We start from the raw sequence: 284,549 nt of genomic DNA, 5'->3' as shown, positions 1-284,549 counted from the left end.
GAGCAGAGGCCCTGGGAATGCTCAACAAAGGGAGATGCGCCTAGCTCCAGCGAAGAATGGAATAGAAGAAATGACCCTGGAAGCCATGCGTGGACATATACAGGGGAAGAAGGGCTTACAGAGAACCCTCAGGGGAGCAGACTCATTAAGTAACACACAAAACAAATCAAGAGAAAGCAAAGACTAGGAGAGAAATTCACCTGTAAATAAAGTTATCTTCATTATTGAACTTCTTTAGCTAGGATTGGTTTATGTACTATTGACTTTCTAATATGAAAAAAAAACCTCTATTTTAAAAAGGGATAAATGTAGGGAAGTTTTTGCTTGTAGTAGATGGCAATTAACAGGAGACTGAGACCCTCAACTGGTCGGCACACAGACAGTAAGAAACCCTGCAGTGTTCAGCCTTAAATGGGATTTACATATCATACCCCTCCACTCAAGCTCAAGGATCTTCTAAGAAAAGGGAATGGAAAGATTGCAATAGCCAGAGGTGATAGATAACTTCAAGGAAACTACTTTCTGGACACACAGGGCAGTCGCACATAGAAACTCACTGTGATTGTGACAGCATACACAAGACCTACTTTAGATCATGTCACCCAAAATGCCATCGTGGGAAGGGTTAGGATGGACATGAAATCCCACCACTAACTTAAAAACTATTGGCACTTGATAGTTGCTGGAATAAGGAGAGTCAGTTTTCTTAGATGGTGTGGTCCATGGTAGGATGACCACATCTAAGGCAGGTCCCAGTCCCAAGAGTAGTTGGGTAACACAAACTGAACTCAGGAGTTTAAAAAAAAAAAAAAAAGAAGAAGAAGAAGAAGAAGAAGAAGAAGAAGAAGAAGAAGAAGAAGAAGAAGAAGAAGAAGAAGAAGAAGAAGAGGAAGAAAACTAGAAATTGGGTGGATAGGGGTAAGGATGGATCTAGGAGTTGGGGGATGAGTGTATTGATCAAAATACATTGTTAGACATTCTCAAAGATTTTTTTAAAATATTGTTTTTTAAAAGGGATGGCATGACTTGGAAATAATTCTAAGATTTCTGGTTTGAGCATCTGGATGTACAACAACATAATTTACTGAGATGGAGAGAACCGATTCATTGATGGAAGAGCTCCAATTTGAATGAGTTAGGTTAGAAACGCCTAACATACCACATGCAGATGTCAAGCAAGTTCTTCTGGGTAGGACTGTGGCGCCTTGAGGTGTCACTCACAGAGATAAAATCTGTTACCTAACCCATTTCTAGTGGTAGATTTACATTGTCATTGTACCTTCAGGATAGGCATCTTGAACTTGTGGCTTAAATACAACACATGAACTTGTCAGTATAAAGACTCCTTAAGAGACTTCTAAAGCAACCTTTGATAAATAAATGATTTCTCAACTCAGAACCCAGAAGTCCCTCTTAAGGTCATTGTGTGCCTTCCATGGAAAAGGCTACAAAAGAAATGAACATTATTATGTTCTCAGAAATCTGCAAGGTGACTCTTCTGTTTGTCTAGTCTACAAATAAAGGAGCCAAGACTTAACATTTTAAGCAGCTTTCTCAAACTATATAACACAGTTTGACAAGTTAGCAATTACCAGCACTAGGAGCCAAATGTGTCTGACCCCTCTAATCTTCTCACTCTTTGCTTGGAGCTTATTGTTTTATATAATAAGATTATCTAAGAACTCAATAATATTTTCTTCCCCTAGCATATCAACTGAGCCTACTGCTTCCTGAGAGGGTTTTTCTTCTTCCTCCACCCCCTCATTCTGTTCCTGAGAGATGGAATTCAATTCTTAACCCTGCTGTTGCTTTTCTTGAGGGCACATTTGGGATTCTCATGACTGGGCTTAGCAGAGTAAACGGATTCCTTGGCACTGCTGCCTTCAATGATGAGCCATTAGCATCTGCTGAGCAGGAGGGGACCTGTCCCGCAGCATCTGCTCTTCTCATCCGTGGCTGAAGTGGCCTCAGCTATGAGGAAAGGGCAGTTCTCTCAGGCATTAGGTCATTACTATTGCAAAAGGAACTAACCACACCCTCCCCATGTCTTTTCTGGATCATTTTATTAGGGTGTAAGTAGGTTTCAAAATGAAAACAAAGGCAGTGTGCAAGTCAGAGACTAACAAACATTCCAAAGTTGGTCATGAAATTGTTTTTTAAAGTATTTTTTTTTGTACGCTCGCACTGCAGACTTTCTAAAGTCAGAGTTTCAACTTGGCAAATTATTTCTATTTTACAGCCATACTTCCTATTGTAAGTTTTTTGTTTGGGTTTGCTTTTTTAATTTGTTTGTAGACAGGGTCTCGCTATATCACCCTCTCTATGTAGACCAGGTTCGGCTGAAACTCACAGCTTTTGCCTGCCTTCCAAGAGACTTAAAGCGAGGATTAAAGTCACTACATCTGGTTTATAAATCATTTTGAAAGTGGAAGGAAAACGAAAGGGCATGCTGAACTACAATGCTTGAGTTTAAGAAATCATTTATTCTGCATTTTCTGGTTGGACAGCAGAGAAGACATTGTTCAGGGACTATACCATAGCTGGCATCGTCATGCCACCTTTCTTCTTTGCTCATCAATAGTTAGACATACCTATCGATAGATATCTGATCAAGTTTCTGTCTCTTTGCATGCTAGGCTGCACTGCTCTGAACATTCCCATACTTTTCTCATGTTTCCCATGACGGATTTGCAAGGGTTTCTCTAGGAGTATGCTGTGGTTTGGATAAAAATGTCCTTCATGGGCTGTGGATCTGAATACCTGGTCCCCATTTGATGTTTTTTGGAGGTTGTAGAACCTTTTGGTTATGGGACTTAGCTGCAGGGGTGCTGTGGGATAATGTTCTTGTACACTGTAAAGATCTGTCACTTATATTGGTTTAATAAAATGCTGATTGGCTGGTAGCCAGGCAAGAAGTATCGGCAGGGCTACCAGACTAGGAGAATTCTGGGAAGGGGAAAGGTAGAGACGCAGTCACCAACCAGATGCAGAGGAAGCAGGATGAGAATGCCTTACTGAGAAAAGGTACCAATCCATGTGGCTGAACATAGACAAGAATTATGGGTTAATTTAAGTTGTAAGGGCTAGTTAATAATAAGCTTGAGCTAATAGCTTATAATTAACAAACAGTTATATATATATATATATATATTACAGTTTATAATTAATACATACCTCTGTGTGTTTCTATGGGACTGAACAGCTATGGAACTAGGTAGGACAAAAAAACTTCCATCTTCACACACAGGGGCATAAAGATAGGATTGCATTCGAGATGAACATACGGCTTCTTGGCTGCTACCATGTAAGTTGTCACCTCATGCTTCTACTGTTCCAGCCTTGTGCCATTCTTGCTGCCAAATCTTCTTGTCATGATGGACTGTGAACCAAAATTAAATCTTTCTCCCTGATGTTGCTTCTGCCAATGGAACTAATGGAGTGGAGCTGAAGACTCCTGGGTAGAATTTTTATGCTACATTGTTTCTAAAGTGGTCGTACCAATTTACACTCACAAGCATAATGTATGAATTCTTTTACTTCATATTCTTACCCATACTTTATTGTTAGATTAGCAGCTTTTTGACAGTCTCATGTCATTCTGTTCCTGTTTTAATAAAGTTTAAAGTATTAATGATAAGATTAGCTTTCCTGTGCTGGTATCGTCCTGTCCCCATGTTTATCTTTCTATTGAACTTTTTAAAGCTGGGATGTAGAACTCATGTGCAGATCTTGGATACTGACCTTCTGCTGAGTATACGGTTGTCATAACTTTTTCCTGATCCTATGACACTATGTGCTCATCTTTTCTTCTGTTTGTAAGACTTCAAAAGTGCTCACTCATTCAACCAAAAACTATTATCAAGTGCTCATGATGTAGTAAAAGCTGTGGCCAGCAGCAGAGACAACAGTGTGGGTCACAGATGTGATAAAGCTGTGGTCAGCAGTAGACTACAGTGCAGGTCACAGATGTGGTAAAAGCTGTGGTCAGCAGCAGAGACACAACAGTGCAGGTCACAGATGTGGTAAAGCTGTGGCCAGCAGAGACAACAGTGCAGGTCACAGATGTGGTAAAGCTGTGGCCAGCAGCAGACACAAAACAGTGCGGGTCACAAATGTGGTAAAGCTGTGGCCAGCAGCAGACACAAAACAGTGCGGGTCACAAATGTGGTAAAGCTGTGGCCAGCAGCAGAGACAACAGTGCAGGTCACAGATGTGGTAAAGCTGTGGCCAGCAGCAGACACAAAACAGTGCGGGTCACAAATGTGGTAAATCTGTGGCCAGCAGCAGAGACAACAGTGCAGGTCACAGAGGTGGTAAAGCTGTGGCCAGCAGCAGAGACAACAGTGCAGGTCACAGATGTGGTAAAGCTGTAGCCAGCAGCAGAGACAACAGTGCAGGTCACAGATGTGGTAAAGCTGTGGCCAGCAGTAGACACACAACAGTGCTGGTCACAGATGGGCACCTCCTTTCACAAGGCCTCAGAGAAGTGCAGCTGGGGTGGGGAACTACAGCAGTGCTTTCTAGTTATCTTTCCATTTACCTTAACCCAGTTTCTTTTTCGTATGTTAAACTGATCGTTTTAAAGTAGTCTATTCTAACTAACCCCTTGTTAATTGTATTTATCAGGATTCTTCAAAGAAAAAGAGTGAACAGTATATGGAGAAAGAGAGAGAAAGAAGGCAGAGGCAGGCGGATCTCTGTGAGTTCGAGGCCAGCCTGGTCTAGAAGAGCTAGTTCCAGGACAGGAACCAAAAAGCTACGGAGAAACCCTGTCTCAAAAATAAAAGAGAGAGAGAGAGAGAGAGAGAGAGAGAGAGAGAGAGAGAGAGATAAAGAGGAAAGGAGATAGAAATAAAAAAAGAGAAGAAAGAGAGCAACAGAGAGAGAGAGAAAGAGAGAGAGAGAGAGAGAGAGAGAGAGAGAGAGAGAAAGCACTAGCTAGTGGTACATGCATAGGTCATGCTTCTTCCCTTAATGCAGCTAAGAAAAAAAATTATACAAAGCAGAACATTTATCTTTTTATTTTTCTTTAAAAAAATCTTAATTGAAGAAATTTTTCATACAATATATTCTGATCACACTTTTCCCCCTCCGTCAACTCCTCCTAATCCTGTCTACCTCCCTAGACACCCAACTCAATGCCTTCATGTCTTTAAAAATTAAAAGAAATAATAAGAAACTCAAAAGGAAACCCAGAATACATAAGTAGAAGGCCAATAAGGCAAAAAATGTCCAAATAAAGCAATATGAGACAAAAAATTTGACAAAAATATCATTGAGTTCATTTTGTGTTGACCATCTTCTGCTTAGCATAGGGCCTATCTGAAATGCAGCCAACATACCCAGTCAGATTCCATTGGAGAAACTAATTTTCCTCTGAAAGAGGGCATCATTTGCAAATAGCTTATTCTTGGTTCCCCATCTCAGGGCTGGTACCCCATCTGGCTTGAACATGTGCAAGATCTGTGCACGCTGCCACAGTCCCTGTGAGTTAATGTGTGCATCAGCCCTGTTGTGTTGGAAGAACACTATTTCCTTGGTGTCATCCACCCTCTCTCATTCTTAAAATCTCTTTGACTCCTCTTCTGCAGAGTTCCCCGGAACAACCCATTTAGGACTGAGTAGTTCAGAATATACTCTGTGTGTGTGTGTTGTCCTGTTGTGCATCTCTGTGCTAATTCCCACCTACCACAAGAAAGAGCATCTTTGAGAATGGCTTCCCAGCACTCGGGAGGCAGAGGCAGGCGGATCTCTGTGAGTTCGAGACCAGCCTAGTCTACAGAGCTAGTTCTAGGACAGAAAAAAAAAACCAAAAAAAAAAAAAAAAGAGAGAATGGCTGAGTGAGGCACTGATCTGTGGGTAGAACATAATATCATCAGCAGTTATCTTGTTGCTATGTTCCTCTAGTGAAACAGTAGTATCTGGTTTCCCCTAGATCCATGGTCTATCTAGTCTCAAGTTTTTAGCCACTAGGGCAGTGTCAGGGATAGGTTCTACCTCATGGAGTGGGTCTTAAATCCAATCAGAGAGTAGTTGTTTACTCCCAGTATGCCAGTATTCCACCGGCACCATCCCTTGAAGGCAGCTCACCACTGTACATCTCAGGGTTCGAAGCTGAGTTGATGGTTACCTTTCTCCTCTAATCGGGTGCAGGGTTCCTTAGAGTACAGTGAACAACAGTCAGCAGGGGTATAGTCCCTAGTTAGGTGCCAGCTCGACCTCTCTGTATTCAGTGAGATATGCAAGTGTTGTCTTCAGCAATAGGGCATTACCATCAGTTTGTAGAGCACAACCAAGAGTCTTGGCAAATGCCCAAGATGTTTGGGGTTTTTCTTGATGCTGTTTTGGTATAAAATCCAACTAGATGCCCCTATTCCTGGCAGTGGAGGCTTCACACTGTGCATTGTCTCTGCCATCACTTGGTGACTCCATTTAGATTTCTTTTATATATGTATATATTTTAGGAAGCATCTACAGTAGTAGGTTTCCATATGGTCCTCAAATAATCCTTAGTGTTATGTCCCTCCTTATAGTCCCTCTTTTACCCCACCCCATCTTAGTGATTGCTCTATTGCTGTGAAGAGACACCATAACCAAAACAACTCTTATACAGGAAAACATTTCACTCGGGGCTTACTTACGATTTTTGAGCATTGGTCCATGAGCATCATGGCGACACGCACGGCACTAGAGCAGTAGTTGAGAGCTTTACATCCTAATCCACAGGTATCAGGCAGAGAAATAGGAACTGGAACTGGCATGGGCTTTTGAAACCTCAAAACTCACCCCCAGTGACACACTTCTTCCAACAAGGCCATACTTATTCCAACAAGGCCACACCTCCTAGTCTTTCCCAAAAAGTTCCACTAACTGGAGATCACACATTCAAACATATGAGCCTATGGGGATCATTCTCACTCAAACCACCAAATTTCCTTTCCCTCCCTTCTTCATTTAATCCTCCCATTCCAGCTCCCACTCCTGTCTTTTCATAACACTGTATTCTATTTCTCCTTCTTTAGAAGACCCCTCCCCCAGTTCCTTACTATTTACCTAATTTCTACAGTTATATGGAATGTAGCATGCTACATGTAGATAGCTAATATCCAGATATAAGGGAAACCAGGCAGTATTGTCTTTTTAGGTCTGGGTTCATCTCATCAGGATGATTCTAACTCCATCCAATTGCCTGCAAATTTCAAATTTCATAATTTTTTGTAACAGCTGAGTAATAGTTCGTTGTATAAATGGACCACATTGTCATTATCCATTCATCAGCTGATGGACATCTAAGTTGTTTCCAGTTTCTGGCTATTGTGAATAAAGCATCAAAAAATGGATGAGCAAGTGTCTCTGTAGTAGGATGTAGAGTCCTTTGGGTATAGGCCCAAAGCGGTATGGTTGGATCTTGAGGTAGCTCTATTTCCAGTTTCCCAGGGAACCGACATTCCATAGTGGCTGGACAAGTTTGCACTCCCACCAGCAATGAGTAAGTGCTCTCCCTTCCCTATATCTTCTCCAGCATGAGCTGTCATTTGTTGATCTTAGTCATTCTGACTGGTGTAAGATAAAAATCTCAAAGTAGTTTTTATTTGAATTTCCCTGATGTCTAAGGATATTGGTAATTTCTTTATGTGTTTCTCAGCCATTTGTGTCTTAACTTTTGAGAACTCTCTGCTTAATTCTGTAGCCCATTTTTAAAATTGGGTTTATTTATCCTAAGCAGAGTATTTCTTTGAAGATGATAAGTATAAAGCTACTACAAATGTGTTTAACTTCTTAGACTTTCTATGCTAAAAGAAATGATCGCATCACTGTTTCTCTGGGTGGGAATAATTCTCAGCTTCCCGGCAAAGGAGTACCAATTTGGAAAGTCACAGGACATGGGTACAAATACAGAATCCAAACCTGAATTTATCCCAGCTAAACTCAACTAATAGACCCACTGTCTGGAGAGTTTACACCACCATCTAGTGGTTTGTTTAGGGAAAAGACATTTGTGCCCTTCAAAATAATTCAAGAGGCAAGTCACTACAAATAGATTCCCCGACTTGGGAGAAAACTGGCTGGGCTCTAGGAAACAAACATTTTGTTACAGAATCAGGCCATGGTGGACTTACCACTGAATAAAGAGTCTAGTGTCTGAGTGCTAGCTTTGAGGTCCACTATTGGAAGCTACATGGTCTTAGATGAGTCTTATTACTGCCCTAAGCTTGTGACATTGAGACAAGATGTGGCCATGGCGCCGGGCGATGGTGGCGCACGCCTTTAATCCCAGCACTTGGGAGGCAGAGGCAGGCGGATCTCTGTGAGTTCGAGACCAGCCTGGTCTACAGAGCTAGTTCCAGGACAGGCTCCAAAGCCACAGAGAAACCCTGTCTCGAAAAACCAAAAAAAAAAGATGTGGCCATGTCAGGTTAGTGCTTCCGAAGGAATGAGTTCAGCACGCTAGTCACGACCCCATGTCATGACTCATTTCCTGGCAGTGAAACATCTGAGTGTAACAACCACAAAGTCAGTGTTACAAATTCTGATTAAACCTCTGCTTCAGAAAAGTATGTGGGTGTATGGGTGTGTGTGTGAGAGACGTGTGGTATGTGTGTGTGTGTGTGTGATGTGTGGTGTATGTGTATATATGTGTATGTGGTGTATGTGTGTGTATGTGTATATGTGATGTGTGTGTGAGAGAGATGTGTGGTATGTGTGTGTGTGATGTGTGGTGTGTGTATATATGTGTATGTGGTATATGTGTGTGTGGTGTATATGTGGTGTCTGTGTGTATGTGGTGTTTGTGTATGTGTGTGTATGTGTATATGTGGTGTGTGTGTGTGAGAGACATGTGGTATGTGTGTGTGTGATGTGTGGTGTGTGTATATATGTGTATGTGGTATATGTGTGTGTGATGTATATGTGGTGTCTGTGTGTATGTGGTGTTTGTGTATGTGTGTGGTGTATGTGTGTATATGTGGTGTGTGTGTGTGTGTGTGTGTGTGTGTGTGGTATGTACACTGTAATGTGCCCTCTAGGTGTATACTTCCTGGGACCCCATGTAGAATGTGCACATTTACATGAATCATATAGAAATGAGGGAGGAAACATTGGAGGCTACAGATCTATAGTCCTGGGTTATTGTGGATTTGGGGTGATATTGATTTGCATTTGGAAAATTTGCAGAGAGATGACTGGCAATCTGTCTGCTGATGGGGGGGGAGCTCTTTTATTTTTCTCTTACTAAAACTCCAAACTACAATTGACCAGATGGGAATATTTGCCTGGTTTCTTATACTTCTCCAGAGGTGACTGCCAGTCTGGAAAATCCATGTTTCTCAAAACAGGGTCCAGGGCCAACTTGTCAGACTCACCTAGAGAGCGCCCTTAGTCTTTTGCCTCTGCCATTGCTAGTACTAACACATCAGAGCACAGTCCAGTCATCTGCAGGGTCCACAAGCGTCCTATGAGGTTGTTGTAGATACTAGAGCATGAGAAGTATTTTTAATGTTCAGAATGTTTGGTTTTTGAGACGATGTCTTATGTAGGCAGACTCACTACGTAGCCGAGGATGACCTGGAATCTAGACCTTCTGCCTCCACCTTCCACGTGCATGGATCACAGGCATGCGCTACCACATCTGGCACAATACAGTTTTTGAAAAAACGTGAAGCTGATCCATGCCTATCAACATCTGCCTTTATCCTTCTAGCTCCGAGCTTCTTCCCTGAAGAGAGAATCTTTGTTCATTCCCATCTCAGGAGGATAGAGTTAGAATATCTAAAGAGAATCAGGCAGAGGAAGTGCTTGGGATGTTTAGGTCTAAGATCTACAACACCTGGCATACTATTTGAAACCAACTATGATTTCTTAACATATTAAGCCATATTTAACAGTCAATCCTTTTTACACATAATTTTATACATATGTAATTTATGTATAAAGTGGTGCTTATAAGCAAAGCTCAAAACTTTTTTCTTCTAAGTTTCCAAATCAATGCTTCTGAGTATTCGAGGTCTGTACCATAGCTGCTGGAAACACAGTCCTTAGACAGTCCTTATCACAGAAGTTTAGAAACAGATTCTCCCCAGGCATGGCAGCTCATACTTGTAATCCCAGCATTTGAGTGCTCCAGTAGTGCAGACAAGAGGATCATGAAATTGAGGTCCTTCGGGGCTATAAAGCAAGTTCCTGGTCAGTCTGGGACTCTATCTCAAAAGACCAAGGACTAATGATGGAGCTCAGAGTGCTTGTAAGACCCAGTGTTTGCTCTCAGCAGCACGCGAGGAAGACGGGAGGGGGGTGGTCTTCTTAAGCTCTACATAAGATCTGAGTTATCTTCATCACACAGACACTGCTCCCAGGCTGACTGCACGTATGTTAGTGTTTAAGAGATATCGCTCTTCAAATGTTTTACAAATGTTAGACATGAAATAATTGGCCAGTGACGGAAGCTAGGATTTCCCATGGAACTTAGGCTGGGCAAGGACTTCAATGAGCTCCCCAAATTACTAAGTCGAAACCCTTGTTTGTAATGTCTTTGGACACAGAGCCTTAAGGAACTCAATTTAATGGTTTCTTTCATTTCATTTCAATAAGGCATTATTGTCTTAGTATGAAATGTCCCTGATATGTTCATCATGTATTTGAGGTTTAGCCCTCAGTTTGTGCAGTACTGTGGGATGTGGAAGCATACTTAGGAGGTAGGGTATAACAAGAGAAAATGAGTTCTGGTGGCACACTTTCGAAGGTCCCTTCCTATCACTATCTGCTTCCTTGTTTCTAGAAGGTGGCAACCTTCTCTGCCACGTGCCCCTTGATATAGATATAAATAATTTACATTGGTATGGATTATAAGGTCAATTTTGTTATGTGTATATGTATTTCTGATCTTGATTAAGGTATTGTGATTGTGTAGTTCATTTAAAAATATAATGTATAATTAGGATATATAGGTTGCTAATGGATAATCATCGATAATAGTAAAGCTTGTAGTCGTGTTAGTTAGATTTTCTAGATGAGCATAGATATATTTCAGTTACATAGACATTCTTCATATCTTTCAAAGGCTACAAAATATGGCATTTAAATGTTTTAATAACTTAGGACTGTTATAGTGAGATATGTCTGCTCCTGACAGCACCAATCTACTTCAAGAGGAAGATGGGCATCAAAGAGGCTCCTTATGGAGTTTGATAGCCATTTGGGCAAGAAACTGCTCTTGCCTGGACTGTTACATAAACTGGACACAGAGAACCCTCAGAGAGAGGACTACTGAACTTGCCTAAAGATGAGATGGTCTTTTGGGGTTCCTGACTCATAAAAGAGTCTGTGAGACATTCTGCAGGACACAGCAAAATATGACTAAACTGTCTTTGGAATTTCCTGCTTGATAAAAATGTCTGCTGGATACTATGGGCCTAAAGGCTGAAGATGGATGCCCCAACGGTACAAAAGAACTTTGGATGACTGTCCAGGCAGTGAGATGTCTCTGTCATTTCTAGAGTTTTGGATTTCTTGTTTACTTAGGTAATATTATATCCTTCTGGAGTCTTTGATGGAGTTGAAGAATGGATAGATAATTATAGTTTTCCTTAGTTATAATAAGAGATAAAATAGATATAAATATTATAACTGTAATTTTTACTTGGTAACCATTTTGTTATATGTAATTTTACTATGTTAAAGTTAAAGTCTTTCTTTTTTGTTTAAACAAAAAAAGGGAAAATGATGGAGGAGTTACTTTCATTTAATAAAGAAACTGCCTTGGCCCATTTATAGGCCAGCCCTTAGGTGGGTGGAGTAAACAGAGAGAATGCTGGGAGAAAGAAGCCGAGTCAGGGAGTCGCCATGATTCTCCCACTCCAGACAGACGCAGGTTAAGATCTTTCCTGGTAAGCCAGCTCATGGTGCTACACAGAATATTAAAAATGGGTTAGATCAATATATAAGAGCTAGCCAATAAGAGGCTGGAACTAATGGGCTAGACAATGTTCAAAAAAATACAGTTTCCATGTAATTATTTTGGGTAAAGCCATGCGGGCGGCTGGGTGCCGGGGATGCAGCCCCGCCGCTCTTATTACAACAGCCCCTACTGTCCTGCTGTGCTCCCTTGTCTCGGGTCTAAAACAAAGAATCTGGGCAACCTTAGAAACCTCTGAAGCCATGACCCCAAATAAAGCTTTCTTCTTCCTCTCCTCCTTCTGTTTTTTGTTTGTTTGTTTTTTCAAGACAGGGTTTCAATAATTATATTTAGAGTTAACGAAGGCACAGGAAGACAAGCTGGCCCACATGCAGTTAGTGTGAGCTTTTTGGAGGTTCTATCAGCCACTCTTCTCCATCCACCTTATGGAAAGTAGAAAAGGCATGCAAATAATTGATCAAATGGCTTAATAGTGAGCAAAAGGTATATGTGCAAGCAAACTAAATGCATAACAGATACCAAATTGAGCATGCATATAGTTGCACCACTGAACTAGACAGTCTGTTTGCCTCTGCGACTTCAACCTTCTCTACTTTCTCCACTTTTTATGTCCTACTCCGTTACAAACCACATCAAACAGGTTTCCTGGCCCTCTGGTTTCAGTTGGGTGAAGCAGATAAAAAGCATTAGCGAAAGACAGATGGTTTCTTTGTGGAGTCTTCCCTTTGGGTACTCACAGTCCAGGCACCTTGCTGGGCTGTAGCTGGGAAGCAGTTACCTTCATCTACTAGGCCACATATCCCTTAAGAAACTTCTCTCACCAGTCCGTCTCTCTTGGCTCAAATCCAATCTAGGAACAGTAACGGCCTCCATGCTGCTAGCCCTGCTAACACCGCATTCCTTAAACCCTTGGACCCTCTCTTCAATCATTCAAGTAAACCATCTATTTCTGGCGAGGCTCCTGACCATACTGCCACAGACTCAGGTTTCTCTACTAGACTGTAAAACACTGTACGGGTTTGCCATAGTCAATACCCAAGTGAGAACATTTGTTTCTAATCTTAGGGAGGAGGTTAACCTCTACCCAGAAACCTGTGTGTGATCTCTCAGGCCTGACCACAGGCAATTACAGAACACATGGGAAAATATCTGGCCTCCCACGCCAGACTTGGAGCACAGCCAAGGTACTGTGATCTCAGACAGGAGTCACTGTCAAGGATGTTGCAAGGAGCCGCCAGTTCGTCCCAGCTGCCCGGAACTGAAATAACCACACAGAAATTGTATTAATTAAATCACTGCTTGGCCCATTAGCTCTAGCTTCTTATTGGCTAACTCTTACATCTTAATTTAATCCATCTCCATTAATCTGTGTGTCGCCACGTGGCAGTGGCTTACCAGCAAAGTTTCAACATGTCTGACTCTGGTGGTGGCTCCATGGTGGCTGGCTCCCTGACCCTGCCTCCTTTCTCCCAGCATTCACTTTAGTTTTCCCCACCTAGCTATTCTTTTGCCCTATCACAAGCCAACACAGTTTCTTTATTCATTATTAACCAATTAAAACAACACATAGACAGAATGACCTCCCACACCATTTTCCCTTTTCTTTTTAAACAAAAAGGAAGGCTTTAACTTTAACATAGTAAAATTACATATAACAAAAGTTATCAAGCAAGAATTGCAGTTACAATATTTATATCTACTTTATCTTTTATCATAACTAAGGAAAGCTATAATTATAACTATAAATTCTTCAACTCCATCAAAGACTCCAGAAGGATATGATATTACATAAGTAAAAAGGAAGTACATTGTAAGCAACTTCCAAAACTCTAGAATTCACAGAGACAACTCATTGCCTGAACAGTCACCCAAATTTTTTCTGTACCTTTGGGGCATCCATCATCAATCAGCCTACAGGCCCACAGTATCCAGCAGGCTTTTCCACGAAGCAGGAAATTTCAAAGTCATGTCTGCCTATATTGGCAGTTTTCCAGTCACTTTCTTCTGTATCCTGCAGAGTGTCTCATAGACTCTTTCATGAAGCAGGAACCTCAAAGGATCATCTCACCTTTAGGCAAGTTCAGCAGTCATGTCACTGTGGGCCCTGCATGTCCAATTATGCAATACAGGCAAAGGCAGTTTTTACCCAAATGGCTAACCAACTCCATAAGGAGTCCCTATTGCATTATCTGTAATTCTTTACTGTCTTGAAGAGCTTTTAAAATGGCAAGCCATTTGGTTGCAGCTTCTCTGGATGCTGGCTCTGCCTCTCTCCACTTTTAAAATGCTCTGGGGCTGCCAGGTAGGAGCCATGATCAACACTTTAACCCTGAGAATGAGCATGCAGCACATAAACCTTTTTATCTGAGTGATAGCTAAATCTGCCATGCAGATCACTGCACAGCCTGGAAATATCGCTGTGTATGGTAGCGGGAATCTGTCATGATCTCCTGCCTGTGTAAGCCTAGTAGACCTTATCCTGCCACCTGAGGAGTGCTGAGCCGTGGGCATGGTCTCAGCTATTTTCCTCCCAACTCTGAGTGTGCACACAAACACTCAGGCCCACAAATGCCATTGAAATGCTCCATAGCCAGAGTTTGCACTGGTGGCATGGCTCAGGAAGCTGTGTTTTAAAATGGCACGGCTTTTTTACTGCTAAGACTGAATCTGAAAAACCTCTCTATAAGAAGCCATGCCTCTGCTTGCTTCTAGAAAATAAAGCCCATCCAAAAAAATGCTGCTAGCAAACCATGCTTAACTCTCTTCTTTTCTGTCTAGAATTAATTTTTAGGCTTTCTTAGGTTTTACATGAATTTAGTCCACCACGTTGGTGCACCAGTTGTTGCAAGGAACTGCTAATTCATCCCAGCTGCCCAGAACTGAAATAACCACACAGAAATTGTATTAATTAAATCACTGCTTGGCCCATTAGCTCTAGTTTCTCATTGGCTAACTCTTACATCTTAATTTAACACATCTCCATTACTCTGTGTATCGCCACGTGACAGTGGCTTACCGGCAAAATTCTGGCATGTCTGACGCTGGCAGTAGCTCCATGGCATCTCCATGACCCTACCTCCTTTCTCCCAGCATTCACTTTAGTTTTCCCTGCCTAGCTCTGTTATTTTGTCCTATCACAGGCCAAGGCAGTTTCTTTATTCTTTAACCAATAAAAGCAACACATAGACAGAAGGACCTCCCACACCAAAGGACTCAGCTCCCATTGGCCAGCTGGGCCCCCTCTGCAAATCCATCCTTGCACAGACACCTTTTTTGTAGACACCTCTTTTGCAGTGGGGACGCCTCAACCAACAGCGGCTTTTCCCAGTTCCCTAGAGGGAGGCGTGCCTGAGGACGCTTCTCTCCACTCTGACAGTATTCCAGCACTCATGCGGTTCCTACCTGAGCCCTCTTCCTAGGCCCCCAGATGCTAAAACCACAAGAACCTCTAGTTCAGGGCTCCACTGGCCAGGACCCACTTGACTTCCACCTAACACTGTTGGGTGGCCTGAGCTCTCTCTTGATTCATATCTTGCTTATAGCACAAGAAGAATTACAGGACTGCTGCCTTTCCAGGGCAGCTCGGCTCTCTTCAGGGACGATTAGTTTTTGAAATGTTTTGTCGCAGGCACTAGGAAGGTATGAACATAACTGTACAGAACAGCTCTGAGTTATTGAACTATTCATGTTCAGGAAACTTTTATTTCAGTCAAGCACAAAGATGCATTGAGAAAGCAGGAGGCATGAGGGCAGATGCAGGCTATGATTTGGCAAAAAGAGAGGATTATTAATAACTTTTACCTTACCATGCAGGAAGAATTTTTTAAGCCTTTGATACAGCTTCTAGTACTTTTCATTCTGTGTGTGTGTGGTGTGTACACATGCATGTCCAGGTGTGCACCCCCGTGAGAGTGCACGCAGAAGCCAGAGGAAGGCAATTCTATGGCTCTCCACTCTATTCCCAAGAGACAGGGTTCCTCATTGAATCTAAAGCTAGGCTGGTAGCAGCAAGCCTCAACAGTCATCCTGCCCTTGCCGTCAACAGAGCTGGGGTTACAGGCTTGCACATCATACCTGACTTTTTATGTGTGAGCCAGGAATTCGAATTCAGTTCTTCATACTTAAGTAGCAAAAGATCTTATCCACTGAGCCACCTCCCCAGCCCCCTTTGTTTTTTTGTTGTTTTGTTTTTTTTTTTTTTTTTTTGTTTTTTCGAGACAGGGTTTCTCTGTAGCTTTGGTGCCCGTCCCGGAACTAGCTCTTGTAGACCAGGCTGGCCTCGAACTCCCAGAGATCCGCCTGCTCTGCCTCCCGAGTGCTGGTGTGTGCCACCACCGCCCGGCCCCCTTTGGTTTTTTATTATTATCACTAACATTAGATTTTATCTATTTACTTTGTGGAGGGTGGCATGTGCCACAGCATGTGTTGGGGGGGTCAGAGGACAACTTGCTGGAGTCAAATCTCTCCTTCCATTAAGTAGGGCTCAGAGATCAAACTCAGGTCTTCAGGCTTAGCAGCAAGTGTTTTTACCTGTTGAGCCATTTGGCAACCTACCTTAGTTTTTTAAATGATGTTTCTTTCTAGTGGTCTTCATTAAAAAAGTACAGAAACATTCCTTCTTTGACAATGTCACACTTGTAACTTTCAAATCAAGTGAAATAGTTTGAAGATTGTTGTCAAAAGTTTTATAGTCTATTAGCCAGTGTTTTTCTTCTAAAACATTGAAGTGTGGTGCTTAGATGGTAGGGGAGATACTATGACCAGAGAGGTCGTCTTCCCACTCCGAGGCTCACCGCACTGTACTCTAGATCTGGTACCTCTGTAATTTCCCCAAACTCAGGTGTTGTGACTATATAACCTGTGGTGGCAGGGACTGTGTTCATACCTTCCTTTGTGCATTTTGTTGTCTATGTTAGATTATTTTAAAGTGTAACTTCCATTTTATTTCTCCAAGGTGTCGTTCCTTCTGTTATGAAGTCCCCTCTTTACATGGGCTTAGGTGGAGGTCGTGGTACATCACCAGCATGTCTAAATCTTGGTGGAGGTGTTTTTTCCTTCCCAGGCATCACGAGATCGATTCCTGACTACCTTGCTATGAACAGCACAGCTCAGGCAGTAATACAGCTTGACCACATAAGTATCGAAGACACTTGCTTCGGATATGTCTCTGACAGCAGCAGTCTCTACAATGTTCTGAATGATGACCTTCTCAATGCCCTTGTCCTTGGGCACACTCTGGCCACAGTTTGTGCAGCAGACTGGCTGCACATGGCCACAATCATTTTTGGCATGACTGTTGCTTCTTTTTTCTTTTCTTTTTTCTTTTCTTTTCTTTTTTTTTTTTTTTTTGTCATCTTGGAGCTAAAGCCCAAAAGAGACTATGTTAAAAATTTTATGTTGTACCTTCCAGCTTTTAAAAGTAAGCTGTTGATTATTGGGGCACATTTCTGTCATCCCAACACTTGGGACACGGATATTATAGCCTGGGCTACATAGTCAGACCATCTTTTAAAACTAACCATTTAAATGTGTGTATACAGTTAAGAAACACTTGGGCGTTTACCATAGAATGCAATATTTCTACAGAAAATGAAAACAACAGAGCCCATGCATGGACATCGTGTCACATGGGAGACAGCACACAGGGAAATAGGTTCCTAAAAGCGAACTGTTGATCAGAGGGAAATAGGTTCCTAAAAGTGAATTGTTGATCAGAGTTCATGCGTGATTTTGATAAACACTGCCTAATTGCTCTCTGCGGAGATAAGAGCAGTCTGCTCATGTGAATGATGCCAGTGACAAGGCTGAATAGCATTTGTTTGGGCCATCAGGTGAAAAATGGCCTCCGATGTAGCTGTGCTCTGCACTCACGCAAGCATATAATCCTATATTTTAAAAACAAGAAAACTCTTTAAATACTAATACAAAGCTTTCTCTCAGAAGCTTTAAGCCAAAAAAGCACGGGGTAAAATTAGTTCGGTGTGCTGACATTTGTGCATAAGGAAGAGAAGAGAAAAACAATTTTTCCCTGTATCTATTTATATACGTCTAGAATAGCTGTGGAGTAGCACACTGGAAGGGAAAGGCCTGGAACTTTGGGGATCCTGAAGCAGGGGCAAAAGGCGGGGTTTCTGTCGTACCGTTTATGTCTTGTGACCGCTTTACATCTTTCCCTACCACTGACATAAAAAAGAGGATAATTTTGAAAATAAAAAGTACTTTTAAAATTGTCTTAAATCATTATAAAAGAATGCGTGTTAAATGGCATGGGAAATGATGCTTCAGGCTGCTGAGGGAAAATAACAGGTTATAAAACAGAAGTGTCCGTACAATCCAAAACTAGCACACACAAGCACTGAGGGAATGCATGCTGGGAACGTACCATCAGAAGCTTTCATGATTAGCTCCAGGTAGCAGAATTCCTCTGTGTGCCTCTCCCTACTTACCAAATGTTCTGCTCTGAAAATATTACTGTCAAAGCCAAAAGGGAATGCCAGCCTTGAGGGTGGGGAGGTAGCTCCGCAACAGAGTGCTTGCCTGCTATGCCCAAGGTCCCGGGTTCAATCCTCAGCACGGAAAGGAAAAACCTATTAGACTTAGCAGAAGGATAATGCAAATGAAACATGTCCCCACATTTGTTTAAAAATGTACAGAAAATCTCCAGAAGAACAACAGAAACAATCCCCTTAGCAACCGTTTAAAATAAAAGAAGCCGGGCTGGTGAGAATGCTCAGCGGGTGAAGTCACTTTGCCACCTTGCTTAACGATCCGTGTTCAGTCTGCAGGTTAAGGAGAGAATCATCCTTATTTTTTTGCTCTATTTTATCATGTCTCATAAGTTGTCTGTGCGCATGTGTGTGTATGTGTGCACACGCATACACATAAATAATGTAATAAAGATTTTAGAAAGAAGAAAAGCTGCTAGTTAGGTGTGCGTGGGGGCAGGTTATGATGGAAAAGGGGCTCCAGACAGTGTTCTGGGGTGCTAGAAATACATTTTAGCTTGATCTGGGGATGTGACATGAGTGTATATGTGTCTCCAAGTTCCCAACTGCTATACTTCAGATGTAGACATCTTTCTTTTCAAAGTAATTCTAGGACTCGCGCCAACGCACTTCGCAGAAATGTATTGAGTTATATATGTGTCTCAAATACATACTGAGATCGGGCACCAGGAAAGACATGGACTCAGGACTCAGACAGGCCTAGGTGACACTTATGAGCACTGCGGATGTGAGCAAGCTGTTCAGCCTCCCGGCCTCTGCTCCCTCACCTGCAGAGATGGGAGCAGCAATGGTTCTCCAGCAGAGGATGGTGGTAAGGATGGGCACGTGGTGTCCTTTAAAGCTGTGGGCTGGGGAAGTGCTCAGTTAAAGCTCCTCTGATGAAGGAAGACAGATTTTTTTCCCTCTCAATACATGAACCGCCCACTGTGGTCACCCACTTGCAAACACATGTGCACACACGGAGCTCATAAGAGTTTCCACAAGAGGCTCCATTATGAGCACTGGCCCAGTTTACCAAGAAACAAAGCAGACTGTAAAATCCAGACTTTAAAAAAAATGTAAGGCAAGATTTAGGCCAAAATATGTTAATATGCATTTTTTTTTTGAACATGGAAGTTCATGCCTATAATCCTAGGATTTGGGATGCTGAGGCAAGAAGATCACCATGGAACCGAAGCCAGAGTGAGCTACATAGTGAGTTCAAGACTTGCCTTGTGGACAGGGAGACTTACGTCTTTATTAAAAACCCGAAAGAAGTGCACATTTGGATTTGCATGAACATTTCCGTGAAGTTTCTTTTCTTTTCTTTTTTTTTTTTTTTTGGTTTTTCGAGACAGGGTTTCTCTGTGGTTTTGGAGCCTGTCCTGGAACTAGCTCTTGTAGACCAGGCTGGTCTCGAACTCACAGAGATCCGCCTGCCTCTGCCTCCCATCCGTGAAGTTTCTAATGGAATTTTCAGAAACTCAAACAGCCTAGGCATGGTGAACACTGGGAACCAGCATTTTATATCGTCACGCAGACTCCACGATGGCAAGCCGGGAAGCACATTCGAACACTGAGCAGTTTGCAAGTGCAATTGTCTTCCTCTGTATGGCTGTCCACACCGACCTGTCACAGTCCGGGAACAATGTTGTCTTTGTTTCTAATACTAGTAAGTGCTGAGGCTCCTTCTGCTTGGGCTGAAGGGAAGAAAGCAGTCATAACTCGATCATAGATTATCAGTCAAAAGCACTCTCCTGGCCTAGGCAACTAAAACATATCGATTGCTCAGTGGGTAAAAGAGCCAGGATGCTCAAGTGAGTGTGCAAATGATAGGTACACAGATGCCAGGTTAACATGAACTGTACAAAGTGACAACGAAAATTCACACCATAGTCTCTGCAGAAGCACCCACTGGTGCATGGGGTGTGTGTGTGTGTGTGTGTGTGTGGTGTGAATGCACACACACATGCGGACGTAGTCAGTGCCTATGAATATGTGGACGCCAGAAGAGGGCTTCAGATGTCTCTCCAGAGTTAGCCTTATGAATATTTATTCTCAGGATGTCTGGACTGTTAGCTGGGCACTGGGTTCCAAACACTCTAGTCTTCATGATTGCGCAACAAACATTCATAACTCCTGAGCCATTTCTGCAGTCCTGAGGACACAATTTGTAAGGAAAACTATTTGGAGGTAAACTCACAATTCCCAGAAGCAGCAAGACAAAGCTCTTTCACTGCCAATGTTTACAATTTCAATTTCTCACCACTAAATACAAATAGCTTACTCGTCTGAGATAAAGGGGGCTGGTGGCTGTACATAAGGGAAGCGTGTAAATCTCACGCCAGCCAGGAACACTACCAACCGCACACATACGCCCACACATACATCACAGTTCCCATCTGCTGGGCACTACTCTAAATCACTTTCTACACTGAATAACTTAGTGAATCACTGTCTGCACTTTATAGGTAAAAACCAAGTTTTGGAAACGGAGTAACTTTCCAAAGCTGCACAGATAATAAATGGCTGAGCTTCTGTGTGAGTGGTCTTCTGGCTTCTCCATGCCCTCACTACCAAGCTTCTGAACCGAAACAACACCTGAAGTAAACCCGGCGCAAACAATGCTACCCTACCTCTCTGATCGCCTTCTCCAAAACCCAGCACTGCTGTCTGCACATTGGAGCATCGGATAACCTTCAATGAACAGACATTCTACAAAATACCTAACCTGAATTCCTCAGGACTCCATGGACATCAAAACTAAGAGAAGCCTGAAAAACTGTCACACACTAGAGGAGGCTAGGGATGCATTAAGAGAAGATGAAGTGAAATACAGTGGGTGGGATTTGATAACACAAATATTCACAAGGGCCTAAACAGTAAAACTGCAGCGCTCAGTGAATAGCAACACACGAAGGGTTCTTTAACGCTGACACAAGTATGCGGTAGATAAGGAATCAAATGAGAGGCTGGGAAAGTCTCTTTCAGCTTTACATAGGCCGTAAGCTGCTCTAAAATGTAAAGCTTATTTTGAAAAAATTCAACTAACTTAGCCAGGCAGTGGTGGTGCACACCTTTAATCCCAGTACCAGGAAGGCAGAGACAGGCAGATCTCTGTGATGGTTCAAGGCCAGCCTGGTCTACAAAGTGAGTTCCTGAACAGCCAGGACTATTAAACAGAGAAATTGTGTCTTGAAAAAGAAACAAAACAAAAATAGACGACAGACAGATAAACAAAATGCAACTAACTTGGTGTTTACTTCCCATTTCCACCTATCCATTCAGGTATTTCTTAGTGAGTCATTCAGCAGATAAGCAGCCAGAGGACACCAAATGGGAGATTTCCTTTCTAATGCAATAAGACTAACTCCCACGAAAAGGGGTGAATTTACCTTGTTACTTTTGGAGAAAGTAACCTGGGGTTTCCTTGTCCCGAAAGCAAGTAAAAATAACATATGATTTATCCATTTCATTTTAAAAACCATTTTGTGCGATTAGCATATAATTATATCATTCTTCCTTCCCTCCCTCCCACCCCTCCCATGTGTCCCCCCAAGACTTGTTTAAGACCTCTTTTTCTTTAATTGTTGGTATTGTTTTTGGTGGCAGTGGTGGTGTATGTGTGTGTGTGTGTGTTTAGGTGTGTGCACATGTCTGTATTCCTAAATATAAAAATACAACCTGCTCAGTTTGTGTAAGGTTGCTTGTATGTGTGTTCAAGGCTGGTTACTGGTTTTTGAATGACTGATTGAAATGCCCTTCCTTAGAGGCGATGATCCTGCTCCCGGCATTCATCAGCTGCCTGTAGTTCTGAGGTCTGAGGCCTCTTGAGGTCCCCTGCTCCCACTCAGCATGTCTATCTGTGTCCTTGTTCCGCTTGTGTTTAAGCAGTCATATTGGTGAGAGTCCATGGGTGTAGTGTCTTCTGACATCTCTTAGAGATACAACCTCACAACAAACTTCTAGCTCCTCTGGTTCTAAAATATTTCCACTCCCCTCTTCTCCTGGATCTTAGGAGCAGGGGATGTAACCTCCTTGGGACTGGGCTCCACAACTCAGAATTGTGATTGGTTGTGGTTTTCTGTAATAGCTTCCATTTGTTGTAAAGAGACGGGTAAATATTTAGGATGTAGTTAGGGATTGTGCTGGTTAAGTAAAGTGGTGGTTGTAGTTTCTCTTCCAAGATCCATGACTTCACTAGCCCTGGGTATCTGGCTAGGTTTCCATCCCCAGGCATAATTTCTCTTGTGTTAAGTGGGTATTAAGTTCAATTAAAGAGATATCTCCTTTTTAACAACAAGAATGTGCTTTGTGTCCTTTCTTGTAGCAAACTTTCTTGTTGGACTATCTTTGAATTGCCAGCCCCGAAAAAATGACTTAGAGACTTATTAATTATGAAAGCCTAGCCTTAGCATAAGCTTTTTCCAGTAGTTCTTACAACTTAAATTAATCCATATTTTTTAATCTATATTCTACCATGTAGTTTTTACCTCTCTGCCATTCTGTGTGTCCAACTCATTCCATGACTTGGCAGTGTCTCCTCTTCCTCTCTCTGCCTGGAAGCCCTGCCTATCTCTCTTGTCTAGCTATTAACCATTCAGCTTTTTATTACACCAATCACAAAAACACATCTTCACACAGTGCACAAATATTCTGCAACAAGCCGGGCGGTGGTGGCGCACACCTTTAATCCCAGCACTTGGGAGGCAGAGGCAGGCGGATCTCTGTGAGTTCGAGACCAGCCTGGTCTACAAGAGCTAGTTCCAGGACAGGCTCCAAAACCACAGAGAAACCCTGTCTCGAAAAACCAAAAAAAAAAAAAAAAAAAAAAAAAAATCTGCAACATTTCCCCTTTTGTCTAAATAAAAAGGAAAGGTTTTAACTTTAACACAGTAAAACTATATACAATAAGAACCATTATCAGACAAGAATTACATTTACAATGCTTAGTCCACAGGTATTTGGCAAATTTGGAGAAAATACTGTATTATCTATCCTATCTTAGTGAGTCCAAAGTTTTATATCTAAACCATTTTTATCATAACTTCTATTGCCATCCTAAAAATATCCTTTTAATAAAAACCTTAAAACATCTTTTTAGATAAACAATTTGTGCATTTATGTTTCTTAACCTTATAAATGTTAAATCTCATGTCAATTTTTAAAAATTTATTAATATGGAAAACTGTATACTATCTAGTTTTTAATCTCCATCAAAGACCTGAGAAGGATATGTTACCTGAGTAAACAGGAACTGCAGAGGACATCTGGCTGCCTGAACAGACACCCAAGGTTCCTCTGTGATGCTGGTGCGTCCACCTTCAGTTTATAAGCCTGGAATATCTGACAGACTGTTCTATGAAGCAGGATATTCTGAAGAGCTGTCCTACTTTGTCTCGGCAAAGGTCAGCACTCACTTTGTTCCTGTGCCCGGCTTGTTTAATTTGGACAGTATACTGCTGGCAGTTGCGGCAAGGGCAGTTTCTTGCCCAGTGGCTAACTTTGCCACAATGAAAGGAAACTTCATGTGGAGGTTCTTTGATGCCTTATATCCTTTTTTGAAGTAAACTGGTGCTGCCAGAAGCAAATGTGTTTCACTGTCATGAAAAGTCGTATGTTATTAAAACATTTTATAAAGGCTGTATTTTGTAGGCCTCTGAAGTATTTGAAGACCATTCATATTTAAAATGTCTCTGATTGACCTTGAAAAGCATATTCAATATGACTATAAGTTTGATTATTATAGATGACTAACTACTAATCTGTACTTCTTTATTATCCTAAGTAACTTTCAAGGACTAGAACTTTACAATATATTTTTAAGTGAGCTGTACAGGTACATATATTAAACAAGAGTAGAAACAAATACACAGCATGTCAGAACGAAAATAACCTTAAATTTGTATCAATATGCAAAATTTATACCAAAGTAAAATATTGAGATTATTAGTTGTTTTTTAGAAATAGATTTAATAATCTACCCTTTTATTCTATCATTTTTATCTCTTTTTTTAACCTTAGAAAAAGATCCCTGAATCTAAACTCCTCTGTTAAGTTTCCTCCCTGACCATGACCAGTAACAACTTGTAACCAACCGTCCTAAATAATGGCAAACATCCATAGCCCACCAAATGATCAAAAACCATTCACTTCATCTCTTGGGAATTTGGGTGTTGTATTTTCTAGACTGTGTTTTATTGTCTGGAGGTAACAGCATCTTTAGGGAATCCTGAGAAAAGGGATAATGGTCAGGTTCTAGGAAAGCAAGCTCCATCATTTGTTGTCTATTGTCTTTGCAGTGGGAAAGTGCAGGGCTTATATGAAATCATGATTGGAGTAGTCTGTGAGACAGGACCATCTCAGCTGGGAAGAAGTTGTTTTGGATGCAGGATTTTGAGGAAACTGCAGCAGAGGCATTCTGAGAGGCTGGATCACCTGGGATACTTGTCTTCATTGTTGTCTGGTCCTTTTGTTCTTAAAACGTACAAACTTTTAAAGGTAATACACACCCACACAAATCACACATATCTGTATAAACACAAGTATGAGAATGTGAAGTTTGTATAAGTAAATTAAATCTTATTTTTGTTTTATGTTTGAGCAGGTAAAAAGCATCTGTTAACTTTATAAGTCCACTTGGACTGTATAACCAAACCTCTATCTATGCCATATGAAAGGATGGCATGCAATAATAAGTCATGAGGACTCTGTAGCCAACAAGATTTATCATGTCTCATCCAGTCTCAGAGCTGTTCCCATAGTAGAGGGATCAGCACCTGTGTCACTTCCTACAGTCTTCTTTGATTCTTTTCTTTATGTCTGTAGTCAAGATTTTCAGGTCTCCCCCAATCAAATTGGATCTTAATTTTGAAGAGAACCTTTTTGTTAACAGAACCTGTTTGTTCCCGTGGAAACAAAGGCATAACCTCTCTCCCAGTGCAGCACTTGGTCTTTCATTTTGAAGTCAGGACCTCTCTAATGCACAGAGGTTGGTTCAATTCAGCAGCCCCTTCCATAACTCAGTGTCTCTCAGCAGCTGTCCTTTGCTCATCAGCATCAAAGAATTCAAAGTCAACAAAGCACCATACAGGATGCAGATGCCCTGTGTATTTCCCATCCTTACATGGCTGATTCATTATATACTACTTTACTCTTTAAAGACTTTGTTATTTTTAAACTATTTAATTTTTCTACGACTGTCTATACCCATTTTCTTTCTTTCTGTTTTTATTTAGCATCTAAGTACATTTTTGAACACATCGTAACCTTCTCAGAGGTTTTTGTCAGCCTGGACGTCGCTTGTCTGTGTGTGTGCATGCACACATGCGTGCACACATGTTAATGCACATGCTCTCAGAAGCATCTACAACCTCCTCTGACTATGTGAGCTCAGTCTTAAACTGCTAGGCGACTCTGCTTAGCAATTAGGTATGCAGGTGGCTGGCACCACCCCCTAGGGTCTGCAGGCAGCAGCAGTGAGCAAGCCTAACTGTTCCAGCTCTGGGAAGCTGCTGAGTCCAGGTTTACCTAGTGCTTCTGTCTGCTCAAGTGCTCAGCTGCACAGCAGGGCTTCTTAAAAGAGCCATGACTCTCTGTACACTGAACCTACCCAAGAAACCAAGGTTGCCAGGAAGCCACATTCGACTTTGTTTTGTTTTTTTTTTTGCTTTTTCAGACTTTATGAGGATATATGTGGCCAGACATTGTGTGCCATATATAAGTGGACTTTTTCTTGGGGGAGGGGGCTGCCAGCTCCCAAATAACAATATGGAAACTTATTAATTATGATAGCTTAGTCTATACCTTAGGTTTGTTCCTAACTAGCTCTTATAACTGAAATTAACCCATTTATATTAATCTACATTCTATCATACGGCATTACCTTTCTTTCATCTTGCACCTTCTATTTCTTCTCCGTGTCTCCTGGCCTCTATTTCCTCTCTGTGTCTCCTGGCCTTTTCCTATGCACCTAGATTCCTCCTCCTCTTCCCTGAAAATCTTGCCTATATCTCCTTCCTAACTATTGGCCATTCAACTCTTTATTAAACCAATCACAGCGCTATATCTTTACACAGTGTACAAATATCCCACAATACCTGCCCTAACCAAGGAAGCTTGAGAAGTTAGGTACTGACAATGTTAAGTGGTATTTCCATAGTTCTTGCCCATTACACTGACAATTACACAAAGCAGAACTGGCGTGCCTTTCCAGGCACTGAAAACAGCTGTGGAGGTCTATTTCCCGACATCTGAAAGCTTTTGAAAGCCAAATGAATAAACCTGAGATACTGACAGCAGGACCTCTGCCAGCTCAAGGAAAACCCAAACTAGAAAATGGCTTCCCTACCCAGGAGCCACCTAAGAAGTGGGAAAGCAGCAGAAAAGCAATGAACTTCCAGGCAGAGTGAGCAGAGGACATGGGCAAAGGCTTGGGAACAGAAGAGTATGAAGAAACTTAGCTTGTAGATGCACAATTAGCTGTAGGCTAGAAGCCCAGGATAGAATGAGTTCTGAGAGGTGGTAGGGAATGGAGCTAGAAAAGGGAGATCTTAAATGAGCATCAGGACATATCTCAGGAAAGGAAAGTCTAACTGTGAATACAATCACTTATGCCTACAACATTAAGTATGAGCATGAGAATATACTTTAGATGAGCTTGAGCCTTGGGGAGGGACATTGGAGAAGCTGAGTCACCCAGTGTTTCAGGAAGATTCCATCAATTATCAAATACATAAATATATTCAGATTTAGGCACATCATAAAATACCACACATCAGTGAAAATGAATAAACTACAGGGACAATATCAACATGGATGGATCTTAGAAACAGTGGGCAAATCCGGGAAGAACGCATAGATATGATTCAATTTGTAGAAGTTTAAAACCAGGGACAACTAAATAAAACATTTTCTATTGGTACATAGGTGGTAAAATCTTTTTTAAAAAACATTTTTAAAATATTTATTTATTTATTATGTATACAATATTTTATCCACATGTGTGTCTGCAGGTCAGAAGAGGGCACCAGACCTCATTATAGATGGTTGTGAGCCACCATGTGGTTGCTGAGATTTGAACTCAGGACCTTTGGAAGAGCAGGCAATGCTCTTAACTGCTGAGCCATCTCTCCAGCCCTCGGTAAAATCTTTAAAAGAAAAAAAGAAAGAATAGCTAATCTAAAGTGTTGGTGCAGTTAACTGGGGAGAAGGAAAGATAACAAGAAGGGCATGCAAAGAACTATGAGATCATCGAAATGTGCCATTTTCTTAGACAAATGGCCGCTAAGTAATTGATTGCTGATAACCATCAAAGGTACATACCTATTTTGTATGTATGATACATTTCAGAAAGTTTAAGATAAAGATTTTTTTTGAAAATGAAGTTTTTTCTTTTTAAAGCAATTTAGCTTAGGATATTATTATCCCAAGTTTGCAAATAATAATTGAATATCCTCAGAAAATAATCCTCTAGGCAATGGCACTTCGTGACTTATAAAACTGGGAAGACTGTCTCAAATACGTTAATAGCTTTTTGTGTGTCTAAAAGGCTGAACTTCAAAACCAGGGCCAGTGAGCTACATGCTTAACCCTCACAATACTTATTTCTTGCTCCCAACCCTGTGTGTGTGTGTGTGTGTGTGTGTGAGAGAGAGAGAGAGAGAGAGAGAGAGAGAGAGACAGAGAGAGACAGAGAGAGACAGAGACAGAGACAGACAGAGAGAGAGACAGAGAGGAAGGGAGGGACACAGAGAGAGACAGAGACAGAGAGATAGAGAGGAAGGGAGGGAGGGAGGTAAGGAGGGAGGGAGAGAGGGGGAGAAAGAGAGAGAGACCTGGTTAGCCTTAACTGTCAATTTAATGTAATCTAGAAATATCTGGGAAATGAATCTCAACTGATGCATTGCCTAGATCAGACTGGATTGTGGATATGTCTGTGAGGGATTGTCTTGACTGTTAACTAATGTAGAAGGTCTCGGGCTACTGTGGGTAGCACCATGTCCTAGGACCATATCCTAAGCTGTATATGAATGCCAGCGGAGCAAAAGCCTTCCTGCTAGCCAGTCAGCAGGATCCTTCGTGCTTCCTCCTGTGCTTCTTTTGTTATGAAGTAAATGGTGAAAGGTAATGAATGCTGTGTGGGATACCAAGCAGGTCTGTCTGCAAGTTCCTGCTTTAATACTACATTGTGACCTGCAATTCTGTGTCAAATGTGACCTTTCCTGCCCAAAGTTATTTTTGGTCAGGGTATCTGTCACAGCAACAGAAATGAAACTAGAAAAGTGTATGATGTATATGTATATGATATATACATGTATTGTGATGTATATGTGTGTGTGCATATTCATGTATGTGAGTATAGATCTGTGCATGCCAAGACACATATGTGAAGGTCAGTCTCTGCCTTCCACCCTCTTTGATGCAGGGCCTCTCCTTTGTTGTTCATTGTTGCATATACCAAGCTGACTTGCCCACAAGTATCAGGGCATTCTCCTGTCTCCACCTCCCATCTTGCTGTAGAAACACTGAGCCAGCTTTCACATGGGTTCCAGGGATTTGAACTCAGGTTCTCACACTTGTTTAGCAAGCACTTTACATGTTGAGCCATCTCCCCAGACTCCTGATAGTATTTTCATATCTCCTTCTCAAGAATATTGAGGATTGGGTAAAGCAGTGGTGGTGCATACCTTTAATCCCAGCACTTGAGGCAGAGCCAGGTAGGTCTCTGAGTTCAAGGCAAGTCTGGTCTACAGAGTGAGTTCCCAGGCAGCCAGGATAACAGAGAGAAACCCTGTCTCAAAAAAAGAAAGAAAGAAAAAAAGGAAGGAAGAAAGGGAGAGAGAGAGGGGGAGGGAGGAAAGGAGGGAGGGAGGAAGGAAAGAAGAAAGAAAGAAAGAAAGAAAGGAAGGAAGGAAGGAAGGAAGGAAGGAAGGAAGGAAGAAAGGAAGAAAGGAAGAAAGGAAGAAAGGAAGAAAGGAAGAAAGAAAAGAAAGAAAGAAAATAAATGAAAGAAAAGGAAAAAAGAAGAAAAATATTGAGGAGTGAACCAATGTGAAAATACTAACAATACCCAGGGCATAGTTAGTAAGATTAGCTGTCTCTACTTGTTCTTGTTGTTGTTTTAATTTTGTAAGTTGACATATAAAATAAAGAGTTTCATTGTGGCATTTCCATACATAAATATCAATATATTTTGTTCTTCTTCAGTTAGTTCTATTTTTATAGCAGAAATGAACAAAAAAACCACTTCCTCATCTTTCTTCTCTCTTAGAACGGGAGGAAGAAAGAACACCCAATCTCAGCTGCAGTAGAACCAAGCAGCCGCGCTGACGTCTACAGCTGGCTGATCACGACTGCATCGCTCCGATTTTAAAACACCCACTTCATGGCATTTCCGCATTCCTAAAATCAGAATTTCATCTTAGAAACCAATGCGCAATTTAATATTGTCGGGCTTTCCTCCTAGAAACCTCTTATTAAAATGAAGATGTGTCTGATAATTGGTTGTGCCCCAAGATTGAGAAAATAATTATGCTGTTGCCGTAGCAGGCACGACAGTTTTGAGACAGGAATAGCTAAGCTGCTAGCGAGTGTAGTTCAGGGTGTGGTGGGGTTTTTTGCATTGCACCAAATCCACCACAATGATCCTAACCTTTAAAAGGTCTGGAAGTTCTATTAATAGCCTTTGTATCTCCAGGCACCTGCAGCCTCATATACAAGGAAGTCTGAATGCTCTGGCCTCGATTTGCCAACTCTAACCCCTCATTGCTAAGCTTCAGGACTTTAGCATCCAGGCACATATAAACGCTGTTCACGCACGCATGCACACACACAACCCCCACTCTGACTGTCCTCCTAGTTACTTCTGGGAGTCCTCGTTGCTCACGGTTAACCCTTCCAGTGTCTCAGTTCTCTCCTTAGGCAGATAAACACCCTGTAGCCAGCCACTGAAGAGAAGGATGCCTGCCAACATTCGGAACCCTGCCCTGACAGAACCCAGCCTCCTGGTACTCGAGAGCTGCATAGTCTGGAGATAATCTTTCCTTCTCGCTAATGAGCCATACAGTGGAAAACATGCCACTAGCCCCATTGAATACAGCATGGTCTCTGCCTCTGCTGGAAAGGCATGCAGCGCAGGCAGATGTAGGTAACAGAGGGTCATGAGAACCCAGTGACAAACTCAATTCTGTCCTGCCCCTGCTCCCTTCTAAAGGGTCCTCTGAATTCCAGGTCATAAGGAGAGAAACATGCCAAGCTCATTTTCCCTTGGCAGAGGCAGACAACCTATATGTACTGCATGTAATGAACCAAGTCTTTTCTGTCTCAGAGGCCAGCTTTATCTACATTCTTACATCACCCTTCGGGCTCATTTTCCACAATGCTCTCCTTTCCCAGTACATACAGAGGAATCTCTGGTCCAAACGTCTAGATAGGAAGGCTCTCTAGTAGAGGGGATTTTTGCATTTATATTTAGGAATTTTTATTGATAAATAGATAGGTTTCTATACATAGCAGAAAATTTTTCTTTGAAATTTCATTTACTTTTTACATTTGGAGAGACTTTTATAAATCCATCACTCTTAAGAGGTAAATAATTTACTAAATGTAGGTTATCAACAGCTTCGGCTTTGTTATAAACTAAGGATAGAAAAACCACCATTTCCTGAATTAATTGTTGGTGTTGCCTAAATAGATTCAAAAAGCTTTCATTGGTTTCTGATAAGGAGTTTCGTGTCTTTTTATATCACACAGATTATTTCACTATTTGCTACTTTTACACCTTAAAAGGATAGCTTTTTAAAACAACTGATTAGGAATTATATTAATGAAGAAATCAATTAGGAATTAAATTAAATGAAGTTTAGTTTGGTAGATGTATCTCGAAATATAAATGTTTCTGGATATAGTTAAACAAAAGCCTAATAAACTAGACCGTTCCACTGTGCCACTTACTGATCTCAGTTTACGTGGGAGGTGCAAACGCCGCCGGCTAGGGGCCCTCCTTTGTTTGCCGTGCCTGGATCTGGGATTTGGAAAACAAGTGTTCGAAAAGGGCCAACCCAGTTTTCCTCGGAGAGAATAAAAATTATTGCATCAAACAGAATCAAAGCTAACAAAGAATTCGTGTTTTTAACAGAAGAGGAGGGAAACATAAACACAAGAAAACGGGCAGTGAGGTCAGTGGTCAAAACAATCCAAGGAGGAAAAACTCAGGTGGAAATCCCGACCTGGTAATTTGAAATAAAAATTCTGAATGATCAATGTATGGTCCACGTTAACTAGTTTAATCCAGGGACTTCTCACTTTGAAAACCTTTCATTATCAGCTGTGGATGAGCAGAGTGCGGTCAGAGACTGGAAGTATTTCTGAAACCACTAGAGTTTAAACCAGGTAAAGAAGGAAAAGTCTATCCAGGAAGAAAACCCTGTTTAGGGACAGGGCATGTTACTGTATTTTTCAAAACTTCATACACATAGCCAAATCCCCCCAGTCTTCATACTCTCAAAAAATAAAAAAACAATTATTCTTTTTTAAACCATGGAAGCACACCTCCCTTGTAAAATAATAATAATAAAATTATAATTATTATTATAAGCACTACAAGATTGGGTGTAAGGCTTATTAAATATAAACCCGAGAGGGCTAACGTTGGCTAAGATGTAGACACACAGACATGGACACAGCAAATTCCTTAAGTATGTGGAGGGATGAATTGTGTTCCACAATGTCATGCTCGCAAAGATAAGCAGACTATTCAACAAGATCATCAGGTCTACGACTTGATCAAGGGTATTTCCTGGGAACAGGCAACCAGACAAGGAGCTACGGGATACTTGACACATGCCTTCCCTGGATTAGTGTTCTGATTCCTCTGCCCATGAATTACAAACTCTGGGTGAACTGAGGGAAGAAGCGAGCTACCCTTTCAGACTCCATCTAGTTGGCTCTGGTTTACTGGTCAGACTTGCTCCCACAACTAGCAACCGTTAAAAATAGACAGATTTGCTTTCAGAAACATGAATAGATACAGTATGGAAAAGAAAACACAATCGCAGTATTAAAAATCCATGCTGTCCATCGCAAATGTTTTATCCCTAAATTCTCAAGGTACAATAGTCTTTGCTTTCATTGAGCTTAATTCTAAAACAAAGCAAAACCTAAGCCAACCCCACTATTCCAGGTTTACTGTTCCCATTCACTCATGGCTGCCCAGACTTACTCTGAACGCTGCCTTGCAGTCCCCTGGCGCTCCTGATACTTCACTGAGATTGTATTACCCACTACTGATTACTTTCAAATCTATCTTAAGAGTCCATGGTTTCTCAGGGCTCCTTCGGAAACCTGGGTCAAGAAGATGGGGAGGTAGGCAAGTCTGGAGGCTTTGGGTGCTACACTCCATCTCATTTACTTGTCTTATGTGCTGGGTTTCCTCTTAAATTTCTGTTAGAGTAATTGCTTATTGATTTCCAGGGATCTGAAAAACTCTCGTGTGGTAGAAAAGTGACGTCACACAATTTGATGTGAACACCCAGCCTATGTCACTGCTACTAGAGGAAAAGAGATTTCTCTCAATAATAATCTGGGCTCTGCCTACCTCACAAGGTCCTTGTGATGTAGAAACTAGCCCCTGAAATACCTCCACAGAGCATTCCGTTATTGAGAGGTGCTGAATGACTGGCAGCCCTTTGGGCCGGAAGTCCCACCTCTGTGACTTCCACCTCCCGCATATCCAACCCCCACCAACAGGAAGTGGATCCCCACCGGAAGTGTCCACTCCTCACAAGGACGTAGACTCACTAGCCAGCCAGCCCGCCCAGTGAGTTTTACTGCCCAAGATATGGAGCCGGCTCACCTAGTGTCCTGTCCCACTGGCGAGAATTCTGAGCCTGCAGGCCTAGACTGCAACTCCACCAGCCCCAACTATTTGTCCCCAAACCAAGGACAGGACTCTCTCTACCAAGAACTGGACCTGGATTCCCTGGATGAAGACGTTTCCCTGTCTGTTCCCGAGGCCATGACAGAGACGTCTGTATCCACCTCTGAATCCCACCCTGCTTCAGAACCGGGTTTGTCGGAGGCTGAACAAATGGAGCTCCAATCTGAGCTCACTAAACTGGAAGAAGAGATCCTCACATTACGCAACGTGCTGGCAGCCAAAGAGAAGCGGTGTGGGGAACTCAGGAGGAAGTTAGGCTGCATGGCCTTGATGGGACGGAGGCAGAATCTGTCCAAGAGCTGGCATGACGTCCAGGCCTCCAATACCTGCATGAAGCAGAAGACTTCAACGGCCCTGTCCTCGGTGGGCTCTGCCATCTGCAGGAAGCTTGAAGACATGAAGAAGTCATCCGCTCTCAGGTCTCTTGAAGGGCTGATGGGGACAGTCAAGTCAAGAGTTGCAGGTGGCAGAGAGCTTGGCAGTGGCCTCCTTTCTTCACCAGCGAGTGACAGTGATCCACACTCAGTTCCGGGGAGTGGGTGTGGAACTGTTCCAGGACTTGGAGATCAACTGCTTTCTGTCCTGAAGCCAGAGTGAGCCCTTTGTTAGCCTTGCGTGGCTGCCAAACCGGCCCAGAAGTCCTCTTCCTTCGTCACACTTGCCAAACAAAAACCAGCAAGCAACCAGCGATGGTAAAGCTATTATAATTCCGGATGAGGGCACAGTTCAGTTTCAATGACAGGCATGCCCGTTTGTGAATAGATATTTGCTGCTCTTCAGTGAGAGAGAAGCCCACGTTTTACAGTAGTGATTGACACGAGTTTCTAGATGAAATGCATCCGTTAGCTTTTCTGAGGTTACTTTGAACGGACAGGGAAATGGGTCCAGAGGAGTCGTAGATCAGATCCCAAACTCTTTGGAATATTAGCCTGTTAGAAGGTCAGAGAGATTTGTATTTGGGGTTGTGGAAAGGTATGAAATAACCTGGCTATATAGTCTTCCCATTTCCTTCAAGCACCGCTTGACCTACAACATTTATTTTATTACAGTGCTGGCGATGCAGTCCCGCACTTTACAACGCTGTACAATTTCTCTACCCCCGAACTACATCCCTGGTCTCATAGCTTTTGTTTTTAAAATACAGTGAAGAAAAGTGTCCATCTTAAGTCTCCCAGGAAAGTGGGGGGAAAAAATTAGCCCCTATACATTTTATAAACTTTACTTTTTCAAAGTGGCTAATTCAGCAAATCAAATTAGCTTTGATTCAGGCAATTACTATTTTGGACTCAAAGTGAAAATGCACACTTGCATTGTGTGTCCTTTGCTCTCTTTGTATATTAAAGTTGGGGTTTGACGTTTGACCCTTGTGGCAGCATGTCTCCACCACAAGTCGCATCTTATTCTGTAGCAATTGCTAATTAGTAATCACCTTTAGCTAAGGGACAGCAGGGACACAATATAACCAGATTTAAGAAAGCTAAAGTCTCCTCTATTTTAAGCCTTTTGAAAAGACTGTCAGCCCCCTGTAATTCTGACTGTTATGCCTTTAAATTGGCCTAACTGAACGCATATCACTATTCTGCTTGACTCTAAACCTGCCCTTGGTTTTAACTTCGACTCAGAAGGAAGAAGGACCTAGTCCTCCCAAGGTAGCAGATCTATAGGAACCTGTAGAAACTTGGTCTAAGTTTGTTCAAGCTTTCTAATATCTGACTTTCACAGGAACTACATTTTGATTTTGGTTTTGGTTTATATTTGGGTTTTGTTTCCTGTTTTCCCCTTTCAAAACACCCATTCCAGTGTCTTCCTTCTTTTCTGCCACTGCATTGAAATAGGAGTTTGTGCTGCCTTGATTCACAGTCCTCTGCTGTTTGCTTGAGTACATTTTATTAACCCTTCATTGCCTACAAGCTGGCCCTCCTGTCCAAGGGAGTGTTTCTTTTGCATCCCTTTTGTTCTCTAAAGTGAAACTAAATACTGCTGTCAGGGCAGAAGCTCTGGGTAAAACTATTAAGGCCATTGATAAATCCCAGCCCTCCACAGAGTCCCCAAGGCCATATTTTGCTTGGTTTAAAATATGGATTAAAATAAGATGTACAAGTCTTTTGCTTGTTTTTTTCTTGGTTTATTGTAGTTATCGACTGAGATAGTTTTCTAGACTGGAGAACAAAAGACAAATCAACAAGAAAGAGTGAAAAATAAGCCGATGGGCAGCAACCTACAAGTCAGAAAGGCTTGTGTTGTGGACAGTCTCATTGGTACTAGGGGCCACACCTAAAATACATTCTCCTTTATTTAATAACTCATAGAATGATAGAACATTTTCCAATAATTTTTTGAGATGGGGTCTCACTATATAATAGCCCAGGCCGTCCTCAAACTTTTGAACCTCCTGCCTCAGACTTCTGCGTACTGGGACTACAGTACTCGCGTTTATGTGTCATGTTATGTCATGTCTGAATATCTTCAAGAAATTCCCAATTCCATGAGGCCAGTAAAGCACAGTTCTGATTTTGTTGATCAGTGATTATCCTACCATGTCTAAAGAAAATAGTCAATACATTCTCATTAAATTAATGCAAGATTATCACATATTTTAGATATCAAATCTTGGATCCAAGAGATTATTAGCCATATAAACTGGCACAGGAACCTCCTGATTTTAAACAAAAATAATGTTTGTCCAAAGCATTTTAGGTACTCAAAGATAAACAGGCCTTCCTGTGTGTAAGGAGCTGTGCCTGGCTATGAAGGCACAGAGATTATGTAGATGTGGTCCATGTTCTTTAGAAACACTCAGATTACTGGATCAATTGTGATTGTACTGTGGTAGGTGCCTAAACAGAGCTGTGTGCCACAGACAAAGTCCTCTGGAAGGTTGTGTTCAATCCTGTTTTGGTCAATAAAGACTAGAGTCAGCCATAGTGGCCAGTGTACCTGCGGGTCTAAGGTAGGGGATTAAGAGGTTGAAGGCAGCCTGAACTGTACAGGAAAACCTTGTCTGGGGGGGAAATAAACAAACTTCACAGAAGCATAAAATCTTAAAAAGAGTAGAAGTTTGCCAGGTAGACACAAGTAGAGCATTCATATGGTATGCAGAGAACTGAGCCATGAAGGAATGCCCCAGAAGACATACTCCAGGAAATACCTGCAAGTCACTGAAGCCAGAAATGGAAGGGCATGGTGAGTGATGGGTACGGAGAAAAGCAGGCCCAAAGCATCAGTAAGTAGCCCTCTGCAGTTCTGCAGGAAGTGGTTCTTAACCCTGGGGGAAATGAGGACAGATTGGAGCACTTCAGTTCTGAGGCGACAGTGGCCAGAGAAGGAGACTGAGAACAGTTTTAGAGAATCTCCCAGGGTGAGAACCAACACTCTGGAAGAAACAGATGACTACATTTGCAAGCTAATAAGAATATATAACTGTGAAACAGAAATGGCACATTCGTTTTGCTTTTGGATTTTAAATTGATTTCAGCATAGCTGTAACAATGGATGGGGGGGTCATACAAAATGCCTTCAAAAACATGGATTTGGTTTATGATTTCACTCCACTGCATTTTTTTTCCTTCTGCTTCTACCTCATGTGTTGGGTTCCCTCAGTTCCTTGTCTTTTTTTTTTTTTTTTTCAAGACAGGGTTTCTCTGTGGCTTTGGAGCCTGTCCTGGAACTAGCTCTTGTAGACCAGGCTGGCCTCGAACTCACAGAGATCCGCCTGCCTCTGCCTCCTGAGTGCTGGGATTAAAGGCGTGCGCCACCATCGCCCAGCCAGTTCCTTGTCTTGTGTATCTTCATAATCACCTCTATGCACTTAGGCCTTTGGATTTTGCAGTTTATCTTAAATCTACCTTAAGATGCAGTTTCCAACAGCTCCTGGAGTATAGGTGGCTCAAAGATGCCCATTGCTAAGTTGACTCAACCCCTAAGGAGCGCTGGCTGCAGAATAGTGGACAGAATTCCTGTGACATGCCACTTTCTGGTCTTGCATCACCCATATTAGCAGGAATATGAGATTAGAGAGTAGAGATTAGAAGGTAGCCTAAACAGTCGGGCCCTCCCCCATTGTATCTTGAAATACAATTGCCATGGTGATAATGCAGGGAGATGTGACCTATGAGGAGGTAATTAACTCATGAATATTCTGTGTGTGTGTGTGTGTGTGTGTGTGTGTGGATTTCTTTTGCTTTCTTTCTTTTTTACATCCCAACTGCAATTTTCCATCCTTCCCCTCCTCCCTGTCACTTCCATTTCCCCTCTGCACCCCCATCCACCACTCCTCCATTTCTCTTCAGAAAAGGGCAGGCCTCCCATGGATACCAACCCAGTGTGACATAGCAAGTTGCAGTAAGACTAGGCAGCTCCCCTCATATTAAGACTAGATGGGGCACCCCAGTTCTCACGAATATTCTTATAAGTGAACTCAAGGACACGTTTGCCCTTTCCACTGTAGGAAAATACAATTTTAAAAAGTGCCATCTATGGGTTAGGAAACAGTGACCCTTCTGCCTCAATCTTGGAGTTCTTGACCTTCAAAACAATGAGAAATATGTTTCTGTTGTTTATATAAGCCAGTCTATACTATTTTGTTATAGCAGCTTAAATGAACCAAGACACAGAGTTGAATGTTCTGTCTCACTTGTCACATGCTTCGTGGTAAGGATGGGGCTAGCCCACCAAGCCTCATATATAGTAATGTCATACATACCCTACATACCACAGCATTACTTTCAAAAAATTTACCAGAAACTTCTGGAGGCTTCTGTAGCACTTGCTTCTACCTCATAATCCAATTAAAAATGCAAACTTCCAGATCCGAGGAAAACCTATAATTATCCCTGAGGGGTAGGCAATGACCACTGACCACAAACTGCACAGGTTGCCCATGTTAAGTGATGGGTTTGATGGCCTTACCCACTAAGAGAATGTTGACATAGTGTATAGGTGGTGCTGAGGAGTAAGACCAGTTACACCTGGGTTATAGAATTGCAATCCTTGCATGAACTCAATTATAAGAAAAAAGGATAAGCAATACTCTATCAAATTGACTGTAGAGAGATGATTGGAAAGTAAGAGGTTTTATCTTGTTGACCATGACCTTTGCCTTACAGAAGCTTCCCAGTTTCAGGAGGTCCCATTTATTAATTGTTGTTCTCAGTGTCTGTGCTACTGGGGTTATATTTAGGAAATGGTCTCCTGTGCCAGTGCATTCAAGGGCAGTTCCCACTTTCTCTCCTGTCAGGTACAGTGTAGCTGGATTTATGTTGAGGTCTTTGATCCACTTGGATTTGAGTTTTTTGCGTGGCGATATATATGGATTTATTTGCATTCTTGTACATGTTGACATCAAGTTATGATATCACCATTTGTTGAAGATGTTTTCTTTTTTCCACTACAATTTTTGCTTCTTTGTCAAAAATCAGGTGTTCACAGGTGCGCGGATAGCCAGAACCTGGAAACAACCTAGATGCCCTTCGACCGAAGAATGGATAAAGAAAATGTACATTTGCAGGGGGGAAAAAAACAAGTAAAAAAACAAACAAAAAAATGACATCATGAAATTTCTGGTCAAATGGATTTCCTCAGGAAGGAGAAATAGATAAGCTCTCCTGGGTAAACTGGGGTGGGGTGGGGAGATATGAGAACATGAGGGAACAGGATGTTCAAGTTGGGGAAAGGGTGGAAAGGAACCAGCCTTCTCCTGTAATCAGATTGGTGACTACTGTTGGGACCCAATGGAGTCTTGGCCTTCCTACCCACCTCCCCTGCTGGTGACCTTTCTTGCCCTTGTTCTGGGTTTCTGAGAAACTTACAAGTTCTGTACTTTCAGAGTTGTTTACCAACCCTGCTTCCTGAGTACTCATTGCCTTGGCCCTAACCCAGGGATGCCACGATGAGGTCTCCACCTGTTGACCCACCTGTGTGGGTTAGGTATAAACCCCCTTGGTGATGTACAATAAAGGGCTTCTGATTCTACAACATCCAGAGCGCGTGTTTCATTATCCTGACATCCTTCGCTCAGACTTGGCATCCAGGCTGCGCTGGCGTGGCAGACTACCCTGTCATCCAGTAACTGATGGAAGGAGAATACAGAGATCCACAGCCAACCACTAGGACGAGCTCCTGGAGTGCAGAGAGGGAGGAGGGATTATATGAGCAAGGCGGGGTGGGGGGAGGTCACGATCATGATGGGGAAACCCACAGGAGACAGCTGACCTGAGCTAGTGGGATTCATGGACTGACAGCTGGGGAGCCTGCATGGGACCAAACTAGGCCCTCTGGGTGTGGATGACAGTCGTGTGGCTTGGGCAGTTTGTGGGACCCCTGGCAGTGGGACCAGAATCTATCTCTGGTGTATGAACTGGCTTTTTGGAGCCCATTCCCTATGGTGGGATATCTTGCTCAGCCTTGATGTGGGGGCTGGGGGGATTGGTCCTGCCTCAACTTGATATTCCAGGCTTAGTTGACTCCCCATGGGAGGCCTTACCCTGAGGAGTAGATAGGGGATGGGAGGAGGTGTGGGGGGAGCAGGAGGGAGAGGGAACTGTGGTTGCTATGTAAAATGAATTTTATTTTATTTGTTGTTGTTTTGAGACAGGGTTTCTCTGTAGCTTTCGAGCCTGTCCTGGAACTAGCTCTTGTAGACCGGACTGGCCTCGAACTCACAGAAATCCACCTGTCTCTGCCTCCTGAGTGCTGGGATTAAAGGCGTGTGCCACCACCGCTTGGCTGTAAGATGAATTAAAAAAAAAAAAAAAAAAAAAAAGCACAGCAATTTTGTCTTCTGACCCAGACAACAGTCTCACTGGCAAAATTGTTGGATTGGATAGTCTATAGTTTATGGACTCTGGAAACTACTGAGATACTGCAACCTTAAGTATAAGGCTTGGACTGTAAATTGTGGTTAATTTTCTTGAAATTTAATTCCTAACAGCTGATCCTTACCTGACCCTTTGTGTCAGGCAGCTAAGTCGATGCTCGTTGAGTGTTCTGAATACAGCTTATAGGAGCCGGGTGTGGCAAAGAGAGCTGTCTTCCAAATACAGAACACCAGCACGTTGTTGATTCTTGTGTCTGATCACAGATGTGCACAGGAGGAAACGGGCAGCCAGTACCGTTTTACCTCCCCACTGTGGCTCTGGCCTCTTCCTCTGGCAAAAGTAATCTCTGGGGTGTTTAACAGACCGTGCACAGAGACTAAGGATGCCGTGCAGTGCTGGATAATCTGACAAGCATTGTCAAGCCCTAGACACCACAGAAAGACAAGGAGGGAGGGAGGGAGGGAGGGAGGGAGGGAGGGAGGAAGGAAGGAAGGAAGGAAGGAAGGAAGGAAGGAAGGAAGGAAGGAAGGAAGGAAGAGTAGAAGTAAATAAATATGTAAAGAAAATTTAAAAACAAAATTAGCAGGAACTTTTTTCAACATGTTTTTATTGATCCTTTGGGAATCTCACATCATACACACGATCACACTCACATGATGCTCACTGGAGTGTGGTCAAACCTCAGTGACCGGCCCCTTAAATAGAACTGGGTCCTTCCCCTTCCATCCCCCACCGGAAGCCATCTATTGTGGAGAGCTACACTTCAGCTTTTAAAGAGTTTTCTTTGATAGCTTCCTTTTTAGACTGTTACTTTTGGGGGGCTGGGAGGGTAGGGATTATCACAGAAGACTTCTATGTCCCTCCTTTTCAACTGTAGATCTGCAGACATCAGATCACTGCCAGAGTAGCTTTCTTGCTCTTTATAGTCGGCAGGAGCACAAATGATGGACTTCCATGTGTTTCCTGGTGACAGCACAAGCCATGAACACAGCCCGGGGCTCACAGAGTCAAACGAGGACCTCGGACGCAGCCCAGACCATAGAGATCAGCAAGGATTCAGGCTGTAGCATAAACCAGGGACATCTGCATGAGCCATGGACATCAACAGAGACCCTGGCTGCAGTAAGACCATTGACCCAGGCATGGTCCTCTGTGGCATCATGGACTTGGACATTACATGGTCTCAGGTGGTAGTGCAGGTCACTCAGATCAGTATAGCCCCAATGGCACACAAATATCAACATGGCTTCAGGTGGCAGCATAGGCCATGGACATCCACATGACCTTCAGTGGTAACCTGGGCTATGGACATCAACACAGACCCCAGTTGCAGGAGGGCCTCAGATACAGACATGGTCCTTGGTGGCAGCTCAGATCCAGACATTACCATGGCATCAGGTGGCAGTTCAGGCTATACACATCAACATGGCCCCTGGCAGCAGCATGGCTTCAGGTCGTGGCATGGAACATGGACATCAGAATGCACTATGTAGTAACACTAGCCTAGGATAACAACCTGGCCCTGGCCACATCAGGGCCACTGACCCACACATGGCCCTCAGTGAAATCATGGACCGTGCTGGTCCTTCAAAGGAGGTCCAGAAAGGGAACTGTTCCTCATCCCAGGCCTCCTCCTTGCCCAGAGCCAGGGCAATCCTGCAGCTGCAGCATGTTTGGGGGCTGCATCTGTGTCTTAGTAAACTGCAGGCTGCTGCACACAACTCTGCCAACTCCACTGTCGACCTCAGCCCTTTCTCATTTCTTCAACACCCAAATTCATTCTTCTTCATAGTGGTACCAGCTGGTCCCCAAGCCCACAAGAGTGTGGGGGTGTGTCTGAAAAAAAATTTAAGCTTACATATAGGGAAGAGCACAAGATGATAACCACGTATGTCCAGGGGAAAGGCCTAATAGACCTTAAGTGTACACGTTAGGCTGAACAGTAAGATAGGCTACAGCAATCGAAAAGAAAAAAATGTCAACAGTCATGAAAGAACACACACAGAGACACTGAAGAGTCAAGAATCTCATTTCCAGAGCTTCCATACTATTAGTCCAAATGTCTACCCTTTTCGATGACAACTAAATAATATTGCAAGCCATAATGCATATGAAGAAACAAATAACTGTAGTACATTCAAAGGATGACAATAAACGTAAACAAACTCACAAAAATGCCTAGTGGAGATACACTAAGCAAGTACTCTGAAAACTATTTTTAAAGATGCTCAAGGGAGATTGGGAGAAAGTCACAGGAACACAATGCAATAAATAATAGGAATTGTGATAAGACTATGGAAAGCCTAAAAAACAAGAAATCGGAAGCTGAAAAGTACTGTAAACAAGTAAAGATGCATTGCAGAGATTCAAAGGAAGATCTGCTGTGAAAAAAAAAATCAATGAATCTGCAGAATGAAATTAAATAATACTCAGTCTGAAGGAAAGTGAACAGAGCCGAAGGGGTGGGATGTCATTAAGTAAACCAATAGACACAATATGGGAATTCCAGAAGAAGGAAAAGGAGCAGGAGGAAGAAAAAAATGGAATAAACGCAATGTAGAAGCAAAAATCCTCAATAAAATACTTGCAAAAATTTCTAGAGAACATTTAAAAAAATGGACACCGTGATCAAATTGGTGTTTGCCTTAGTTAGGGTTTCTATTGTTGCGAAGAAACACCATAACTAAAAAGCAAGTTGGGGAGGAAAGGGCTTATTTGGCTCACACTTCAGCATTGCTAGTCATCACTGAAGAAAGTCAGGATAGGAACTCAAACAGGTCAGAATCCTGGAGGCAGGAGCTGATGCAGAGGCCATGGAGGAGAGCTACTTACTGACTTTCTTCCCCTGGCTTGTTCAATCCATCTTCTTACAGAACCCAGGACCAGCAGCCAGCACCCACCATGGGCTGAGCCCTCCCCGACTGATCACTAATTGAGAAAATTACACAGATGGATCTCATCAAGGCATGTCCTCAACAAGGCTCTTTCCTCTGATGAGCCTTACTTATGTCAGATTGACACACAAACCCAGCCAGTACAGTGTTATGTAATCAAACATTTCTTTCCTGTCTGCCTGATGTGGGATTTCCTTCTGTATGCTGTGAATGTGTTTTATTACCATTGGTTAATAAAAAATCTGTTTCAGCCAACGGCTTAGCAGAGTAAAGCCAGGAGGGAAATCCAAACAGAGATATATAGAGAGTAGGCGGAGTCAAAGAAACACTCTGTACCTGCCTAAGGAAAGGACACACTGGAACCTTTACTGGTAAGCCACAGCTTCATGGTGATACACAGATTAATAGAAATTGGTTAATTCAAGATGTAAGAGCTATCTAGAAATACACCTGAGTTATTGGCCAAGCAGTGTTTTAATTAGTATAGTTTTGTGTGATAGAAAGGTCTGACAGCTGGGAAATAAAAGAGCAGTCTCCATTTACACTAAAAACCTGGCAGCTGCTTCCCAAATAATATTTAGAGTCTTGATATTGCTTATAAATGCTTGGCCAATCACTCAGGCTTATTACTAACTAGCTCTTGCCTTTTAAGTTAACTCATATTTCTTATTAATTCCTCATTACGCTCTGCCATGTGGAGGTACTTTTATTATCATGGCACACTCATCTCCTATTCACTGTGTCTGGCTAGTGTCTCCTGACTCCTTCCTTCTCCTTCCCACAGTAACTAAGACAATGGTCTCCTTAAAGTACTTCCAAGTCAAAGGACAAGTTATAACTCAATTCTGGTGCAGAGACTTGGATATTTACTATTTGTTACCTTGAAAAGAATGTTCCAAACACTGGCTTGCTGACACTGTATAAATAAAAATAATTAGATGCTATTCAGGTACTCAAAAGGTAAGTCTCATTAACAATATTTTATTTCTACCTCATTCTGTTACTATTCATATAAACAGTGAAGAGAAGCTGTCTTTCAACAATGATTTCTGCTTACACATTTGTTTGCTTTCTAGATCTATTTAGTTGGTAAAGAGGGTATGAAGATCATTCTCTAAGCTGAAATTTCTGCGAAAACAGAACACAAAACAATCCTGGTGCTAGTTCATGGAGATTCCGTACCAAGGAGTCAAGAGTGAGGGATAAAAGACATTGAAGCTGAGAAAGAGGAAAAGATACAAGACTGTATATCACAGATCTGGTGCGGTTTTTTTTTTTTTTTTTCAAGACAGGGTTTCTCTGTGGCTTTGGAGCCTGTCCTGGAACTAGCTCTTGTAGACCAGGCTGGTCTCGAACTCCCAGAGATCCGCCTGCCTCTGCCTCCCGAGTGCTGGGATTAAAGGCGTGCTTCACCACCGCCCGGCTCTGGTGCGGTTTTTATAGGGAGCATTTGAACTGTCTCCAGACACGAGAGTCTGAACACTTTGTCCCTCGCTGGGTGGCACTGCCTTGAGAAGCTGTGGAACCTTTAGGATGTAGGGTCATGATTGAGGTGGGAGGGTGCTGAGCCCTTAATTCACAGTTCAGGATCTTTCCATTTATACATTCAAAGACTAGGGGGAAAACCCTAGTGCAAGTTGATAGACTAGCACAGTTATTCTTGCAAATGCTCAGAGAGTCCATTTAGGAAAGGTTCGGAGTACTTACTTGGGAAGCATTGTCAAGATCCTTCTCAAGGGACTCTTGGTTTTCATAGTTCATCAGGAGACTCTGGGTGGTGTGTGACTCAGTTTAGCTCTTGAAACTAGGCGGGGTTCCCGCTGCAACACTGATATCAACCTGCTGCTTTCCATGTCTTAACTTTCTTTCATCTTACAAATCAATCAATATCCTTGTCAGTTTTCCATCTGCCTTTCCCCTAAAATAGCCATGAATCTGTGTAGATTAAAGCATTCTAATTGCTACTCTGGCATGAATGCCTGTTATAATAATTACAGTTATTTTGCCTCTCATAATTAAGTCCTGACACTGGTTTCTGTCATTCTGGAACCCTGTCATCCTATTGATATCAGGCAGCCTAACTCCATGGCCACATCTATAAACCTTGCTTGCAGAAAACAAATGTCCCCGTGGTCTTAAATAAACTAATGTACCTAGTTCTGGAATATCTTCTATTGCCTTAGGGATGGAAACATCCATCAGTTTCTTCCAAAGGAGCACAGTAATGACGTTTCAGGTAAATCCATTCCTATATTGCTACTTCTCTGATCCACGTCCCCTTTGCTCAGTGTAGTCAAGATGTCTGGTAATTTTAGTTCACAGACTCTAAGCCACTCGTGTGCAAATGTCAAGGAGCCAACTAGCCAATGTGTGTCAAAAAAGGTTCTAGGTCAGCTGGGCAGTGGTGACACACACCCTTAATCCCAGCACTCGGAAAGCAGAGGCAGGCACATCTCTGTGAGTTTGAGGCCAGCCTGGTCTTATGGAGCGAGTTCTAGGATGGTCTCCAAAGCTACAGAGAAACCCTATCTAAAAAAAGAAACCTCTCTAGGTACTAGAACACTGAGTCCCTTAGTCATGGAGACCGTCCTCTACTAGTGAAGTCTCCCCTTTCCAGCACTGGGATCTTCCCCCAATCTGGCACTTCATAATCCACTCTCACACATGCTTCTGCTTCCTGTCATATATAATTGCCAGAGTCTGTTATTTGTTTTATAGGTAAGCTATTTCCTTCTCAAGTGGAGTCTTCACCTTCCCTTGCAGGGTATACTGTACTGATCCAAGTTATTGGCCTGGAAAGAATCAGATTTGGAGCCAGGCAGTGGTGGCACACGTTTAATCCCAGTACTAGGAGGCAGAGGCAGGTGGATCTCTTGATTTTGAGGCTAGCAGGTCTACAGTTACAAGACAGCCACAGGTATGCAAAGAAAGCATGCTTTGAAAAACCAAACCACACTAAAGCAAAAAACTAACACACACACACACACACACACACACCAAACAAACAACCAAGGCAACCCAAACAAACAAACCAAATTTGGTGGAGGCAGCTTTCGAGTGGTACAGTTAGCAACCAGTTGGGTGCCTGACTCAGTTGAAGTTCAGTCTCAAGGCAAGGAGGAACTGCTCTCCACTGATGGGAAGGATCAGAGAAAATCCATTAGCCCAGAAACACTCAAGGACATTTCCCAGTTCAGCATCCTTAGTTTTGCTTATTCAAATGTCCTTACCCTGGGTCTAAATGCCCACCTCACCATCTAGATGTCAGCTTCAGAGTGGTATATTCATTCAAGATGCAGCTGTATTTTGTACATCTCTACTATCTTTATAATTAGGATTTGGATATGATTTCAACTGCTTCTATCCCAATACCTAAAATACCTAACTGCTATTGAGACTTAGAGTCCAGGGGGTATTTAAACTGGCAGTTCGCTGTCCTGAGTGTACTGTTTTCTTTTTATATGACTTACAAAAACAGCCACCCATCTCATAAGCCTTATGATTATTATTTCCTGCTCACTGATCTCCGAGCGCCTTGAACTTCCTTTCCAATTAACCACTGGCTCATTAATTGTGGTCTCCCTGTGGGGTTATAAAGGGCTCACCATCAACAGTGGACTGCCTATTGCCTTCAATCAAGTAGGTAACTGAAATTTCATCCTGAAAGTTTGTTTTTTATGACTAATTCCTAAATCCATTTTCTTAGCTTCAATTTCCCCAACTGATGCCACCAAACAGAGGCAAATCATCTGTGGTAATTTGTAGGCTGGGGGAAGGCACAATTCCAAGGAAGCAAGAATGAAGAGAAAGAAGTGACATGGGAAAGGGAGTAGATATTACAGAGGAGACCGCTAAGCTGCAGAAGGTATACTGTTGCGCCTGCACTGCCTGGAACCGCGGTTGGTCAAGGGTCTGGGGATTAAAAAACACAGAGACAAGGTCACTCTTGAAGCAAAAATGCCAATTTTATTGTGTTCCAGGGCAGCTTATATAGGGCTCTCCTTGGTTAGTGGCCACGCCCTAGCTCTCAGGATTTTTTACTGCAAGCCCACCAGAAACCACTTCCTTGTTATCAGGAACTCGTGAGGGTCTTACATGCATGCGCTCAGAGCAGCTGCAAGCATACGAAAACAAGTTGTTTACTCCAGCAGGCAAGAGGTCATAGAAAGTTCAGGGTCTGAGGATCTGCATTCCCTAAAAATATACAGCTGCTCAGTGCTGTAGACCTCTCCAGGACAGTCACCTGAGTCACCGTGCTTTCAAGTCGCGGTCAAGAAAATGAAAGACAGCCGGGCGGTGGTGGCGCACACCTTTAATCCCACCACTCGGGAGGCAGAGGCAGAGGCAGGCCGATCTCTGTGAGTTCGAGGCCAGCCTGGTCTACAAGAGCTAGTTACAGGACAGGAACCAAAACCACAGAGAAACCCTGTCTCGAAAAAACAAAAAAAAAAAAAGAAAGAAAAAAGAAAAGAAAATGAAAGACAGGAATATCCTGCTGACTCCCTCCTGTTTCCCATCTCTTTAGTCATGTGTGCCCCCTGCGTGATAGTACCAATGTGTAGAGAGCCGTGTGGAGTCATACCTGATGGCTATGTGTAGAGAGCTGAGTGGAGTCGCACCTAATAGTGCTGGCTCCCGCCCTCCGCGATCCCGAAAGCGAGTGCTCTCTGTGATAATCAACTTCTAGTATCAACTAGGCCTGACTTATGCTATTATCACGCAATGATTGTCAGCTTCTTGCATATGCATGGACCTATGGGCAGGGCCCACCTGGCAATCCGGGGTTGGTTGCCCATGCCTACTTAAGGGCTGGGAGAGGTTTACCTGGAGAGAGAGGAGAGAAAGAGAAGGGAAAAGATTGCTGTGAATAAAGTCCTGGAATAAACTGCAGTGAGAAGTGTCGCGGCCCCCCTTGTCCAGCAAGGATGACGCGACCACCAGAGCTCTTCTCACTGCAGTTTATTCCAGGACTTTATTCACAGCAATCTTTTCCCTTCTCTCTTCCTCTCTCCCTCGGGCCCACCTCTCCCAGCCCTTAAGTAGGCCTGGGCCGCCAACCTCAGATTGCCAGGTGGGCACTGCCCATAGGTTCACGCATATGCAAGCAGCTGACAGTCATTGCATGATAATAGCATAAGTCAGGCTTTAGCCATAGGAGTTGATTATCACAGAGAGCACTCGCTTTCGGGATCGCGGAGGGAGCCAGCACCATCAGGTGTGACTCCACGCAGCTCTCTACATTGCCATCAGGTGTGGCTTCATGCAGCTCACTACAGTTCCCCCTTTTTGTTTTATAAAGCTACAGGCAAGAGTAGAGGTCTGATCTCTGTTAAAAATGGAACATGTGCTAGTGTCCGTCCAGATGTCATCCACCCAGCGAACACTAGACCTGTCCGGTGTCTTTTTACAGAGGTGGGAGCTGGACACCAACCCACATGCAATCAGACTTGCTCTTCTTGAGGCTGATGTATGCTTACCTCAAGTGCAGTGCGCAAGCCTCGCATCCTGTGCTCGCTTACATCTCTAGCCAAACTTGGGGAGACTGTCCTGCTTCAATGGCCGTGAAGGCCTGAATGATCATAACTGCATTGCGATGCTGTGAAACCCTTATGTGACAGACGCACCACAGGCATACCAGGGAGGCAAGCACCATTAAGCCTGTTAGGGCTCCTACTCCCGCCCACTCCTTCAGATGATCCATGGAGTGATCCAGGAGGATAGTCCTTCTGCCAAGCTGGCATCCATGCGTGTGGAATCTGCAGTCGCAATCGTCATCCGCAGCTTTTCCAGTTTTCGAATTCACCAGACCAATTACCTAAAAGATATCTAGACAATTCTTTAGACAGATTAGCTGCATGAGTCATATTGAATGCTGGTCACACACAGCCCTGGATGGATAGAAATGTCTGACAGACTAGGGTATGGATTTGCCTCTCTTAACATACCCCAGCTGCCATACCCCCGTGGCACATTCATTCTTGTCAGCTGAGTGCATGGAAGACACCTTCTCCTCGTGCACCTCTTTGGCTTCCCTAGCAGCTCAGCTGATCCTGCTTCTGCTAAGTGACCATATGCTGCATTCTTGGCACTGCTGTGGCATCCGCCAGGCTAGGTACCGACTGCTGAGACAATGTGCCTTCTACCACAGCCACCTACCTAGCAAAGCTCTGCTCCAGCTGCCTTCTAGCCCCAGCTGCATTCGTTCTGGGTCCAGACTGGTGCACGGAGTGGAGCAGAACTCAGGGAAGCAGGCTTGCTGCTCTGCAACCATTGAAGGGTCCCCACTTACACGTTTTAGGGAATTTGGGCGTTGTCAATCTGTCTGGCTACTTCCTGCTGAGCGGGGACGTTGCATTCTTACTGCCATTTTCAGCTGCGCTCAGACATAGGTCGCGGCAGCGACTGGGGAGAGGCCGAGAGTCTACCTCCCCACCGTGCTGGAAGGTGGAGGTGTGGCAGCGCAGAACAGCCCTGGTAGTGCTGCGCTTCTATGCCCTGAGGCACACGCTGGGAGTGGCCTAGCGTTCTGGCCTTGTTGGTCCTCAAGGCAGGTCCTGGGTGTTTGCAGCTTCGCAGACCCTCAGAGCTGCTTGGCCTTGGAGCCGCAGCTGCTCACACGCACTGCAAACTCAGGAGGTCTTGGTAATTCAAACCACATGAATCTAACTCCCTTCCTTAGCGTACCTTGTTCTGCAGCAAAATTCATATCTCTACCAAGCTTGTCCCAGGATGACACATTAAGATTGCCAGAGACGGCAAACCAAGGAGCAATTGTGTCACATTCAGTCAAAAACTTTTCCAATGCGCTCCTTAACAGCTCGTTAAGAGCCAGAAAAATCAGGTATGATGCTGAAGCGCCCATTCTAAAATCCCATTCTTCCTTTTAGTTTTACTTTAAACCGTCCACTTTGGTCGTGGCTCTCATTACCCCCACTCTCCCTTCTACCACGAGAGTGGAAAACCCGCTTTTTTCGCGGATCCCCAGTCTTTACCTGAGGATTATCCGGCGCACCCCGACTGCAGCAAGTTCTGGGCTCCACGGAGAGAGGTTTGGAGGTTCCCCGTACGCGGCACCACTTGTCTTGTCCCCGTATGGGCCACCAACTGTCGCAGTCCCCCTCGGCCAGCAAGGAGGACGCACGACCACCAGAGCTCTTCTCACTGCAGTTTATTCCAGGACTTTATTCACAGCAATCTTTTCCCTTCTCTCTTCCTCTCTCCCTCGGGCCCACCTCTCCCAGCCCTTAAGTAGGCCTGGGCCGCCAACCTCAGATTGCCAGGTGGGCACTGCCCATAGGTTCACGCATATGCAAGCAGCTGACAGTCATTGCATGATAATAGCATAAGTCAGGCTTTAGCCATAGGAGTTGATTATCACAGAGAGCACTCGCTTTCGGGATCGCGGAGGGAGCCAGCACCATCAGGTGTGACTCCACGCAGCTCTCTACATTGCCATCAGGTGTGGCTTCATGCAGCTCACTACAGAGAAGAGCTCCGGTGGTCGCGTCATTCTTGCTGGACAAGGGGGACCGCGACACCAATGGACTTTTTTATCCACTGGATCCAGAGTCGGCAGGACCCTAGAGTTTCTGCCATAAACATCCGAGAACCCTGGAATTCAGGGAGCTAAGTGCGTTAGGAAGGTATAAGAGCTAGGGTTAGTGTGGTTATTAGAACCATGGGTAGAGAATGTTATCTCTACTATAGCTGTGTAAACTTGGTGGCAAGCCTCTTTATCCGCTGAGTTGTCTCTCCAGCCATACACACACACACACACACACACACACACATGCACACACGCACCAAAAACAAAACCCCACCCCCACAGATCTTTTTAAAAAGTGGGTGTTACATACAAAATACAGTCCTTGAATATGGCAGTTCGTCTGAATTATTCATGGGAGAAAAGTCATGGGTTAGAAAGGGAAAGTGGTCCACGGGCTAGGATGGAGCCTGACAATAGCACTGACCTATCATAAGGACTTGGAGTCTATCCCTAACACCATTAAGGGAATAAGGTCGAGTGAAATTGATAGACATATTGCCCAATGCCAGCAAATATGCTGAATGAATTTTAATTATCAAAATATACAAAAGAAATTCAGAGAGTGAGAGTGATGTGACCGAGCACACCCTTGTCAGAGCTTGCTCAGAGTGTGAGGTTGCCTGCCACCAAGCTTTGATGACCTGAGTCTGCTACTCCAGCCCCACGAGTTAGAAAAAAAAAGCAACGCCAGGTGGGGAGGGAGAATTGTCCTCTGATTCCCACATGTGTGTTATAACACATACAAAATTAATAAATGCAAAAAACCAGAGTAAAGCAGACAGTCCGGGAATGGTCTTGGAAATCTGATGTGGACTTATTTGTGCCCTCTATTTACATACTAGTATATTAAAATTCATGTTTTGAAAACCTAGCTTCCGGTATATCTGGAGAGAGGCTTTGATGAGACAATTAAGGTTATATACGGTTATTATTAGAATGGGGTCCTAATTCATATGACTGCTGTCTCTGTTAGAAGATGGCAAGAACTGGGAACGAAGCTCTCGAACACAGCCTGCCTGTCAGAGAGAGGTAGACAGGTGGATGTCTTTTTCAACAGAAAAATTATTAGCACATACCTTTAATCCCAGCCCTCAGGAGGCAGAGGCAGGAGGATCTCTATGAGTTCCAGGACAGCCAGGGCTACACAGGGAAACCCTGTTTCGAAAAACAAAGGTGGGGGCAGTTAACAATTTAAAACAAACCTAACAGTCTAACATCTAGCTCTAAGTGGAGCCACGAATATTCAGGAGGAGAGTTTCTTCGACTAGAGCAGGCAAGGAAGAGGTGACACAGGAGGGCCAGATGTCTGCCCATGGACAGCAAACCACCACATTCAGACCCCCGGCCGGAGAAGGATGAGTGGGTCCTTGGATTTGATGTTCCTTGAGAGCAACAGAGACTAGCTGCTCAGGGCCAACTGGGGTCCAGAATCTTAATGGTCACCAAAGTCAGAGGCAGGAGATCTTATTGGGTGACATGGTCACCAGAAGGGGAAGGGTCCCTTGATGCGAGCATGTATGAAGGACATTGGAGACCAGCAACTGCTGAGCTGCCTGGATCCTGGGATTTTATGGCCCTTCAGAGGCTTATCTTGTCCTTGCTTCTGATTGGTGCAGGGCATCTGCTCCTAGAATGATGCTGGTTATATTCAGCTACTTGCATATGATGTCAGGACACTGAGCAGGAGTGCCTCCATCTTGTTTCTTAGTTTTGTTCTAAGTGCTCACTACAAAACCACAGAAAATAAAATGATTGGGCGGTAGAGATGGTTCAGCTGGTAAAGGTACTTGCAGGAATGATGCAAGCCTGAAGACCAGAGTTGGGTCACCAGAATCCACTCAACTGTGGAAGGTGAGAACCGACTCTGCAGAGTTGTCCTCTGACCTACACACACACACACACACACACACACCACAAAAATAAAAAATGCTATAAAATTGGGAGAGGAATGTGTTGTGGTGGTATTTCAGAAGAGCGGGAGGAGGAAATGGAGAAGTATAAAATCAAAATACATGGTATCTACCAATAAAATTATCAAAGAAAATTAAATTTAAAACATAAAATTAGGGGCTAGAGAGATGTTTCAGTGGTTAAAAGCACTTGCTGCTCTTAGGACTCAGGACTGGTTCCCAGCACCAACATGGTAGCTTACAACCATCGTAACTCCAGTTCCAAAAGAGCTGATAATTTCTTCTGATCTCTGAGGGCACCAGGCACTCATTTGGTGTATATGCATACAAGAAGGCAAAACATTTGTATACATAAATTTTAAAAACTAAATTTTTGAAAAATAAAATATAATAATAAAATATTTAAAAAAAGAATTTGGGTGTGGGCCAGGCAGAGGTGGTGCATACCGTTGATCCCAGCACTTGGGAGGCAGATGCAGGCAGATCTTTGAGTTTAGGGGCAGCCTTTTTACAAAGTGAGTTCCAGGATAGCCAGGGCTACAGAGCCATCCTGACTATGAAAAAGAATTTTACAAAGATGCGATTACCATGAAGTCTCATATAACCAACAGTTTGCTACCAACTCATTAAAATGGAAATATTAAAGATTATATTTTAGTAGGATAAATAAAGACATAAAATTTTAAAAAGATAAAAAAAAGATCATCCAGATGTGGAGGATCAGCTCACGATGACCCTGGGTTGAGCTGACTGTGTGTAAACTAGGCTGTATTAAGTTTAAGAGATCTTAGATATCTGTGTCCGGACTGCGTCTGGCCCAGAAATGAGAAATCCTCAGTATCATCTTTTCTAGCACTGGCTGGTTGGACTTCCTGCTTCAAAGGAAATGTGTGTGGCGGCCGAGGAGGGGCTCTGTTTGCCTTCTTACAGACCACACCTGGATGGAGCAAGCTGCCGAGCTGGAATTACAGAGTGCAGCATCTCACAAAGGTGTGCTGTCTGCCACATCACACTCACCCTAAATGTGCTTTGTAGTTTTGACAATTAAAATTCACTCAGCATATTTGCTGCCATTATATCAGGTGTGTATCAATTTTCATCACACTTTATCCCCCCAGTTGTGCTGGGAATAGACTCCTAATCCTCATCATAGGCAAGCCCTCTACTGTCAAACTACACCCCAGTCCCTGGACCACACTCCCTTTCTAACCAATGATTTTTCTCCCATGAGTTTATGAATAATCCAGAATAACTGCAACCCTCAAGGCGTATATTTTGGGTACAACATCCTTCCTTCCTTCCTTCCTTCCTTCCTTCCTTCCTTCCTTCCTTCCTTCCTTCCTTCCCTCCCTCCCTCCCTCCCTCCCTCCTTCCTTTGTTCCCTTCTTTCTTTCTACCTTTTGTGGCTGGAAAGATGGCTCAGTGGGTAAACTCACTTGCTACTAAGGCTGATAACCTGAGTTATCCCAGAATCCAGTCATGGAAGGAGGTAAGTGACTGGATGACCTTCACATGAATGCTGTGGTATGCAAGTACACACACACACACACACACACACACACACACACACATACACAATGTAATGCATTTTTAAAAATATTGTGTCTTATACTTTTGGCTGCAAAAAAAAAAACATTGTTTCTTTGCTGGGCGTGGTGGTAGTGGCTGTAGGGTATGCTTTTAATTCGAGCACTTGGGAGGCAGAGACAGGTGGATCTCTGTGAGTTTTAGGCCAGCCTAGTCTACAAACTGAGTTCCAGGACTGCCAGTTCTACAAAGAGAAATCCTATCTTGAAAAACAAAACAACTAATTGTATTTTGAACTGGGAATGTAGCTCAGTTGGTAGAGTGCTTGCCTAGCCTGCAGGAAACCTGGAGTTCAAGTTCCAGCACTCCATAAAACCAAGTGTGATGATAGATGCTTGAAATACCAGCATGGCAGGTACAAGCAGGAGGGGCAGAGGTTCTGGGCCATCTTCAGCTACATAGCAAGTTCAAAGCCAGCCAGGGATATACAAGACCCTATCTCAAAGTTTGCTCTAAATTTGTTCCCCAATCTTACGATCTCAGGAAGGTGATTAAGAATAGTTTTCTTGTGTCAGGCAGTGGTGGTGCACGCCTTTAATCCCAGCACTCAGGAGGCAGAGAAAGACAGATCTCTGTGAGTTTGAGGCCAGCCTGGTCTACACAGTGAGTTCCAGTACAGGCTCCAAAGCTACAGAGAAACCCTGCTTCAAAGAACAAAACAAGAATAGTTTTTGGAGGAACTATGTGAGTTCCAGGTTATCTGGGGCTATAGAATGAGACTTCAAACAAAAACAAACAAACAAACAAACAAACAAAAAAGAACGCAAAAGCAAAAGTGTAGAATTGGGTCCAAAGGAAAAGAACAAGTCTTTTAAATGGGCCCTCTAGGTTAGCATCAGCTGGGTTAGTTTCAGCATTCTCAATGCTCACAGCAGGGCAGAGTGCACTCTCTTTATGCTTCCCAGTGAGGCGCTATACTGGCCACTTTAGAGATGTGCCCTGATACAGGAGTGATGGACGTGACCCGGCTCTGAGTCCTGCACCCTACCATCCCATAGACAAACAGAAGCAGAACATTTCCCCAGATCTTCGGAGATCTTCCAGACTAACAGAACACTGACCCCCAGCACGGCGTTCAGTTTCATGACTCAAAGTTTTACCATTTTGTGAAATCTTTGCTAATTTAAAGTCCCCCCCCCCCCGGTGCTGAACACACACACACGCATGCACGGACACACTGGCAGACCACACACATACGGGCACACTGGCACACCATGCATACATATTTGTGCAAATGACAGGTGCATGTAGAAGAGTATCTGTGCATACCTATACACGCATGCATATGTGTGCACAGATATTACCTTTCCAAAGCCACTAATCTTTCTCCAGTATCAACAGCAGAATCCATTGACTTTAAATCGAGTTTTCCAAGCTGAATGTGGTTTGGGGAGTGGGTGTGACCCCAGCACTACACAATGAGTTTGAGGGCAGTCGGGGGTACATGAGGTTCTCAAATAAGCAAAAAAGAATGAAAACACAAACAACAACAACAAAACCCTTTAACCAGATCCAAGACTTGCATTGGGCTTTCTAACTAATCTCTAAGCAAGCAGAGGAAACTTTCTTTGTGGTATTTCTGTACAGATCAACTCTAAAATCAGCGACAGGATTTATGCTTTCATATATGCCATCAGTAGGTAGAAAATAACCTACGTTTTCCAAGAAGGATCTTTATATAAATATGTGATTTTGAGCATATATAAATACAACATATCAACAAACAGTAAATGTTCAACATATTTTTTTTTTTTCGTTTTTCGAGACAGGGTTTCTCTGTGGTTTTGGAGCCTGTCCTGGAACTAGCTCTTGTAGACCAGGCTGGTCTCGAACTCACAGAGATCCGCCTGCCTCTGCCTCCCAAGTGCTGGGATTAAAGGCGTGCGCCACCACCGCCCGGCTCAACATATTTTTTTACATATACTCTCACCCCTGCCTCGGTCACTCCCCAAGTTATGATAACATTCACCGACCAGAATATCTTCTTATTCGCGCACCAATACCACCTCTTTCTCTATTTGCCAAAATGTGTCTCCATCAAACACCACTACAACCAAAAGACCAGTCCTTTTCTCGGAACCTCCCTTCTTCCCTTCACTCTCTTAGACAGTTATTTCCAACTATCAAACGTCTTCATCTTAGGTGCATTTGGAATCTATTTCAATTGTAGCACAATTCAAACGGAACTCAAGACATTCCCCCAGCTTGCTTCCTGTTCTAGTGAAGAACAACATTTATCCAACCAATCCATTTTAGGCGTCCCTGAGAATTACTGTCACATCCCATAGTCCTCGCGGTTCCCATCCGCAACTTCGACAATCAGAGCTCCGTTTCCTAGAACACTCAAGAATACATTCTCATTCTAATTTTTCCAACGTGGATAGCAGCTGCCTTTGGCTAAATTCCAACCTCCCTTACCTTCCCACAGTTTCCTTTTTCCCTAAGGCACTTTCTACTGTCATTCTCAATTGGTAAGCAGGTCTTGAAAAGGGTCAAGTCCCCCCCCCACACACACACACCTCCGCTCCAGGCCTACAAAAGCCTGCTTTGGAATGCTAACGTCAACCTTTCTCTGATATGCAGTCTCTTCTGATGTGAAATGCATACTTCCAATCATTGGTTAAACACACTGTCTTCTTTGCATATTCCCAGTTTATCTAAAGTCTCTTGATAACAAAAACTCTAAAGTACCTTATTGTGTACTGCCAAGGGATTAGCAGGAAGCTAACGTTCACTAAGTGTTGACACGCTCTACCTGCCGCGGAGGAAATCCAAACAATTGGTTCAAGATCACATTTTAAGCAGAAAAACATTTTAAGCAGAAAAACAATTCTTGTGTTTCTCACTCCACCCACGAGGCGAACGCTTAGCGCGGACTTCACTCACGCCTTTAAACTCGGGCAGTGCACCACGCGTACTTGCAAAGCCTTTTAACACCAAACAGCTGATCCCTTCTTAGGGCAGATCAGATGTGCTCAGATATATCTATCGCTTCCTCTACTGAATGTTTTAGTTAATTAGGGAGCAGAGAAAGTGACTCAGTTTAGAGGTTCTACGTGAATACTTTTTCTTCCCCCCAGCAAGCTGACATCCTACGTTCCCTGCCTTTCCCCGGTAGGCCATTTTGAATGTAATTAATTTGGTTGTTGCCAAGTGGCGCCTCTTAGCTTCACGGGAATAGTTAGCGCTGGCCTGAATAGTTAGCGACACCCACGTTCCCGGTGTCGGTGAACGTAAGATACACGTTTGCTTTGCTTTTGCGATGGGCCCGGTGTGGAGGGCCGGCCGTATGCCCTCCGCTCGGAGGTGTACAGTTCCGCAAATCCAGAATCCCTGCGGCCGAAGGCGCCCTTCGCGCAGGAGGCCGACTCCTCCACGTCCAGTCCCGGCTTCCCTGGCGGGAAGCGGGAGTGGGGACTCCGCGGCCCCGCAGCAACCAGCAGCCTGAGCCTGTGTGGGGCCGCGTGGAACCGGCCTCCCCTCCTGGAGCATCCCAGCAGCGGGTTTCCGCGGGAAAGCCGTGCGGGAAGCGTGCCCACGAAGTCCACGCAGCCTGGGGCCTTTCGTAGGCCCCGCCAGGCCGCGTGGCGGGCGCTGCCCCGGTGGCGGGCTCCCACATCCTTGTATGATGGCTGCGCCCCCATTTCTCGGTCATGCAAATACGCATCACGGGTACTTATTTCGAGTGTGTTTTTGACACCATAGCCTCGGCCTCAGGAGAGCGAGACCAGCGTGGATCGGGCTCCACCAGCCCGGGAAGGGAACACGCGAGGGCGGAAGGCCTAGGGCGAGCCGGGCCCTGCATCCCTCCCCCCCCCCCCCCCCGCCCCTCCACCCGAGTAACGGCTCCGAGAGCCCCGCCCCGTTCCATGTTAGCGCCCTGGGGCTGTGCGTGAGGCGGAGCCCCGCGTGGATCTCGCGAGATCCGGGTTGGCGCCGTGACCTCCATGTGGGAGCTCGAGCTCTATAAGTAAACACTCGGCGCGGCCGAGACATGGCCCCTTCTTATCTGTGAGGCGGAGGCTGCGCGCGGTCCGGGCGGGTTCCGGCTTCCTCCCCCCCCCGCCCCCCCCCCCGGCCGGGTGGGCGGTCGCGCGGTTGGCCGCGTCCGTCTTCGTCCGCCCTCGCGTTCGCCAAGGCGCCGCGCGCGGAGAACCGGAGCCTTCCGGGGGAAGCGGCGGGAGCCGGGCCGGGCGGGGCGCGGCGGCCCGAGCGCAGGGTAGACAAAGGGGGCCGGGACCCCTGTCCCCCGCGCCGCGATGTGGATCCAGGTCCGCACCATCGACGGCTCCCAGACGCGCACCATCGAGGACGTTTCCCGCAAAGCCACCATCGAGGAGCTGCGCGAGCGGGTGTGGGCGCTGTTCGACGTGCGGCCCGAGTGCCAGCGCCTGTTCTACCGGGGCAAGCAGGTGAGGCGCCCGGGGGCGAGGCTGGGGGTCGGGCCGGGCCGCTGGCGGGGCGCGGGATGCAGGATGCGGGGCCCGGGCCTGCGGCTGTGCGCCCAGCGGGCGGGAAGGCCTGGGTGCAGGGCCCTGGAAACCTTGCTGTCCTAGGAAGGGGGACAGCAGCCACAGGCGTAGCGTGCGAGGTTCCTGGGTGCCTCTCTTCCCGCGCTTGGGGGGAGGGGGTGATCGGAGCCGGGAAGGGCGGCGGGCTCGGTGGCGCAGCTGTGCCCGGCCGCAGGAGGGACGAGCTGGCATTATTGGCATCGCTGACTTGCCTCGCTCCCCTGCCCCGAGCTCCCAGATGCGGGATGAAAAGTGAGGCACCTTCCCCCGTTGTCTCACTGGAAGGATTGGAGCGCACTGAAGATGCGAAGGGGTCACGGACTGCGTTGCGGTCTCAGACCTGGGCTTAGGGAACGATGTTTGTGACCGGAAGTCGGGTTTAAATCTGTTGAGTGCATGGACAGCTTTACCTCGCACTTTTTTTTTTTTTTTTTTTTTTTTTTTTTGGTTTTTCGAGACAGGGTTTCTCTGTGGCTTTGGAGCCTGTCCTGGAACTAGCTCTTGTAGACCAGGCTGGTCTCGAACTCACAGAGATCCACCTGCCTCTGCCTCCCAAGTGCTGGGATTAAAGGCGTGCGCCACCACCACCCGGCCTACCTCTCACCTTTGAGTGTTCCCCACGTTCAGGCTTTTAAAGCTAGCCCTTCATCATAACTAGCAGTAACTCAAAAGACAGGAAGTAGATTTGAGCCACAAGGGGCATCTCCGTTAAATTTAAGTGTTGCCCAGCCTGGTCAGGATAAGACATTTCCTATCCGGTCAGTCTCAGTCTGTGATTAGATCCTGGACCCATCTTGTTTTTCTTGCCTTTGTCTTTGTGTTGTCTTTAGTCCACTGAAAAGTTGGCATCTTGCAGACGGTAGACCACAGTTTGGCTCCAGTCCTGAGGTTTGAATTAAATACAGTTCTCTGATTCGGTGGAAGTAGCCTAGAGGCCACAAAGTGTTTGGAAGGAATATTTTTGTTCCCGTTACAGGTTTACAACGTCTCAGACAGAACAAGAAATTCAGAGTAACAGACTATAGAGGATTTTGTTTTGGTATTTGGAGGGCCTCTCCTGTGGAAAACCTGTAGCGGTTTCTGCTCCTCTTGTAGCCAGTTCTGTGTTGATTCTTTGTGTTGGACTAGTAAAGAGTTCACTTTACCAGAAAGCTTTTTTTTAAAAAACAATTGTATCTGTATTAAATATTATGTAGCTTTGTGTTAATGTGCCTCTGGTGGCCAGTAACTTTTGGTTACCTGTGAAAGCTAAGTAGTCACATCTGAATTTTCTAAGTAATAATATACTGTATTTTGATTCCCAGGATACTTCAGTGACTTCACTAGATAGAAATGAAGGATGAGAATATAGTGGTGGGCAGCAGCCCGAAAATGTAATATTGAAATAATGCTAAAGTAAGGTCATCTGGATGTCTTAATGTGAAGGTAGACTTTGGTTTAAATCCAGGACTTACAAAATAGACTTTCACTAAGATCACTAATAAGAAAATGCTTCCTGGTTGAGGATAGATAACTCTTGTGCACCTGCCCCCCAAACACACTGTTAATCACTCACTTCTTCCCTCTCCCCAGCTGAATAATGAACCAGTAGGAATGAAAATAGAATTTAGGTGGACATGAAAAAAGGAAAATATTGCTCCCAATTATTTACTTTTTCATGAATGACAACTAGCCAGGTCAGTGGTTATTATCTCCTTTTGTCTTTGATATTCTCCAGTTGATGGAGATAGCAAAGTGTGCTTGTAGCAGGCAGATAATTGGTACCACAGGGCTATTCATTTCCTGTAAAATGAGTTTAGTAGAAAAGAGGTGTCCTGTCTCAAGGTGTTTTACTGCCAAGTAATGGTATAAATGAAACAGATTTATCTAAGCCGGGCACCACATTCCTAGCTCCTCTAAGACTGACAAGAGGATCACTGGAGCCTAGAAGTTTAAGGGACGGGGGTAACACAGTGAGATTCTGATCTGAAAAAAAATTGCCACGTATTCATTTTAGTGTGCCCCAACCTGTTATTTATGCTGCTTTTAATCTTTGGAGTAGTGTAGTTGAACTTAACTAGGTTTCACAGGACCCCGTTTAGGGTTTTTCTGTATACCTCTGGCTGTTGTGGAACTCACTCTGTAGATCAGGCTGGTCTTGAACTCAGAGATCCCAGAGATCCACCTGCCTCTGCCCCGAGTACTGGAATCAGACATGTGTGGCACCATCTCCTGACTTCAGAGGAAATTTTTGTGAACACCAGACTTTGAAATGAACTTTAAAGGGATAACTTTGTACTAGTTTCTTTCTATTTGAAGTGTGCTTTCTGCTTTCTCAGGGCCAACAGCATTATCTTTGCGTGGATGCCTTACCATGGCCCACTGAAGCAGAGTATGTGGTTTACAAGGTCTCCAGGAGCTCTGTACACAACGTTTGGAAAGCAGTGTTGGGAACTCCACTTTTTTCTTTTTAATGTGTGTAGGTGCTTTGCATAAACGTATGTCTTTGCACTGTATGCATGCCTGGTTTGCTGCAGAGGCCGGAAGAGGACATTGGGGCATCAGATCTGCAGATCTGGAATTGAAATTAGACAGAGTTGTGAGCCTCTTTGTGGGTGCTGGGAATCAACCCTGGTCCTCTGGAAGAGCAGCCAGTGCTCTCTCTGAGTAAATCTTACTCACAAACACCACACACCAAACTTTGATCTTTAATTAGAATCTAGAGCTCTTGTGACTTCTAAAAGATTCCATATCCCTGCCTTCTCTTGCCATTACTGTTGGGATAGCCTTAAATAGATTGTAGATGTGGATTGTGAACCGTACTGGAAGAAAAACTAAACAGTTGACACCCGCCTCCATATTCTTTTTTTTTTCACATGGAGTAAAGAAATGAAAGTATTTGTCTGTTTAAATACTGTGTATGTGTATTTATCTCCAGTCCATGACTGATGAATAACAGTTGCCCTTCACTTGTACCCTTAGTACTGTAGAAATGACTTCCCTGTTGCTTTTTTTTTTTTTTTTTTTGCCTCTGCCAGCTCATCTCCCATCTTCCTTGGTTTCCCTTGCATTGTTATTGTAGCCCTTCCTATTTCCTGGAATTTCTTCTTTAACACAATAAAAATTCAGTAGTACATTCTGGCAGAGTCCTAACCATTTCTTTTTCTTCAGAGTCTTGTACCTTGAGTTTTTAAAAAGGCGGTTTTGAACCATTTACTTCTATAAGACATTGATGGACTACAGTTATATACTTTATAAGTATTTGTAATTTCTAGATCAGGACTTTTTCTACTTGGAATTACTTTTGGCCCAAGAAATTTTTATGTAACTCTGGGTATGTAAGTATTGAAAATAGGTATGCCAATCAAATCTGCTAAATAAATCACGGTTCATTTTGAAATTATTTGGTATTCACATAATCTTATCAGTTGTGTTAAAAGAAAAGCAAATTTGCATTTTACTAGATAGACATGCTTATTTTATAAAGAATTAAAACTGGGTTGATACTTCAGGACAGAACATCTAACCTTTTTCAGAGTTGATCGTTAATTTTGATTTTATAGTTAATGATGAGAATGTTTTGCATAAATATGGTACAACAAAAGAATGTTTAGGGTGCTTCTAGAAAATTAGAAAATGTTGGAAATTCTGTCTTAATTGTATTCATTCAACACATTAAAATAAATTAGTTCAATAATTTAGATAACAGTTTTTAAAATCAGACATTTAAGCAAAATAACAGCATAAAGACTAATTTGATATTTACTGACTGAGGAATGATGGCAGGAAAAGACTGAAAGTCACTTTTCTACAGTTAAGCCATTATGTTTCTACAGAAGCAGAAAACCTTGTAGGTAAACAGTGCGGTTCATGACCTCCCTAGCTTTGAATCTGAGTGAGAGTGTTTCAGGCAGTGTATTGGCGATGTATGTTATTATAGCATGCATAGTACAAAGTGCACATTGTTTTTTCAGAACTAAGGCTGTGGTGGAGTCACTGCGATGCAGCATGGACTTCTGCCAGAAACACCTCAAGGGAGTGGCTTACCTCAGAACCTAATTTTATTTAGAAATGGGGTCTTTAGATATAATCCAAGACAGCACATGACTAAAGAAATTCAAAGCCTATTATTATGTCATGTAGGGAGGGACTCTCAGCCCTCTGAGGTACTGTGGAGTAGAACTTCTAGTATATCTGATCATGTCTTTTGGGAGGTGGGGGTGTGGTGGAGGTGACAGTGGGCACAGATAAGTCCATAACCTTCTTAAAATTTGGGTGAATTGCAAGATAATTTATGTGTTGTTTTTCATAGATGACTTTGTGACAAAATTTGCTAATATTTGCAAATGGATAGAATTAGAGAACCATAGAGAAATGGAATATAGTATAATTGAAATATATTTCTGATGTGGGATTCTCCTCTGTATGCTGTGAATACCATTAGTTAATAAAGAAACTGGCTTAGCCTGAGACAGTGAGCTAGGTGGGGAAAACTAAACTGAATGCTGATAGAAAGAAAGGCTGAGCCAGAGAGAAGCCATGTAGCCCCTCCCCCTCAACCAAATGGAACTTTACCCAGGTAAGCCATGGCCACGTGGCGATACACAGATTACTAGAAATGGGTTAAATTGAGATGTAAGAATTAGCCAATAAGAAGTCAGAGCTAATGGGCCAAGCAGTGATTTTATTAATACAGTTTCTGTGTGGTTATTTCGGGAGTCTGGGCAGCAGGGAAATGAACAAGCTGAGGGCAGCTGGGAACACACAAGTGGCCTTCTTACAACATATTTCTGATTAGTATTTTAAAATATTCTTCACTTAAAAGGAAGTATTAATTGCGCTTCAAAAAGATAACTTGCTAATAACCACTATTACATGCAGCTTGTAAAGAAAACAATAACGTTCTCACTTTCAAAATTTATTTTCCCACACTTGGAGTGAATTTAGGCACTGTTGATTAAAATAAATTTTGTTGAGAGAGCCTACGTATCATATACTTGTAATCCTCGAACTTGGAAGGCTAAGACAGGATCACGAGTGAGGCTAGCCTGGGCTGTATAGAGAGACTATCAAAAGACTAAGAGACAATAACAAAAAGTGATGAGAGGCTAAATGTAGTTTAGAGAGAGAGAGAGAGAGAGAGAGAGAGAGAGAGAGAGAGAGAGAGAGAGAGAGTAAAATGAGCTATGAGATTGCAATAACTATGTACAGTTTTTATTTTAATGACATTAGTGTGATCTGTAGTTAGTTTGGAGTGGTTCTTAACAATTTACTGGGGTCCGGAGAGGATGCTGAAAGTAGAAGCCATAAAGTAGTAAAAACCATTTCAAGATCATTAAGTTGTAGAGTTGTCAATTTTAATAGCTTATATAGGGTATGTGGACAAACTAAACATGTAGAAATGTAAGTTTTGAGATAAGCACTTCAGTGTAGTTTTCTGTTTTTCTAGTTGGAGAATGGATATACTTTATTTGACTACGACGTTGGACTGAATGATATAATTCAGCTGCTAGTTCGTCCAGACTCCAGTCTTCCTAGCACTTCTAAGCAGAATGATGTTCAGGCTAAACCCCGTTCTAATAATCAACCTAAAGTAAAGAAAACAGCAAGAGGAGGATCTTCCAGCCAGCCATCTACATCAGCTCGTACTTGTCTTATTGATCCTGGCTTTGGACTCTATAAGGTATGTTACCTTCAGACTTGTTGATTGTGACAATAAAAATGCTTATTCTCTAAGATGCAATGAGTTAGTAAGCATTGATTTCCATTAAGTAAAGATTGCAGCTGTTCATATTGTGTCAGAAGTAGTCTTCGAAAATTGACCATGGGCCTCAGCTGGTGAGTGCTTTTTTTTTTTTTTAACAGATATGAGACCCTGGGTTTGAGTCTCAGCACTACCAGGAAGAGAAATATTGTAGTGGAAATATGTAAACGGTATATGTACAGTTCAGAGAATGATAAACATATTTGTGTAATACCACCCATGTGAAGAAGTAGAATGATGCCAGGACTTTTGAAAAGGGCACTGCTTGCCTCTCCCATCTTCCAAGGGAATTACTTAGAGTAACATTTTAGTGCAAATTCTCTTTTTTCTTCTTTATTACTTATATGTACACATGTCTAAACAATATGCTGTTTTTATCTGTAGCTGAATCTCTTTATAATGAAGTTCTCCTTTTCCTCGACATTGATGTTTTTTATGTATATAGTTACATTTTATTCCTTTATGTTATTGTGGCTACTTTATCAACGTGCAACTGTATGTCTAGTATGTATTTATTAGATGCCTGGGGAGTGTTCCAGCTTCAGTTTTTAACAATGCTGTTTAACCCATATATACTCTGCTGCACATGTGCTAGAATTTTAAAGATTTCTATTTAAAAAAAAAAAAAGATGCTGATTGCTCACTCAAAGTATGCTGTCAAGATTTTTGTTGTTTCGTTGGTCCATTTGTCTGTCCCTGTGCCCATTCCATTTGAATACTGTAGCTTTACAGAATTTTTTGATAACTTCCTTTTTCCCATTTCTCAAATATAACATCTCTTCAAGGGTTTTTAGCTTTATAGTTTACTACAAAACTTGTAATAAAAAATTGTTAGAATTTGCTTATGTAAAACTACAGAAGACCTTACTGAAATTTCAATGGGGATTGCCTCTATAGATCATTTTATAGAATTAATATATTTATGAGTTTTTAAATTCATGGACACAGATCTCTATCAGTTTTTTTGAATTTTATAATGAATGTTTGAATTATTTCTGCTAACGTTATGGTTAAACATGCCATTTTGTCTATACTATTTCATATTTTGTAGACATCTATATTTATTTTCTTTGCTAATAATACAGTAATGCAGAACAAGTAATGTCTTAGAGGGGTTTATTTTGGCTTATGGTTATAGCGAAAGGCTAATGAGCTGCATCTGGTAATGCCTTTCTTGCTGGTGACAAAAAAGAGACAGTGTATATGTGGTCTTTCTCTTTTTGCTTTTGTTTGTTTCCCTTTTTTTGAGACAGAGTATCTCTGTAGCTTTGGGACTTGTCCTAGAACTTGCTCTGTAGACCAGATTAGCCTCAGACTCACAGAGATCCGCCTGTCTCTGTCTCCCTAATGCTGGGATTAAAGGCGTGCGCCACCACAGCCCGGCCTTTCTTGCTCTTATAAATTAAGTGTCCACATTTATTTATGAGAGATGGATGGGTCTGTGTTGTCAAAACTGTCCTGGAACTTCTGGGCTCCATTTTTGCTTCAGCCTAGTCCTCAATAGCTCTTCCTATCGTACCTTGATGAGGATCTACTACCAGTGTTAGAGGGTTAGCCCATACTCAAAACACTAAGTACATTTTTTTCATGTTGTTACTTTTTTTTTTTTGGTTTTTTGAGACAGGGTTTCTCTGTGGTTTTGGAGCCTGTCCTGGAACTAGCTCTTTTTTTTTTTTTTTTTTAATTAATTTATTTATGTATTTTTTTGGTTTTTCGAGACAGGGTTTCTCTGTGGTTTTGGAGCCTGTCCTGGAACTAGCTCTGTAGACCAGGCTGGTCTCGAACTCACAGAGATCCACCTGCCTCTGCCTCCCAAGTGCTGGGATTAAAGGCGTGCGCCACCACCACCCAGCTCATGTTGTTACTTTTAAAGTAGACTTACTTTAATACATAAATTAGTTATGTTTTATTGCTGTGGCCCAGTGCCTAACAAACGGTTTAAAGGAGGGAGAATTTATTTTAATCTGTAGTTTCAGGAAGTTCAGTCCATGGTTGCTTGACTCCATGCATCTTGACAGAGTGTCGTGGCTGTGTGAAACTGTGGTAGAGGAGCTTCTTTGCTTATGATAGATAAGGACCAGAGAGAGGGAAGAAATATTGAGCTGGTATAACCTTAAAAGGCACACCCCCACATGACCTGATTTAAAATCTGTTCCAACACTTAAAGTTTCTAGAACCTCCCTAAAGAGTGCTTTGAACCAGGATTTCAACCACAAATGTGATGGAGACATCTCATATCCAAAGACTCATGTCCTCTCATAATTACTAATATTTGTTCATTGTTTTAACAGCTCAAGCATTATTCACTAGTCTTAAATTCAAAGTGTTTTGTGATACTGAAGGTGAAATTTTTACCATGAGTCCCTGTCAGGTAAAAACACATACTTAATGCAAAGTAATCAGTCCTACTCCAATGGGAGGAACAGGGAACAAAGGGTTAGGCTAAAGTAAGACCAAAACCTAGGGGTGCGAATATTGAGTTCCATAGCTCCGTTTCTAGCTTCTAGGGCATGTGATGTCAGCAGGTGAGCTGCAGTGGGTTTGGGTAGCTTCACTCCTATGACTTTGCCATTTGTAGCCTACATGGCATCTTTCTGGTTACCTTACTAATTGTGGCTTGTTCAACATTGTTTGTGTCTTCAATATACTGGAGTCTTCACTGAAGCTTAGGTGTTACCCTTGCAGCTTTTTGTATTGTTTGCTTGGGTTGCCTGCATGAAACATGCTTCTGCCACATATTAACTGACTTAACAGGCCTTCTTTTGAAATCTTACTATTCTATATCTTTGTAAAATCACATGGTCTGTTACCAGCCTGAGAAGTCCCCTTTGCCCATGGCTACAGTGGCTTGGATTGATGAATGTGTGGAAATTCTTCTTTTCTAGGTGGCTCATCTTGCTATAAACAGGTTACCTGGAGGTACTCTTTTTCCCAAAGGAAGATCTTTCAAAGGAATTTTAAAATGGTTATATTCATTCAATCTTCAATGGGTAAAATATGAGCAATTCCTAACCTACCCTTTAAAGCAACTTTTCTGTTATTAAAATATTTGGCTCCTTTCTAATAACACGAAACTAGCCATGCAAAAACAATGTATTCCTTAGCCCCAACTTTAACCAGGCTTTTCTGACCAAATTGTAGAAAATTTCAAACTCTTTTGCTCTAGTCATTCTCCCTGAAAATTCAGCTTTCAACAAGCTCTGGAGAGAAGGCTCAGTGGTTGAGAGAGCACTTGCTACTGTTGCCAAGGACCTAGAGTCTGTTCTCAGTGCCTGTATAGCCGCTGATGGCATTTGTAACTCCAGTTCCAGGGAATCTAGCTCTTTCTTCTGGCCACCATGAACACCAGGCATGCACACTGAGTGCTTGCTTGCAAGAAAAACACCCATACACATAAATAAAAATAGATATTTTTAAAATGTTCAGCTTCCCACGAGTCTTAGATCGTGGACGTGTGTGTGGGAGGTGGGAGCCTAGTCTGCATAGTAGGCATCCCTTTGGTCCTCTAAGCTTATTCTAGAATTGCCCAGTAAGTTGAGTTTACAGCATTCTGAAGTGAAGTTAATGTCTCCAAACTTTTTCAAATCTCTCGTATAAACAAGCTTCTGAGGCTTAGAGTTTAGTCATAAACAAGTCTAAAAATTATCTGCAATGAGAGAATCAAGACACACATTCTGTAATCATTAAGACTAAATAAAGAAAGTAGACACCAGCATAGAGAAAAGCTATTTCAAAAATGGATGGTGTGCTGATTTAATACTAGACAGGATTTGTCTTAGGGTTTCTATTGCTGTGAAGAGACACCATGACCACGGCAACTCTTTTATAAGAAAACATTTAAATGGGTCTGGCTTACAGCTCAGTTTTAGTCCGTTGTCATCTTTGCAGGGAGAGTGGTGGCAAGAAAGCAGACATAGTGCTGGAAAAAAAAAGCAGAAAGTTCTACGTCTGGATCCGCAGGCAGGAGGAAGAGAGAATGAGCCACTGGGCTTGGCTTGAACTTCTGAAAACTGAAAGCCCACCCTCTGTGACACACTTGCTCCAACAAATCCACACCTACTCCAACAAGGCCATACCTCCAATAATGGCACTTTCTATGAGTCTGGTGATTTTTTTTTTTTTTTTTTTTTGGTTTTTCGAGACAGGGTTTCTCTGTAGCTTTGGTGCCTGTCCTGGAACTAGCTTTTGTAGACCAGGCTGGCCTCGAACTCACAGAGATCCGCCTGCCTCTGCCTCCCGAGTGCTGGGATTAAAGGCGTGCGCCACCACCGCCCGGCGAGTCTGGTGAATTTTTCATTCAAAACACTACAGGGTTATTTTTTTTAAGTTATCTATTTAAAAAAATTCCTGTTTCCCTTTCCCCATAGGTTGGTAATCCAGAAAGTTAGAATATAATCTTCACATTTCTCTATTCCACATTCACATTATCCCCCTTCCCAAATTTTCTATCCTGTTGGTTCAGGATGTGAAGTTTAATGAATTTCCTGGGCCTTGAGATTTTCCCTTTACTGCCTATGAGCTCAGTTATAGCAGGCTGCCTTCAATTTTCCTAGTCACAGAGTTCTAAAAACAAGCAGGCACTAGTTGCCAACTAAGAAGAGAAGGGCCTAGTGTCTCCTGCTTATCTATAACTTTTTGATGGGTTCTGAACCCACTTAATTCTGAAATGGATCAGAATGATTTACTTCCTACACAGTAACATATATTATTGGTTATTTTTCATTGCTCTGACCAAAGTACTATAGAGAACAACTTAAGAAAAATATTTATTTGATTAACAGTTTTAGCGGGTTCAGTCTATGACTGCTTGACCTCACATTTTGATCAGCCATCATGGCTATAGGAATTCTTGGTGGAAGAGATTCTTTACCTCATGATGGACAGGAGCCAGAGCAGGGGTAATAATTGTGAATCAGTGTATTTGGACCTTCTTTTCGTCTGCCATCTTACAAATAACAACATAGAGAGTTATTATTAATTATTAAATGTGTAATATTTCTTTACATTGTGTGAATATATGGTGCTGTGATTGTGTAATAAAGAAGCTGACTGGCCAGTAGCTGGACAGGATAAGGTTAGGGGTGAGAATGAGATTAAGGACACTGGAAAAAAGGGAGGAAGCTTGGGAGTCACAATCCAGACACGGAGGAAGCAGAACATGTATGAAATGAGGTAACAAGCCATGAGCCATATGATAGAACTTAGGAAATAAGGGTTGATTGAAGTTGTAAGAGCTAGTTAGTAATAAGCCTGAGCTACAGCCAAGCATTTATAATTAATATTGAGTCTCTGTGTTGGAAATTGAAGGCAGGAAAAAGGCCCACCTTTAAGTGAAAGCTTAACCTTAGCTTAGCCTTTCCCCCAGCTAGCGCTTTTAACTTAAATTAACCTGTTTCTATTAATCTACATTCTGCCACATGACTTGGTTTCCTCATTCTATGCCATATCTGACTTCTGTAGCTTCTGTAGTATCTCACATGTCTAGAGTATTCTCAGTTCCTCTCTTTGCCCAAAAGTTCTATGTATTCTCTCATGCCTAGCTATTGGCCATTCAGCTTTTCACAGTGACATATCTTCTCACAGTGTAAACAAATATTATGTAACATTTCCCCCTCTGTCTAAATAAAAAGGAAAGGGTTTTTACTCTTAAGAGTAAAATTATATATAATAAGAAAAATTATCAGATAAGAATTACATTCATAATTTCCAGTCCATTTGTAGTTGACAGTTTTGGAGAAAATGCTTTGGTGAGGTTTTGCTTAATATCTTTTTTCCATTCCAGACCCTCACTCAGGATGTGGCATCATATCTTCTCCGTAGGCTCTTGATTGTGACACTTTTTTACACGTCCTAATTTATTTAAGTATTTATTTTGAGACAGGGTCTGTCTGTGTACCCTTTGCTAACCTGGAACTTGCTATGTAGATGAGGCTTACCTGGAACTCAGATACATATTACTTTGAAAACTGTAAGGGTTGGTCAAGAAGTTTTTGTAATTTGTCTCCTTCAGGATTTATCTATTATTTTTCTCATCAATGGACTAGATTTGTTTTTGAGGCAAAGACTACAGAAGTGTAAAGTGCTATTTTCATCATATCTTATTTATGGCTAGCAATAACATGCTGTTAAATATAATTTGAATTTTGCATCAGTAGGACTTTAAATTTTGCTGGCGCTGTTGGTATGACCCTTAATCACCTGGCTAACTTACTGATTTCTTTTTCCTTTTTTTCCTCATCCTTTGAGAGGGAGTCACTGTGTATACTTGTGTTGAAGACAGAAGTAGTTGTGCGTGTCATTTCCCTGAGGACAAGTATAAAGAAAAAATTCATCAACATGGGAGATTTGTCTTTTCTCACCTACTTTGGTCAATGGAAGCTTTTTTTTTTTTTTATAATGGCCCTTCTCCTTATACTATTGCACTATTATTGAGAGGTTTCTTTCTGTTTGCTGGTACTGTAAGATGTTTCAGAGTCACCTTGCATATTTCCTGCTGCAGTGTTGTAACGAGCCGTTCTTCAAGGGGCACTTGTTTCTCTTTTTTTTCTTCCTTCTCTTCAGAGTGTGTATATGTGTTTATGTTGGTTTGTGTGTACTTATGTGCTTTTGTGTATTGAGACCAGAAGTTAATGTAGGGTATGCTTCTCATTACTTTCAACCTTATTTTGTAAGACTGTCTCTCACTGAACCTAGAGCCCAGTGATTGAGTAGGCTGATTTGTGGCAAGCATGCGGGAGCTGCCTGTTGTGCTATCCCATCCTAAGCACTGGAGTTACAAATGCCCACCACCATGCCCAGCTAATTTTATGAAGTTCTTAAGTAGAGCGGTGCTCCAATATTAAATATACTTGCCATACTCTAAATATATATCTATAGTGGTAGTTAGAAATAAACCACTTACAAAAGATTAGGGAAAAGATGCCTAGTCAATTATAAACTTTTAAATAATCACATTAAGGAATCATTATAAAAGTGTTTTTTAATTATGTGGTTTTTAAATTATGTATATGCAACAAATGTGCATGCATATGTGTAGATCACAGGTTGAGGTAGGGTATCTTCTTTAGTCACTATCTACCGTGCTTTATTTTTGACTCACTGAACTTGAAGCTCAGGGATCCATTTGTCTCCATAGTATCTACCCCCACTTCTCTACCAGTGCTGGCATTACAGACATGCACCACTGTACCTAGCTTTTTATATGGTTTTAGGGATCTGAACTTGGTTCTTCATGCTTGTATAGAAAGTACTTTACCAACTGAGCCAATTCCTCAGTCGCTGTGAGGGTACTTGTTGTCTTTGTTCCTGGGTATTCAAAAACGCTGAACTGAGCAAGGACATTTTTTAAAAGAATATTTTGTATTTTATATATATATATATATTATATATATATTCATACATACTATTTTTGCGGGGAAAGAAATGTTTTTTTTCAGCTTATAGTTTATAGTCCAGCATGAAGGGAAGTAAAGACCAGAACTTGAGGCAAAACTGATGCAAAGGCTGTTAAGGAGTGTTGCATACTGGCTTGTCCCTTATAACTTGCCCAGCCTGCCGCCGCCTTCTTTTTTATTTTCTTTTTAAAATTGATTTTATTGAGATTGTTTCTAGGTTCTGGCTATGATAAACAATGCTGCTATGAACATAGTTGAGCACATCTCCTTGTGGTACAATTGAGCATTCTTTGGGTATATACCCAAAAGTGGTATTTCTAGGTCTTGAAGGTTGTTTCCTAATTTTCTGTGAAATCGCCATACTAATATCCAAAGAGACTGTACCAGCTTGCATTCCCACCAGCAATTCAGGAGTGTTCCCTTTTCTCCACAACCTCTCCAGAATAAGTTGTCATCAGTGTTTTTGATCTTAGCCATTCTTACAGGTGTAAAATGGAATCTCAGAGTCATACATATGAATTTTTTTTAAAAATATTTATTATGTATACAATATTCTGTCTGTGTGTATGCCTGCTGGCCAGAAGAGGGCACCAGACCTCATTATAGATGGTTGTGAACCACCATGTGGTTGCTGGGAATTGAACTCAGGACCTTTGGAAGAGCAGGCAATGCTCTTAACCTCTGAGCCATCTCTCCAGACCCATACATATGAATTTATGTAGATACATATATCTGAATATATATGTCACTGTTGGTGTCTCTGTTAAACTTTATTATTACTTTTTACTCTTTTAAAAAGACATTTATTTCTATTTTATGAATATGAATTTTTTTGCACGTATGTTTGTGTGCCATATGTAAGCAATGTCCACTGAGGCCAGAAGACAGCATCAGAAGTCCTGGAACTAGAGTCATAGACTGTTGGAAGCTATCATTTGTGTATTAGAAGCCACAACTGGATCTTCTGCAAGCACATAAGTGCTCTTAACTACCGAATCATTTCTTCAGCCCCCCCTTCTCAGTGTGTGTGTGTGTGTGTGTAGTGGTGTGATAGAGACACAATTGTAGTCTTTTTTTGTTCAGTTGTTTTTCTGTTGTGCTAAAACAGTTTATAGCTGAGGCTGGCCTTAAAATCCAGATCCTCTTGTCTCTACCTCCCAAATGCTGGTGTTACAGATGCACACCATCACACTTGGTCAGAAGCTGCTGCTTTTGAAGGCAATGAAAGGATGAACTTATTTTCATAGAAGAGACAGTAATCAATCAAAAATACTTAATAGTTCTTTTGTTCTGGCAAACTTCTGTACCTCTTTTCCAGAGTACCTGAGAAGAGCTTCATAAGAAACAAGTTTTCTTAGCAGGTTTCTCTTTTTATTTTCTGTGCTTATGCTTTGTCACCTAGTTTGATGGTTTGAGATAGTCTTCACTATTTAGTCTAGGGTGGCCTTGCATTTGTGAGCCTTTTGCATACCCAGGTTTTGGTGTTACAGGCTCTTTGTACCACTGTCTGGCTTTATTTAATAATTCATGTATTTTATGTTAATATATAATTTAGATACTAGGTGTCTTAACTTTGTTACTACATGGTCTGGCCATTGGGACAACGATTTCACTATCAACTGGTTTCAAATTCTTGTTAAATTGTTTATTAGTTGTATAAGGTTTTGCAAGGCAGTTTACTCTATTTTTTCCATTTAGGAACATTGTGGACCTGGCACTTAACTATAAAAGGCTACTGTGGCATTCATACTATAATATTTTTAATTGCATTTAATTAGTTTATTGGCTGCAGAAGCTAACATAAGTTTGTGTCCCTTTCAGTTTAAAATGAAGTTGCCATTAAGAATTTTTGAAATTTTGTCTAATGCTTTTCAAGTGCTTATTTCTGGATAGTTCATTCATTCCCAGAATATTTGTGTATTTAATGCACATTTGTTTAGGTATTGGGGACAGAGAACTAGACAAATGATATTTTGCTTTGCCTCCTGAGAATTTAATTGTTAATTTTTATAGGTAAACTGAAAACAATTTTAAATGCTACTACTTTGGTACTAGGAGGATGGCTTAGCAGTTAAGAGCACTTAATAATTTTGCAGAGGACCCTGGGTTTGGTTCCCATCTCCCACTTGTTGGCTCACAGTCATCTGTAACTATTCCAGGAGGTTCTGACACACTCTTTTGGCCTTTGTGAGAACTGTATGCACATGGTGCACATGCAGACAAATAGGCAAACCACTCATACATATAAAAATAAGCTTGGCAAAAACTATTATTTTAATTATGAATTTCTTTCATGTACTGAAATATTGATTAGTTAACATATAACAATCTTGTTAAAAACTGGGGATTATCTATGCAGGGTTGCCTTCACTTTTAATCCCAGAGGTAGAAGCAGGTGGATCTCTGAGTGCAATACAAGATTGAATTGGTCTACATAAGGAGTTTCTGGCTAGTCAGGGTTAAGTAGTGAGACCCTGTCTCTCAAAAACAAATGAATCAAACAATTTAGAAGCTTACCTTTATATCTTGAATATGTGGGATGTCTATGCCATTTTGTTTTGGCTGGGGAGAGACTGCCTTTCCTAGGACTAGAGAATTCCATTTTTGTTTTGTGAATTCCTAGAAATAATTGATACATTGTCAGAAAGGATATCTTTCATATACAGTAGATCAATTCCAAGTCCATATCCCAACCATCCTCTTTTCTCCATTACACACATTAAGACTGTATTTTTCTGTTCTGATCATCTATGGCAAGGTGACAGACAACTAGAGACCTCCGCCAATAGCCTGAAGCCGGTTGTAACACATTCACACTCATTAATCTTAGATCATTTGCCCTGTCCTGCCCTGCTTTTTCCCAGAGAAGACAGAGTAAAGACACTGGGCTGTGATTTCTCTTAGTGCTTTTTCTGCCTCTTGACTAAACCTGCTGCTTTGCTATGTGATCTTGAATTGAAATATTCTTTAAATAACACTTAATATATCTACTTTGCATTTTATTGATATAAATTAAAATCATGTGGATATACTTTGAATATTTTATTCATACTTTTTTTTGCCATGTTGTAACTTCATATTTTGAAACACAGGGTCTCATTATGTAACTCAGACTGGCATTGTTCTGCTTTAGCCTCTCTTGGACTGGGGTTACATGAACATACTACCAGATGTCTGTTTTGCCACTCTCTTCTAAATTATTCTTGTTCTTAACTCCTTCTAAGTTATATAGAAGGGTACCATGACAGTATCTTGTTTTTATATTTTATGTTTTAATAATTTTTATTCTGAACTGTCCTCAAAACCCATACTCTACAAGTTTTATCTTCTACATGAAATTTAGCCTATTTAAAATTGTCATTCGTGTGTCTATGCATTTTGCAATATATTTACTTTTTTTTTTTTTTTTACTTTTTAATATGTATTATTGAAAATGGCTTGCTTTGGTGAATAGGAAAATAAAACTTTAGTTTCCAGCTGTAAGTGTAGATTTACTGTACTCAAATAACTATCTTTATGAACGAATACATTTTATTTTGTGTTATCTAATTATTAGCTCTACTTGCTGGCTTTTTAAATATTGCTAGACAGATTATAGCATTTCATTTTGACTGCTCACTGATCCATAGTGGAGTTTATTCATGGGGGGGGGGTTGCTGTGTTTTGTTTTTGAGACAGCTCTTTCTATATAGCCTAGGGGATGGCTTTGAACTAGTGATCCTCTAGCCTAAGATTCCCGAGTGCTAGGATTACAGATTACATCACCCCACCCTGCCCCACCCCACACTTGAGACAAAAGGTTTGTTTACTGCTGTTGTTTTACTGTCAACCATATACCTTATTCCCTGTTCTAATGATACAGTTGAAATGCTAAACATCACTATGATTTGGCTTACTGTGAGTGAATTGTAACTTATTTATTCTTATAAACATTAGCATTTTTTTTTCTTTTTGTTTTAGCTGTTGCTTACAAGAGAGTGTCTTTAAATTTATTAGTTACTACTGTGGAAGAATTAAGTCTATTCATTTAACATATAAATCAATTTATGTAGTAAATAGCATGTTCCATCTGATTCTTTGTTATACCTAACCTATTTGATGGTTGGTAGTAGCAGCAGTAGTAGTAGTTGTAGTTTTAATTATTATTAGTAGTAATAGTTCTTGTCTCCTTCCCTCCCCCTCTCTTCTCTCCCGCCCTCCCTCCTTCCCTCCTTCTTTCCCTCCTTCCCTCTGTTTTCTCTCTCTTTAGGCTTTATTCTTATGTTGTATTAAACCCTGCCTTTTAAGCTATTTCATTGCTGCGGTATTCACTTTGCATACTGCCTTTGGTTCAGTGTTGTACCAAAATGAAAGTTACTGGTTTTGGCTTGTACTTTCTCCTTTTTTATGTAAGCTTGGTGATTTGAAAGGGGTGTGTGTGTGTGTGTGTGTGTGTGTGTGTGTATTTCTGAGCTTATCACTTACCTTTGAAGTTTATAATAATTACCTATTTTTGTCAGATTTAACAAGCTTTACTTAGTATAATGGTGAAACCTACACTTATTTTCAGGGTCAAGGTTCTTTAATACCTGAATTTACATCTTGTTAGCTTTTGCCTACAACAAGCTAATGATGCCTTTTTCATAAAAGTTTTTTCATAAAGCAGTAATTGATAGCTTTATTATAATTAGGCAAACCCAAGTAAAGAACATTGTGTATTATCTGGCACATGTGAGTATGTCATTTTAAAACATACTTTATTTCCAAGCAATACCATATGTATTCTAGTTTGCTTTCTGTTGCTGTGATAAAACACTGATTAAAGCAACTTGGAGAGAACAGGGCTGATTTGACTTACACTTCCAGGCCACAGTCTGTTTTTGAGGAAAGTTGGGGCAAGAACTTTAGGAGAAACTTAAGCAGAAACTGTGTGGAAAGGCTGCTTAGACTCATCTCTAGCTTTCCCTCTGTTAGCTTTTTTATTTTAATTTATTTTTCTCTCATATGGTACATCCCAACTGCAGTTTCCCCTCCCTCTCTCCCAGTCCCACTTTATCCCACACCTCCTCTCTCTCCCAGACCTGTTCCTCCTCCTTTCCCTTCAGAGAAGGGCAGGCCTCTCAGGGATATCAACCAAACATAACATATCAAGTTGCAGTAAGAGTAGGCACCTCCCCCTCATATTAAAGCTGGACAAGGCAAACCAGTATGAAGAAAAGGGTCTCAAAAAGCAGGCAAAAGAGTCAGAGACAGCCCTGCTCCCCCTATTAGGAATACCACAAGACCAGGCTACACAATCAGAGGGCCTAGGTCTAGCCTGTGCAGACTTCCTGATTGTCGTTTCTCTGTGAGCCCCATAAGCCCAGGTTAGTTGATTCTTTAGGTTTTCTTGTATCCTTGACTCATCTGGCTCCTACAATCCTTCCTCCCCCTCTTCCCCAGGATTCCCCGAGCTCTACCTTGTGTTTGGCTCTGGGTCTCTGGATCTGTTCTCATTAGTTGCTGGATGAAGCCTCTGTAATGACGATTGAACTAATCACTGATCTATGAATATAGTAGAATATAATTAGGAATAATTTTATTGTTTGTTTATGCCAGTCATATTTGGTTCTATCCTAGGACACTGTACTGTCTAATCTCTGGTTCCTGGCTATACAGTAAGTATCAGGGCTGGGCTCCCTTTCATGACATGGGTCTCAAGCTTGGCCAGTCATTGATTGGTTGGCCACTCACAGTCTGTATACCACCCTTCTTACCCCAGAATATCTTCCATGCTGGACAAATTGTAGATCGAAGATTTTGTGGCTGGGTTGGTGTCCCAGTCCGTCCATTGGAAGCCTTGCCTGGTTACAGAAGATGACTGGTTCAGGCTCCTTATCCCCCATTAGTAGGACTTTTAGGTCATCCTCATAGATTTCTGGGAATTTCCATTGCACTAGGTTTCTACCTTACTCCAAAATGCCCTCCAACTCGAATCATCTCTCCCAGTATTTTTTTCCCTCTATCCTCGCCAACCTGATCCCTCTTGTTCCTGCCCCCAGTCCACCCAAAATATTTATCAAATTTCCCCTTTCTAGGGAGATTTGTGTGTTGTTCCTCCCCAAACCCTTGTAACTTCTCTAGGTCTGCAGATTTTTTTGCTAGCTTTCTTATATATCCTAGACCCACCAACCTAGGGATAGTGTCTCCCACAGTGGGCTGGACCCACCTTATCACTTATCAATCAAGATAGTCTTTTACAGACATTCCCATTGGCCAGTCTGATTGAAACAATTCTTCCATTAAGTTTCTCTCTTTCCAGGTGCTTGTGTCAAGCTGACATTAGAAACTAGCCAACACCATCTGTTAGAATTATGTTAAGTGGTCTCTTTTGCCTTCAAGGGAAAACTAAATTGAGATGATGGACATGTGTTGGTGATTTCAGATTTTTCTTTGTAAGGACTTTCAAAAAGAAAGGTTTAAAAGATTTGGGTTTTTTTTGGGGGGGGTTACCTGAAACAAACAAAACCTTTGCCTCTTACCAATGTCCTCACATTTTTAGAATATCCTTCTTTCCACTCCTCTCAGTTTCTCTCCAACCTCTCCTCTTCTCCAGATCCATTTCTTCATTTCCCTTCAGAAAAGAGCAGACCTCCTAGGGATATCCACCAAACATGGCATAACAAGATACATTAAGACTAAGCATATACCGTCATGTCAAGGCTGGGCAAGATAACCTGGTAGGAGGTAAGGGGTCCCCAAGAGCAGAAGAGTCAGAGATACCCCCACTCTTAGGAGTCTCACAAAAACACTATGCTAACAACCATAACAAATACGCAGAGGATTTATCCACAGGCCCATATAATCTCTGTGATTGTTGCTTCAGTTTCTGAGCCCTTATAAAGCCTACTTAGTTGATGTCTGTGGGCTATCTTCTGGTGTCCTGACCCTTCTAGCTCCTACAATTCTTTCTTGCCCTCTTCCACGGGATTCCTTGAGTTTTGAGGGGAGAGACCTGATGGAGATCTCCAATTTGGACTCTCTCCCTCTGTTTGCCTGATATTTGGGTATAGGTCTCTGCAACACCTGACATCTCAGTGGAGACTGTGAAAACCACAAGGGCCTTGATAGATGTCCTGAAGACTCTAAAGACAACTATAGCCAGCACAACTTTCAGTTACCATAGAAGGAGAAAACAAGATATTCCATGATAAAGTCAAATTTAAACTTTTTATCGGAAGGATATAGAATTTTTTTTTAACCTGCCTGTTTCTTAATTCTGATATACATATGTTTTAATCCTTGATTTCTGTTTATAAAAGTTGTTGGTTAGGTCTGAATCATTACTGGATATCTTGTGTCTTCTCCCTCTCTCCTTACGTTTTATCCTTGTTCTTTGAAGTAATAACTTGACATAATTGCCTAGTGAGTTACTAATCCATTACAGAACTTTTCCCAGTTTATATACATTAGTTTAGCAGTGTATATTTCCATTCTTTATGAGTAATTCTCTCATTCTCAAGTTTTATTTTCACTTCTTTTTGGACTGATTGTGTAAGTTATTTTTAGGGTTATAAGAAATTAATAGAACAAATTGATGTCTTTATAGCTAAAAGTGCTGATTCTGTAATGACAGTGTTCATACATGACTTCTGCATACATAATCATTGTTTTCAAAATAGAGTGGTGTAGACATGGGTATAAAAGAATTAAAATATCTTCATCGAAGGAAATTGGGAAGAAATTCAACTTTTATATTAGTAAATACCAAGATTAAGACAGTACGATAAAATCTAAAAGAATAGGTATGATCTAATCTGTAATCATTTCAAACATGAGTAGCAACAAATATTGTTTGCCATAATCACTCTCAAATAACTTGAGTTATATTAAAGTTTTTGAAGCAATAGATGAAATTAAGCTTCATTAACTAATTTTAAACTTTTTTTAGGTAAATGAATTGGTGGATGCCAGAGATGCCGGCCTTGGTGCTTGGTTTGAAGCACATATACATAGTGTTACTAGAGCTTCTGACGGACATTCACGTGGCAAAACTCCACTGAAGAATGGCAATTCTTATAAAAGGACTAATGGAAATGTAAATCATAATTCCAAAGAGAACACAAATAAATTGGACAATGTACCCTCTACGTCTAATTCAGACTCTGTTGCTGCTGATGAAGACGTTATTTATCATATCGAGTATGATGAGTAAGTGCTCATATTATTGAGGACTTCATTCATGTTTTTGTGTATAGAAGCAAAGCTTTGCATTTCAAGATTATTTTGAATAGTCTTTCTGAAGAAATCACTTAGAGGTCATATTCATTCTTTGTTTCTGCTTGTTTAGTGGTTGTTATCCAACAAGTAAGGGCCCTTTAACTGTCAGTCATCTCTGGCTTATGAGTGACTTGTTTTTAATCATTCTACCATTGACTTATTACTTAGAACATTCAGATTTCTCTTTGTTGGTTATATTTAATATCTTAAGCATTTTATAGAATATATTGTAGCTATTAGAATGAGGCAAAATGCAGATACTGCTTTTGGGATAATTTACGTACAAATTATTCATTTGAAGGAAATGATTCATTTCTTTTTAATATGTTCACAGGATTATGCATTACCACAAAGTTTAAAATTTTTTCATTACTATTACCCAAAAATAAGAAGTCTTATGTGCATTGATTGTTATGTGCCAGTCTCCTTCTCTAAATAATGTTCTGAAATATTATGATGGGACTTGGCCTTGAGAGTCTAGATTCTAGCACTAAGTTTTCTTTTTAAAAATTATGGAGCAAAAGTTATTATTTGGATATGCTTAAATATTAAGCATACAAAATTCTTGCCGCATGCTATGATCTCAAATCTTAGAATGAGTATACATTTTTTCTAATATAAGTTAGTTGGAAGAAAACTTAGTAGAGGCAGCTGGAATGATGACCCAGAGGTTAGGAGTACTGACTGCCCTTCCAGAGGCCCCAGCTTCAATTCCCACATCATCACAACTGTCTGTAACTATAGTTCCAGGGCATCCCTCTTCTGGCCCCTGTAAGGAGTCAGGAATGCACGTGGCACACAGATGTACATAGAACCCAAACACTGATACATATATAATAATGATGATGATGAGTAAAAATAATAGCAATAGTAGAATTTTAAAAAAGAAGGCAACAACATGGAAGAAACTTAATTTCAGGATATCTGGAAACAAAAGTAGATACGTTTAATCTTTGCTTTTATGACTGATATGTTTTGGCTAACCTATCAATACTACTTATCTCAAATGATCATCATACTACTTTTAATTTTAGTCCACTGTAGTAGAACCAACAGTGAGAGTGCATTTAAACATAATGGACTTGACTGGGATTGGCAATATTGGTGAATTGGTGCTAGTGCAGAAAGGGTCTAGAGTTAGTGAACTGATAAGCAGTCTTTGAATTTAATGAATGTTGTGGCATAGATCATGGAGACAAGTTACTATAGTGGTAGACTTACCTTGTCTATTGCCAACAAGTAATCTTTAAGTTCTTGAAAGAGTTTTATCTTAATTTTTAAATGTTTTATGTGTGTGGGTGTTTTGCCTATATGTATGTATTACACCACTTGTGTGCCTGGTGCCCATAGAGGCCAGAAGAGGGTATAGGATTCTCTAGAATTGGAATACTTACTGTTAAAGAAATTCTGTCACCAGTGCCCTAGCCAGTTGAGAGGAGCCTTTTGGTCCAAGAGGCAGGGTTTTCATTTGGGATAGAGGTGACCTAGAGGAGAGGCAGAGCGGAGAGTATGGCCTTGTTGTTGAGCAGGAAACAGCTGCGGTGGGGTTTTTCTGCAGTAGCTTGCGGTCCACCTCAGTTTTTTCTTATATTTTGTTCTTTAGTTTTGTAATAAATAAAGATAAACGAAGTCAGTAACACCTGACATTCAATGATTGTCATTGCTAAATACACAAAACGCATCTCGGCACATTGACCACTCTCTGGTCCAAGTGCATGCAGCCCCCCCCCCCAAACTGCTCTGAGGTCTGGTGGAGGATGAATACCCTTTGGCTAGCCCCTTTTGCCTGTGTTGGGGTGTTCTCTGAACCCCTCTGTAGACTGCTAATCAAGGCAGCTCAGCTTGTCTTGAGTTTTGCCCACCTCGAGACCTGCTCAGGACTTGGAACTTTGCAGCTGCTGTTACCAAATCACTGGCAGCAGACAGGAAAGTCAAAGCAGAAAATCAAGGCGTGTGTAACACAGCTGGGGCTCTCAGGCCAATTCTTTCTGACCTTGGCCAAACCTCCCCAAGGCTGTCACCAGAGGTGGCCATTGGCCTGAGGGCAGTCAGCGTATAGAGTGCTGAGTCTCAGTGCACCTTCCTTGCACCTGGATCTCCCACTGCTGCCTTGGTGCTGCACCAGCTCCATCTTTTGGTCAGATATCATCACTATTTCTGAATACATTCGCATAGTCCAGTCCTCCAACCATTGGCTCTGCCTGCTGGTCAAACACCATCACTACATCTGTACAACCCAGTCCTCCTACTGATAATATGCAAGCTTTACAAATAGTTAGCTAAGGAGAATAATACAATTTTGACTGATAAAAGCTTTAGAAATGGGGCTGGAGAGATGGCTCAGTGGTTAAGAGCATTGCCTGCTCTTCCAAAGGTCCTGAGTTCAATTCCCAGCAACTACATGGTGGCTCACAACCATCTGTAGAGAGGTATACACACAGACAGAATATTGTATACATAATAAATAAATATTTAAAAAAAAAAGCTTTAGAAATATTTACTGATTTAAAATTGATTTAGAAATATTTACTGATGTAAAATGTAGAAAGATGATTGATAAAATGTAAACCTTAAAAATACTTACTACTCAAAAGATGCAAGCCTTAGAAAAGGTTACTACTGATAATATGCAAGCCCTGGAAATAATTACTGAAGAAAATACCATTTTGACTGATTATTCCACAAGACTGGAAAGATTTAGTTACAGCAGTGTTGGAATCTGGACCTCAGTTACAGTGGACCAGGTGTGGTGGAGAGATGAAGCTAGGACCATCTAACATCAAGGTAGGGTTAGATGTTATACGATTTCCTAGGATTGGATCATTGGTGAGTGCCGTTATACTGATGTGGAAAGACAGATTATATTTGATGATCACGCCTTGACTCTATGACATACGGCAACTTTGAATGGTTATGACAAGATTCAAGAATCAGAAAAGAGTACTGGGCCATTTACTAAAATTTTATAATGCTCAAAAGAAGCCTTCACTGAAATTTTGCAGAGATTGACTTCATCTGTAAATAGAATGATAGCAGATCTAGAAGTTAAACAAATTCTTTTTTGTTTTGTTTTGGTTTTCGAGACAGGGTTTCTCTGTGGCTTTGGAGCCTGTCCTGGAACTAGCTCTGTAGACCAGGCTGGTCTCAAACTCACAGAGATCCGCCTGCCTCTGCCTCCCGAGTGCTGGGATTAAAGGCGTGCGCCACCATCGCCCGGCTCGTTAAACAAATATTAATTGAATCTTTGACTTTTGAGAATGCTAATTCACAGTACAAAATGTAATTGGGCCTTTAAAGGTAAGATCAACACCCATACAGGAATGGATCTGACATACAGTCAATATTAAATCTCATAACCATGTTGACACTTGGGTAGGAGAGGTGATTTCCAAAGATTTGAAGAAAAAAATGTCAGGTGTTTTAATTGTAATAAACAAGGTCATCTGCAAAGGTATTGTAGGCAGACGTTCCTAGAAACAGTGTTTTTCTAGAGATAGTCCAAACAGATGACCCCAGTATTCTGGAGTATGCAGAAGGTACGCAAAGGCCACCATTGAACCAATGAATGCAAATTGACAAGGTGCAGGCAAGGTAATCCTTTGCCCTCAGGAAACACCTTAGAGGGCCCCTCGCAGACCCCATGTCAAATTTAGTTCAATCATTCCCTATCACCATGGGGAAACTTTTCCACAGAACAATTAAAGGACCCAATGCCTATTATAAAAAAGCAAAAACCATACTGCTCTGGAGGACAGAGCAGCTTTAGAAGATAAAACAAAATTCCCAATAGAAATCATAAAACAAATATTTTGGCAAACTTCTATAAACAACCAAAGACCTAAATTAACAATACAGATAAATGGCATTAAAATGGAGGGTCTGGTAGGCACAGACAGTAAGTATAATTGCACCAAAATCTTGACATCCAAATTGGCCTCTTCAGAGGTAAATGTTCAGCTTCTAGAGCTTGGAACTTTATCTCAGGTGAAACAAAGCTCAAGATGGGTCGAATGCATAGGGCCTGAAGAACAGAGAGAATTAAAACCATATGTGGCCAACATAGCAATGAAATAAGGAGACATATATTACAACAGTGGAAAACATAGATCCACATTCCTCTAACCTCAAATGAACCATAAAATAAAGAATGCTTCAGGGAGAAATTTTGGAAATTTTTCTCTAGAGCAGTTTTTAGAGTGTGTGTAACCAAACAGTTGGTGACCTCTCAAAGGTGTCTGTAGCCCTAACTTTAAAATGGCTGATAAACCTGTCTGGGTGAAACAGTGACGTTTGACATCAGAAAGGCCTTAGAGCAACATACAGGAGAAGCTAAATGTTCAACAATTTGAAGAATTGGCCAGACCTTGGAATTCTATATTTGTCATTAAAAACAAAAATTCTTTAAAGTGGAGAATGCTGACACATTTGTGAGCCATAAATAAAGTAATTCAATTGATGGACTCTATAACCTGGAATTGCCCTGTCTTCTCTGTTACCTAAAGGATGGTCCATTATAGTGATTTAAAAGACTTTCTTTACTATACCTTTAAAAAAAAACAATATAAGAATATATAGATAATTTTTATTTTCTTTACAAGAAAAATTTGACTTCATGGTGTCTACTTATAATAATTCACAAACTGTTAAAAGGTATCAGTGGAAAGCTCTCCCATGAGAGATGTTAAATCGGCCCCACCATGTGCCAGTTTTATATAACAGCTGTTGGAAATAATTCGTAAAGTTTCCTCAATCCATGGTTTATATGTACAATATCTTACTAGCTGATTCAAACGTAGATACCTTAGAAGAAATGTTTAAGGAAATAAAATATTGCTTTATAGCCGGGCGATGGTGGCGCACGCCTTTAATCCCAGCACTCGGGAGGCAGAGGCAGGCGGATCTCTGTGAGTTCGAGACCAGCCTGATCTACAGAGCTAGTTCCAGGACAGGCTCCAAAACCACAGAGAAACCCTGTCTCGAAAAACCAAAAAAAAAAAAAAAAAAAAAAAATATTGCTTTATTGGGGATTATAAATTGCTCCAGAAAAAATACAGAGAATATTCCATTAATTACCTAGGATATAAAGTAGGTTTGCAAAAAGCTAATGCACAAAAAGTTCCTATTAGGAGAGATCAGTTGTGAACTCTTAATGACTTTCAAAAATTACTAGGAGACAGTATCTGGCTTTGTCCCACAATTGGATTAACAACTTAAGAATTAAGTAATTTATTTCAAACCTTACAAGAAGGACTATTAAGTCCAAGGAAATAATCAACTGAAGTTGAAAGAGAATTGGCTCTGGTACAGAAAAAATTACAGGATGCACATGTGGATTACTTGAATCCAGAACTTAATTGTATCCTAGTTATTCTACTTTCCACCCATTCTTCTACTCAAATTCTTGTGCAGAGATAAGATGATATTCTGGACTGGATATTTTTGCTATGCAAACAGAGCAAAAAGTTAAAGACCTATATAGAAAAGATTTCTGAGTTGGTTTTAAAAGGAAAATTGAGACTTGTCAATTAACAGAATTTTAGTAGTTTTACTAATACTGAAAATTTCTTTTTATGGACAGAAATTAAGTTTGGCAAAGAGTTTACACTATTTGGGGGTGAGATATTAACAACAAATATCCCAAAAACAAGAGACTTCAATTTATAAAAAGAACCAATTGGGTCTTTCCTCGCATTTTTCAGGGAACAGCAATAGCTGGGCCCCCTACATTCTATTCTGATGCAAATACATCATGAAAGGCAGGTTATAAATCAGAAAATTAAAATGGCTCAAAGCCCTTATGATTCTGTTCAAAAGTCATAATTATGTGATATTCTTATGGTATTATTACATTTTTCAGAACCTCTTAATATAGTTACTGATTCTCAATATGCAGTGTTTGTTTACATATTGAAACCACTGAATTTCTGATGGTTTAGGATTTTTGCAATTATAAGAATTAATTAGTAATAGGAATCATCCCATACACACACACAAACACATACCAGATCCCATACAGGTCACTAGGCCCTCTAGCACAAGGTGATGATGAAATTGTTCAGCTAGTAGTAGGAAATTTGCTGGAAGCCTCAATTCCATAAGAAACACCATGTTAATAGCAAGGACTTAAAAAAGAAATTTTCTGTCTCTTGGCAACAAGCCAAGGAAATGTCCTACTTGTGCTTTGTATAACCAAACTCCACTACCTGCAAGAGGAAACCCAAAGGGTACTCAAATTAAATTTGATAAGTGGGTGTGTTTCATTTTGCCGAGTTTGGAAAATGAAAATATATATACCATACCATAGATACATATTCAGAATTTCAATGAGAAACTGCTTTGAGTTTGGAAAAGGCTGATTCTGTAATAACACATTTATTAGAAAATCTAACCATCTTGGGAAAACCTCTACAAATTAAGGCTGGCCATGTTCCAGCTTATCTCTAGTAAAATGAAGCAGGTTTTGCATATTACAACATAAAATGTATTACAAGTATACCACATAATCATGCAGGACACGCAGTTATAGAAAGAGTTAATCATACTTTAAAAGAAATGTTTAATAAAAAAAGAGGTAATAATGATCCCTAGAGATAGGCTTCATAATGCTTTATTCATTTAAAAAAAATTTACATGCTAACGAAAAGGGAACAACAGCTGTAGAGAGATACTGAATAATAGAAAAAAAAACCACTGAACTAAATCAACCAGTATATTTTAAAAGATGTGTTGACCTCAGAATGGAAACCAGGATATGTGTTACATTGGGATAGAGGTCTTGCTTTTGTTTTTTACAGAAGAAAAGCTAAGGATACTGTCAAAAATAATAAAAGGTTCAGTTCAAACAGTAGAGACCTCTTGGTTAAGAGAGCTGGTAATGTTAGTTTAACCTCACAGAAGGGTAAAATTAGAGTCAGGGCAGGGTTTTGTTTTTGTCTTTCCAGGAAAATAAAAACATCAAACTAAGGAATCTAAAGATCTTTAGACAAAGGATGCTTAAATAAAGGAGACCATCTGAAAAAAATTGCAAAGAAAAGGAGTAATCCGGCCTAATGGTATAGAATACTTCCTACAGGGTAAAATTTTATAAACCTTTCAAAATGTCAGTTTTTTTTTTTTTATTTATTTTTATTTTTTTGAGACAGGGTTTCTCCGTAGCTTTTGGTTCCTGTCCAGGCTGGCCTCGAACTCACAGAGATCCGCCTGCCTCTACCTCCCGAGTGCTGGGATTAAAGGCGTGCACCACCACCGCCCGGCCAAAATGTCAGTTTTCACTGGTCTCTACAGACATGTTCAACAGGTAGTTATGTAGTCCTGACTCAGTTAAAAACTAAAGCTGGCTTTGGAGTTGGAGTGTGGCTCTTTCCTTCTCTAAACCCAAGCATGTTTGTTAAAAGAAATTTCAAAGTCTCTGTCTCATATCAGAAGAACCACTTGCTATGACACAGAAGAAACTCAAAATCTAGAGGCTATTATCACTAATCTCATATCCCTTGAATTTATTCTGATCTTTAAAACATTTCTTAAAGTATAAGTACTATCTCAAAATTTAAACCCTTTTTCCAGGTGGTGGTAGCACACACCTTTAATCAGGAGGCAGAGGCAGGAGGTAATCTTTGAGTTCAAGGCCAACCTGGTCTACAGAGTTTCAGGACAGGCTCCAAAGCAATAAATAAACCAGGTCTCAAAAAACAAAAAAGGAAAGAAAAAGTTTACTAGATTTTTTAAAAAATTTCAAACTGTTTTGATGTTAATGTTTTTACAAAGTAATAAGTAATTTTAGCCTTAGGCTTCATGTAATTTCCCATGTGTTATTCCAGGCTTGAGTTTAAACAGATATTTAGGAAGAATATGCCCGATATCCCGGATGTATTTAATAGATAATGGTTCTTTAACCTCCCTAAGATTTACAACACATTACATTTAATGTTTAAGTTTTCTATAGTAAACGATAATGCGTTTCTAACAGCAGTCTCTGAAGTCTCCAAAAAATGATGGAGCTCCACAACAACAATTCTACCTTCATTGTGATAGTACCACTAAGCTGATAAATACCACTTAAAGATCAGCTTTAATCCACAAACTGCCCAGGATAATTCCAAGATGGCTAGCTGAGATAATCCACCCTCATCTACTACCATCAGTACTTCCAATGAGTCCCGATATGTCCTACACTTTCCCATTACTCAGACTGGCAACAAATGATGCAGCTAGCTCTCCCAAGACTTGACCATTCTTTTAGTTTTTTTAGGGTCTCCTAGAGATGCCATTGTGCCCCCCAAGACAGTAAGTATTTTTAAAACATGATGCCCACGTTCCCAAGAAGTGGTATGAGTGGTTTTTTTATCTTTCCCTGGGTTATGACTATTTGTCATCCTGTAGCAGGGGTGGGGGGAGTTGGTTACAAGTTGTTATTGGGTACTGTCAGAAATGGGGGAAGGAAAGATATGATAGGATAAAAAGGTAGATTATTGAATCAACTTTCAAACTAAAAAGCAACTAGTCTTAAATAATAATTAAATAGTAATCACCTATACAGTTCATACCTATACAGTTTAATTATACAATGTGAAGCTTTAGACCTTAAAAGCTATTTCAGATAATAAAGAAATACAGGCTAGTAGTCTCTGATAGCTATCAAACTTCGTGTCATGTTAGTTAGGTTTTCTTAGGTATACAGAGATATATTTTAGATAGGTAATCTTCAAACACTTCAAAGACCTATAGAATATGGTATTTAAAATGTTTTAATAACTTAGTCTTTATTGACATGAAATGTATCTGCTCTCACCAGCAGTGATTTAAAGTGGATGATGCGTATCGAAGAAACTCCATGTAGCATTTGCTTTCTTTGTGGCAAAACCTAGCCTTTAGGGCAAGAAACTGCCCTTGCTTTGACTGCTAACAGTACACTGTCCAAACTGTACAAGCAGGACTCAAAGGAGACTGCCGAACTTTGCCAATAGGGTAGTACACTCCTTCAAAATTTCTTGCTTCTGAAACAAGTCTGTTAGATATTCTAGGCCTGTAGGCCAAAAGATTGCAGAAGAACCTTGGATGACTGACCAGGCAGCCAAATGTTTCTGTCATTTCTCACATTTTTTGTAATTGCTTGCTTGCACTTCTTGATTACTCAAGTAATTGATTACTCAAGTAATACTGTTTCCTTCCCAGGTCTTTGATGGGGTTGAAGACTAAACAGTTAACAGTTTCCCAGATATTGGCAAAAAGCACATTAGTACAAAACTTTGGGTTCTCCAAGAGAGGACACCTAATGGAGTGATCTCTATAAATTTGCCAATTACTTATGAATTAGACATTGAGAATGTATTTCTTACTTGATAATTGTTCTTGTATGTAGTTTCATTTTTGTTAAGGTTTCCGTTTGGACAATACTTGATAGATAATTTTTATTGTGTGTAGTTTTACTATGTTAAAGTTAGAACCGTCTTCATTAGACAAAATGAAAAAAATTTACAGAAGTTCTGTCACCTCTCTGTTGACCAATTGAGAGGAGCATTTTGGTCCAAGAGGCAGGGTTTTCATTGGGGATGGATGTGAGCAGAGGGTGCGCCAGTCTTTTTAAACCAGGAAGTGGTGATTGCAGTGGCAGGGCTTTTCGGAGATACCTTGTGACCCACCTTAGGTTTTTATATTTGTTATAATAAATAAGAATAAAGGAAATCAGTAATGGCAGACAACTAGTTGTGAGCTGCAGTGTGGGTGTTGGGTGTTAGGACTTGAACTCAGATCCTCTGGAAGAGCAAAAAGTGTTCTTAATCACTGAGTTGCTTATGTAGCCTGGAGTTTTATCTTTTGATAACTGAAAAGATAACTTGGAAACTGCTACCTGAGATTTTATTCTTGGCAGACAGTATTACACAGGCACAGATAGGAATAGGACCTGAAGTTTTAAACACAAACCAATGTTTATTCAATTTTATAATTTTAGAGGTTCTAGAAGGTGGTTTAGGAATAGCACTACCTCAAAGTAACATAGGACTTGTGTCTTTGTTTGCTTTTATAACAAAACATTAAAGCCTTCATATTTATTTAGCTTAATATTTTAATGTTGAAACTTTCCTTGAATAGAACTAATGCTAGAAGTAAGTCTAAACATATACAGTAAGTCTACAGTAAATCTTACATGGTAGAATTAAATGCTTCACCTTTGGCAACTTAATTATATAGCTGAACTTTTGAGAGACAAAAGCTATCAGAAGCTTACTGGAAGACAAATTTATCACACCTTCTACAGAGAGAAAGCAGCTATAAGATATGGTATATTCTGCATAAAATAATTGAGCTTTTGTAACAGAAGATTGGTAGAAGCATGTAAGGTAGATTGTTATGAGATAACATGGAGATGGCAGTAAATTTTGTTAAGGCTTTTTAGTCATTACAAAAATTACTGTTAAAACAGAATGAACTATTTGTTGTCTTTAATATGTCATCAGACAAGTTCATCTTTGGAGTAAGAATGCATTGAAAAGCATTGGTTTACTAGTGGATATAGATTTTAAACTTTTATTTTAAAATAAAATCACATGAGGCTCATGTGAATAATAGCAGCAGCAGATGCAGAAGGGTTAGTAGTTGAAGGCCTCTCTGAGCCACAAATCAAGACCAGTTTGTTTTCGTTTTTGGTTTTTGTTTTAAAACAGGATTTCTCTGTGTAGCCCTGGCTGCCCTGGAACTCACTCTGTAGACCAAGCTGGCATTCAACTCAGAGATCTGCCTGTCTTGCCTTTCGAGGACTAAAATTAAAGATGTACACCACAAGGCCTAGCTAAGATACTAGGTTTAAAATAAACAAGAACATAGCCAAAGAAACAAAATACACAGAAACTTTTTTGTTGTTCAATTAAGCCCCACATTCTTTTTTCTTTTTCTTTTCTTTTCTTTTCTTTTCTTTTTTTTTTTTTTTTTTTTTTTTAGTTTTTCGAGACAGGGTTTCTCTGTAGCTTTGGAGCCTGTCCTGGCACTAGCTCTTGTAGACCAGGCTGGCCTCAAACTCACAGAGATCCACCTGCCTCTGCCTCCCAAGTGCTGGGATTAAAGGCGTGCGCCACCACCGCCCGGCTAAGCCCCATATTCTTAATCTCAAACAGTCCTCTTGTTTCAGCCTCCAAAGTAGCTATGGGTACAAGCTAATGCCACTGTACAAACTGTAGTGAATTATTTTTGCTGGATCACAAGGTCCTAGAGAGGCGATTGAGTATGACTTTTAAATAGGTGGTGCTATAATTGTACTGGACTGTCATTCCCTGTGTGAGCTGTTGTCTTCCAGCTCCTGTGTTTTAAAACAGCAGCACCTTTATGATATGGCGCATATTTAGAGTAGAACTTTACATGTAAAATGTAAAACTATCATGAAGAGCAACTGAAAACTAAAAAATTGAGAACTAAATCTTTAACTTGAAGAACTTGAATCATGATAAACTTTTATTTTAAAAGTTTTGTCTAGGAGGAGGTTCTGTACAAAGCTACAGGAACACTCTAAACTTCAAATCTCTGAAGAGAAAGAATAGTTTGACTTGAGAAATAGCCATTGAATAAATAAACAATAGCCAGTCTCCAGCTGTTGACTGGAATGCATAGAGAAAGAAGATAGGTTGCAAAGAGGATTTGTAAAGTTAGTAGTTACAACAAATGACTTTAGTCTTCACTATGGTTTTTATTTTCGGAACACTTTTGCTATTTGGTATTTCAAATAGGCTATCAGTCATCCTATTTATGATACTGATTAAGCACTACATTTTGTTAATCATGTGTTTGGTTTTTTGTGACTTTTCAAGACAAGGTTTCTATGTGTAGCAGTTCTGGCTGTCCTGCAACTCTTGTAGAGCAGGCTGGACTTGAACTCACAGAAATCTGTTTGCCTCTGCCTACCAAGTGCAATGACTTGTGTTTTACTTAATACATTAAGCTTTTGTTTTCATTGCAGATTTAACTTCTGAGTGCTGCAGTGTAGATTGGACAAGTACAATAGAGATTACACAAACTTGATGTAACACTGAAGGAAATTTAACAAAGGGACCTGCCTTTGGAATTCTTATATGATAAACATTGTTCATCACTTTTAAATTACTCAAAAGTTGTTTTTATTTTAATTAATAATTACCATGGATACAGAGTCCTTAAACTTCTGGATTTTTGATCCCTCAAAAAGTTTCCAGAGTGTTAGGATTATAATACCTGGATGAACAACTCCTCACTCCCTGTATTGGAGGTTGAGGATTTGAACTTGGGGCCGTAGTAAACTAGGCAAGTACTCTACTACTGATGTAAACCCCAGCTCTTTGAAAAGCTATTTTTATAATAAAAGTCAGATCTTACATATTATCAGACCATATGAACTCTTAGTCTGGAAAGGAAACTCATTAGAATAATGTTGCTTGATAATCAGATCAAGATTACATAGGTGTTCCCTTGCATTTTCAATTCCTTTCTACTCAGGGCAGAGCTAATAATTTTTAATCTGTATGAAAAATGATTAATTTTTCAGTATTTAGATTTTTTTAGGTAGATTTTAAAGACAAGCCAATAAAACTCGAAATCATTGACATTTTCTCTCAAAGTTATAGATACAAGACAGGTGTCATGGTGCATGTCTTTAATCCTAGCTCTCGGGTGGCAGAGGCAGGTGGATCTCTGAGTTCGAGTCCATCTTGGTCTACATCCAGGGCTATGTAGAGAGACCCTGTTTTGAAACTCAAAAATAAAAAATGTGTGAGTGGGGGAGGGAGATACACTGAGTTCATGCAAAGGTTATGCTATCATCTTATGTGTTTTTCTGATGTTAGTGAATGTCTCTTCTGAAGATTCCTTGGTGAACAGACTGAATTGCTGAAGACATCTTAGAAAGAATGTATAGCTTGTCAGTATTACAGTCTAGATTAGACTATTAGCCATGATCGACAGCTTACTGCAATAATATAAATAAACTATGTGCAGTAAACAAAGTGTCTGGTACAAACGTAGTTGTTTGTGGCTCCCCATGTCTTGACTATTTATCTCTTGTTTTATTAGAACTCTTGTCAACATGGTACTTGGAGAGAAATTTATTATCTGGAGATTCAGATTTTGATAAATCCTTAAGGTTTTTTTTTTTTTTTTTTTTTTTTTTTTTTTTTTTTTTTTTTTTTTTTTTTTTTTATAAACACTGCTAGCATACACAGTTTACCTGTGAGGAAAGTTATCTCGCTTTCCTTACACTACAAAATCCTGATTCCTGGGGGAAGATGGGGCCTTATGAAAACCTTTTGTTGTTTTATGGCAGGGTCTCAGATATTGGAAGCTTGCACTGAACATCTGTGTAGTCAAGGATTATCTTGAACTTCCAATTCCTCCTTCCTTCTCTTTAGGGTGAATACTGGGATAAGAAACATGTACTGCCACACTGGTTTATGTGGTTCTCGCGATCAAATATAGGACTTCATACCTTTTAGACAACCACTGTACCAACTGAACTGTGTGTTCATCCCTGCAAATTCTCTTTTGAGTTTTTCATTTAAGAAAATGGAGAATTAAAAGTAACGATATATCAAAAGAATAAAAGCAATTTCAAATTGTTAGGTGTTAAAAAAAAAGGGAATGAACAAACATTTCCTTATTTGGATAAGTTTGTTCCCAGTTTTATAGCTTCTTGGATATTGTTTATTCCTATCAAATATCCTTTAGTCAAGATTTTAAACATTCAAATGATATTTTAAAATCATCTAATAGGCAAATTCACAAAGCTAGCAGTAAACTCAGGTAAGTAGAGGTCCAGAGATTCCTGATGGTATCTATCATAGTGACTAAGGAGAAAGATAGTCCTGAAGGACAGCAACTTGTATTTCTAACAAGTAATATATATGGGATAGGATGTCTCACAATGCTTTAGAAAATGTCGCCTTTGGGAGTTGGTGTTCAGGGAGTAAGGTCTCTTTAGTCCTATCTAGTCTGGAAGTCACTATGCTTACTAGGAAGACTGAATTGACTTCAAACTTGGAGCAGGCATCCTTGACTCTACATTTGATTTCTGTGACTATAGACGTGTACTGTAATGTACATTACTAGATAATGTCATTTTTTTCTTTTTCTTTTGTTTCTTTTTGATTTTTTGAGACAGGGTTTCTCTTGAGTATCCTTGGCTATCCTGGAACTTACTTTGTAGACCAGGCTGGCCTCAAATTTGGCGATCCATGTGACTCTGCCTCCCAAGTACTGAGATTAAAGGTGTGGCCCCACCACCACTCAGGTAAAATCTTTTTTTAAATTCAGATGCATGTGCATGTTTATATGGATAGCATATGTGCGTGTTTGTGTTGTGACAGATGACAACCTTGAGTGTCATCCTTAGAAATACCATGTACCTCCTGAGACATGGCCTCTTACTTGCCTTGACTTCACCTTTAGGCTGGCCAGGCTAGCCATTGAGACCCAGATATCTTCTGAGTCTGCTTTCCTGGTGTTGGGATGAGCCTAAAAGTTAACCAATAGTGAAACACTTAGCTCAAAACACAGTAGAAATGATGAGTAATAGCCTACATCTCTGTTGCCTTTAAAGATCAGCCATTACATACAAAGCATTCATAAAGATTGTGGCATAATACACATAATTTAAATTCTTAGGATCAGGAGTTCCAGATCATATTCGGCTACATAGTGAGCTCGAGGCCAACCCAGGCCACAGGAGACCCTATCTTAAAAAGCCACAAACAAACAGAAGTTGATATAAAACTTCAGACTTTGGAACACGTACAACTCCCTTTGAATTAGCCACAAGTGTATCAGCATCTGAAGCTGATGGTAGCTACCATCAGATGGTACCAATACTCAACACTTGGCTTCAAAGTAGCATGCTAAAAGCTTTGTCTGCTCTCTATGGATTTGGGATAAATTCTGTTTCATTAACTAAATAACTAGCTAGAATTGTCTAAAAAGCTTTTTAACTTGTTACTGACTGGGACTTACTTCTTCAGAGTTTTTCAAAACTTCTTTCCCTGTAAAAAATATATATGGCTTATAACAACTCTATTAGATTAGTAGAGGTTTCTATTCATTTGTTTTTGTTTTTCTAGATGATTTCTCTGGCTGTTTTGGGACTCATTCTGTGTAGACCAGGGTGTTCTTAAACTCAGATATGCCTGTCTGTGCCTTCCAAGTGCTAGGTGGGCCACCACCTCCCTGCTGGACTAGTAGTTTGTAATGTATGGTCTCTCACCATGAGCATTAGCATAATGTGTTATAAATGTACATAATGGCCTTAATAAAACATTGTATCATTCACTCTCCAGGATTGGCCTGGGAAAGAGTTGAAGTCTTATAATTAGATCTATTCATGTTGAGGTTTGACAACTACTTGATGATTCATTTGAACCCACCCTTATCCATTGCTCTCAGGTCCCTGATACTAAAGAGAAATAAAGGAAATGGTTACTGTATGACTACTTATCTAATGTAAATACTTTTTATTAAAGGTCAGGAGAAATATGAATTATTCCCTAAATCTTAGTGTTCATGCTTACTTTATTAACATTTGACTTACTGAGTTTATCTCTAGGGGCTCTCACCAGTTTCAGGACTCTACCTGAATTACTCAAAAAGAAACAAAAATTAACAGTAGTTAATACTTATATATTAGTAGTATAGATTATGGCTATACTAATAGCATCAAACTTTTGAGATTATTATTTTTGAGATGAAGTTTTATACAATCAAGTCCAGCCAAGGATTTGTTAAAAGCCTCGTACTCCCATCTTCCAAGTTCTGGAATTACCAAGTATTTACCACTACGCTCCACTTTCTTAATTTATCAGTAATGAACTAGCAATTTAGGTCAGACAACCCCAAAACCTTCAAATTGTGAGAGCACTCCTGGTTTTTATAAGCAATACTAGAATTATTTATTATAGACATACTTAAAGTTATGGTTATTTGTAGTAGTCTGTTTTCCTGAAGGAAGCACATTTGCAAATAATAGCTGTTATTAGAATTCTCAATGCTATCAATGCTATTATTTGTATTAAAAAGTATCGAGTGGCATCTTCGGAAAGGTGAATATTTACTCTGCAATAGGATGAATATAATAACTTTTTAAAATATATATATATATTTATTATGTATACAGTGTTCTGCCTGCATGTGTGCCTGCCTATACACCAGAAGAGGGCACCCGTTCTCATTACAGATGCTTGTGAGCCATCATGTGGTTTCTGAGAATTGAACTCAGGACCTCTGGAAGAGCAGGCAATGCCCTTAACCTCTGAGCCATCTCTTCAGCCCCAAATATAATAACTTTTAAAGTTACTCAGATTAATGATGTGAACTGAAGTATTGCTATTATAACACCTGAGAGGTTTTCCAGAATAATGATGTAAATCAGAATTATTAGTATGTGAAGTATATAAATCCACATTTTTAGTGTACTAGAGGGCATCATGATTTTTTGAAATTTACTTTTAGATTTTCAGTGTATTTCTACACATTTCTTTGATGGTGGGGTGGTATCAGGAAATTGGATCCTCTGGAGTTGGACATAGAGGTGGTTGTGAGCCACCCAGCATGGGTGCTGGAAACTGAACTTTGGTCATCTGGAAGGCCAGTGCTCTTAACCACTGAGCCATCTCCATCTCCCTTTTTGAGGCAGATTCTCACGTAGCTCAGGCTGGCCTTGAATTTGCTATGTAACTAAAGCAGGCTTAAATTCCCAATCTATTTCCCAAGTGCTGGGGATATAGAAATGCACCATTTCCAAGTTTAAGTTTTTTAATTTTAAGATAAGGTTTAAGCCTCTATTATTTACCAAAGTAACTGGCATCAGACATTTTTTTTGTTTGTGAGGTTATGGTAATGAGTATAAAGATATGTCATATTGTACTGTTGGTGTTTCAAAACTTTTTTCATAATATGTAAGTGGTCATATTGAAATTGGGGAGGATACTTGGTTTTGTAAGAATTTTTCAGTCGACAGAAGCTCTATCACTGTAACTCATGTGTTCCTGGAACTTGGAGGGTCCACCTGTGCCAGCCTTGTGAGTTCTGGTATCACGGGTATATGCACTACCATGCCAACTAGTGTTCACCTATGTTAAACAAGGTTTTAGTGTTAAAAATCTCTTATCTAAAGGGATCATAAATCTTTGGTCATTTTCAAAGTTGTATCTATCCCTAATATTTTAATTAAGGCAGAATATGCTATGGACAAGAATTATTATAATTAGTAAATGGAGGTTAATTATAAACATATTAAGAAGAAGAAGTGAAGCAGTGCTTGTTATTGCTGCCAGTGTCCATACCATATTCTCAGCCTTGGTGCATGTCTTAAGTATAGCTACTGCAAATAGAATCTGCTGAGTCAGTTGTCAATAAACCAAGTGGTGTTTTTAGATAGAAGCAACTTCTCTAAAGTAGTAAAAATGATTTTTTAAAAAGAATATTGATGTTGTGATCATTTAAATTTTTTTAAAAATGCCAGATAGAATGTTTTCTAGATTTTAATAGAGAGACTTTTCTTAAATGATTGTTTTGTTGATCTTGAGTATAGGGCGCTAGAATCAATTTTGCTGCAATGACTAGTTGTCCTGTTTCTTATTTGTTACTCATGTGTTTACGAAAGGTTTCCAAGTATATTTTTCTAGTCTTCTATGAATTACAAGGTTCTGAATGGATGATACTCAAAAGGATACTGGAAGACATTAGATGTACATATGACATTATTATTCCATGAGTTGTGAGAGAACTTAGTACTCAAGAGGCTTTATACATATGAGTTGGCTTTGACTTTTAAATAAATAGCATTTCTTCACTTAAGTTTGTCTTGCATGATGGTCATAAATACTGTATATTTTATCCAAATAAGGTGTTTAGTATACAAACTCCTGAGGGATCCTTCCTCATACCTGTACTAAGTGAATCTTGGGGAAGGCCCAGAAATCTGTCCTTCGGATAGATGTCCCAAGAGCCTATTAAATATACCAGAGCAGTATTATATTTTTGAGTATTTTATTGGAATTAAAAGTCTTCAGTGTATTTGTAAGATTTTATTTTTAATTATTTGAGAATTCTATACATGCATGTGGTTTTTTGTTGTTGTTGTTGTTTTTGTTTTTCGAGATAGGGTTTCTCTATAGCTTTGGTGCCCGTCCCGGAACTGGCTCTTGTAGACCAGGCTGGCCTCAAACTCCCAGAGATCCACCTGCCTCTGCCTCCCGAGTGCTGGGATTAAAGGCGTGCGCCACCACCGCCCGGCTCATGCATGTGTTTTCATAACATCCACATTCCACTCTATACCCTCCAACTTCTTCCATATCTGCACTGCATTTGACTCCCAACTTTATGTGTTCTCTTTAAGGTCAGAACCCACTTAGTGCTGCTTACATGTGTATGGGTTTAGGACCATCTGCTGGAGCATGAGTAGTTTCTCAGGCTGCTTCTCTGAAGAAAAATTTACTTTCCTTCTCCAGGCAGCCATCAGTTGCCAATAGTCCTCATTTAGTGGTGGGACTTCATGGGCTCTCCCTATCCATGGTAGGCTTTTTGCTGCCATGATCTTGTGCAGGATTTATGCATGCATTCACAGCTGCTGTAAATTCGTGCAATAGGCTTGTCATGTTCAGTATATACTGTTCTGTTGTGCATATTTGTTACTGCTGACACTTACTATCATCTTTCCATCCTCTCTTCTGCGATAACCCTTGTGCCTTGGGAGGAGGTTGTGATAGGTACATCCCATCTAGAGCTGGGCACTAAGATAGTCTTACTCTACCACTTCACCAGGTGTGAGTCTCTGTACTAATCACCATATGCCAAAAGATGTTTCTCTGATGAGAAATGGGAGGTGCACTTATTTATGGGTGTAATGAGAAGAACTCAGGCTGGGGTAATAGTAGCTCAGTGGTAGTGTTTATCTGTGAGTACAAGGCCCTGGCTGTGTTCAGTGTGGATCTCTATGAGTTTGAGGCCAGCCTGGTCTACAGAGTGAGTTTGAAGAGAAGAACTCAGGGCAGTTTAATACTGGGTGCATTAAATAGAATAATATTTGCTTGTTTTAAAACTTAAAACTTTCTGATTTAATTTCCTCCTGTAAACATCTAGTTGATGTGTATCTTTTTTCTCACAACTCTGAAAAAATGCCTAACAATGGAATGCTTTACCTTTTTAAACTATTGAATAAACTCAGGTTATCTTGGTAAGTATTTTAAAGTATTGTGTTTTTGGCTTAGATATATTTAACAGAATTTTGTTTCTTCCTTTATAAAAATAGTAATTCATCATTGCTAATGTTTTTGAAAATGAGATGTATTGCTATATAATTTGTAAAAAATCCCAATATAAGCTGTTTTAAGTAACCTGTTGTCTGTAAGCCCTAAATTTAAAGTGTGGGATGTCCCAATATTTTCTGTGAGAATATGAAATGTTTTCTTTTTGCATGCAGCTTGACATTAAAGATTTTCTAAACTAGAACATGTCTACAGATGAATGGTGTCCTTATTTAAACATTTTCTCCAGGAAGCAATGTTTTGAAGATAGTGTTTCGTTGGTTACTGCCTTATTTAATAATTTTGAGTCTTAGAATTTTTAGTTTACAGGCCACATATTAAAATCAAGTTTCAGTATTGAATGCAAACCTATTTCCACTTCTCTGTAATGGAATTCTGTAGACTCTACTCATCAATAACTGTTATCAAAAAGGAGTTGTTTATGTTAAATATCATTTAGTTAAGGTAATTAAAAGCACCTACTTTGAAGGGTAACTTAAAGAATTTAATTACATTTGGGGGCAGTGAAACTTTTTTTAAGAAAACTTAAACTTTTGATTTATTTAATGCTTATTGGGAATCTTAAATCTCACCAAAGTGGTATAAAATCCAGGATGTAGTAACTTGGACCTGTGTAATAATGCTTTGATTTCCAGGTTCCTAGAAACAAGAAAGGACCATAGGTTCTTCCTCCCATGGGAATAGAGATTGGACTCTATTGCTCCAGTTCTTATGAATACTTTGAGTCACTTAGAAATTGTTCAAGCTTCCATTTCCCTAGAGTGTTTACACAATCAGTTTTCTCAGTGTAAATGCTGGAAGAAATAGCTGCCTAGACCAATTCGCAGTAACTTCAAGCCTCATGGGAAATGGATGGCTATATTAGCAATTGATTATACTTAAATAGACTTTATCAAATTCTGGTATACTTAAAAGTTTAGCTATTTACAGATATTTTACTTGCTATTTTAAGAACACTGAAGTGTAAGTATATTTGTACTTAATTCTACATAGAATTCTGTTCTCATAAATATTGTTGGGATATGGCTTAAGTCTTGTTACTCAGGAGTCATGTGGTTGGAACATGTTGATTGACTGAGTAAGAGCTGTTTTCATCAAACTTTATAGCTTGGAACCCACTTTTAAGCCTCTAGCTCAGTATGGAGGGATGTCCTTGAAATGTATTATGGAACCTAGTCTTTTGACTTCGTATTTCATGATGGGCTCATTTTCTCTCAGACATGCTGTTACCATTGTGCCACATCGCTGTGACAAATCTGTTCTTCACCAGAGAGAAATCAGTGGTGCCTACCTGATCTTAGACTATGAACCCCAGAACACAAACTAAAGATAATTTAAATTGAAAAACTTAATCTTTATGAAGTTTTGAAGCTGTTTTGTTACAGTGATGCAAAACAAACTATTGAATGTGCCTCCTAACTGCTTAGGCCACCAGACCCTTAGGAAAAGGAATAGCATAATCAAAATCTGTTTCAGATATAGTGGCTACAATGCATAATACTTGGTTAAGAGACTTTGGGGCTGGAGAAATAGCTCAGAGGTTAAGAATAATTATTGATCTTGATTAGGACCAATGATCAGTTCCCAGCACTTACAAGCTGACTCAGAACCTCATACATAACTCCAATTCCAGCCAGCATTGCTCTCTAGACACTACCTGCATATGGTCCACATAAATACATACTGGCAAAACACTCATACACATGAAATAAAAATATTTTTAAAAGCTCTTTAATTACTTAAAAGCAGGGTTTTTTTTTTTACTGAAATATCTGAACATGTTTCCAAATATTCTTCATTGCTTTTTATCCCAAATGTCGTAAAGTGAAAACAAGCTACTTGCTTCTCAGTGAAAACTTTGCATTTTACTGTGTAAGTGCTGTGATAAAAGTATTTACAATTGGAGTACAAGCTAGAGGTTGTTGTGTTTCTGTGATCTGGAGGGGAACTGGGAGAAGGGTAAAATGAGCTTGAGAGTAGATACATGTGACTGGATTGTTAAGATGTGTGGCAGGAAGAAATGACTCTAAAGATAAATTAAAAGTTATGGGTATAGTGGTACTTGGGTAGAAGGACCATGAATTTGTGACCCAGCTGGGCTACATAGTGAATTCCAGGCAAGCCCAGATGACAGCATGAGACAACAAATAAGTATTTCTAGTTAAACATCTAGAGAAAGATACATGGATTTTTTTGACATTCCTAGAAGAGAGAGAGAGAGAGAGAGAGAGAGAGAGAGAGAGAGAGAGAGAGAGAGAGAGAGAGCGCACACAGTTTTGAAAACTTAAGAACCGTTTGGTTGAATGGCCTTAGATGTGTCCTTGGTGGGTTTGCTGCTCAGAGCTCCAAGAAAGAACTCCACCATCAGCTTCAAGAAGTTGAGTTAGCTGATAACCTTCTTCTGTAAGCATAGCATTTGAACCAAAGACTTCTAGGGCCTGTCAGTTTCTGCAGTGTGGTGCTCTGGTTAATTTCTACACCCGAGTTCAGTATTGTGTTGACCAAGACTTACCCAGGTCCCTGAGACCTTTCATGTCTTGCACTTGCACTTTCCTTTGTACACAATTAGCCATCACGGTCTACAGTTCCTTGTTGCCTGATTATGATCTTTTCTCCGTATCTTTTAGAGCTGTCACCTTCATATTAACATCTGCTCCTAAAACGTCAGCCGACATAATAGGTAGTAAAAATGATTCTTTTTAGCATTTCTAGGAAAGAACTGACATCAGATCTCAGACTACAATCCTTAAAGGTTTGTTTACAGATCTTAGGAGAATTTTGTTTTATAACTTTGAATATATGCTTTGGGGAGTCTGGAATTTTTATATGCACTGTGAGTCTTATATGGCCAGCTTTTAAGAACTCTGTACTCTCTAATGTGTTGGCATGGTAAAATATTTTGCATGTTACAGTTTGGTGGGAAGAAGCATGTTCTGTGTGGAGCAGTACCTTCAAAGCTTGAATCTGCTGTGTATGTTTCCTCTGGTCATTCCGTACAGTGGCCATAGATGGACTGTGTTCTGAGGGGTTCTGAGTCTAGTGAATCCCTTGCCTATGGATAAGAACTCTTAACACATAACATACAATCACAAAGCCTGCATGATGACCACAATAGCAATTAACTTGTCAATGCTCTTCCTATCTCTATGTAAAATAGGAGGCCATTGGGATGATACACACTTGGGAGGCCAAGACTAGAGAATTGCAAATTGGGGAACAGTTTGCGCTACAAAGTAAGGCCCTATCTCAGATCAGCAAAAACCAGCCAAATAAGGAGAAAAACTCTATTCAAGCTCTTTATTTTTCAAAATGTCTACATTCTGAGTATGTACTTTTTGAAAAACTTAGACAAATGGATGGTGTTGAAACATGCTTTTCAGACTGATGATAAAGTTATGGTACTAAAGTATAACTTTCACATTATAGCTGAGGAAGTAATCCCACCTGAAATGGAAATTTCTTCTTAATATGAGGCAGAAAATGAATTCATGATTCAATAAAAAATAGAGTTAGCTGGGTTGGTGGTTCACATCTGTAATCCCATTGTAAGTTCCAGTTAGTGTGGACTACAGACACTGTTTGTAAAAGGAAACAAATCTCACTACTTCATTACATACACTGAGGAAAATGTCACATTTCTATATTCAGGTTTGACCGATGAACTAGAGGAGAACTGTGGATGTAATAGCACTTGTGAAAGAAGATTCCTTCTTGAGGTTTTTCTTTTAGCAACTTATGTTTATTATGTACTGTGTACCTTAAAGTTACTAAAATTTTAGTTTTTAAAACTACCAGGTGAGGTGAGGCACTAAGTTCATGGTTTTATGGATGAGGAGTAGTCACAGATTTAGAATAGCTTTCCCAAGGGAACACAATAGCAAAAAACCAAATTGGAACTCTAAACCCAGGCAAGGTAAAAATGGAACATATTTTAAATGAAGACCCAAGGATAGTAAAGAAGTAAACACTTTGTTATGAGCTAAAGGAAAGCCACTTAAAACAGTACCTTTTGAAAGATAATTAAAAGTGGGCAGGGGGGATTTAAGGCTGTCAAATGCTCTTTCTGTTCTGAAGGGAATGTTTAGATTTCTTCATGGGATTAAAACATGAATAAATTCCAAATACTTAATCTCTGGTTCTGTATCAACTATCTACTCTTTCCTGTATCAGAACTGTGTCAGGACAAATCTTTCCTTCCATCATTTACAGTCTGAACAAAGGCTAATTATTTGGAAGCTTTGCTAAAGGGAATTATGGCACTGAAGATAAATGAACCAGAATGTCTCTGGGGCACCTCACCAATACTGGACTTTCCTTCATCCGATTAACTGAAATGTAGAGCCTTGATTAAACTGTGTGATTAAAGATCTCATGCAGTATACTCATGGTAGACAAGTCAGATGATATGTCGTGAGAGTCATGGGCTTGCATAGTCCTTGTTTGGTTTGGAAAAACTATGGAGCAGATTCCAACTTCAAATCAGCTTCAATCTGAACAAGCTACTCTTACTTGGCACAAGGTTAATTTTCTTCCCTTAATTTCTACCTTCTATCTTTGTTTTTGAGACAAGATTTCTGTGTGTAATAGTATTGGCTATCCTGAAACTCACTTTGTAGACCAGGCTGGTTTCAAACACATAGAGATCCTCCTGGCTCTGTCAAGTGCTGGGACTAAAGGTGTGCACTACCATCTCCCAATAATCTCTGCCTTAGTAATGCTGATTCCCAAGGGTATAATGAATATTTATGTATTCCTATGGTATATAATTAACTTGACTGACTGAAAAAATTTGTAAGTTTAATGTTGAGTCTCATTTCCAGTATTCCTTACTTGGGCCAGAAGCGTAGCATGAGAATGTGTTTCTTAGTGAGTCTGCAGATGGTGGTAATACCCTGGTTTGTATACCACACTTAGAAGCGCCATAACAGTGTGGCTCACCTCGGTTGATTGAACACTTTAGGAGTGGAAGCAGTAAATGCTACTCATTTCCTTGTAATCAATAATACACAAAGGCTGCAGCAGGTCCTAATTTTATAGAAGCCTGAGTGTATTGTTTGATTGCTTTCTTTGGCCTGATGATGTCAATAAGATGGGCCTGAAAAAAAATTTAAATGTCTCTATATAGTGTATGTGGCTGTCCTAGAACTCGCTATTTAGCCAGTCTGGCCTCAAACTCAAGAGATCTGCTTGCCTCTGCCTCCCAAATTCTGGGATTAAAGGTGTACACCACCATTCTGGGCTTAAAATACATTTTAAGGGATTAAGGTAAAGGATTATGGTAGGTGTCTTCCCTACCCCCATTGTTCTACTTCCTGCTACATATGAAATTGTAGGGCTTTGTTCTTTTGGCTTATTTATTTATTTGGTCTTAAACATTTCTAGGAAGTATTACTACATTGAAGAACAATAATTTTAACAGGGATATCCCAAGGAAATGGAAGCTGTTGGGGCATGTTAGCTAGGTTCATGAATGAAGCAAATGATGACACTTGCTAAACTGGCTCTAAGATTAGGGAGGAGGACCCAACATCTAGGACTGATAAAATAATTGTAACAATTAAATTTTTAGACTTATTTTTATTTTATATGTAATGAGATTTTGCCTGTCTGTATGTCTGTGCACCATCTATGCACTTGGTGCCCATGAGCTCAGAAGAGGGTTTGGATCCCTTGTGAATGGCCAGGTGGGTACTGGGACCCAAACTCTGGTTCTCTGTAAGAGCAGGTACTCTAACATAGCAGTAAGTGTTCTTTGTGGCTGAGCTGTCTCTACAGCCCCTATTGACTTTATTTGTTTAGTGTATAGGGATGTTTGTCTGCATATATATCCCTGTACCATGTGTTTGCCAGGTACTCACAGATGCCAGAAGAGGGTTTGGGGATCCCGTAGGACTGGAGTTAGAGATGATTGTGGGCTATGATGTTAGTGCTAATAATTGAACCCTGGTCCTCCAGTGCCCTTAACCTGATGAGATATTTCTTCAGCTCCATTGATGTAATTCTTAAACCTAAATATGAGAGAAGAGTTTGTGTTTTAAATACTCCATCTCTTAGCTAATAATTAACATCTTCCTCAGCTTTTAATAAGAATTTTCAACTGTGATAATTAAAGTCATTAATGTTTATAATTTTAAGTATATTAAACCCCAACAGATGATGAATACAAAACATGGGATGTACACTTGCCTAACACTTTGAAAGCCATGGAAAAGGCCCTGTCCGAGGCTTAGTTGGGTGGGGGAAGAGTTCATTCAGGTTCACGATCATAGGTACCAGTCTGTGAGTGTCACAGTGTAAGTGAGAAGTATACCCAGTGATCATGGTTGCTGCTGTCTGATCAGGCTGATCTCAAATTGATTCTCCTGCCCCCATGTTTCTAGCATATCCTTCCAGCATGTGCCACCACCACTGGACATTTTACTTTTTCTCGCAACTCTGCAAATTATGTCTTTCTATATATTGCATGCAATTTTAGCCTCCTGTGGAAATAATTCTGAGCGCTGTCGTGTGGTTTCTTTTCCTTTTCACTCAGATATCCAGAAAGTGGCACTCTAGAAATGAATGTTAAGGATCTTCGACCACGAGCAAGAACCACTTTAAAATGGAATGAACTGAATGTTGGTGATGTGGTGATGGTTAATTACAATGTAGAAAATCCAGACAAAAGAGGATTTTGGTATGATGCTGAAATTACTGCACTGAAAACAATCTCAAGGACCAAAAAAGAAGTTCATGTGAAAGTGTTCCTGGGGTAAGGTTTTGTCACTAATGCCGTTTAGTTATTCAATTAGAAGTATAATTCTCAGATGTGAAGCACATATTTCTATTAAGATGGGGTTAAAGAAAATTTTCTGTTTTTTAAGAGAATATTTTTAAGACCAAATCTATCTTCATTGCTAAGGTTAATGGTAATTTTGGAGAATATTGTATATGAAAGTGTCTTACAAGAAGCTGGGCGGTGGTGGCGCACGCCTTTAATCCCAGCACTTGGGAGGCAGAGGCAGGCGGATCTCTGTGAGTTCGAGACCAGCCTGGTCTACAAGAGCTAGTTCCAGGACAGGCTCCAAAAAACACCACAGAGAAACCCTGTCTCGAAAAACCAAAAAAAAAAAAAAAAAAAAAAAAGTGTCTTACAAGAAAAGCCTGTGCTTCTAGAATTCTTTTTTGTTTGTTTTACTGAGACAAGGTTTCTTTATATATATTCTGGAACTTGATTTGTAGACTAGATTGGCTTTAAACTCACAGAAGTCCACCTTCCTCTGACTCCTGAGTGCTGGGATTAAAGGTGTGCACCACCACCACCTAGCTTACAATTCTTATAGATGAAACAATATACAAAAACATTGAAGAACCATGTTAACATATTCGCTGTAGATGACAGCTTAACCTCTTTTCTAGCTTGTGACTTCGTATAATTTTCCTCAAATGATAAGAGTTGTAGGCGTGGTCTCACAGAGAACTTTTACACCTGGGCAGTTATCACTGTCACATGATATAGTAAAGAGTATCTAAATTTTCCTTGTAAATTTTATGTGTATTTATTTCTTTTCTTTATGATGAATATATAAAATGTGTGATGTATTAAGCACTGATATATTAGTGTGACATTAACAGATTTTGCTTGTTGAGAGAGCCAAATTTGTATATTTTTCATGTTTTAGTTAACTGGATTAATGGCAAAAGGTGACAGATCTGGGAGCAATCACACATTCGTTTAGCCCACTAGCTGATGTGCTTAGAAATAAAGTTTACTGGAACACAGCAGCACCCCTTGATTATTATCTGTACATCAGCTTTGAGGAACTGCAGCTGAGATTGTCTGGCCACACAACCTAAACTGCGTCATGAAAATAGTAACCTGAGATAAAGATAAAGACTATTAGGATGTGTTGAAGAAAACTTTTACTTTATTGTTTTCATATTAGAATATTAGAATCAAAGCTCATATTTTAGAAAACAGATTTCAGACCTTTCTACAGAAATACAAGTGTGGTTCTGTTACTCAGCTAAGGATGTAATTGATGTACAGGTTTCTAAACAATTTAAAATTCAGATATGTATATTGAAATTTGCAAGCAGATGGATGGATGTAGAAAACATCATATTGAGATAACCCTGACCCAGAAAGACAAATACACACACACACACACACACACACACACACACACACACACTCATGAATGGGTTTTAGATATAAAGCAAAGGAAAAACCATCCTACAACTCATAATCCCAGGGATCCTAGACAACAAAGAGGACCCTAAAAGAGACATACATGGATCTGATCTACATGGGAAGTAAAAAAGACAAGATCTCCTGAGTAAATTGGGATTGTGGGGATCTTGGGAGAGAGTAGAAGGGAATTGGGGAGGAAGGAAGGGGAACAGAGAAAATATGTAGCTCAATATAAGCAATAAAAAAAATTCATTCACATGTGTATACAAATCTGAAGAAACTACCAAAATAGCTTGACTGTATAGGGAACTTCATAATATACTTGTCTTCAGTAAATATTTTTTAAAAAGGTGGGTATACAACAGGAGATAACTAAACTCATAGCTTTTGAACTTTAAAAAAGAAATGATCTGGGGTAAGTGGCGCATATCTTTAAATTAGAACACTGGGAGGCATCGACAGGAAGATCTCTGAGTTCAAGGCTAACCATAGATAATAGTGAGACCCTATCTCAGAATGAATAAATAAATGAACGAAAAAATAAATAGATAATAAATTTATAGGAAAAGAAAAATTTGCTATTTTATAAATGATTCCTCTAACTGATCCTAAGTTTGAAAATTACTTTAGTAACTAAACTGAGTAGAATGATGGACAGGCATAGTATTGATTGGTATTAACAGTTGCATTGTGGCTGTTCCAACCGTAAAGCACTACTCAGTTCTTACTAAAGTGTTAGGAACATAAAAGCCATGAAAGCAAAGGTGGCTTGAGGATAGGTATTTATTTCATAGTTAAAAATCTTCCTAGAGGCTCGAGATGGCTTTGGACCACTTACTGCTCTTTCAAAGGACAAAGGGTATGGTTCTCTATATCCACATGGGTATCTCATAATCACTGTAACTGTAACTCTAGTTTCAGGGAATCCAGTGCCCTCTTCTGGCTTCTCTGGGCTTGTGCACACATGTAGAATGCTAGGTTATAGTCCTTAACTTTAGTTAAATGATCACCATTCCCTGGAAATGCAAATGTCAAAACCAAGACTGAGAAGCATTTGGACAAATAGTATTCTTAAGCAATTGCAAGGAAGAAAAAGAGGATGTGGGCATGTGTAGGTTATATACTAGTAGATGGGTGAGATTATGCCATATGCTAAGGGTGGTAGACAAGCAGTAAGGCTACAGAAAATCATGTTAAATGTAACTCTTGAGAAGATGTGAAGAAATGATTATTTCTGAAGTAGCATGACAGTTCTGCTCTCATCAGTGATGATAACAAAGACTACATAACTCACAGTTGCTTGAGTTAACCATTTATCTGTCTAGTTTTCTATATTATATTTGATACTAATTTTTAATAGAAAAGGTAAATGTGGAGAAAGTTTTAAGTAAATGGATGCTACTTTCTCTTTTAAATAAAAAAGTAGAAGGAGGGTTGGAGAGATGACTCAGTGGTTAAGAGCACTGGCTGCTCTACCCGAGGACCCAGGATCAATTCCCAACTATCCATATGGCAGCTCACAGCTGTAACTCCAGTTCCAAGGGATCCAACACCCTCACACAGAATATAGACAGAAAACACCAGTGCACATTAAATAAATAAATCTTTAAAAAGTAGTTTTATGATGTAGAATTCATTGCAGGGGCCAAAACAAATAAAAGTCTTAAATCTATGTGTACCTAATAATATGTCTTCCAAATACAAAGCAAAAGCTATGATTAAAAAGGATAAAAAGGACCCGGTGGTGGTGGCGCACGCCTTTAATCCCAGCACTCGGGAGGCAGAGGCAGGCTGTGAGTTCGAGACCAGCCTGGTCTACAAGAGCTAGTTCCAGGACAGGCTCCAAAACCACAGAGAAACCCTGTCTCGAAAAACAAAAACAAAAACAAAACAAAACAAAAAAAAAGGATAAAGAGGGCTGGAAAAATAGCTCAGTGGTTATGAGTGGTTGCTGCTCTTGTAGAAGATCAATTTGAATCCATGTCAGGTAGCTCATAATCCTCCTTTAACCCAGCTCCAAGGGGACTACTCAGTGCATGTAGATTTTGCAGGTACCTGTATTCATGTGCAGTGTTTGCGCAAACCTACATATTCACATAATTAATACTTTTAAAGGAGAGACAAGTTCTCAGTCATAATAGGAAATGGAAGAATAAATTAAGTATAAATTAAAGTAAATGTGGCTTCATATTTGAAAAAAAAACATCTACTAAGAGGCCACCTTATTTTTTTCTAGAAATACCGGAAATATAGTTGAATCTTATTTTAGGTAACAGGAGAACATTTTATATAGTCTTTATGATAAGTCTGTAAAACAGGTACTTCTTACCTAATCTAAGTAATAATAAAGTCTCTTAATTTCTCTTTTCCTGATACTGCTCTAAAATTATAGCTGACTTTGAGGATTAACTACTAAAAGTAAAAGACCAAAGTAATTATGATAGCTATAAGCTCAATCAATTTATAAGTTGGAAAAATAAATTTTCACAATGACCTGTAATTATTATTTTTACATAATTTAAATTTTGCTGATAGGAATTAATGTTTTTTTCCTCTTTTTAAACAGGGGTTCTGAAGGAACATTAAACGACTGCCTTGTGGTGTTTGTAGATGAAATCTTCAAGATTGAGAAACCTGGAGCCCGTCCTCTTTCCTTTGCAGACGGAAAATTTTTAAGTATGAGTTTCTCCTTTAAGCTTAGACTCAATTTGCTGTGTAATGAAAATTTAATTTTATTTAATCAATGAATAATTTTGGAGGAGTTATAAAATAGTAGACCATACAAATTTTCTTTATTTAAAGGAAAAAGAATAGTTTGTAGTAGCTATGTTTGTAAAACGATTTTTCAAATGCTTATACATGTTTTGTTTTGTTTAAAAATACGTGTGTGTGTGTGTGTGTGAGTGAGAGAGAGAGAGAGTGTTTACACATGTGTGTCACAGCACACAAGTGTAGAAGTTACAGGACTCTTGAAGTTCTCTCCTTATATCATGTGGGCTATGGGGCTTGAACTCAGGTCACCCAGTTTGGCATTAGGTGCTTTTATGTACTTACTAAACCTCACCTTGGGTTGTTCTTCTCGGTACATTTTGTTTTTCATTTGAAAATAAGTTGTATACTCTTTCATTGGATTTTTCTTTATGAGAATAATAGATACAAAAAGATAAAACTTCCAAAATTTTGTTCTTTATAGGGAAAAATGACCCTGAGTGTGACCTGTGTGGTGGAGATCCAGATACGAAATGTCACATGTGTTCTTGCCATAAATGTGGAGAAAAACGGGATCCCAACAAGCAGCTTCTGTGTGATGAGTGCAATATGGCATATCATATCTACTGCCTGAGTCCACCTTTGGATAAGATCCCGGAAGAAGAGTACTGGTACTATCACTGGCTTTTGTCTTTTTCTATTTTAATTACTGTTTTTTCTACAAAATGGATCTTCCCAGCGTGGATTCACCCCTTCCCCCATTCCTCCCTCCCTCCTTCCCTCCATTCCTTCCTCCCTCCCCCATTCTTTCTTCCTTCCCTCCCTCCCTCTTTTTTATTTTCTTCAGATAGTTTCTTATTATGTAGTCCCTGGCTGGCCTGGAATTTGCTGTGTAGACCATTCTGGCCTCAAACTGATAGAAATCTGCCTACCTATGTCTCCCAGGTGCTTTGGGATTACAGGACTGGCCAAACATGAATTTCTAAAGATACTTAGTACACTAAAGTATTTAAAATGTCATAGATAGCCATTGCTTAGCACTGATACCTTTACTCACTTGCTGTAATAACTGTCAGGTGACTTCTGATTGTATATTTTTTCTTTCTGGTCATGCTCTAGTATGGAGGCATTCGAAAGTACATATTTGATTATGTCTTTGCTTCAGAGGCCTTAAGTTGCCTTTAAGGAACCTGGAATCTATTAATACATAGTTTTTCCATCATGTGTCTTACTACTTCTCTCCCTTATTTCCCTAATTACTCTGTATTCTAGCCATATTCAATTCCCTTTAACTTTATAAGTCTTATTCTTTTTGTTTTGTTTTCATACTTGAGTCATTTTTCCCCCTGGAAACATTTTCCTCTTAACGCTTAGCTTCAGTTTTTCACTTATGTCTAATCAGCCTTTATAATGGCTGTCTACCCCTAGTATGTTGGATTTCCTGTTATATTCTTAGTAATTAAATACTTAATGTATATTAACAGTGTTTTATATGTTTTGTATCTCTAATCTTACGGAGTTCTTAAATAGAACTTACCATAAACTAAATTTAAATGTGTAGCGATAGTTGGAAACAAACTACTTGCAAAACTTGGGAGAAAAGTGCCTAGTAAAAATTATAATAAACCTTTAAATAATCACATTGTGGAATCCTTTTTAAAGTATTTTTTAAATTGTTTGTGTGTTTTAATTATGTTTGCTTTTGTGCATGTGTGTGTACATATGCAATGCCCTCAGTGGTCAGTAGAAGGCATTGGAATCCTTGGAGCTTAAGTACATGCTGCTTGGAGCTAAGAATCAAACCCTGATCTTCCGGCAGAGCAATAGATGCTCTAACACCTGAGCCATTTTTTCGGTGCTCTCCCCCCACCCACACATTTTGCTACGTGGAATATTTTTAAGTAAGGGATATAATGGTAAAATAATACTGATGTCCAAGTGACTAGTGAGTGTGATGTGAAGAATAGACATCTCTTCTGTGCCTTTTGAAAATGTGATGGCTGTCTTACTATAGAAACTACAGGGGTAAAAGAAAGGAGGAAAGGGGCCAGTGACATGGTTCAGTAGAGAAAGACAGTAGGTCAAGGATAACCTGAGTTCAGTCCCTGGGATTCATATAGTAGAAGGACAGAACCAACGCTCTCAAGTTGTCTTCTGACCTCCATGTGTGCCATAAATGTGCACGTGTGCGTGTGTGCGCACGCGCATACACACACAATTTTTAAAGTTAAAAGAAAACTACGAAATGGAGAAGGGTTTTTGACTCCTTTCTGTTACTTTCTGCCCCTAACTTGCATAATCACATGACTAGTACTGTGCTTCCTTTGAAGTCTCATTTGTTCTTGTTTCAGTGGAAATGTATATAGTGGAAGGAATTTTGGTGCCTTTTCAGGTAGAATTGTTTAAGTTGAGGGAACTAAAATATTTATATTTTTACCCTACTAGTGTAGATCTCATAATTAGGAGTAACTGGGGCATAGATACATTCTTTCCTCTAATACTTATATGGAAGAGATAGTCATGAGAAGAAAGATACAAATTTAAGATAGATTAGGCAGTGAATTATATCTTTGTTGGTATGCCTTTGTCCAGTGGTTCTCAACCTGTGTTTAGTGACCCCTTTGAGGTTGAATGGCCCTTTCACAGGGGTTGTCTAAGACCATTGGAACACAGATATATTTACATTACAATTCACAACAGTAGCAAAATTACAGTTATGAAATAATAATAAAAATAATTTTAGTTTGCATAATTTTTATTGATTCTTTGAGAATTTTCTTATGCACTCCAATTCCACTCACTTCCCCGTCACTTTGTATCTGCCATTCACCCTTGTAGCTTCCCCCAAAGGGAAACATAATAATAAAAATAAAAAACAAAAATACAAATAAGAATATTAATTACAACAACAACAACAGAAAGCAAGCCCCCCAAAAAACCACTTTGCTCCTCCATCGCCTCCTCATTTATCTTAGTGGCATTGGGAGCTGCTCTGTATCACACAGTGAACCCTTTTGTTCAAACAGATAACTTTACTTGCAAGTATTCATCGTGTAATGTGTTGTTGGCCAAGGCCTCTGGCTTCTGGTATACCATCATCACTGTACCCTCACCAAAACTCCTCTCAGATATCCTGCTCTTGCCCTGAGTCATGGAGATCCCGTGGCTGTGGTTCCATAGGACCAGCCTCTAAGAAAAATAATTTTATGGTTGGGGATCACTACAATTTGAGGGACTTTATTAAAGGGTCACAGCATCAGAAAGATTGAGAAACACTGTTGTAGACTTTCTAGTTTTTGGTAGCAGAGTAGCCTTATCTCATTCTATAGACCTGGTTTTTAGAGAAAGAGTAAAGCAGCTTTATGAGAAAGGACAGACAAGTACAAAAAACTGAACTAGATCTAGAGTTGCTGTCCTGTAAACCTGTTTACAGTGGACTAGACTTTTTTGGTGTTGGAATTTTCTGTCAAAGAACTATACCATACACACACATACATTCTGCATTTCACTTTCTTATTGTGTGTTGGGGTGTGTGTTTGTGTGTGTGTGCGCACATGTGTACATGCCACAGTACAAGAATGGAATTCAGAGATCAGCTTGAGGAAACCATTTCTCTCTTTGCACCATGTAGGTCCTGGGGATTGAACTTCGGTTACTTGGCTTGGTGGCAAGCACCTTTACTCACTGAATTATCTCACTGGCCTCTTGTATATTTTTTATTACGAGAATTCTGATAACTAAATTAGATGGAAAGATGTATCCAGTGCATATTTTGCTGTTGTACCTATAATTCTTTCTCATTTGATTTTTATAATAATTTCAAATGAATGTTTTATTAGCACTAGTAAAAATTGTGGTAGCATTTGAATCTTAGACACACACATATACCATGATTTTTGAATTGAGTTTCAGGGTGCATAAAACAAAATCTTAGGGCTGGAGAAATGGCTCAGCAGTTAAGAGCACTGACTGCTCTTCCAGAGGATCCGGGTTCAATTCCCAGCACCCACATGGCAGCTCACAACTGTCTGAAAATCCAATTCCAGGGGATCTGACACCTTCACACAAATGCACATAAAATAAAGATAAATAAATCATAAAAAATTTTAAAAATCTTAAAGTTCTCTAAAAGTGAAACAAGAATTTTTTTTTTACTTTCAGCTTTATCATGTGGATATTTTTGAAATGTTTAAAATTTTGGTGACAGTTGATGCTCTCTATTGTAACCCAATATGTCCTAGTTCTTGTTCTGATGTAGGAAGTCTTTCACTGCTTTTAGTATGATGTTACCAAATATTCTTTGTTCTTTTTTATTCCTTTAAGGTATTGTCCTTCCTGTAAAACTGATTCCAGTGAGGTTGTAAAGGCTGGGGAAAGACTCAAGATGAGCAAGAAGAAAGCAAAGATGCCTTCAGCTAGCACAGAAAGCCGGAGAGACTGGGGAAGGGTAAAAATGAAACTCCCTCTCAGTTTCCTACTAGCAATTCATAGTTAAATAGTGTCTCAATATTGGTAGTGGTAGTATAAAAGATTAAACAATTTGATTGTTACTGTAAGTGATAATTCAGTTGTATAAAAATGATTTCATTGACCCAGTTATTTTATTTGCATCTTATGTGAATTGGAAATCTGTTGATGGAGACTTTGCTTTCATTTCCCAGTTTCCCGGACCCAAATGATCACACGAAAAACTGTATTAATTACTACACTGTGTGGCCCATGGCTCAGGCATATTCCTAGCTAGCTCTTACATCTTAAATTAACCCATTTCTATTAATCTGTATATGGCCACAAGGTTGTGGCTTACTGATAATGTTCTGACATCTTTCTCCTTTAGTGACTACATGGCGTCTCTTTAACCCTGCTTACTCTTTCTGTGTATCTCTTTTTGGATTTCCAGCCTGGCTTTACTCTTCTAAGCCATTGCTCAAAACAGCTTTACTCATCAACCAATAAGAGCAACACATACACAGAAGGACATCCTAGATCAGAAATCATCAAAAAAATTTTACCTAATTGGTTTTCAAACAGCTTATTTTGTGACTTACAGGGAATGGCTTGTGTTGGTCGTACAAAAGAATGTACGATTGTCCCCTCAAATCATTATGGACCTATCCCTGGTATTCCTGTTGGGTCAACTTGGAGATTCAGAGTTCAGGTATGCTTTGAAATTGGTTTAGTTGAAAGGGTTAAATTCATGTAATTAAAGTTGAAGTGATGCTAACATTTGTTTTAAATTACAAATGGGTCTCAACTTAGGAGCACATGTCATTCACATGTTAGAATGTCTTTCCCAGACATAATCAGACAGAAGAGCCACCATTAGAGTAGGCATCAGTTGTCTTAGTTATCACTTTGCTTTATTGTTTTGTATGGGACTGGTAAGCTTTTAGGAAAATTAATATTTAAAGTAATTTTAAGTTATGTGATAAATTCTTATTTGATTTAGACTTACTTTTAGACATTTTCTTTGAGACTTTTCTTGAATAAATATTAAGCTATTGAGGCATTTAGTTTCTGTTAATCCAATACTAAAATTCTTCACCTTTCCTCACCTCTTCTGCCTTTTATGTTCTTTCCATCCCTTCTTTGGCAATGTTCCTTGAGTCTTGGATTGGGTAATATATATGTCCTACTTCTGACTGGCCATTCAAATTCCTATTACTTTGACCATTAGGAGTGTCTGCAGTGAACACTAGCCACTGCAGAAAAGAAACTTACATGACAAAAGCCAATAGCAGCAATAATCTGTGGGCGTAAGTACAGTTATTTATAAGACAATTTAAATTTGATACATTATGTATATGTAGCAAAACAATAGCAGCTTCTCTGATAGGGTCTTTGACCTCCCAAGCCATATGCTTTTGACCAGTTTTATAATGTCAAGAATTACAGTTTTCTGATGAAATCCTCAGCTTGCCTATACTGCTAGTCTTGCTAGGTAGCCTGTTTCAGGGATTCCCTGTCTGCCTTCTGAGGCAGGAGTTACAGGCAGACCACTATACCTAACCAAACTTTGGTCTTGCTTATATGGCACTAAGCCATCTCCCCAGCCCAACCAAAAACTACCCATATAAGGACTCTTCTAAGCCATGTATAGGTGGCATGCCTGTGACCCCAGTACTAGGAAGGCAAAGGGAGAATAATATGATGCAAATTAAAGGCCAGCCCTGATATACATATTGAATTCGATGCCAATCATGGCTATTTTGTAAGACTCTTGTCTAGACATAAACATAAAAAGGATCGTTCTGTTGATGATAGAATGGTTTAGAACGGAGCAAAACAAGACAGTGTAGAAGGATCTGTTAGGACCCAAAGCAAGATTTGGGGCTAGAACTGGGGGGAAAATCCAGCACCTCAGGATTTATTTGGGAAAATTAAAATGAGAAAGCAAACTCTAGGTGAAACATAATTGGGCTTTAGATTTTAATAATACAAATGGAAGCGTTTTGGAAGGCTAAAGCCATTGTTACTTTTACATTTATTTTCACAGTTTTATACACATAGGATGTACTTTGATCTTATTTTTCTTCTACCTTATAGGTGAGCGAAGCCGGTGTTCATAGGCCTCATGTTGGTGGCATTCATGGTCGCAGCAATGACGGGGCTTACTCTCTTGTGCTGGCTGGGGGATTTGCAGATGAAGTTGTAAGTGATGATACCTTCTTTAGAACCTATCTTGATCATTCATAAAATACAAAAGTTGTGTCTAAAATGCATAAAAATGGTCTTTTTAAACATAGTTTTTGTTGAAAAGATTGATTCTATATAAGTTATAAGATGTAGCAGTGTCTATTTTTTACATATGTTGGTTTAGCCTATACAGTTGGTAACTAATAGAATTATATACTCTTTGGAGCTTATTTTTTTTTTAGTAAATTAAGCCTATTTTTAAATAATTGTAGATCCACAATTAATAGCATTAGAAATGATATGCATCCTTTCCCAGGAGTTTCATTTTGCTGAATTGTTTACCAGATACTATCACAGCCAGGATCTTGACTCCACAGTCAGGATGCCAAATGCTTCTGCTCTCAAGATTTTGTTGTTATGTTGTCCTCTGGCCCTCTAACCCCTGATAACCACTAATCTGTTTCCCATTTGTATAGCTTTGTCACTTCAAGTTTTATGCATTGATCATGTAGCCTGTAATTTGGGGTATAGATTTTTGTGTGTGACTCAGCATGACTCTATGGTGTGGACTAGTAGTTCAGTCTTGTTTATTTCTGAGTCTATGGTATAAATATATCACACTTTAATCATTTACCTAGTAAGGAGTACCTGGTTTACTTTCAGTTTTTAACTATTACAGATAATACTTTAGTCAACAGTTGTATATATCGCTTATGTCAAAAGTGCAATTTCTGGGTCAAAATATTATATGTTTGTTTTACAGGCATGGTAGAGTATCATGAGATGAATTAAGGCTCTATCTAGATAGCTTTGAAGTAATAATTAGGTGGGGAGGTGAGGATGAAGTTACTGGTCTGTGCGACTAGGCTTGATAGCATGAATTTGTACAGTAGTCTATTTTTAGGTAACTCCTTTAGCAGATTGTGAGGTAGAGTAGAGATTGGAAAATTGTGGGATGGGAATGTAGCTTCATGGTAGAGTGCTTGCCTTGAACACACAAGGATATGGGTTTGTTAGCAGGGTGGGGTTATGGGAAGTTCTGTTTCTTGGTGGTGGCAGCCTTATATCGTTGAGCAGGCATAGCTTTGTTTGTAATCTTCCTAGGCCGCAACCATACACAGGCTACTTCATGATCCAGAAAACACAACAAATCTAGGCTGATTTTTTTTCCCTTTTGCTTTAATAGAAAGCTTTTGTTGGCATAATGATTGAAGTGCAAATGTGTATAGAATTTTAGCCATTATTTGGTTGTTTGCTGCTTGAAGAAAGTTCAGGATTATTTTTCTTCTGCTTCAATCACTGTTTAGCTTAGATTGTGCCTATTCTGTTATGTGCTCACTACCTTTTTGTTATAGCATTCTCATTATTATAACTTAAAAACTTGGTGATTATGAATTTGGGTATTCTGGAGTTAATCCAGAAACAATGTGAAAGAAAGATTGTTTCTTGTCAATTTAGGAAGTATTTTAGTAGGGCATGGTGGCACATGCTTGTTATCCCAGCACTTGGGAGGTAGAGACAAAAGGATCAGGAGTTCAAGGTCATCCTCAGCTACACAGTAAGTTTAAAACCAGCCTGACATTTGTCTCAAAAACAAGTAAAAGACAGAAGGAAGTAAGGAGGGAGGGAAGGAAGGAGGAAAGAAAGAAGGAGGGAGGGTGCACGCTCTGGGCCATTGTGGATATGTTTATTAGAGGGCCTTCAAATGGAATACACTATAGGTTAAATTTAACTCCTTACTAAAAATAGAGATATTAAATATTTCAAAACCTAATGTTAGTTGAAGGCTTGAGAGCCTATAGAAACACTTGTTTGTTCATTGATTCATTCATAGACAGCATCGTGCACTGTGTAGCCCAAATCGATCCCTTATTTTATCTAGTCTTCTTTCTTCACACTTCCTAGTTTTAGGGTCACAGCATGCCCCACCATGCTTCCCTCAGAAAAACACTTAGAATGCACACAGTTTCAGTTAGGCTTTAATCCAAGGGGAAAACAGTCTGGGAAGTAAGCAACCTTCAAAAAAGAATTTAATAGGGAAAAAAACATCATTGTCTTAGATTTATCTTGAGTTTACAATGAAAAAAAAAGTCCTGGACTAGTGGGTATTCTTTCACCACCAGACCTGGCATCCTGAGTTTGATCCTAAGGACTCACACTGTAGAGGGAGAGAACTGATTCTGTAAGTTGTCCTCTGACCTCCACACACAGGCCGTGGCAAGTATATGCCCCACCAGCCAAATAAATTAATGGGAATATAATTTTAAAAGCCAGATAACTAGCCAGCTAGTATTGCTAGAATAAATTATAGACTGATAATTTTCTAGAGTTATTTTGTGCTTTGAATTGGCTAAGATTTAGTTGTACCTATGTAAATTTGTAGCTACTACAGAAATTATTGGGTTGTAGGGTTTTCTAACATCTCTTTTGGGCATATTTATCAAATTTAATAGGTGTTGAATACTACATTTAATTTTCAAATTATTTTCCAGGCTTACGTTACTAATAGTAGTAATGCACATTTTTTAAACCTAAGTATATCATGAATGAATTCATAATATGAAATATACAAAATTACTATGTTATTAGAACTCGAAGGTGAAGCTTTTGTGTAAACTTAACTTTATAAACTTTATTTAATGTCCATGTCAAATATGAATGTTCATCAAAAAAATTCTGTATGATGTAGATGACAGCCAAGAATTCCATCATGGAATGTTTCTAAAAGTGACACTGTTGACAAAGAACCTGCAAGCTAGTGTTGATATGTCAGTTACTATTGAATTAAGTGAAATGTTTCTAGCCCATAAGCCCTTACTTTGTAAAATGTTGTGTATAACTTAGATACACACATGAGAATAACTGTGTTTGAAGATAATGGAAACTAGAACTTTGAACCAAAATCTTTAGATCAAATGATAAAACTTGAAAGTATACTACACATATTATTACATTTTACTTTATTTTGGTAAATTCTCTGAGAAACATGTCAATAATGTCTTAAATTAATGTTGTGACTAAAATGAGAATTGGTAAAATTACACTCAGGTTTAAACATCTCACTCTAAACAAATCTTTCCCCGTAGGACCGAGGTGATGAGTTCACGTACACTGGAAGTGGTGGTAAAAATCTTGCTGGTAATAAAAGAATCGGTGCACCATCGGCTGATCAAACACTAACAAACATGAACAGGTGCTGTTCTAAAGACTGTACGAACTAGGGGTTACTGAAACTTAGATCCTATCAGGATAACTTGTCATTTCAGCTGTAGGGCAGAATCTTCAACTAGGAGTTACATGAAATTAAAATTCTTTTGGTTATTTTGTTAATTTTTAAGTGGCATTATTCCCCCTTACTTGATACATGTGGTATACGTGAGCAAACATGTTGACATTTCTTCCCTTGAAAGAAAGGAAGCTATATGACTTAAGTGCAATTGGAGATAAGGTGGCTTAAGTCAAAAACCAAAGTGATGCTCTCCTTGACACTTTTATCTTTCCTGTACAAGTTTGTTTTAGAGGTGACTCACTAATGTGAACTAGCCTTTTGAGAATAGGTAAGTGAAATGTCAGGTAATTTAATCAGTCTGCACTCTAAGCACTTTTAGAATTTGTATTAATAAAGTGACTTCTTAGTTATAAAAATATGTTGCAAAAGATCCACATTGCATTGGTTTTAAATACTAGTGTCATTCTTACTACTACGGGATACAAGTTTTCATTTCTAAATATTTTATTTTATAAATGCATGCTGATGTTAACAAAAATAACTGAAACCCTAGATAGCAAAGATAGCTTTATAACTTGTCATAGTAAAAATTTTGTAAACTATATAAAAGTTAAGAATTTTTCTATCCTATAAAGAGTATTTTAGCATTGAGTAAAAATGATTATTTTTGCACTTTGAATATAAGGCACTGAGTTTTAAATATTGTCCCTTTACTTTCTTATTAGTATGTCAAGGAAAGAATATACCAGTATTATTTCAAGACTTTATACCAGGTTACATAGAATCTTGGTTTCGTGTCTTGTATATTATTTCTGACAGTAGGATTATTTTACTGAACTAGCAGAGGAGACACATCAGATGTACTGGTGAAATCACAATCCTAAAATAGGAATATAATCCTTGCTATCCTTTTCCTACAAAGAAGACAGCTCTTTAAGATGAATGACTTAGAAGTCAGAAATAGCCTGATATTTTTTTCAGTGAACCTGCATCTTAAATTGATAATAACATTGTATGGAGGTTTTAGGAATCCAAACTTAGGTCCTCTTATAAGGTGGCATTTTACCTACTGAGCCAACTCAAATTTTAACCCTATGTGTTAGCAATGTTTTTCCTTCACCGAGGTTAGGAATATTCCAACTTGAGTAGATTGTGCTACGTTTAGAACTGGATGTTCATCGAAAGTTCTTATAGCATCTAATATAGTCACTGATTTACCACTGTATGCTAAGAATTTTCTGCCAAAACATGCTCCTTCTGCACAGTGGTTCTCTTTGTTGTGTGTAATCAATAAACCATAGCAGTCTCAGGGAACCAAATTTCTTCGCTGTCAGAATTTCCCTGGCATTTTGATGCACTTGAGTTTATCCTTTGTGGAAATCTTCAGAGAATATGCTCATGTCACACTTGTTCTTAATATCCTTTAGAATTTTCAGAATTTTTACTGTCTGGAATGTGAAAAATCTAGAAAAGCTGTTTGTTCTTTGCTGACAAATTTATTTTTCTGGATTTCTTTCTACATTATTCCAGCAATTTACCTCATTTCATCAAAAACTGACTTTTAAAGCAATCACTTTAGTTTCCCGACATTCTCCCTTTTCTCAACAAACATTATCTTAAGCAGACTCCATGTATTTCTAGTTGTTCTCTATTATACGTGGCACAGATGTTATTACTTTCAGAAGAACCCTACAGGCTATCTGGGAACCAATCCCCTGGCTTGGGGGTGACATCAGAAAACTGATTTGTCTTCTCTTCTGGTGGGGGAAAGCATAATCCTATTGTCTGGAATAATGTGGAAAGAATCATAGGATCTTAACCATCAGGTAAGGAATAATTTACCTTAATTGAGCTAATGACTCGGTTTATATGCTTAAAGATTGCTTGGTATAAAGACGTTGTTTTATTTTTTTTTAGGGCATTGGCCCTAAACTGTGATGCTCCATTGGATGATAAAATTGGAGCAGAATCTCGGAATTGGAGAGCTGGTAAGCCAGTCAGAGTGATACGCAGTTTTAAAGGGAGGAAGATCAGCAAATATGCTCCAGAAGAAGGCAACAGATATGATGGCATTTATAAGGTGCTCTATCTGGCATGACATCTCCTTGGTCATTCTGGGGCTTTTAAGACATGTTTACCACAAAGAACTACTCTGGGTGGGCTAGAGAAAGGATAGGCTGTTCCGATGGCATTTCTGCTCTTCCACAAATGTAAACGATAGATGACATGAACTCTTAACTTTATGATTTTGAAAAATGGCTTTGCAAGTTCCTAAGGCAGAGTTACAATTTGGGCCAGATGGCTTTCTTTCTGTTTTTTTCTTGTTTGGTACTGATGGGGCTCTAATCCATGATTTGTGCACACTGGGCAAGTGCTGCACTCTAGACCCAAGGTTTCTATATTTTGTATGTAGTCTGTATGATAAAACTATGTAAGTAGTTTGACCATTATATATTTTGGTTATTATGTATCTTTAAAATCCTTTTAATGTTAATAATTACAATAGATTTTTGACAGCAGAATACATACAATATAAAAGTGTATTTGTATACTTATATATAGAATAAACAAATCAGCTACCACCATTTTTCTCTGCCTAATTTGCAAAATTCTGTTAATTTGTTACTATGTTAAGTTTATAGAATTATTTCTTTATGTAAGAACTAGATTAATAGAAAATAAGCTCATAACAATGTGTTAATAATATTCTTGACTTATTTACAGTTATTATGACAAAGCAAATATTCTGAAGTTGCATTAATTATAGCAGATTTATTTAAACTATTAATATGATGGTGTCGTGGTTAGTCTAAACTTTAAATCTCAATGTAATGTATAGGTAGTGAAATACTGGCCAGAGATTTCATCCAGCCATGGCTTCTTGGTTTGGCGTTATCTTTTAAGAAGAGATGATGTTGAGCCTGCACCTTGGACCTCAGAAGGAATAGAACGATCAAGGAGACTGTGTCTGCGATTGCAGGTTAGACCTTGGTCTGCACTGTTCATGTGCTAAAGAAATGTACAGTTATCTCTGGGCTTTTAACAGAGTATCATCATGTTACTGTGTGACTGTGCTCGGGAAAATCTGGACTTGTTAGTGAAAAGCAGAAATTTTTTTCTTTTCAAGTTTCTTTAATTCTTCTCTCATACATTGCATCTCAATCACAGTTTGCCTTTCCTCCATTCCTCCCTGTGCCCTTTCCCCCAACACATAACCCTTTTATCCCAGATCTACTCCATTTTTCAAAAACAAATGAACAAACAAACAAAAAAATCCCGCAAGCTTCCCAGGGATATCAACCAAACACATCAGAACAAATTACAATAAGGCTAGCACAAATCCTTATATCAGGACTGGTAGGGGCAACTCAGTAGGAGGAAAAGGGTCCCAAGAACAGGCAGAAGAGTCAGAGACATCCCCCTCTGTTAGGTGTCCCAAAAGAACACCAAGCAACACAATCATAAGTTATATGCAGAGAACCTAGCTAAAAACTCAGTCTATTGATTGTTGGTTCAGAATCTGAGCCCCCTAGAACCCTAGTTAATTGATTTTTGTGGCCTGTGTTCTTGTGGTGTCCTTGACCCCTCTGTCTCCTTCAGCCCTTCCTCCCCCCCTCTTCGGCAGGATTCCCATGGCTCCGCCTCCTGTTTGACTGGGATCTCTGCACCTGCTCCCATCAGTTGCTGGATGATGCCTCTCTGATGTCAGTTGGGCTAGGCACCAATCCATGAATATAGCAGAATATCATTAGGAATAATTTCATTGACTTTTTCTTTTCTTTTTTGCCACTCGTGTTTGACTTCTGATTCCTGACCTCCCAGGCAGTGTCAGACATGGGTTTTCTCTTGTGGCATGGACCTCAAGTTGGACTTTGCCACTTTGTATACCAGGCTGGCCTCAAACTCACAGATCCGCTTGCCTCTGCCTCCCAAGTGCTAGGATTAAAGGTGTGCACCACCACCGCCTGGCCTGTATCTCTTTTTTTTTTTTTTTTTTTTTTTTTTTTTTTTTTTTTTTTTTGAGACAGGGTTTCTCTGTGGTTTTGGAGCCTGTCCTGGAACTAGCTCTTGTAGACCAGGCTGGTCTCAAACTCACAGAGATCCGCCTGCCTCTGCCTCCCGAGTGCTGGGATTAAAGGCGCGCGCCACCACCGTCCGGCCTGTATCTCATTTTTAATTGGACTTTTTGTTGGTTGATATCTAGTTTATTGAGTTCTTTATATATTTTGGATATTAGCCATCTGTTGGATGTGGAGATGATAAATTTTTTCCCATTCTGTAGACTGCCACCTTGTCCATTTGACAGTGTCCTTTGCCTTACAGAAGCTTTTCAGTTTCATGAGGTCCCATTTATTGGTTATTCTTAGTGCCTGTGCTATCAGTGTTCTGTTCAGGAAGTTGTCGCCTGTGCCAATGCATTTAAAGCTATTGCTCACTTTTTGCTGTAGGAGGGTCAGTGTATCTGGTTTTATGTTGAGGACTTTGATCCACTTGGACTCGCATTTTGTGAAGGATCATAGACGGTGATTCTATTTGCATTCTTTTATATGCTGACATCCAGTTAGACCAGCACCATTTGTTGAAGATGCTTTCTTTTTTCCACTGGTATTTCTGGCTTATTTTATGTCCATTGATGTTTAGATTTACATCTAGGTCTTTGATTTCATTTCATTGATCAACCTGTCTGATTTTATGCCAGTGCCATGCAGTTTTTATTACTATAGATCTGTAGTATAACTTGAAATACGAATGTTCTTTTATTGTACAGGATTGTTTCAGCTTGCTTGGGGTTTTTGTTTTTCCATATGATGTTGAGTATTGTTTTTTTCGAGGTCTATATACAATTGCGTTGACATTTTAATGGGGATTGCGTTGAATGTATAGATAAAAAGCAAAATATTTTTAATTGTAATTGGAACTTGATGTTTTTTTTGTAGGGGAAAGGTAGAGTTATGTCTCATAGGAGTGGTTTGCTTTTTATCATTCTCACTCTTCCTCATTCCTCTTCTCTCTCCCCAGCAAATCTGCTTTCTCAACGTGTTACCGCTTGAGTTCTTTGTCTTTTTCCCCTTGGTACATGCTATGATATAAACCCATAAAGGGTTTATGTGAATGTGGATAATGTGGCTACATTCCCCTAAACAGCCTGTATCTAGTATACTTTGTTTCTGAGGCTGTTTCGAAGGTTGTGGTATAAGTTCATCTCTCACTGTCCCTGTCCTTGTTCTTCCCATGAAGCCAACCAGCATTATCCTTTCACTGGGCTCTGCCCACACTGCACACTGCACACGGAGGCAGAGTCTGGCCACCCGTGCAGTTGACTGTGTGTCCTTGAGTGCAAGTCTGTTTCTGTTTTTCTTGTCTTTTTAAACTCCTGGAAATGACTCCTTAGATGAGATCCATCAGCTGTTAGAATAACTAAAATAATTTATTCTATGAATATTTTTAATTTGCCAAATCCATTTTCAGAGGTCTTTTAGATCCCGTGTTGGTCAAAGAGATTAGGAGGAATCTGAGTAGAATTATGAATATATATCTACTATGATGAGTAGTAATGTGTTGAGGCCAGAAACACCTTGAGCGTTAGACATGAGCATTATCACCAACTCATTCCTTCCCTCAACAATAGGTATCCATAAAGACTAAGGTATAGAATGTATCTACCATTAGATCATAGAAAGTTAACATAGTTTCATTTGGGTTTCTAAAATCTTCCATCCATAGTTTTGGGAGATGAGAAATTTGGCACTCCTTTTTTGTTTGAGATTGGAACTACCATTTTCATCTTGTCTATGAATATCATTTCCTGTGCTCCATGTTTTATCTCCACTTCGTGTCTAGTTTTTCTTTTTTTAAATTTTCAAGACACCAACAAAGCATGTGAAAATTTTCTTCTCTTAGATCTGAAGATAAGATCAGTGAATTATAAAGTATTGTAACATTTCACTCTATGAAATTTAAATAAGCATTTTCTTTTTACACCCCTCATCAGTATCCAGCAGGTTACCCATCAGATAAGGAAGGGAAGAAGACAAAGGGACAGTCAAAGAAGCAGACCAAAGAAGCCACCAAGAGGCCAGCTTCAGATGGTAAGTGGCGATGTGGAGCATACATATTAATAACACATTTTCATATAGAGAGGCTAAATTGAGGGACTCAAACAATTATAATAAAAGGATTTTGTGGAGGTTTTGGTTGGTTGTTTTCTGAGAGGACCGGTCTCTTTAATAGAGTAATAACCATATCAGCAAGTATCCTGGACTCAAGAGGTTGCTGTTCCATGTGCTCATCTTCCTTCTAAACATTGTTACAGTTCCTAAGCAGAACTGTTCAAGTCTACTGACATAGTTTATAACTATACCTAGATGAGTGTCCAAGTGCCTCCAAAGTGCTGAAGACATCTGAGTCCACAGAAGCAGTAGAGGCCTTTCAACTCAGCCCTCAGCAGCAACGCCTAATCAGAGAAGACTGTCAGAACCAGAAGCTATGGGATGAAGTGCTTGCATCTCTTGTAGAAGGACCGGTAAGTAACTGGAGACTTTTCTCTGTCCTACTCAGTCCCCTTAGCTGCTTATAAAAAATCATTTTGAGGTTTAATATTCTAATGGTTTGACTGATGACTAAAGCTTTTTACTGACTAACTCTACATTTATAAATTATCCCATTTCTAATAATCTGTGTATTGCCACATGCCCCATGGCTGCTGACTTCTCCTCTCAACCCCGCCTTCTTTTTCCCTGTATCTCTGCTTGGATTTCCCCCTTGGTTCTATTCTGCTTGGCTGTTGGCCAGATCACCTTCTGTATTAACCAATGGTAATAAAACATATTCACAGCATACAGAAGGGCATCCCACATCACCAGTATAACATTTTTCTTCAGTAATGATGCTCTGATATTAATAATGGAAATTGATTTTCTCAAGTCAGTCTAAACTGTATCTTATGTAGTTTTCTAATCAATTTCCTCCACCTTTCAGAACTAACAGGAGTCAGTAAATTTAAACACCTGTAAATTTATTTTAAACTTCTAAGATACTGGTTTTTAATCATGAACTAATTAACTTACATCGAGGTACTCTTTTTGGGAAGAATTTTCACTTGTAAAACTTAATCAACTGAATCTAAAACTCAGCTGAAAGATTTCTATTATATTTCAGAGATCACTAATAGTGTAAGTCTTAAATAGTTATATGATTTTCAAAACTTGTGTGTTCAGCTTTTAAGTAAGCAAACCAGTCTTGATCCATTCAAATGTTTTTCATCTGCAATTGGAAAGGTGGCTCCATGGTTAAAAGCTTGTTCTCTCACAGAACACCCAGGCCCAGTTCCTAGCACCCAAGTTGGACAGCTTACAGTCACCTACAACCTATAATTCCATCTCTGGGGGACCATTGCTCTCTCCTGGACCCTTACAAGCACCTTCCTTCACACGTGCACAGATACCCCACCTCAGTACACATACAAATACACACATAATTTTAAAGATTTTCTAATCAAGTTTTTTTTCTTGGTTTTGTAATCATTAAATTTTAAAATGAAGCTGAGCCTAGTGGTATATTCCTTTAATCCCAGAACTCAGGAGGCAGAGGCCTTTGAGTTTGAGGCCAACCTGGTCTACAGCATATCAATTTCCAGAACATCCAGGGCTACATAGAGAGACCCTGTTTCAGAGGGGGTGGGGGAGAGCTAACAAGGTTAATGTGTAAATTTCATGTTAAGCTGAGTTCACCAAATCAAAAGCTTGAAACGAGAGCTATTTCCTCATTTGATTTATTGTATCTCCTATTTTGTTTGTTAATTTGATCTCTCATGTGTAATATAGTTTTATATCTTTCTAAAGTAGTATTATGGTAGCTGTGAGTGAGCTCTAAGTAAATTATATTTTTCCATCTCTTTCTAATTTTTCCTTTTGCTGTTGCGTTTATTTCCTTTTTTGCAACAGCTAAAATGTCTCATGTGTCTAAAGTGAGTAAAATAAAGAGTATCTGTGCCCATCTAGCCTGGAAGGTCTCCTGTGATTGTTTTACCTTTTTTGTTGAGAACCATTATTGTATTAAGTGTATTAGAAAAGGTTATTAAATACTGTTTGACTTTATATCAAAAATCTATGTGATTGATATCTTGAGTTAGTCTTGATACGGTGAGGCTTAGATTTTGTTTTTTAAGTATCCTGGGTGTGGTGATTTTGTTCTGTGAGAGGTAGTACTTGTTTTTTAGACAAGGGACTCAGCTATAAAGAGAATGAGGTCAGACTCATTTTTCTTGGGCTACACAGAATACATCAGTGTTAATCATAACTTAGATGAACAGTTAGATTTCTTGGGGAAGATATGGCTGGTTAGTGGTAGATAACTTCAGTGAGCTCCAGATAAGGATGGGAGGGGACAAAGTAGCAGATACTACTGCAGTGAGAGAAGCCACCTGAATGAACAGAAATGTGTGGGCATTGATGTCCTACTCTTAACAAGACCTGACATGCCTCATCCAGCTCTTATGACTTGAAGCTGGCAGTTACTCCGAACATGTATTGACATATTCTTTAGTGTATCACATTAATGCTTTATTTGTAATTCAGTTGATTTAATGTTACATCTTTTAAAATGTAACATTTATTGATGTTTTAATTTGAAGAGCTTGTAAATTCTTCCTATTAGTGAAAAAAAAGAAACCTTAAAGAGTATCTATTATTACTATTATAAAAAACAAATGAATGATCTTCTTTATGACTGTTGGAAAACCACCCTTTTCTAGTTTAATAGACACAAACAAGCCAAGCATGGTGGTGTATAGTTTAATCCTAACACACAGGAAGCAGAGGCAGAGTCAAGCTGATCTCTGAATTCCAGCCCAACCCGGGCTACATAGTGAGTGAGACCTTTCTCAAGAAGAGAAAGGACAAATTGGAACTAATGATGGCTTTTGAAGATGCAGGCTATCATTTGAGTATGTTTACCCTATACTTCATTATAAATAAATACTACCCCCCTAGAAAATACAGGATTTGTAAGTTGCACTGGACACTATAGAGCTCTTGTCTAGAGCTGTTTTAGTAGAAAGAAAGAAAGAAAGAAAGAAAGAAAGAAAGAAAGAAAGAAAGAAAGAAAGAAAGAAAGAAAGAAAACATTGTAGCTTGTTACAGGGAAAGACTGACCAGCTAATGTATTTAATTTGCTGGAATCTGTGCAGTGGAACTTACAGAATAAAAACGACAGAGTACTGATTGGCCTTGTGATGAGCTGCCTGTTTCTTGTTGTATGTACAGTGATGGGCAAGTGGTACACCACATTCCTTGGGACGTGGTGTGTCGGTGTGTTTCTTGGTATACCCCTGGGGGTCAGAGAATAACTCACTTTCCACCATGTGGTTCCCGGTGGTGAATCTCAAGTTGTCAGGCTTGACATCAGGCTTGTTTCTGCTGAGCCGTCTGACTGCCTCCAGCTCCCTCATCCCTGCCCCTTTAAGTCAAAAATAGCTACTCATGGTAGCACATTCCTGTTACCCCAGAGCTTAAAAGGCAGAAGCTCCAACTATGCAGAAAGGAAGAATAGTTTGCCGCCTGTTCTGTGTTAGGAAAGGCCTCTCTCTGTTAAGCACAACGCCCAAAATAAAACAAAAGCAAACAAAATAGTTATTACCACTAAACTGGCAAGTTTTGAGGGACTTTGATAAAGTTTCCTTAGTTTCTTTCACTTATTTAGTTAATTTTAGAAAGTCACTACTTGATTTCTTAGTAGAAAGCCTGTTAAAAGTAACAAAGATTTTGTGTCATCATTTAGAATTCATTAGTATATTTGAGCTGTTAATCTTTTCTTCTTTCCTCCTGTTGGGCAATGTGATAGAATTTTCTGAAAAAACTGGAACAGTCTTTCATGTGTGTGTGCTGCCAGGAGCTGGTGTATCAACCTGTCACAACAGAGTGCTTGCACAATGTCTGTAAGGTGAGTACAGTGTCGCCTTCCCTTTCTAGACTGGCCACACAGTGGGTGCCACCGGTTTTAGCGTATGAGTAACCATGGCCCCTTTGCTAGTTAGAAAACTTCTTTACATCTTGATGGTAAATGCAATTTAAGATTTCATGATAACAGTAATTCTCATACCTATAGTTAGATGTATTCTGTTGTACGTGAGCTGAGGAAGGGTTGAGTGGAGACTAAGACACCACAGTGCCACTATTTTTTCCTCTGTAATAGTTGGCAAGTGTTTTACACACTGCACTGCAAACTGAAAGCGCTCCATTTATTTAATAAAATGTCCTTTCTGACAGGATGTTCAGAGAAATTGAGTATTGTGCTGTCTGTCAAGGCACTTGAAGAGGAAAATCAAGCTTTAGTTAAGACGGGATTAAAAGCTTGCTGTATCACGTGTGGTGTTGTGTGCTTATCTAACTTTAATTTTAGTATCCTTTGTGAGATGGAAACATCTACATACATATTCATGCCTAACCGTATGTCAGTAAGCTCTGGACTTAGTACAGCTGAACATACTTCAGAGGACCTATTATGTTTAATGATTTTATAATATATTTTAATTCTGTGCAGCAGAATTCTTTCAACATTAAATAAGGTTAAAGTAGTGGGAAGCATCCCTAGACTTCTCACCTCACTAGCTGAGGAAATCGAAGCACAAGCTACTTGAGTCATTTACTGGAAGTCTCACAGTCTGTGTTAGTAAAGCTATGACTGTAGACAGTGTGGTGCTGATTCAGGCCTTCAGAACTGCTCTCTTGGAATGAACAGGAAGTGTCTAGTTTTTATTAAGAACATTACTATTGAGTGATTGTCCATAAGATTGTAGCTGTTTTCTCCCTCTTTTCTTGCTTTCCCCTGTCTCCCTTCCTCCATCCCTCTCCCCTTCCCTTATGTGTATTTTCCTTTGTTTTTACCTTAGGATTGCTTACAGCGCTCCTTTAAGGCCCAGGTTTTCTCCTGCCCTGCTTGCCGGCATGATCTCGGCCAGAATTATGTCATGATTCTAAATGAGACTCTGCAGACTCTACTTGACCTGTTCTTCCCTGGCTACAGCAAAGGGCGGTGATCTGCGTGCTTCTACATTGTTCCCGGTGGCTTTTGGACAGTATCGAGTCTAAAATGAGTGGGGGTGGTTAAAGCAGTGCTGGACCATGTCTCTCATTTGTAAGCAGCTGCTCCTCTTTCCCACAGCCATCGTCCTGTGTGTGTAGTAAGAGGCCCATTCTCCACTGTCTTTTAGATATCAAAAGGTAGTTCTTCTCAGTAACAACTCATAATGAAGAGTCAAAGCCTCCACTGTAGTTGATACCCAATTTATGATTTATTTTGCAACTACCTCAGGACAGAAAAGATTTATGGGGATTTTAAAAAAAATCATTGACTAATTAGTTAAATGAGATTTTAGCTACACACTGCCTCCCAAATATTAGTTGTGCCTGTTTCTTGTAATTTGCTTTTCCAGGAAAGAAGACAGATGAGATTGTCGGAATGAACACAGCTTCTGTAATATGCATAGTACTTTTTTAAATGTGTCTGTTTCCATCACAGTGTGTGTGTTTACAAGAACAGGTTCACTTTTTAACTCATTTGTGATCTCCATTGTGGTTTTTTTCTGGTGTTTTATGCAAATTGACTACTAATGACTAACGAGAACAATATGAATGCGTTGTTGCTGCATTAGTGTGATGTGGTGTGGGTTTGCAATGACAGAGGTGTCTGAAGCTCTAGTTGTAAATGTTCATGAAAGCCACTTCTGTCGTAGGCTGGCCGCTTTAGTAATTCTTACTAGTTTTCCATCTGCAGATTATGAGGGCTGTGCTGACTTTTGAGAAGATTGAAATTGCTTCACATTGTGATCCTAAATTTTATATTCACTATATTCCTTAAGAGTATTCCTTAATAAATATTTTATGATCAGACAATGGCACATTGAGCTTTACTTCTTTACATTCTTCTGGCTTGTTCTGTGGAGCTTTGTAAACCAGTTTTTGGTTTTCATTGTGTCTTACTGAAACATGTTTACTCTGGTTTTGGTATGAAAGCTGGAATGAAGTCTGACACAGTAAGGACACATTTCACCTTTGCCTTAATTGTAATTGGGGATATTCTTCAAACGAACATCCTAACTTTTATGATATGCAACTACTAATTGAAGATTCTCATCTGTTTTTATTTTTATGGGTGTATATATATGTTCTTGCGTGTCTGTACAAATACTCTGTGCTTGCATGCAGTGCCCACAGAGAGCCCCTGAAACTGGAGTCAAAAGTGGTCCCGAGTCACCGGTGTGTGGGTGCTGGGAACCGAACAGCCTGTGCTCTGCCCTGCTGAGCCATCTCCATCCTTTGTTGTATGCAGCTTTTTTCTGAGTATTTTGAGTGCTACTTGATATTTCAGAAAGTAGATCAAATAAACAGATTATATACACATCTATTGTTAATTTATTACTATTTATTATTGAATATTGTTATTTAATATTCAATATGAATATTGAAAATTTGTATTATTCACTTTTTATTTTTTGAGACAGGGTCTCACTATGAATCCCTGGCCAACCTGGAGCTCACTAAGTAGATCAGTCTAACCTGGAACCCTTTGTTATCTGCCTGCCTCTGCCTCTTGCATGCTGGGACTTATGTATATTTTTATCTGGATTAACATAATCCGTCCAACAATTAAGAGGCATGTATCATTAAACCCACCCTTGCTTCTGCAGTAGACTGGGGTAACTAAAGTCCAAATTTGTAACCTGTACTTTTTCCCGTGTAAGCTCTTACCTAAGGATAAACAGAAAACTCATTTTTGTTTTTTGATTTACTATATTCAATTCAAAGTAAGGTTCTGGGAAACACAGTGCCGTGGTTAGTTATTAAATTTGCCAGTAGAAAGGAGTGATTTTGTGTGTGTGTGTGTGTGTGTGTGTGTGTGTGTGTGTGTGTGTGTCTTTTCACATCAGTCATCAATCAAGAAGCCCCACTTCAGACCAATGGTGGGAGGACATTTTTTCAAGTGAGATTCCCTGTTCCAAATGACTAGCCTGTTGTCCATTTTATTGGCAAATTGAATAATAGCCTGTCCATTTGTCTCTTATGGATAGTATTTTTCTCATTGTCTTTTGGTCTAGATTTTTCTGTGGGCACGGGGCCTTTAATATTCCTTGTAGTTTCTGTGTTGAGAAGCATGTTGACTTTACTATTACTCTGTCTTTATGCCAGACTTACAAAGAATGCCTGACCTGGCCCTGTGGCTGCTCAGAAAACAGGCGTCAGTGTGGGGTAAAACCCTCCGTGCAGCACCACTAGGGAAGTCTGTTTTCCTAAGGATGACTGACCACTTCTGGGCCTCTGCATCCCAACCTGTTCTCTAGGAGTTCAGAACTTAAGTTGTTTCATAAAAACACTCTGGGGAAATTTCCCCAATGATCTTCGAAAACACATTGTGTAGGAAATAAAACTACCACACTCAGATGTACACATGTGCTTTTTTACTAGTGTGATGGAAGTTCAGTGCACAAGACTGAAGCCACTCTGGAGCTTTTCAGTCTGCTGGAAAAGCACGAGGCCTGTTAATGCACCCAGTTGATTCCTGTCATGCAGTTCATTAAAAAGCTCTTTAAATGTGAAGAGTGTTTGCTTCCATGGAAAGACATCCCACCCCATCCAGGCTTCCTCTCTTCACCTGCCTTCTTCAGAGCTTGCTGGCTACTCCCTGCCTTGTCTGCTCAGAACTCTCCTGTTCCTGCCATTCTTTCTGTGTCCTTGGTCCAACCTTTATCCCTGTTGACCACAGCACAGCTTCTCTACTCTTAGAAATGGCCCTGGATTATTCCCACAAAAGGCAAAAGGTCAGAGGGGTCAAATATAGACCAAGGTGCTTGTGACAACACTGCTCTCTTCTGAATAAGGATGTGTGGGCTGGGGTGACGGCTCAACTGGTTAAGTTCCTGACAAGCGGCCTGAGGACCCGAGTACTCTAGAGCCAGTGAAAAGGGCCAGAATGGCAGCATGCACCTTAACCTGGAGAGGGGAGGAAACAAGTGGCTTATGGACTGGCTAGCCTAACTTAACTGAATTGCTGAACTCCAATTTAGGTGAGAAACCATCTCAAAAAATAAAGATGGAAAACTGTAAAGGAAAGATCCATGACATCTGCCTTTATCCTCCACATATGCACAGACCCACACCCAGACCAACAAGTACAAACAGTAAAAATGATGCAAGTTGTGAAAGCAGATCTCTTTTAGTTACGTTACAGGTTGAGCATGCACCAAAGGGCATACAGGATGGCACAGATTTTGGATATTAGTTATTATTCATTAGTAATTATAAATTTCATCTGGATTCTTTGCTACCCTGGCATATCAAATTAATCTTTGTAGTTCATATGGGTTAAACATGACACAGGCATCATTAGTGATGTGTGGAGCCAGGCAAGCAAAGTAAGTGTTGATAGTCTGTCTCTGTATGGTCAGTGTCACAGAAACTCATCAACCATGTGTGTCTGTGGTACCTTGGTATGAACCTCAGAAAGTAGTACATGTCTTTAGAAAATAAGGAAATGGGATTCTTAGTGCACAGATTGCTTTTTAAATAGACTTCAGTTTCTTAGGTTTGCAGAACTGAGCAAAAAGTACCCTGAGCTCCCTGCAGCTGGCTCCCTGCCTTGCCCTCCAATCCTGTTGCTTTTAATACTGTTTGTTAGTGGTATGTTGATTCCAATGGAGGAACGAATACTGGTTCACTCTTCTCCCTAAAATCCATAGCAGTAAGGCCCATCCACTTTAGATAAATTCTGTCCAATGTTCATTTCAATTTGTTCACTTAAGTTTGCATGTTTTGCTTTGTGGTGCTGGAGATTGGACCCAAGCCCTCATACATGCTGGGTAAATGCTCTGGCACCGAGCTACATGCCCAATCCAACATCATCTTACATTTTAGAAGTTAATTTTTTAACAGAAAAGCAAGGCATCTTTGATGGGGAGTAAATTGAAATAATGTTTAATGGGTTTGTACAAATATTCCCCTTAGCAACAATGAAGAGGAGGAGAGGGTTGGGTTGCCTATCAAAATCACCACGGTATCATTTTAAAAACACTGCTTTTATTGGAAAACCTTTGCCAGTTCTTGGCAGCAGATCCTGCCATCTGCCACATTTTCTAAGTATACCTTTGTTTGGGTCATTAGAGAAAGAAATCTAATTCTAAAATAGAGATTTTTTTTTTTTTTTTTTTCCCTCTGAGAGGTGGAAGAGTCTTCAGGGGACATGCTTCTGAAGATGCATGAGGTACCAGCTGGGAGGCCCTTGAATAGGGACTAAGTATGTGTATCAGGATCCTCAGGAGGAATGGAACAGAATCATGAAAAGGGATTTATTATACCAGCTTACACAGGCGGGGCTGGGTAGTCTCAACAATGGCTGTGCACTGCAGAGGCTAAGAACCCAGCAGCTGCCGAAGGCCGGGAGGGCTCCCAGAGAACCACTGGTCCTTAGTGCACCTCATGGAAGGCTGGAAGAAGTGATGGATGGTGACAGCTACAGAGGAGGTAGAATCACGTGAAGGTGCAAAGATGAGAGCAGGCAGAGGAGGACTGCTTCACATCGGGGCTGCTGATCAAAGGTGATGGATGCCCTTACTCCTTCCTGGAAATGCCCTCAAAGACAAGCGTCTAGTTAGTTGATTTCCAGATTCAGTCAAGATTAACATCACTAGTAATAAAGTGTGAGGCGAAGCAGCCAACAAACTCAAACAGAAATCACATTATTAACAAGAAAGAGGCACCAGGCAGGGAGGAAAAAATAATCACATGATCATGAATCTTAGGGTATTCTATGTCCTTAGCACTGAACAATTGGCCCTCCTCTATCCCCCTCCACCTGCCACTCAAAGTTTCTATGAAAATCCTGGGATCACTGTTACCAACTCTGCTCTCGGTTCACTGTTCTCCGGATTTAGTTTGAAAATTGAAGGTCTTTGACCTTCTCTCCCTGCTTCCTTAGCGCTGTCCTCAGGTTTGAGCTGCTGCATAGTGCCCTTCCAATTGCATTACATGGTTGAAGATAGGAGCCAGTGGTGGTGGAGTTTCCTTGACATGGTGCAGACAGGACAGCCTAGAAGATTCAAGTGCACAGTGAGTGTCGATACCTCATTTGGGAGCAACAATGGATGCTTCAGCCTAGCCTAAAGGGTATCTTCCTAAAGGACTGGGGGGTAGTTCAGAAGTAGAGGGCTTGCCCACAACGGACAAAGAACACTTTAGCTAGATTCCTAGGACTCTCTTGGCCGGGTCCAACCCACCGCACAAACTGACAAGATGGACAAAAAGCCTGCCTCTGAAGACCCATCTATTGAAGACCTGCGTTCTAGAAAGATCTCTATAAGGGAAAAAAAAAAAGTGTGAAATGCAGTCTTTTACCTAGAGGAGGAGCATGCTATATTCAATGACAATTCAGTTTTTTGACTGTGTAGGATACTTAAGTGGCCCTTTCTGGAGTGAGAGACAAGAAGTTTGGAAACTGGAATGTCTGCTCTTTGGGTGGTCTGTATAGCATTGGGCTGCACACTCAATTGGGGACATTTCCAAGGTATGGAGTTCATTGTTTCCACGCTGAGCCAAGGCCCTCCCTGGTCCTTGAGTCCTGTAAGATGGGGACCATGAGACAGATGAATGCCCAGTTCATAGGACACAGGCACAGACTGTTCTCAGACTCCTAGTCTAAAACTGCACGGAGACACATCTACACAACTTTGTACTTAATACAAATCTTGTATAGCTAAGAACAGCTGGAGGGCCAGACTTTAGGATATGTGTTTTACCAAAATAAACAAAAACTTTATTAGGGATGCATTTTATGTGAAGCCAGAGGCTGTCTTCAAGGCTTGGGGTTTTTTTGCCCATTTTAAAACTCACACAGCAGACGTTGCAAGTGCTAGTTTTGTGCGCTAATACTCGGGATCATATTCCTTTGTTCACGAGGTATTAGTTCTAACTGAATACAACATAGGAAGCCCTCAATGCGAAGAATCCAGTGAAGACTGAGATACAGTCCTCTTCTCAGGGTACTTAGTCTATGAGACAGAAAGACAAAAAAACTGAATAATTAACCAAATAATTTTTCAAAAAGAGGGAACAGGGCTGGAGAGATGGCTCAGTGGTTAAGAGCATTGCCTGTTCTTCCAAAGGTCCTGAGTTCAATTCCCAGCAACCACATGGTGGCTCACAACCATCTGAAATGAGATCTGATGTCCTCTTCTGGCCTACAGGCAGACACAGAGAGAATATTGTATACATAATAAATAAATAAATAAATATTTTTTTAAAAAAAGAGGGAACAAACTGAGAAAAAATGAAGTTGCCCATTTCTTGGAGATTAAAGGAAAATTTTTATGAGGTACTGAGGGAACAGAGACACACCAAGTGTGGGGGTAGGGCTTGAGGGGATAGTGCTCCAGGTGGAAAATCGCCCGCAGATCAAGACCCAGAGTGGGAAGAGGACCAGCAAAGCAGGAGTTAAACACGTAAGAGGTGTGATAATGTAGGACAAGTGACTATCTGTGTTACCTTCTGAAGACAAGTAATGGATGGCCAGCTGGGGAAACGCCCTTAGCAACCAACCGCAAACACGTTAGCCAAGAGGGACAGTGTTGGCTCCATCTTCTTTCCACGTGCTGGTACTTCCAGAGAAAGGACCACAGTGCTCAATGCCCTCTTACGCTCAGAGAGTGGTTTCCTGCTTGGGAAAAGCTGTCTTCAGGTTGGCCTTTGCCATGGCAATGTGGACACCTGCTTGGCTGACAGGACTGGAGCTAGGATCAAATTCTGGCTCTCCCTCTTATCAAGTGTGACCTCTGGGATCTCGGCATATTTTGTGAGGATCAAATGTGACACTCAGATACCGAGTACCTGAGAAGTCCTCTACAGCTGTCATGTATTAGTGGAGGAAAAGGGAACCAGGGACTCCATTGCTTAGGTCCTGCTTTTGTTATGCTAAAAAAGTTGTCCTGTATGCTTTTTATGTGTGAAATGATACGGACTCTAGTGGAGAATTCATAAGAGCGCACAAACCTCTTCAGATCACTAAATGAAGCTTAGTGATTGAGTAACTGTTGGAGGGAGCTACCTGCAAAGAGGCAGATAGAGAGCTTCATAGCAATGCTCCGTAGCTATCAGGTGAGCATCACAAGTGATTGCTACTTCAGGGATAACTTATTTGTGGCAGGTAGGCTAGCTGCCCACCACGAACTCATCCTTCCCTTTTCTTAATACACGCTTCATCTTGGGCATCAGCAAGCCCAAATAGAACTTTCCATGCTCCCTTGTAGCAAGCAGTTAGATTATTGTTAAAACATAAGCAGAGTTATTGGATGGAACTGTTTGGAAAGAAGGGATCTGCCTTTCCTTTCTGTCTTTTGCCATTCTTGTCTAGCTGGCCTACGCGATGCCTGGATATAGAGCAACCATCTTGAGGTCATAAGATGTGGACTGGATGCAAAAGATTCAGGAGAGCATGAATGAAGGGGTCGCTGCATCCAAAACAGCTTGGTCCTGGAAACCTGACTGAGTTGACAAGGTTTTGAAGAAAGGACAGATGTACAGAAATGTTGAGATCGGGTGGGCCATGCTCATTCTGTTGAATGGCACCCACTGCATAACCTGGAGTTTAGGAGGTTTATTACGTACAGCAGGAGGAGGAGTTGGTTGTCTCGATAGATCTGTGTAGGGGCAGTCTCAGATTGCAGTCATCCAGAAGGAAGGTGTATCTCTAGTTTCTGCACACACTGCCAATGTCTGCACAGACAAGGAACTCTTTGCTAATTTCCTGAGCTTGGCATGGATAAGGCTTTGCCAATTTCCATCAGCCCAGGGCACTGGTCCTTGTCAATAATACCCATTCGCTTAGGACTTCATCCACTCCTTCCGCGTTCACCCAAGGCGTCCTCCCCTCTTCACAAAGAACTGACTTACTGCTAAATGACTCAAAGAAACTGCTACTTGAACTTCCTCTGTAAGTTAAGGTTAAGTCACCGATGGCCGTAATGAAAAGAGCCAGCATGACCTTCTCTGGTAAATGGATTGTACAGACTGTCTTTAGCCAGTCAAAAGCAAGAGTAACAATGTAAATGTACTTGTTGGATTGAGTGCTCTCACTGCCCTTCAGTTCCCTGAGTCTGGGGCATCACGGGTATGAAAATAAATCGGGGAGGCATTATTCAAATTCAGTTTTATTAGAACACTAATAAAGCAGATAAAAAAATCCACACAGTGAAAGGAAAACAGTCAAATGCTGTGAAGGACAGGCACATTAGTGAGGAAGAATTCTTCAATGTGTACAAAATGTAAACATTTGCCCCGGGCCTTCCCAGAGGGCACAGTCCACAAGGACTTATTTGGAACAAAAAGAATGTCTATCGAATTCCCAGCGTAGGCTCTGCAAACTTTTTGAATTAAGAAGTTAAAACTGCTAGCACACCCCAGATTTTCTATTCGTAAAACTAGACGGCTCCCAATCAAGGCAACACGAACAGCAACCGCCTTACAGCAGGTCGCCTACCGTGCTCATTGTGTTTGCATCAGCTTGAAAGACTGCAAAATATACAGCATATAAACCTCCTGCGTGAGCCATGGGCAGGGAAGGAAATAGCCTTGCTTGTCAAATGCTCCAGAAAGAGGCATCAAATCAGTCCTCTGAAGCCAGCGAGGAAGAACTAAGACGAGGCCCTTTTCTGTTCGGAAAATGGAGACTCATAGGCCCCCATAGGAGGGCAGGTGCAAACCAGGTGCTGATCTCCATAGATGTCATCGATCCGAGCAATGGTTGGCCAGAATTTGCTCTCTGGTTTCACGAAGGGCTGAAAAGGAAAAGATGAAAGTTCTGGGATGTTCCGAGTCTTCCTTTGAGAGGAAAGGAGGCTATAGCAATTGATGTCCCCACAACCCAAGGACAACTGGCCTAACAAGCGCTAAAATCCACATTTTTCTCAATTTCAACTTTGGGGTCTTGTCTCTATGCCTCTGGGACTAGATGTCCTTTCCACAGAAGAATCCCGAATCCCAAAGGAAAGGAAGGGGGCTGGAGAGATGACCCGATGGTTAAGAGCACTGACTGTTCTTGAAGAGGACCTGGGTTCGATTCCCAGTACCCACACAGCAGCTCACAACCACCTGAAATTCAAGTTCCAGTGAGTCTGATATCCTTTTCTCATCTCCATGAGCTTCTGCACACACAGTACACATGTACATACACAACACACACACACACACACACACACACAAATCTTTAAAAGGAAAAGCTCACACTGGAGTCCACCTCCCTGCTAGACGTGATGGAGAGCACACTGATCAGGACTGTTGCTTAGTGTTAATCCCTTGCTCCTGTGGGTTCCTAGGCCTGTGACTCGTGCCCCAAGGGAGCTCAGACAACCCTCAATGGCCAAGTCTTATCTCTGTTCCCCATTACAGTTCACATTTCAACGGCCATCCCAAATATTTTTTTTATAATGAAACTATAGAAGGGAAAGCCTCGGGGCAAGGGGCTGTAATAACACCCTGATTGGCCGAGTTCAGCTCAGAGAACTTACCAGTGGAAATGCTGCTACCTCTCTAGAATATGGCCGATCCCAGTGAGAGGACGTGACACAGGTCAGGGGGTGTGGAGACATCTGGACAGAGATGTGGCAGAGGGTCAGGTCAACAATGTGCTGCCTTCTCCCGCACCTCACCCCAACCACAGAGCTGGTGGAAGCCCACAGAGAGAAAGCTTCTGTTTTGGTTGAACTAGGGAGTGGGTGGAGGTATTGCTAAAATTTTGTGAAGAAATATGTCAAACAGAAGAGTTGGATAATCTACGGAGCATATCTGCCACCCAGTAAGAGCAAATGAGCATTTCCCCTCCTAAAAATAACATTTGCTCCGCCTTTTAAAGTAAAATAGCGGGCACAGGTGATGGGGTCCACACACTCACTTTGCCTCCCCATCCCCACCCATGATGGCCATCAATCCTGAATCTGGTGGCTACCAGTCCCTCTGTTTTTCTGCTCTGCACACTGTAAGTTGCATTAGTTGGTACAGCTACAATGTGGCATCCTATGAGGACCCTTCTCCGTGTAGTGTGGTATTTCAAGCAAGGTCCTTGCCTCCTAGTATCTGCACAATGCACCTCCAGCGCTGCACTCTCTGAGTTAGAGCCAGAAAGATGCCACTGCTGTCCGGGTCTCCTCCTGATCAATCTTTACACCGAACCAGAAACATGGGACTCTAAAAGTATTGTGTTTTGGAAGAGGTTGGGGAAATAGTGAGCCTTCCTCCACATGGGCCATAAGCACTGCGAAACTCCCAGGCTGAATCAAACACCAATTACTTTGTTGTCAGGTTGCTATGCCAATACAAAAACTGTTCCTATCAAGTGCTCGGGAAGTGAGCAAAGGCTACTATGACACACTCTGACTACACTGTATCAAACATTGATAATTCTCTAACTAGGGAGCCCCCCTCCTCCATTCCTTCCTTTCATAATCAGTTGGATACAGGTGGCGTCTACAGCTCCTACAACCAAGGTCGGCGGAGTAACCAGCACACCTGAGGAACTACCACTCCCAGGGACCCACCACCGCCAGCTGCGCTTCTCACAAGTGTCTTATTCTAGGCAAGCATCTCATCTTCACAGAGTTTGTGAAGAAGGGTCAGCAGACTCTTCAGGTACCACTTTTAATTCTGTGGGAAGCTTTGACTAAATTATTAGCACTCATGTACCTTCAGGGGGTTGATCCTCGGGTCAATGCGGCCCTCCTCTATGTCGGCGATTTCTTGCCGGATGCTGATCATAGCGTCGCAGAATCTGTCCAGCTCTGCCTTGTCTTCTGACTCAGTGGGCTCAATCATGAGAGTCCCTGCCACAGGCCAGGACATGGTAGGGGCATGAAATCCTGCGAAGGGGGACCAGAGGGATGTGTGTAAGTCAAAGTACACACACAATATATATATATATATATATATATATATATATAATATTAATATTGCATTAATATATATTATATATTAATATGGCATTTTTAAGGACAAGAATAATTGAGTTACTAACAGGCAACCATGAGAAAATTAGAACAGGACTTTCATTTCAGTTGGCGTTTTAGAATCTTTTAGACTGAAGTTAACACCCAGCTGCAGAGCCTGTGCTTAGCATGCCCCAGGCCTTCGATTCACAGCACCCCAGGAGAAGCAGCAGAAAACCACCCTTTTATGATGGTTTGTTGTAACGAAGAGAAACTATCAAAGAGGAAGCAAGCAAACCTCACTGTCTCCATCTGCCGTGTGGAGAAACTGAGACTTGGTCAGTATGTGTAAGATTTTTGCCTCTTCCTGAACACACCTGAAGTTCCTGTCTGTTTTCTTTTGTACGATGAAGTGAGAAATAAGAGAGATTTTTCTCAGCAAAAGCAAAGGAAACAGCTTTTCCTCATTTCACAGACAAATCCGTGGCCCTGTTGTGGTGTATAGTGCTCGTGATTGGACTCAGGGCATTATTATCGTGTAGATTTCCTATCCCAGCTCTGAAACTATTTCGAGATGAAGCACAATCTCCCCTGTTGGTGAACCTCCTAGAGAATCTTGCTCTAGAGAACAGAGGTTCCAAAGTTCTGGCAGGTTACAATTGTGTGAATGTCAAAAGCCACTTACCATAATCCTGGAGCCTCTTGGCAACATCCACAGCCTCAATATTGGCAGACTTTTTAAAGGGTCTTGTGTCCAAAATAAATTCATGAGCCACATACCCTGTTCAAGAACATGATGCCAGTTGAAGTTGAGGATCAGCTTGGTGATTCACTCAAGTGAACAACTGGACAGTTCAGCGCATAGTGTAGACCCGCGGGGACCAAGTATCTAAGAAACTTGGTAAGGTTACAGTTGGCAATAAAGAGTTCATTTACTCTCTCACTCATACGTCTCCCTTCAGTTCACCACACACCAGTGAGCCTGGCAACGGGAGAAGGGAGATGGGAGCATTGCTGGACCACTCAGCAGCAGCTATATGGAATTCCTATTCTGGAGACTTAAAATCTCCTTGAAACGCTTAAATACAATCCTGATCCTTTTCATACAGACTCTTTCGAGAGCTAAAGATTCATGAATTTGGCAGCTTTACTTTCAAGGTTAAATAACTTCGTCTGTAAGCACATCAGTACACATAGGTTCCCAGGACACGTGACAGTTCTATGTGATTCTTCAAAGGAGTGTCTAAGGTTTTGGTTTCAGGCTGCAGACCAAGAATCAGACATTAGCCCTGCTAATCAGATGAGGTGGTGCCCACCTGTAATCCTAGCACTAAGCAGAGGCAGGAGGATCACACATTTGGGGCTATAGATCCAAGACTTTACCTTAAAACACAACCCAAAAAGAAATAGAAACAAGAGAAAGAAAAGAAAGGGGGGGGGCACTGTCAATCAACAAGAATCAATGAGACTGAAATCTACGGGGACCAGTTCACTTCAATCTACTTTATAAACAGCCTGCTCTTCTAGGCCCATCAGGAGCTACTGGGAACCCAACCACCAAGAATAATGGGAGCTGGGGAGATGGCTAAGCCATCAAGAGTGCTTCTCCCAGAGCTTGGTTTGCAGCACCCATGGGAGGCGGCTCACAGCTGTCTGTAATTCCTACTCCAGACAATCTGTTGCCCTCTTCTGCCTCTGAGGGATCTGCATTCTGCAATCCACACCCAGACACACACACATCTACATAATTAAAAATAATATACATAAAATCTTTAAAAGAATAAACAGTGAAAGTAAGTTGGCTTTAATAACCAATCAGCATTCCTAGGAGTTTCCCAAATTCTATGGCCCACCTGTTGATAATTTTTCTTAGTTGGTTTTACCTGGAAGACAGGCCAGTGGGTAAGAATACTTCCTATATGAGGATCTGGGTTCAAATCCCCAGCACCCATCTGGGCCCAAAATGTATGCCTGTATCTTCCAGCAGGGGCAGCAGCGGGAGTGGGGTGGGGGTGATGATGTGGAGGTGAGGAATGCAGGGGGGAGGAATAGGAGGACGGGTAGGGGTGGAGAACTCGCAGCCAGCCAGCCTAGCTCAAATAGTGAGCTTCTAGCAAAGAGACACCACCTCAAGGCAGTAAGTCAGAGAAGGACAAAGAAAGGTGCCCAGCAGCCTGCTCCGGCTTCCCTGTGCATGTGCACGCCACCCCCCCACACTCACATGCACACAGCATCCATGCACAGTCCAGAACCATGCACAGCAAACCCAGCCCAATAACCTGTTTTACGGGCTCGCGGTCAGCAGTGAGTCCACTGACAAGCCCCAGTCCCTAACCGCCCCTGACGGCGGTTTGAGCCACTCTGCTTCTTTGCTAAGGAATAAACACATGAATGTTGTTTACATGAGGATGAGCGTGTGAGAATGAACACACGAATGCTGCCTGTTTGTAAAATCTGGTTTCTAACCATGATAAGAAAGAAATTGGTCAGAATGAGACTCACAACTACAAAGCTCTGTTTAGAAAAAAAAAGTGACTAATGGAATTAACTATTAGAAATTTTGAGGAGGAAAAAAAAAAGAATCACGAAAATCCCTGAGACTTTATCAGCTCCTAATTTCAGGATTCTAGATCTCAGTGTCAGCTCTTCTCTTCAGGCTGCTACCCCGGGACACCACAACAGCGGCAGGAAGACAGCCAGCGGTGTTTACTGTTCTGCACGGCATGTGGCTAGCACGAGGCTGGGACGGTGCGTCAGCAGCAGAGGAGTCATCTGCTGGCAGGCCCAGAGAAGAATCTTACAAGCAGAGGTTTAGTGGCAACAGCTGAAAGTCCATCTGACGAAGTCAACCCACCCCAGCGCTGTTAAAGCCAAGATTCCATCTGCAGACTCCATCGCCACAGACAAGTGGTTTGGGGTAAGCGCTGTTCCAAAAATGAGGTTCAGATGTTATTCTCTAGATCCAAACAAGAGGGCAGTGGTGGCGCACGCCTTTAATCCCAGCACTTGGGAGGCAGAGGCAGGCGGATCTCTGTGAGTTCGAGACCAGCCTGGTCTACAAGAGCTAGTTCCAGGACAGGCTCCAAAACCACAAAGAAACCCTGTCTCGAAAAACAAAAACAACAACAACAAAAAAAAAATTTAGATCCAAACAAGAGCATCCCCCTCTCTCTAAGGGCCCTCTAAGACAGCATTTAAACTTGGTGGCTATCAGGTGCTGAATCCCAAGATGCTCTTCTCTCTCTGCAGACTAAAGAGAAAGACATACAGTTCTACTGTGGCATACGGTAGGTTGGGGCAATCTAAGATAGCAGCTGTTTCCTCCAGGCCTAACCAGGACAGTAGCTAAGAGTGTGAAAGACACCAGGTCAGAGGAACATGAAACGGGAAGGGTGTGTGTGTGTGTGTGTGTGTGTGTGTGTGTGTGTGTGTGTGGAAAGATCGGGAGTCACTTAGTTGTGGAGGATTGTGGAATGACAGTGTCTTCTAAATACGACAGCACCACCGAGAACTCACAGAAGCTGTTGATGCCTGTACAAGACCTGCAGAAGAACACAGTGGCCAAAATTCCTATTCTCAGCCCAGAGCCTCTCGGGGAGAGTCTGAGGATGTGGCCCCTGGTAGGAGGATCACGTTACACTGGGCGGCATCACACCTATGCATAAAATGGACTTGTTGAGTTGGTGGGGGAGAAGTCATAGAAAAAAAAAGGACCCAAACTTGGGAAAAGTGAGGAGGGTGGGACAATAGGAAAGTAGAAGGAAGTGGCCTGGCTCACGTGTAACTGTCTTCAGAACAACACGATGTGTTACAGAGGATAGGATTCTCCATGCTCCCCTTGAGAATACAGCCTGGGCTACATCTCTTAACATCCCCATAGAGGCTGCCTCAGAATGCTGGAACTAAGTAACTTCTGTAAAGCTTCAGAGGGCAGTCAAAAGCCTCCCACTTCTTTGGTGGCAACCTGAGGCAAAAATAAGAACTTCACAGCTTTTTCCTGGAAATGAGGTAAGGTACTCTGGGTTCCTGGTCACTGCATGTACCAGTCAGCCAGTGAAGCCACTGCTCACTTCCAAGGGAAGGGTCACCTGAAAACCTCTTTGGGGACAGGAATCCGCAGCTCTGGGTTCGCCCAAGACGGAAAGCAGACAGAAACATTAGTAAAAAGCTGGTATGTTGGTCTAATGACAGGAAAGCCCTTCAGAGCACATCGTGAACTTAGTCTAACAGATGAGGCACCTGTTCAGGTTGGCCATTCCTTCTCTTCAGTGCCATTCTTTCTGGGGGTGTGGCACATGCCTGTAATCCCAACACTGGGGAACCATAAGACGGGGCAATCACAAGGTCAAGTCTTCTTGACCTACACAGTGAGATCCCATATAAAAGCAAAGAAATGAAACAAACAAAAAACCCTACAAAAACATCTCACAAAAGAGACTGACCAACACCACCAATAAGACAATAATCCTACCTAAAGTCGTTCCTTTTTCTCTGCATTGTAGCAGAATAACCACCTCTGTAGCTTCTCCACCTAACTTCTGCCTATCATAGCCTTGTTTGCTACAAAAACCACTAGCCTAGACAGTTTAGTTAATATTAAAATCTCAGAGAACGAGCTGGTGCTGGCAAGCCTGGAGTTCATTAAAATGATTGCCTCACGGGCATCTGTAATTTCAACGTCTGGTTTGGTGCTAGTAAATACGATTAAGATGAACCTCGGCCTTCTAATAGTGCCGCTGGACACGTTAGAACACAATGCGATTATTGAAAACATTGCTATTTCAAGTCCCCAGAAGGTACAATGGTATTAGTTTCTCAGGCCTCAGAATATGAGATTTTCAAATTGTGTAACAAATGTGCTTAGCAGGCCAACATGAGCCAATGTTTGGTTTGACGAACTTTGGGATTGAGAAATCAAGTCTATAATCACCAATTCGTTTCAGTTTGGGATGAGAAATGCTCCTTGCCATTTAATTCTGGGGTAAAATGTCAAAACAAATGGAAATTTCATCCATCTTGTTGTACTTTTAGTCCCACAGGATGGGGTGGGGCTCCATGCCCAAAGCCACCACAGAAATGCTAAGTACATGGTGACATCTGACTTTCTCTCATGGGTGACAACCACCCCCATTCAGTTTTTTTTTTTTTTTTTTTTTTTTTTTTTTGGTTTTTCGAGACAGGGTTTCTCTGTAGCTTTGGTGCCTGTCCTGGAACTAGCTCTTGTAGACCAGGCTGGCCTCGAACTCACAGAGATCCGCCTGCCTCTGCCTCCCGAGTGCTGGGATTAAAGGCGTGCGCCACCACCGCCCGGCAACCCCCATTCAGTTTAAGTCACATTAATTCCTGCTTTTAAAACTAGACTTTGCAATCAGTGAACATATTAAAAATGGCTGAATTGTTCGACTTAAATGAGCAAGTTGTATGAAAAGGTATGTTAATTATATCTTGGCAATGCTGCTAAAGTTGGAATATAATATTAAAAAAATTAAGCCGTAGGTTCAAAACCCAGTACTGCCACCAATAATTAAATTAATAAAGAAATCAAAGAAAGCCAGGCGGTGGTGGCGCACGCCTTTAATCCCAGCACTCGGGAGGCAGAGGCAGGCGGATCTCTGTGAGTTTGAGACCAGCCTGGTCTACAAGAGCTAGTTCCAGGACAGGCTCCAAAACCACAGAGAAACCCTGTCTCGAAAAACCAAAAAAAAAAAAAAGAAAGAAAGAAAAAAAAAGAAAAGAAAAAAAAAGAAATCAAAGAAAAACTTAAGTATTGTAAATTAAAACAATAATATCATTTATTCATGACATTGAATAAGGTTTTTTTTTTAGCTTTTGTTGCTTTTCAGTCTATTCTCACTAAACTCTTGGTGTGGTCACTCTCAATGCTACTGGCATAAAACAACTGATACAATGTCTCTGGGAAAATAATTGAGGACACGTGTATAAAACGCTTAAAGAATCCATACACTTTTCTGTGAGTTACCTAAAGAAATAATCGGACTTTTTTCTTAAAAGCAAATAAAAAAAACCACTGTGGACAGGGTTGTTCTTACAGCAATGTCACAGTTCAGAAAACTGAGACTATAGACTCACAGGGCATCCACACAACGCCATTCACCCTTCAAGGGCAAAGAATATGTAATCGTGTGGGAAAATGCTCACAAAAATAGAACAGACAAATGAATACTGTTTTGAGAGATGTAGACATCTCAGCGTAAAATGCTTGCTGTACCAAGTATAAGGACCAAGCAACCATATCAAAAGACAATGAATGGTGGCATGTGGTGCCTGTGTGGGTGAGAAAGAAAGAGAATGTTTGAAGACTGAGCATTGGGTGGTAGGGTGGTAGAGTGTGTATGGAGAGAGAGACAGAGACAGAGACAGAGAGAGCGAGCTGGGCAGAACTCAGAAGCTTTCTGGTCAGCCAACCCCGCTGACAGCTGAAATGGTGAACTCCAGGTCCAGTGAGAGACCATCTCAAAACCTAAGGTGGAAGAGCTACTGAGGAAAGCATCTCTATGACAACCTCTGACGTCCACATGTGCTCCTAAGGGGAAAAACACCCCTTCCTGTCCCCTCTCCCACACACAGACATAAAAGTCCCCCAAACCGGATTTGTGATGGTAGCTTAATGTATAAGGGTAAGGAGGAAGGGTTACAACCAAGAACCATTGAACAGAAGCTTTATCTGGCTGATGGATGCAAGTATTTAAATTTCCTCTCTCATGCTTTTTTATTTCCCTAAACTTCTGAATTAAACAATACATATCACGTATATGACCAGACAAAATAAATGTTGAAGCAGCTCATTAAACAGATACACACCAGGATAGATTCCACAGCACAGGGGCCATGTTTGAATCAATTAGTCACTGCAGGAGCATTTTGTTGCGTTGCTTGGAGACATATTTATTCCTCACACCCTTCTTCCCTACTCTCTGGAGAGCATCTACCCAGGGCTTCTGGTTATTCCCTTCTTTTTATTTTCCAGCTCCTGAGGACCTTCTTTGGATTCGTACTTTTAAGGCCAGAGCAGCCTTCAAATTAGAGGTTATGAACAGTGTGGATGTACACACTGTCTGCGCTGGAGGAGCCAAGAGCCCAAGCCAGCACCACCGATCATTCTTAATACCACTCTCTGCTAGAGGCGCCTTGCTCTCCTCTCAATGCTCTTTCCTTGTTTCTCCTTCCACAACTAGACAGCCACATCTCTAAACATCTACCTGGTTCTTTTCATGTTTATACACATCTGTGTGTGTGTGTGTGTGTGTGTGTAGAGAGAGAAAGAGAGAGAGAGAGAGAGAGAGAGAGAGAGAGCATTCATGCACGCGCGCGCCACGTCTATACAGGTGACCGCAGAGGCCAGAAGAGGGCATTGGATCACCTGGAACTAGAATTATAGGTGGCTGGGAGCTGCTTAACAGGGCTGGAAATGGCTCAGGTTAACTGCTAAGTCACTGCCCTAGCCCCCTCCTACCTGGCTTTTACTTCCACCACGAATCACTTCTAGGTTGGCTTTGTTCTCCTACCCCTTAGGACCTCTGACGTAAGTCGAGATGTTTACCTAACACACTGCATTTAATGAGTAACTATGTCCGACTGGTTGTGCTTCCAAGAACTCCCTCATCTCACTGTCTTGACAACTTTCAGCCTTTGAATGAATCTAATCACGGATTTCCTCAAGCAGGGAAATCTTTAATGGTTATGGTCTGACTCAAGAGTTCTAAGTCTAGATTCTTCAAAGACCTTCAAGGCGCCAAGCTGTCTTTTTAATCTCATCCCATTGGACCCTTCTCGTCTTCTCCCGCTTCAAATCCCGCACACCCTACAGGAACTCCTCTTTACCTGGCTGGCTCCTGTATGTTTGCACATAATAAATAGCAGTTTCCTTTATCAAACTGCTCCCTCCTGACTGCCTAGTCTAAGGGCCTCTGCTCTTGGAAACACCTCTGCAAGCCTCTGTGAATGATCAGCTCAGCTCATGTGAACACCTCTCTCTGTGGTTTAGGCCCCTTACTAAACTAGGCTATGTAGACTAGGCTGGGATCGCTTGCACAGAGTAACGAGTAAGTTGGCTATATTTCTAAGCACGGTACACTTTCCTTTATATATTCTAAGAAATAGAAGCCTCTTTCCCACCTTGCAAAATCAAATCTACATCAAGCATAGTTTGTCTAAAGGAACAAAAATAAAATAGAGAAAGAAAATCAAAGAGTTGATACTTGCCTCTTGCACCCCTAAAAAGGACTCTGTAGTGTTTTTCTAATCGCTTGGCCATGTAGTTGGCATTTAAAATAGCAATTTCTGTGGCCTCTTTGAGGCCCTTTCCTCCCATCATCTGCAACAAAAAGAAAAAGAGCCATCAGCCATTGGACGGGAGAGATGAATGGTCAAGGGACTAAGCAGATGGCCCCAGTCAAATTCATTCCAAAGGGCTCACCAGCTCAGCATCACTGCAGATTGAAAATGAACGGGAAAATTCCATGAAGGAGACCCGTCAGTCTCCTCCATGCTTAACCAAACACTAATTTTACTTGTTTTTGGGGGGTTGCGGTGGGGTCGTAATAACAAAGCCCACAGCAGGTAGCAGTCTCCACACCTCTGCTAACTAAGAACTGTTCCTTAGGTTACAGTGTTGTGGTGTTTATTTTTTGTTTACTCTGTATGAATTTGAGAGGTAATGAGAATTCTGTGGAATATGATGAGATCCTGGTCAAAATCCATCACATCAATTTTGTATGGTTTGCCTTTCCATTGTCCGCAGTGGGGAACATAAACATTCTTCCTGTGCACATTTGCCGACTGCCAGATTCAATCTTTCTTATTCTTGTGGCTGAGTCCCTGCTGTCATCCAGGATAAAAGTCACCAAGAGCAAGGCATTTAAAAATCAAGATTATAGCAACGTTCATGACCGAGGAACCTCACATCATAACTGAATCAAAAGAGTGGTACAAAGACCAAAGGGAAGAGAGGACAGAGCGGCGCCAGGTTAGTCACAGTGGGCTTTCTAAGGAGGAAGCAACTTTCCCATGAACTTGACAATGAGTCTATGAATAGAGGTTGGATCTCTAAAAGGAAAAGGGAAACACACCAAATGAGGGAGAGGACCAAAAACAGCTCAAGAGTGGGGAAGGCACGAGGCGATCATCTGGATGTCACCGCAGCAACATGGACGGGGACCTCAGGTTCTAACTCTTTGCGTTGCCATGGACTTGGCGCAGCCAACTGCTGGCTCTCCTGCTACACGCCAGTTACCGAGCACCATTCTATAAATGCTGCGGCTCTAAGCACGAGTCCACATCAGCTGAATTTTATTCTTAGTGGGATGGGCCCAAGGTACATGGTGATGAGAGCACACAGTGAAGGTGGCAGGAAGTCAGGAGGGGCAAGTGGGCATCAGAGAGAGACTGTCCTCAGCAGGTGTCCACAGTGGATTGCAAAGGGGAAGGAGTAGGCTCCAGCTAGTGTCTAGGGGAAAAGTAACAGCCCGAAACAAGGTCCAAATCAACACCACTTATTTAGTTCTAAAACTCATGCTCTGTTTGGTATTCTAGGCATATGGCCAAAACAGCCCTAGGGGCCTTCCTTTTCTATATGTAAGAAGATCTCCTGCCCAAATACGTTTGCACAAATAACCCTTATTTACAGATCCCATGGATCAAAGGGAACTGGGGATTTGGTTATTTGCAAAGGAGCAGATTTTCTTTCTCATTGTTTTTGTTCCTGCAGTTTGCAAACAACTTACATGGCATTTTTAAAGCAGCTTCAAAGCTCTGAGGCACAGAACTGTTGTTCTTTCTTCCAAGACACTTCTCATTAAGAATCATAAATGAAGCTGGCCATGCAGGGAAACACATGCCCGTAAAGCCAGCACTTGGGCGATAAAGACGGCTGGATTAGGAGCTCAAAGACAGCCTTTTTTGTTTTGTTTTGTTGTTTTTTTTGTTTGTTTGTTTTGTTTTGTTTTTCGAGACAGGGTTTCTCTGTGGTTTTGGAGCCTGTCCTGGAACTAGCTCTTGTAGACCAGGCTGGTCTCGAACTCACAGAGATCCGCCTGCCTCTGCCTCCCAAGTGCTGGGATTAAAGGCGTGCACCACCTCAAAGACGCACTTAAGAGCATCGGCAGCTCTTCTTCTAAAGGACCCAAGTTCAATTCCCAGGACCCACATGGTGGTTAATAGCTATCTGCAATTCCTGCCCCAGGGGATCTGATGCACACAACAGGCGCTGCATAGATATGGTGCACAGATACACACAGAGACATCACCCATACACATACAATAAACCTAAACCATGTCTCGAAATATTATTTAAAAAGGAATCATAAATACCAGCCAGCCACGGCGACCCATTCATGGCCTATAGCCCCGTACTTGGGAGGCTGATGTGGGAGAACCAGGGGCTTGTGCCCAGACTGGACAGTATAAGGAGACTGTCTCAAAACACAAAATAAGCTTTTTTAAAAAAGAAAAAGGAATCACTAATGCCACCGCATTCACGAACAGCAGCCAGTCCCGCAGTTACCGAGCACAGTTTGCATAGCTGAGCGTGAGGTTTCCTCTCACTAACGGCTCCCCTTCCTTTAACAGAGGCCACTGGCCTGAGAGAGCTGCTCTAATTAGCAGCTGAGCAAGAGTGCCTATCCACAGGCTTGACATTCTAGAAGGTGGGCAGGCCAGTCTTAACAAGCTGCAGAAAATCAATTCTGGCTTGAAGTGTTTCTGTGGAGAAAGACAAAGAGGTAGGGGTGGGGGCAGGGGGTAAGCCTGTTCTCTGACAAAACCCAATTATCCCTGAAAACACAGTTCCCTGGGCCGCCCCCACCACCAAACAAATCTCCGCGACTTCGCATCTTATCCTCCAAGCCGACAAGACACAATGTGAGTACACCCTACCGTGTACTCAGCAAAGTGTCACGACGACTGTGTGCACGGCTTTCAGCTTATGTGGCTCTGTCTGAATCCGACAGGAAACCACATGATGACCATTCATATGACTCATGCAACTTAACTGTGTCTGGAAAAATGTAAACCCATCATGAGAACCCAAAGGAACAGATGAAATAATTTTAGCTGGCCTTGGAGACGATTTCTTCCACCCCAGCACTGGCAGCGACCCCATTCACCGGCTGTGTTCACTGACTCCCGCTCTCCAGTCCCAGACTCCTGCACCTTCAACCCTTTGAGAAAGTCTCAAGTCCCACTGCTCCATTGCAACGCGTGTTCTCAGGCCTCACCTTAATATAAGCCCATGAAATAGGCAAGATGGAACTGGAGCCCCACGGGGCGGCGCTGACAGTCCCCACGGGCCAGGTGTCTTCATTTGGTGTGACGGAAACAATGGGATGACTGGGCAGAAAGGGAGCGAGATGCTTCTTCCTGTGGTGGTTTTAAAGGACACATTGAAAGGATGCAAAAAAGATACAATTGAACTAAATGGGCAGGCTCTCCAGGAGCTCTTTGCTTAGTAAGGGCTAGCTGATGGCGGGGGACAGACAACAAGGAAACAACTAAAGCGAGATCCCTTTTTTCCCCCTTCCTTCCTTCCTTCCTTCCTTCCTTCCTTCCTTCCTTCCTTCCTTCCTTCCTTCCTTCCTTCCTTCCTTCCTTCCTTCCTCCCTCCCTCCCTCCCTCCCTCCCTCCCTCCCTCCCTCCCTCCCTCCCTCCCTTCTTCCTTCCTTCCTTCCTTCCCTCTCTACCACCCAACAGCTTCCAAGAACTGTGGTGGAGGACTCGCCGAGGCAGCCCCCCCCGGAGGCCCTCATAGGGACCCCCACATCCTTCTAAGCCATATACTAGATACCGAAGACTGCTGAAGAGATGCCCTGGGCAGTCCACTTGGAGGCTCACAGGTTAACACTGCTCCATTACACACCTTCTGAACGGACCTAGGACACTCTTTCACTACACATGATACAAATCAAGAGGAAAAACAAGAAAGCCAGGCTCCCAGCAACCCTGAACACTGCCTTTCCCTGAACCACCACACGTTTCAAAAACTCCAAAAGAGCCAGGTGGTGGTGGCACATATCTAGCACTCGGGAGGCAGAGGTAGGCGGATCTCTGTGAGTTTGAGGCCAACCTGGTCTACAGAGTGAGTTCCAGGACAGCCAGGGCTGTTAGACAGAGAAACCCTGTCTGGAAAGAAAGACAAACGGATGGAGGGAAGGAGGGAGGGGAAAGGAAATGAAACTCCAGAAGCTCTGGATAAGGCTGTTCTTACTATACAGAGGAAGCTAACAATTGCTGAGAAATATTCCCCCAGTAAACAGTGACTTCATCCAATTACCTCTAGTAATAAAGTTTGTTTCCTCCTTACTTATCACAGACGTAATAAAAATTAAAGCTGTAAACCGGGCGGTGGTGGCGCACGCCTTTAATCCCAGCACTTGGGAGGCAGAGGCAGGCGGATCTCTGTGAGTTCGAGACCAGCCTGGTCTACAGAGCTAGTTCCAGGACAGGCTCCAAAACCACAGAGAAACCCTGTCTCGAAAAACCAAAAAAAAAAAAAAAAAAAAAAAAAAAAATTAAAGCTGTAAGGAGTTAAGTGCCTTCGACCCAATTCACTCTCAATATTATCATTGGCTGGATAAGTTCTAGGAAATGAGTAAAATAAAAAACTCTTGGAATTCTTGGGGCAAATCACTTACAGGAGCCTACATTCCAGTTCTGACCCCTCAATGCTTTAGTCCCCGGCTCGACTGCTAACAAGCTTGCTCTAGCGCTCAATGAGGCCGGGTGAGCATCGCAGTTACTAAGACAAAGGACGCTTCTGTTTGGACACGCTCCCAACACTCCTTGCCCAGCTCCGCATCCACCTGCAAGACGCGCACTAGGTATCTTCTGGACACTTGAAGACCCGAATGGGAAGAATGAGAGGGTTTGAGCCATCCTGCTTCCAAAGCTACCCCGAAGCCAGCAGCCCATGACTCACACTCCAATGGGTCCCATGCCAGGGCCACCTCCTCCATGGGGAATGCAGAAGGTCTTGTGAAGATTTAGGTGAGAGACATCAGACCCAAAGTCTCCAGGACGGCAGATTCCCACCTACCCCAAAGGAAAAGAACAGAAGTAAACATCAGAGCTCGGCAAGGCCCCTCCTGATGAGGGAAGGGCTTGCTGTTCTGGGCTGTGTGTCTCCCCAGGAGAGGCAGGCAGAGCCACATCCCTAATGGTCACAGAAAAGGCTTCCCAGGGAGCGTGAGATGGCTCAGTAAAGCTGTGTGACCCATAGGACACGCATAATGAATGAACGGAAGGGACCTGACTCCTGCTCCTCCAAGCCACCCTTTGACCTCCACGTGTGCTCACACACACGATGTAATTTTCAAATATCAGAGGAAACGATTCCTAAACTTCTGCAGTCAACCTGGCGCCTCACAGGCAAAGTGACTGTGGTTTCTATGGAGATAGCAACTGACTATTTAGCCCCATTCAGATTTAAAATACACACTCGGGCAGTCTGTACCTAAATGTCTTAAGAGGGAAGAGGGGAACTGCCACTAGTCCTAAAGTTACAGCCTGTTCATACTACTGAGCCGGGAGCTTTTACAGTATCAGAGCTACATTCCCTGGCAAGTTCAAGGCTGGGTATTTAACATGTGGGTTTTTAGCGAGGGCCCAGAGCAGTGGTTCTCAACCTTCCTAATGCTGGGACCCTTTAATACAGTTCCTCGTACTGGGGTGATCCCCAACCATAAAGCTGATTTTCATTGCTACTTCATAACTGTAATTTTGCCACTGTTAAGAATTTTAGTAGAAATATCTGGTTTGCTCCCCTGTGAAGTTTGTTTAGCTCCGAAAGGTGGTGACCCACAGGATGCTGAGCTGAGGATGTGGAAGTGAGGCTGCCAGTCTTCCTGAGACAATCCACATACCCAGCTACAGAACTCAACTGGTGATCCTGCCACTTTGACTGTAGACAGATATGTCTGCTTTAGGCTGCCAAAGCAGAAGGCAATCTCTGGACTACACCTATGAATGGAATCAGACTAAAGAAGGAGAGAGGAAGCAGGTGAACACATTACATGCAACCACAGTCACTCTTGCAATCCGGGTAGGCAGGATTGAATCCCTTGGGGCCCTACTGAAGTTAAAACTCCAGGTAAAGTGGCTTCTCCGAGGTCCATGGGAGTTTGGCATCTACTGTGGCCAGAACTCACTCAATCAGCTAGGGAACCAGGAGACCTTGCTCAGTAATGTTTCCAGAGGAACAGCACTCCTGACAACAGAATTCCATTTGTCCCTTGTTCACCCTATCGTTTCCTCTAGGATCTATATATATAATCCCAGTGGAACTGAGGTGGTCTGTGAGGAGCTGGCAGCAAAATCTGCTTGAGCGTCCTCGTGGCATCACTTACAGCCTTGGGTTTGATCCCCAGCATCCCAACAGGAGAAGAAAGGGCAAGAAGAGAACCCTGGTTCTGAATCCCGTGTATATATTAGAGGGGATCTCAAGAAGCTGGAGAGAACTGTTTTCCTCACTGGGGGTCAGCTTAGTGTCATGCTTTAAAAAATGAAAAGAGGGGCTAAGAGGTGGCTTGGTGGTTGAGAGCACTCGATGCTATCCCCGAGGACCTGGGTTCAATTCCCAGTACCCACATGGCAACTCCTAACTGTCTGTGACTCCAATTACAGAGGATCTGACACCCTCACACAGACATACATGCAGGCAAAACACCAGAGCACATAAAATAGTAGTTTTCATCATTTAAAAAAAAAAATCAAAACAAAACTGGTCAAGAATGATGGCTCAGCAGTGTAAAAAACAAACAAACACTGCTCTTGCAGAGGACCCGAGTCCAGGTCTAAGCAGCCACAGGGCACTTCACTACCAGGTGTAGACTCCAGTTCCAGGGATCTGAGGTCCTTTTTTGACTTCCATGAGCACTGGTGTACACACATACATTCAGGCAAGACACACATACTCATAAAATCATTCAATCCTTAAAAAATTAAAAATAAATAAATAACATGTTCTTATTCATTTTCTCAGTGGGCACTAATTGTTTGCACCTGGGCATTCATATTTGCCCCGTCGAGGTAGACCTGTCCTCCGTGTTGGTGAATAAGGGCGCACACATCACTGATATTCTCTTCAAACACGCCATTGGTCGATGGATACGTGATCATGATGGCGGCCAGGTTCTCCTTGTGTTTATCCACCTGTGGGGAGAAGAGTGAGATCCGTTCTCATTCAAGGCTTTGCTTTTCATTTTAAAGGACCAGGGAAGGCGAAGCCTTGGTATTGGAATTCTTGACAACGTCTCAGTCTACAACAGTGGCTAAAATGCACAGTCAATTGCTCCTTCATTTTAAGGCAACAGCAAGTCCTCTCGGAACTCTGTGGTCCAGAGAAAGAAACCAAGCTTTGGATGTGGTTCAACTGATCTAGGATTTACCTCACGCGCACAAAGCCCTAAGCTTGCTCCCTGCACCAAATAAAAAACTAGGCATAGTGGAACACTCACATGACCATGCCATTGGGGAAGCAGGAGTAACCTTGGCTACACAGCAACTCTGAGGCTAGCATGGGCTACATGAGACAAAATTAAACAAAAAGCAAGAAGCCACTCAGAAGATTTCTGGATATGTTGCGTCCAGTTCTATAAAATAATTCTGCTTTGGTTCAAACCACCTCAAAATTTACCCTGGGCTCTTGGGAGGGTGGGGGATGCATCTCTGTACATAGCTAATTTTCCAACTAGCCTTTCTGTTTTCGTTTTGGTAAACACTTTCCTTCTCACAGGCTCTGGAGAGGCTCAGACTGGTTCCTAACTTTCTATGTAGCCAAGGCTAGCCTTCGACTTGTGACTCCCCTTTGAAGTGTTGGGGTGACGAGGTTGTGCCACTGGGCCAGCAGTTCTCAACCTTCCTGATGTTGTGACCCTTTATTACAGTTCCTCGTGTTAGGTGACGCCTCGTCATAAAATTATTTTCATTGCTTCTTCATAACTGTAATTTTGCTGCTCTTAACAACACAATGTAAACACCTGTGTTCCGGTGATCTCAGGTGAGCCTTGTGAAAGGGCTGCTTGACCCTCTCTAAGGGTTAGCCCGACAGCTTGAGAGCCACTGTATTATAGCTATACCTACTTCTTTCACTTTTATCTCCCAAGAAAGCAATTGTATAAATAAAGGACAATTTCTAGTTGTTTTTTTTCTCTTGGCTAGCAAGTCAAAGGAGGGTAATGTGGAAGGAAAATCAAGTCATATTGCATATATTCTATATTGGACAGACTTAGTAATTAGTGACCCAGAATACTTGTGGCCAAAAAAATAAAAATGGCAATGGAAGGGGAGGATGGAAAAGAGGTACAGGGCTGTGCATTTTCAGAGTTCTCGTGAAGGCTTTTATGTAGGTCCTCAGGACCCATGCCTAATCACCTTGACAGAATCACAGCGCTATTCCACCAATTTTCCTACCACTTAAGATGCAGCCTCCAGTCCACTGGTGCAAAACAGATACGGTTGCTAAGCAACCTCTTCCTGGAGGTTGGGAGACTGGGAGTGGGGGTTGGTGCAGAGGAAACAGGGTAGAATGTTGCCTGGAATCCAGCACAGCGTGGCTGAGATGTCTGCAAAATCTGAATGCGTCGTGCGTTCTTTAATTCTCCACACAACCATGACTGTCTGCGTGGCTGTGAATGGAGAAGTCTGAGGACAGATAGGGAAGTAGGCCCTGCAGAGCTGTCTTACTGTGACATCACACTGAATACCTCATTCATTACCTTTCAAGTGGAAGAATCAGGGTGTGGAGGGGGTCACTGAAAAGGACCCTCTCTCTGTGAGGGAGGGAGGGGGAGAGAAGACATGGCTTCTTTTAACTGGGGACCCAAGTTACAATTGCTTTTTATTTTTCTCTTTCCCTGAAAGATTGTTAGGGTTGTTTTGGATTTTGTATTCTTTCCCTACAGACCCATTCAGAAGAGGAATCATTAGAATTGTCTTTCATTAGAATATAAGCAGAGAAGACAATGTTTACCCCATACATCTACTCCCTACACATCACCATCCCCTGTGTCTTCCCAACCCAGACCTCTCCAATCCGTGAAGAGGAGAATGAGTACCAGGGCCTTGAGGTGAGCCACATCGATGTTCCCATATCTGTCCACCTCCACAGGCTGGATCGTCATGCCTGCCATGTAGGCACTTGCTGGATTCGTTCCGTGTGCTGACTTAGGAATGAGGCAAACCTTGGGAACACAAAGAAAGGAAGCAGAAAAGGAGAAGTAAAGAAAAAAAAATCACCGGTATCTCAAGTTAGAGAAAGTCTCCTAACATGCGGATGGCACAAATTAGGGGCCTCATGTTTTTACTGAAGCTGACCCCTAGTGCTTTAAAATCTGCTGTCATCCATCCTGGTCTACAAGAGCTAGTTCCAGGACAGGCTCCAAAACCACAGAGAAACCCTGTCTCGAAAAACCAAAAAAAAAAGGAAGAAAAAAAAAATCTGCTGTCGTCAGTGCTGTTACTGCGAAACAATGACCAGAAGGGGCATTTCCATTTGAATCCCCAAATACTTTCCTAAAGATATCAGAATGTCCTCCCCTATCCCAGAGCACTAACGACAGCCTGTGCCTTTTCTAACCTTGTCTTAGATGTAGCAGACGGAAAGCATCTTTAGGAAGACAAGGTCAGAAGTCGAAGTCTAGGATGCCACTGCCCTCATCACAGCCTCAGTGATGCTCGTGGCTGAACCAGGACAGACACACCCCAAAGGCCTCCCTCCCCAGGTCAACAGAACTGTGCTGTGCCCACACCTACTGGGTGCTTCCTCTGCTGTGAATGACTTGTGTGAGGATCAACACCTGCCCTGTGCTCACATGACTCACTCATTCATAACACAAGCACACGGAGAAATAAGTGCCCACTATCCACAGTACACTAGATAACTGCCAAGGGACACAGCTTTGGTGGAGGAAATCAGGGACAGTGTCTCAAGAGCACAGCTGACACTAGACCTGTTGGATTTTGGTTTTGGATTTCAGTGCTGAACATGTTTTCCAACTGCTCTCTACCACTAAACTGTATCCCCAGTCCCTCTATTGGATATTTTTGCTGGAGTCGGGGGAGTAGCTACAGAGCATTGAACCCAGGGTCTCATGCATGCCAGGCAAGCCAAGCGTTCTACCACTGAGCCTCACCCCACAAAGGATTTTGATGGGGGTTGGGTGGGTGGTAGGTGTAGTGCCGCATGCTGGGGTTCCTATCTCCCATCCTCCCCATCATGGTGTGAATACAGGAATCTTGCAGTTTGCAGATCTCAGGGAGAACCATGACAAGATGGGACAGGGCTGAAGTTCTCCAATGGAGCTCAAGTGGAGAGCGAGCCTACTTGGAAAATCACAGACCCAGTGTGGCAACTCCTCTGGAGGGGGTTATAAAAATGGGCTTCTGGAGGAAAAATGTGTCTTCCAGCTGATTCCTCTGAAACAGAGGTTGTACAAACAACACAGTTACACACACACAAACTCATATATAAACACACACAGATATACATAAACCTACACTCACATACACAAATGCACTCACACAAGATTGGGGAGGGGCTGGATAGAGGGCTCAGCAGTTAAGAATGTGTACTGCTCTTGAAGAGGACCCGAGTTTCAGTTCCCTTTCTAGGTCCAGGTATCAGATAGCTCAACTCTGTGGGCACCTGCATATGCGCGCGCGCGCGCGCACACACACACACAGACAGAGCAAAAGCAACAGGTCCTCCCTAGCTCAGCCAATAAGCACCCTGCCAACACCATGAAGACAGTTTTGGTCTCTAGCCTTAAATCAGTCCCTGAGTTTACAGTCATTTGCTAGAGCAGCCATGGAAAATCAATCCCTGGAACAATGGAGAGAGGTACTGTAGACACACTTGTGTTCTGTGGAGATCTAAAGACCTTGAGTTACATTCACTGTAGACACGCTTGTGTTCTGTGGAGTCTAAGGGCCTTGAGTTACTTTCATGGTAAACATGCCTATGTTCCGTGGAGATCTAATAACCTTAAGTTACGTTCATGGTAACACACGCTTGTGTTCTGTGGAGTCTAAGGACCTTAAGTTACTTTCACAGTGTTACTTTTCCCCTCACTTTAAAATTGCAGGGCTATGCTGGACACAGAAGTATTAGGACCCAGATTGAAGATTTGGTTTCAGCCTTAGAGTCCAAGGTGAATCTGACCATGGTACGCTTATATCCTTTAGGGGAATGCTAGGTCCTAGTTGGTGCGGAGTTACAGATTTCCTCCTCAAAGAATGGCTGAACACATGATGAGTTAGAAACTTCTGTTTTTTTTTAAAAGCAATGACTGACAAAGGCTATGACTGCCCCAGGCATTCAGGAAAACAGTTCTCAAAATTTAATAATAATATTAATATTATTAGCATACATGTGTACACGTGAAAGGCCAGTGTTTCCCCTTTCTATAGGAAACTCAGTCTCTGGTCGGAAGACTTGAATTGAGATTTGACCAGCAAAGAGAGAGATGCTCAGTGCCTGGCACATGGTGATTGCTAAATATGTTTGCTAAATAATTCATTTTCCCAAATTAAACTATGAATCATGAACTTGGGCATTCTATTTCAGGAGTCCCTGAAACTTGACCAAAGAGCAAATGTGAAATGACTTCCAAACGCAGCTTGAAGGCACGGAACCGTCAGGAACCTGGGCAGTTTTGTAGCAAACAATGTCTCCAACTCCTTTTCAAAAGCGAGGGGTATGTTTAACTGAACTCCATTAGAGCCTATTGTGTGGGAACAGCTGCCTTGACATCACTAATGTGGAAAATCTTCCCTGGCAATCTGAATAATAAGTCATTCTTTTCTTTTCTAAAAATGGGGCTTAAATTGGATGTGTGTCTAGAAGGATGCCAGTGTTTCCAGACTGGTGAGCTCTGCCGTGTTTCTGAGCTCAGCGGCTGGGGGCCTTCCTTGCTTTCTCCTCTTACTGTCCAGAAGTGAGAATCCTGCGCTCGCCAACAGAATGGCCTCAAAGCTTCTGTGATAGCAGTGTGCACACCAGTGCCAGGGAGGATATCACATCCAAGGCATGGGGAGCGGAGGAGGACTGGGATGCTGAGAGAGGGAGCGAGAGCTACAGACAGCCAATCACCAAAGATGGAGGTCTACCCGATTCAGAAGGTCTCTCATTTGGAGTTTCTGGCTTGGTCCCCAACTCCTATATCAAAGCAACTGTTTCCAAGTATCAGAATGCAGAGTTAGGTAAACACAGGCTTGGGAAATACCAGAAAATGGAAAGAATCTGAGTTCTGGCTGGCCCTTTATCATTGCTCAGAGGCGGGCCTTCCACAGACACTGCCAGAGTGGGTTTGGTGCAGTGGTCTTAACCTGTGTGTCAAGACCTCTTCGGCAAACCTCTAGCCCTAAAATATTTACATTACTATTCATAACAGTTGCAAAATCACAGTGATGGAGTAGCTACAAAACAGCTTTCTGGTTGGAGGTCGCCGCAACATGAGGAACTGCATTAAAGAGTCTCAGCATTAGGAAGGTTGAGGACCACTGGTCTGACGGCTTCTCTGTCAAGCAATGGCTGTGCAGTGTGGATGGTCTCATAGGTCTTCCTGTGAAACAGTGAAAAGTCAATGAAGAGGAGCTCCAAGGCTTACGGGGATTTGGGAACCATGAAGGAACCACAGGTGGGCTATCTGGTGTTCCCTCAACTGGACATCTCAGCTCCATAGTTCCCTTTCTGATTCTGTGAGTTGCTGAGTTGCTGAGTAAGCAAATCCAAATTCAAATGTCTGTCTACTGCATCACCAAATCTCAGGCTACCACACTGTCCTGTGCATGCCCAGGGTGTCCAGTAATTTCTGAATTCATAAATGGCTTGCTTCATGATTGTTAAAAATCAGTCCAATGGCAGGCATGATCAAACACATCTGTGACCCCGGCACTTAGGTTAACTGAGGCAAAACACTGGCAAGTACAAGGCCAGCCTGAACTACGTACTGAGACCCTACCTCAGCTAACATAGGAACAAATCAAAATAGCAAAACCAGCTGGGCATGGGCTCAGCAAGAGAATCTCAGCACCTGGAAGGTGGGGGCAGGTGATAGAATGAGGAGTTCAAGGCTTTCTAAGCAGGACAGAGAATATGAGGACAGTCTGGGCTATATGCAGGTGATAGTAATAGCAAGCAAACAAAAACTGTTGATGATGTGGCTCAGGTGTACAGTGTTGCCCCAGCGTGGAAAAGGCCTGGGTTCAATCACCATCACCACAATACAGAGATAGGTAGGTAGATAGATGGATTTAAAGAAAATTCTATTCCCATTGGGAAGACACATTGAGACAATGTTCCTTCTCCTTTTCTTCCAAGGAGAAAGTGAAAGTTTCAAAATTCTTCATTGCAAAATCCAGCCTAGCCAGAAAACCCTTTCAGCTTCAATAAATTCAGAAAGGACCTGAGCTTAGACTATGACTCACTGATATTGCCCACTTAGTTCTCCTGGAACTGCCAGGGCCTTTGTCCCGCTCCTGACACCTACTCTGCAATCCCTCTAAAAATTCCATCTCCACAGCTTAGTGGAAACCCTAGCACAGAGTTGGCTTTCACAATGGAGGGACCAGGAACAGGGGACTCCTTTGGCCATAACTAGAGGCTTTGGTTATATCACACCACATCTTTCTGGGACACGAGCAGTGTCTGGTAGCACCAGCTGGTCCCCAGGATATCTGAGAGGAGTCACTTTTGCAAACCTGACTCCCATGCCCAAAGCAAAGATTGTAGCAGAAATGCACCCTCTCCCATCACGGTCGTCAGAGCTGAGAACAACCCCATGGGAGAACATATTTATGGGCATCTTTTGAGGATACATAGAACCCAGACCATACTTAGGTTTAAAATTGCTTCGGTCCTAGGCCCAGGGCTAGGGTTGAGCCAAAGAGGAGGGTGGGAATGGCAGCAATCCTGCTGCCCACCTTCTCTCTAGAGACCATTTCACTGGCCAGCTGGCTGACTCCAGATGCTGGGTTTGCACAAAAGCCTTTCATCTCTGGATGCTTCCCTCACGATGAATCATGATGGTCACTTCACAGATCTGTGTTTCTTGATAGATGGTTCCCTGTTCACTTCCAAGAAGACTGGAAAGCAGATCCCACAGAACAAAAGGGACCCTGTGATCTGAGCCTGCGATCACCCACAGAAGAACCAGCTGCCTGCCCCATGCTCACCGTTCTGTGCCTCTCTCCTTTCTGGTCTAAGTATGCTCTGATAGTGGCCAGTCCAGCATACTCGCCCTGGGCTCCGCTGCAAAGACAAGACGAGAAGAGTAAGGGGCTGTGACTTTCACTTGTTCACTCGGTATTTACCAGACATAATCACACGTTAAGCAGTCATGGTCCTAGGGTTCATTCAGTATTTGCTAGACACTAACCACACGTTAACCACTCAGGGTCCTAGTTTATATAGGATCTTTACAGGAACAAAACTAACTGCTTGGCACTAACCAAAGGTGGGCCTTGCTTATCATTTCAGGACCATCAAACATACATGATTTTACTAAGGGAATAGGACTAGTAAAAAAAAAATTGTGAGAAAATATAAGAAACCCATTACTAACTTTAATGGGATAAAAATTTTGAAATTTATAAGGATTAATTTATGGTGAGTCTCATTTCTAAACACATCATGCGTCACTTAACAAACCCTTTTATGCATAACTAAGCAATGATGAAACTAACCACAGGTTCATGGTTTATCAGATCAAACCAATATGTATATTTCGAAGCAGAGATATTTTAAAATTATAACCGGAACAAAATGATCACGCCTAGAATAATAACGCGCTTTCTAATAAATCAAATACCGAGTCAGACAAAGGCCACACTATCTCCACAGAAACTTTCGGTGTTGTCACGGCATCCTTCCTGCCCTTAATCTATACGGCTGCTAGCAGCTCTGACACTATCTTGCAGGCACCACTTGGAGACCGTGCTGAATGACTCATGTTCCTGTGAGCAACACTGAGTCAACCGCACATGGGTCAGCGTCCTGGTACTGCGTGAAGCAAGGAGTGGGAAGTGAGCATAGGGCTCTCTGCCTCGTTCACAAGGCTTTCTCCTCCAGTCTACACCCTCTGAGATACAGCACACCACTCCCTGATTTTACAGCTGAAGTGGAGGGTAGAGTATCACCTGCCCAGTGGCTGATGGGTAGTTTGGAACGGTGTCAACCGTGTCAAGGAGCCACAGGTTTCCTCTGCAAATAGAACTGCTCTTTGAGCGTGTTTGTGTCGCCAGGACTGAGAGTCACAAGAGTACACTCTTGGGATGGGGGCACAGACTGGGGTAGAGTGCTTACCTAGCAAGTTTGAGGCCCTAGGTTCAATCATCAGTGACAGGTGGGGTAGGGGAGACGACACTGACTGGCTAAACGGGGGCTTTAATTAAATGCAACAAAACAAAGAGACATGTCTGACAAGAGCCAAGACACTTAGCAGCTGTTCCCCGACACGAAGTCAGCTTTACCCCTCTCTGCTTTGTCCATAGGGAAAAAAGGCTACTCATCAGCTGTACTTACTGACTTCTGAACCCAAAGCACTAGCACACTTAACACCTTTTGATTTGTTTGAGTGTTTGTTTTATGTGCCCTTTGCCATGGGTGTCAGGTTCCCTGGAACTGGAGTTACAGACAGTTGTGAACTGCCATGGGGGTGCTGGGAATTGAACCCAAGTCCTCTGAAAGAGCAGTCAGTGCTCTTAACCCCTGAGCCCTCTCTCCAGCCCCACTTAATGCCTTTTATTATTATTGTTGTTGCTAGTTTTTGTTTTTCAAAGAGGGTTTCTCCGTGTAGCCCTGGCTGTCCTGGAACTCACTCTGTAGACCAGGCTGACCTTGAACTCAGAGATCTGCCCTCCTCTGCCTCCCAAGTGCTGGGATTAAAGGTGTGCACACCACTGCCTGGCTGACACCTTTTATTTAAGATAGTGAACACTTAGAACATCACTGTCCCCACTGATGACGGTGGTCCCCCTGGGCTGCCCTGTTATCTGTTAAATGGGGATTACTATTGAGTGGTGAGGTGAGAAGTCACACAAAGAGTGCGTCCTCCCAGCCCTCTCCACTCTTCTGCTCATCTGACTCTGTCAGGACCGTTCTAGCTGCAGTCCTGTGACCTTTATACCAATTTCCTCTACTACTCTCCATCTGCCCAGGTCACCCTCGAAACACATCAAGGCAATTCTCATGCTGGGCCTTTCCACACAAGGTCCTTGTGCCGAACATCGTCTCCACATCCTAATATGGCTGAGTTCTTTTCAATGTAAAGGCCCCCAAAGGCTATCCCTAAAAGCCAAGTGGGTGTTCACTTTGTTCTTAACTTCTTTATTTTCTGTGCCAAGCATGCTGATGAAAAGGAAAAGGGTGATCGATAGCCCTGACGGATGAATGAGTGATGTTCCTGCAGCAAACTCTTACCACAGGGGCTAGAGAGAGGGAGGGTTCAGCTGTTAAAGGCATTTCTGCTCCTTCCAGGGGATGATTCAAGTCCCAGCACCCACACTGAACAGCTTACAATGGTCTGAAACGCACCAACTCTGGGGGATCTGACACCGTCTTCTGACTTCCTTGGGTACACACACACACACACACACACACACACACACACACACACACACCCTTTCCAAGGCCAGCGGGACTGTGACTGAAAAAGCATGGGATAAAACCGGACTCTCTGAACATGGCGGACAATGAGAGCTGATGAGAGGCCAAGGACAATGGCACGGGGTTTTGATCCTACTTCATGTTCTGGCTTTGTGGGAGCCTAGACAGTTTGGATGTTCACCTTCCTAGACCTGGATGGAGTGGGGAGGACCTTGGACTTTCCACAGGGCAGGGAACCCTGACTGCTCTTGGGGCTGGAGAGGGAGGAGAAGAGGAGTGGGGGGAGGGGGAGAGGGGCGGGAGGAGGGGGAGGGAAATGGGAGGCGGGGAGGAGGCGGAAAATTTTTTTTCAATAAAAAAAAAAAGAAAACCAATTTCATCTTACTTCACATGTTCACATGCCTTAGATCAGCCTGTACACCTACCGTTCATGGAATGTTACTGCAGTGTTGACACTGTGTGCCTGCCTTATCTCAGCTAAACCAGATCCTGGACAGCAGGCTCTGGATTTGGAGCCCTGTGCATCTCCCCATAAGAAATCTATGGAACTGGATCTTTACAAAAATGACTGTGGAACAAATGCTCAGGGGATTTGTTCCAAATAGAAGTCTAGCCTTCAGCCCCCGCAATTCGCGCACAAGACATCCTTGCCCCTGTAGAAAGGGGCTTTAATATTCTCGAGGTAAGCAGGAGCTGTGTAATTGGACTTGCTGCCTGTCCAACAGGAAGGAAATCATGCCTGACACTAGAAACTCAGGCAACTCTCCGGGGCTAGTGAAGTCATGGACTTAGAGAACTTGTAACTACCACTTTACTAAGCCAGCACAATCCCTGAGTACATTCTAAACCTTATCCTTACAGCCCAGGTATAGGTAACTCCCTGATACAAAGAAGCCTCTGTTTGTGACAGATGGAGACCACCGAAGAAACCACAACTTGTCAACAGGCAGAGAACGAGATCATGGGTGCCCAGCCCCAGTGAACACATCTACAACCCAGCTCCTGACCCTAAGGCTGGAACATTTGAGGAAGATGGGCAGAAAGACTTTAGAGGAAACAGAGCACTGCAGTGAGATCATGCCTCCTAGAAATGACAGGAGAGCCACACCCATGGTACCTCAACAGCATGGCTCCCTAAACACGAGATGGACAAAGATAGACTTGCTAATATGGAAGAAAAAAAATTTCTCATGGGATTCCACCCCTAGAAAGTCACAGGCAAGTAGTCTTCCCTAGGGATGAGCCTCATTCATTGTTTAATGCAGAGGGGTCAGTCTTGAAGTCATATGCACACCAAACAACAGGTGTGTGTGTGTGTGTGTGTGTGTGTGAGCATGTGTGTGCATGTGTGTCTGTTTGTAAAACAATTAAAGAAAAAAGAGGCCATGAATTTGAAAGGGGGCAAGAAGGGGTAGAAGGAGTTGGAGGGAGGAGAAGTGTGTAGGGATGATGTAGATATTTTAATTTTTAAAAAAATAAAATTTTTTAAACTGTATTTTATATTTATCCCTAGGTTTTTCTCATACCATCCACCCATCTTATTTTGTGGCAGAGTCAGTCAAGGTAGAGGTAAGAATTGAAAGAAGATACCGACAGCTGGCGGGATGGGATGGGCCAGTGAGTTAAAGTGGAGCTTCATGCCAAGCTTGACCTGAGTTTGATCCTCAGGACCCACATGATGGGAAGATTGTTCTGTGGATTGTTCTCCAACCACGTGAATGCTGTAGTACATGTGTCCACACTTTCTCCCACACAAATAAATAAATAAGTATACATTTGTTTGTTTTTAAAGAAGATATCGTTTGGGCCTAAGAGCCAGTAATCCAAAAGGAGAACACTATACGAAAGGTCGAACTGCTACATAGTTGCTGTCTTAGACGCTCTTACTATCAACTGTCTCATCTAAATACTGCCAGTATGTTTCAATGCCGTATGAAGCTTACTACAGAGGAATCGTTAAACAAGGCTATGAGTGCCACCTTTTGGTGATCAAGTATTATGAAAAATGCTTATCTGTATAAACCAGGCAGAGACCATCAGAAAAGTATCTCACGTGGAGGGAAACTTAAGACAGCGGCTTTAACATCGGTTTGAAATGAAGGCTGATGGCCTGGAGCCGCATGGCAGGCTGCAGGGAGGCAGCTCTGGGGTGGTGAGCCTCAGACCCACTCTTGCTGAGTGAGTCGTGGCTTGAACTGCTTCGGCCGTCACTCAGGCAGAGGAGGAAGTGGCTATGGAGTTCACTGTTTAACGCAGAATGAAGGGAAACCATGGATGATCTTGTCTAAAACTAGCACTTATTCTTCAAAGGATCCCTAAGAAAATTCAATATGCTAGAAGAAACTGGAATAACTAATCAAGAATCAAAGAGCAGGCAAAAGGCACGAATCTGAGAAGACCTCACTGTTCTAGGGCTAACTAAAGCCTCACTGTCCAGGTGAACGGATGCTGGTGTACAAAAACAGCTAGTCGGTGTGAATTGAGGAAAAATTCAAATAAAAAATAATAAATTGTACACAGAGACAGGGAAGTAGTTCATAACAGCTAAAATTTCCTTTCCTAAGAACAGAACAAAAATTTAAGGATATATAAAGCTCAATGATTTTTTTTTTAAATTAGAGCCCCCTTGCCAGGAATCCTGGTGAAAAGCTTGGATTTAGAAGTGGCTGCCACATACTCAGCTTAGTTTTAGCCAGATTTGAACATTTAGTCCTTCCTTGTGTCTAAAGAACAACGTGGGGTTTAATTTGATGGACACCATAGAAAGTTCTCAAATGAAAGTTGCTTTGGAATATTTGGAGAAAGGCATCACTATAGCCAATATTCTTATGAAAAATATTTCTACATATTTTACACACACACACGTACATGCACACACACACTCACAAAGCAATACAGAACTCAGGAGTGAAGAACATGCTAAACTTCAGTTGTCCCCAGTGCTATAATAATCCTTCTGTACACAGTGGAAATTACTCTGTGATTGGTCTAATAAAGAAGCTGACTTGCTAATAGCTGAACAGGACAAGGTTAGGTGGGAGAACCAGACTAAGGACACGGGGAAGAAGAAGAATGGAGTCAGGAATGCCAGTAAAATATGGAGATGCAAGATGAAAGAGGCAATGGCACGTGGCAGAATGTAGATGAATAGAAATGGGATAATTTAAGTTGTAAGAGCTAATTAATAAGAAGCCTGAGCTGTTGGCCAAACATTTATAATTAATATTGAGTCTCCATGTTAGTTATTTGGGAACTAGTGGGCAGAAAAAAATCTGCCTCCACCCCAGATCTCCCACTGGTTTCATGTTGTCCAGCCTGGCTTTGAACTCCTGATTCTCCTACCTCTTTCTCCCAATGCCAGTGTCATAGGAAGCACCACCGTGTCCAACTCAGGATGTTGTATTTTGTACAAGTCAAAAGGTCTTATGGATCAACAAGTACTGCAGTGGTAGACTGCATACTCAGAATACAAGAGGACCTCAGTCAAAGCCAACACCAAAAATGAGAATAAGACAGGTAGTGTATCACACAGTTTTAATCCTAACACTCAGGAGACAGAGACAAAAGGATCTTTATAATTTGAGGCCAACCTAGTCTATATATGAAGTCTCCAGGCCAGCTACGACTACATAGTGAGACCTTATCTCAATTAATAAATTAATTGACTAGGTAATTAAAGAGTTTAAGATATTCCCTAAATAAAAAAGGTTATATGGACTATAACAGTTAAAAAGCTGAAGCTGGCTTGGTGACTCAGGACTATCTCAGCATTTGAGAAATTGAGTTGTGAGTATTGCTATGAATTTAAGGCCTTGTCTAGATTTAAAAACAAACAACAGACAAAAAAACAGAAGAAAACAAAAAAACAAAGCAAAACAACAACAACAACAACAAGTAACTGATTCTGAGGGCTCTGCCTCCCATCTCACGGTAGGAGCCCTGGGTTGCTACCACATCCTCAGGCTTGCTCAACAGGCGCTTTAATGCCCTGAACCATCTCCCCAAACCATTTGCACTTTCTCTTTTCAAAAGCAACTGTCTTAGCTGGGGTTATTATTGCTGTGATGAAACACCACAGCCAAAAACAAATCGGGGAGGAAAGAATTTGCTTGGCTTACACCCTCCGTGCCACTGTTCATCATTGAAGAAATCAGGACAAGGTACTCAAATCGGGCAATAATCTGGAGGCAGGAGCTGATGCAGAGGCCATGGAGGGGTGCTGCTTACTGGCTTGTTCTTCATGGCTTACTCAGCCGGTGTTATTACAGATCTCAGGACCACCAAGCCCAGAGGTTGCCCCACCCATAATGGGCTGAGCCTTCCCCATCAATCACTAATTAAGAAAATGCCTACTGGCTTGCCTATAGCCTGATCTTACGGAGGCATTTTCTCAACAAAGGCTTCCTCCTCTGTTGATGACTATACCTTAGGTCAAGCTGACATTAAAGTAGTCAGTACAACATTTCCTCGACTTTAGAAGCCAAACACACTAACAATAATTTCAGCTTGGGCCGGGCGGTGGTGGCGCACGCCTTTAATCCCAGCACTCGGGAGGCAGAGGCAGGAGGATCTTTGTGAGTTCGAGGCCAGCCTGGTCTACAAGAGCTAGTTCCAGGACAGGCACCAAAAAAACTACAGAGAAACCCTGTCTCGAAAAAATCAAAAAAAAAAAAAAATAATAATAATAATAATTTCAGCTTGGCTTTCTCTTTGTGTCCCTAGGAAATACACTTCTTATTTCTGTTTGCCTTTGAACATTGTATCATAATTCTGAACCATACGTTTCTACGGTGATTTTAAGAATGGCAACGAGTTCTGGGAACAAGCTGAAGCAAGTCATGCTGAGATCAATGGGAAATGGAAAGGTAATTAAATATCGTTAGACTTTTCTCAGCCAGGCTATAAATGTCCCCTGGGTTTATACTTTAGGGAAATAAATGGGAAAAACAGGGATTAAACAAATAAACAGGATAAAAAACACTATGTAGCCTTCATTGGCCTGTAATTCACAACATAGACCATGTTGGTCTTAAACTCACAGAGCTCCATCTACCTCTGCTTCTTGAATGCTATGACTACAGGTGCCACCATGCCCAGCAGGGATAAACTTCTTGAGTTTTTTTACATTTAGCATCTAACTATCCCAAGGAAGTAGAAAGACCAGTGGTGACTTTGTTAAATTAGGCAAAGTTTTCATGTCAAAATTTATGATTATTCTGCTCACACATGGCTTCTGTGGATAGTTCTGATATAAAATAAAAACATCTAAATTGAAGCACCATGTTTCACTTTCAGAGCGTCCTGTGTAACTTGGGAGGCTTGGCTTGAAACATTTATATTTTTTGCATAGTTCCACCTAGAACATTCTCCTTTGAACTTAGGAACCTGAGTTCAGGAGAGGCACTCCTCCTTAAGGAAGCCCAAGGAGCAGCAGGGAAAGGTTCACATGGTGGAAAAACCTAGGTTCAGACCACAAATGGTCACCAAATTTCTAGGTGTGTAAATGAGGGCACCTTGGACTTCTGGGCATACCCCTGCAGTAGAGTCTAAGTGCCCAGTCAATTTAGCAGGATACATAGTAATACATGATAAGTAGGATACATAGAAATGGTAATTTGCTTTTGGAGGTGGGCGTGACACAGTTGCTAACAAGAGGGAACAAAGCCCCTTACCTGTTAGGTTGGAAGGAGACTTGGTCATAACCTGTGAGCTCACACAGGTCCTTCTCAAGCTCTTGGAAAAGCTGCTGGTATCCCTGGGCTTGGTCCAGAGGCACAAACGGGTGGATGTTAGCAAATTCTTTCCACGTGATGGGCTGAAGAGCAAGAAGAGGAACATAAGCATATGTACACTGTAAAAGTAACAGTGATTTTAATGATGATGATGACCAACACCAAGAATGGCATCAAGCAGCCAGGGACTACCAAGGCACTCAGAATGTGCATCTGGTTTCTCTGCACAAACTAATGAAAGAAGAACTATTACTATCTACACTGTACAAGTGCGACGTAGAAGACACAAAGAAAGCTCAGACAGAAACACTATTCTACCTATCCAGGAGCAGAAAGGTCCCAGAACAGACGTACATCCATGAAGCAGTGAGTTTAGCCAAACTCTTACATGTGCCCACATGCATACATGTTATTGTCTTTTTATTGAGCAGAACCAGTCATGGACAGAAATGAAAACAGGAAAGGCCCTTCCTAACACAATCTGAAATCAGTTCCTTTGTGTAAAACGTTTTTCAACATCAGAATAATCCAAGAAATAAAAAGAAAAAATACGCTAACTCTACTGGAACAATCTTGGCCTTATAAAGATGAGCATCACTCACAACCCCATGTTAATCAAATAAACTTAAACCTCAGATCTCACCCTTCTGACACTGTGAGTGGATTTCTAGAGAGAGGTATTTGTGTGTGTGTGTGTGTGTGTGTGTGTGTGTGTGTGTGTGTGTTTGGTTTTTGAACTCAAGGTCTTGCCTTTGCTTTCCAAGTGCTGGGATTACAGGCACGCAACTGACAAAAGTTTACTGTAGCCTTTTAATTTTTTTTCTGTTGTTGTAACTAAGAAGCAAACCACAGCCGATGGATACCTGGCAAGTGTTCTAGCACTGAGCCAACCTCCAGCCCACGCTAACATTCTTAAGTCTACCTCTGAGGCTAGCTACAAACTGAAAAAAAAGAGAGGTTTTTAAAACCCCAGATTTAGAAACTAGTCACCTATTTTAATTTAAAAGAAAAATTAATTTTACAGAGTTTGCAAGACAACTCAGTGATGAAGTTGCCTGATGACCTGACTTTGATCCCTGGAACCCACACAGTGAAGGAAAGAACCATTGTGTACTGTGGCTTTCACACACACAATAAACAAACCCATAAAAGATACTAACAGTGATAATAATTTTATACTGCTGGGCATGGTAGACATGTCTGTAGATTCAGACACTTGGGACACTGATCTGGGGCCACTGCTTTAATCACTGGCTTTAAAACTATCCTGGGGTAAAACTTTGATGATAAGAATAAATTTTATCCATAATTTTTTTTGGTTGCTTTGTTTTTTGAGGCAGAATTTCTCTGTCCTGAAACTCAATTTTTAGACCAGGTTAGCCCTCAACTCAGAGATCTGCCTGCCTCTGCCTCCTGAGTGCTGGGATTAAGGGCATGTACCACCACATCTTGCTTTATCCATAAATATAACTAATGAAGTTGTGAGAACTATCAGGGCTCTGCCAATTGCAGAATGGCAAAGTAAAGGATCTTAAAGCACACAGTCACAGTTCAGGTAGGCTTTTTTTTTTTCATCCACTTCTGTACAAACTGGAAATCTGTCCCTAAGTACCGCTTCGTAGACGAGACCTACTTTCTGTGAGTTTGCCCCTAAGTACCCACTTCGTAGACGAGACCTACTTACTGTGATTTATCCCTAAGTACCCACTTCGTAGACGAGACCTACTTACTGTGAGTTTACCCCTAAGTACCCACTTCGTAGACGAGACCTACTTACTGTGAGTTTGCCCCTAAGTACCCACTTCGTAGATGAGACCTACTTACTGTGAGTTTGCCCCTAAATACCCACTTCGTAGACGAGACCTACTTACTATGATTTATCCCTAAGTACCCACTTAGTAGACGAGACCTACTTACTGTGAGTTCGGAGGAGCTATTGAGCTTCATTGTGCAGGATCCCTTGAAGAAGCAGATCCAAGACGCATCACATTAGTGATTTTCTACAGCCCATCTATCAACCCTCCCACCTCCCGCCAGGTACTGCTTCTTCCCCCTTGCATTGCATTAGATACTACGTTGCACAGGAGGAAGTGAGAAGAAAGACCACAAGCAGCTACCAATGGAATCATGCTGTGAACAAGGGAGATGTCTTTGTTCTCTAGTTTCTTCATGTACCGGACAAGATTGGTTTCCGAGTGATAGCTGTGAACACAAAACACAAGGTCAGAGCCATTGAATTAGAGTCCTGCTGATCCTCATCCACAGTAAGAAAGCAGTGCTAACTCCAAAGCCATGTTAACTGCATGTCAGAGGGAAGCACGGAGATTCTGGTGGACCTTAGTGCATACCTGAGCTTAAAGAAGCTACCTTTAAGAAGGCGGGAACACTGGGAAGAAGAGTTCCTGAGATGAGCTTCAGCCTAACAAGGACATCTGCAAATTCCCCTCCCTATCCCAGGACAGTAGAAATCGGCCAGAAGACAAGGTAAGCTTGACTCACATCAGAGATGGGCTATGTCTGGTACTAGTGAGCCTGGCTGAGCAGCAATAAAAACTCGGGACCTGTAATGGTCAGCTCTCCCAAGCTCTTTGGTTCATTGCCAGGACACAAAATGCAGAATCTTTGGAAGTCACACAAACCTGTTGAACACCTGATGTGTGAGAAATGGGCTGGTTCTCTTGAATGAAGACCCCAGGATCCCTCTCCTCTCCTCTCCCATGCTTTCAGCTACCAATTCCTACAAGAGAGATCGAGGAAACTGAAGGACAGGGGTAAGGCTGAAAGCTTCCAGGCTAGATTAAAAATTCAAAAGACAAATGTATCGAGACATTCACATAATAATCAAACTAATTAAACACTTAGAAGAAAATAAAGAGACAGATATACAGGATTTTATATATGAATGTATGTAATATGATTTAGCAATAGTTTCCTGTTCTTTGTTATTATTTGTTTGAGACAAGGCCTCACTGTGTAGTCCTGGCTGGCCTAGAACTTGCTATGTAAATATGCTATCCCTGAACTCACAGAGGTCCACCTGCTCTACCTCCCAAATGCTGGGTTTAAACGTATGCATTGTGCCACTATGTCTAGCCCTAACAATGATTTCTTAAGCACTATACCAAAAGCATGGGTAGCAAAAGAAAAAAATGATAACTCGCATGACATAGGGACACCTAGGTCTTTGTGCTCACAAATATGTACTAGAAGAAGCTGGAATGCTAAGCACATAGGGTTGGTCCTTCAGAGAAGGAATGTAAAACCTGCTTTCTGCTAGGAAGGCTGGGCAGATGGACTTTCGTGTGCTATCTTCAATATCTTCATAGTTGGAGACTTTTCCAGCCCTGTACTCTCTTCAAGATCCTTACTGTGAATTTGTTATTCTCAATCAATCATAAACAAATTGGTTTCTCTCAGCCAAACTCTAGAAACACTCTTTATGGACTTTACAAAGAGTTTCTATATAGTTACATGTGATTTGTATTTAGCTTGATGTGTTCCTCAAGGAGATTTATGTGTGCTTTGTTGTATACTCAGGATTGAGTTAATCATCACCAGAATAATTTTCACCAAATTGTGCTGTGCCTTAATGCTCCTAAAATAAACCACCTAGGATCAGACTCCCAAAGTTTGAACCAAACTGGCAATACAATAGCTGAGTCGTGTTGAGTCAAAGTGCCTTCTTGCTGCCCTCAGCTCTTCTCTCTGCTGGCATGAAGGTCACAGAGATCACTGCAGACTTCTATTGCATTAAAATTAAAAAAAAAATTGAGGAGCTGAGTTCGTAGCTAAATTGGTAGAATGCTCCTGAAGTATGAATGAGAGCTGCATTGCATCCACAGAACAGCACAGACTGGACGTGTGGCACTCACCATAATCCTAGTGCAAGGGAGGTAGAGACAAGAAGATGAACAGGTCAGTCTTTATGAAGAGAGACAGATGACTCAGTGGTTAAGAGCACTAATTGCTTTCCCAGAGTACCCCGGTTCAGTTCCCAGCACCCACATAGTGGCTCACAATTCTCTGTCACTCTCATTCCAGGGAATCTGACACCCTCTTCTGAGCACATATATTCATACAGGCAAAGAACTCATACATGTAAAATAAAACTAAATAAATCTAAAAATAAAGTTGATCAATGGTTGGTTACACTAGACCTTGTCTCAACAACAACGACAACAAATTAAAATAAGTAAATGAGAACACTTGCATTGTGGGTATTACTCATGACCTGATCACTTGCCTTGCGTAAGCAAGGCCCAAGTTAAAAACCTAGTACATTCTACTAAAAGAACAGCAATCAAGAGCTGTAAATTAAGGGCTCTAGCTCAGTAGTCAAGTCCTTACTTGTCCAGTGTGTGTGAGGTCCTGAGTTCGATCACTAGCACAATGAAAGAAATAAGCAAAAATAAAAAATATATTTTCATCAGTAATATTATCCATAGAGCCAAGAAGCTGCTCAAATAACGGGAGAAAATGTAAGCAAATCAAAGAATTTTATATCTACAACATCTAATTAAATGTGTGGCCTGTTCCTCTTTTTGTTAATGGGATAGGTGTCGGTTTGTTTTTGTTAACTTGACCCAAACTAAAGTCACTTGGAAAAGGGACTCTCAACTGAAGAATTGGTTCCATCAGATTAGCAAGCCTGTGGAGCACTTTCTTGATTAAGGACTGATGGGAGAGTAGAGGGAGTTTGCCACACTGGGCAAGAGGGCCTGGATTGTGTGAGAAAGTGAGCCAGTAAGCAGCCTTCCTTCATGCTTTCCACCCGTGTTCCTGCCCTGACTCCTCTGCATGATGTACCACGCCTGCCTGCCCCTACGTTGTGTTTGGTCAGAGAACACTATCAGAGCAACAGAAAACAAATGGAAACATACAATCATCTCGAGTCTTGTATTAACAACTCCAGAAATGTCTCTCAAATGCATACAGATCAACGACCTTAAGGAAAATCAGTCCAGGGCTCTCCAGGGGAAGGCATTTACTTGGTCCTATTCAATTGATAAAATTCAACATTGGGGGAGCATTGTGAAGCTTATTGGTAGTTTATGCTCTGTATCTGGGGCTGACTAAATGCACTGTGGGAGGAATTTCAAGCTTCTGTAATAAAAGCTTCCTTTCATTGGTTCACTCAACAGATATTCACTAAAGTCACAGCCATGCAACAAGTCATGGAGAAAGCATAGAGTGCTCTGGGTAGATCTCGCCAGAGGTCTAGGGAGCCATTGACTTCTCTCTCTTCAAGCCTATGGGAGGGTAACCCCGCACCTTGCTCACCCCTGATAGTTCACGCTGTGGAACCCACTCAGCCATGCAGAAGTGACTTGGTGCTGCAGGACTGTCTCTCCTTTTTATGACCTTCTACTTTTTATGACTTCTTCCCCAGGAGAGAGAGGACGTCTGCACCCACCCTCCTCTTTCAGATCTTAGTGTAGGAAACTTATCTAAGCTCCGGTGAGAAACTGATCCATTCTGCTCAGTTTCCTCATGGACCAGGCTGGGTTTATATGTCTGGCTCCTCACTGGTCTATACACTTAGTAGAGGCGGAGACCATGTCCAATTTGTCATCATAATAATCTCACGGCATAGCCAATAACCTGGCATATATTACATCCTTGAAAATTACTCTTTAGGGGCTGGAGAGATGGCTCAGTGGTTAAGAGCATTGCCTGCTCTTCCAAAGGTCCTGAGTTCAATTCCCGGTAACCACATGGTGGCTCACAACCATCTGTAATGAGGTCTGGTGCCCTCTTCTGGCCTGCACACATACACACAGACAGAATATTGTATACATAATAAATAAATAAATATTTTAAAAAAAGAAAATTACTCTTTAAATGAGTTAGTACAGTAAATTTCTCAGAATACAATGTCACAAATCTTTGTACTGAAGTCAGGGTGCCGCATCACTAATAATCCACGTAGCCTGGATGCACTGGCCTGCCTAAAGTCTGCTAACGGTGACTTTTAGCTATCAGCAGTCACAGGAAAAAGGGGACAGGCAAACCATAATCTGAACAGCAGACTGGCCACTGCCACCCTTGAGCCTGTTCTCACTCCGATTCAGGCCCACAGAAGGCAGAGTTGAGCCCTTCTTGACACCACGTCTTTACTTACTGCGGATGACTCACAGCCAAAGATCCACAGTAAATCATCCAGATCCTTCTCGGTGACCGTTTCATCCAGAGAGATGCCGAGCTACAGAAACAAAAAGCAAAAGGAAATCATCCGCTCCCATCTCCAGACCACTGGGGTGGGGGTGGGGGGATGGACGATGACGACGGGGCAGGACTCTACGAGATACCAAGCAAAGCGGGGGTGGGGGGGTGGGGGGAGTCCTGGTCAAACTCCTCGGGCACTCTAGAACACCAGGTACTGTTAGGACCATGCTGATCTTTAAGGGAAAGTGACTAAATCAGTCTCCAACTTGACAAGCCACCTGTAGAACTAACAGTCTGATGACTTTAGGATGCTCCCATAGGAACTAGCGTGGGAAGTTTTTCATCCTTTTATTCATTTTGTTATCTAACTTAGAGCCTTATTTATGAACAGTCCCAAACACAAAACCATTCTTGAGAAAAGCTGAGGACAATTTATTCTTTGAAAAAGTCACAGTACAACAAGTTGGAAATTTAAAACATTACAAAAAAATAGACTCCAAATCCCAATGTTTGTTAAACAAAATAGAAGGCATTTCACGAGAGAATCCACGAAAGCACAAAGAACTGGTTAAAAATGGTGTGTTACTTACTGTGCCATCTTCAAAGAGTCGAAAGTTGATCTGCCTCTGAGCTGCTCTGCCCAATACCTCCTTCACTGAACAGCCACACTGAACCTTCAAGGTGTCAAAGAACAGGTCGTGCTGGAGTTGATGACCGGCTCGTTTGAGACCTAGACAAGACAGGGAACACACTCATCTCTAACAGGGCTCTGAGCCACAGCCACTAAATCCCAGACATCAGGAGGTGACCCCTACTGTAGGTTGTTCCTCTCCTGGCCAGGATATTGGTGGCTGTTTTAAAAGGGTATTAAATGAATTTATTAATGTGTTATTAAAAAAAGTCATAAAACACATATCAAACAAGGGAAGAAAAACTACCAGCCAATCAGCTAGAAATAAGTTTTGATGTATATATTAGAAATGGCTGTAATGTGTGTGTGTGAGAGAGAGAGAAACAGAGAGAGTGTGTGTTTGCTTGTCTATAGAACAGTTCCCCATATAATTAGTCAATAACTATCTAGTAAGTAGTGAAATGTATGGATGTACCATTATGTAATTATGTGTTCCGAGCATTTAATCTGTTTCCAAGACTGGACAATTTATTTTTTATTTTTTTTTTTTTTTTGGTTTTTTGAGACAGGGTTTCTCTGTGGTTTTGGAGCCTGTCCTGGAACTAGCTCTTGTAGACCAGGCTGGTCTCGAACTCACAGAGATCCGCCTGCCTCTGCCTCCCAAGTGCTGGGATTAAAGGCGTGCGCCACCACCGCCCGGCGACTGGACAATTTATTGTAAACAAGGTTTCAAGGGACAATCTTTTCACCCATATCTGATTACTTCCTTTAGATAAATTTCTAATAATAGTGTAGCTGGATCAAATTGTAGTCACAATTTTTAAGTTGGTTTTTGGCTGTTGTTTTGACAGTTAAAAGTTGTTAGTCAAATGCACTTCTGTGTGTGTGTGTGTGTGTGTGTGCAATGTGTGCACGTGGAGGCCAGAGGTCAACACTGTCTTCTTCAGTCCCTTTCTACCCTTTTTTTGGTTGTTGTTGTTTTTGACACAGGGTCGAACTCAATCTGAAGCGCATCACTTCAGTTAAAGTAGTGGGCTAATAAATACCAGGGATCATTAGTCAATATTTCTCCGCTGTGGAGGATTATGGCACAATCTGGCCACACCCCAGCTTTTAAAGAGGGGTCTGAGGATCTGAACTCTGAAGGGACACTAGCCCACTCGAGCATGTGGCTCTGGCAGGCCTTGCCCTTCTCCTCATCCCCTACTCCTTGCTAAAAACTATCATATTGCATTCCTAAGGCTACTCCCCGAGGTCTATTCCCTTATTTAGCCAATTCTTCCTCCTGAGGCTGACTATCAAGGTCCAGTTATCAAAGTATTAAAATCCAGCAATCAGAAGTCCTCTTTGGCTTACCTAATTAACATGTCCAATTAAAATTAAGCACTTCATCTTAATGGGATGTTCCCCCTTTTACCTTTATAAGCTGCCAATTTCCTATGTGCCATGTCTGTCTCCTCTCTATTGAGAGGCAGTCCTTTGTCCTCTGGGAAAACTCCTGCCCCCTTTCCCTTTTTCCCTTCCCATTTCTCACTCTTCCTCATCCCCTGTCTTGGTCTTTTATCCCTGCCCTTTGTCCCTCTAGGGCAAATAATCCCCTTTGTGCTGAGAACTTGGTCTGAGAACTTGATCTTGGGGGTGTCTTGAGCCAACTTCAAGGTTCCCCACAAATTTAAGGCCTTGTGTTTGTGATACCTTCTTCCCCACATCTTATAAATTTTTGATACACAATGTTGGATTGTCATCCATAAAAAGCTACACCAATAGGGTATTAACATTTCTTAATTTTTACCAATGAAAAGGGAAAAGGGCTGAGAGTCTAATTCAGTGGTAAACATGCCTAGGGTCCTGAACTTCATCCCTAGAACCATACAAAAACTAAAAATTAAAAACAATAAAGCAGTATGCATGGATGGTACGTGTCTGCACATGCAAGGCACAGGCAGGGGATCATGAGTTCAAAGGTTATCTTCAGCTACATCATAAGTTTGAGGCTGTCTGACCTACATGAGATTTTGTCAAGAACCCAACAAAAAGATAAAATAGTTCCTGGATTAATAATCAGGTTGAAATTATATGAGACCACTGGTCATTTATTTGTATACTTATCTATTTCTAAATTAGATAATGACTTTTGCTCATTTTCTCATAAAATAATGTTCATTGTGTCTTTGTATTTGGGGCGAGAAAGATAAAGAACTTCATCTATTACAAATATGAACACTGAGTGTGGTGACACACGAGTACTCAGGAGGCAGAGACAGAGGGATGACCACGACTCAAGGTCTGTTTGGTTTACAGGTGAATTGCAGGCCAGCCAGAGCTACACAGTGAGACCCTGTCTAAGAAAAAGAAAAGAATAAGAGTATGTCATCCTGTCATAGATGTTGAAGATATTGTCCTCTTTCTTATCTGACCTGTTTGTATTCGGTGTTGGACACACCCCCATCTTCATGCCCTTAGTCACACGTATCAATCTTGTTACCCTGGGAACACAACTGACTCACCTTCAGACAAAATCAGTGTGGCATTGTGAACCCTTTTAGCGATGTGCTTCAGCCCATGGGAACCATGGTAAATGGCAAACATGGCAGCCATGTTGGCTAAGAGGGCCTGAAACAAGAAAGAGCATTTCCGGAATCAACAATATTCCACAATGAGTAGGAAGACGGGTAGTGGGAGGGAGGAATGACTGAGGTACGATGTCCAAAATAAAGAAAAACAAGCCCAAATGACTTAATATCCTGCATTCTCTGTGACAGCCGAGGACCATTAGAGAGCCTGAGGGAAAACAGTGATGAAGTCATCATCCTAACCCTCATAAAGGGGTCTCACTGGCACAACAGGACCATGTCAGTCATGAGGGGAAAGCAGACTACCGTCAGCACCGCCAGGCAGTATCTACTGTTGGGAGACAGTAGAGTCATAATGACCTCAGTGAGGAAAATGTGAGATTTGGGGGTTTTATGCACAATTAAGCATTTCTTCAAGAATCAAAACAACAAGCAATTTTCAAACACTCAAAATCTCCAAGAAAAGAATTCTTCTGAAACTATAGAGTAATTAACTTCAGTAACCAAGGGATCAGGGAGGGGAGACGGCTCAAGGGGTAAAGCACTCACACCAAGTAAAAGGGCCTGTGTTTGGATCCCTAGAACCCACATGAAAACAGACACGAAGTGCGACACCTGAGCACAGGGGGTGTCCCCTGTTTCAAAGAAAAGTAAGAGAAGTGTGGGGAGGCACAAAACATGGTGACAGTTTTTATATCGGTTAGGCCACAAGTTTCTAGAAAGGTTTAAAATATAATGCATTAACAGACTTTCAGAGATTTAAAAAAAAAAATAGCCACGCTCTATCAGTGATGCAAATCTGAGAGAAATTCAGGGTGGACCACACGATGCTAACTGGGAAAATGCAGGCCTAAGAAAAACAACAGTTGATACAGCAGTAATAGACAATACACAGAGAGAGTGGAGGGGAAAGCCCAGGAAAGGACAGCCACGTCTTAGCACAAGAGCAATGGCAGCCTTGCAAAGACTCTGGCGTGCTGTGAGCGATCGTAGAACAGGTCAGGAAAAGGAACACTCAAATAAAAAACTAGACAGTCAGCAAATGAAAAGACAAAAATTGGGGAAGACAGACCGTGGTCATCCCCAGAGCAAATATGATTTTCTTTCATATATATACATATGCGTATGTGTGTGTGTGTGTATGTGTGTGTATAAACACCATTTTCATACTGCTGAAAATACACATAAAAATGATGACATGAGCTATATACAAACTAAAGGAAATGAAGATGAAGCAGCCACAAAGCTTTGTTTGTTGTAGACAGCCCGGTACATGATTTTCAAACTTTGGAGAGAAAGGACCAGTAAGACGGCTCAGTAGGTAAAAGAACTGCCGTGCAAGCCTAACGACATGAGTTTGATTTCCAGATTCTACGGAGTAAGGGGAGAACTGATTCATGCAAGTTATCCTCTGACCTCCACAAGTGTGCCATGGCACACTTGCACCTATACCCGCCATGTGATCAATCACGTGCATACATACATAAAATCTGATTTTAAAAATATAGGTACTGGGAAGATGGTTCAGCAGTTAAGAGCGCTGGGTATGCTTCCAGAAGACCAGAGAGATCTGCCTGCCCCTGCATCCTGAGTGCCAGGACTGAAGGCGTGTACCACCATACCTGGTGGTGGTGATGGTGGTAGTGGTGATGGAGATGGTGGTAGTAGTGATGGTGGTGTGTGTGTGTGTGTGTGTGTGTGTGTGTGTGTGTGTGTACTGCTCACGCTGGGCCTCTGCTGAGTTTCTAAAATTGACGCAAGTCCTGAAGCAACTTCCAGGAGGTCAGAAGCCCACGAATCACTACCGTTCTTCTGTCAATTTCAAGAATCTTTTCATGACCCCCAAAAGAATATTCTATGACTACCAGAAGATGCCCGTCTGGACCTTCCCCTCTAATCACGTCACCTCTGCCCTCCTGGCCTCCTTCTTGGAGATCTTCCACTGTAGCTCAAAGAGATGGTGTCACATTTCCACCCATACGGACTGCCCCATGGCTAAGAAATCAGACACCATGAGCCCAGTACTTCATAATAAATACACTCAAAGCACACGGGGATTAAAGGGCAGCTTTGGAGCCTGTCCTGGAACTAGCTCTTGTAGACCAGACTGGCCTCGAACTCAGAGATCTGCCTGCCTCTGCCTCCTGAGTGCTGGGATTAAAGGTGTGTGTCATCACTGCCCAGTAATGATATCTTTTATTAAGATTTATTTTCATTTCTTTGTAGGTTGTTTGTATGCATGTGCATGTCTTTGTGAATGCATGTGACGTGTGTTCAGGTGTGCTCAGAAGCCAGAGGAGGGCTTTGGATCCCCTGGAGCTGGACCACATGGGTTCTGGGAACCCGACTTGAATCCTCTAGAGAAACAGGTAGCACCTTTAACCCCTGAGCCATCTCCAGGGCCCAAAGAGCCCGAGAGTACGTTTTATTGTATTGTTAATTGTGATGAAATGAATGCACGGGAAACGTATGTGACACGGGATGGCAGTTGGATGCAGGACCAGGCTTCTCCGGCCACAAGATCTCCCATCACTAGTGTACACGTGGTTCAGCCGTTGGAGAATGAACACAGCAGTCAGGTTGGATACAACACTTACCTGTGCAGTGCAGATGTTGCTGGTGGCTTTGTCTCTCCGGATGTGCTGTTCTCTGGTCTGAAGAGCAAGGCGATACACTTCTTTCCCTGTGGCATCCCTGAGTCAAGACAACACATGTACTCAGCACAGGTAATCACAGCTCAGGAATGTCCGAGACGCACTTGCTTTCCCAGCTGAAGGGGATTCAGTAGATTGGTGTGGGTGCAAGCTCATAAAAACCCCACTTCCAAATGTCCATTCTCAACAGGACTATCTATAGGTTTGCAATTTGAACTTCAAGGCACTGAGGCATGTACAATAAAGCCTGGAGCAGTGAAAGAAAATTTGCCAGGAATTACTCTGCTAACAGGGAAATGGGACCAGAGAGTATGTCACTCAATCTCTGTGGCTGATAGAGGGGAAAGGGTGATAAAATGAGAAAACAGAATTTCTCTACTAGAGGTTTAAAGAAAACAGAAAAGAAATGCTAACAGTCTCACTACTTAGCTCATAAAGACTTCCCTTTTTATGTAATATATAAATGGACATAGACAGATAGACGATATAGATGATAGATAGATATAGATGAAGATGGATAAAGATAGATATAAATATTAGATGATAGATATAGATAAATTATATGTAGGTAGATAGAAAAATATAGATAGATAGATAGATAGATAGATAGATAGATAGATAGATAGATAGATAGTTTTGGGGACTATGATAAAACTCAGATTTCCCCAGCACAAATCTTAACCTAGGAAGGAAGCACCATCAAAGAGAAGCCATCAAGATTCAAAGTCATATGGCAGGAACCTTTAGACACCAACTGAATCACACTCAGTGTATGCTTTTAATACCTTTCTGCACTTGTATTTGGTGTGCATGCATACATGCATGTGTGTGTGTATGTGTGTAAAGGACAACTCGCATAAGTGAGTTCTTCCTTCCACAATGGGATATATAAGAACTATCTGGTTAGACACAAAGCAATTAACATGTGCAGATCTCCCCAGACCTCCGTCAACCGAGATTCCCTGTACATGGCTACACTCATACCTTACAAAAGATACAATACACTTTTTCATATTGTCTGAATTACAGTGTGCAGAAGTACTGGTGCACACCCAAGATGGACTCCCATCTTGGTGTTGTACTTGTCTTTAATCTACTTGACAGGGGCCAATTAAAATTGGAGCAAAATTAGAGAAAAAGAACAGAGAGGGGAGGGCGAGGAGGCTGGAGAGGTGGCTCAGCTGTGGAATACTTGCTGCCCTTCTAGAGGACCTGATTTGTTTCCTAGCACCCACACTGGGCAACTCACAGCTGCCTATATTTCCAGCTTCAGGAGATCCAATGCCCTCTTCTGATCTCCTACAGACACATGGCATATAGTCATACACATACACATACACACACACACACACACACACAGAGAGAGAGAGAAAGAGAGAGAGAGAGAGAGAGAGAGAGAGAGAGAGAGAGAGAGAGAGAGAGAATGAAAATAATTCTTTAATTAAAAAGGAAAGAGAAAGAACAGGGAAGGTCAGAATCGCAATGAGAGGTGTGACACTTTACCTTGTCACCCCCACCATCCTTCCAGGCATCATCCTCACCAGGCTTTCTTTGACAGCAAAAAAGGCTGCATGTGGTCCCCCATAGCCCAGTGGCACTCCAAACCTCTGGGAGTTGCCCAGGGCAATGTCCACACCAAACTCTCCAGGTGGCCTCAGAATACACAGAGCTAAAAGGTCAGTGGCACAGCAGGTCAGGCTCTGGAGAGGGAATGGAGAAGCGGGCAAGGTTATTACCTTCTCCTGAGCTGTGAAGCCCCAGGAGTTGTTTCTACCACAGACACACTGGCAGGGAGGGTGCATTTTGGGAACTCTATTTGCGCATGCATCCATCCACGCAACAAAGATTTACTGGATGCCGCTGAGCCCCACGGATTAGTGGATGATATTAGCGAAAGGGCAGGGCAAGGGAATTTCACCATGCAGTGTGGTAACTGTAAAGGAATTAAAATACACCAAAAGGCAGGCACATGGAAAGTAGGACATACCTTCCTGGGCTTCAACAAGGGGCATACCTACCCCAGTCTGATGGGCTCTTTCTACAAGGTCTGTGAAGTCCTCCACCTTCCCCTCAGTGTCTGGGTACTGGAACAGCACCCCACTGACATCTTTGCCACTGAAATCCATTTCATGTGGTAACTTCAGCTCGACAAGCACCCCCCTATATCTGTAAATACAAGGGAAAATTTTTTCTTTATTATTATTTTTAGTGTGTGTATGTGATGTGTTTGTGAGTTCATGTATGCACGTGTGTGTGTACAGGTGTGCACATGTGTGTGATGTGTTTGTGAGTGCTGGTTCTCACATGCCGAGGCACATGTGAAGAGGTCAGAGGACAACATTTGAGAGTGAGCTCTCTCTACCATGGGTTCTGGTGATAGAACGCAGGCTGCTAGGCCAGCTGATCCATCCTGCTAGCCCAGAAAATGTAATGAGCACCACGTTATTTCCAGAGAGACTGTATTCATTTCCTGTGCTTTCTCTCAGGGTCCCACTCCCAGCGCCCCCTTCATCTCATACTTGGCCCTTCCTTGGTAACCGTGCTCCCCACCAACTCACACACATGCCTCACTCTGCTCTGTGTGTGTGTGTGTGTGTGTTTACCCACTGTGAGATCCTCTGACTTTTTCCTCCATGGTCCCAGGGATTGAGCCCAGGGCCTCACCCATTTGAGGCAAGTGCCCTACTGAGCTATAGCCCTGATGTCTAGTTGCGAAAGGTTTATACTACATGGCTCATTTTTGCCTCAGACTTGAAATCCTCCTACCACAATCCAATTAGAATGTTTTAAGTTTTACCAAACGATGACAGAATAGCATGGTAACTTACTACAGTGCGAAGACAGCTAAACTCGCTGTGCGTGTATCCCCAGAACTGACAAGGTACTTAGCAGAGACATCCATGGAAGAAAGGAGGAAGGAAAAGACAACTCAGCAAACTCAACGTAAAGCATCTTCATGTCCAATCAGACTGGCAGTGGGAAAGAGAGGTGAGGTAGAGGGAGGATGATATTACCCTTGGTTCAAAGCACAAATTAAATCAATTACTTGGCTCGAGTCTGGACAACGGCTATTGTCTGTGGGTGGCAACGAGGATCAACAAAAAATTTCTTCCTCTTGTTGTGTCTGTTGAAAAGAAAAAGCACATTCAAATGGGAACATTTCCAAAGGAGTCTCCAAATATCAGTTTTTGTTTGCTTTCTTGTTCGTTTTTGTTTTCTTTGTCTTTGTTGAGGCAGGGTCTTAGGTCTTTTCCAGGCTGGTCTTACTAAACTTCTGGTCCTCCTGCCTCCACAGTACTGAGATGAGATTCCAGGTGTGTGTTGCTCAGCCTAGCATAGGAATTGCTGGGGTTAATCCTGGCCAAGTTCTCTACCATCTGAGCCACTTCTGGTCCTCCTGCCTCCACAGTGTTGAGATGAGACTCCAGGTGTGTGTAACTAAGCCTAGTACAGGTATTGCTGGGGGTTAACCTGGCCAAATTCTCTACCAACTGAGCCACTTTGCCAGCACTAAACTCAGAGATCCTAAGGAGGCAAAGCAGGAGGAAAAGTCCAGCATGGCGTAAGTAGAACTGGGTGGTTAATGACTGGGAGCTCCTGATTGCAGCCCATGGAAATTAAACTCTGTTCTAACATAACTTCACAAAAATCAATTCAATTTAAAAAATCTATATGATAAAAAGAAAAGGGAAAAAATATTAGGTGTAAGAGGAAATTGAGACGATTATCCCAGAAGTCTTCGAAAGGGTCACATCTTGGAATGTTGTCACATGGGGTGCTTCTGCACGGAGTCTCCGCTGGGTGAAACAAGGCAGACCCTGCCTCCATAGAGTGGAAGGAAAAATGACTACAAAGGTTGTCTCCGAGCCTTAGTAATGCACAGGCACGTGCATGCACGCGCGTGCAGACACACACATATACACTCACACACTCGCATGCACGCACACGCACAGTCATATATGCTCACATACACTCACACACATACTCACATGCACGCATATGCACACTCATACATGCACACATACACCCACATATACACTCACACACATGCACACTCATACATACACTCTCTCACACACACAAAAAAAAGTAAAAAAAAAGAATTCTAGAAAGAGGCACGCTTAATGCTACGCTATTAATTTCCCAGTTCCTTTGGAGACTTGAAGTAGTAAATAGCATGTTTTACTTTGCTTCACTTTGAATTATATTATACTCAGTTTGATAGATGTTTTTCATTAAATACAGATAATTAGTTTTGTAATTTATAGATAATCTATTTTTTGTTTGGTTTTGCGGCTGTTTTGAGATAGAATTTCAGCCCATGCTGGCCCTGAACTTACAGCAAGTCTCCTGCTGTAGCCTCCTGAGTGCTAGGATTGTAGCATATACAATTACATTTGGCACAGATATCAACTTAAGGAATATATCAAGTTGGGAAGATTTTTTTTTTTTTTTTTGGTTTTTCGAGACAGGGTTTCTCTGTGGTTTTGGAGCCTGTCCTGGAACTAGCTCTTGTAGACCAGGCTGGTCTCGAACTCACAGAGATCCGCCTGCCTCTGCCTCCCAAGTGCTGGGATTAAAGGCATGCGCCACCACCGCCCGGCAAGATTTTTTTTTTTTTAAATACTTCCCACAGTTTGAATCAAAACAAATTGGAGAAAATTGTCAGCAGGGACTCAATGAGTGGAGACAACCCTACTTTACAGTGACTAGGTGAAAAGCTGAAAAGTATACGCACTTAACTCTCTAGGTTGCTAATCTAAATGCAGACCCAAGGAGGGGGCGTAATTCACCTCCATGAAGCAGCTCAAGGTGAGCCATGCAGGGCAGGTAGGAACTATTTTTATTAACTGATAATATTATCTTTCATATATATATATATTATATAAAAGTGTATGTGTGCACACAACATATATATGTGGGGAGAGGGCAGGAAAGAGAGAGAAATGATAAGCCTCTCCATGGGTACAGGAAGAAGGAGTCTAAGACCAGGACTTCCTATTCTTAGACTTCTTCAACTCATGACTCATTTGTATCAGATGAATCTTTTCACGAGAGAAGGCATATAGATATATAACATACACATCCAAATCAAGATTTGCTGACAATAAAGCACAAAGAAATTTATTTTGGAACAACCCTGATATTTAGATGATAGATAAATAGATAGATGTCAACTGTTAAAAAACAAAAGCAAATTTATCTATTTAATTATTTTTGTGTTGGGATGGCTGGCCCAGCTGCTAAAGCAAATTTGCATATGAATGAGATAGCTGTGCTTATTTTTAAAGAATTAAATCTTGGGGCTGGGGAGAGAGGACTCAGCGGTTAAGAACACTGTCTGCTCTTCCAGAGGACCTAGGTTCAATTCCCAGAACCCACATGGCAGCTCACAACTGTCTGTAACTCCAGTTTCAGGGGATTTGAAACCCTCACACCAATGTCCATAAAATAAAATTTATTAAATGAATAAATAAAAATAATTAAACCTTGGCTGAATGTTTGATCATTTAGTGTTTCTAAAGTTAATGGCCACTTTGACTTTATGATTATCAATGCTAAGATACTTCTTGATACAAATATATACAATACACACACACACAATATGGCAGAAGTACATCCAGAACCATTCAGGAATTCTGTCTTTACCCTAAGTCAACATCCATCTAGCAATTTTTTTCTGAAATTCATCATCAAATGACACAGGAAACTTTTGAAATCAAACATTTGTGTAACACAAGCATTTGTGTAACACAAAGATATGCTCATTTGACATGCACATGCTGAGGAATTACGGCAGAAACATATTAAGAAAGGTGAAATTATCATGTTTCTATGAGAGCAGAAGACTCTCTGTGTACAGTAAAAAGCACCATAATTCAGCTGGACAAGGTGACTCATACCCATAACCCTAAACTTGGTGGAGGCAGGGGAATCAGGAGTCCAAGGTCATCTTCAGCTACACGTCCAGCCTGGGGTGCCTGAGGCCTGACCAAAAACAAATACAAAAAAACAAACAAACAAGAACAAAAGCAAAAACCCCACTGCTGTAATTCAGAACACACAGCAATCTTGAAGCAGAGCTGAGACGTTTCCGGCAGCATTGGCTGCTGGTGTGCGACACGAGGCACATGCAGCTCAAAGAGCACACATGGTTTGTGTATTGAGGACCAAAGCCGCATTAAAGTCAGATGCGCATTCTGCCAGGACTTCACTGGTATTTAATTTTAAATCTTTGGTTGCCCCACATTTACAATATATTTTTTAACCGTTGCCAATTTTTTTCTGGAGGGGGACTCTAGACTCATCTATGAAACCCCACCTGAGGTTGCTGGGGACTAGGGGATGTCCCTGCCGTGGAGGAACTCGTCCCTGAGCCTCTCACCTGTGGCACAGTTGCATCGCCTCTGCAGCCGCGGTTGCCTCGTCCAGCAGGGAGGCGTTGGCCATGTCCAAACCTGTGATGTCACACACCATGGTCTGGAAGTTGAGTAAACTCTCCAGTCTCCCCTGAGACACTTCTGGCTGATATGGAGTGTATTGGGTGACCCTGAAGGAGAAACAGAAGACCATGTCCAAACTGTGCCTCTCCTATCCAGAAAAGCTCATGAAATTCCTTTGTTTTCAAATTCAATCCCTAAACTTCTTGAGAATTGTGTAACACACCTATCAGTAAGATTCTGAGGTGATCAATATGATTGGACTTAAAACTGCTTAGAAGAATCAATATGAAGTACACTTCTGGGAGTGCCTGTGTGGAAGTTTCCAGAAAGGGTTAACTGAGGTAGAAGCCCCAGTCAGAATGTGGGCATAGACTCACCCTGGATGTGACTATTGGATTGAAATAGAAGGCGGGCTCCTAACTGCCAGGACACAAGCTGCCCTGTTCCCTCGCCCGTGATGACAGACTGACCTCTGTGATGAGAGCTCAGCTCAAGTAAACCTCACAACCTGAGATCAATCCTTGAGACTGACTGGGTATGCTCTGTCCCCAGAGAGCACAGCCCCACCCCCCAGCACACTAAATAAATAAATCATTCATAAATAAAGTACTTCTGCTGAGGATTTGGTCACAGCAATAAAAAGCCAATGAATGGCATGTTTTCTTCAGGTTTCTACGGGGAAGAATAGAGCTGTCATAGAAACAATATCCTTTGGGCACAACCAGTACTTATTTTCCCTCTGTATTTTTTTTTAGATTTACTTACTTACTTTTACATGTCTGGATGCTCTGCCTGCATGTGTGTATTTGTACTACACGTGTGTCTAGTGTCCATGGAGGTCAGAAGAGGTTATCAAATCCCTTGGAACTGAAATTACAGATAATTGTGAACCGCCATGTAGGAGCTGGCAACCAAATCTGGGTCCTCTGCAAGAGCAACAAGTGCTCCTAACTCCTGGGCCACCTCTTCAGTCCCCAGACATTTTGTTGTATTATTATTTTTTTTATTTATTTATTTTTATTTTTTTATTTTTTTGGTTTTTCGAGACAGGGTTTCTCTGTGGTTTTGGAGCCTGTCCTGGAACTAGCTCTTGTAGACCAGGCTGGTCTCGAACTCACAGAGATCCGCCTGCCTCTGCCTCCCAAGTGCTGGGATTAAAGGCGTGCGCCACCACCGCCCGGCTTGTTGTATTATTATTATTTTTTTGTTTGTTTGTTTGTTTGTTTTTTTGAGACAGGGTTTCTCTGTGGCTTTGGAGCCTGTCCTGGAACTAGCTCTGTAGACCAGGCTGGTCTCGAACTCACAGAGATCCGCCTGCCTCTGCCTCCCGAGTGCTGGGATTAAAGGCGTATTATTATTTTTTAAACACATAATCTTGCTGTGTAGCTCAGGCTACCTGTCATTCACTCGGTTTCAGGTTGGCCTTAAACTGGCCCTGGTTCTCCTTCCTTCTCAAGTTCTAGGATTATAGGTGTACCACCCACCCCTAGCTCTTTGCAGTATTTTTTGTTGCATTGCTATTTTAATTATCGTATTGTACACATGTATTTCATATGTGTTGCATGGGCATGTGGAGGGCAGAGTTCTAGGATTATAGGTGTACCACCCACCCCTAGCTCTTTGCAGTATTTTTTGTTGCATTGCTATTTTAATTATCGTATTGTACACATGTATTTCATATATGTGTTGCATGGGCATGTGGAGGGCAGAAGTTAATGTTGGGTGTCTTCCTCAGTTGCTCTCCAGCTTATCTTTGGAGGTAGAAACTCTCCCTGAAACTGAAGTTCATCAAATCAGCTCGGATTCATGAGCTCCAGGGATCCAGCTTCCTCCTCTTCCTCAGCAAAGGGATTGCAGATGCCCTTAGCTAGTCCACGGGTGCCGGGGACCTGCTCCTCAGCAAGCACTTGACAAAGCAAGTTCCTCAGGGCATCTACGTGTGCTTTATTATAAGTTGATTTTTAAAATCCAGCCTGCCTGCTCCCATGTTCCCTCTGATCTGTAAGCCCCAAATAAACTCTTTCTTCTATATGTTGCCCTGGTCATGGTGTCTTATCACAGCAATAAACAATTAACTAAGACACCAACCCAAAAATTCTAAGTGATTTATTTTTGGCTTTGATTTTTATATCCTTTTTTTTTCTCTCCTGTTCTGGTAATTATACGCAGGCTTTGAAAGCACTGTTATGTTGGCTTTATTTAACATGGTTTATCTTTGAAGACAATCTCAGCACACAGTACTGCATCAGCACTTTGAAATCATTTTCTGATCTTTCACTGGTGCAACTGAGTGTGTACATCTACAGCAGAACACATTGTTACTTCAGTTCATTCCTTGAGCAGCCTGGGTCTGCAACTATAAAGACAAACTCTCAGTGAGTGGTGAGCTGGAATGAATGACTCATACAGCACAACACAAAGGGCAGGCAGTTGAAAGGGAATGTGAAAGAATTGAGGTCACACGAGAGCACAGACATTGGGCAGTGGTGATCTCTAACCAGACGAGACCATCGCACACAGCTTGCTACCAGGAAGACAGATGTGACACTGTTCCTGCCATATGCTTAGACTGACTGCCCAACAGGGCATGTCCATTGTGTTCAGGGCCATCCTTTGAGATTTAGACAGGTATTTAGACATACACACCCCCACAGAGAAATACATGCATATACCAGCTACCTCAACTGATGAATAAGAAAGACTGAATATATTCTCAGGAAGAGAACACATGAGGAGAGAGAAATATTCCAAAAGAATTCGGCATGGTAATGAATACTGTAGAAGAAAACGAGCAGCAAACTGTGTGGCTGTTAAAAGAGAACGGCGAGACAAATTAAACGGCGTGCATAGAGCTTGCTGTCACAGAAAATCATGCTCTCAATATCCCTGACATGAGATGATGCTCACAATATATTAATTTTAAAGTGTAGAGCATTCACTCAAACAGATAACAGGAACAAAAGACCCTGAAAGGCAAAGTATAAAATATCTCATTCCTGTAAGTTTCTAAAAGCAAACCAATGAATCAAAACATAAACAGGGATTTTCCTCTGGGTGATTTTTTCCCCACCCTATCAGAACAACAACAGCTGAGTTTGTTATTGAACATTAACAAAAGAGGTGTAGTCAAAAAGCCCAAAGCCCACGTTATTTAAAAATATGAAACACGTCACCAATCTGTGTCACTGCACAGACACCATGCTAGTCTTCTCTGCACAATTCCTGTTTTGTTGTTTGTTTGTTTTTGGTTTTTTGAGACGGGGTTTCTCTGTAGCTTTGGGGCCTGCCCTGGAACTAGCTCTTGTAGACCAGACTGGTCTTGAACTCACAGAAATCCTCCTGCCTCTGCCTCCCGAGTATTGGGATTATTCAATAGTATATGTCAATATCCCCAAACTTCAAGACAACTCAATCAACATTTAGGTGTCTTTTGTAGTCTCTCTCTTCTCCATGTAATAATCATATTTAGACTTATAAGAAGCAGAATTTTAGTTTGTGTGAGGTTCTGGTTTTTTTTCTTCAGTTAACATTATCCCATGGATAATTTTTCTTTCTGATTTTTTTTTTTGTTTGTTTGTTTGTTTTCAGAAAGGCCTCACTGTGTAGCCCTAGCTGTCCTGGAACTCACTCTGTAGACATAGACTGGCCTTGAACTCAGAGATCCACTTGCCTCTGCCTTACTGAGTGCTGGGATTAAAGGTGTGCACCATCAACACCAAGCCTAATTTTTTTTTTTTGAAAGAGGCAAGACAGTTATTATCTGGAGCAGATGTGCGGGGTAATGGGGCTGGACACATTGTCAAGATTAGCAGCAGGCTACGTGAGGCCTACACAGACAAATACAAACACAAGAGCAGCCGGGCGATGGTGGCGCACGCCTTTAATCCCAGCACTCGGGAGGCAGAGGCAGGCGGATCTCTGTGAGTTCGAGACCAGCCTGGTCTACAGAGCTAGTTCCAGGACAGGCTCCAAAGCCACAGAGAAACCCTGTCTCGAAAAACCAAACACATGCAAATCTCTAAAGCAATAGCTACTAAAATGTTCTTTTTAATTCAAAAACAGTCCTACCTTACAGGTGTTTTTCTTGAACAACAGTGGGCAATGGCTGCCACTGCCATAGCCAGTTCCACGTCAGCTAGGGCTGTAAAAGCTAGGTGTGAGGGCACACACTGTAATCACAGCTCTTGGGAGGCTGAGGCGGGATTAAAAGTTGGAGGCTACCTTGACTAGACAGCAAGAACCTTGTCTCAAGAGAAAGAAAAAAGAAAAAGGAACACATACATACACACATAGACACATAAAGAGAAAGAGAGAGAGAGAAATAGAAATAGACAGACAGACAAAGAGTGTGTGTGTGTGTGTGTGTGTGTGTGTGCGTGCTGGGGGGACTTAAAAAAAAATCTAAAGTCAGCAGGCCATGACATAACCACTTACAACGGCCATTCCAGAGGATGTGATGCCCTTCAGTCCTTGGTCTCTGTGTGGTATACATGCATGCACTTGTCTCTCTCTCACACACACAAATAAAACAGTAGACCCTTACATTTCTCATCAGTTTAAAAAAAAAAAAAAAAACAAGAGAAAAGGACCAGGTATGGTGGTGCCTCCTTTAATTCCAGCTCCCGGTGTTGGGGGGGGCGGGGAGGTAGGGAGGGCGGAATCTTAAGGTCACCCTCTGTTACACAGTGAGTGTGAGGTTAGCCTGGACTGCTTGAGATCCTTTTCATAAGAGCCTAAAATGGAATCACATAAAATTCAGGTCCAAATGAAGACCTTCCCATGGGAATCATACCTGCCCAGCCCTTCTCCACTGCCTTGCTCACTGGCAGGGCTTAAACTACGAAATTGCCAAATACTGGAGGTGCAAACGTGCACATGCTGACCCCGTTCAAGTATCTATGACAAGGCTGGCATGATGGCTTACTGGGTAGGGTAACTTACCATCAAACCTAAAGACCAAAATTTGGTTCCCAGAACCAACATGGCTGTCCTCTGAGCTCCCCACGTGCAATATAACACATCCATACCCATAAACACACACGTGCACAGTGAATAAACAAAACCCAAGTATCTCTGCTGGCTTCCCACTACCCACAAGAAAAGGATAGGGTGTTCATATGTGAGAATGCAATGACCCTCTATGACCTCTGCTGGTGAGATTTAGTAGTTTCCTTTTTCATGGCCAACCTTCCCATTGTTAACCCTTTTTATAATACAACGTTGAGTTAACATAACCACCACTGCTTTGAAAGTCATTTCTTTTACTTCAAACTTTTAAAATATTTGCGGGTTTTTGGTTTTATTTTTTTAATCACTGTGGGAATATAACAGGCATAAAAGCTCTTCTTAGCAATAACTTATGAAAGGAAGTAAAGAACAACCCGCATTTCATGGCTAAAAAATGTTACTAAACCAGCCATGGTGGCCCTCACTTATTCCCAACACTAGGGAGGCAGAGGCAGGTGCATTTCTAAGAATTCCAGCTCAGCCTCATCTGCACAGCAAATTCCATGACAGCCAAGGTTATAGTGAGACCCTGTCTCAAACAAACAAACAAACAAACAAACAAACAAACAAACAAACAAGCTATCAAAGGGCATCTGGAGAGACAATTCAGCAGTTAAGAGCACTCACTGGCTGCTCTTCCAGACTACCAGGGTTTAAGTCTCAATACCTATGGTGTATCTCATAATGACCTGTAACTCCAGTTCCACAAGGATCTTACGCCCTCTTGTGGCTTCTGTGGGCACCACATAAGAGTGTGGAGCAAAGGGGCACATTCAGGCAAGCACCCAGAATGCATAAAATTAAAATAATTTTTTTTTTTTTTTTGGTTTTTCGAGACAGGGTTTCTCTGTGGTTTTGGAGCCTGTCCTGGAACTAGCTCTTGTAGACCAGGCTGGTCTCGAACTCACAGAGATCCGCCTGCCTCTGCCTCCCAAGTGCTGGGATTAAAGGTGTGTGCCACCACCGCCTGGCCCTAAAATAAAATTTTTGTAACATATTTTAAAAAAGATTTTAAAAGATGCCATCAAAGGGCTGCTGTCATATAGATAGGAAAGAAAAATGCGTTTAAAAACACGTGTCTGAGGAAGTGCAGAGGTTGCTCAGTGGTCCCTAACAGTGACATGTGTGAGGACCTGCGTTCAGTAAGAGGAAAGAATGGTATCTGTGGTCTGTGGATATGCCTAAATTGACGTTAATTCAAATGGCATCTTTTTCCTAGATGTATTCTAAAAGCATCTCCATATCTAAGAAGGCTGATAGTTCCGAAATAGGTTACTTGGTAATATACTCAATATGATATTGGCATTTATTCCAAAATAACCAGCTTCCTCTATCATTTTGGTTATGACTTTCTTTTAGAACTGGGAAAAAAGCGGGGGGGGGGGAGGGGCTTCGAGGAGAGCTCATAAAATTCATAAAAGGCTTGTGTTAATCTTACTGCCAGCCAAGACTATAAAAACCAGAAAGTCACAAGGAAAACACAAATGTTGGTATTCATTATTAATGTTATCAGCGACTGAGACTTTGGGTTAGTGAACCGCATGGAACAAATTCTAGCCCCAGCTTTACAGTTTCTTTTATAGAGCCCAAACGCTTGTATTCTTTCGAGTCTATGTGGCCCATTTGTTTTCACCTCACGTCACCGGAATTTGTTGGCTCCATCGCTATGGAAACCATTCAGAAGTATAATGTGAACAATCTCCCACCCACGTGCTCACGGCCCTCCCTATCAGCACGGCAGGGTGCAGGATCCCACTAGGGTGCAGAGCAGCTTTGGGGTAGGCAAAGCAGCAATATTTAAAATGCACCCAAAGCCAGAGGCTAGAAAAACAGAGTATTGTCTCCCTCTCAAAACACTGGCTACCCCCAAGTCAATTAGCATACCGGCTCACAGCCAGAGAGAAATATGGTGGATATTCTGTATGGTCAGTAAGAGCAAAGGCCACAGGCCAGAGCTCAGTCAGAGAATGCAATGCTGCCCGGTCCTTTCATGGGTAGCAGCAGGCTTTGTTTTTTAAGGGGGGAGAGAAAGGCCATTTGCCTTCGGAATCAACCTTAGACTTTACCATGCAAACTTCCATCAGAGCCACAGTGGAAAACAAGTCCTTAGCAATGCAAACACACTAGCAAAGTGCATTCACGCACCGAGAAACTGAAACACTCATTCTGTTGATGGGCCTGCTCTCCTGTTCTCATATTAGTAAGCAAGTACGGAATATTGCAGTGAGTGGAGGGCAGGCATGAGGGTGCCAACAGATCTGGTTCCTTTAAAGATGGGACAAAACCAGCAGGATGGCTCAGAGGGATAGAGCTTCCCAGACAAACCTGAGTCCCATCCCCAGATCCCATGGCAGAAGGGAATTGACTCCTGACATATTCTGACACACATGACTCCCAGGGGTGGGAATAAATTATATCATTGGCAAGGTGAGATGAGAACAGGAAGCTGACCGTGCAAGCACATATCTGTCCACAGACATATGTTCACTTTCTCAATAAAGTACTGCCAATAAAGCTGACGTTACTGTCTTCATTCTTCTGATACCATGTCACTTCATTTCTATTGGTTAGGGACCAAGAAATGTGGGGAGAAGAGGAACATGAGTATTGGCCTTCGAAAATTCTGGCAAAAGACAGACGCCCAAGATTCTTTCCCAGGCTACAATACTGAGTGACTAAGTTCAGATACAACCTGATGTGCTCCAGGGTCTCACCAAAGAGAAATGAAGTCTTATTCAAAAGCAGCAAAGAGATTCAAGTTGTCACAGAAGAGGTCATCGGACCTGGACTTTATGAAAATGAAAGAGAAAAGAATGCACTTTAACACCCTGCAAGGAATTTCCCAGCCAGAGAAGCCAGGTGAGCCTGGAGCTCAGAGAGCAGAAAGTGGCAATTTTTGAGATGCAGGGACCATGAGCCTCATATTCCTATTCTCTAGTGAAGCGATACATTACCATCCAGAATTCTCCAGTAAGTTCCGCAAAATGGTCTGGGGTACCGAGCAGTTATAATAGCCCATGCCAATATAGGATCTCCAGATCTGGTTTTTGCTTGCAATGGCATGCAGAGTTTCAAGGATTTCATTCTCACCTGATCGTGGGAAAAAGAAAAGTTACTAGAGAAAATGCCCCACTTTACAGTTTAAATGTTGTCTGGTTATTCCTGCCAGAACAGCTGTACAGAAAACACAGTCATTCACCCAAACATCATTATATATGGACACCTGGTGAGAGGATCCCCAGATGGGACTTGGTTTTTCAACTTGAGTCCCTCATCATTCTTTCACCTGCGTGTATGCACATTTATGTGTACACATGTGTGCACACGTTTAGCTGTGTGCATGGAAGTCAGAGGATGATGTTTTCCTTGATCATCTTCCAGCTTGCTTTTGGTCTCCTACTGAACCCAGAGCTCACAGACTCAGCTACATTCCTGGCTGGCACGCTGCAGGGATCTGCCTGTCTCAGCCTCAGGGGCACAGGAATTACAGGCATGCTCTGTCATGCTTAGCTTTTTTTTTTTTTTTTTTTAATTTTCGAGACAGGGTTTCTCTGTAGCTTTTGGTTCCTGTCCTAGAACTAGCTCTTGTAGACCAGGCTGGTCTCGAACTCACAGAGATCCGCCTGCCTCTGCCTCTCGAGTGCTGGGATTAAAGGTGTGCGTCACCTCCGCCCGGCCTCATGCTTTTATATGGGTGCTAGGGACCCACAGGTCCTCATGCTTCTGTGCAAGCGCTTTACCCGCCGAGCCATTCTCAGGCCCTTGGGACTCCTTTATTCAACTTTTGAACAGTTGCCGAATTCCATGTTTCTTTGATCTCTTTTTAATTTCTGCTCTATTTCCTCGAAATAAAAAAGTGTCTTCTCATAGTAATATTATATTTCTTCTGTTATCAATTTTTCTTTATTTGTGTATGTATGTATGTACACATGTATGTATGTGTGTTTATGTATGTATGTGTGCATGTATAAAGGTATTCTCAGAAGCCGGAAGAAGCTGTTGAGCCTCTGGAGCTGGAGTTACAGGCAGTTGTGAGCTGCCCATTGTGGGTGCTGGGAAACAAATTTTAGGCCCTCTGCAGCAGCAGCCAGAGTTCCTAGCTACTGAGTCACCTCTCTTAGTCCTTCTCTCTTTCTTCCTTTATTTTTTTTTCAGTTGGTCTTACAGTCTCTGGAAGCAGGCAAGGTCATAGCCGTATATAATACATGAATTAAATTTTGTTTCCGATTGTTCTACTGAACTGAATATTTTCCCTCTGTCATCTGAGAGCTATTAAAAAAAAGAAAACAAAACAAAAACAAAGCAACCTAGTACCTCCTAACCTAAAATAACAAGCACAATGAAAAACTCACACCAACTCTCAACTAATGTTCCCGTGAAGGGACCTAGTTAGCAAGAATTATAAAATTCTTGAATGCAGGAAATCCAATCACTTCCCAAACAATCTTCTTAGGGGCAGAGTGATTGATTCAAGAGCCCAGTAGGAGAGGAAACTAATTAGCAGTGCCTGGCAGGCCAGCCCAGCTTCAATTAAGACCCTGTGTGAGATGGACAGGTCCCTGGTCCACATTGTGCCATCTGGACAAAGGTCCAGCTCTCAAATGAGAGCAGTCTGAAAGGATCTGCTGGTCACATCCAGAGTTTAACCCTTAGCTGCTGTTGGGTGTTTCCTATTGGGAGACTATCACTCTGTATTATGGGAAGATCATTCTGTAAGAGGTGTGAAGAGTCCACAAGAGAAAATCTGGCCATAGAGAAACAGAGTCCAGGAAGAAGAACGGATGAGAGGAGTATTGTCAACCAAACGGTGGCTCCTAAAACAACACACTGAAACCACAATCCTTGCTGTCTTTGAATGTAACCTTGCTTGGAAATTCAGACTTCACAGATATAATGAAATTAAAACAAGGTCGTACTGGATCAGGGTCTTCTTTCATCCAATAACTGCTGTTCTTACAAGAACATGGCAATTTGGGCACATTTGACATTTACTCAAAGAGAATGCCATTTTACATAGAGACTATGGTCATATATTGATAAGCCAAGGAATGCTAGCAGTGTCGGCAGACAAAAAAGTATCCATACATTATGAAGTCTCTACCACCCAAAGTAACCAGTCCAAATGGTTTAAACGATGTTTATCTACTGGCACTATCTATGATTGGTACTATGTGTTTCTGAATATATTAAAAACCAAAAGCCAGACAGCACACAGTTGGGGAGGCAAGAGGATTAGACTGTGAAGCCAACCCAGGCGGCACTGGTGTTTTCTGTATCAACAGAAAAAAAAGAAGAAAAGAAAAAAACCAAAACCAAGAACCATCCAGTGAAGGCAGAGACAGAACCTTTCCACACTGCCTCCAGGAGACTTGGGAAATGCTGTAGTCAATTATTCAGCCCAAAGATCTACCCCAAGTCCAGCATAGTGTCACAAACCTTAATTAATTAATTAATTTCACACTCTGGAGGCAGAAGCAGGAGGACCTCTGGATTTGAGGCCATCCTGGTCTACATAGCAAGATCCCAGATAACCAAGGCTACATAGGAGACCCTGTCTCAAGACAAATAATCAAACAAAAAGATCTGTCCTGGGCATTGCTCATTCATCCCCACAGTCTAATGCTGGGGAGGCAGGAGAATCTTTTTTTTTTTTTTTGGTTTTTCGAGACAGGGTTTCTCTGTGGCTTTGAAGCCTGTCCTGGAAATAGCTCTGTAGACCAGGCTGGTCTCAAACTCACAGAGATCCGCCTGTCTCTGCCTCCCGAGTGCTGGAATTAAAGGCGTGCGCCACCATCGCCCGGCGAGGCAGGAGAATCTTGAAGTCATGTTCCACAAACAGCTGAACTGGGATAAGCAATTCAGCTCTAACAGGCTCCATGCCTGGTAGGAATACTATAATGTTAAGTGCCTTGGTTAGAGATAACTATGGTAAGATGAACAAGGCGGCTCCGTAGGTAAAAGTGTTTGTCACACAAGCCTGAAGGCCCGAGTTTGACCCCCAGAATCCATAGAAGGAGGGAACTGATCTGTGGAAAGTTGCCCTTTGACCATCACACATGTGCCATGGCAGGCATGCGCCTTCACTCATACACAAGATGCTGGCCTAGTGAGCCCTCTCTTTTTTCCCCCGATGAATTAGGTTTTGACACAATCATCAAAGAACTGGGGAAACCTGCACATTTTAGTTTTCTCTGAAGAGTCTTGAAAGAACTAGAGCAGAAATAAAGAGCAACAAATAAAGTTTCAAATTTGACCAGTGCGGTTTCAACTTCAGGAAAATGTCTAGATTTTAATGTTTACCCAGACTACCAACACAATCCTTTCGGTGCAGGGGACTCCTTACCATGCAGGAAAGGGGTGATCTGCGGAAACACATGAGCCTCACGGATAGGAAAATGATCACTGCCAAGATCCACAATTATGGACCCTCCTTTCTCACTAAGTCAAATTATCTGAAAAATGTGCTTGTTGTGCGTGTGTGTGTGTGTGTGTGTGTGCACGTGCGCATGTGTGTGCGCATGTATGCTGCATGCATGTGCCTACCACAATCCATGTGTGGAGGTTAGAGGACATCTCCAAGGACTCAGTCCTCCCTTTCTACCTTTACAAGGCTTCTTGGGAACAAATCCAGGTCTCCAGGTTTACGTGGCAAATGCCCTCACTCACTGGGCCATCTTGCTGCATCTCAAAAATGTGCTTTTAAAACTCAGAGGCTCAGAAGCAGGTCAGGAAAGTGACAGGAGCTTCGGAGCTCAGTGCTAGGATCCAGAAAAGCTGCCGATCCTCAATCAACCCATCGGCCACTTCCTCTGGAACAGTAGATGACACAGCCTGGTCACGGCCATTCACCGCCCACCTGCTTTCTTCCACAGAAAGCTACTGCCCTTCCTGGTAGAAGACGCCCCACTGCGGTGCTTGGATTGCCGCCATCAGACCAGCAGTAATCTGCTCTCTATCCTCTCATTTCCATTTCCATTTTCATAAGGTTTCATTCTCTAGACCTATGATGGTGACTGCTGTGTGTGTTCATTACCAATGATACGAAAGACAGTTTCTATTGCAGATCTGCGATGGAGAACCCTCCCGAGGATCAGGACGATAGGTGGGCCAGTGTCCCCAAGGAGAGTAGTCTAAGGAACCCTGGAGGGAGATATAGCCCCCACTTCCTAAAAGTAGCCCAATAAGACCCGACTCTCAAGACCAGTTAAGTCTAAATCCAATGACAGTCTTACAGGGAATAAATGGCAGGGCTGGCTTTTCCATTGACATGGGAACTAAGGTGGTACCTGACACTCAAAAGGAAGCAGAGATCTGAATGTGAAGAAGCTCATAAAATGTTTGTGTGATTTTTGGAAGGCCAATTCAGCATAAATGAGGAACAAAGAGATTATACTCAGAAGCATAAAAATGCTTTTTGAGCTGGGTATGGTGGTGCATGCCTTTAATCCCAGCATTCAGGACACAGAGGCAGGCAGATCTCTGTGAGTTCAAGGGCAGCCTCGCCTACAAAGCAAATTCCAGACCAGCAAGGGTTATCTAGTGAGATCATCGTAAAACACATTTTAAAAACTCTCAAGTAGGAAAGCATGAACACCACCATGGGAGATACTGACATTTCTGGAAACTTCAGACTCTTTTAACTAGAATAGTGAAGGAGCCTGAATCTTCCTAGTACAAGAAAATCAAACCTTTAATACTTCAAGATGTGATGGGGAACACTAAACTCTGGTTGACAGAGTCTAGTTCTCATCTCTCTTCCTTCTGTATCCTCCCACCTACCTACAGGAAGAGCCAAACTTACCAAGTTCACATTGATTCTGCTTCTACCTAGCTAGGATCAATATAAATTCTTCCCTATGGGAACTTACACTAGCCTCAACTTTATGATCTTTTTCTTTCTGTTGAAAAGAAAGAGAGGTAAGAGAATGAGTTATGCCCAGTCCATCAAGATAATAGACACTGTGCCATAGACAGGATGGTAAGCCAGCCATGGTGTGGTTTGTAATTGCTAGCTATCCAGAGATGGAGGCAGGGGTTCTTGACTTTGAGGCTAACCTACGCTACAGGTTAAGACCCTGCCTTTAAAAAGCAAAGGGCCGGGGTTGGAGCTCAGTAGTCAACAATTGCACAGGCCCGGGGTTCTATCCCCAGCACAGGGTACTGGTAACTTGGCACAGTCTTGAATCCTCTGGGAAGGAACATTAACGAAGCAAGCACTAACAGACCGCTCTCTGCTTTTGACTGTCGATGCGAAGTGCCTGGGCTTCTTCACGTTCCTGCTGCTTTGATTTATGTAACCTAGAATTTGAGCCCAATAAATTCCTTCTCCCTTTAAGTTATTTGGTCAGACTATTTATCAGAGCAACAGGAAGCTAACCTGAAACGGTCAGTTCTTAGTCACGCTTCCGAAAGTGTGAAGGCTGTGAGGAGCTGTTCCCATGCACTCATCCATTGCCTACCAGAACTGAACCCCCCAACCAGAAGCCAGGACACTGCTATGATAAAATCTAAGACCTCAGGCTTCCTCACCTGCACAGAAGAAAAACCATTCTCTGAACACAGAGCTTAGTGTGTGAATAGCTTCACAGGTTCGCTCGCTGGCTGTTATTTCAGAAAAATAGCACTTGAGTATATAGGCAGAAGAGGCAACCCAATGTATTTAGAGGCCCAGAGTTAGCTGTCATCATGACATGGCCACACAGTAATAAAAGGAAATAAAATGAGAGAAAAAGGAAAAGCTCACAGAAATGTATATGCTGAGATGCTGAGTCCGGACCAGTTGGGATGGAACTGAGCAGAATCCTGTCTCAAAGTTTAGGATTTGAAACATATTCAAATCTAAATACAATTTTCATTGAAAGAACACAGTGCCCATCACTGTCCCTTCTCATCTGCCTTGAGAAGTGTCTCTCTTTCTACAGAAAACATGAGATCTCTATTCCCAAAGTGGCAGCCTTTGCCTCCTCCTAGTAAGAGAAGACCACACACAGGAGATAGATAGTCCCATCCAACCCCAGGAAGCTGTGTGGACAAAAAAAAAGGGTGGGTGGATGGGAGGAGATTAGATCCCCTGCTTTCACACCGAAGGCCCTCTCAAAGAAGGTGCACATTTCGAAGGTGCACATTTCCCACGCTTTTCTTCCCAACTTAACGCAAAGATCACGTTCCTAGACACAGGAATTCCCAGGCACTGACTCTTGAGTATGGAGCACAATCAACGTAACTAAGAGAGAAATGAGATAGAATGAGGAAGAGAAAAGTCTTAAAAGCCACAAGGAGGCCAGGCACTGTGCTTCAGGCCATTAATCCTAGCACTTGGGAGACTGAGACAAGGCTTGCCATGAGTTCAAGGCCAATTTGGGGTACACAATGAGTCAGAGGCCAGTCTGAGCTGCACAGTGAAATCCTGTGTATGAGAGCATACAACACACACACACACACACACACACACGAAGCACTGGGAGACAAGCTGTCATTTTCATTGCCTTCAGCTCTGCAGGGCCGCTGGACCACGTGCACCCCCAGCCGTGCACTCCCCACTGGGCAGAAGCTTAAGCAATCTTTCTTGCCTCTGAGCAGCAAGTTTTTTACTTGTGGAGCAAACACCTGCTTCTGACCTGTTTGTGCCCCTGCCTCAGAGCGTTGCATAAGGCCCTGGTGCTGACGGTCAGAGGACAGAGTTCAGGCTTCGGGGTTCAGGCTCGCTTCCTAGGAGCTTCCAGGTAGAGACTGCAGCGTCTTCCTGGAATTCACTGAGTACACCTCTTTCCTCCCTCTGAAATTCTGCATGAGAACGACTTCCTAATAGCAGTGCCCTTCTTTGTGTGCCTAAAAGATCCAGAACTTTGCACCAAATGAATTCTGTACTTTTCATTTTGAGAGTGTGTCTCACTATGGAGCTCTGGCTGACCTGGAACTCAGATTTAAAGATATGCCTGCTTCTTCTGCCTTCTAGTACTGGGATTAAAGGTGTGTGCTACCACACCTGGTTCAAATAAATGTTTTAGAACAGCGTAGGTCTTATACATTTGACCCATTGCTATGGCTGTTGAGATTTTTCAGATAAAAATGGATCTGTACAAGAAATGGCCTGAAATGGACAGGCAGGCAGGCAATGTCGAGTCAAGATGGTGTGTTGTTGCCTAAGCACACGGCTACTTGAACACATGTTCTCCATGTAATCCATGACAAAACCCTATTTTTTGTTTGGTCTTAATTATATAGGAAGAAGGATGCATGCTTTGCTTTGCCCCCACAGCCTGAAGATGGCATTCCTGTGGTCCTACACAGTGTTCGTACACACTGCTTAGATCATAATCATTCTCCGTCTCTCTTTGGTGTTGTATGGGGCATTAAGCTTTATGCTAAGCAAGTATCCTACCCTGAGCTACGTCTAAACTTTTATCATTCACATTTTTAGAGATGAGCGTGGTAATACATGCCTATAACCCCAGCATTTAAAAAGCTGAGCCAGGAAGACTGCCCTGATTTCAAGGCCAACCTCAACTAACCAGAGTCTCAAGGAAAGAAAACAATAGGGCTGATAAGATGGCTCAGCCAGTAAAGGTGCTTGCTGCCAAATCTGACAGCCTGCTGGGGTTCAAATCCCTGGGACATACATGGTGGGAGGAGAGAACCAAGTGCCACTCACCCCTGCAAACTGTCCTCAGACCTCCACACACATTCTCATATACACACAACAAAAGCAAACACGCAGGTGCTTGCACTGAGAACATCTCTGAGATGATGGACAGAAAGTTGGGGTTCGAGGTAGCGTGGAGTCTCAATTTCCCTTGAAAATCTTACGCTTCTGAGTTTTGCACAATGAGCTTAACTTATTTATGATAAAAATGAAGTGATGACATCATTCCTGGAATGTAGTAGTCTTTGGGAAAGAGCTCTGTGAGTGACAGTACCTCCTGGGCAGCCCAGCCAGCAGCCTCCGCACAGAGCAGGCAGCAAGCAGATTCGGCCTCCCTCCTGATGTCACCCTCCTACTCTTGGCAAGACACTCACAGAGCTCCAAGGAAATCATCAACACTGAAGACCAACACACTCATATTCGAGTTTGCCCAGACAATGTCACCAGTATGAGAAAAGTCTTTCTTTGCCAGAGGCTGAAGGGAAAAGCTGGGGACAGACTGTGAGGGTGGAGAGTGTCTTGGCAGATTTTTCTTGCCAGCTTGCATATCCCTGGCTCCACCATGGGGGGCGGGGCAGGCATCAATATGATAAATGTTTTATGAGTGATAGTGAATTTTATGATTTTTTGAGTAGAAGAATAAATATTCAAATTCTGCCTAAAAATGTAGCCTTTTTTTCCCCTATCACCTAGTTGTGCATAGCCCCCTTTCTACCTTACCCATAACCACATGGCTTAAGCCCACATAACTGTACCCATGCACCTGTTGGTATCAAGTTTCCCCTCTGGGTAGTGGAGGATTTCATGGCCAGAGTCTGTTCAGTCGCGGAAGTGTGTTTTCATTACAGGAAGCCAAGCCACACTAGATTCTCTGGCCACTGTAGAGTAGTAACTCGAAGAGAAGGCCCTTAGCTACAGGCAGAGGATTGCTGTCTTAGTTCTACTTCTTGGCACATGGATAAAAAAAATACACTGTGCTTTAAACGTAGCTTTGGGGAGAAAGAGTAAATCTGGCCTTTGATTCCAGCTGCAATCACCGTGGGGAAGCCAATGCAGCAGGGACTGGAGGGACTCACTCTCCTTAACAACAGTCAAGAACAGAGGGCCCTAAAACAAAAGTCTGCATGCCAGGGTCCGTTCATCATTCCCACTCTTTTTTTGTTTGTTTGTTTGTTTGTTTTTTGTTTTTCGAGACAGGGTTTCTCTGTAGCTTTGGTGCCTGTCCCGGAACTAGCTATTGTAGACCAGGCTGGCCTCGAACTCCCAGAGATCCGCCTGCCTCTGCCTCCCGAGTGCTGGGATTAAAGGTGTGTGCCATTCCCACTCTTAATACAGAATCCCCTGCTAGAATCGTGCCACCAATCGTGGGTGGGTCTTCCTATGCCCTACTAATGTAACCAAGAGTCTAGACAATGTCAAATTGACAATTAACATGAAAAACCACAGTTACTATGTGGCCAGACAACAGGAGCAACACTAGGTCTGACCTCCTCTTACCCCACTCCAGCTTCCCTTATCCTGATCTGGGTCGACTATTCCCAGTTGCAAACCATCTGTCACTCATCTCCTCACACTGCTAGCACCTGTCTCTGTGCATCTGACGACTCCTTCCTTCACATCTGTAAATGACAGAATCGTCCTCTGCAGTGGGCCCTGCTCAGTTGAAAGACACACAGCTTCAGCAGTGGTGGAGAGAAGATGCGGAACAATCTATCTGTTATTTTCTCCCTCAAACTCAAATCTCTCCTTTCTCAGAGAGGCCTCCATCACGGCTCCTCTATTTAGCTTTTTTTTTTCTTCTTCTTCTAAAGCTAACATAGAGAAACATTGCAACTCACAATATTTATCTAGAACACCAGATGACCTATGTATTCATATTCAGGCCAGATGGCTAGGTTAAAATGAGAGTCTGGAGTGTTTGTTTTTCCTCTTCTCTGCCCCGTGGGCACACTGTTCTGCCCTGCAGAGCAGAAGCAGAAGGGGAAGTGTATGTTCTAAGAGCCTAACTCAAACAACTCTCCCTGCCCTAGGGAAAGGCAAAAGACAACTCTTGGTAGATCAAAGGAACAGTCTATGGAGAGATCTATGGTTTAATTTAAAATCTCACCAAGCAATGAATTGTGATCTCTTTGCAGACAGGAGCATGGCCGATTGAGAGTAGTGTGCCACAAGGCTAAGGCCTCCCATACAGATAGTTCAGCACGCCTACCAACTTACCTAATACAGAATCCATAGTAGGCCACTACAGAAACTGTTTTCATGTGTGGTTCAACTATATTCCTTTAAGCAAAAGCTTTGGAGAAAATTCATAAATGGAAACTTGACATTATTGGCAAAGTTCTACCAGCGTCTATAATAACTTTAGATTTTCAGAGATTTCAGTTTGCTTCATAGTTTAATCAGCATGGAGAATCCTTACTAAAACTCTCAGTTTATACCATAAAAATATCTGAGGATTAGTAAGCGAAACAGGCCTGAGCACTGAAAATGAGGTCTGAGGGGCTAGAGATAGCTCAATAGTTATGAAGACTTACTGCTCTTGAGGAGGCTGAGCCATCAATTACCCACACTAGGCAGCTTACAACCACCTATGACTCCAGTTCCAGAGAACCCAACACACCTTCTGATCTCTAAGTCACATAATAAATAAACAAACAAATAAATAATTTTTTGCTGTCCTTTTTAATTTTTTTGGACAGGAACCCACTGTGTAGACCATGCTGGCCTCAAACTCACTGAGATCCACCTGCCTCTACCTCCCAAATGCTGGGATTAAAGGTGTGCGCCACTATGTCTGGCCATAAGATAAATAAATCTTAAAAAGGGATATAAGTCTTCATCCACCATACAACATACATAAAAAAGCCAAGGCACACAGTTACTGGTAAAAGGCGGTTCACCAAAGACACACAGAAGTGAGATCCCAAGAGAGTAGCGTACAACCTTGCCCAGAATTTCTGATCTCAGAATCAGTGTACTGCTCATACCCTCAACCCGTTTCACGAAGCTGGTCCTTGAACCTCTAGGTACAATGTGGAGGAGCCTTTCCATATCTCTCCGAACCCAGTGACCTGAGCTGACTGGTAGACCTTGAAGTACTTGGCACTTGCTGATACCAGTCCTCAGCCTCATCTGAACTCAGTGACCACATCTCCGGGTTCTTGCTCCCGGATCACTAAACGGCAGATTCAATACCATTTGACCTCAGCAGGCTCTCTGTGAGGGGTGACCTGAGGGGTGACCTCCATTTCTACCACCTACACAGACATGCTGACTCTTTGGAAACTCCACTTTTGCCTAACTCAGTCTTTCTGCTTTCCATGTAAAGAGAACCCCAGGCAGACAGCTTCCAAACCCCTACTACCCTAGGGGGCGCTCTTCCTATGGCCATTCTTCCTTCTTGAACCTACAAGAGGCCCAGCATTCAACACAGGGACCTCCGGACTTGTGGGCAATTGTCCTCCTGACCCTGGTGACACTGACTTACATGCTGCTCTGGTCCTCTCTACACACTCCATTTTCTCACTTTCTGCCTCTTTCTTCTCCACATTCATTGGGGAAGCCACTCGTTCCCAAGAAGTCACTGTAGACTCTTACATCCACGGTGTCTCCTCACACTTGCTCTTGAGCTCTCTATGCCTTGCAACTCCTGCCCTTTCCAGATTTGTACAGCCGTCCGAGCGTCTCTTCGCTGTCTTCCTGTCACGTCTGGTCCATTCCACCAGGGTCAGACCTGCAGTAGTCGGAGGCTCCTGTCGTGCCCTGCTTCCATCTCCTTGAGGAACTGTGGACTTCATCCTGATGTCTGTTTCTGGGTAGAGCAGAACTAGCTCTCACTGAACGTATGCTATGTAAACGTTTTGCCTCTGAATCCTCCAGAGCGGCAGCTCATCCTTTGCTTCCCATACGCCCCAGTTATTATCCTCTTACAGTTTACCCAGAGGTCTTCAAATAGTCAACGTGTTTTTATACTTTCACCTCTGCCCTCGCCATAATCTCAGAATCCATCCTATTTGTAAAATATCCAGCATTGACCTCCCGGTCAGGGACCTTATCTTTACTATCACTCGGCTCTAGTATGATCATTGCCCGTGTAGTGCCTTCCACAGACGTCTCGTGATAAATGAGGACAAAAACTATGGAAACAGATCTGGTAACTGCAATCAACCACTTACTGATGACAGAGGCCAGAGGAAACACCAACTCAAAACCCAAAAAAGCTGGATAGTCCTGGGAATTTCATGTATGAACAAAGGGTCCTTTATATCTTAGTGATCTCCACGAATAACACTGTACCTACAATGCTGCATCATGGATGATTTTGGTAGCACTGGATATTTTTGAAGCTATATTAAATTCAGCATAAGTTAGTATTATGTAGGAAATAGGTGCAAATCGGGATACATGCAGCAGTTTCAGGATTGTGTGTGGGTTTTAAAGCAATGGAGCTTTTCCGTCGAATACTATGATCAATACAGGCCATGGTACAGCTCCAAACGCCTAGAACATACAATATCATTATCTGCTGCTCCATAAGACATTATGTTTAGCCCTGTGGGTAAACTATGGGTAACTATGGACATGGACAAACATGAATTCATTGACAGGAATCCATCCATGTTGGTGCACACCAATTCTAGCATGCAGGAGGCTAAGGCAAGGCAATCCCAAGAATGAGGCCATCATGAGATACAATGAATGAAAGGGAGGAAGAAAGGAAACACAGGTCTGTTAATTGTCAAGCTGACCAATGTAATGTGGTGGGAGGTGAGGGCAGAAGATACACAGGAAATCTGTATGAAAAAACTGTCTCTGCAAATATCTTTAAAACCTGGTTTAAAATGTATGTGTATTAGTGTTTTTGCCCATACATAGCTCATCCACAGGCACACCTGGTGTCCAGAGGCCAGAAGAGAACATCAGGTAAGTCCCTCGGAACTGGAGTTATACTGTAAGCTGCCAAACCCCGTTTCTCTCCCAAAACGAGTGCCCTTAAACTTTGAACCATCTTTCTAGTCTCTCTACATTCCTTTAGGCTACTGAAAACTAAGAAAGAGGAAAAGTTAAGGTGAGCAGACCCTCAGGCATCTCACAGGGAGTACAGTTTATTAGTCCTTTGCAGGAACCATTGAATTTGGCAATAACCTCTAACTAGCAATGGATCACCTACAGTTTTTCCAAACAGTTCACTTTAAAAAAATGTTAAAGAATGTTGCTTATGCAAAATAACGGTTAAAAGACTAGTTTGCACTTTGTCTATGCTCAGAGAACATGAGGATGTCATGTCAGAGAGCAACCTGTGCCGTTCATCCTCTCCTTCCATGCGAAGGTCCTGGGGATGACTCAGCCTTGGCCGCAAGTGCCCTTACACACAGAGCCTCTCATTAACCACAAAATAAAAAAAAAAAAGATACATCTTTGTCGATGCTGGATAGCTTCTGTGGCCCTTTAAGAGGATGGAGATGGCTCAGACATGTCCAGTTCCCAGGTCAAGCAGCAGCACATAACCATTGTTAACTCTAGTTCCAGGGAATCCAACATGCCTCTTCATACTCCAAGGGCACTCATGTGCACACTTCAACCCCACACCCACACATTATTTTTTAAGAAAAAATTATATTTAGGTACTTTTCTCAACAGTGTGGTCATTATGGTTTATATATCAAAATCCAAGAAAACTTCAATACTTACTTTAGTGCTAAAAATAAACTTGATAAAGACTGGGATTTCTGGAGTGTCTAGCAGTCCAGAGACTCTGGGTTCAACTCCTAGCATTGCGAAGACCACTGTCAGATCAAGGACAATCAGAGAAAACCATGTATACGTGTTCAACTCATCTCTTCTAAAGCTGTGCCTTGACACTGCCTTCCACTAGCCCTTCTGCATGTGGTGTCCTGGAAGCCAGCAGCCTCCCTCTGGAACACCCCTGAAGCCCCCTCATCCCCACATTAGAAAGCTTTTTTTTTAAAGAAAAAAATTTCCCAAAACTCAAGTCTGATTCTTGCTACAAGTACTTAACAAATAACCTTGACTTTGTCATTTGGTCGTCTTTACTTCTGTCCCTGGGTATTAGATTTAAAAAAAAAAAAAGTTGAAATGATCCTAGTTATAAATGAGGTATATTTATCTCAGTTGGGAGCGGGAGGAGCCAGAAATAGCCGAGAGAGAGAACCTCAGGATGGACTGAGGACACTAAACTGGTTTGGGAAGGATCGCTACCCCCTTCTAAGTGCTCAGATCTGCTCGGGGACTACATCACCCTCCTCGGTGATGAAGTCAGCCTGTTGTACACATTGCACAATGCGCCCCCCTCCACTTGATCATTGCCATTAAAGATTTATCTAAAAATTCATTCTGCCAGCACACCTTAGAACATTCAGTTCTCAGCAGCTCATCAGAACTCTCATCCTGATAGTTCGGCTCCAGCTGAGTAAGTTGAGCCTTGGAGGGTTCACTTCTCCTCTCCCCCAAAGCATGCCCAGGAAAAGCAGTGTGAGGTTTTGTGTAAACTTTAATCTCTCTGCCGTTTGTGCGGTTAGTTCAGGCTAGTTTTTTCTGGCTCCTAGATGATGACCTGACTGGAAAGATTACACAGCAAAACAGAGCACGACTAACAAGTCATCCGTTTTGTTTCTGAAGTAATTTTTAATTAATTGTGATATTAAGAGATAGCACTGCAGAAATACAAAATAATTAAACTATGGCTTGTACCATTCAGGAAGCCAATGTCCCCACTAAAATAAATTTCTTAAACGAATTTATGTATTATTATTTGGGTGCAAGGTTGCGGCTGGGGGTGGGAAATTCACTTGAGAGGAACTAAACTGACAGGATTTTGAACTCAGTAGCATTGCTTGCTTCTTTGAATAAGACTTGCTGAGGGATGAACTGATTGTAATGTCTGCAGGGAAGGCTCTCTTCCCGGACTAATGGGACCCTCCCTTTAGCTTTGTCTTCACTTGCAGCTCCCTCTGCCTGCAGGAATGTCCTCCAGACTTGCCAGCAAGGGGTTAGTTCTCATCCATGCAAGCACTGGCCCTCAGGGTGAATACACTTCCTCACCCTGGTAATGGCCCGAAAGCCACTGCACTCAGCCCTCACCCCCATCGTACTGTCTCATTTCTGCTTGGCACATGGCAAGGGTGACTCCAGTGTGGCTAGCTTTGTGTACCTGTGAAGAGTCAGGGCAAGAGTCTTCTGCTTTCCCTGGGACACCGTGAAACAGCAATGTCGTGACTGAAGAGGGCTGTGGAGGCAGATGGCCTCAGTGTGCATCCTGCTCCCACAGAAAGGTCACTAGCTGTGACCTGGGCCTCTGTAGACCATGATTCCTTCCCTTTTAAAGGTGACAGTGACTGTGCCTAGTGGGGGGGGGCTCTAGTCCCAGGTACCTGGGAAGGGAACGTAAGAGAAGGACTTGAGTCCATGAGTTTGGGACCATTCTGGGCAACCCAGTTGAGATTCTTGTCTCCAAAAGAAAGGAGAGAGAAGGAGCAAAACTGACTCAGTTTGTGGGGTTGTAATGAGGATTAAACAAACAATACACAGAAAGGACTTTTTTGGAAGTGCCCGTGGGAAGTATTGTACAAGTGTTTAAGATTATTGTCGGGTGGTGGTGGCGCACGCCTTTAATCCCAGCACTAGGGAGACAGAGGCAGGCGGATCTCTGTGAGTTTGAGGTCAGCCTGGTCTACAAGAGCTAGTTCCAGGACAGGAACCAAAAACTACAGAGAAACCCTGTCTCGAAAAACCACAAAAAAAAAAAAAAAAAAAAAAAATTAACCCAAGCATCTCACTACTTGCAAAGAGGCTACTAAAGAAAACTGCCTGCACCTACGGCCACCACAGCTGTCAAATCCTTGTGGCAGAAGCCCCCACCCCCAGTACACAAAAGCATCAGCACTCAGAGGAAGCTGTAAGGCTGCTCCACTTCAAAGTGCTCCCACGGGAGGCAGCAAGAACCAGCCTGCTTTCCTCAGAGACCAATCGTTAGCCATGACACCACAGAGTGAAACAGCCAAGTCTTGCGAATTTGGCATTCCTCACCCTCACACCACCCATGCACGCTCCTGAGTCCAATAAGCAAGCTTTGCAGAAAAGGGGAGGTGGGAATTTTGGCTGTAGAATATTTTCTCCAAGTCACTTCAAACTAAGCAGACGAACCAGCCTAAAGTCTTGCAGAACCTGTTCCAAGGGTCCGGGGGGGGGGGGGGATCTCTTGATGGAAAAATTAGTCACCTGAACTAATCAACAAAACAAGTTGATCTTTAACCCCAACTCTCCCAGCACTCGAGAGGCAGAGGCAGGTGGATCTCTGCATTAGAGATAAACCTGGTTTACAAAGTGAGTCCCAGGCCAGTTAGAGATAGGAAGGGAGACCCTATCTCAGAGAGAGAGAGAGATATGACAACACTAATTAATTTCCCAGCTTTGAAAAGATCATCTTACTTTAGACATATTGTACAGTCTAGGCATTAGGGCTTTAAAAGTCTCAGAAAGTGTTTATTTGCACAAATATCCAATGGCTTCCTTTAAAAATACACAGCTAGGCTGGGTGGTAGTGGTGCACGCCTTTAATCCCAACACCCGGAGGCAGGCAGATCTCTGTGAGGTCAAGGCCAGCCTGACCAAGTTCCAGGATAGCTAGAACTGTTACACAGAGAAACCCTGTCTTGAAAAACAAAACAAAACAAAATACACAACTAATATACTCCTTGAGTCCCAGCTGTTATACATGGCTAGTCCAATATAGAGAGACCTATCTTTAAAAAAGACAGAAAAGAATTACACCTACGAAACTGCTTTGCTCAAAAATAAATAAATACAGTTGTTCCACATTGTGGTGCACATTTGAGTTAAGACCAGAGAATCCCAAGTGTGAGGCTAGCCTGAGCTGCAAGAAAGTCCTTGTTTCAAAAAAGCAAGTCAATCTCTTCCTTTTTTCCACATTTGATGTCTCAGAATTCTGATTTCTGAAAACTGAGATAGATGAAGTTTGTAGCTATCACTAGGTCTCGGAAGGTGGTTTTCTTTGTGAGCAAGCTCCCTGCCCTCAGAACCTGGCAGCGATAAGGACCACTGTTCTAGGCAGAATTGAGACACAGCATCCCCCAGCTGCAGCCAGAACAGGCTCATGTCATCTTTTAAAACAAAATCAGGATTGCATCTAAAATTCCCTCTCACAGAAACCAAACCAAACAAGCAACAGCAAACAAACAAAACAAAACAAAAAACCCAGCTGCAGTAGTAAAAGAGAAATATCTCCCCGATGTGGAGAACCAGCTAAGGGGCTTGGTGTTTGTCTTTCTTAAAGAGTTCTTCAGCTCTGACCTCGCTCTTGACAGGGAGACTCTTCTCCCACTAGAGGAACTCAATACCGTATAAAAATACCGCCCCCCAAGAACAATATTTAGACCATTAAAAACACTTCTCCTGATGCAGGCTGGAGAGATGGCTCAGCAGTTAAGATCACGCCTTGCTCTTCTGGAGGACCCAGGTTTGGCCCCTAGCACCTACATTGCACCCAACCGTCTGGAACTCCTTTCTAGAAGATCCGACACCCCACGTGGTGCACATAGATAAATGCAGACAAATCTTTAAAAAATTAAAAAAGTAAAGTCTATATATAGCCCGAGACTCCTTAATCACGCTTAAACCATATTTGTGTGCTTTTCTAGAAAAATCATTCGGAATTTATAAAGCACTGCTTCCTTTCAATAGGGTTGTGGTGTGTGTGTATGTGTGTGTGTACGTGTGCGTGTCGGGGACGGGTGGTGGTGGTGAGGAGATGTGAGACAGAACAGCTTGAACCGCTGGTGCAAAGAACTTTGACAAGTTTAAATCTCCTTCCAAATGCACGACTTCAGGTGATTCCTTTTTCCTGTCTCACCTGACCTATAGAGATAAAGACACTTCCAGCTCAAAAGACCTCAAAGCCCTTCTTCCGGTGGGGGTGAACGAAGGCTGAATGAAGTGGCGAGGACTCCACGTGTGTTTTGCATGGCCTTCCTGCGGGAAGCTTGTATGTAGCTGCCCCCGCAGCCCAGGGGTAAAGACCACGAAGAGGGCTGCATAGATTCTCCCCGGAAAGAGAAAGCCCACCGGGTTGGGGCCTGTAAAGAACTGTATATTTTCAGACCCGAGCAATCCTACCCCAAAGCTGGACCACCAGGGATTATAGAAGGCAAAGAAGCCAGAGCAAGCGGAGCCCCAGTGAGTCCTCCCGGCCACTTACAAACAGGATCTTCCATTTTTAAGGGTCTGTTCAAGCGGATGCTGGCGGGGACTGTCTTCTCGATGAGTTCGTCAATGCTCTAAAATTAACAAAACAAAACGCAAGCTGGTGAGCACGACAGGGAGTTGTAATGCCAGAGTTAAGGGAGGCAGCCACCTCGGTGTTTTTCATTTCCAAAGGCTGGTAGGAACCTTATCTAAATAGTCTAATTAGGATTTCTTTTAAAGTGAAACTTCAGACAACAGAAAATTTTTTTGGAGGAAAAAATGAGGGAGACGGACAGTAAATCCGCCACTCCGGGTTCGATTTTAGTCTGTAACTGAAACTGACCAAATTAATGCACTCTAAGTAGGGGGTCTTCCTCATTTCCCTGCAAAAATTCGTCTGGAGTTGGGGACATTTTTTTAAGTACACTTTTGGAGAGAGAGAGAGAGAACAGCAGAAAAGTTAAGAAGACACCAAGATTAAGAGCGAGCGAGCTTCCAAGCTGGGGCCCGGGACGCAAGAGGCAAGGTGGGAGTCCGGAGGCCCGGCGGGCTGAGCCCCGGCAGGATGGAGGGTGGAGGGCCTTACCGCCAGCCCCAACGCCTGCAGCATCTCCCTCCGGTCTTTGTCTCCCGGGCCGATGTGTCTCTGAGCGAAGTCGTCGTGTCTGGGCAGGAGGCGCTCCAGGAGGCGCGAGGCCCCAGGCGCGCCGCGGTCCCCGCCACCGCCGCCGCCGCTGCTGTCCCGGCCCTGCGGCGCCGAACTCAAGCCCGCGCCCCGAGCCAGGCGGTGGCCGCCCCCGACTCCGCGGCCCAGGCGCAGCCCCCATGCCCTGGCACACAGCTGCATGGACGCAGCCGCCGTCACCTCCCCAGCCCACTAGGGTCAGCGGCGATCTCCGGCCGTCCTCTGGCCCCAGTGCTCCGCGAGTGGCCGCTGCAGTCCCTGGGTCCTCTTCCCAACGACTGCGGGCCGGACCGAAGGGTGGACCTTTCGGGCAATGAATGGGTGCAGCGAACTGCACTAAATCTCGCAAAGTTCGTCCTCCACTGCAGGCACCTGCTCCGCACACTTTAAGCAGCGCCCGAAGGCGGGCGGTAGGATGGGGCCAGGAAACCTTTAGCCAATGGGAGTGGATTGCGAGGCGGAGGCGAGGCAGGCCCCTTCCTTTCTCTCTCCTCCTCTCCTCCCACCTCCTCCCGCTTCTCTCCGCTCTTCAGCAGCAGGGTGGAGTCCCCTGACTGACAGCAAGGTGTCTGAGGTCCCAAGTCGCGTTTCTTACCTGGGGTTCAGGATGCTGACGTGGGATTCAGGATGCTCCGTGGGCCAACTAGCAGCGTGGAGGGCCGTGGTTGTGGCACGGACAGTGAGGGCAACCCTAAAGTTCGTGAAGTTCCTGGACCAATCTACTAAGACAAAAGGAAGACGGAAGGTAGTCTTCTCAATGAAGGAAGACTCCAATAATTGGTCTCCACTTATTGATTTTAGGGTCACATCTCATGAGAACCATTATGGGGAAATGAAGGTTTTTTTTTTCTTTTCTTTTCTTTTCTTTTTTTTTTTAATAGTTACGAATGCCGGGCAAAGAGCACAGCCTCTAAAACCTCTTACTGACTCACTTTAATCTTTTTTTCTTAAAAATTTATTTATTATTATTATTATTATTATTATTATTATTATTATTATTATTATTATTATTTTGGTTTTACGAGACAGGGTTTCTCTGTGGTTTTGGAGCCTGTCCTGGAACTAGTTCTTGTAGACCAGGCTGGACTTGAACTCACAGATTCGCCTGCCTCTGCCTCCCGAGTGCTGGGATTAAAGGCGTGCGCCACCGACGCCCGGTTTAAAGATTTATTTTTATTTATTTGTTTGTGTGTGTGCATGTGTTTGTGTGTGTCCGCACACACACACACATACATGCACGCTCTCACACACATGTATGTTTGTATGTATAACGCTTCATATGCTAGTGCTTTCAGAAGTAACAAGTGGGCATTGAATCCCCTAAAAGAAGAGTTGCGGGCTGTTGCGAGCTGCCATGCGGGCGCTGATAACTCAGATCTTCTGTAAGAGCAGCGAGTGTTCTCAACCATCCAGCCATCTCTCCCCCGCCCCGCTTTGAGATATGATATGATGGGGATCAAGCCCTGGGCCTCCTACATGCTGGCAAGGGTTCTGACACTGAACTACAACCCAGCACCTATCTTTATTAGGTAACTGGATCTTTCTCTCTCCCTCCATTCTCCTTCCCTCTTCCTCCCCTCCACAATGGTTTGATATGCACCCATTCCTGAATTAAATTTGCCTTTACTTGAAATACTTGAGTAAACTGTTGGTATATTGAATATATTTTGTTTTCCTGAATAAACCTGTAACTGAAGTGAGACCATCTTCAGGAAACTGACCCCCAAAGATGGAAACCTGGGACTGGCTACCTGACCTTTATACATAAACTTGATGGTAATTTTATAGTAAATGATGGGTCTTAGAAAATACATAAGAAACAGTCTTGCCTAAACTATCAGGGGTGACTAAAGTCTGTTATGGGCAGGTCTTTGATAGATCAGATAGTTGCTAAATTAGGCCCTTCCAATGGAAAGACCTGTAGGGAGGGCTAAGCACCCTGAAGAGATTGTAGATCACAATGACAGGTCTGGAAACTAAAGACTTCAATACCCTGAAGGAATCTCTTTATTCCCATTGCTGTAGGAAGAAAATAGTTAACAAAGGCTAACATTTGATCCTGTAGATTGCCAAATTTCCATGCAGGCTGACGTTATATCATTATTTGGTCTTCTGTCTGAACATTGGAATGAGGACATCTCAGTAGTTTGAGATATGATTATCCTGAATAGCAAATTCTACAGTACGTGGGAGGTGAAGACAGAAAGTTCGGAGTCCAAGGAAATTCTTGGCTATATAGGGGATTTGTGCACAGACTGTATGATGCTTGCCTCACCTAATTTTTTTCTCACCTGAGTCTCCCTTGCTTGCTGGACCAGTTCCTTCTATGATAGCAGATTGGCCATACCTTTCTTGAAGGTCCTATATTGAGTTCACCATAAAGACATTAACCCTTTAAGGACCTATCAGCATCTCTTTAGCCTGGCTTAAGGGGAGAGAGTACACCTCCCCAGAACCAACTGGAATGTTAGATCTCCACCCAGGCCAGAAAGACCATTCTTGTGACCAAGTTTTCTGCTCTAACCTTCCCCTCCTAAAATCATTTAGGAATCAGTTAAGAGGTCAGAGCCCCCAAATATTTTTTTGGCATTGTTGGCCTCTGGTAAAGATAAATCTGCCTAGGGGCCCAAAGATATTTCTGGCTTTAGCTTAGGAAAAAAAAAAAAAACTGGTTACTTTTCTTTGGAGTTTTTTTATTCTGAGTAGCCAATTTATTTTTTCTTTTTTTTTCCTTTTTTTGGGGGGTGGGTATGGGGAGTATGGGGGAGGATTTTCGAGGCAGGGTTTCTCTGTGTAGCCCTGGCTGTCCTGGAACTCACTCTGTAGACCAGGCTGGCCTTGAACTCACAGAGACTCCCTTGCCTTGCCCCCAGTGCTGGGATTAAAGGTGTGCCACCACCCACCACTGCCTTTGTTTACCTCCAGTTGTCATTATTTAGCTCCAGCACTCAGGAGGCGGAGGCAGGGGGATCTCTGTGAGTTCCAGGTCTCCTTGGTCTCCACAGTGAATTTCAAGCCAACCAGGGCTATATAGTGATGATGCCCTGTCTCAAAAAGTCTATTTGTGGTCTGGAGAGATGGCTCAGTGGTTAAGAGCACTGTCTGCTCTTCCAGAGGTCCTGAGTTCAATTCCCAGCAACCACATGGTGGCTCCAAACCATCTGTAATGAGATCTGGCACCCTCCTCTGGCGTATGGGTATTAATGGAGGCAGAAAGTTGTATACATAACAAATAAATAAATCTTTTAAAAAAAAAGTCTAGCCGGGTGGTGGTGGCACAGGCCTTTAATCCCAGCACAGAAGCAGAAGCACAGAAGCAGGCGGATCTCTGTGAGTTCAAGGCCAGTCTGGTCTACAAAGGGAGTTCCAGGTCAGGCTCCAAAACTACAGAGAAACCCTGTCTCAAAAAACCAAAAAAAAAAAAAAAAAAAAAAAAAGGTCTATTTGTGTGTGTGCTCAGATGTCACAGCATGTGTTGGGAGGTCAGAGGGCAACCGTGTGGAGACAATTCTCTCCTTCCGTCTTCCAGGGATGGGACTTGAATTGTCAGGCTTGCACAGCAAGTATCTTTACTGGATGAGGCATCATGGTAGCCTGAAAAACCAATTTATATATATATATATATGTATATATGTATATATACAAACTTAGATTCCAGAGGAAAATACACTTCAGTTTCTACAAAGACAAGGTCAATCCAAAGAAGCTCAGCAAGATCCACTTAACTGAAATAGAAACTTTTGGAGCTACAAATGTGTAAGTATGCATAAAAGATACTTTTGCTGAATTGCTGGTCTGATTTGAAAGGAGTGTGCTCTTGGGTTGAGGAGACTCCCATATTTATAAGGCTTAACTTCCAGGGTTAAGACCACACCAGGTTTCAGGTTAAGACTTGAGAAATACCCCTCTGTTAAACAGGAGAAAATGAAAGAGAACCATGCATGGACTTGTGAACCATGTGTGGACCCGCTACTCCGTTTTCCTCTCTTCCCTCTCCTCTCCTTCCCTCCCCTTTCTCTCCTCCCCTCTTCCTCTCTCTACTTCCTCTTTTCCCTCTTCTTTCCTTTTATTTCCTTCTATTCTTCCTTCTCTCCTCTCCTCTTCCTTCCTACCCCCTTTCTCTCCCCACCCCCCTTTTTGTCCTTTTGGGATAGGGTGTCATGTAACCCAAGCTGTTTCAAATTTTGTGTGTACCCCAGAATAGCTTTGAACTCCTGATCCTCCTGCCTCCTTGGTCAGACACTGGAATCTCAGTCCTGCATCCCCACACCCAGTTTACCTAGGGCTTTCTTCAGAACAAAAGTCTGCTCTCCCAAAGAAAGGACCTCGCCGGAATTTTATTCAAACCAAAGAATGTCCTGGAACTAGCTCTGTAGACCAGGCTGGTCTCGAACTCACAGAGATCCGCCTACCTCTGTCTCCCGAGTGCTGGGATTAAAGGCGTGCGCCACCATCGCCCAACTTGGAATCCTTTTCCAATCTTCTCCAGGCATGGTAGAATAAAGTCCCAGCTCTTAAGACACCAAGCAGGCTCCGTGATGGAGCAGTAGTTGAGAGTTTACATCTGTTCCACAAGTGCTGCACAGAGAAAGCTAACTTAACCTTAAAACCCACCTTCTAATCCTACCAAGGGCAAGCAAGCCCTCAAATGCCTGAGCCTCTGAAGGCCATCTCACTCATCCACCATACACCATGTGGGCTGCACTCTACCCTGTGCTCAGGGGTGCCCTCTTGACCTTGACCTGGCAGTCTGAAGAGCAGAAAACAGCTTTTCTCTATTTGGAAATTGTCATCAATTTCCAGAATAATGTGAATTATTCTTTTTTTTTTTTTTTTCGAGACAGGGTTTCTCTGTAGCTTTGGAGCCTGTCCTGGAACTAGCTCTTGTAGACCAGGCTGGCCTCGAACTCCCAGAGATCCGCCTGCCTCTGCCTCCCGAGTGCTGGGATTTAAAGGCGTGCGCCACCACCGCCCGGCATGTGAATTATTCTTAATTGCTACTAAGAGTAAATTCTTCTCGTGGAGTCAGTTATGAAAGAACAAAAAGGGATGGAAGTTAAATTTAAAAATGAAATACAGGACTGGAACAATGGCTCAGTGGTTAAGAGCATTCACTGACTACCCTTCCAAAGGACCTGGGTTTGATTCCCAGCACCCACAGGGAAGCTCACAACTGTCTGGGACTTCTGTTCCAGGGAATCAAGTTCCCTCTTCTAGCTTCCACAGACATGAGGCACATGTTCTACAGACATACATGCAGACAAAGTACCTATATACATAAAAAAAAAACCTTTTAAAAAAATCAAATATGATAAAAAATGAAATGTGGCCCTTGAGATAGCTTTGCAGGTAGAGATGCTTGACAACCTGAATTTCTAACCCCGGGACCCCATGGGGGACAAGTGAGCACTGAATCCCAGGAGTCACCCTCTGACTATCACCCTCATCCCAGAGCACACACGCATTTGCACTTCTGTATGCACTTTAGAAAAATGTAAATATAAAAAAGAAGGTTTCACAGTTTTAATCCTAGCACCAGGAGACACACCAGGCCAGTCTGGACCACAGAGTGAGAATCTATTTCCAAAAACCACCAAGCAAGCTGTGGTAAGAGGGCTGAAAGGGTAAAGTGTAACACCTGATTCTTTGTTACCCTCTTGCTACAGTTCGAGGGCCATTGTACCGTAGGCGAGCCGGGCCAGGGCCTGGGGATTGAAAGAACACACAAGAGACCTGGGTCATCAGCCAAATGCCGTTTATTCAACCTTGGGGAAAATCCTTACACACTTACCTAGCTGCTGCACAAGGAAGTCCCCCCAGGCAGGTGGGAAATTGCCACACCCAAGATGGAGTAAGCAATGCCCTACAGCTAATCATCAGGCGGGGCAGAGGGAGCACAAAAACAGAATGTTTTAGCTGGCTGACCAGAACTGTCCTCAAGATGAACCCCAGGAACAGGGGTAGCCCTGGGCCCTACTGTAAGGCGTTTGCCACCAAGCCTGAGACCTGACTTCAGTCCTTAGGATTCGCATGGTGGAAAGCGAGGCTCCCACAGTTGTCTTCTGACCTCCACACATACACACGCGCACACTCATGTGCACATGCATATATGCAGTGGTAAATAAATAAATAAATAAACAAAAGTGTAATAACATTTTACATTTTAAAAGGCATACAAGTAAACATAGGATTAGTAATATGGTGTTAGCCTCATTTCAACATTTTGCCTTTACAATTTTTATTTATCTATTCACTTCTTTTTTTTTTTTTTTTTGAGAAATCTTGACTGTAAACCTGGCCGTCCTGGAACGCATTACGTAGACCAGGCTAGCCTTGAACTCACAGAAGTCCTCCTGCCTCTGCCTCTCAAGTGCTAGGATTAGAAGTCTTCTAGGAGGAACAATGATTCTGTTGAACTGGACAGTACGGTAACCACAAGGATGTTTGTAGCTCTTTGTGTCACTGGATCAATAAGTGGAGAAGAAAATTATTTCTACCAGCTGGACAATTCATGCTGATTGTCAATAGAATGTGGATTTATTCCTCTCCAGTAGGCACATAAAGCAGTATATTAAGCTGTACATGGTGATACCTTCCTTTAACCCCAGCATTCAGAAGACTGAGACAGGCAGTGAGTTAGTGACCAGCCTGGTCTGCAGAGTGAGTTCCAAGGAAACCCTGTCTCGAAAAACCAAAGCGGGGGAGTATATATAGAATTCAGAGCATTTTATGAAGCATTCCATAGTACTTCCATGTTGGGTGGCAAAAATATAAACTTTACTAACCCACCAATAGATCAAGTCTTTCAGAGGTAGAAGTTGGGTTCAACTAACTACAGGTTAAAATAAAAAATACTGTGACTAGATAAGGGGGTGAACCAGAAACAGAATCACTCAAGGGTGGTAGATGATGGGTAACTGCAGAGACAAGGCTGAAGTGTCCAAACATAATTTTCCATGATAGATATGGATACAGACACATATTGTTAATTACTTTTCTGCTACTGTGACAGACACCATGGCCAGAAGCATCTTGGGAAATGGGTTTATTGATTTACAACCATAAGAGAGATAACAGTCCCTTACGTCAGGGAATCAGCAAACAGGTTGTGGAGCAGATGCTGAGGTCTCCCATCCTGAATGAGAAACAGGAAGCAGAGTGTGAACCCTGGGAATAGCCCAATTCTTTAAACTCTCAAAGCCCACCTCAGTAACAGGGATGTGATTTCTCTTTCGGCTTCCTTTGGCACTAGGCTCTTATGTGGTACAAATACATATACGCAAACAAACACTGGTACACACACACACACGAAAGCAAAACAAACGTTAAAAAAATCAAGATCAACTGAAAAGCAACTCAAACTAAAAAATGTTTTGAGAGTTAATAAAAATTGCAATAGGCTTTTGTTCCTACCAGTAGCAGTCTTTTAAATGCAAAGGCTAAGAGAATGGCGCAGTGGGTAAGGGTGATTGCTATGCAAGCATGGTGACCTGAGTTCAGGTCCCCAGCATTCACGCACAAGCTAGACGTTACTGTGTGCCTGTAACCTCAGCAATATGGTGGAGGTGGGGGACACCGAGGTAGGAGCATCACTGTGACTCACTGATGTGATGTATTTGTTTTTTGTTTTCAAGACAGGGTTTCTCTGTGGAATAGCTCTAGCTGTCCTGGAACTAGCTCTTGTAGACCAGGCTGGCCTCGAACTCACAGAAATCTGCCTGTCTCTGCCTCCCAAGGGCTGGAATTAAAGGGGTGCATCACCACCGCCCAGCGATGTTATGTGTTTTTATATGTTGAAGTACAATGAAAATCCAGTGATTTGGGGAATCATACAAAATAATTTTAATATTATCTGAAATAATAAATTACAATTTTTAGGCTTATTATTTTTCTACAATAGGAGTGATGAACCTGGGCATGGTGGTACATTATTATAATCCTGATAGTTGGCCTTCCAAACATCAAAATGGCTCATTGTCCTCTGCCTTCAGCATTCTAGGGGTTTTCAGCCTGAAGTTATAAACTCTTCCCCATTCCTCTCACAGGCAGTTCCAAAGACCTAAGAACCAGGTGGTTAGTTTTACTACAGCGATGGGCCCACTTTCAGCTCCATTCTGTATCAAGTACTCTTCTTGTTGTTGAGACCAAACACCTGAGGAAAAGCATCCAAGGGAGGAAGTGTTTATTTTGACTTGCGGTTGGAGGGGTGGTGGAGAAAGCAGGCTAGCAGAAAGGTGAGGTGGCTGGTGACCTTGTGTCTGCATTTGGCAAGCACAGAACAGTCAGGAAATGGGATAGAATAGAAAACTTTAAATCTTACCCTTAGCAACCCACTTCCTCCAGTGAGGCTCCTCCCCCAAGGGTACGGACTGTTATGATTTATGGTTCCCACTGCAGGTGAGAGTGGCCATGGCAGGTACAGACAGACAGATAGGTCATGCAGAGAGAGCTCAGGTACAGAGTTTATTTAATGGGTAGTGGGAGAATGTAAGGGTGAGTGAGTACGGGAGAGAGAGAAAGGGCAGAGAAAGAGAGGAAAGAGGAAACAGGAGGAGGGGCGAAGGCTGCCTCTTCAGAAGAAGAACATACAGAGAGAGAAAGAGGAAGAAAGGAGACCTGAGATCAGCTTGCCTTGGTGGGAAGGGGGGGAGTTTGGGAGTGGGCGGAACTTGTCTCTTAGAGGGACAGAGTACCATTGGCAGTAGTGGCACATGCCTTTAAACCCAGCACTCAGGAACAGAGGCAGGCAGATCTCTGTGAGTTCGAGGCCAGCCTGGTCTACAAGAGCTAGCTCCAGGACAGGCTTCAAAGCTCCAGAGAAACCCTGTCTCAAAAAAAGATGGGGGAGGGGAGGGGATGATAGAGTACCCAGGTGACAGTGTAGGCCAGCATAATTATAATTATATAAATATATTATAATTATAACACAGACAGTCACCAACTGAAGACCAACTGTTCAAATATACTACCCTATGTGGGGCATTTCACATTCAGTCCACAGAAACAGTGCTCCACCTGTACAGCCAGTGGGAAGTAGATTCTACTTGTGACCAGTGATATGACTCAGTGATTAAGGTGCCTGTTACCAACCTGACAACCTGAGTTTGATCCCAGGGACCCATATGGTAGCAGAAGAAAAGTAACTCCTACAAACTGTTTTCTGATCTCTGCAAGTATGCCGTGTGCGCACACACACACGCAGACACAAAAGGGAAAAATAGAAAATTAATTTTTCTTGTATCATACTGTTGAATTTGCACTGGTTTTATTTTAATTAATCAATTAATTAAATTCGAGGTAGGGTCTCTCTATAGAGCCCTGGCTGTCCTGGAATTCTCTATGTAGGCCAGGTTAGCCTCAAAATATTGCTTTTATCTTTATTGTTGTTAGATTTTTAGATTTTTTTTTTTGTTTTGTTTTTGTTTTTCGAGACAGGGTTTCTCTGTGGTTTTGGAGGATTTTCTTCTTTTCTTTTCTTTTTTTTTTTTTGGTTTTTCGAGACAGGGTTTCTCTGTGGTTTTGGAGCCTGTCCTGGAAGTAGCTCTTGTAGACCAGACTGCCCTTGAACTCACAGAGATCCGCCTGCCTCTGCCTCCCGAGTGCTGGGATTAAAGGCGTGCGCCACCACCACCGGGCAGATTTTTAGATTTTCGAGACAGGGTTTCATGTAATCAGGTTGGCTTTAAACTCACTATGTGTTTGATGATGACTTTGAACTCCTGAATTTTTCTGCCTTCATCCTGCCCATGCACTGAAGTTACATGTGTATGCTACCACAGTTGGCTAAAGTATTACATGTGGAAAAAAGGGAAACTTTTCATAATGAAATTGAGTATTTTTTGTAATGGAAATGGTATCACACAGATGATGCTCTTACTCTTGCCTGAGTGAGGGCACTTCTCTTAGCAACCATCTCTCTGCAGCTCAGCTCTTAGTCCCCTTGCCTCAGTCCCATCTCTTCTGCTTTCTGAAAGCATACATTATAGTCAGTTATTTAGCCTTGCTCCATCTCTGACCCTCATTTGTAAAATACACTAATTTTGAGCTATTGCTGCTGTTTTGTTAGATGGAAGTGTTTGTGTGCATCTAAGTATCTTCTCACTATAAATGTTCACTCTCTCTGCAGTGGACAGTGGTTACTGCAGAGGTTTCATAGCTGGTCAAAATTAGAGAAGATGAGCACTTAATATTCAGCCTTAAATGGGACATCTATGTCACTCTCTCCAAGGCTCAGAGTGTGACAGGCCCCCAGACCTTAGCACAACTGATGCCACGACAGAAGTACCACTCAGGCCACAAAATTCAGCATGAAGACAGCACTGCCAGCCAAAATGAAAACAAAGACCCAATCCATCAAAGTCCATAGCTCTGGGACAGGCTCTAAATATTCTCACCTGGCTTTCTGGCTTCTGCAGTTCTGCTTCTGGATAACTGTTCTTGTGAACTGAAGTGTGTCAACCCAGGATGGGTTCTGTGCTAAAAACCTCACCCCAAGAAAAGCTTGGGGCTACACTGGGATCTGAAACACCGAGTGTAGTCGCTGGCCCAGTAATAAAGACTTTCTGTTGGCTTAAACCCGTGTCCTAATGGTTTTCTCTGGGTGGGTGCCTTACACCAAGAGAACATTGTCAAAGAGGGGGCCAGACGAGCGTAAGAGGTGGAGGGAGAGGTGGAAGAGCATGGGATGCCATCTCCCACAGCACCCAGGAGCTCGCAGGACCCGTGGTTACCCTCACAAGATGGAACCCATCACTTCATATCACAGAGGAGAGAGGGGCTCCTGACACCCCACTCCTCCCTGCAGACCCACTGGTGGTGCCCGCTGAGAGAAGGAGAAGACAGCATCTTCAGTGGTGTAGCTAGCCCACGTTTCCTCACCCATACTCAATCAAGCAATCTTAATTAAACTCAGTGGATCTTTAAAAGGGGAAGAGAAGGGTCAGCAAGATGAGTCTGGGTAAAGATCCTTGCCATGAAAGCCGGTGACGAGCTCATTCCCCGGAACTTGCACGAAGGTGGATGGAAAAGATCTGACGCCACAAAGTTGTCCTCTGGCCTCCATATGCAGTGTGACATGGGTGTCACCCCTTGATACACATACACACACATTATCATCATCATAAATAAAACCACAAAATAAATAATAAAAAGAAAAACACGAAAGGGAAAGACAGACTAGTTGGAAAGAGGAAGAGAACCACCAAGTGGGAGGGGATAAGAGAAAGTAATGAGGATGGACATTATCAAAATACATCAATATAGTAAAATGTCCAAATAAACCTATGTATCATTAGTACATGCTAATAGGAGAATAACATTGAGTTACAAATAAATTTTCATTACCCTTCTTTTCCTTGTACTACCAACGCGTTAGGCTTCACGATGTCAAATATTTGAACAGGCTACTATTTCTATTGGCTTTCAGTACACTTTCCTAACTTGGGTGACTCAACATGATGCAATTAGAACAAGACCTTCTTGGTCATTTGCTGAGCTCAGACCTTGCCATGAGTACCACAGGATGCAGAATGGCAAAGGCCATATCATTCCAAAGATCTGGGGCTATGGTAAGCCTGAGCAGTATCAGGTACAGGATAACGGATGTCAGGGAGACAAGGTAGGACAGTTGAATATTTCCTTGACCTCCAAACCCCAGTGCATATCTTCATTACTGCCCTGTAGTGAGGATTTGATGGCTAGTCATTTCAGTGTGAAACAAGATGTAAAAATCCTCCCAAAGTCATCTTGTAATATCCAAATTGGGAGCAGACTGCTGTCATTCTGCCCTGGGCACCAATCCTAGAACTTGAACCCTTAGAATGAGCCAGCAGCAAAGCCCCTCTTACCTAATCCGCTAAGTAAATAAGCACTTAAATATTAGCTTGAACTCAACTTGTTTTACTCCCTCCATGAAAACCACAAGCCAGAGTGCTAACCTCATTTAAGAAACGAACAGAACCCAAGCAAACAAGAAACAAGTCCGGTTTCTTAACTTCTGTGGATTCTGTGTCCCCAACAGGCTCTTCTGCTGCGTGTCCGAGCTCTGGATGTGTCAGAGATTAGGGTTCTGGGTCAGCTGTGGGGAGAAAATACAGCATGCCAGCTCTGTTTGGACCTCCCCTTCGGCATGGAGAGACTTGTTTAAAAATGCTTTTTTGACCAGGGTGTATTGGCTCACACCTTTAATCCCAGCACTCAGGAAGCAGCTGCAGGTGGATCTCTGAGTTCCACAGCAGCCAGGGCTACACAAGAAACCCCGCATTAAAAAAAAAAAAAAAAAAAGAAAGGTCTTTTGTTGGAAATCATCCTGACCTTAGAGGCTGAGGAATAGATCAGAATGGTTACAGCGGTGCAAGGCTGTCAACAGTGCCGATGGCCGATGGAGAAAATCAATGAAAGTGGCCCCTGAAGTCATTTACCCCGGTGGCTTGCTGATGCTCCTTTTCAGAACTACATAAGCCAGAACACTACCTGGGGATTCTGTTTCAAGAGCTGAAGGGTCACATACATGTGAGCTTCTGTTTCTATCAAGACTATCTCCTTCACTCAGGTGTTTCATGGACATATTGAAAGCATTTTCATGACATCCTTCCTTTCCTCTTGGCTCTAAAATGAGGCAGTTCATTTCCCAGTCAATATCTTGAAATCAAACACGAAAGAAGAAACACCAGGTGTAGGAATGTAAAACTTCACTGGCATGTAGCTTTTTTAACTAGTAAAAATAAACCCCCTCCACAGTCCTTAATATTTTAGAACAATTTCGCCACATCCAGCATTCCTGTAATGTCGCCATGCTGTGTCTCTCCATCTTGCTTTAAAATGATTATATCATTCTAGAGAGGAAGTCAAACCCATTGAGTGTTTACTTCTTTCTTCCTTTCAGCCCTCGTAACTGCTCTCTGCAGGCTTCTGTACCCCTGGGCTCCTGCTTAGTTACACCCATCCCACAAAATTCATGGAGGTGAGTAGGTGCAGGTTGCCCAGAAAAAAGTTCTACCAGGATGTGGGTTTAGGCTAAGAATATGGTTGTGATGTGGATCTCCCTAGGGAAAATTATTCTTTTTATTTAATGCAGGAACCATGAAACTCTATCTCTTGAGAAGGCCACACGTGATATAAGGTATTTAACAATGTGCTTTCCCCAAAAGATCTCTCTCTTCTCCAATGTCTGTGCTTAAATGTGTATTAAAACATTTTTTATTAATAACTCGAAATGCAAAAATAAAATACAAATACAAAAAAGGAAATATAGGATTTGAGTTAAGAAACTGAGGAATCGTACGTTTAAACTGTCACCTATTAGGTGCGTCTTGGCTGACCTGGTCAGGGCTACATTGCACAACTACATCTGCATGTCATGGAAACCGCTTCTCCTGCCTGGATATTTAGAGTCAGGCCAATGAGAACGATGCTGAGACTTTAAGAGCCCTTAAAATCAGAATAAGAAGCCGGTATAAAACCAGGCATGGTGGGACAAGTCTGTCATTCTCGCTCCAGAAGCCTGAGGCAGAAGGATCTTGAACGTGAGGCTAGCCTGTGCTAGAAGGAAAGACAAGAAGACAGATGGGAGGGAGGGAGGGAAGAAGGGACTCTAGGTTCTAGTGTGTGCTGGGACCCTGGGGTGACTGGCACTGAGAGAAACAGATTCTTTCGGACGCACAGAGGTGTGCATCTTGAGAGGTGAAGATAGGAAAGCTCAGAAGTTTGTTGGTGAAACATGATTATTACTCATGCTTTCCATTGTGATAAAGATGGACAACCTTGAATCAAGGTTTGTGGGTGGTCTCTCATGTGTATGGGTTTTTGCCTGCATACCACAGGTGTGCCTCCCAGAAGAGGGTGTCAAAGCCCCAGGCACTGGAGTTACAGATGGTTGTGAGCCATCTTGTGGGTGCTGGGAATTGAACTTGGGTCCTTGCAAGAACAGTAAGTTTTCTTAACCCCAGAGGTATCTCGCTGTCTCTCTCCTCCAAACAAGCCCACACCACTACTTTCTTCTCCCTTCTTCCTCTTCCTCTTCCTCTTCCTCTTCCTCTTCCTCTTCCTCTTCTTCTTCTTCTCCTCCTCCTCCTCCTCCTCCTCCTCCTCCTCCTCCTCCTCCTCCTCCTCCTCCTCCTCCTCCTCCTCCCTCTTCTTCTTTTCCTGAGACAGGGTTTCTCTGTGTAGCCCTGACTGTCCTGGAACTAGCTCCTGTAGACCAGGCTGGCCTTGAACTCACAGAGATCCGCCTGCCTCTGCCTCCTGAGTATTGGGATTAATGGTGGTCTCTCACATTTTAGTTGCAGTCTCAAGTCGGAAACAATGGGGTAAGAAAGTAGCTGGCAAAGTGGAGAGGGGTCTGGAGAGAAGCCTCAGCCGTTGAGAGCGCTTGCTGTGCTCGCACATACATGCAAGCAAAACATTCGTTTTTGTGAAATAAAGGAATCTGAAAAAAACGAACCAAAAATATTTTTAAATTAAAAAAATATAAAATGTGGAGAGATTATCGAATGTTTGACGGGATAAACTGCAAACTGGTGCTCTCGACTGTGGACCTCCTAGCGACACTTCGTACTGGTGATGAAGAAGGAAAGCCCTTGAATTGTGCAGTCTGGAACAAATGGAACTTGAAAATCAAAGCGGTGTAAGCACTGAGCTCAACCCTTGAGAAACTTTGCTTGCTTGCTTGCTTGCTTGCTTTATTTATTTATTTATTTATTTATTTATTTATTTATTTATTTATTTAGTGTGTACATGTATGTGGAGGTCACAGGGCAGCTTGGTTCTCTTCTTCTACCATGTGGGTTCCCAAATTTGGGTCACCAAGCTTGGTAGCATTACCAGCCAAGCCATCTCATCTCCCCAGTCTGCTATTTCTGTATTTTTTTTTTTTTTTTTTTTTTTTTTTTTTTTTTTTTTTAGACAGAGTCTCACTTGGCACAAGGTGTTCTGGAAATCATTGTGTGGTGCCGTATGGGTTGTGAACCCATAGAAGTCCTCCTGTCTCAGCCTTCCCAGTGTTTCGATTACAGGTGTGAGACATAATTTCCTGTTTTAACCAACCTTGAGATATAACTTTAGAAGCCACCTAAAGCATTTATATGGCTGCCGCAAAGACTTTTAAAGCTCGGTTTTCTTTAGAGAAAGCCCTGCTCACACGTGGGCATGTGCTGTCCTTTCCCCTGGTGCCTCTTTTTCTTTTACCCTCCATGCTTCAGTTGTTTTAAAATTCCTTCTCAATAAACTTCAATTCCAGTTCTTCCTGCCTCTTCCTGAAATTCTTTTTTGTAGCAGAGATGACTCAGCAGTAAAAAGCTGGTTTTTCAGAGAGCCCAGATTCGATTCCAAGCGTCTATGTGGTGACACTTAGCTGTCTGCATCTTTAATTCCATAGGATCCAGGCAGTGGTCGTGGACAGGGAGCACAGACATCTATACATACAGGCAAAGCATTCATACACATAAGTCACATTAAAAAAATAACTGAAGTTTCACATGCACAAAAATATAAATAAGTGTAATTTTCTAAAAATGTGAAACATCACACATTTGCTAAGGTATTTTCTCCCTTTCCTTTTCTCTTTCTTTCTTTCTTTCTTTCTTTCTTTCTTTCTTTCTTTCTTTCTTTCTTTCTTTCAGTAACCAGTCTTCCTGGAAGAAATGAATACATATTAAAGAAACGCATGTTGTCTCTTTAGATTGGAGGTCAGCTCCGTGGATAAGGGTGCTTACTGTTCTTGGAGAGGATTTGGGTTTAGTTCCCAGAACCTAGCTCACAACCATCTGTAACTCCAGTTCCAGGGGATCTGCCATCTCTTCAGACCACTGTGAGCTCCTGCACCCAGGTGGTATATGTCCATACGTCCATACTAAGACACATGCATACACACAAAATACATGTTTTTAAAACTTTTCATTAAAAATATTTTTATGTATTACGTTATGATCGTGGTGTCCCCTACCTCATCTCCTTCCAGATCCTCCCCACCTCTCCACCCTTCCAACTATTACTCTCTTAAGGAAACTGACATGAAAATAAAGCAAACAAGAATAAAACAAAAAGGAATAGAGAAAGGAGCCTGAGAAACACACACATGCAGGCATACGCACATCACATGTGTACATACACGCACACAGACACGCACACACACTCCGTAAAAACACAAAATTGGAAATTATAATGTATAAGCGAAAGACCAGTAAAATAAAAAATACCCAAACAAAGTGATATGAGACAAAGAAATCTTCAAAAATACTTTCGAGTTCATCTTAAGTTGACCACCTACTGTTGGGCGTGGAGCCTGCCTTGTGTGGTTTGTACAGCCGTTGAGACCCCCTTGAAAAACAAACTTTTCCTGTGTGAGTGGTTATCAATTGGAGATAACTTCTTGCTTAAGGATGAGAGTTCATGTTCAGTTCCCTGCTCAGATGGGTCAGATGGGCCGGAACCCCATCTGACTTGGACCTGTGTAGGCCCTGTGTATGCTTCCATAGTCTCTGGGAGTCCTGTTGTGTCTGGAAGACACTGTTTCCTTGAAAGCATCCATCCCCTCTGGGAATTACAATCTTTCTACCTCTTCCTCCATGCAGTTTCCTGAGCCCCGAGAGGAGGAGTCTGATGAAGACACACTTAGTACTGGGTGTTCCAATGTCTGTCATCCTCCGCACATTGGATTTTAAACAGATGTGCCCCTTTGTCGTCAGACTACTCAAACAATCGATCCTCTAGCTGAAAGAAGAAAACACTGGAGGCAGCCAGAGGGGTGACTTGCCTCTTCTTGGAGATTTACAACTTGTCAGATTATCACGCAAGAAAGATTTAGAACTGAAACAATGAAGGGTGGGACCACATCTTCGTTGAACTGTTTAGTATGCATATCTTTTACAGTGTATTTAAACTGTACTCTCAGATAAGGACCCTGAAGATGAACTGGAGGGGATCACTGGGTCTCTTTGTCTCCTGTCCCAGTATGACCATATCGGATAATTCTCCCTTCTCTGCTTTTCACTATTAATTTGGTGCTTTTAATTGGCTTACCCAGGACAAATGACTGAACCTGGTTTATTGGCTCACAATCTGTGACCCTGAGTCCTATAAAAAGATCATAGAGTGATCCCTTAGTTGTGTTGGATTAGATTACAGTTGATAAGCTAAAACCAAGCCCATAAAGGATGAATAAGACAATGAAGACATTTTTACAGACTTATTCATGGGATGCCCAAAAAATTGCTGGTTTAAATGTGGGAAAAGGAGTGAGGACATACACACCCAGGTCAAAGCATGGTTTGTTCTTTTTTTCTCTTCCTATTTAAAAAAAAATCTTTACATAAAAGGGATGCTGTCTATTTACAGTAAATTTTGTTAATTGTGTGGGAAGCTTCAACAGAACTCTGAAGGGAGGGGCCCCTTTCCATGTCCCCTAACTTCCCCCTCTCTATCCCATCTTACCTCCACATAAGGTGTCCTGGCTACTGCTGGCCTGTGATGTAATTCATTCAGTACTCTCTGGTTAGAGTTTCACACCAATAGGTCCCAGGGAGTCAACTCCAAAGGTCACTCTGTGGCCAGCTTGTGAAAAGAGCAAATAAAACATGGGTGACCCATGATCTGCACATAAATGACCTCTGGAAGAGCACACAGGTCTCTTCTGCGCGTTTCAGATCTCAGGCACATAGGATTTAGAGACTTCGTCTTATTTTTATAAAAATAAAAATAAAAATTCTGTTGTTTTAGGATGTGTGTGGGGGTGTGTGTGCGTGCTACAGTTTGCTTTCAGTAGTCAGGGGACAGGGTGAGAGAAACAGTTCTTCTCTTTCACCGTGTGGATCTTGGGGATCAAACGCAGCCTTGGTGGCCAGTGCCTTTTTCTGCTGAGCTTTCTCATTGGCGTGGATTTAAATTCTTTATAAGATGATGACAGTTTAACCCCGTGTGGGCATGGGACCCAGATAATTTTCAAGTTAGTAACGGAGAACCTAGGTACAGCCAAGACTGAGGACAATTACAGGAGAAACAATTTTTCCCTCCCTTGGTTTTAGGTTCTTCAGCAGGAGTCACATAAGACAGCAACAACAAACTGGTTCAATAACACCAGCCCCTCACAGGAACACTTGGGAAGACCCAGGTGTAATGAATTGTGGGTTTCTCAAGTATCCTGTGTTAAACTAAGAGGTTTGGGGAAGCAAGCAGCTGGGATGTCGGGAAGGGAAAGGTTAGTGAGCAGGGTTGTTTAGAAAGGTCTGTGATGCAGATTTAAGTTGCAGCCTTCCCTACTGACAGGCCTTAAGAGGGAGCCTGAGATATCTTTTACAAATGCTAATCTCATTTATAAAGATAAATCTTCATAACAGAAGAAAAGCCTCAACCTTGCTGTCACCAGTGCTCAGGGTCTGGGGGAGTGTTTCCAGATTTTTCCCCTCTTATACAAAGCATTAAAAACAAATGCTCACCCAGAAGGGAAAAGAAGCCCTAGTACTGACTAGAGGACTTGCTTTTCAGATTGACAACTGACCACATCAGGAGGATAGTCAAGGGTTCTATTATTGTTTGGGTTTTCCTTTTATGGGGTTCAAGGGAAGGAGGAGTTTGGTTACTAAGGGGCATCGGGAGGGTGGTTCTCTGCTTTGACTGACAGATTCAACCATGTAACCACTTTTCCTGCTGCACATGTCTCTTCCCATAATGCATCCGATTTTACGCATGCCTGATTGTGCATAGATATAAGATGCTGGACAGGGGAATTCTTCTTGAAAGTTTGCTTGGAGAGCAATTTGTCTTACTGTGCATGCATCCAAAATTAGTTCAGACCAGATCTGCTTTTTTATTCCGCATAGTTAGATACATTGCAAATGTATTTGAATAGAAGCTATTTAGCTTGATTACCCTTAGAAGAGAAACTTACCCCATTGTTCGGAGAGGCATGCGTGGTCATTGTAGTTTTTGGAGAGGGACGTATGTGGGTATTAGTGTGTTTAGGGAAAGGGACTAGACCGTCAAGTGTGTTATTGAGAAGGGGGTGTATATAACCCAAACCTAAATGAGTCACAGGTTAATAAGCTTTCTCTTGTGTTTGTTTGACTCACTGTTTCAGGACGGCTTGTTCTCAGTGGCCTTAACCTTAAAGAATCTGCACGCCAGAGGGGCATATTATATTCTGCACACTTCTAGCACGGATGCGAATATCTGCTTTCATTAGGCCCAACCTTACTCCTGGTGAAGAGTGATGCTTCCCAATGAAGAAGGTTGTAGATAGACTGTCGGGGGCGGGGAGGGGGTGGGCATGTAGGGAGGTCCGTGGACCAGTTTGTAACTCAAAGGGTGACTTAAGGGTGTTCTGTCTGAATACCAGAAGAGGGCACCAGACCTCATTACAGATGGTTGTGAGCCACCATGTGGTTGCTGGGAATTGAACTCAGGACCTCTAGAAGAGCAGCCAGTACTCTTAACCTCTGAGCCTCTCTCCAGCCCTTTATTTTATTTTATTTTTAAGTTACAGCAGGTTTAGCACGCAGGAACAGTTCTAGCAAGAAATAGCCAGACTCTTGGAATGGATGGGGGGTTGGACAGGAGTAAGGTGGGGGGGAGTGGGAGGAGGAACTGTATGTAAAATGAAAAAAAAACTTTTGATTAAAAATTAAAAAAAAAGAATACAGCATACAGCTTCAAGCCTTGGGTACTAGGGGTCTCCATCACTCAAGTTGTGGTATTACACTTGTGTGCCAACTCTCTCAGCTTCCAGTTGGCTAATGAGCCAAACAGCTTATTGATACAGAGAAGATGTGGTTAGGCATATGCACCTATCACGACAGACCTTAGACGGACTGTTTGCACCAATCATGGCAGAATTCCTCTTGTAAAATGGAAGTTTTTCTTGTGCCCACCACAGGCTCTTGGGCTCATCAGACCAAGTCTTTTCCTTCTAGTCTGAGTGAAAGTGATTAGCAGGCCATCTAGAGTTCACTGAGCCTTGTGAGGGCAATGTTTGGTTTAATCATCTTAAGAAAAGCCGCTCTGCCGACACAAATAACTCCAATTAGTCCAGATCAGACCAAATTAAAATGCCAATGTAGCACTCTCCGGTGTACCAAGACTGCTTGGCAGGGAGCGGAGCCCATGCAAACGCTGGAGACTCCACTTTCCTTTTTCCACCGAGCCTAAACAGCCTGTGGGAGTGGTCCTGACCCTCCCCGGAGAGGGGTCAGTGCTTGGCAGGCTGGGAATTGGAGGCGGGACCAATGCAATTCCAAGGCTAGGGGCTGGGGTGACACATCCAATCATTCATCCCAGACTCCTTGGATATAGGGGTGTTAGAGGGCTGGGGTCTCACTTTCAATCAAGCATCTCAGAGTCCTTGGATATAAGAACATCGGCTCCAGTCTGGCTACTTCCTGAGGGCATGGGGCGACCTGGGAGTAGGGGGAGCTGGAAGTTGGGCTCATGCTCAGCAAGAGGTGTGGCTGGAGAGGCATCTGGTTTGATGTCATCCTGGAGATGAGAAGGCAGGTGGCTAGGAGAAAAAAAAATATTGTAATTATTGGCTCTGTGAAATGGGGCTAGCCATGGGATGGGACACAGTAGCAGATAACCCTGGGTTTTTAAAACCAGATTTTAGTTGGCTGGTGTTCTTAATTCAGGAGAGTTGGTACCAATGGTGAAGTCCCAGGAACTGGTGCAGGTCTTTTGGTGTTGTCTGGGGGGTACTTTGTAGGTTGGTCTTGGTCCAGACAGCAGGAGTGACCTGTAAAATATGCTTGAAACTGGCTGGGTTTAGCAAAAGGCTCTGGGAACTGTTAGTTTTTGTATTTTTTGCTTTTTTTTTTTCCCCAGACCTGATTTTGATACAGCAGTAGAAGTTTTCCAGGAACCTGTAAGAGAACGGGAACAGATTTACATCCTGGTGTCATAGCAAAAGGTTACAGCTTTAGGTTAAAAGGTAAAGGAAACTGGGAACTCTGAACCTCTGGAGGCATCCCTGAAACCTGTTAGTCCTGGACTCTGAAGCCTGTGAAAGAGGTACACCTGTCTGTATTTTAGTGTGATGGATGAAGTGATAAGTTAACAGTACCTTAAGTTGTCAAATGCCATTAGATAGATCTGGGAGGGATAAATGAGCAAAAATGAGACAGATTTTTAGCTATGCAGGCAAATCCAAATTCTCTCCTTACTCCTTGGAGAACCCCAGTCTTAGAAGCAGTGCTTGCAGTTAGCTGCTGAGTACAAGAGGCCCAAAGACTTTTCCTATGGGGAAGATTTGGTCTACCTGTCTTGGCAGGATGAAAAGATCAATTCCCTGGGTGAAGAAGCATCCAGGAAGCGGAAGAGGTGAAAGGCCACTCTTTGATGTGTGAATGGCTTTGCCCAAGGCCAAGGGCAAGCCTGGAGGCAGAAGGTCCTTCTGTAACCACGAGTCTTCTAGGAGGAGCTATAGGGTGCTGTGGGAGCTGCGTGTCTCTGTGTTAGAAGCTTTTTGTTAAAATGCCATAATCTCAGATTTGTAAAGGCATTTGAGAACTAGGTACCATTACCTGTTATTTAAACTGGGCATATAAGCTAAATTTAGGCATGTATTTTATTCAATTAATTATAGTTTATCAATGCTAGTAAATGTAAAAAGAGTAAGAGAAATATTTTAATAAGTTAAAGAATTCTACTAGCATATGTGGACATTTTTTACCAAAGAAGGCGGTGGGGTTAAAATGGCGACTACCCACGTGTTTGTAATTTTTCAGAGCTGCTGTAATCTGGAGATTATGTTTTACTGATCTAGAAACCTGTGTTAGCTGACCAATTTAAAAATCCCAGCACAGGCCGGGCGGTGGTGGCGCACACCTTTAATCCCAGCACTCGGGAGGCAGAGGCAGGCGGATCTCTGTGAGTTCGAGACCAGCCTGGTCTACAAGAGCTAGTTCCAGGACGAGCTCTAAAAAACCACAGAGAAACCCTGTCTCGAAAAACCAAAAAAAAAAAAAAAAATCCCAGCGCAGTTAGTCCTGCCTGGGAAGCACAGCAAACAGCTAGAGGGGCGAGGGGAGGGGCAGATAGAAACCTGTGTTAGCTGTAGAGAGGCCAGGGAAGCAGAGCAAACCGCTGAGGGGCGAGCGCTGCTCTGAAGGGACGGGCGATGGCCTCCGCTGTCGCGGTCTATGTTGGTGTGTGCTGGGGGCCCTAGGCGTGGCCACGATCTTTCTCCACACCACCATCGCCTTCTGCATGGCCCAGTTCCAGTCAGTGCTCCTGTCCAGGCTGTGTTCTCTCCTCCTGCTCTCCACCCTGAGTCTGCAAAGCATGGAGGAAGTTAAGAGGAGGTGGTACAAGGCACAAAGTGAGTACTACCTGCTGCAGTTCACACTGACTGTTCGCTGCCTCTACGACACCAGATTCAGCCTGGAGCTGTGTCGGCAGCCTCTGCCTGTCCAGCAGGCCTCCTATTCCTTTTCGTGGTTGCTGGCCTATGTCTTTTATCAATCATCCTGTCTTCCACAACGGACCCATCCTCCACAGGCAAGAAATGTGAAACAAGCTGTTTTGAGATAGTCATAGCATCTACTGAAACGGAAGATGTTCTTCAACCGTAAGCAGCTGGAATTGTTGTGTGGTAGCTTCCTTGAGGTGTCTGTGGAGTGCTCCAAGCAGCCAGTCTAGGTGTGAGGTCAGTCTTGCTGGTGGATTGGCTGACAGTCTTTCATTCATGATAATTGGGGCACCAGAGAATCAAATATCTCTCATCTAGTGAGTCAAATCACCCAGACTCCACCTTAGCTTGTTTAAAGGAAACCAAACAAACAAACAAACAAAACATTAAGATGAGTGGATATAAAGCCAGGTGTGGTGAACTATGTAAGCATCCCATGTCTCCGGGGAGTTTTGTTTTGTTGTTTGTTTACTTACGAGATGGCATCTCTAACACAGCCCAGGCTAACCTTGAGCTGCTGAGTTCCCTGTCAGCTTCAGAGCACTGGAGGTGCAGATGCGCGCGCTTTCACATCTGGCTCAGAGGATATTAAAAGAGAAACAAAACTCCACCATATTGTAATGCACATACAATATTGTCTATCTGGAAAATATAAATCTATTTTATCTTGGGGGAGAAAGGATGAGGTCTCCCTACATTGCTCAGGTTGGTTTTAAACTCAAGGTCTTCCTGCCTTTATCTTCAGAGAAGCTGGAATAATTACAGACACTTAACACATCATAGGGCCTGGCTGTATTATCTTTCCTTCCCTCCCTCCCTCTCTCCCTTCTTCCCTCCATTCCCCCTCTCTTTCCCTCCCTCTTTCAAGATCTCATTAGGTGGCTCTGGCTGGCCTGGAACTCACAGAGATCCCCCTGACATATGTGGCTGTTCATGTGGAGGTCAGAGAACAGCTTGTGGGAGTTGATCTTCTCCTTCCATTATATGGATTCCAGGGATCAAACTCTTGTCCTCAGGCTCAGAAGCAAGCCCCTTCCCCTTACTTTCCATTCCTTGTTTCAAACAACAACAAAGGCTTTTAGAGTATGGGGGACGTTAGGCATATTCTGGCTGGAACTGGTTTTTGATTTGGAGACAGGGTGGCTCACACTTAACACCTCGACCACAGCGTACTTAAATAGTTGTTAAAGTCGGGTGGTGGTGGCACACACCTTTAATCCCAACACTAGGGAGGCAGAGGCAGGCGGATCTCTGAGTTCAAGGCCACCTGGTTTATAGAGTGAGTTCTAGTACTGGATCCAAAGCTACTGAGAAACCCTGTCTTGAAAAAAAAAATAGTTTTTAGGGGGTTTGGGATATGGCTCAGCAGTTTAGAGCACTGGCTGCTCTTGCAGAGGACCTGAGTTTGATTCACGGCACCTATATGGTTGCTAACAACCATTTATAACTCCAGTTCCACGGGATCCAACATCCTTTGCTGGACTTTGTGGGCACCAGGCACACAGGTAGTTCACAGACACACAGTCAGGCAATAACACATCTATACAATAATATAAATAAATCTAAAAGAAAATTAAAAAAAGAAGTAGTTGTTGCCAGCATAAATGAGATTAACAGAAAAGAAATGAGATTAAAAATCTATGGCCCTTTCTCTACGATGAAGATAAAATCACATCTTGTTTACTTTTATCAGTAAAATACATATGTGTATGTATATGTGTAAGTATTTATATAAGGATACTTCTAGGTATGTCCATCTAGGTCCTGTTGGGTCTCCAAAGCCCTTGTTTGGCCTTTGAAAAAGAAGTGCTTAAAACAGTAAGTGCTGGACACAAACAAATGCCAAAAAAGTTCCTTTTTTACCCTCCTCTCTTACACAATTTATTTATTTATTTTTTAAATTTATTTATTTATGTGTACAATATTCTGTGTGTGTGTGTATGCCTGCTGGCCAGAAGAGGGCACCAGACCTCATTACAGATGGTTGTGAGCCACCATGTGGTTGGTGGGAATTGAATTCAGGACCTTTAGAAGAGCAGGCAATGCTCTTAACCGCTGAGCCATCTCTCCAGCCCTCTCTTACACAATTTAGTAATTGCATTTACAAATACTTTCCCTCAAAATTGAGATTCCAACTGAAGCAATCAGGATGATCAGAGAGTTTGTGGGCCTATGCGGTGACCTGAGGGAGCATTCCAGAACATCCTGCCTAAATGCTGCCATCTGGTGTTCACTTTCCCAAACCACACATACACAGCAAGGATCATTTTAGTAATGTTTTGTTTTTGGATACCAGATTTAAGATTTAAGGACACAGAAGTGGGATAAGAGTGGGGTTTGCAGCTCAGCATCAACCATCTACCTCTCCTCAAAATCCTTCGTGGGCTGCAGTTCAGAGGGAGAGTGCTGGCCTGGATCTGGGTTCAATGCTCTATACCTCCCTTTCCTCCTCTAATAAAAAAATAGTACAGGACTGGGTATGTTGCCCAGTAATAGAGCTGCTGCCAAACATGTGTGAGGACCTGTGTTCATTCCAGCACTGAAATTCCCCAAACTAAATCCAGTAGGTCTTCAGACTACAGTGTAGTCTGTAATCTTGAGACACTTCCCCTTGATTTCTTCAGTTGAAGCCATGTCCCATTTTGTCAGTTATGTACTGTACTGCTGTACTGTGGGTGCTAGAAATTTGCTTCTCCATGTGCTAATGCTATTGTTCATTACAAGCCATGTGAGCACAGGGCAGGTGCTGATCATTTTCCTTCCAGAGATTTTGATCCTCACCAATCACTGACAGCAGTGACCCTAGCTTGTGTTGGTACTATTGTCTTGACCTGGGGAGTCCTGGGGGTATGTCTGTCATTGTCTTCTGTCTGTCCTGGTTCAGCCAGGAGCATCACTGTAGCCGTGATGAGTCCTAGAATACAACTTCTGACCTTGTGTTCCTAAAGATGCTTTCTATGTGTTACATCTTAGACAAGGTTAGAAAAGGTACAGGCTGTCGTTAGTGCTCTGGGATGGGGCAGGACATTCTGACATCTTTTGTTGTGATAAGGCCACTTGGCAGCTCAGACCTGAAATAATCACACAGAAACTGTATTAATTAAATCACTGCTTGGCCCATTAGCCCTAGCTTCTTATTGGCTAACTTATATCTTAATTTAAGCCATTTCTAGTAATCTGTGTATCACCGCGAGGCTGTGACTTACTGGGTAAAGTTTTGACGTCTGTGTCTGGTGAGGCCACATGGCTTCTCCTTGACTCTGCCTTATTCTTCCTAGCATTCAGTTTAGTTTTCTTTGCCTAGCTAAGTTCTGCCCTGCTATAGGTCCAAAGTAGTTTCTTTATCCACTAATGTTAATCACAGCATACAGAGGGGAATCCCACATCAATCTTTAGGAAAGTATTTGGGGATTCAAATAGAAACTCCTCTTTGGGACATTGTTTTTGCAATAACAGCACTGATGACGGCGGATTTCAAGGCACTAGTGGTCAGCTTCAGTAAAAGCATATGTCCCTAATTTGTGTCACCGGCATGTTAGGAGGGAGGCTTTCTCTAATTTGAGATACTCGGTGATTTTTCTTTCTCTCTCTTTACTTGTGTTCACTTCACATTCTGTTATCAGCACATGGGATGAATCTGGCAAGTGCTTACACAGCAGCCATGAAGATCCAACCAGTGGAGGTGGATAGATACAGGAACAGCAATGCTGCTCACCTTAAGGCCCTGGTACTCACTCTCCCCCTCACAGATTGGAGAAGTCTAAGCTGGGAAGTGACAAGGGATGGGCTCAAGGGGCCTGACTGACTGCAAACGATATCTTGCAATTTCTCCTCTGAATGGGTCTTCAGGGAAGTGATATAAAAATCTGAAAAACCTAACATTTTAAAAGGAAAAGAGAAAAGTAAAAAGCAATGGTCATATTTTTTGGTCCTTATTAAAGCTGACCACATCCCCTGTGCCCCTCTTTTCTACAGAGAGAAAGTCACTTACATTGACCTCTCCACCCCAATTTTTGTCTCTGTAAGATATTGAATGAATTATTCATTGTGGGAGTAGAAGGATTCTGAAAGGCCTGCCTGCCCTTCCCCCACCCCAGCCCTCCACAGCCATCCTCATCTTCTCCCATCAATAGTCAAACTGGCAAATAAGTCCCAGTTACATGCAAATCTTTTTGTCGGGAATTAAAATACACGTGTGAAGCCTGCAGATGTCGTCCGTCCCAGTCACATTGTGCTGCCTTACAGGTTATATTCTACCCTGTTTCCTCCAACATCAGCCTCTATTCCCAACCTCCAGGAGGAGGTTGCCTAGCAACTGTATCTGCTTCTACCAGTGGACTGGAGGCAGCATCTTAAGTGGAAGGGAAATCAGTGGAATAGTGATGTGATTCTGCCAGGGCTATTCAGCATCGATTCTGGGCTTCTACACAACAGCCTCCAAAGGGAAGCTAATAACACACAGCCCTGGGATTTTTTTCCATTCTCCACTTCTCTTCCATTGCTAAGTGTTTTTGTAAGAAACATTCTGAGCCATTAGTTGCAATTTTTAAGCCTCTTTAATATAGAATATGAGCTTATTGTTTTCTCCCTTCCTGTTCTGTACTGAGAGCAAGAAAAGCAAATAGGAATGATTCTTTCATATACAAGTGTCCCTCCAGCCCTGATGCAGTATTATTTTCAACAAAATGTTTACTGCTCCTCTAAATATCAGGCTATGTATAATGTTTGCACACAATGCCTAGTCTAGCATTGCTGGTGGTTAGTTGGAGGAGCCAACAAACAAGGGGAACGCGACTGACCCTGGCTTTTCTCTGTTAGATCCAGACAGGAAAGTAGAGCTCTCTGGATTTATTGTGAGTTCCCCACACCTTGCGGGTGATGTGACGACTTGATACAATCCTGAGTTAAAGGGAGCAGTTTGTTGTCCTTCTTACTCCATCGTGACAACAGGAAAGTCATCATGTGCAGTTGTGTGTTGTAATGGCTGACTCTGCCAGCTGCATGGTGGGTAATCTAGCTGGAAGATGGCATTTCGGACATGTGCAAGTCATCTCAGTGATGGGAAACCACCGCTGGGAGCTCTCCAACAAGACACCTGGGAATGCTGGGTCTGAAGAAAAGACTTTTTGCTTTTCTTTTGAGACAAGATATTACTAGTCCAGATTGATCTCAACATATTATAGAGACAAAGTTGGCTTTGAACTCATGGAGATTCATCTGTCTCTACTCCCAAAGTGTCAAGGCTAAAGGAATGTACCATGCTCCTTTTTTCATTTTTAATAACAAAAAGAATCTGAGGAATCAGCAGGGCAAGAGACAAGGGACATATAGTAATATAGTATAAATATTGATAGGTCCAGAGATTCATTCAAATTAACTACTCTATAAAGAAAACATTTGCTTCCTTGGAAAAGGACTTAACTTGAAAGTAAAGAATAACCTCAGCAACTGAGTTGTCACTTCTAGGTCCCTGCTTGCCCAGCGCACAGGGCTTGACATCATATAGGTGCTCAGTAAACCATAGGGTCTTCATATTGATGACTGACAAGGGACAATTAGCCTCTCTGTACTCCTGCAGTAAGTGAATGCTTGTACCAACAGCATAGAAATGAAAACACCGATAGACAGTGAAAGGTGACAGGGAAGGGCGGAGGGTATGAACCAAGTGAGCCCCAGCCAGCTATGCCTCAGAAGCCAGGAGCACCGAGTCCTTAGGACACAGTGTCTCTCCACAGACTCACAGGGAGCCCCAGGGTTGGGGGAACATATGGGTGTTCTCAGTGATGACCAGTTGTGATTGCAGAGTCAAGTCAGGTGAATTTCCCTGGGGGGGTGGGGGCGGGCGTGCCACATCCTGTCCATGGTGCTGAAAGTCAGATCCCTTGCTCAGGTGCCTGTTAAAACCTGTCTCAATACTCCAGAGCTGGGAGAGTTGAAGCTTATTTCACCAAGTGTCTCCTTTTGCCATGGAGAAAACAATGGCCCAAAGAGGAGAAGGCATTCACTCAAGTTTCTTAGCTGAAGGGGAAGCAGTCCCAGATGCCGGATCAGTCATAGCTCACTTTCTAGAGGACTCCCTGAGAGATACCCACAGCCCAGAATCACCATGGGCTGTGACACTTCCAGGTGGAACTTCATAGAGATGTAGAATCTTTGGTTTCACAGCATGGGTTCCTCTCTGGGCATCTCTTTGGCTGCTTTCTTTTCAATTTGCTATGCCCCACCATCTGACCATCCCAGACAGGGAGTGCACCAAGCTGGGCATGGGCTGTGTAGCAATGCACTCTGAATTTAACATTACCCTTTAGGAGGGAGGCTCTTATGATTCAGGAAATAAATAACTGGAAACTTACAAGCTCCACAAGTCCCTACCCCTAGGTCATATAAGCAGCAAGGACTGCTGGGAGGGATGAGATTCCCTGACCTGGCCAGCAGTCTGCAAGAAGATTACTCCATCCATGCCAGGGCTGCTCTCTTCAGTGACGCAGCTGCCTTGAGTCATCCACGTTCCTGTAGTAAAGCCTCAGCCGTACTCCTGTAAAGAATCCTAGTAACCCACTGTTTCTTCAGGTTGAACTTCGGTGGAATTGCTACTTTGTCTTTGGACAGTGTTAGCTAGGGTCTTGGGAGCAGTGTTGAATAGAGTCATCAGGGTGGAGCTCTTTGTATGAAATTCCTGTTTCAGCATCCACAGATAGTGTATTAGTGGAACAGGCAACGCCCAGACATGCATGTGCTGTCTGTGGCTGTCTCACAAGGAAGCCAGGGTCAAGTAGTGGACAGAGGGCATGTGAATCCAGAACATTTGCGATTAGACTCTAGACAGGGAAGGTTGCCAAGAGCCTTTTGTCACCCTTGTTCACATGACAGGAACAACCCAAGGTACTGCTGTTCTGGTGGTCATCTGATCCAACCCATATTTCTTTAGCCGGTTGTGACTTCCTTGGAGAGTCTGTTCCCATCTTCACACACCCCCATGAACTGTCTCAGACACTATTCCATGTAACTGTTGTCATGGGAACTCGCCTCACATGCATTCACCTTCCTGATTTCTCCGGATTCTGTTACAGACGTCTCTTTGAGGATAAGGACACTCATTACTCTTAACAATTCCTGGATCTAGTGTCTATCAAGATATGTCACTCAGAAACTGATCAGTGAATGTTTGTGAATACCTGATTGCAGTCTTATGCCTGCTCCAAGCCGCAACATTATACAATAATTGCCCAGCCATCTTTTCACAAACAACTTCTCAGAACCAAGGGACCTGGTAAAGGCTAAACCAAAAGGCAAGTCTTTTGGGTGTTATTGCTTTGTGGGTAAAGTGGCTGTCCTTTGCTGTGGAGTTTTCACTGTAGCTAACTCCCTTTCTGTTACATATTTGGGAATGAATTCACACAGTCCAGAACTGGCCAGGCGTTGTTGCTCTCTCCTAGGTTAGGTGAGCACAGAGATCTGTCTTCCTGCAGTTAAGTTTATCAGCAGGCACTTGGTCAGAATTTAGGCAAGAATATCCCATTTATGATATTCACATTTCTCCAAGGACATAGATTTACTACCCACCCAAGCTGCTGCTTTGCTTTTACCCCACTGAAAAGATTCCTAACCCCTATCTGTGCTCACTTTCACCTCAGTTTACTGATGATTTTAGTTCAGGACTCTCAAGGACAGCAGAAGGAAGAATTAACTGCAACTCAGAGAAAGACCCACAACCCCCATGATCAGAATGGCTGATAAAGACGATCAGAACAGCTGATAAAGCCTGGAACTGATAATTTAGAGGCCTGGGTTTCTTCTCTGTTTAGAGCAGTAAATCTAACTCCAGGCCTAGGTCCATAGAAACAGCAGCATCTGGTGTGTGTGTTATCTGATCAAGAGCCAGCGGTTTCTACCTGATTGTTGTCTAGTTACCTGGTATCTTCTATGCATATTGGGAGAAAACAAGCATTGTGTGCTGATTTAAAATTCAATCTGTGCCCTATTCATAATTTTACCGGAAAAAAAAAACCTTTTAGCTCTTACTAACTACCTAAAAATGTAGCGTAGCACACTAATCTTCCCCTCTAGAATCCCCTGCTGATCTATTTCCTTTCTTAACTAACTTTTTCCATTAAGGAGCTCACCAGACATGTTCTAGCCATTCCTTTGGATTTGTGTGTGTATGTGAAAACTCTTATCTGATTTTCTAGGGGCCAAAAGAATTCTGGTCCTGTAACCTGCTAGGGCTGGGGTATTGCTGGTTTTAAGGATCTATACGACTGAGAACATTTGTAATGAGGAGGATAAGGAGGAACATTGTAGAACTAAGCACAATGTAGAACAAGGGAGAACAAGAGGGAACCATGAGAAATGATGGATTGAGGAGAGAAGAATAAAGATTTATGGATAGACGGAACTTGTGAGTAGACTTCTTCACCCTCAGAGCTTAGCCTCTCTTTAGCCATTCCTGACATCCTTAATTGAACCCTGTAACATCCCATGCTCATCTAAGAGGCTAGAAGCGAGCCCCCAGTGGTACCTTTTGTATAGCAAGTCTTGTTTCTTCTGGGCAAGAGGGGAATTGGACTTCAGAGTGTAGGAGTGATGCTAAATCTTCACTGAAGAGAAGCTGAGTATATGCCAGGGGAAAGCACAACAGGGCCAATGTAGGGAGGGAGGCACCTTGAACTCCACCAACATGGGGTCTCAAGAGGCCCCACTGGGAGAGCTGCCAAGGCTCCTTGGAGACAGCTGCCACACCATTACCATCTTCTTAGTAAACAAAGGTATTTCCCATGACAAGTGCAATTGGCTGGTGCCTGGTCATGTGACCAATAAAGTTGTAGGAGTCAGGTCTCAGGATTGGAATCAAGAGTGAGGGTTTCAGAGATTGTTGACAACTTTGTCAACTTAAAAGTCAGGGCTCTCGCTAGAACGACAGAGGACAGAGGGCCGAGGGCAGAAGCGCTTCCTGAACCCTTACCTAACTCCCAGGTCTACCTTCACTCGAAGTCACCTGCTATTGCATCTGCTGATTTCACACATACCTTGCCCTGCTTGAATGTGTCCACCATTTTTGGTTGGGTTTTCTGCCATTGGCTGCTGAAACTCTGATTCTTTTCAGGTGGATAAACTGAGAACCCTGGGCTGAAAAGCTTGACTTTCCACTAGCTGCTGGGCTGCCATTCCTTCCTAGCACCAGACACGAAATAGTCAAACCACTGGCTGGCCACTGAGTCAAAACCAGAGACTTGAGGGCTTTTGGCAGTATCTGATATGGGGATGTTTCTGAACCATGGTTTGCATCCCAATTGTCCCAGTCCTCAAGGGACAAAGATAAAAACCCAGTCCCTTTTGTTAGAGGACAAAACAGGCTCAGGGATGGAGAACCCCAGCAGTCAGCAGAGAGGTGTTGGATGGCTAGGGATTAAGGGTATTAGTGATTAACTCGGAGGCACAATCATGCATTGGAATCATATTAAGGACTGAAGGAGAAACTTCTGCCCTTGGAACGGTCTATGAACCGGGGTTTTCTACTTCATGCTCCCTGTGTCTTCCATCCTCTGTCCATCTCTGTGCCCGCCTGGAGGCTGTCTCATGAATTTATTGTACCTGTGTCTGTCCCTCTATGTGTCTGTTCCTTTGTCTGTCTGTCTCTGTGATGTCTGCTTTATGTGCTGTGTGTGTCTGTGACGCACGTGCATGCACGTGTGTGTGCATGTGTGGGTTTGTATGTTAGTGTTGTCTGTCTCTAACCAAGGGTTTTGCTCTGTATTTCCTGAACACCACCGAGAGCATCACATGTAGGAAGGAACGGGACACTTTTTAGGAATCTTTAACAGAGTTTTATGAGGGATTAAGTCACTGGCTCCAGCTGATCCCAACTGACCTAAATAACAAACATCAACCCATGCCCATAAAATGGATGGTAGATTTGAGGAAGTTGCTTTCAGTTTATGTATTTGCTGCTTTCGGCAGGTCGATACCCATGGGTCAGGCTTCTATGTCAGGAGGTGCATGAGTACATAACTTAGGATTGTAGCTGTGCATTAGCTTATGTTGTAAAAGTTGATTATATGGGAAATTGAAGGCAAGCAAGGTAGGTTGTTACGTTGTTCTTTTAAAGGCAGGTTAAACAAACAGACCGATTACTCAGTAGGCTAGCAGTCTTAAGTGACTTCAAGGTGTATTATTAACTTTGACTGTGAGGTCTGGAAAAAAATCTGGTCTAGGATGTAAGATATTTTCAGAATATTGCATTTCCAGTGATAGCCGGAAGACCATGTGTGTTCTAGAGAGCCAACCACTGGACGACGTGAGACTCAGCAACCATTGCGTATCTCTGATGAGATGCACAAAAGCACCTTTCTTTTTTTTTTTTAATATTTATTTATTTATTATGTATACAATATTCTGTCCGTGTGTATGCCTGAAGGCCAGAAGAGGGCACCAGACCCCATTACAGATGGTTGTGAGCCACCATGTGGTTGCTGGGAATTGAACTCAGGACCTTTGGAAGAGCAGGCAATGCTCTTAACCTCTGAGCCATCTCTCCAGCCCCAAAAGCACCTTTCTTGAATGAAGCAAGGGAGGGGGCCCGAGTCTTATGTATGGTGTTCTTTATCGCCTGCTGTCACCGGTCACTCACATTCAGCTTCCCCTTCTCTTACTTTGTTAGACCAGGCAGAGTCATTGTCATGTTGTTGCTTAGTTTCTGTCAACTCGACACAAGCTAGAGTCATCTTGGAAGAGGGAGTCTCAACTGAGAACACACCTTCATAAGATTGCTCTGTAGGCAAGTGTGTGGGGGCATTTTCTTAATTAATAATTGTTATGGGAGTGCCTAGCCCATTGTGGACAGTGCCACCCCCTAGGAAGGTGGTCCTGGGTTGTATAATAAGGTATTCTCAGCAAGATGTGGGGTGCAAGCCATTAAACAACGCTCCTCCATGACCCCTGTTTCAGGTTTTGCCTTCGGGTTCATCGAGTTCCCACTTTAGCTTCTCTGATGAAGGACTATAACCTTTAAGCCAAATAAATCCTTTCCTTCTTAGGTTGCTTTTGATTGTGGTGTTTATCACAGCAATAGAAAGTAAACTGAGACACTGTGTGACATCACAGACAGTCCCTATTCACGGTAGGGGTCAGGGCCCTTTGCCTTTGCCAGCCGTGGGATCCCCTCAGCAGAGCAGAGCCTTGCTCAAATTTTTGGACACTCCAGTTGGAAAGAGAGATATCTCTCCTGCCCTTCACTGGTGTCTGTATGAACAGCTCAGGGGTTTTCACCTCTTCATAGCAAACCCACAACAGCCGTGGCAGGGGCAAGCAGGGAACTTACTGACTGCTACACAGGCACAGAGCCCTGGTTTGCCAGCGACTTCGCTGAGCTTAATACTTTGCAATGAGCCCCAAAGGCTCACACACTGAGGACTTCGTCAGCTGCAAACACTAGAGTGCTTTGTAGTTTAAGTCTGGTTCATTTCATAAAGGCATATAAATAAATTTCAGTGCTAGCGGTGAGGCACTCAAGATCCGGACATAGGCAGCTATTGGTTTGGCAGCCCAGCAATGTCCTATCTCTCCATCACTAAGAGCAAATGTTGGTGTTGCTGCCTTACTGTTGCAAGGTGGCTGTTTCCACCCCAGCCATCATATCTATAGCGTTACTGCTTACCATCACCTAAGGAGACCTTGTCTTCTCTGCCATTCTGTCCTTTAGTGGGGACTTGATGTGGGAGGTCCTTCTGTACACTGAGAATATGTGCTTCTTTTTATCGGTTGATGAATAAAGCTGCTTTGGCCTATGGCAGGGCAGAATATAACTAGGTGGGAAAGCCAAACTGAATACAGGGAGAAAGACGTCAGCCCTGGTGAGGTGATCCTGGCAGGATCTGGGTTAGCTCTCCATGCTCGGAGTCTGGGAGTAGCAGGAGGGCAGGATGAGGACAGTCTTTCTTTCAGAAGATACCCGATGTTCTTTGACCTCCTGTGGCCGAGACACTGGAACTAATTCTGCACTCGTTACCTGCACTGCACACAGAAACTTTTTCTCCTACCAATCTGTTTTCAGAGCATTTAGTTTTCATGCTCCTAATTCCTTAACATAAGATAACAAAGAGAAACTTTTGTCTCCCTTATATAATGAATCTAGACAATGTGATGTCTCACCTTATTTGTGTGTGTATGCGCGCGTGAGAGAGGAGGGGGTTTGTGGAGGCAAGTATGTAGGTCCAGATTTCAGCATTGGCTCTCCTTCTCTATTATTTTTCATCTTAGCTTTTTTGAGATAGAGCCTCTCATTGAACCTCAAGATCACTGCAAGCTAAGCAGGCAGCAAGCCACAGGGATCCACCTGCCTCTACTTGCCCTGTGCTGGGTTTTAGGCATTCATGGCAGCATTCAGCTTTTTACATGGGAGCTGGAGATCCAAACTCAGGTCCTCCCGGTTATATGGCAGACAATTTACTAAACGAGACATCCCGGCTCCTTGTATGTCTTTTTTCTTATATTAATATAAACTCCACAAACTTGTGCTTCCCCGCCCTATTGTAATGAATGCAGCAGGTACCCAAGGCAAAGCTGGGCCTTGGTGACATAGTGCGCTGGAGTCCATGAGTAAATCTGGATTCCTGGTGAAACGGAATCATGGGAGTTGTAAGTTAATGTAATGTAAAACATGAATTTCAGAGCGTGGGATATGACTCAGTGGTAGGCTGCTTGCTTCCATTGTGTGAAGCCCTGGGTTATATTTCCCCACAAACAAACAGAAACAATAAAGAAAAAGGAATTCCATTTTCATTGAAATGTATCATAACTGAAGTGTGTTGTAATTAAAGAATCTTATATAGTTTATAGATTGGTTCTAGTAAAACCATCTTAGTGTTTTTTTTACTTAGAATGTAAATGTCCCGGGTTACATCTCAAGAGCACAGTTTTTCTTACACCGTTTCCCGTTGAGTTGGTGCAGGGTTTTGAAGATTCCCTTTGGTGCCATAGACTCCAGATGAGTGGCTTGGTCTTTTGATTGTTTAAGGAAGCGATAAGAGGCTTGGAAAAGTGTCTCTGGGATTTCTGAAAGTTTGCTATGTGTTGTGCTATAGATTAGGCTGTGAGGAGTCAGTGGGAAGTTGGGAAAGTGGTCAGAAGGAAGGAAGGAGGTAGCATTCTTATTTAGCAGTTGGGCTCTAAGAGGTAAGGATGTCCTCACTTGCAACTGGGGAGCTACCTCACTCATCTTTGTTAGTTCTCTGGGCCAACGACCATCCGGGCAAAGCGGTGAAGTGATAGCAGAGGGGAAGTAGGAATTAAGAAAGAACAAAATTTAAAATAAAAGAGAGAAGAGTCCAGGGGCCCTATAAAGACAAACCTGGGACAGGCTAGGTTGTCTCCCAGATCCAAGACTTCACCCTTCCTGACAGGGCTTTCTGCTCCTTGCTTTCTGCCTCACTAAATGCCTGCTCTTACCTTTTGGGAATCTTTACATCTTTTGTCTTTGTGTGTATTTAGTTTTTTGCTAGCCCCCGAGAAGAACCAGGACACCCAGGCAGCTGGCCCACAGCCCCGACACCCTGTATCCTTCCTGATACAAAAGCGTGTGCACATTGAGTGTGGCTGCTGTGGGTTCTTAGTGAGCTTGCCTTCTGAAAGTTCAGTTACAGGAATTTTCTGTCTGTGAAATGATGTCAGAAAAGTTAACTCATAATTTAAGGTCCATCACAGAAGAATAGATAAAGAAAAAAACCCTAACATATCTAATGAGAATATGATCCAGACCTTTCTTTTGTTTCTGATTGTCTTGATACAAGGTCTTATGTTGCTCTGGAAGGTCTCAAATTTGGTCTTTACATCCAACTACGCTTTGTCAGCAACAACAACAAACAGAATCAAACATTGGGGCTGGATAGATGACTCAGCACTTAAAGTACTAACTGCTCTTCCAGAGGACCCAGGTTCAATCCCATGTGGAGGCTCACAACTATCTGTAAATCCAATCCTATGGCATCCAATACTTTTCTTTTCTTTTTCTTTTCTTTCTTTCTTTCTTTTTTTTTTTTTTTTTTTTGGATTTTCGAGACAGGGTTTCTCTGTAGCTTTTCGAGCTTGTCCTGGAACTAGCTCTTGTAGCCCAAGCTGGCCTCGAACTCACAGAGATCCGCCTGCCTCTGCCTCCCGAGTGCTGGGATTAAAGGCATGCACCACCACTGCCCGGCCAATACTTTTCTTTTGGTCTCCAAATGCCACTGTGCCCTCCTTAGGGCCCAGGCACCATCAAACAATCATGATAGCATCTATATAACATTTTGGAACTTGTGCTTATGAAATACTATGTGTTCATAATGAATAAAGGATGCAAACCTCCCCCATTTCTTCTATGTCCTAGAGGAAAACATCTGACTCTCAGGCTTCTGTCAATCTGCCTTTTGTAGTTGCTCTAACAATCTTTTCTCATGGTACAATGTTGAAGAGCATCAAGGGGTATATACTTGCAAAACAAGATATGTTTATTATGCGGGCAAGATTCACGATATCCATCCTCCCTGGTAGAGTGAAAGAAATCAGGATGTTCTGGGACTCCATATGTCTTTCTTTTGGAAAGGATCCAACACAGTTCTTTTCACATAGTAAATATAATGTTTATTAGCTGTAAGAAGTGTATTCTTAGAAGGCATAATATGTTTATGCTGGATAGAGCTTGCTTTACTCAGTAACTTCTCTTGTGAGATGGAACAGGATAGCACATTCTCTAGGTTCCATTCAGTTCCCTTTTAGAAAATCTCCAGTAGGGCAGACAGGGTGGTGCATGCCTCTAATCCTAGCACTGAGGAGACAGAGGCAGGTGGCTCTCTGTGAGTCTGAGGTTAGCCCAATCTACATAGTGAGCTCCAGGTCAGCCAGCCTTGCAGAGAGAGATCCTGTCTAAAATAAACATCTCTAGTTACATAGCAGACATCATGTTTTAAAGCGCAAAACCTATGTGCTTTATTTGACAGAAGCCCCTCTCCTGCGGTTGAAGAGGACAGCACATTTCCAATATTCTGTAAATCTGCTTGTGGGAACTGTCCTGGCAAGTCGTGTTCACAGACTGATTGTAACGTCTATGAGCAACAAAAGAATGTGCGTCGGAAATGGAATGTGCTTGCGTAGGATGAGTGGCGCTCACTGACTTTGCCAGTGGAGTGGAAGGGAAAATGTATTTGTCTTGGTTACTTTCCTTTTGCTGGGACAAAACATCATGACCAAGACAACTTATAAAAGAAAGTGTTTAATTTGGGACTTACAGCTGCAGAGAGTTAAAGTCCTTGACCATCATGGTTGGAAGCATGGCAGCAGACAGGCAGGCCTGGCACAGGGGCAGTAGTGGAGAGCTTACACCTTGATCCACAAGTGCAGTCAGCTGGGAATGGTGTGGGCTCTTTAAAATGCCCAAGCCTGCCCTCAGGGACACACCTTCTCCAACAAGTCCACACCGCCTAATCTTTCCTGACACTGGTGACCAAGAATTCAAACGTGTGCACCTTTGGGGGCCATTCACGTTTAAACCATAACATTACTCGACTTTATCCACATTGAGTTTTAAAACATACTAGTGGATTCTTGTCATGTGATGAATCATTATAATAATCACCGAGGAGCAAGCATTTGTGAACAAGAGTATACTGATGCTAAGTGTAACACGCATCCCACACTAAATTCTGTTCTTTGAACAGAAGAGACTAACACATTCTGAGGCTTCCATTACACTTCCTTTTAAAGGTCATTCCATGTTTCTTTTCCCTAAGGAGCATGGGTTTACAACCAATTGTTCATACTGGTTGAAATCAGTATCACCCTCAGTGTTTTCTGATGGGATGGAACGACATGGCACAGTATTTGGATTCCAGAAGCTTCTGTATTGTAAGTGTTTCCACAGTAAATACTATTCTGAACTGGAGTTCTTCATCCACAGAGTCCTACCTGTGTTATGGATTGGAAAAGTGTGACTGACTGATTAGAACATCATTGTCAAGAGTCAAGAGTGTTGCAAATACAAAGCCAAATTTATTTTCAGCTCTTTTTAGTCATCTTAATAGTCCTTCATTTTTTATCTCTATTTTTAATTTTTTTTTTTGAGATGGAGTCTCTCTGTGTTGCTCTGGCTGCCCTGGAACTTACTATGTAGACTCAAACTCAACAGAGATTTCCTGTCTCTGTCTTCTAAGCATTGGGATTAAAGGCATGTACTGCCATACCTGGCACTATTTTTAATTTTTTAAATAATTTACTTTTTCTGAAAGTTTAAAGTTTATATAACATATTGATCATATCCATCCACCAACATCTCTCTTTTTTTTAAAGGCATTCTTTTTTTAATTTATTTATTATGTATACAATATTCTGTCTGTGTGTATGCCTGCAGGTCAGAAGAGAGCACCAGACCTCATTACAGATGGTTGTGAGCCACCATGTGGTTGCTGGGAATTGAACTCAGGACCTTTGGAAGAGCAGTCAGTGCTCTTAACCTCTGAGCCATCTCTCCAGCCCCATTTTTTTTAATTATTTATTTATTATGTATACAATGTTCTGTCTGTGTGTATGCCTGCAGGCCAGAAGAGGGCACCAGACCTCATTACAGATGGTTGTGAGCCACCATGTGGTTGCTGGGAGTTGAACTCAGGACCTTTGGAAGAGCAGGCAATGCTCTTAACCGCTGAACCATCTCTCCAGCCCCCCAACATCTCTCTTTACCTCTCCTTAGAGTCCCTACCATGTTCCCTTCTCAAGTTCCTGTTTTCTTTTCATTTTTACTGTTTTTAGTAACCAGTTGAGTCCAGTCAGAGCAGCCCATGTGCACACAGGGGTGTGGCCATTCGCTGGAGCATTAGTAACCTGTTAGTGACCACATTCCCCAAAGGAGGGTGATTCTCTACTGTTATCAACAAATGGGCAATAGCTCTCTTGATTAGGATGGAGTCTCAGGGTTCCTTCCCCATCTCTGTTTAAATTCTGGTTGGTTTGTGTAGTACAAATTCTAGTTGGTCTTAATAATAAAAACCCAGAGTCAGATATAGGGATTAATGCTGAAGATCAGAGAAGCAATGAAACCAGACACTAGAAAGACCTTTGAATTCTACCAATGCTCAGACCGAAGGGGTGATCAGGTCCTTAAACTGTTTCCTCAGAATGTGTCCTCTAACTGCAGGGGCAATCCTCAGACTGCAACCGTCTCCACCAGATCTCAGACTGCACTGAGCTCCTGTCTTCTCCAGCCTTATATTCCTTTCTCCACCCAACCAAATCGCTCCTGTCTCCACCTCCCTAGTGCTAGGATTAAAGGCATGGGATCCCAAGTACTGGGATCACCTTTGTGCGAGCTCCATTTCTCTTTTAGACAGATTCAATTTCGTGTAACCCACAATGGCTTTAAACTAATAGAGATCCCTCTGCTTCTGTCTCCTGATTAAAGGTGTGTGCTACCACTGCCTGGCTTCTAGGAGCTTAGCTCTGCACTCTGATCTTCAAGCAAGCTTTATTTGTTAAAACGCAAATAAAATATCCCTACAGGTGTGATGGTGTAAGGGTCTTGCACCCGCAATTCTGTCAGCTTTTCTGTGAGGTTCCCTGCATCTTTGATGGTGGGACCTAGAGACAGATGACCCATCTACAGCTGCTGACTATTTTTTTTATAGTCAGCACTTTGAGCAGCTGTGAGCTTTTTTTTTTTTTTTTGTAATTCACTCCTCACTCCAAAGTTGAGAACAGCACTCATCTGAGGGGATAAGCATAACTATTTAGAATCAGCCCGACAGTATAACATTTAGCAAAACAACAGCAGGTGCCTCCCAGGGAAATGCGTTCGACTAATTTGGCTTACCCAAATTATTTACCCAAATTTATGCCAGTGTATTTTCCCACATCTACTTGCATGTACATGGTTCAGTTTTCCTTGAATTGACTATAAAATTAAAGTTACAGGAAACTGTTGATTTTCAGTGTGACTATCTTCTTTTAAGGGGGTTGAAAGGATAGATAGCATCAATGAGTTTCAAATTCTTTACACTGCAAAATCGAAGCCTTTTTTGTGGGATATTAGATCTCACTGTGAACACTGTGTTTGCATTTGTATTAATTAAGTAAAGTCAACCTCGGGTCAGAAGGCAGAGGCAGCAACTAATTTACAGAAAGTAATAACGGAGAGTCAGAGGGCAGCATCTGGAAGGTGAATAGAAAGATGCACGGGAAGCAGTAGGAAGGGACTTTAAGTGTGGCTGTCTTTGGTTTGGGGGAGTGGAAGGATGCTCTCTTTCTGAGACTCCAGAGAAGAGGGAAGGTCAGCTAGTTTCCCCTCAACCTCTCTGAGTTAACAGGTTTTCAGCCCAACTCCTGAGGCTTATTGATAAATAGAGCGATAGAGATTTAGTTAAAAACTATATTTGGTGGCAGTGGCAGGAAGCACATCTGGCAGAACGTCCTGCTGGGCTGCTGCCTGAGAAGTGGGCTAGAAACTGAAGAGCCACAGTGACAATTACGGGGTGGGTGAAATAGCAGTAGATTCAGATGCAGCAGCTGTGCTGACAGAAAATCAACAAAACTTAACGTTCAAATATATAAATCTTTTCAAGACAAGGTTTCTCTGTGTAGTCCTGGCTATCCTGGAACTCTCTTTGTAGACCAGGGCTGACCTCAGACTCATGGAGATCTGCCTGCCTTTGCCTCCTGAGTGTTGGCATCAAAGGTATGTGCCACAAATGCCTGTATACAAAGATATTTTCATAAAGAATTTCTGAGTCTAAATTGGAGTACAAATTAGAGATAACGGCAATTATCAATTCAGAAATGTGCTATGATACCTTTCACATTGGATATGGTATGTTCAGAATTTTGCTTGTTGCATGTTCTTTGTGTAAAAACAGGTTTGTGAACAAAATAGTACTGAAGAGTTTATATGAGGTTATCTCAAAAAGTAAATAACAAAACAGAACAAAACCACAAAAAGCCCACTTTAAAAATTGCTGTGGGATAATGCTCTTGTACCCTTGCCACTTATATTGGTTTAATAAAGTGCTGATTGGCTAGTTGTCAGGCAAGAAGTATAGGCAGGGCGACCAGACTAGGAGAATTCTGGGAAGAGGAAGGGCTCAGTTTGCAGTCACCAGTCAGAAGCAGAGGAAGCAAGATGAGAATGTCTCACTGATAAAAGGTACCAAGCCATGTGACTATATAGACAAGAATTATGGGTTAATTTGAGTTGTAAGAGCTAGTTAATAATAAGCATGAGCGAATAGGACAGTTTGTAATTAATATAAGCCTCTGCATATTTCTTTGGGACTGAATGGCTGAGGAATTGGGTGGGACAGAAAATTCCATCTACAGTCTCTATCTACAAAAATTGTTATGTAAATAAATTCTTTTTTTTTTTTTTTTTTTTTTTTTTTTTTGGTTTTTCGAGACAGGGTTTCTCTGTGGCTTTGGAGCCTGTCCTGGAACTAGCTCTGTAGACCAGGCTGGTCTTGAACTCACAGAGATCCACCTGCCTCTGCCTCCCGAGTGCTGGGATTAAAGGCGTGCGCCACCATCGCCCGGCTTGTAAATAAATTCTTGAGGGCTGAAGAAATGCCTCAGCAATTAAGAACATCTACTTTCCCTGGAGAGGACCTGTGGATTCCCAGAATCCATAGGGCAAATCACACCATCTGTCACTCCAGTTCTAGAGGCATGTGATGTCCACTTCTGAAATCCTCAGTACTTGTGTGCTGATGGTGTATACAAACTTATACAAGCACACAATACACAGATATGTTTAAAAAATCTTGTAAGAATCATTAAACAAAGCTGCTAATTTATTTCATATGGATGTTTATACTTTGCAACTCATAGAAGCAGGGCCAAACTAGTGACATTAAAAAAAAAAAAAAAAAAAAGAAGAAGCTGAAATTGAGTTAATTCTTTTCTTCCTCTTTTACTTTAAGGGATTCTATAAAAGAGCATCAAAGTCTACCTAAGAAGGATAAATGAGTGATTCAGGGGAAAGTGGTGGATAAATTGACTGTCATAAGCATTATTCTAGGTTTCTGAAATTCATCTCCTACCACTGTAAAATTACTCCCATTCAAAGTAGTCAAGTCAGGCTTGTGTCTTTATAAAGTGCCTGTTAATGTAAATCACCTAGAGCTTCGAGGGTAAGGAACCCCTGGAGGTATTATAGGTATTAAAGGTATTAAAGGCAATAATAATAAATAAATAATAAATAATAATAAAGGTATTATTGCCTTTGCTACAAGTCCCATTCAATCCACCTGCATCATCTGGATGAATGGAATGAGGCTTTGGTTGGCATTTGAAAATTGCATCTGTATTCATCAAGTTTCTTCGTTTTTTCTTTTCTTTTTTTAAGTAGTGGTATGAAATGTAATAAAGTCCTTTATATTTGCCATTGACTAAGAGTGATGATAATAATACATACCCTATGTTACTGTTAATGTTGTAAAATTAGCTACTATAATAATTTGCTTTTGCTTTGGAAAGACACAAGAGACACATCAGACACAGGCGATGCTAAATCGAAAAGTCTGAAATAGGTCTCCAAAATCCTTTCTGATGCATATAATGAGGATTTAACTCTGAAGGAGACAGATGTGATTAAGTAATGACTATAAGACCATGGCTTCTAGCTTGCCTTTCCAACGCTTGCTTTTTCTTTCTGTGTTTCCTAATTAGGACACAGAGGCATGAATTTCATTATGGCATTTCCCACTGATCCTCTTCCATCCTTTTTCTCCCTCTCCTTGGCCCCCACCTGAACCCTTGTAGTTCCCTCTTTACTTTCATGTCACGTGTATTCTATTAGCCTCTTTTTCATCCCTAACCACTTCCTCAGAGCCTAATTTCTCCCTCTCCATCTCATCTCTAGCTTCATGGTCTACACCCCCCCATATGTATGCACACATATAAAAGCTAAAATCTGTATTTCAGAGAGAACATATGGTACTTATCTTTCTGAGTCTGGGCTACCTTACTCAATGTAATACTTTCCATAGTCATTCATTTTCTTGAAATTTCATAATTTCAATTTTATTTTTGGCTGAATAAAATTCCACTGTATATGTAGGTGAGGTGGAATCTCAAGGTAATTTTAACTTCCATTCTACAAATGCCTAAGAATATTGAACATTTTTTTAAAAAGTACTTATTGGCCATTTGTGTTTCTTCTTTTGAGAATTGCCTGTTCCATTCATTTGCCTATTTATTGAATGATAGTTGTTTTCCTAGAGTTAATTTTTATGTCTTAAAAAAAATCTATACCTAGGTTCATCGAGCTGCAGCCCCTGGGTGGCTGGGAAGCTCACATTGTAGGTCAGCCTGCCTTTGAACTAACAGGCTGCCTGCCTCTGCTTCCTGAGTGCTGGGCCTAAAGCTACGCATCACCATATCATTCTTAGAGGCTATCTTCACCTGCTCTGCCAAAGCCTTTTAATGTACTCTCAAGTGTCAACTCTTGGGTTTTTCCCCCTGTTATTGGAGTCCTTCTCAGGAAGGTTTTTTTTTTTTTTTTTTTTTTTTTTTTTAAAAAAAAACAACAAACAAACAAAAAACTATGCCTACATCTTAAAGTGTTTTTATTATAGCACACTTAGTGGTTTATGTTGCTTTTTAGATTCATTTTTATTTTATGTCCATGGGTGTTTCGCCTGCATGCTATGTTTCTGCACCCACCACATGCTTACCTCTGGAGAACAGAAGAGGGCATCAGATCCCAAGGGTTTACAGGTGGTTGTTAGCTGGCCTGTGGGTGCTGGGAATAGAATCTGGGTCCTCTGGAAGAACAGACGGTGCTCTTCAGCACCAAATCATCTCTCTAGACCCATTTTCTTAATTAATTAATTATTTAAAAAAAACCTAAGAGTAATCCGGGTTCCCTGCCCTGTGGGAAGTCCAAGGACCACCCACCTCCATCCAGGTCTAGTAAGGTGAGCATCCAAACTGCCTAGGCTCCCACAAAGCCAGTACGTGCAGTAGGATCAAAAACCCATTGCCATTGTTCTTGAGTTCTCAGTAGTCCTCATTGTCCGTTATGTTCAGCGAGTCCCATTTAGGTTTCTGTTCTCCCTACTGAGTGGTTTCTGGTGGGTGCAGAGGAAGATGCAATACTCCAGCTTTTCTCTGCAATGTACCCAAACACATTGTCACAAATCTTACCTGCTGTGCAATAAGAGATCTCTGTGCTGTGTTTTATTTTTTCCCCTTTTATTAAGATTTTTTTTTTTTTGGTTTTTCGAGACAGGGTTTCTCTGTGGTTTTGGAGCCTGTCCTGAAACTAGCTCTGTAGACCAGGCTGGTCTCGAACTCACAGAGATCCGCCTGCCTCTGCCTCCCGAGTGCTGGGATTAAAGGCGTGCGCCACCATCGCCCGGCCTTTAAGATTTTTTTTTTGATACAATCTTTTCTCATCTTATATAGCTATCTCCATTTCCACTCCCTCCCTTTCTCCTGCTTCCTCCACCTTCCTCCCACCTCTTCCACTCCTCAGAAAGGGTAAGATTTCCTGTGGGGAGTCAACAAAATCTGACACTTCAAGGTAAGACCAAGGCCCTCCTCGCCCCCCTCCAATATCTAGACTGAGCAAGGTATCCCTCCAAAGAGAATATGCTCTTAGATGCCAGTTTGAGTACTAGGGATAAATCCTGGTCCCACTGTCAGGTCCCTTAGACTGTCCAAGCCTCACGACTGTCCTTCACATTCAACAAGGAGAACCCTAAGAGAGACATACATGGATCCTCCTGAGAAGGGAAAACAGACAAGATCTCCTGAGAAAATTAGGAGAGAGGGAGGGTGGAAGGGGAGGGGGAGGAGAATGGGGGAGAGAGGAGGAGAACATGAGGGAATGGGATCTTCAAGGGGGAAGGACAGTGAAACAGAGAAAGGAAGGAGATATCTTGACTGAGGGAGCCATTAAAGGGCTATCGAGAAACATAGCACTGGTGAAAATCCCAGGAATCCTCAAGGATGACCCCAGCTAAGACTCTAAGCAACAGTGGAGAAGGTGCCTAAATTGACCCTCACCTGTAATCAGACTGATGACTATCTTAATTGTCATCATAGAACCTTCATTCAGCAACTGATGGAAGCAGAAGCAGAGATCCACAGTGAAGCACTGGGCCAAGCTATTGGAGACCAGTCCAAGAGAGGGAGGCGAGATAATATGAGCAAAGGAGGTTGAGATCATGATGGTGATACCCACAGAAACGGCTGACCTGAGCTAGTGAGAGCTCACTGACTCTGGACTGACTTTGGCTGTATTTCTCTGTTGATTTTTTTTTTTTTTTTTTTTTTTTGGTTTTTCGAGACTGGGTTTCTCTGTGGTTTTGGAGCCTGTCCTGGAACTAGCTCTGTAGACCAGGCTGGTCTCGAACTCACAGAGATCCGCCTGCCTCTACCTCCCAAGTGCTGGGATTAAAGGCGTGCGCCACCACTGCCCGGCTATCTGTTGATCTTGACCGTGCTTTAGTTGACAGCAGTAGCGGAGGCCAACAGCTCATCACCCTTAGGTCGTTCCACCAGCATCAGGTACATGAGGCTAAGACCTGGGCCCTCCAGCTGTGTATCCTGTAGGTCTGTGTAGTTCTCAGGCAGCTTCATGTGTTGACTGCTGTGTCCGAGCTCTACTTGGCCAGGCTGGGGATTAGTGACTGCTCTGCTAATTAAATCTGTTTCCTATACACTCTGGCTGCTGCTATCAAAACCCCATTAGGAAAACTTCCTCCTGAGAACCTGAACTGTTAAGGGTTCTCATCATCCCTGGAACTTCCGGCAAACTGTTTTATTGAACCTAAACTGTGAGCGAACAGTGTGACTCATGCTAAAGCCCTTCCAGGAGTCTGAGGCTTTGGTACCTGCTATGCAGAAGATGCTTGTGATGCCGCAATGCTTAATTTTCATCGTCAGTGTGGCTGGATTCCATGACGCCCTCTGGGTAAGACTTTGAGGGAGTTTCCAGGGAGGTCTAGTTGAAGGAAGACCTACACTGAGTGTAGGTGACATCAACTCACTGGCTGGGGTCCCATAGTGCATAAAAATGGAGAAAGAAAGAATCCATTGGGAGAGAACCAGCATTCCTCTCTTTCTGCCTCAGGAGTGGGTGTAACGAGACCAGCTATCCCTCACTACTGTGCCCTTCCACGGTGATGGATTTTATTCCTTCTTAAACTGCAGACCAAAACAAAGACCTCTTTCTTAAGTTATTTTTTACTAAATGTTTTTGTCACAACAGCAAAGACAGCGCCTCTGTATGTCTGTGTCCAATAAACATAAACACTGTGAACTTTAGGACTAACAAATTTCCCTGGGGTAATTTTTTCATGTATCATCACAGTTTCTTTCTGGAGAAATTGAATGAACCTTTCTAACCCTACAGGGAGGAACCTTCAGAAACGTGAGCCTGCTTTCCTTTGGACTTTATCCTATGCACTACTTCCCATTGCTGATTTTCTTTGGTATCCGTTCACAAATCATATTATTTATGCTGAATCATGTAAGAGCTTCCGTGGATAATAGAACTTGGGAACAAAAGTGATATGCTGTGAACCATTTCAGGGTGTTGCAGAATTAAGTGAGATATTGTTCCAAATTAAACAGCAAGGAAATACATATATTGGGGATCGAATAAATGCTCTTGGTGCAGTTTGGTTTGTTGTAGTTCTCAGTATGACCAGAAGATGGCAGGATGACCCATAGTTTCCTTTGGAGCACACCAACCTTGTTTCTCTCAAGTGCTTTTCCTCCTCCTCCTCCTCCTCCTCCTCCTCCTCCTCCTCCTCCTCCTCCTCCTCCTCCTCCTCCTCCTCCTCCTCCTTCTCCCTCTTCCACTTCCTCCCGTTCCTTACTGGGTTTACAGTTTCAGAGGGCGAGTCCATGGCCATCATGGTGGGAAGCACGACAGCAGGTGGACAGGCTGGTGCTAGAGCAGTAGCTACGAGCTTCCATCCTTCTAGAAATTTCTTGGGCTGTCACTTACTGGTGTGTTCATCTTCATTCTCCTTCAGAGTTTGGGGACAGTCTGTCATGGCAGGGGAGTCACAGGAGACATTCGATCATAGAGCACACAGCTTCTTACCAACTCTTTTTCAAAAATTCACAATATTTTCTTTTTTATGATTTATTTTCATTTATTTTTTTAAAAGAAAACAAACTATCTTTTTTCATTTTACATACCAATCCCAGTCCCCACTCTCGCCCTTCCTCCCATTCCTTCCACCTTCCCCCAGGATCCCCCATCCACTCCTCAGAGAGGTAAGGCAGATTACTTTGGGGAAACACCAAGCCCCCCCTTGCTGTAGGAAATCCTACAGCCAGTAGCCTTTAAGTTACCTGCCCACTGGGGCGTGGCCTCTTATACTATTTATGCCGAGTAAAGTGCATCCGGCCTCTTTTCCGGCTGCAGGATTCGGTTGCTGTTCTCCATTCCAACAGAGGATTCTGATTTGTGAGTCTACCCTAAATAAATAACCATCTATTATTCTCAGTTCTGAGCTAGTGTGGGATTTCTTTTAAGTGTCCTTCTTCACTCCCTACTACATCTAGGCTGAGCAAGGTATTCATCCAAAGAGAATGAGTTGCCAAAAAGCCAGTACATGCAGTAGGGATAAATCCTGGTGCCACTGTCAGTGGCCCCTCAGTCTGCCCCAGCCGTACAATTGTCACCCACATTTAGAGGGTCTAGTTTGGTCCTATGCTGATTCCTTCCCTGTCCGGCTGCAGTTGGTGAGCTCCCATTAGTTCAGGCAGACTGTTTCAGTGGGTGTCCCCATCATGGTCTTGACCTCTTTGCTTATATTATCCCTCCTCCCACTCTTTAATTGGACTTTGGGAGCTCAGCCCAAAGCTACACTGTGGGTCTCTGCCAACTGATCCATCATCAGTTGCTGGATGAAGGTTCTATGGATATTAAGATATTCATCAATCTGACAACAGGGCAAGTCTCATTTGGGCCCCCTCTCCTCTAATGCTTAGGGTCTTAGCTAGGTTCATCCTTGTGGATTCCTGGGAATTTCTCTAGTGACATGTTTCTTGCTAGCCCCATAATGGCGTCCTCAATAAAAATATCTCTTTTCTCATTCTCATCTCTGTCTTTTCTCCATCTTAGCAAGGAGACGATGAGCAGGCAGTTTTCACAGAGGGCAGAGAGACCATTATTTTGGTAGATAGTTGGGGTGAGGAGGACTTCTGGTGGGGTCACCAGAGTAGAAGCAGCATCAGAAAGGCCCTGAGATCCAGAGCAAATGAGACCCTGTCTGTGTGACAATAGATCTTTAGTGTCTGTGTGCAGGTGACAATAGACGTGGAGCAGAAACTTTTGGGGCAGGACAGCCCTATCAAAGACTGGAGGAGACGCTGATCATGCAAACAGTGCTTAGCTCTGTGGTTAGCTGGCAGCTTGATAGCCCCATCCAGGTATCCACCCCTTCACAGACTATTTCCAGGAATAACAGGGTCAGGGGCTGAAAGGCAGCTTCCTGACCTTGGGACTAAGTACACACAAAAGCAAAAAAACACTGTGATCGAATAGAGCACTTCCAGTGTGACCTGGTACCAACTATTGACCTTACCTTCTGTCATTGAACCAGCAGTGTCTGGGGAGCTCTGGCTCCGAGTAATGAAGAGATGTAAGTCAAGATGCTTCCTGCTTTTTCTATGCCCTGAAGAAATAGACATTTTATCTAGCCCTGTGGCAATATACCACCATGAATAGTTTTACACTCACAAGGAATGTGTCTGCAGGAATTAAGAAACAGAATCCTTTGTACGTCCAGTTCTGATTGGAAGGGACCTGGAAGGGTAACTCAATTATATTTATGCTGGTTTTTTGTGGTCTCCACCACACTCCTCCCAGTCTCCGTGTGAAACTCTCACAGTGGGTTTCCTCAATACTCCAAGTAAATGTGGATTTTCCAAGGCAACTGCCGTGTTTAGATCCGTAATGTCTCCAAATGTCCTTGTGTTAAAGACTGAGTATCCAGCTTGGGGCACTATTGGCAGGTGAAAAAACCATGAAGAGATGGAAACTGGTAAGCAGTTTTAGATAACTGGCGGAATACTCCCAAATAGATTGTGGGCAGTGTGTAGACTTGTCTTTCCCCTCTTCTCATTTCAGGCTGCAAGACAGATAAGCCCTCTTCCGTGTTAAGCCCCCACCATGAGACACCATGGACGTCACAGGCACAGAAGCGAGAGGAACAACTGATCATAAAGTCAAAATGAATCTTTACTCTTTGTAAGTCAATCATCTCAGGTATTTTATTAGAGTAGTGAAAAGCTGATGGATACAGAAAAACAGTTATATTAGAAATGTAGCTCAGAGGCGGGTGGGATGGCTCCGTGTAGGTAAAGGTGCTTGCAGCCAAACCTGGCTACCTGAGTTTGATTCCCAGAGCCCGTATGGGGGATGAAGATACCTACAAACTGCCCTGTGCCCTCTGACCTCTATATGTGTACCATGGTATATGCATGTGCACATGGACCCGTGCATGCACAAATAAATGAATGTGGAAAAGAAATGTAGTTAAGAGCTTACTGAATTGTACTTCTTGAATGTCTTGTTCCACTTCTACTATACTGCCCCAACTGAGCAACAAAGCAAGACTATTTATCATGATACCCTCCCAACAATCATTTAGGAGAAACAGAGGCAAATGGGAATTCAATTACTTACTCAAATTCAAAGAGTTCAGTGGTAGAATCAGTTTATACGCTGCAGTGAGTGTGACTCCAGGACCACAGTCCTGTGAAATAGGATGCGGGCCCCTTTGTAATGCTGGGATCTAGACCAGACAATGGAGCCAATCATGCTTCTCCCAGCTGTTGCTAGATAGTCCCAGACAATTTTGTTCAATTGTAAGTTAGCAGTATGGTAGAATTTAGAACTCTAAATTACATGTGTTCTGTAATGTAGACCTAAACCTACAAAGGCATTGAGCCTATTGATTCATATTAAACGGCAAGGAAGAGAAGCAAGGTAAACAGCTCAACTCGAATTTTAGATAAAAGAAGCATGTTTTGATTTGCGTAAGCATTTCACAAGGGGGCTCATGAAGGAAGGCACTCTTTGTGGTCTATACTGCCAGAGAAACTGCAGTATACACCTTTCAATCTGAATTTTACACCATGAGTGGTCTAGAAGATAAGCCAGTGTCTCCCATCTTCTTACGTTTTAGGGGTGCTCTTCTCTAAGAGTGAACAAGTCGGAAAGAAGTTCTTTGTGAGCAGTGGTAGAAAGACGAACTTTGATGGAGCGAAGGCTCTGTGTGCCCTAATACAGGGCTCGGTGGCCACTCCCAGGAATGGTGAGGAAAACAGGGCCCTCCAGAACGTGGCTAAAGACATCGCCTACCTGGGAATAACAGATAAGAGGACTGAAAACCGGTTTGAGGATTTGACAGGCAGGAGAGTGCACTACACTAACTGGAATGGGGGTGAGCCCAATAACACCGGCCTTAAGGAACACTGTGTGGTGCTCTTGTTGGATGGCAAGTGGAATGATGTCCCCTGTGACGACACCTTTTTAGCAGTCTGTGAATTCTCTGAGTGAAGGGCTTTCCTTCTCAGTCCTCCTGGATCCTTTACTGTGCTCCATAAGTCCACAATTTGTTCTGAAATATAAAATATATACTATTAAACATTGGCTGCCCAATTAAACTATAACCCCTTTTCTGGAATAGTATTTTCTTGTGAAGGTGCAAAAATAAAATGAGCTTGGTCTTTTCATTTATGATGAACACGTGTGCTCTGCTGAGTCCTCTTTTTGCTTTGGGTCGGTGGTTTCTAGGGTAGTGACATCACCCTAGCTAATTCCACAGTTTCTATGCCCAGTCTCAGGTGTTAAAAGCATCTACTTATAACTTTATTTCCTTCCTTCCTAATGCGGTGCTAAACCATGTATGGAATGTAAGTGTAATGTAAACAGATTAGTGAATTCTCTCTCAATCTCTCTTACACACACACACACACACTCAGACACTCCATCCATCCATCCATCCATCCATCCATCCATCCATCCATCCATCATTTGTCTGTCTACTGTCTGTCTGTCTGTCTGTCTGTCTGTCTGTCTGTCTGTCTATCTATCTATCTATCTATCTATCTAATAACATCTGTAGGTAGAGGCATAGACATTTTCCTAGAAACCTCTTAATACTTCTCCTAGATACCATTCCCAAAGGTAAGTATGATTTTGATCTGTATCATAACAAATTAATTTTGTTTATAAAATTCATAGACAGAATCATACTGTATGTACTGTCTGATGTCTTATGTTTGCTTCATTCATAATTAAGTATGTGGTGTTCATTCATATTATAGACAGCGGCAGTTCATTCCTCTCACTGCTGTGAAGAACTCCCTGAGCCGGGCGGTGGTGGCGCACGCCTTTAATCCCAGCACTCGGGAGGCAGAGGCAGGCGAATCTCTGTGAGTTCGAGGCCAGCCTGGTCTACAAAGGGAGTTCCAGGACAGGTTCCAAAGCTACAGAGAAAACCCTGTCTCGAAAAACCAAAAACCAAAAAAAAAAAAAAACAAAAAACTCCCTGAAATTAAAATATCATACTTTACTTTTTTATTCTTAATGAACACAACTGAATGGCTTTTAGTTTTTTGTTATTAAGAAAAAACCTCTCAGGGCTGGGGAGTTTGTTCCACTGTTAAGAGCAGATATTGCTATCAGACAACTCACAAACTCCTGTACCTCCAGTTACAGGGACCATGACACTCTCTTTCAAGCTTCATGGACATGTGCATTCATGGGTACACACTGACACATATGCACAGAGTTAAAAATAATTTTAAAAAGAAGAAGCCCTCAGGAACCTTTCTTTGGTTGATATGTGCACTAGGTGATTGGTTGGTGGTGGTAGGGAAAGCATGCATTTAGATTCAGCTGGAAGGAACCACACTTCCATCAACAATACACATCAGCTGTAGACACTCTACGTCTCAGGGAAGAGGTTGTACTTCAGCCCTTTTGATTTTGGCCGTTCTTGTATGTATAAAGTGACGTTGCTGTGTTTTGTTTTGTTTCCCCAGCGTGCTATACTGATGAAAACATTCCACGTGGTAATTGCTGACCTACACAGCTTTTGTGATCTGTTCAAAGCTATTGTGTTTTGCTGTAATCAATCTGTACTTTACATATTGACTTATAGGTATTTTTTACATTCAGAATATAAATCTCTTCTGCTTATGTTTATCATAGGCACTTTTCCAGCTTCTCACTTCTTCCACTATTGGCTTTCGATGAATATAAGAGCCTAATAAAATAACTTCTTTTGTGGGTGTGTGTCTGGGTGTTTTGCCTGTATATTTTATGTATACCATATCACTTTCTGGTCATGGTCAAAACAAGAAGAGGTTCAATAGTCCCCTGGAACTGGAGCTTCTGATGCTTGCCTGCTGTCATGTAAGTGCTGAGAATTGAACTCTGGTCCCCTGGAAGAGCTCTTGGTGTTCTTAACCAATGAGCCATCACCTAAACACCAAAAATGTAGTATTTTCTTTATCTTTAAGATTATAATGCAATTACACAATTTCTGCACTACAAACCTTCCCATATACCCCTTCTTATATTAATTTTTAAGAAAGCCTCATTTATTAATTTTTTATTAATTAAATTTATTCATTTATTTTACATCCTGACCACAGTTTCCCTCCCTTTTTTCTCTCCCCTTTCCTTTCCCACCTCCCCTCTGCATGCCTCAACCCACTCCTCCTCTGTTTCTGTTCAGAAAGGGGTGTCCCATGGGTGTTAACAAAACATGGCATATCAAGTTGAGGTAGTACTAAGCTCCTCCCCTCATGCTAAGGCTTGGTAAGGCAACCCAGTATGAGGAGTTGGTTCCCAAAAGCCTGCTGAAGCGTCAGGGACAGGCTCTGAGACCAAGCTACGTAACTTCATACATAGACAGAGGGCCTAGGTTGGTCCCATGTGGACTCCTTAGCTGTCAGTCCAGTGACTGTGAGCTCCTATGAGTCCAGGTTAGTTGTCTCTGTGGGTTCCCTTGCGATGACCTTGACAACCCCACACCCCGGCTCACATAATTCTTCCTTTCTCTCTTCAACAGGTTTCCTGGAGCTCAGTCTAGCACTTGGCTGTGGATCTCTGTATCTGTTTCCAGAAGTCACTGGATGAAGGTTCTCTAATGAATGACAATTAGGGACAATTAGGGTAGTCACTGATATGTTTGCAGGAGATGGCCAGTTCCGTCTACCTATCCACTATTGCTAGAAGTCTTAGCTGGGGTCATTCTTGTAGATTTGTGGGAGTTTCCCTTGCACCAGGTTTCTACCTGCCCTCCAAATGCCCCCCATCAAGACATTTCTTTCATTACTCTCCTCTTCTATCCTGTGCCCAATCCAATTCCTCACATTTACATCCCCACCCACCCCCAGTTTACCCAGGAGATCTATTTCCCCTTCCCAGGAAAATCTGTGCGTCCCTCTGTGGACCTTCTTTGTTATATAGATTCTCTGGGTCTGTGGGTTGTAGCACGGTTATCCTATACACAACAGCTAATGTCCGCTTACAAGTGAGTACACACCATGTTTGTCTTTCTGAGTCTGGGTTACCTCACTCAGAATGATCTTTTCTAGCTCCACCCATTTGCCAGCAAATTTCATGATGTCATTGTTCTTAACAGCCGAGTAGTACTCCATTGTGCAAAGGTACCACATTTTCTTTATTCATTCTTTGGTTGAGGGACATCTAGGTTGTTTCCAGGTTCTGGGTACTATGAATAATGAGCTTAGCTGAGCAAGTGTCCTTGTGGTGTGATGGGACACCCTTAAAGGAGAGTCTGTTCATTTAGAAGCTATGGCTGGCTCAGAACTTAGAACCCTGACATGAAGAAGGAAGACTGTAAAAACTCTGAGCTCTATGGGGCTCCTGGAGAACGAGTCACCTTTTTTCCATCAGGGGTAAAATGTGGATCCCTGATCTGGGTTGACCAAGAGTAGAAATGGGCTTTCCTAAGCGCATTGCAGGCACAGCCTAACTGGTGTGGGATAATTGTCTGTATTCTGCCAATCATGTTTTAAATAAATGCTGATTGGCCAGGCAGGAAGTATAGGTGGGAAAACCAGACAGGAAGTAGAGGTGGAGCAAAGAGAGCAGGATTCTGGGAAGCAGGAAGCTCCCTCCTGCAGTCCTGTCCAGATCATGGAAGAAGTGAGATGTGACCTGCCACGCTGAGAAAGGTACCAAGCCATGTGGCTAACACAGATATGAATAATGGGCTATATAAGTTATAAGAGCTAATACGAGGCCTGAGCTAATGGGCCAATCAGTTTTATAACTTATGGAAAGGTGTGTGATTTTCTTTGGGGATTACCAGCTGTGGGAACTAGGCAGGATAAAAACCCCAACAAGCAGGCCGTCATGTTACACCTAACCTTTAGTCCAAGGTGCGCAGCCTCACTGTTAGGCTAAGAGCACAGAATTTTCCATCTTGCCAACATCTGTGACTTAGGTCTCTTGATGTTCACAAGGTGGGACACATTTCAAGAGGTTAAGTACCAAATTCTTCTCAGAACACGCCACCTTCTAGTACTGAAATGACTAAAAGGTTGCATGATGGTTGTATAAACGCTCAGTCACAATGGTAAGCTCCCAATGGATACAGCAAGCGTGCCTGTTAAATGATTGCCACTGACCATCTCTGGGCTTTCACATCTTCCAGGACTGCCAGCCTTGTTCAGGGCTACCTCCCTCTTCCCACTCTTACCGGACATCCACTTTACCCCCATAGCTGCAGAATCATTCTCTGTGACAGGTTAGATTGCCATAGTGTGTTTGAGAGCACTGTGGCTCTTTTCTGCTGCCTCCACAACTGCTTCATCCCAGGCTTTGCCTCCTCTGTGTGTTATTCTGAGTCAGCTTGCTGCAGGTGCAATCACTTTGCTTCTGACTTTGAGTTGCATCTTCCCGACTTGTCACTTAAAACAGTATTTTATTATTATCTAACTTTTATTCCCTCATACATTACATACTGACCACAATCTCCCCTCTCTCCCCTTCTCCCAGTCCCTACCCTCACATTTCCTCTCCCCTAGATCAATTCTTCCTTTTTCCCTTCAAAACAGATAAATGAATGAATAAACAAACAAACAAACAAATAAATAAATAAATAGAAAGAAATGAGTGGGCCTCCTAGGGATAGCCAACAAACATGGCCTAACAATTTGCAATAAGACAAAGAACAAATCCTCACATCATGCCTAGATGTGGTAACCCAGTAAGAAGGTAAAGGGTCCCAAGCATAGGTAAAACAGAGTCACCCCCCGCCCCAACACTCCCACTGTTGGTGAGAACACCAAGCTACACATAAAGTATATGCAGAGGACTTAGCTTCAACGGCTATGGGGTCTGTTTGTAGTTTCAGTTTCTCTGAGTCCCTGTGAGCCCTGTTTAGTTGACTCTATGGCCTGTGATTTTCTGGTGTCCTTGACATCTCTGGCCCCTACAATCCTTCCTCCTCCTCTTCTGCAAAGCTCCCTGGCTCCACCTAGTGTACGACTGTGAGTCTCCATGTCTGCTCCCATCAATTGGGTGAGGCACTGTAGGTGACAGGACTTTTCTGTCCTGCTAAGCAGTTCCCAAATAACCACATTAATTATAAATGCTTGACTGAAATCTTAGACTTGTTTTTTCAGCTAGCTCTTATAACTTAAATTAATTCGTTTCTATTAATTGTTGTGATTTCCCGAGGTGTGTTCACCTCACCCATGTACTGCCTGCCCATTCTGTTTGCTCTGTGTCTCATGGTGTTTCCTCGAGATTCCTCAGACTCTGTCCTTCTTCTTAGTGTTCACTCTGCCCCCAAATCCTGACTAGCCACCAGTCAGTCAGCTCTTATTACCAATTAGAGTAATACATGTTCACAGTGAATGAAAGGATTATTCCACAGCATTTTCCCATCTTTTTGTCTAATTAAAAAGGAGGGTTTTAACTTTAACATAATAAAGCTATATATATCAAAAACAGTTATCAAGTAAGGATTGTAGTTATAATATCCAGTCCATATAGTTATCCTCCTGGATATGGTAAGTAGACAAGATTGCCGGGCAAAAAATTGGAATCTTGGGGGTGGGGTGGGATGGGGGTAGGGGGAGATGGGGAGAGAAAAGTGAGAAGGGGAGGATGGGGGAACTTGGGGAAACGGGATGATTGGGATAAAGGAAGGGTGGATAGGAGAGCAGGGAAGCACATATCTTAATTAAGGGAGCCATCTTAGGGTTGGCAAGAGACTTGAACCTAGAGGGGCTCCCAGGTGCCCAGGGCGTTGTCCCCAGTTAGTTCCTTGGGCAACTGAGGATAGGGAACCTGAAATGGCCCTATCCTATAGCCATACTGATGAATATCTTGCATATCACCATAGAACCTTCATCTGGCGATGGATGGAGATAGAGACAGAGTCCCACATTGGAGCACCGGACTGAGCTCCCAAGGTCCCAATGAGGAGCAGAAGGAGGGAGAACATGAGCAAGGAAGTCAGGACCGTGAGGGGTGCGCCCACCCACTGAGACAGTGGAGCTGATCTATTGGGAGCTCACCAAGACCAGCTGGACTGGGACTGAAAAAGCATGGGATAAAACCGGACTCTCTGAACATGGCGGACAATGAGGGCTGATGAGAAGCCAAGGACAATGGCACTGGGTTTTGATCCTACTTCATGTTCTGGCTTTGTGGGAGCCTAGCCAGTTTGGATGCTCACCTTCCTAGACCTGGATGGAGGGGGGAGGACCTTGGACTTTCCACAGGGCAGGGAACCCTGACTGCTCTTGGGACTGGAGAGGGAGGGGGAGAGGAGTGGGGGGAGGGAGAGAGAAGGGGGAGGAGGGGGAGGGAAATGGGAGGCTGGGAGGCGGCGGAAATTTTTTTTTCAATAAAAAAAAAATGGTGATCCTGCCTCCAGGAAACCTCAGAATGAGACTGACACTGAGAGCTGTCTCTTCCATTTTATATTCCTCTCTAATTCTGGGATTAAGGGTATGCTATTGTGGCTACTGGGATTAAATGTGTGTGTCATTGCTGCCTGGCCTTATGGTTGACCAGTGTGGCTGTTTTACTTTTCTGATCTTCAGGCAAATTTTATTTATTAAAATACAAATGAAATGCCACTATGACTAACCTGTATTTCTTATCCTAAATAACTTACAATAACTAGAACTTTACAGAACCTTTTAATAAGAGATGTTTAGGTATAATACCTAAAGAATAAAACATATATAGTATAGCAACAATAACCTTAAATTTATATCAGTGTGCAAAAATCCATACCAATGTAAAATATTTGAGACAAGTGGTTGTTAAAAAGTAGATTCAACAATCCACTCTTTTATCTTATCATTTCTATACTATATTCCCCCTTTTTCCTTTAGAAAAAGATCTTTAAATTTAACTCTTTTGTTTAGCTCTTTTCGGATGATGACCAATAACTTATTACCAACTCCCCTTAAATTATAAAAACATCCATAAACCACCTTTTGGGAATGTGGGCATTGTTTTTTCTGGACTGCCTCCTGTTTGTTGTCTTGGGGTGCTGATATCTTTGAAGGACCCTGAGAAAATTCAGGATAATGGTTAAATCTTGGTTGGAGTAATTTGTGAGGCTGGACCATCTCAGCCTTGAAGCTGTTCTGGATGCAGAACTCCAAGGAAACAACAACAGAGGCATTTGGAGACGCTGGATCACCTGGGCCATTTGTTTTCATTGGTGTCTGGTGCCCTTCTCTGAAAACACATAAGATTTTAAAGGCAACATAAATTTCTGCATTAATACAAATGTAGACTGTGTTGTGTACAAGTTAGCCAAAGATGATTTTTTGTTTTATATCTGAGAAGGTAAAATATTCATTACATGTCTTGTAGTTTTTCTAGGTTTGTCTGTAGCTAGGATTTTCAGGGGGCCATCCCCGATCAGACCTGATCCATAGCAACTGGAATGAATTCACAGTCTCTCATTTCCTGTGGAAATAAAAACATAACCTTGCCCCCAAAGTAACACATCTTTTGACTTCTATTTAGAAGTTAAGACATTTTAAAAATATATAGATTGATTTAATCCAGCACTTTTCATAATCCAATGTGTTTTAGCAACTGTCATTCCTTCATCAGCAATCAGAAAATCAGACAACATAGCAACATACAGGAGCCAGACTCTCCATATGTTTTCCATCTTTGAGTGGCTTTCCCCCCTTTATATTAACCTATTCCTTCTTTAAAGCTTTATTATTTTTAAACTATTATTTATTTATTTATTTATTTTGCATACAATATTCTGTCTGTGTGTATGTCTGCGGGCCAGAAGAGGGCACCAGACCTCATTACACACGGTTGTGAGCCACCATGTGGTTGCTGGGAATTGAACTCAGGACCTTTGGAAGAGCAGGCAATGCTCTTAACCGCTGAGCCATACCATTTCTCTTTTCTCACTCAAGCCTATGAACATTTTAAGTACACTGTAGCCCATTCACAGGCATTTTTTTCTTCCATCTGGATCTGTCTTTAATACATTACTGCAATCTTTTCTGTATGAATGAACAAAACTTAAACCTATCATGCAGCTTAGTTTATGGTGTGTTGGCAAGGTTCACTCTGGTGGTGCTTGTGCTGGTGGTTCAAGCCCAAAGGCAGCAGCTGGAAGACACACCTTTGTATTGCAGTTGGCATGAGAGACATGAGACTAGGAAACCCCATTTGGCCCTGTTTTTGTGTGTTTAGGACTGTTTTAAAGCTTTCTCAGGTCTTATGTGAATGTAGGTTCCCCACATTGGGTGCCATATGCAGGCAGACTTTTCTGTTCTGCCAACCAGTTTGCAGGCCCAAGACAGTTTCTTTATTAATCAATGGTATTTACAACATGCAGAGGGAAATCCCACACCACCAAATGACCACACAGAGATGGAATATTAATCACAAATGCTCAGTTGGTAGCTTATGCTTGTTTCCTAACTAGCTCTTACAGCTTAAACAACTTATTTCTATGCTGTCCTGAGGCCCGTTTATCTCATCTTTGTACTTCCCGTCTTGCTTGCTCTGCAGCTCATGGTGTCTCCTTGGGACTCCTGAGACACTGCCCTTCTTTTGTCCATCATTTTCTCTGTCCCAAAATTCCTGCTTAGCCATTGGCCAGTCAGCTGGCCAACTAGACTAATACATATTCACGCTGAACGAAAGGATCATTCTACAGCAAGGCATTAATTTATGAGTAGAGCAGAACATCGTAAGGAATCATTTAATTAACTTTTCCCCCTGATCATGTTTGGTTTTATTCTGGGTCTTTGAGCTATCCTACCCCTGGTTCTTGGCCATTCAGGCAGTGTCAGACATGGGCTCTCTCTAGTGGAGTAGGCCACAAGTTGGACCAGTTCAGTCATGGGTTGGCCCACTCCACAAGTTCTGTGCCAATATTGCACCAGTACATCTTGTAGGCAGGACTAATTGTAGGTCTAAGGTTTTGTGCTCTATTGATGTTCCAGTCCCACTGCCAGGTGCCTTGCCTCTACAGAAGATGTCCATTTCTGGTTCCATATCCCCCACTCCTAGCAGACTTTGCTAGAGACACTCATAGATTCCAGGGAATTTCCACTGCACTGGTTTCTATATCAACTCCCAGATGCTCCTCATTTCCAGTCATCTCTCCTCAGTACTTTTTCACTCCACTTCTCCCACCTCCTGCCTAATCCCTCCCAATTCCATCCCCACCCACTAGCAGTCTACCTGCAAAATCTATTTTCCCTTCTCAGGGAGATCCATGTGTTCCCCTCCTGTTCCCCAGCTCTTCTTGTTACTGGGTCTGTGGATTGTAGTATGATTGTCCTTTACTTTACAACTAATATACACTTCTAAGTGGATACATTCCATGCTTGTCTTTCTGGGTTTGGGTTGCCTCACTCAGGATGAGGTAACCCATGTACTTGCCCGGAAATTTCATGATGCCATTGTTTTTACTTTTTTTTTATTTTCGAGACAGGGTTTCTTTGTAGTTTTTGGTGCCTGTCCTGGAACTAGCTCTTGTAGACCAGGCTGGCCTCTAACTCACAAAGATCCTCCTGCCTCTGCCTCCCGAGTGCTGGGATTAAAGGCGTGTGCCACCACCGCCCGGCCTGATGCCATTGTTTTTAACAGCTGAGTAATATTCTTTTATGTAAATGTACCACATTTAAAAAAATATCTTCTTTGGTTGAGGGTCATCTAGGTTGTTTCCAGTTTCTGGCTATTATGAATAGAGAAGCAGTGAGCATGGTTGGGCAGGTGTCCTTGCTGTAGGATGGAGCATTCTTTGGTTATATGTCCAAGAGTGGTACAGCTGAGTCTCGAGGTATATTGATTCCCAATTTTCTAAGGAACTGCCATATTGATTTCCATAGCCTGACTTGTCACTCTGAACAGGTAGCTGGAGACTTCAAGATTTTGATTTATGATCATGACTTTGATAGTGATATGAACTTGGTGGACAAACCATATGTTCTTACATAAAAATGGTTTCTAATACCATGCTGGTGCTTCTCCAGACATGTAGTATGGAAGATAAAGACAGCAGAAATGAGTTTATCAGAGACCTATAATCACGATCCACCTGTAGTTAAGCAAAGTTCATTTTGGGGAAACCTTTGTATAAAGGGAGACTGGTTAGTAGCAGTTTGTTGAAAGGCTTATGCACTCTAGTGTTTGAGGACACAAGACACTGAAGTTTTAATCTGAACTGGGTCTCATCAGAAGGCCGGATGCCTTAACCATCGTGGAAAACTGGTGAGGAACTGAAAGACTTTCGAGCTCACTCTAGCTAGGGAGATGTGTTGGCCATATCGTGTTGTTCTTCACGACCTTTCCTGTCTGTGCTTCAGCATGGTTCCAGACACGATTCCTAAGTGGTCTTGATTTTGTTTATGGGAACTCTGTTCTTGAATGCTGGAGATATAGCTCAGTAGTAGAAAATTCACCTAAAGGGAGAGGCTCTAAGTTTGACTCCCAATGCCACAAGAATAGTGATGATAGAGGTCTGCTCATTCCTTTATTTTGCATCATTTTTTAATAACCTTATTTTCCAAGGAATCCAACTTTATAAATTTATTGATGTAGTTCAATAGGCATCCCCTACAATGCAGAGGTCAGTAGTGATAGCTCTTTTTAATTAATGATATTATTTTGACTCTGTCAGGCTCAAAGGGTCTAATAGACATTGATAAATATGTTTTGATTGGTTGCCTAAGATTATAGGTGAAAAATTGGCAAAAACCCTAACAAAACAATAAAAAAAACAAACACAAACAATCAAGCCCCCAAAAAAACTGGAACAAGAATTCAGGTGCTTTGCTGCAGAATTTTAAAAACAACACTTACCAATTTCTTTCTTATAATTAAACATTTTGCCCCCTGAGTTTTGGAGCATGCTTTTAACTAGAATATAGGATAGTGAAAAGTATAAAGAACATGGAAGAGATGTAAGGATCAAGAACATTTATGTCCTCACTTCTTCATCCCCACAACATTGATCGACTATGCTCTCACACCCTGACTGCATATCATTATTTGAAATGACTCATTCTGGAAAAATATCAAGGAGGCAATCCACTGTGTGCCACTTTTAGTGACTGTCTTCATTAAGACACCAGAGGGCGATCTCCTACTGAAATATCACACACACTACCAGGAAATCCATCTCAAGACGCTTACTGTGTAGCAAGGAATGTAATTTAGTAAAATCATGTTTGTGTACTTCAAATTGTTGCTTTTCAAGAGAAACACGTTTTGAAACTTAAGTAACTAGTATGATATTCCTGCTATTTCAGTTGCCATTGGAAACATGAAAACTATGATCCTTCAAAAAAAAAAATAACAAGTTGCTCATTTATGCAGAGAGAAAATTGTTGAAAAATTTAGGGAGATGCTGAACAAACTGTGGTTGCCAAAAATAAGTCAGGCAATATTGCAGGTCATGTTTAGTTATAGAAAAAAAAGCAATATACTGTTACGAAAATAACGACCAATTCAATAACTCTTACTGACACCCCACCACCCTCTCCTCTGCCCAGACTGAGTGATTTTTAAACGCAGTTTGTATTTTATCAATCCTACCATAAGTTACATATTTTAGACCAGTGAGGTTTTCCTCTCCTCCCCCTTCTCCTTTTTTCTTCTTCTTTAGGCCCTTTGTGACCATCTGTCATTCTCTAGCCCAGGTTAGCCTGGACATTACATTGTAGCCCAGGCTAGTCTTAAACTTATCATGATCCTCCTGCATAAGCCTTGCAATGGCTGGCTTACAGATGTGAGCCATCTTATCTGACAGAATGTTTTCCTCAAACTGACAACCATGGGAGTGGGGATGTAGCTTGATTGCCACAGTGCTTGTCTGGTGTGCATGAAGCCCCGGGTTCAATCTCCAATAACACATAAACTAGGCATGATGTGGCATACTCCTGTAACCCCAGCACCTGGGAGGTGGAGGTGTGGGGGAGCAGATGTTCAAGGTCGTCCTTGGGTACATGGCTGGTTCAAGCCAGCCTGGTCTAGATTAGACCTTCCTTTAAACAATAACAACAACAAAAGGCAAAATAGTACTACTACTTTAAAAAATGAAAACAAAATAATTTCTTAGGATTATCTAATACCAAGCTATTGTTTCTTTAAGTTTTAACCTTTGTTATCATCTTTGTTATTCAATGTATCTAGGAAGAGGTGTCCATTGTACTTGATTCTCATGTCCCTGGAGTTGCACTTAATGTATCAGACCAACTCCTTTATCAGAAAGAAATATATTTTATTTTATTTCAGTGTACCATGTACTCAAAGTGTGATCTACAAATTTTAAGATCCTATGAATAAAAATTTCAAAGCACATCTGTTATTATGAAAGCACCATCTATCTTTTAACAAGAGTTGTAGGCATATTATAACATGGTGAAGTTTTGAAGTTTGATGAGAAGCGAGTTTTGGAAATACTTTTCCTTTTTTCTTTTCTTTCATTTTTTTTTTAAGATACACATATATGTACACAAGTGTTTGATTGATGTTTTATATTGATCATGTATGCACTTTCTGGCAGAGACTATAGAGGGTGTTGGAGCTTTCTGAGCTGGAGGTATAGGATGCTGTGGATCATGTGAGTGTTGGGAACTGAACTCAGTTCTCTATAAGAGCTGGGAGCCCTCTTAACTGCTGAGTCATCTCTCCAGCCTCTTGCGATCTTGTTATTTTTTTTGGATTCTAATTCCATGAAGTCATTAGTCATGTATCTTTGTTCTATGCATTTCTGGCTAACTTTAATTAAGATTGGAAAATTGATATAATTTGAATATTATTTCTTGGCAGGGCTACTTCCCATGTGCTCCACTTATTTAATGGTAACTTGTATCTCTTCTTTGACATTATCAACTCTTGAAAACCATTACCTTTGTGTAGTAATTTGTTTGTGGGTTTACAAGGTGATGACATGATAATCCTAGCATTTCTTCTTTTATTAACAGAGATTAAGGAGGTTTTCCTTATCTTTTTATTACATTTGAAATAAAATCCATATAGAACTTGTAAGCCAAATAAATCCATGATATTCTAAATTTGATCACATCTCTTCTTCCTCTCTCTCTTCCTCTCTCTTCTTTTTCTTCTTCCTATCTTCTTCCTCTTCCTCCTCCTCCTCTTCCTCCTCTTCCTCCTCCTCCTCCTCCTTCTTCTTCTTCCTCCTCCTCCTCCTCCTTCTTCTTCTTCCTCCTCCTCCTATTCCTCCTCCTCCTCCTCCTCCTTCTTCTTCTTTCTCCTCTCTCTCTCTCTCCTACTCTCTCTCTCCCTTGTTCTTGAGACAGAGTTTTTCTGTGTAACCCTGGCTGTCCTGGAACTCTCTTTGTAGATCAGGCTGGCGTCAAACTCACAGAGATCCACTTGCTTCTGCCTCTGGAATGCTGGGATTAAGGGTATTCACCACCACCCATGGGCTTCCCCCAGCTCTTTAAATCTCATAAAATATGAGACAAAGACAGGCTAGATAGCTGGAGCTTAAATAGTATTTCAAACTAGAAAGAAAGCACAGCATGGGGCATGTTAGAACTCTGTGTACCGGGCTCTCACATACAATTTAGTAGTAGTCAATGAAGCCTTCTTTAAAACTTTATATAACTTTTTTTTTTGCTTATTTTCGGAGACTAGCCCCTCTCTTCACTCCCAATCTTTTCTCATTTTCTTCATCCTTGTACATTGGTCAATTTTCTTTTCTTAACTTTTATTGATCCTTTGTGGATGTCACATCATGAATTCTGATCCTACTTATTTCCTCGTCCCCTTGCATCTGTCCTCTGCTCTTGCAACCTCCCCCAAAACAAAATCAAATTGAGAAGAAAAACCAGAAAATAAATCAAACAAAGAACCAAAGCAAAGAGTAAAAACAGAAACAAAAGCAACAACAACAACAACAACAAAAAAGAAGACTCTTATCGGGGAGGCTGAGTGTGGCCCCTTGAGTCACACAGTGTACACTTTATTCCATACAGCTTAACCTGTAAAAGTGTTCATTGCTGTGAGCCATTGATTTGGTTTGAGACCTCTGGTTTCTGCTATGCCAATGGTAATGGGCTCTCATTGGGTCTCCTCTTGGATAGCCTGTTGTCCTGTGTCATGGAAATCCTGCTGTTTTGGATCTGTAGGTTCATCCCCTTTACATGCTCCAACAGTTTATAGATTTGGTGGATGCTGGGGTAGGCCAACACAGCCCTGGTTCTGGGCCTGGGTGCTGGCTGGGTTGGTCAGCTTGCTAGCTTTCCCTCATCTTCACTACTCGGGGGAGCTCTCGTGCACTTCCCAGGGTAGCTCACCCAATGCAGCCTACAGCAAGGAGCTGGGCCACTTCTGCTCTTGGGCCCTCAGATCCAGGTCCCTTTCACTCATATCACTAGGGTCAGCTCTACTGTTTTGCCCAGGCAAGGTTAAGGGCCCTTCCCAACAGCAGGGTCAACTCTAGTGTGTGGCTCAGACAAGAAGTGTCTTATTTGGTTGTGCGTTGCAGCGGGGAGGGTCAGGCTAGCTCTCTTATTCTTGTGACCCCAGGGCCAGCTCTTTCACCTGTCACAGGTGATAATGGGAGGGGGACATCTTTCCCTCACCCTTGCTATCACATGGCAGATGAGGTAAACTCCCCTGTTCTCATGCCCTTGGGGATGTCTCACCTGTGTCCCCGACCATGCTGAAGAATCGTCCTCCACTCTTAAGTCAAGAGTTGTCTGCAGATAGTGCTAGTAGCTTTATCAATTAAATATATTCCAATTTGTTAGTGAAAAAGTTGAGGGTAGAGAATAGCAGGATTTCTCAAAGTTACAAACTAGTAAGCGACAAAGTCAACATTGATCAAACCCGTGTCCCAGAGCTGAATTCAGAAGTAATAACAACAACCATTCTGATCTTGTCTCCTTGGTTAATATCTAATATTTCAGTATTGAACTCATTAATAATATTCATAGTTAAAATTGGTCTATTATTGTGCTAAGATAGTCAATACAATTAGTGGGTTATGACGTATATCTTGGATATTTTTTATCACTTGAAAACTATGCCAAACAAATTCCATTCAGTCGTGTTTTAAATAAATGCTGATTGGTCAAGGAAAAAGTATAGGTTGGTCAACCAGACAGGAAGTAGAGGCAGGGCGATTAGAACAGGAGAATTCTAAGAAGGAGGAAGCCCATTCCTCCAGAGTCTGTCCAGACACCAAAGAAGGAAGATGTGACCTACCCCACTGAAAGGTACTGAGCCATGTGGCTAACATAGATAAGAATCATGGGTTAATATAAGCTAGGAGAGCTAATAAGAAGTGTAAACTAATGGGCCAATCAGTTTATAATCTTATGGAGATCTCTGTGTGATTTTCTTTGGGGGCTTTCTGGCTGTGGGAATTGAGTAGGACATAAACCCCAACAAGCAGGCCCCAATGTTACATTAAGTTCTATATATAAACTATCAGTTTATGAGTAAGGGATGCTCTCATTCTAAGAAACAGCAAGAATGGGTTAAGTTCCTGCACCATATACAATTTTTGTGGTCCTCAGGTAAGGTTAAGGTTTAAATAGACGTCAAGAGGAGCATCTCTGTCCTGTCCTGGTTAAGTTTTGCAGTCCCATTTATCACTAAGTCAGTGTTATCTTAGATCACATTTCTCACAAAAGGTGGTCTTCCAAGTTGTTAGAACTATGCGAAATCTTTTCCCAGAAGACAAGAGAGCCAACATGAGTCAAATCACAGTGTAAAAGACCTTTTCTGGTGATGGTTGAAGCAGAGATGTTCTACAGAGAGGAACTTCTGCAGAAATCTAGGCAGAGATATTAGTGTTCCAGAGCCACACAAGGACTTGGAGGCAGGATGGAGTTCACAGAGTTTGATATGGCGACTTAAATAGCTACACATGCCACTGCAAAGAAAACTCCAAATTTTATAAAACAAATCAATTGTTTTATTTTTGATATTTTGTTGTGGGCACAATGCCTAGCAGTGAACTTACAAAGCCTGTGGGAAACAAATCATTTTTGTAAACATTTGGATTCTGTATGGCATTTTATATATGTGTAGAATGTACTTTGATCATCTTTTACTTTTAGTGACTTTTCTTATTCCTCACCCTACTTTATTTTCTTGTTTTTTTTTCTACTCCTAAATTCCACAATGAGAGATACTTGTCCTTGTAAGCCTAGCTTGTTTTGCTTAACATGGTAATCTCTAGTTCTTCCTGATGAACTGGTTCGGTAATAGGCTATGCTACAATAACACAAGTCTGCAGATCTATCTGGAAGGCAACTTCAAGTCTTTTTAAACTTATTGCTGATCTAGGCCTCATTATTCAAATCTAAATTCTTCATGCCATTCACTGAGGC

General features: G+C 42.3%; 4 protein-coding genes across 6 annotated transcripts; 3 read left to right on the top strand and 1 right to left on the bottom strand.

The window, feature by feature from the left end:
- Positions 1–33,236: 33,236 nt before the first annotated feature.
- On the top strand, positions 33,237–33,932 carry Tpd52l3 (TPD52 like 3). Its single transcript, XM_057779763.1, has one exon. The coding sequence runs from the start codon at positions 33,237–33,239 to the stop codon at positions 33,930–33,932; it is 696 nt and encodes a 231-aa protein (XP_057635746.1).
- Positions 33,933–58,012: 24,080 nt separating this feature from the next.
- Uhrf2 (ubiquitin like with PHD and ring finger domains 2) lies at positions 58,013–132,320 on the top strand. 3 transcript variants are annotated; one of them, XM_057777034.1, is made up of 16 exons: positions 58,013–58,499; positions 64,027–64,260; positions 79,645–79,904; positions 105,771–105,989; positions 109,978–110,087; positions 110,605–110,791; positions 114,444–114,567; positions 115,171–115,278; positions 116,667–116,771; positions 119,843–119,949; positions 121,903–122,065; positions 122,825–122,965; positions 125,978–126,074; positions 126,351–126,508; positions 129,826–129,924; positions 130,874–132,319. In XM_057777034.1, the coding sequence occupies exons 1-16, from the start codon at positions 58,347–58,349 to the stop codon at positions 131,018–131,020; spliced, it is 2,412 nt and encodes an 803-aa protein (XP_057633017.1). In that variant the 5' UTR covers positions 58,013–58,346; the 3' UTR covers positions 131,021–132,319. The 3 variants fall into 3 exon arrangements, with proteins under 3 accessions (XP_057633017.1, XP_057633018.1, XP_057633019.1); XM_057777035.1 differs by lacking the exon at positions 115,171–115,278 and having other exon boundaries at positions 130,874–132,320; XM_057777036.1 differs by lacking the exons at positions 58,013–58,499; positions 79,645–79,904 and having other exon boundaries at positions 64,125–64,260.
- Positions 132,321–139,175: 6,855 nt separating this feature from the next.
- Gldc (glycine decarboxylase) lies at positions 139,176–217,661 on the bottom strand. Its single transcript, XM_057779871.1, has 25 exons — positions 217,211–217,661; positions 216,638–216,716; positions 198,716–198,851; positions 190,697–190,861; positions 187,358–187,435; positions 186,330–186,477; positions 185,815–186,011; positions 184,255–184,351; positions 181,592–181,697; positions 179,044–179,183; positions 178,410–178,490; positions 174,928–175,025; positions 174,406–174,490; positions 174,206–174,247; positions 172,229–172,371; positions 164,126–164,201; positions 159,007–159,132; positions 156,953–157,102; positions 154,872–154,984; positions 153,175–153,316; positions 150,164–150,275; positions 142,626–142,721; positions 141,702–141,874; positions 140,531–140,611; positions 139,176–139,801 (listed from the first exon to the last, which is right to left on the bottom strand). The coding sequence occupies exons 1-25, from the start codon at positions 217,469–217,471 to the stop codon at positions 139,658–139,660; spliced, it is 3,069 nt and encodes a 1,022-aa protein (XP_057635854.1). The 5' UTR covers positions 217,472–217,661; the 3' UTR covers positions 139,176–139,657.
- Positions 217,662–263,508: 45,847 nt separating this feature from the next.
- On the top strand, positions 263,509–268,236 carry Mbl2 (mannose binding lectin 2). Its single transcript, XM_057777594.1, has 3 exons — positions 263,509–263,625; positions 265,795–265,861; positions 267,863–268,236. Exons 1-3 carry the CDS (start codon positions 263,509–263,511, stop codon positions 268,234–268,236), a joined length of 558 nt encoding a protein of 185 aa, XP_057633577.1.
- The last annotated feature ends 16,313 nt before the right edge of the window (positions 268,237–284,549 follow it).

The sequence above is a fragment of the Chionomys nivalis genome, chromosome 8 (assembly GCF_950005125.1).
Source record: "Chionomys nivalis chromosome 8, mChiNiv1.1, whole genome shotgun sequence".
Taxonomy (NCBI): domain Eukaryota; kingdom Metazoa; phylum Chordata; class Mammalia; order Rodentia; family Cricetidae; genus Chionomys; species Chionomys nivalis.
This window is presented reverse-complemented; position numbering and strand designations above follow the sequence as displayed.

Coding starts and splice junctions, on each gene's coding strand:
- Tpd52l3 (XM_057779763.1), top strand. CDS start 33,237: ATGGAGCCGGCTCACCTAGTGTCCTGTCCCACTGGCGAGAATTCTGAG.
- Uhrf2 (XM_057777034.1), top strand. CDS start 58,347: ATGTGGATCCAGGTCCGCACCATCGACGGCTCCCAGACGCGCACCATC. Junction 64,261..79,644: donor CTGGCTTTGGACTCTATAAG/GTATGTTACCTT, acceptor AACTTTTTTTAG/GTAAATGAATTGGTGGATGC. Junction 129,925..130,873: donor GCTTGCACAATGTCTGTAAG/GTGAGTACAGTG, acceptor TTTTTACCTTAG/GATTGCTTACAGCGCTCCTT.
- Gldc (XM_057779871.1), bottom strand. CDS start 217,471: ATGCAGCTGTGTGCCAGGGCATGGGGGCTGCGCCTGGGCCGCGGAGTC. Junction 198,852..216,637: donor AAAAATGGAAGATCCTGTTT/GTAAGTGGCCGG, acceptor TCCCACGATCAG/GTGAGAATGAAATCCTTGAA. Junction 150,276..153,174: donor TTTCATGGGCTTATATTAAG/GTGAGGCCTGAG, acceptor TTTTTGTTGCAG/ATGATGGGAGGAAAGGGCCT.
- Mbl2 (XM_057777594.1), top strand. CDS start 263,509: ATGCTAAAGCCCTTCCAGGAGTCTGAGGCTTTGGTACCTGCTATGCAG. Junction 263,626..265,794: donor GATTCCATGACGCCCTCTGG/GTAAGACTTTGA, acceptor TCTCCATCTTAG/CAAGGAGACGATGAGCAGGC. Junction 265,862..267,862: donor TATTTTGGTAGATAGTTGGG/GTGAGGAGGACT, acceptor CTTACGTTTTAG/GGGTGCTCTTCTCTAAGAGT.